Below are 275,875 nucleotides of genomic sequence, written 5' to 3'. Positions count from 1 at the left end.
CTGGAACATATACGGAGAGTTATATTGAACCCAGCCAAAATGTGAAGGCCCTTGTTATAACACCACCATGATGCAGATTTGAACAAGTGCATGAACTGAGGGATTGCATGAGTGATGAATATACAGCGATGAAGGGACAGCGAGAGATCGAAACCTTAGACGGATAGACGACAGAGAAAAGCGGAGAGGAAAAGATATATTGGATGTGAGGACGAATGAGAGAGAGAGAGAGAGAGCGAGAGAGATACAGGGGAGTGGGGTAAGTGTTAATGAGGGGGGTAGGGGAGGTAGAGAGTCATTGGTCAGCTTCGAGGCATTGCAGGACAGAACAGACTCATTTAGGTATCTGCAGTCGATGCTGCTGAATGGCAACGGTGCTTCCTCTGTTGCTGCTTACAGGGACGTGCTTGGAGTGTAGAGCAGCATTCTTCCTGTGGCCCTAAATCAGCTATGCACTGGACATGCAAGTCAGCAGCAAACACACACACACACACACACACACACACACACACACACACACACACACACACACACACACACACACACACACACACACACACACACACACACACACACACACACACACACACGCACATTCATGCACTCATGCACACACGCATGCATGCACAATCTTTTATCAGATCCTCTCACTCATTTTGTGGGCAGCAGTGGCCTACGGGTTAGAGGAGTGCCCTTGTTGCCGAAAGGTTTCCGGTTCGATTCCCCGGGTGGGCAGGACTAAGCTGGGTCGGGAAGTGATTGTCATCACTCACTGAAGTGCCCTTGAGCAAGGCACTGAACCCCCAACTGCTCCAGTGGAGCTGCTTAGTGGCCAACAGTATTAGTCTGAGGTTGTACTGGTCAGCCCCCAGGTTTTAATGTGTGTGTGTGTGTGTGTCTCTATGTGCAGGGAGTTGCTGAAAATGAGCACTTGTGCTCAGCTACTACCCTGGATAAATAAAGGATTAAAAAATAGCCACCAGAGAATAATTATTTTACTCACTGAACTGAACTAAACTGACCTCGAGGCATGGACCACTGAGTCACTTTAAAAAAAAATCATACAAATGATTCAAGTTCACAGAAACATTGATCAGTGTTATGAGTCATGACCATACAGCAGATAGATGAGTTTAGGTGCACACTCACACCCAAGGAGAGTTCAGAAAAAACACTAGACCACCTGTGAGCTATTAGCGAACAGAGCAGGGGCATCTGTACCGCTGCTGTGTCCTTGTCTGTATCCCCTGGGTGGTCTGCATTATCAAAGCAACATGACTTTGACTCCTGTTGTGCTTTACCCTTACCTGAGGACACCAGGTGTTCATATACCCTACAGTTGTGCTGTTCATTTCATGTTTTCTCCCACAGCTTCAAATATAGATAGATACTAGAGATTCCATGAATGCAGCAGAAATGCACAAGGCTATAACTGATAACTGTGAATGTGTTTTAGTAGCAGGAAATTCAGTGTGTGCATATAGTATACAGTATGCTTTACTTATAGGCTACTTAAATAGGACAATATCACTAACATAACACAACACAACACAACACAACACAACACAACACAACACAACACAACACAACACAACACAACACAACACAACACACCACACACCACACACCACACACACACACACACACACACACACACACAGACTAGGGCTGTCTTTGACTCAGGATGTAGCAAGTGGAAGTGGGGTGGGGGGTTGTCAACATAAATGCAGAAATGCAACAGTATAAGTACCTCTAAAGCATGAAAACTTACAAGCAAAGGCTCTTGAAAGCACATCAATTGAGCTGATCTATTGTACCACAACTGAACTGGCTTAACACTAATTGTGTGTGTGTGTGTGTGTGTGTGTGTGTGTGTGTGTGTGTGTGTGTGTGTGTGTGTGTGTGTGTGTGTGTGTGTGTGTGTGTGAAAGCACGAAAAGTGTGCTCCGTTTGGCAGGTGTGAAGCCTCATTCGAATCCTAATGGGCATCAAAGAACCGCATTCTACTCCGCCAAAAAACGGGGGTCTCGCTTCGCTTCCAATCGCATTTGATTTCGATTTGGTGTAGGTGGGAATGCAATCCGCAGCAAATAAAGGAAATGAAGCTAAACACAGTTGGAGACGGAGAAGGGATATTCATTTTACGCAGCGCAAAGATGTCCCGTATAACCGTGGATAGACGTGGGCAAATAAGGAGACTGAAGCCCTCATTGAAATATTAGGACGAGTACATTAATCAATTGCTTAAATGTATATTCAGTGATTTCACTTAATTCAAATATCACTTATTTTTTGCTTTGTTGTGTGCTGACCATATAAGGAGTTCCTCCCTGTTCCCAGTTAACCCCTGGGGGTCAAAAAACCTTAGGTTTCGTTTTTGGCTAGGTAGCAAAGCCTTCATCCAATCAGGATGAGAGGGGCCTTCCACCAATCATGATCGAGCGGGGGCGGGCCTTGGTGTGTGTGCTGTTGGCCTGTTGTGTCCCCCCCCCCACTGTAGAGCGTGTGCATGTGCAGATGTTGTTACCGGGGCAGACCGGTAACTGAATGCTCCTTTAAGGAAACACATAAAAAACACTGTAGTGTAGCCTACAGAATATTCAGTCCGTAAACATGGAGTGTTGTCACTGCTGTCACTGTGTGGGGAGGGAGTGGGAACTTTCTTCATGTCGATAAACTTGTAAACGGAGGTCGGATTCATTTTGTGCTGCTGTCTGCGCTGTGAGTCCACATGCCCAAAAGAACAGTGCATGCACACACACACACACACACACACACACACACACACACACACACACACACACACACACACACACACACACACACACACACACACACACACACACACACACACACACACGTACGCTCGCATCGAGTCTATCGAAGTATTAGGTGTGAATGCGACCTAAGTGTTAAATTTCAATTTGCCACCACCACATGCACTTCTACTTGCAATTTTATATAACCTGACCTGCTTTACCATATTGCTGAGATACAGCAAGATACAGTTCCACAAACCACGTTCAACCCAGATTTGGCTCCAACAATGGGTTTAATTCATTTCGCTAGCCTGACACTTATTATTAAGACTGAAAGCCCTTCCCACAGCAGCGGTTTCTGGGATGGGCGTTGTCAAAGCGGCAGTCTTCGGCGATTAGTTCACACCAACCAATAAATATAGGCTAAAGTAGCAAAGCAGATGATGTCGTTATGTGGCTAACTCGGTTGCTAACCAAACAAACACAGTCAGCAAGCGCTACTAGCATGTAAACAAATACAGTCAAATATGTTGGATGATAATGTTTCTAAAACCTCTCGTTTCTGTAAAGTTATAGCATTTATTTGAGACATGCTCTAGTACAGGGGTGCCCAACCAGTCGACTGCGGTCAGTAGACCGTGTGATGATTGCCAGGGGACCGTGAGGTGATTTCGGGAAAAAACAAAACACACACACACACAAATTGTGTGTGTGTATTGACTGGTTAGTGGTTAATGCATTAATTCTGATGCTAAGAGCTGAGAATAGTGTTGTTGGGTCTGTGCACAGGTCCAAACAGGACCACTGTTGGTATACAACACCTGAGTAGTATAATAACTAATCTACATTTCCAGAGACTGAAAACGTCCTGAAGGCATCACTTATCATGACTTCAAACACAAATCACAAAGCATGAATCCAGCCGTTCCATAGAGACTAATCCATGTGTGATAAGCTCACAGTTCTCCTCTTGTCCACTTTTCTTTCCTCTGAGATGTTTGGATCAGTCAGGGACTGGAATTTAATCAGTAGTCCAACAAACCAAGAGCTACCCCCAAACGACTGAACAGAGAATTTGTCAACCAGTAACACGCTCTGAGTCCTAATTAAGAAAGCAAAGGAAAACAAAGCTATTGTTGTTCTAAAGAGAGAGACAGACAGACAGACAGACAGACAGACAGACAGACAGACAGACAGACAGACAGACAGACAGACAGACAGACAGACAGACAGACAGACAGACAGACAGACAGACAGACAGACAGACACTTTGTGACCACATTCTTCAGCCTCTCAACAAACAATCTTTAAAATGGCCGTGCAAGGTGTGGTATATTTGGTATAGAGCATAGCAGTGGGCATGGTTTTCCGGACCCACTGAAAAATCGGCCATTCATTTTTCCCATAGAGATTTACAAAAATATAAATATTTCAATTATTTTAAGCCTAGAATGCATGCAGCCATCCAGGATCCTGGTGAATCATGACCACAACACCTTTGATTCTGTGAAGAAAGAGCAATGAACAGCTATACAATTTATTAAATGTAGTATATCATATAATTAATCATTATATTTATTTTTCTTCACAGAATCAAAGGTTTTATGGTAGAGATACTAGGGGGATGCCATACTGTGTGTCGTAGGCTAGGTGACAAGTCACCTCCCCCTTCACATTCAATAGATCCCGTGATCTTTTCCTGGGGTCTAGTAGGACTATAGTGAATATTAAAAAAATAAATCACCATAGTTCTTTGTAAAAAAAACCCCAAAAAAACATATTTAGCCCCATGTTTGAATGCCCCCGTCCCCCTGTCAAAAATAGCATAACATTCATCTTGTACTTTCTCTAATAACAACCTAAAACATGAACCTTGGTTGGAAAAAAGTAAAGTTGTCCTTTAAGTTACTAGAGAATAGAAATGTTAGTTTTGCAGTTAAAATCAATATGGGTTCCACAAGATACCACAACACAAACCAAGATTTATGACAACCGTTCGCCCCAGCGACTTCAAATTTGACACACGCATTCCAGACCCCCAGAGGGGGTGCAGTGCCAGGTGTTGAGTTGGTCGGACACACGGTTGTCCAGAACCGCCATAAAAAGGCCTCTGCCCGAGCTCTGGACAGGGCCCCTGCCCAGTTTCCATATATGGAGCTGGCCTGTTCTGACATCATTCTGATGTCTGCATATACTATTTGGGCATGCCTGACAAAGAACTCTGGGCATGAAAGGGACACAGACATAATATCTGGGTGGGGCATTCATTTCCAACTTGCATCGTTCCAAGTAGGCCAGTTCCCAAAGGGCACCACTGTAGAGGCTCCAACGGGCACCGCTCTAGTGCTCGCATACATACGGTACAGCCACTGAAATGTGATCATGAAAGTACAAAAGCATCTAAATGTGTTGCAACAATATCTTCAATAAAACAGAAAATCATCCTTTTTATTTGTGTGGCCTCTTTTACCGTCCTTGAACATCTTGCACTTTGCGCTATATGGCAATTTGAAAAGAGAACAATAATGTAGAATGGAAATAATTTTGCCATCACGAAGGAGAGCTGATGATGATGATGATGATGAATTGATGATGACGTTGGTAAATAGATTTGATAATGTGTAGAGAGATGGAACTCTTTTGTAGAACAAGTTTGAAAAGGGACACATTTCACATTCATCAGCTTCAAGAATAGAATGTTGAAACCATCTTGTTAGTGGAATTTGCGTTGCTAGGGAACAGCTTGGTTGTCCAAGTTTATTACCCTCGAACTACTCATTCACAAACACTGCAACAAACGTGAACCCATTTAGAATGTGCATGCATGTTGATGTTGTCAATTGAAAGGTCTAATAGACAGCATATCTCTGCTGTTGGGCAGAACCAGCTATGTCCAAATAAAGTTTCCAGGAAATGGAAGAAAAAAAGAAAAGAAAAAAAGTAGGCCTATGGTGACTTTAGGGAAGTTGTATTTATACAACGCAGTTTCGGGAGAAGAGACCTCCTTCCGCTCGACCTTAACCACTCCCCCCTCCTTATCAATCACTCCTCCTTCCTTATCAAACTCACCTGCCTTCCATTATCTCCTGGCCAATCCTGCCACAATCACCACAGTATAAATACACCTGTGCGCCGTCAACTACCTGTTCTCACTGCATACGTGGTCGAGAACAAACCCTCCATCCACCCCATCCACCTCCATCTCCAAATCTCTATAATCACACTTCTCTCCTTCTCTTTCAGGAACCCGGGGGCAGTACCGGAGCAGAGACGTCCGCTCTCCGAGCGCGCATACACGGTGTCCTCTCCAGAGACTACTCCCCCACCCTGAGTCTCACCCATCCCGGGTTCCCCTCCTCCCCCCATTTTTCATTCAATAAACGGTTGAACTTGAGCGAAGGTGTGGTCTCTTACTAAGTGAATACATTGTTATTACATGGCTTTGTTTAATGCCTCATTCTGATTGGTCAATCGCAGAATTCACCGGTGTGTTATTTCTTAACAGACCGATGCCTAATCAAACCCTCGGAGCCCCTGCTGTGCCCTGCTTGATTTACTGCTGTTTCCAACATGACAGCCATGTAAACACACACACACAGTGTCATATACAGCAAAACATTGCTCTCCAGTGGGTCAGGAGCTGGTGCCACAGTCTCAGTTCCGAGTGGCACTCGGGAGTGAAGGTGACTTGGTGGTGGAGCGAGGGGACTGAAGATGCCAGGAGGAGGAGGTGGGAAATGAAGGAGCGGCCTTGGGGGATGATGCGAATGGCGTAATTGAAGTGGCCAAGGAGTGAGAGGAGCTGCTGCTTGGTGCACTGCGGGGCGACGAGGTGGTCGGAGATGAGGAGTAGGATGCGGTTGAGCTTGTCTGGGGGGAGTGAGGCTTGGAAAGTGACGGAGTTGAGCGTGATGCCGAGGAACTCTATGGTGGTGAGGGGGCCTTCGGTTTTTTCGGCTGCGAGGGGGATTCCGAGGCGGTTGAAGACGGACTTGAGGATTGTGAGGCTTCTTGCTGGTGGTGCTGATGGGGGGTCGACTGTGAGGAAGTCGTCGAGAAGATGGACCAGGTATGGGAGTTTGTAATTGTTAGTGAGGATCCAGCAGAGGAGTTCGGAGAGGTTGTCAAAGTGTTTTGGGCTACTCTTACAGCCAAAGGTCAGGCGGACGGCGAAGTAGAAGGAATTGTCCCAGTGAACACCGAACAGGTGCCAAGAGTCTGGGTGGAGTGGCAAAACTTTGAAGGCGGCGGTGATGTCGGCCTTAGACAACCAGGCGTTGCGGCCGGCAAGACGGATGAGGTTAATGGCGTGGTCGACGGTGGCATATTGGAGGGAGAAGTCTTCGCTGGGGATGAGGCTGTTGATGCTGGGGACGTGGGTGCCGTGGGGTGAGGAGAGGTCGATTATGAGTATTTTCTTGCCTGAATATTTGCGGGTGGCTATGCCAATGGGGCTGATGCGGTAGGTAGGGAAGGGGGGGGAGGGAAAGGGGCCGATCATGAAGCCGTTCTTAACCTCCTTTTGGAGGAGGGAAAGAACGGTCCCTGGATCGGTGGTGGCGGACAGGAGGTTGTCGCAGGTGTGGCTGGAGGAAGGTAGGGTGATGAGTCCGGGGGAGAAACCATGGTTGAGGCCGTCTAGGAAGAAGCGGATGAAGGTGGGATTGGGGTGGTTGGAGAGTTCCTTGGCTAGTTCTGGGATGATGATGGGGGTGGTGAGGTGTTTGGCCAGTCAGCTGCGTGATGGAGGTTTGGCTTGTTTGTTGGTGCAGTTGATGCGGGTGTGAGCTTTGCCACAGAAGGTGCAGATATGGAGCATGCGGCATGAGGACATGTCGCAGCCGCCTTCGTTGTAGTTATTGCATACCATCTTGCTCCCTATGAACAGGAGCGGACGGCCGCGCCTGTCTCTGGCGTGGCTGGGGGAGGGAAGGGGTTTGGTGGAGGTGGTGACGCTGAAGAGGGAGGGGATGGTGGAGCTGGTTTGGAGTGGAGCATGGGGGCGGGGTTCTGGGGCTATGAAGGTGCAGAGGGTGGTGGGGTGGGTGGGGCAGTTGCAAAGACTGCAAGCTTCGGAGGTTTTTCCTGCAAAAATCCGGCAGTATAGCTCCAGGTCGAGGGAGCCCCAGTACGTGCCTGTATTAAATTGCTGGAGTCTGGAGGCGGCCCTGGCAGAGAATTGTCGATGATACTCATAAAAAAGGCTGCCTCCGAAGCGGGCGCAAAGGTCCATGCACAGATAGAGGTGGTCATCGAGCTCTTGGCGGCGGGAAGGATAGGTGGTGCAGAGGATGTCGCGGAAAATGGAGAAGGCTAATACAAACTCGGTGGGTGTGAGGACGGAGGAAGTGGATGGGGAGAGGTCGCGGAGAGTGATGGAGACTCCTTCTACGGTGACGGATCGGTGTTGGGCGGTGCTGGCGGAGGGGCGGATGAGGGAGGAAAGGTCAGTGTCCATACCTTGGAGGATTTGGGATCGGAGGGATGAGGAGACCATGGGGGCGTTGAGGGCGATGGCTGATGGCGGGACGGGTGCTGGCGTGGCTGTAGCAAGGGAGAAGGAAGGAGGGGGGGGGGAGAAAAGACATGTTAAATTGAGGGGCACTGGGCGCTGCTGGGGGAAATCCTAGGGTGGCTGGGGGACCTCCTAGGGCCGCTGGGGGACCTCCTAGGGAAGATGGAGCCTGGAATGGGAAAGATAGGTTGTACTGGAGGAGGGGGGAGGTGAGGTGGGGGGGGTGGAGGTGGGGTGCTGCGGCCTGCTGGAAATAGGAGGGAGGGACGGGTGGGGCAGAAGGGAGAAAACCAGGTGGAATTAGTTTGGTAGTGTGTGGTGGATGGAGGATACTGGCCGTTTGCATGGTAGATGGGGCTGAAGTGGCTGGAGCTCCTATGGTTGAGTGGTGGGAATGGAGATGGTGGGTGTCTGGGGAGAATGAGTGTCTCTTGAATGTCACTGTGGCAGCGGAACGCTGCGTGACGTCACCGGAGCGGGACGGAGCCGCCGACTTTGTGGCGGCGCCGCCACGCGACGTGGCAGCCCGACGCGAGGGGTTTCCGCGACGCGACGGCGCTGCCTGCTGCGCGACGACGCCACCACTCGGCCGAGCGGACGCCCGAGAAGCGTCTCCTGGGCTGGGTGGATGACGCGTGACGTCACGGCTGTGCGACAGACTCGCGTTGGCTGGCGAGGCTGCTGTTGTTGCGCTGTTGCTGAGCTGAGCAACGCGGGTGGATGTGAGGAGAGTAAACAAGGCTAGCTTGTTTGCTGAGCGGGTGAAGTTGATGCCCTTGGTGATGAGGGCTCTTTGAAGGCCGACTACGGTCCAATCCGACACGAGCGTTGGTGCTGGTAGGTTGGAGCCGCGCGGAGAGGCGACAGGAAGGCTGGTTGGAGAAGCCGCTGCTGCTTGAGCCTGCTGGCCGAGGCGGCGGGATGAGGTGCGGGATGGCTTGGGCTGCTGGACCGGTACCGGGTTCTGCTGGTGCCCGTCTCCTGACGGGGAGGAACGTGGACCCTCGTGGAACTCCCGGGGTGTCCGATCCATGGACGCGGCGGAACCGGGAGGTACGATCGCAACTGACCTGAGCCTACCGCGGAGGTGCTCTGGGGTGTCGGGCACGAAGAGGAGGTCGGCGGCGACGACGGCTCGGTGAGTACCGGTGTCGGCGGCGGCGGGTTCGTTGGCGGGTATGCCGACGAATAGATCCTCGTCGTCCGAGGCGTGGATATTCAGCTGGGCTGCCATACTGAGCGTTGGATTGCAAGCTGAGGTGAGCTAGATAGAGAAAATATACACGTATAGGTTCTCTTGGCGTTGGTGTGTGCTTTGTTTACTGGAAACTGGCACACTGGCATTTTTTTTAAACTTGCGTTTAAATACCCCCGGTGGTAGGTGAGGGAGGAGTGGCCAGGTTGGTTGGAGGTGGGTGAGTGGTTGGCAAGGGTGGCAAGGGTGGAGTTGGCAGTGGCAGGTGGGTTGAGCTAGGTAGTCATCTGCTTGGCCAAACCTCCCGAACCTCAGTTGTTCCAACTCCATTTTCTGGGATGGGCGTTGTCAAAGCGGCAGTCTTCGGCGATTAGTTCACACCAACCAATAAATATACACTGTAGAACCTTATGTGAAGTTTAATTTAAACAAAAGACAACGATCTCTCTGTGCTCAAATAAGGTCAGGAACATTACCATTAGCACTGGAGACTGGCAGGTTTAATGCCACCCCTGAAGATGAGAGATATTGTCTGTTCTGTGATCTAGATGAAATTGAAAACGAAGTTCACTTTTTGTTTTACTGCTCTAAATACGATGACATAAGGGATATTCTGGTTAATAAGATGTCTTCTATATGTGGGGATTTCCTAGATTTAAATGACTATGTAAAAATGGAGATATGTTTTGCCAAAGGGACTTTCGTTGTAGCAGATTTTATCTGTCAAGCTTGGGAAAGAAGGCAGAGTACTCTGTATACTTCTGAGGTGTAATATAATGAATTATGTAATGTAAACATGCTGTAAATGCATAAATTATGTAATGTAAAACATGCTGTAAATGCATAAATTATGTAATGTAAAACATGCTGTAATTGCAACTGTGAAATGGTGTCTTATAAACCCATGAGGGTTGGGCACAAGGTGTGCATGACACGAAAATAAATAAACAATCAATCAATCAATCAATATAGGCTAAAGTAGCAAAGCAAATGATGTCGTTATGTGGCTAACTCGGTTGCTAACCAAACAAACACAGTCAACAAGCGCTACTAGCATGTAAACAAATACAGTAAAATATGTTGGATGATAATGTTTCTAAAACCTCTCGTTTCTGTAAAGTTATAGCCATGTCCATTTCAGCGCTGACATTTATTTGAGACATGCTCTAGTACAGGGGTGCCCAACCAGTCGACTGCGGTCAGTAGACCGTGTGATGATTGCCAGGGGACCGCGAGGTGATTTCGGGAAAAAGAAAAAAAACACACACACACACACAAATTGTGTGTGTGTGTATTGACTGGTTAGTGGTTAATGCATTAATTCTGATGCTAAGAGGCGAGAATAGTGTTGTTGGGTCTGTGCACAGGTCCAAACCAGGACCACTGTTGGTATACAACACCTGAGTAGTATAATACCTAATCTACATTTCCAGAGACTGAAAACGTCCTGAAGGCATCACTTATCATGACTTCAAACACAAATCACAAAGCATGAATCCAGCCGTTCCATATAGACTAATCCATGTGTGATAAGCTCACAGTTCTCCTCTTGTCCACTTTTCTTTCCTCTGAGACGTTTGGATCAGTCAGAGACTGGAATTTAATCAGTAGTCCAACAAACCAAGAGCTACCCCCAAACGACTGAACAGAGAATTTGTCAACCAGTAACACGCTCTGAGTCCTAATTAAGAAAGCAAAGGAACACTTCAGTGATGCTTGCGGAACTCGACTTCGTCTCGTTCCTCACCGCATCCCTGTCGTGGCAATAATCACGTTAACCCACACCCTCTCGTGTAATATTGCTTAAGTATATCGTATAATTAATCATTATATTTATTTTTCTTCACAGAATCAAAGGTTTTATGGTAGAGATACTAAGGGGATGCCATACTGTGTGTCGTAGGCTAGGTGACAAGTCACCTCCCCCTTCACATTCAATAGATCCCGTGATCTTTTCCTGGGGTCTAGTAGGACTATAGTGAATATAAAAAAAATAAATCACCATAGTTCTTTGTAAAAAAAAACCCCCAAAAAACATATTTAGCCCCATGTTTGAATGCCCCCGTCCCCCTGTCAAAAATAGCATAACATTCATCTTGTACTTTCTCTAATAACAACCTAAAACATGAACCTTGGTTGAAAAAAACTAAAGTTGTCCTTTAAGTTACTAGAGAATAGAAATGTTAGTTTTGCAGTTAAAATCAATATGGGTTCCACAAGATACCACAACACAAACCAAGATTTATGACAACCGTTCGCCCCACCGACTTCAAATTTGACACACGCATTCCAGACCCCCAGAGGGGGTGCAGTGCCAGGTGTTGAGTTGGTCGGACACACGGTTGTCCAGAACCGCCATAAAAAGGCCTCTGCCCGAGCTCTGGACAGGGCCCCTGCCCAGTGTCCATATATGGAGCTGGCCTGTTCTGACATCGTTCTGATGTCTGCATATACTATTTGGGCATGCCAGACAAAGAACTCTGGGCATAAAAGGGACACAGACATAATATCTGGGTGGGGCATTCATTTCCAACTTGCATCGTTCCAAGTAGGCCAGTTCCCAAAAGGCACCGCTGTAGAGGCTCCAACGGGCACCGCTCTAGTGCTCGCATACATACGGTACAGCCACTGAAATGTGATCATGAAAGTACAAAAGCATCTAAATGTGTTGCAACAATATCTTCAATAAAACAGAAAATCATCCTTTTTATTTGTGTGGCCTCTTTTACCGTCCTTGAACATCTTGCACTTTGCGCTATGGCAATTTGAAAAGAGAACAATAATGTAGAATGGAAATAATTTTGCCATCACAAAGGAGAGCTGATGATGATGATGATGATGACATGATGATGACGTTGGTAAATAGATTTGATAATGTGTAGAGAGATGGAACTCTTTCGTAGAACAAGTTTGAAAAGGGACACATTTCACATTCATCAGCTTCAAGAATAGAATGTTGAAACCATCTTGTTAGTGGAATTTGCGTTGCTAGGGAACAGCTTAGTTGTCCAAGTTTATTACCTTCGAACTACTCATGTTCACAAACACTGCAACAAACGTGAACCCATTTAGAATGTGCATGCATGTTGTCAATTGAAAGGTCTAATAGACAGCATATCTCTGCTGTTGGGCAGAACCAGCTATGTCCAAATAAAGTTTCCAGGAAATGGAAGAAAAAAAGAAAAGAAAAAAAGTAGGCCTATGGTGACTTTATACATTGTTATTACATGGCTTGGTTTAATGCCTCATTCTCATTGGTCAATCGCAGAATTCACCGGTGTGTTATTTCTTAACAGACCGATGCCTAATCAAACCCTCGGAGCACCTGCTGTGCCCTGCTTGATTTACTGCTGTTTCCAACATGACAGCCATGTAAACACACACACACAGTGTCATATACAGCAAAACATTGCTCTCAAAAATGTTTTTGAAAACATTTAAGCGAGAAATAGATGAAGCATTACCCAAAAATTGATTCTATTTGATCACTTCCTTGTTTTCGGACAGTGCTGCAGCTGGGCAGATGCCGGCCCGCGTGACACTTGTGATACTTTCATTATCGCAAGCATGGAAATATCTCGTTTTGTTGTGTTTTGGGTCAATTTATTAATTTATGTATTAAGTAGCCATGTAATAAGCGGTATAATATCTGCCTAGCGGTGGTCATTGTCGGGATATAATTCACTGGCAATGACCATGCACCTAGGCAGATATTATCCCTTACGTAGATACTTTTGTGCCCTTATATCATCATCATCATCACTTCATCCAAATACAGATAAAGTGGAGTTTTTGACCAATAATGTGGAGGTTTTCTTCTGATTTAGTTGTTTTGTCCATCTCCACAAATTGGAATTAGGTGGATTGAATGACAGTTAGGATCCAGGATGGAGTTAGGAGGTTTAGTCAGAAGAACCTTTAAATACTTTGCATTGGTTCAATATTTGTAAAACCGACACACAGGTGTAACTTTGGTGTTCAATAGCACCGATTTATTAAAAACAATAAAATGGAGATAGCTGGTTTCTGCCCGACAGCAATGATATACAATGAATGTGTGGCATAGCTGCTGGACAAGTCTTCAGACCAAAATACTGCAGATCTCCAACAGTTAAATCTATATCTAGCTTTTCTGACCCTTGATCTTGGTGGCATTGCAAAATGTCCCCATGCATCATCAGAATCTGTTGTTAACCTAGACAACTAACCTGAGTTGTGGGGTGAGTGAGTCATAAGAATTGTGATGTTAAAGACTAACAAGAATTATGGTAAAAATATGGTACAGATTCGCCTATACCATATTTCCTGGTATAGGCGAATCTGAATTGCTGAATAGTCCCGGACTAACTAATTGACTAATTGTTACTGACCCCGTTATTTTATTTGTACAGCGTTTCTTATATTTAATATTAGGATCGGATCCTGAAAGGTGAGTTAAAATGGAGACCTTTTTAATCCCACATCAACAGCTTCATTTGCTATGCTTTGATTCTTCCTTTTAATAAGTTGTAGGTTCAAGCAGAATTTGTGTTATGCAATCCTCTTTTGCATTCAATAACAAATCAACCCATTCTCAAGCAGTATTGTTTTATTATTTGTTTTTTCTCTTTTTACTTCATTCAGCACAGTGGTGCACCAGACCTCCTTTCCATATTATGCATTGATGAAACACAGCTTTCTCTCTTCATAAGCAAAATATATAAATAAAGCCATGTGTTGAACAGCAAAGTATTTTTCTCATTGGGATACGCTCAACTATTGTTTTGGTCTGTTGTTATGACTCGGTGTGGTACGTGTGACCCAAATGCACAACAAGGAGAGGCAAAACAGAGTAAAGCCCACCCGGGCGGATGTTTATTGCACGAACACGGGGGGGGAAAGGAGGTGCAGGGGTCCGTAGGCTGCTCCACAGAGCTCTGGTCCCGGAAACACTGGAGAGGAGAAGAGAAGGTGAGTCAAAGGCAGGTTCACAGAGCAGAGAATAAGCACAGTAACGGCGTGACGTTTAACTGTCTAAGTCTAAATACTGAGGGCCTAAATGTCTGTCTGTCTAACTTTACCAACCGTAGACTGGGGAAGAACTGGCGCCGAGCTGCAGACAGGCCTGGCTCTTGTAGGCTCATCAGGTGATTGCAGATGACATCCAGGTGGGGAGATTGTAACAGGGAGAGAGGTGCTGTGGAATGCTCTGGAGCCCTCTGGTGGCGCTGAAGTGCCCAGAACACCCACAGCACATGGATGTGGAGGTGATGGAGAGCGAACCGTAACAGGACCCCCCCTCCAGGAGTCGCCACCTGGCGACTGGCAGAGAACGTCGGGGTGAGCCCGACGCCGTCGACGACACCTCTGCCGTGGAGGAACCCGGGCAGGAGGACATTCAGCCTGGGTGGAGGTCGGGGCGGACTGAAGGCAACAGACCTGGCAGGTGGCGCTCCAGCTGAGAATACGCCCAGAACTGAATCTACTGAATGTGAAGGGGGAGGTGACAAACTACATAATTGAGCCTACGACACAGTATCGCATCCCCCTAGTATATCCCCCTTCACATTCAGTAGATCCTGTGATCTTTGTTGATGTAATTTCCTGGGGTCTATAGGACTATAATAAAGAAATTGCCGTAACATTTTGTAAAACAAGAATGACACACATATCATTAACTGCCAGGTGAAACAAGCGCTCTCCATTCTCTGTCTGTCAGTGACAACCTCGCGGCCGTTGTTGTTTGTTTCTGATGTGCTTTTGGTTGGTTCACTCACTGTGTTTTGTTCTGTAGCTCCAGTTAGGTCATAACATTAGCCACTATAGAGTTATACTGCGGCGTTGCCATAGTAGGGCATTGCAGAGTCAGGCCCAATCCCAATTGCCTCCCTCAAGCCCGTGCTTGGACAGGGTCCCTGACCCGAGTCATACGGACCCTTGAAAAGGGGGGGGGACGCCGTCGAAATTGGAGTTTGTAGCCCCTGGTGACCGTCTCCAGTACCCAGGGGTCTGATGTACGCTCTACCCAGCTGTCCAAGCAAAGCCGGGAGAGACGTTCGACGGCCGGCCCCGAACTCTCATGCAGAGCCCCCTTGGCGCCCTGTGCCCTTGCGGAAGCGACGCCCTTGAGGGCCACCTCTGTTAGTGGCTCGGGATCTAGAACCTTGCTGCTGGTGAGGCTGCTGCCGGGCGGCCGAACTGGGGGCCCGAAACGCCTCATCCTGGTGCCTGCCACGCCCCCAGGACCCTTGGTGGGGCCCTGAGCCTTGATAGGAACGCTGTGGTCCGAGTCTGGAGGTAACAGACCCGCAAAACCGTTGAACACTCCCCCGTGTCTGAGCACAGCGTTCAGTTCTGTCCAGCGTCTCCTGGAAGTCTGGATGGAACACATGGCCCGGCACAACAGCTTTCTCCCGCAGCTCTTTCTTGATGTTCTCAGGGAGACGCATCTGAGCCAGCCAGACCTGACGACGAGCCAACATGGCTGATGACATGGTGGCGCCAATGTCCCACGTGAGCTGAGAATGAGCCAACACCGCGGCATCTATCAGGGACCGGGAGTCTGTGTCCTCCGCCCCCATTGTCCTACTTAGAGCAGCCAAGAGGAGGACCAATGCATTCCCCGAGCGAGCTGCACGGGTTGCTGAATTGTACTTGCGAAATTGTACTGTCTTTTCGCACTGCTTACTGGGGCAACGTGGGACAGTGGTAACTCGGTCAGGGCCAAGATCGGTCAATGCGGCCATGCCCTGCTCGACCGGTGGCATGTCTCCCGTCTCACTAGCCGAGACGTCCGGAGCGGACTCTGACACCTCCTCCTCGTAGAGCGCAGATCTGGTGCTGCCTGAGACTGAAGCGTGGTCCGAACGTAGACCACTGCCAGTAAGGGAGTCAGGCGCATGGATGGAAAGCACATCTGGGTGATCCTCCGGGCCAGGCACCCCCCTGAAGGGAGATTCCTGCGAGGACACCGTCTCATGTGACACCACAGTTGAGGAGCATTCAGCTTCAAACCTCCCCATCCGCTCACTGAGGGACTGAATAGCAGCCAAAATCTCCCTCTGAGTGGCACCCTGCGTCTCCCCGACCTCCTGGGCGTGAGCAGAACGCTTAGGGGCCCGAGAGGTGTGCTCACGAGACCTCCTATAATCATGGTCACCTGAGCGACGCCGATGGCGTTTTCTAGAAAGCCTGTCACTCCGGCCAAGCACCGGTTCCTGGGCAGGGGGAGCCAACTCCCCCCCCAGCGCTGCACGCCGAGCCCTCTCGGCATAGGGCAAGTCGATGGCAGCATTACAGGGGTCCTCAACGTCCCGCCGCACATGGGCTCTGCCCAAACAAACGGGACATTCCCGGTGGCCATCACGGGGGTCCATGGCTGCCTGACAACAGCAGCAGACGTAGGAAGCCATAGTAGCTCAATTACCGCCCTACTCACAGTACGCGAACGCACCCGAGGGATATGCAGGAACCCCACCCGCTGCGAACAGCAGTATCAGGGGCCGCAATATACAAGGAAAACAACCCTACTCACCATACGCGCACGTACTTGAGGGAACAGAAAAAACGCAAACCCCAACCCGCTGCGAACAGTGTGGTAACAGGGGTAATAATATGCGAAACTCAAAACACCCACTCACTATACATAAACGTATGAGAGGGGATTAGCAACAAAAACAACCGTGCCAGCTGCGGACAGCGTAGCACCAGGGATAGCGAATAGCAGTATGCACAAATGTATAACAGTATTAATCAAAAACATCCACTCACTATACGCGAACGTATGAGAGGGAATAATTAGCATAACAAAAACAACCCTGCCAGCTGCGGACAGCGTAGCACCAGGGGTAGCAGATAGCCGTATGCAACACTTTATAACAATATTAACCAAAAACGTCTATTCACTATACGCGCACGTATGAGAGGGAATAATTAACGCAACAAAAAGAAACCCTGCCAGCTGCGGACAGCGTAGCACCAGGGGTAGTAAATAGCAGTAGGCCTATGCACAAAATAATAACAATGTTAATCAAAACGTCTACTCACTATACGCGCACGTATGAGAGGGAATAATTAACGCAACCAAAATAAACCCTGCCAGCTGCGGACAGCGTAGCACCAGGGGTAGTAAATAGCAGTAGGCCTATGCACAAAATAATAACAATGTTAATCAAAACGTCTACTCACTATACGCAAATGTATGAGAGGGAATAGCAGAATAGCAAGTAACAAAAACAAATCCCACCTGCTGCGCACAGCGGTCTGAGGGAACTCACGTGACTGAAGCAAACAGCTTCTTCTCACCTACTCACAATACACTCGGTATGGAGGGAGGACAAGTTAAAGAAAATATCACTTTGTGACTCTACTAGAAATACTAGTGTGGATAACTACATCGCATTTGAACCCACGCGGAATTGACAGGACTACCACCAACTTGGATGGAGCCTCCACTTAACCCCCGCAGCTGCGGACAGCGCAACAACGGGTACAAACAATAACAAAAAAATAAGTAGCCGTATCCTGGCCGTTCCGCAACAAACGGAACTCTTAAGGCAGCCTAACTGAAGGGAAAACCCCTGTAGGCCAAACAACACAAGTATACACAACAACAACGTGTTTAGCTTTAGCAAACAATCACAGTAGGCTATAAAGTCACACAACACTGCAACCCACAGGGACGCAAGGCGCCTGCACCGAAGTGTACGGGTTACCAAAGCAGTGAGTGTGGAAAAGACTACTAGCGAAAACCAAGCAGTCCGCATTAACAGTATATCTCAACAGATACGATACCATTCACCTACCGTACAGGTCTCATGAGGTGAGAGAGGCAAAGAGGCGGAGCCGCCCTCACCGGGCATAACTTATACGGTGAGACCGCCTCCCCGGGTCATGTGGGCATGACATTTTTGATATATTGGTCTCGAGAAGAGGAAGATGAGAGCATCATTCGTTGTTATGACCGTAGTGACGGTCAGAGTGAGGTCGATATAGATCTAATTTGCATTCTTAAATGATTGACCGTCGTGAGGATCCCCCTCATTCCCCTGGTAACGCTATGAACTGTGGGTAATTTCTTTTCCAAAGTCAGCCAAAGTCAGCATCGATGCTGACTTTGGCAAAGGGCACATAAAGGGGCGGGGCTGAGCCATCACTGACTTTCAAATGGGACATCCCTCAAGCCCTCGCAGACTTCACATGAACGCGCAGCTAAGTCAGTGAGGGCTCATTGAGTCAGCAAGGGAGCGGATTGGTATTGGGCCTCAGTGTTAATTAACACTTCTGCGTTGCGGCCTTTCAGGGCTTAGGAGGCACTCCCATTGGCTTAGGCGTTTCAGAGTATGGGTTCAGACTCGGGGCAGCCAATCATGACTAGGTTCTCAAAGCTAACCCGAGCGAAAATAGGCCAGACTTCACCTGGCAAAAAGACATATATTTAGCCACTTGTTCGAATGCCCCCTGTCAAAAATCGTTAAAATCTCTAAAACGAAAGAAAGCAGCAAATTAAAAATGTCATTTCATTTAATTTAACAATGTTTTAGTCAAGGACTTTCTTCAGGCATAATTATGCTGACAAATATAAGCAATATCATCCAAATGGATTCTTAAATAAAAAGTTATTTGTTTAAGAAAATAGCCTCTGATTACCTTGGCACAGTCATATTGCGAGCTCAAATATTCACTAGATCCTAATCTAGTTAATGTGTCTCAATTATCCCATATCGGTCAGGATCTTTTTTATTAATAAAAGTCCCAAGGATTGAATATTTTTCTTAATAGGCCTACTTGAATAATCTTTATTATTTAGAGATGGGAAACGTGCAGTTCAACATAAGATTTTAACATGACAAATTCTACCAGTGTGTTTCATAAAAAGTGCAAGTGATTATAGGAAATGTCATGTCATTACGTCACATCTTTCTGTACAGGTAGGTTGTAGGGCAGGCTGAAGTGCTTCCTGCATGTATCACTAATCCTGCTTTCTGCTGAATTCACTGCAGACAAGTCATGAAGGTCTCTCTCTACCCATAGTCCACTTGCCAGAACGTGAACCCGGACATGTTGAGTACACCAACGTTTTATGTTAGAAATGTTGAGAGTGAGAAACTGCCAGAATCTAACTTGCATATGTTGAGCAATTTTAAAACAATGAGTGGTTTTTTTTGCAAAACTAATGCTTGGAATGGATTCAGCATCATGAAAACCCCCTAGTTTGACACATCACATGCTACATAAAGCATGATGATTTTTTTTAAATATTTTGCCTTCTATAGGTTGTTAATGGTATGGTCACATATTATGCCAATTATGAAAATTGCTCAACATATGCAAGTTAGCATCCGGCAGTTTCTAAATGCTGGGGACCCATACTCAACATTTCTAACATAAAACCTTGGTGTACTCAACATGTCCGGGTTCACAATGGGGCTCTATGGGCTGGCAAGTAGACTACCATGTTTCTCACCACCCAAAACAAAGACGCACAGAAAACTGTCAGTGACCAAAATGTGAAATGTTTTTTGTTTGACAGTGTACTCCTCCCATATGCATATTTCCCTATAAAAAACCCTCTCTGCCTGTCAAATGCTCCACTAATGAGAGGATCTATATGTAGACCACATGGAAGTGTATAGATATAGCAAATTATATCCATGTACAGTAGATATAGGCAATGGTGGTGCCTCAACAAGGCGGAGGAATTGTAAATCACTGTCACAAGTGTGACAAGCCAGATTAAATACAAAATAATTTCCTGCGTGTGACTAATATCATGGTGAATTCAGAGACCACTGTTCATGAGGCGATAAGGGGAGTTATATTATCCATGTCATTTACCTAAAGCCAAGACCCGTAAACAAAGCAAAGATACTGACATGGCCCATACCACACATACCGCACTGTAGGTGGTTGGAATATCTCCATAATAATTGTCACATAAGATTTGGCTACTGCATGAAATATGCTTGATTTTCCCTTTCAGGATTTAGGCTATTTAATGGATAATGAGAGGCTGTCACTGGGCTTGCACAGCTTCACTTTCAAGAGTAATTTCCTGTATTCATCACAGCAAGGTAAGGGAGCACATAAATAAAGGCTAGATGGCTCAAGGCGGAGTGGTTCCCCCGGCGGCCATCTTGCTTCGGTGCTTCAGTACAGTATGTTCTATGATGGCAGCTCTAATGTAATCCTGGGTGCTACACTTCCTTTGCCAACCTGGGGGGGGGGCAGCAGACTGACCTCATGCTTCCTTTTATGCATGAGGAGTCCAAGCTGCTTCTTTTCACCTGACAGGGGGGAGTTTCCCCGGCCGGACGTAGCGCATGGAAGGAACACGTTATTCCGACCAGTTCCTTTACCCTCCATCGGGCGCCCCAGCTGGCCAGGGGGAGGTAGTTTAGAGACCAGGATTACTGCATGTTTTTTGTGAGGGTACCTACCCTATAGGGGACACGGGGAGAACATGCAAACTCCACACAGGAGGGCCCTTTCGCCAACCCCGCCTCGTGTATGGGCACTGATGACGCGGAGGAGAGAGCACACCCCCAGCGCCCACGGCGTCCCCAGCAGGAATCGAACCCAGGACCTTCTAGCTGTGAGGCGACAGCACTACCGACTGTGCCACCGTGCCCCCCTCAAAAAAATATTAAACACTGTCCAACACCTAGCTGATATTTGTCTTCGCTATAGGCAGAGATCATATTTTCTCTCCTGTCCGTCCGTCTGACTGTGGACAGATAATCTCTGCTAATATCTGTCACCCTACAGTTTTAAAATCTGTCTCATGGTGTACTGTATGGCACCGATTCACGACACGTTTTGGCCTATAACTCTTCAAACGTAGGTCTTGCAATCAACATATTTTTTCCTTGGATTCCTAGGATCATGAGTCAAGGTCCATGGCCTTGTCCTGAAGAAGATAAAACAGTGCTTCTGTCAAGTTAAGATCCCATCCAATGCCATCAGGAGAAACGACCTGGATGCTTTTGACAGCCAGAGATCATGGTAAATGGTCAAATCATCAATAAATAGACATATATGAAAGCAATCCTAAAATGTACCAAATCATATTAATGTCTCCTGTTATTAGGTGCAATATCACCAACAGTCCAGGAAATTGCATACATTAAACCTAACGTCCCCCATAGGAGGACAGATGAACAAGTTGAGCTCCCAAGCCTCTGGGTCATTTTCATGGACCATAGTGATATATTTTTTATAGCCTCTCATCTCTGAGGTAATTAACGAGTCATTCATTGAGGATTGAGACAATTCTGTGGTTTCATTACCAACTAAATCAGTAATGCGGATTTGGTTTATCTGCATGCCAATAGAGTCTGACTATCGCTATAGAGGGCGAATTCATGGCTAGAGGTCCATGGGTTTGTGTATTTTTTATCTGTATTATAATCCCCATAGGGGGATCTTAGATCGCCTCATATACTGTAAGAACAAATCATCCCGGCAGTTTCACTCATATGGATATCGTTGCTGTCGGGAGGAAATCTCCTATCTCAATTTTTTTAGTTTTTTATTTGTTTTGCATAATCAGTGCTATTGAACACCCTTTACATCTGTGTGTCGAAAATATTGAACCAATGGAAAGTAGTAAAAAACGCTTTGGACAAAACCTCTTAACTCCATTGGACCCTCAAACTGACTGCTAAATAAAGCAACATAACTCCACCACCTCTACCCCTTCTCATGCAAGTACTTGTCAATATATAAAGTCACAACACCAAATTTGATTAGGCAGTATTGATTTGTTTTCAAAATATAAGGTTTTCTTAATTTCCTGAAAAATGAATATTTTTCATTTCCTGAAAAATTAACATTTTTGAGTTTTTTGGAGGTTTCTTCATGACAGCAGAGATATGAAGAATCAACTGACTGCTATTGCTACCGAATTAGTTACATTTTTGCTAGAAATAGACTGTATCAAATATGAGTGAATGACATGTATGACATGATACATAGACACCTCCCCGACATTATCGCAGAGACAGTGGACCACGATTCTTATATGAGACGATTTTAAGATGACCCAATGTAACTCTCCATAGAGAAAAAACTTCCACGAACCCTGGTTCGCAGAAGGATGAGTGAGTGACGCTTTGTTTCCCCATGTTTTCCGCTCACAACCCAAGACGTTTTGAATATTGGTTGGTTGAACACAAGTTTTAAAAGTTCAGCAGCACAATACTGTTGCTTTAATGGTGTTAGCTCATTCATTTGATCAAAACAAGCTTGATTTGTAGACCCAGATTTATAATGGGAATAGTGGCGCTTAAGCCCCACGGCCCGCAGCCTGCAGGGCCCTGTGTGAGACAATTTCCAGCTGTTGCTTCCATCAAAACCGTATTCATATATATAGGTCACCGATTTCAACGTATCGCAAGACAGAAACACCCCTAGTGTTTTTGGTCGTCCAACGGTTTCTTAACCACTCGGTGGGAGGAGACTTGAAAATAGCAAAGCCAGTCGGGGACGACGGGGAGCAAACGCACGCACATTCATTCAATGGGCAGTGGGCACGCAAACACAAAAAGTTTCGTTCTTGATTGTGTTATGCGAGCGCGAATCACAAGCGCACGTGAATGGGGCCCTTTAATTTGGTGTAGTCTCACGGCCCTCTGAGTGGTTGATCTGTCACTAAGTACAAGTGCTATTTAAGGGCATGATAATAACATTGCATTCTTGTGGGCAATGACAGTAACAGTACTGTAGCCTACCTGTTAATGTTTTTTGGGCAGCTGTTGATGATTTTACTAGTGTGAGCCAGCATGAGACTGATGAACTACTCACCTCTGCGTTTAAAAACAGCGGGCACAGTGGGCACTGTACAGTAGTTTGTGAACGGACAGTACCTGTCGCGATTGTGAACAGAGCAGCACCCCTAACCCTAACTCGGGAGAGTCCACTGCACACTCGCCACTTCTGACTTCCTTCACGTTATTAGCCTACACTCCACCAGAGCTGTTGGGAGGCGGGGCACGTGCTTATGCTTTGTGCCATATATCTATGGTGTGTGCTAGCAGCAGCCACCATCAGGCTCCGCCAAACTTTGATCAACTCAATTTTATTTTACCGACTGCACGGGTGGGTGACCGCAAATGCCTCTGGGCCCCAACGCAGTTGCGTTGTCTGCGTCACGCGGTTCCATGTTTAACGTAGGCTACTTAATACAAAGTGTGTACATTGTTTAAGTCACAGATGCATGTTTTTCATGTGAACATTACTAAAGGCTGTGTTTAATCCACGTGGGTTCTTGTTTACTACTTGATTAGACTATAACGCTTGCCAGCATCATAACAACTTGTCATGGCAGCTTGGCTACAACCGAAACGGACTAGCTCTTCCTCTTCAAAATAATAGCCGCCCACTTGTAATATTAGTCAACAGTATTATTTCTAATATACTTACAGGAGGTAGATAGACATTGTAGCACCCTGAGATAATGCTTTGAATGGGCCCGCTGCCTGCTGCTCATGCCAAGAGGCAGGGCTTGCAAAGTGCAACCAAGTAAAGGTCTGTGTGTGATCGTGATCATCTGACGGCTGGAAGGCCGGGCCCCTGGAGTCCCGGGCCAGAGACCTGCCGTACCCCCAGCTCCCCCTGACGGACGGACTGCCCATGAGCAGTGGTGCTTTGTTCTTTTTTAAAACAAACATTTGGATCTGTGGCCCCTTTTCCACCCAAATAACTTTGGTTTTAGAACTGGTTCCGTTCTAGATTCATGGATCTGGTGGCCATTTTTTGGTTCCAGTTCCAAACCAACTTTTAGGGTTCTGAACCAATTCATTTTCAGTGGAAACACTCAGAACTGAACCGGTTCAACCCTGGTGGAAAAGGGGCCTGTGTAACCAGTAATATGTATTTTGGTTTGGAAAGAAATTCTGAAGAACTGAAGAACCTGGTTGTTGTAGAGAGAAATAGAGCAGCTTGTCTCTGAGGATGATGTATCAGTTTGTTCTCACAGCCATAACTGAGTGTTATCTCATCTCTCTCGTGAACACTGGGTTCTAGTGCTGAAACCCACCTGACCTGAGGTGTTAACGATGCCATGAAACAACCTCCAGATAATCAATCAAAATGCTGTGTTTTACTATGGGGCCATACAGTGTGTGTGTGTGTGTGTGTGTGTGTGTATCCCAAGTCTCTCTCACAAACACACACCCTGCATGCACACACACACACACACACGCACGCAGGCACGCAGCAATCATTCTGAGGACTATTGATCGATGTAGGAATGAATCGCAAGGGACTGAAACAGAATAAATGAAGCTCCATTTTATTTCTCTGAAAGACAAACAATGTCAAGACGTTTTGGTCATTATAGTCAACTGTCTGGGAACAAAAGGTCACAGACAGGCCTTGACAATTTATAGCACTTTCAATACCTTCTCTTTAAGCACACAACAATAGGACATTTGCAAGAATTTACCAGGAAATCAATAGAAAATCTCAGTCTTTAGAATTTAGAATAATTGTTTATTATTGGCCGCTATGTCTTTGAATGAAATTCCTTATTATTATGCACTGTTATGGGGTTGAATTATGCATACAAAAAACGTTAAGCATGATTAATCTGTTGACAGTCCTGTATTGCACAAAGGGAAGCAACCTTGCCAATAGTTGTGGAATGAAATGGTTCAATAATTACCATTATAAAACCACTGACATCATACAGAAGTTAATGACAAATTAACCACGCCAAAAGACCACGAGTGTCTCTAAAGAAATCTGTAGGCAGACTATGTATGAATATATATTAGATCTTTAAATCAATCTCTGAGTATGTCATATTTTGGTATTTCAACAATGGAATAGTTGGAATAGAAACACACATTTTGTGGATCAGTACTGCATGTGAGCCTTGTGCATGCCAATCTGCATACATAGGACCCAGCACACATTCTCATACCGTTGTAGGCAGCAGAACCTCCATAACTTGGGGCAAATTGCTCGAGCTGTATATATAGGCTACAATTGGCTGCACTTGAGTAAGGAAATAGATTTCCACGCAGCTCTGCAGACACTCAGCACTCATCATGGGTTCCATAAATCCAACAGCTGCTGGGCTGCGGCAGATAGTGAGTTTTATTTATGGACTATAGGACCAGAGGCAGAAGGATGAAATGAATTGGACATACGTTAACGCTGACATAGTGATGAACGTGTGTTTGTGTGTGCGTGCGTGCGTGCGTGCGTGCGTGCGTGCGTGCGTGCGGTGTTACATGGACAGGTGGGTGATTACATACAGTGACAGGCAGTGCGGTGCTGTAAAACCTGTCAACTCTAATTCTGCAGTGGATGTAGAGTGCAGAGACAGCCACTGGCAGAACCATAAAGCACTGGAATGAGGTGTTAGATGCTGTTCAATCAACAGCCCCTAGGAGGCACAAATGAGCACAGAGAGCCAGCTATGGGTGAACGTACATCACTCCGTTTTGAACCTCATTAACTTAATCATATCTCTATTCATAAAATTAATATTAATGAATAATATAGCAATGTTTTCCCAGACGGAGTGCTCTGCATCTTCATACCTCGTCCTGTCTCCCTGTGTATGCCACTACAGCATACAGTACATTCAATTCCGAAAGAGTACAAATGGGACCATTTGGTTCCATTTGCAGCTAGAGGCGGGATCAAGGCAGCACTGTGTATGCCTTGATCGCGCCTCTAGCTGCCGCTGATTGGCCAGGCCGTTTGGTGGCCGGCGCATCAAGTCTGCCTGAGAGTTCCCAGATGGGAGCAGGAGCACCCTGGGCAAGACCTACGCTGAAAAGACTATCAACGGAAGTTGCGGGATTTTAGCGGAAGTATCTCCCAAGGAAATTACGTTCTCCGCGAATGAAACAAGTGTTGTGATTGGTCGGGAAAATATCGTATCCAGGGGAAATACATCTGATGGATGTTCTTCTTTTCGCAGAAAGGTAAGCCTGGGACCGAGGCTAGAGCAGGAGGGGGGAACCCAGTGTACTCTCTGCTGCCCCATCTGGAGGAGTCAGGTTATGATTTAGCACCTCCCCAAATTAATATCACCAATACAACACTGGCTGTAGGTTCAGTCTTGGTGATTTTATTCTTTGGCGGGGACGCGCGCACGACGTCACGCGCACGTTCACGCAGGTCACACAATGGACCCTTGATATGCATCCAGGCTTATAGAGCGCCGAAGTCCTGACGTCATTCGCTCAACCCCTGGTTCCAAGGGGTTTGCGGACGTTTTTTCTCTACGGAGAATAACATTGGGTCATCTTAAAATGGTCTCATATAAGAATTGTGGTCCAAAAATAAACAAACTGTCTCCCCGATATTGTCGGGGAGGTGTCTCTGTATCATTTACGACAGTCAGTCAGTCATATTTGATACAGTCCGTTTCTAGCGAAAATTGTACTAATTCGTCAGCAGTAACATTAGCGTTTTCTCTCAGTCAGTTGATTCTTCATATCCATATGTGTGAAACCACCAGGATGATTACATTTATTTTTCAAACACAGTTCTTATATGAGGCGATCTAAGATCCCCCTATGGGGATTATAATACAAATAAATAAATACATGAACCTGTGGACTCTAGACGTCAGACTTCGATGCTCTATACTTAATTCACACTGACATGACAGTCGGCATTCAGCAGCCTTTGTAAACTTTGTTGAGGTGTGGAGAACTTAAGGTTGTTTTTAATCGATGCATGTGCGACTGTGCGTCTGCTCCTTGAAGTTTTTTTGGGGGGCTTGCGTGTTACCGCATGCAATGACCAATGCAACACTGAGTACAGTGATGGCCTTACAATAGCCTCAGTGTGTGTGGACAGTGTACTTGATATACCGTTGTCTCCGCACAATTAGTTACTATGACTTTAGTGAGAGACCCGGTATGATTAATATTGTATTGTATTCACACATCTTACTGGTCAAATGTAATTACTTTGGAGGGGACATTGACACTGTACAAGGGAACAGTTTTGTAAAATCTTCTCTTCTTTCTCATTTATCCCTATGGGTGAGGAGCAGCAATGTTTTACCGTAGACCTGAGTTCAAACATACCTTGAAATCACTGCAACTATATTATGTTTTTTTGTCTATAGGATTGGATTTACTTGAAAGAGAGAACTTAAGCCAGGGTGCCTGGTAAGCTCAACAGTGCATTGACCATAATGCAGACCAGCAGACTCCTTGTGAGTCATGAGGACACAGGTTTAAACCTGATGCCCGTCATGGACTATGTAATTTATAAAACGGAAAGCACAACATGGGCATCAGCACAAGGGCCGTCACCAGAGGGGATTGTGAGGTGCAGTCTAGACGCGCGCACAGCCAATTGTGCAAAATTCATTTTCAGTTCAAGGACAGTCTACCCACTAACCTAAGTGTGTCCATCATTTAGATCTGTTAAGGCCCAACTAAAAGGATGGATCGTTTCTCTAGTTTTATTGAGTGTCTTGTATAAAACTATAGACCATTTTTACTGTTGTTGTTTTCTCTTGTGTGTGTACCCTTTCAGTAATGTTTATATCGGTATGTGCTCCTTTTTTGCACTGTTGCTTGTTTCCTGTATGGTGAATACGGATGGAAATTTGCATTCTTGCTCAATCCGGTGTACTTATACAGAATTTTACGAGTGGTGTTCATGATAAATGCATATTTATCCTCTTCCATGTCTCCCCTATCTCTATCCTAGGTTTCCTCCCTGTCACTCTTCAGTTACTCTCTAGTCTAAATAAAGCATAATAATAAAATAAAGACAAATAACAAAGTGGATTTAGCCAGTGGTTTTCAAAGCGGGTTCTGCCAACCAGGATTGGCATAATTCTGACGGCACATTAGTCTGACAATGTGGCTTCGGCTTCGCGTGCGGTTAGGGTTATGGACAGGGTTAGTAATGGCGCAAGTCGGACCAACGCGCCGTCAGAATAATGCGCCGTCGGAATAATGACGCTGACCCCTGCCGACCACCAGTCCTTGATGGTGTTCCAGAGGTCCTCAGCAAAATGTATAGTAGTTAATTTAACTATAATTACATTTGTTAGAATTTATTACAATTCAAAACAATTATGATTGACTATTCTAACAATGTTTCAATATTAGCATAATTGAACTATTTACCTATACAATATGACTAGTTCATTTAATTTAATTTGAACAAAAACATCCTTTTGTAGCAGAATTATCTGAAATAGGTGTCCATGTAGCCTGGCTAATAAGCCAGACCGAATCAGCCGTTGGCAAAAAATTGCCTGCCGGCCCGCGACAGTGTTGTGTGATATTAGTCTGACTTATTAGCCAGGCTAGTGTCCTTGGCCTAATGGTGTGGGGGTCTATGACATGAATAAGTTTGAAAACCCCTGACTTAAGCCACCAAAGTATAATTGACACACATCAATTAAGACTCCCTAACACAATTTACACAAGTTAATTTACTGTAGAACAGCTTCCCTCCCAATAACAATTTACACGAGTTATGTTTTCATTGTTTAATCCGCGTTTTTAACCCTAGAACACTAAACATGGGTGATTTTTTACCCGGACGATTATATTTTTGCAATTTTCATAATGTTGCTGATGTCTGAGGTTGGTGGGTCTTTCAGTACCTTCATGATGCTCAGGACAGGCAGGTGTTCGGGTGAATTTCACCTCTGTTTAGTGATAGTGATAGAGAGAAATCCAATACACCCACAATGGACTTTTTTTTCCTTCTTCACTGGACCATTCTCACATGTCTTAGGAATGGGTGGACCGTAAGGAGAAGTTCCCAACTTAATGAGAATTTATTTTTATGGAATATTTTATATTGGGTAAAATATACCCGTGTTTAGTGATGGTGTAACAAAACATATGTTTAGTGTTCTAGGTTTAATACGTTTTAAGTCATACAGGGTTTCCATCAGACAGAGTGGGATAGGTGACGCGTTTTGATGATGTCATCGCAAAAACGTCCGTCGCACCGGCATGCAAAGGGTTCTGGGAAATTGAGGCCCAATCCATTACAATGGCGGCGGTGCCGCGCTGCGCGGGAGCACGCGCGTTCCTTCTCTGCTCTGTTATTGTGATCGCCACTTTGGAATATTTTTTAACACTACCACAAGCGATTACACCGTTTTAAAGTGGATTTTCATGACAAGCACCGATCAAGTCGGCGCAGTGGCTCTTCAAAGGTTAGTGAAAACTAGGCAGGGAGATCTTGGAACACGATTGTGTTATCACGGCATTAAAACTGTTAATTTAGGACAAAACTGAATGGAAATCCAACACTCGACTGCACCGTTTATGCAGTTCGACCCAGATGTGCCAACAGTTTAACCAGCGCCACCTCAGTAAAAGGTTAACCAGCACACGTCATCCACATTCATGTATTAAAAGAATGATTGATACACTGTGGCCCCTTTTAGAACCGGTTCATTTCTTTTTGGTTCTTAGTCCATGAGCCAGAGCTCCAAAATTGGAACGTTATTATGAATTGAGTGGGCAAAACTATCCCTATATTAAATTGTTTATAGGATCAATATAAGTAAATTCATATATGATAACCCTTCCACAGTAGTAGCTTTTTCATATTTTCTATTTTTTGCATATTTTCCTATAATATGCCTCATTTGCATATTTAAAAAAATAAAATTTGTAATACAATAAATCATTGTCTTCGTGTAAGTAATTAACTGGGGAAGTTTCATGGTGATAACAATCTAATATAGGTATGGTTTTGCCCACTCAATTCATAATTAACACCATGAGCGGCAAGGACGGAGTTCTCCGTTCAATCAATTAGTAACGCCCAGCGCTCAGGACGGAGATTGATGAAAAGATTATTTATATCAAAACCGATCACATCACTCCACAGGCTGTTGCGCAACATTCAATGTTATTTTCCGGTGGGACGTCATCGAAAATGTTCCCCGCCATTTTAGCAGACAAGACCGAAAATCTTAAAACGTGAATAACTCTTGATCTAAATCATTCCGTCCAATTCTAAGCAAAGATTATGTGTTAGACGGCCCATCGCGGTCCCGTCGCTAGTCGCGTTAGAATTAATCATACCTCCCGTTGTTGTCGTTCGCCTTGGGAGTGTTTTGGCTACATCAAGCTACTTCAGCTACATCCGGGATAGCACCTGGTCCGTCTCTAAATGTGTTCCGCTGCTATAAATCGCTGGGCGCTCTGATTTAATGGATTAAATAACCCCGGGCGTTCGGGATGTTAACGGTCCAATTTTGGAGCTCTGGCTCATGGACTAAGAACCACAAGGAACTGAACCGGTTCCCATTGGGAACCAACCGGTGGAAAAGGGGCCTGTATGATAACCGGCTGAACACATCTCTGAGAAGATTTGAGCGCATATGGAATGAGAAAACCAAATGGCAAAATGATTGAACAATTATCCAGCATGTCCATTCACATGTAGGCCGGCTCACACAATGTGAGACAAATACATACAAATAATTATAGGCAATTACATTTCTATAATGGCTATAAGTATATACATGCTGAGTGAGTGCAGTGGGAGTTGTTATGTTGATACTCTATATTACCTCCAAAAGCATATTCAACCACGCTAACTTGCTGCTAAAAAATGATCACGTCAAAATGAAATATGGATGATAAAAGTACAAGCGATACATGTGTGTGTTGGGACAGTGGCCTGGTATTGAATAATCATTATTGGGAGAATAGAAATGATGGTCACATAGCAGCCACGCAAATGACCATGATGGACGACTGCACACTTCAAACTGTCCAGCAGAACATCTTCAAAACAGGCAGAAAGAAACACATTACCAATGCACAAAGAACTGGATCTGAACTGAATCAAAGGAACCACGTTTGCTGCAGCTTTGTTCACAATACGCCACTGCTGTCAAATGATTATGAAATATAGGATTTTAATTAAATAAAATGAATGAATATTTTCCCCCTGTGAATCCACTGACATGTGTTGGATCTCATTACCTCGTGGCATTGACCAACAATGCACTGTTACTGACATGGTTTCATCATAAGGTACACACTTCAGGATGACATTATATCACCTTTGTAATAATAAAGACATGAAAGTGATTTTGGAGTGAAATGATTAATTTCAGATCAGGTGCAAAACGTTGGGCTGGATTCATTTTTAATGGCCTTTACCTTTAGAATGGACTTAAGGAAAATGCAATTTAAAAAAAAGAAAGAAAAAAAGAAAAAGGTTTCCCTGGGTTCTGATATGTGTTATATTTCACGCAAGTTAGACAACACGGTCAGTCTTCATTTTCCCCACGCAGGATCAATACAGGCCTCATGTTATCTCATCTCTTCATTTACACTCCATTTGGTTCCATTCACAGTTAAAGTAACACTGATGACTTTACTACGAAGCCATGAAACAACACCTGTTAGCTTGTAGATCAGTGGATGGCGGCGGGAGACAGCATCGTACTACAGAGCAGTGGTTCTCAAAGTGGGGTCCGGCGAGACCCCCAGGGGTCCTTGAGGGGTTCTAGGGGGCACCAGCAAAATGTGTCAATATAGCATCAACAATCATTTAAAAGGCAATTTGAAAATAGCTGATCTACAAGCTCACAACGTGTCACAGTGTAATGTGTTGTGAGCTTGTAGATCTGTTTTTTATCTTTACATTTTGGAATAGTTTTGAAACATGGCCAAATACATATTCCTTTGGGGGGGCCGTTGACATGAAAATGTTTTAGAACCATTGCGACGAATAAATGTGTCTAACGCTTGACCTTTGATCTCTCCCTCTTGTGATAGTGAAAGTAGAGGACCCATAGAGTCCTCTACTTTCAACCCACTGTACACTGTACAATGTTACGGTACACAGTACACAGTACACAATGTACTGTGCTACTGTTGCTAATGCACACAGTGTACATACTGTGCTGTGGACTGTAGCGTGTAGCCTATACAGTACATTAATAAAGGTACTAGTACTGTTTCATTGGGACAACTAGTGGAACATGGTGCTCGTTAAATTCGAAGAGCATAGGACGCATTAATAACACAAATATGCCAATACACAGAAGGAAAGAAAGATGTAAATGGATGTCAGTGTGTGTGTGCGCGTGTGCGCGTGCGTGTGTGTGCGCGTGTGTGGTTAGCGATCATCTCGGCATCTCCATCATTCAGATCAGTGTTTCTCAAAGTGGACCCTCAGGGTTCCTTGGGGGGGGGGGGGGGGCCTTATAGGTCCCCCCATAACTCAGAGAGTTATGGGGGCCCTTGAGATGGAACCGTTTGAGAGCCACAGATTCAGATGAACAACTATACCATACACCTCTGGACGTACAGTGCATCGCTGTCTTTCAGAGATACCAAGAATTAAAACATCTTTAGTATGGAATATCACTACTAGAAAACAAGTCCATGTGTCTGTGTGTGTCCCACCGTCTTCACTCGTTGTGGTTGTTGTTGTTGTTGTTGTTGTTTCAAGGCTGAGGTGCTTTCTTGGACCACAAGGTCACCCTTGTTTGTTTTTTTGGCACTTTCAAAATAAAAGTATTTGAAGAATGACCTGGCATTTAAGTCTCTTCAGCTTGCCTTTTGAAGTGCTCCCCAGATGTAATCTATTAGTGTCCATACAGTAAATCACCAGTTGAAAGAAACACTGGATTGTTTAAAGAACAACACAATAACACCTTTTCAGCACTGATAATACAACCGAGGAACCAAATAATTTAAAAAATGAAAAAGGTAAGGGAACAACACAATGACGAATGAGTGAAAATACTGCATAGTACAACTGTCCTACAGCTGTCCTTCCTTTTCTGCGCAGGACAGAGGCCAGTGGGGACTTTTTCCAAGTGGAGACGGACTCATCAGTTTTTCCAGGGGACGGTGGAAACATTCCATCAATAGGTGTCCAGTCAAAACAAACCAAATATAAACATTTATCACCTAAGAACGTCGCAGAGTTCGCCGCTGGCTGATGTCTCCACGGTATGAAGTATGTCCACAGCGTTGTCGAGACCCCTGAGGTCAAGCTCAGAAGAACAGCTGAGCCACAGCAATACGTTCCATCCCTTTAAAGTAGAGAGGTGGCTGCTGGGAAAGTGAGTCCTGTGATATGTGTGAGCATGTATAGCATTATTCAGGTTCACTGCTATTGGTGGTCTTTTCCCACTCTATGCTCTCCTCGCTGTGTGTGGGGGAGGGCAGGGCCCCTGTGGCCCCTGGAGGACGCATCCTCAGTCCTTGGAAACGCCGACACTCGGGGCAAATGCGGATATGGCTGCACCCTCTCGCCACCAGGGCAGCCTCCTGTGCCAGTCTATGAGAGAGGGGCTCGGTTAGACCGGTGCCCGCGCATAGCTTGCCGTTGCTGAGACTCACAGCGGCGGCTCGCGCCCGCCGCTCCTCCAGGGGTAGGGGCCGCGGTCGCAACGTGGAACCCCCCCGCCGGCGGCGCATTTGCAGGCTGTCGCGACACAAGACGATGCCCTGGAGTTCTCGTAGCATCTCCTCACACATTGACTGCTGCAAGCACAGACACAAGGAGAGAAAGACAAGGAGGAGGGGGGTGAGAGGAGAGGGAAAGAAAAGAGAGAGCTAGAGACCAGACGACTCACTGACTGACCCACTGAGAGATGTCGCATACATGGAACATATTAAGCGAAGTAACGATCATATTTACAGCATAGAGACACAGCTGGCAGACCAGGCAAAACAACAAGGACAACAAAAATCGCACTTGTGTGATGTGAGGGGTGCTCTTATCATTATACATCACATTCCATGGTCAGACAATAATCAGACTTTCTAGTCTAGTCATGTGGTCTAGTAGCCATGTATAGTGGCGAGATTTTCATGATTGACTGGCCTCTAAGCCAATGGGAGACTATGGCCATATGGCCAACAATGGGATATTTCTGGCATGAAGGCAGCCCTTGATGGCTGATTTCACCCTTCTGCTGGGACACTAAGCCCCACGGCCAATGGGACACTAAGCCCCACAGCCAATGGGACACTAAGCCAGCTCTCCTCTCCTCTCCTCCACCGCACCATGACTAGAGACTGCAAACGCGACTACAGAAAGCCCCACTAAGGTACAATATGCAAGACAATGGAATGCAAGCTGATAATGACTTGAGTCATTTCTTGTTTTTCATAAATCTGTGCTATTGAACACACTTTGGGTTTGTGTGTTGGTTAAAAAATATTGAACCAATGGATAGTATTAAAAAGCTCTTCGACAAAAGCCTCTGTTTTTTCATTACTTGAAAAATGAACATTTTGGAGTTATGGAATTGTTTATGACTCTCCATTAGAATTCCAATATAAAAATACATTTTAAATTTCAAACACGTGTGAATATTTTCTGGGATTTACTTCCTTAATGGATCCAGTGGTTTGTGAGATTAGGCCCTCAGAGAAAGACACAACAAGACACAAAGCTCAACAGACAGTACTGTAGATATACGCCTTCATGCAAAACAGACACATGGGAAGACGTTCACATGTCTAAAGGACTTACACACTGGGGGTATAACGAACAAAAAACACACGAAAATCACAGGCGAATATTTCATATCACAACTATTAATAATAATAATAATAATAAACCTTTATTTGTATAGCACCTTTCTTGACATGGAATGCAGCTCAAAGTGCTTTACAGAGCAATTGATTAATTCATGCAGGTTATAATGCATTTATTCGCAGTGAAATCTACGTTGCTCTGAATGAACATTATGTTGCTTCATCATCGGCGTATAATACTCAGATAGATGTATCGGCGTATAGATGTGTAAGTATTACAAACAACAGCTCAACGAATTATATTTTCGGATTGGAACCCCACAAAAACAATAGCCTGGGTTCCAGCCTGAATCGCTGCGTTCCGTAAATCTGTTTTGTCACTCGCTATACTCAGTCTGGCAGCAGGCAGCAGACTCGTATTTCATAACGCCACCTGTTACGTAGCTACGTTGTTGGTGATACGTCATCAGCCAGCGCCATGCAGCGCACATTGATACGTCAAACTGGTCAAACTTTACAAATCTGTTTACATTCTCCGTGAATGAAACAATTGTTGTGATTGGTTGAAAAATATCGTATCCGGGGGAAATACATCTGACGGATATTCCGGCCCGACATTTCCGGCTATGCAATCTCTGCCTTGTATTGTGACCAGGCTTTTCTCTTCGCAGATGAATATGGCTGGGACCGAGGCTATTTCCAGACTGAGTAGCGAGTGACAAAACAGATTCACGGAACGCAGCGATTCAGGCTGGAACCCAGGCTACAAAAACAATGCCTCCACTGTTTACGGTCATTTAGAATTAAACATGGACCATCTAAGACCATCAAAAGAAGCCACATCACAGGGGTGTTGACTTTGACATGCTGAAACTTTATTGAGAACATTAAGAGAAAGATCACAGCATTGAGTTGATTTGAAAGGAACATTATCACAGCAGATAAACAGGTTGTACTGTAAGGCATGTCTCAAATTAGAGTAGGCTGGTCATCAGTGACAATAAAATAAATAAAATACATGGCTCTCATAATCTGCACCATAAGTGTTTCTTCACTGGCATCAAAGTACTGTATTTTTTCTACTAAACCTAAACTATTAGTCTTCTACTGTGAATACAGACCTGACCATAATTGCGTATTGTCGCTGTCGGGAGGAAACCTCCTAACTCCATTTTTGAATAAATCAATGCTATTGAACACCCTTTACGTCATTAAAAAGCACTTCGAACAAAACCTCTCAACTCCATTGGACCCTCAAACTGTCTGCTAAAGCAGCTAACTTCACCATTCTCCCCCTCTAATTGACACAATAAGTCACAATACCAACTTTGATGAGGCAGTATTGCATTGTTTTAAGGTTTTCTTAATTTCCTGAAAAATGAACATTTTGGAGTTAGGTGGTTCCCCCCCCCCGACAGCATAGATATAGATGCACTACTTGAGATATAACCTTTGGTTTTGTGCTGTTTAGGTCTCACAGGCTAGAGCAGGGGTTCTCAACGTTTTTGGCCGGGGACCCCCGGAAATGCTTTGGCAATGTCTCGGGACCCCCGCCCCGCCCCCTCCCGACCCCCAATATAAATTGACTGCTACAATAACATTAAACCATTTTGGGCGGGAACCCCTTTTGGTGTTTTAAGCATTATGTTATAATTTAGCTATTGAAAAATAGCAGATCTACAAGCTCATAGCGCGCCACCGAGTGGCGCGCTACGAGCTTGTAGGTCTGCTATTTTTGAAAAATCGTGGGAAAAAAAATCAAAAAAAAAAATTTTTTTTAAAAAAATTGGGGACCCCCTAAAATAATTTGGCGACCCCCCGAGGGGTCGCGACCCACGGGTTGAGAACCCCTGGGCTAGAGCGAGACAGAGCAACAATGCTTGACGGCACATGTGGGGACTGCAGGAAGGGTTCCTGCATGGCGGTCAGAGCTGGTGGGGTAACGTTAACCTAGCGGTATCGTGCATGTGAGGGTGCATGGGGGCCGTTGTGTGCCAGGGAGGGGAGAGGGAGACAAAGCAGATGCAGGTTAGATAGCCCTGCCTCACCTCTGTTCCCGGGCTGTGCCTCAGCATCCAAACAAACTCCAGCACCGCCATGAAGATGGCCACCAGCAGACCACACACCAGAACCACGAAGATCCCTCCTATGTTCTCCATGCCCAGACCTGGAGGACGAAAGGGTAGATGAGAGAGAGAGAGAGAGGCGTATCAGGCCCGGCGCCACCGGGGTGCCAGACGGGGCCTGGCACCCTCAGTTACAAATTCTTCACCCTCAGTTTAAGTTCATGTACATATTGTTTTACTAAATGTGTGTCCCCTCACCATTTTCAACTGCCCCCTCAGTCATTTCATCCTGGAGCCGAGCCTGAGGCGTACCGTGCGATGATGACGTAAAACAATGCGTTTTGACGGTGCATCATGGGTGCACACTTGTGCATATTGCAGGAGAAATACACTGTGTATTTATTTTATCCTACCCTAGATAACCTCCTCACATCAGGAAAAATAGGATTTTGGTTCAAATTTGGCAAAGTTTGCCATTAACATCAAATGATCTAACTACTTTGTAATAATTATAATAATAATATTAAAATGTTATCATAATGCCCCCAAGCAACACATGCAGGCCAGAGCTTACTGTACCTTCTCAATGTTTTAATAAAAATCACACCCGTGTGAACTGAGTGGTGCAAGGTCTTATATAGCCTGATCAGCTGTGGTCGGACGTAATGTCAGTGTCCATGGTAACCATGCTCACCTGTGCACGGACAGGTAGGTACACAGGTACACAAACATAAAGACAAAGCTAGTTGTTGGAGTGGTTTGCACCACTCAAAAAATTGGGCAGTTAAATTTTGCTTACAATTAAATCAGGCAGAAAATAACACCCTCTGCATACAAAGCTTCGATGCAACAACCACAGTATCACTCCCCATAGGTCCATTCTGTGAAGCAATTAGCTTTGAGCTTTAGCTGAAGATGCCAACACTATCAGTTCCAACACACACCTTCCTCTATTAAAGCAATTAAAACATTTGAAATCATCATGCTCAGTTATCAGGCCCTGAACAGACATAAAACGATAGCAGAACACCTACAAATCCAAAATTCGAAATGCAGAATCAGCAATTATGAAGTTGACATTGACAGATCGAGGCCTATCATCTAAGCTAAGGTTTCTGTTGGGAGAGGATCCAAGCACTGCAGGCGGAACAGCTATAGGTTTGTTTTCTCCTGTCATAAGAAAACCATGAGAAACACCCATGTTGTTTTCTTTCATATTGTTAGGGGAGATGAAAACCATGAGAAACACCCATGTTGTTTTCTTTCATAGTGTTAGGGGAGATGAAAACCATGAGAAACACCCATGTTGTTTTCTTTCATAGTGTTAGGGGAGATGAAAACCATGAGAAACACCCATGTTGTTTTCTTTCATAGTGTTAGGGGAGATGAAAAAGGTCATGCCAGTGAAGTGGTCCACAGGGTATATAGAGGCAAGGATGGGTTTAAAGGCCGACAGATAAGAAGTGAAGCGACAACAGACCTTTGGCACGATGGTCCTCCTCCTTTGGACACTTGCCCCCATCCCACCACTTCCTCTTGAGGATCTCCAGTCGGTTGTCCTCCTGAAGCTTCAGAATGGCCAGATCGAACTCATCACGATACACTGACCCTGCAGGACACACCGAGGTCAAAGAGGTCAAAATCATCAAAATCATCTTTCTTCTGCTCTAAAGTACATGGTTTAGAAAATATTGTTGAAAAAAGACTCCCTTTTAATGCCAAAATATAAAGCTTAAATAATTCCTGCCCCTGTCTAGCAGTTGGTCTGCTAGTATCTTCATTGCCTTGTGGTTTCTATCTAAATCTCTTGCGTGAGGTTAACAAAATATCTCTCAGCCTCTCAAGCATCCACATCTTCCACAATCTCCCAACTCTCCAGAGACCGTCTGCAATGCAGCCGTGCTTAGAAAGAACAACAATAGAGAACGACAAAACATCCAGTGCAAGCTCTCATCTTCTATCAGGAAAAATGCTTGTCAAAACTGGAGGTTAATTTCCCATAACATTATTTGGAAAGATATTTGATCATGTTGATGATGCTGTTCAGTAATTACCTAACCAGACCAAACCCACTTGGGTTTCTCTATTCTCTGGATGTGTGGAAATCTCCAGATATCCACCTTACTGGCCTCTCACTTCCAAGCTAGAGCGCTTCTTATTACTGACCTCCCATGTCTTAGGTTGAGCGCTCTGGAAATACAGACAGGCAGAGGAGAGGGCATTTTGAAATTGTGCCCGTCCCGTCCGTCCTCCCTCCCCCCCAGCCAACCCCCCCGTCCTCTCACCCAGTGGCATGCCGATGCCATAGCCCTTGGTGTCCAGCAGTCCTCCTATCTGCGTCAGGTTGCAGTTCCTCTGATGGTAGTACTCGTTCATAGTGCTCTCCAGCAGGTACGCGTAGTTGGAGTTGAGAACGCGGGCGATGCCCTCCTCCGTGCTCTTCACAAACACGCTGGGCTGCTTGGAGTGCATGAAGTTCCACATGCGCTGGTAGGTCTGGTAGCGGGAGTTCTGTCAAGCACAATGACGTCAGCACATATTATACAATACTACGCATGTAAGCCTATGGTTAGGCATGATTCACTCAACTCACGATACGATTCAAATCACAATACTAGTTTCACAATACGATTTTTTAAGATTTTGCAACCCTCCGCTTGAGGAGTCCATGCTGCTTCTTTTCACCTGACAGGGGGAAGTTTCCCCAGCCAGACGTAGTGTGTGGAAGGAACACGTTATTCCGACCAGTTCCTTTCCCCTCCATCAGGTGCCCCGGCTGGCCAGGGGGAGGTAGTTTAGAGACCAGGATTACTGCATGTTTTTTGTGAGGGTACCAACCCTAGGGGACACTTGGAGCACATGCAAACTCCACACAGAGAGGTCCTTTCGCCAACCACGGCTCGGGTATGGGCACTGATGACGCGGAGGAGAGAACATCAATTCTCTTACAAACATCCTGTATTTTTGACGCACCCTCTGCTGTTTGCATCACGATTCAAATTGTGATTTAATCAAGATTTAAATTGCCACGTTCGAATAAACTTTAAAGCGGTTTACGATATATCCTTTCCTACCTATGATACAGTACAACATACACTGTACATAACTACACGTACTTTACAGTACTACAGTACTACATAAGGACAGACACTATGGTGGGAAATATGAACATTCGACTGTGAATAATATGATATTTCAAATACTCCATAGGCCTATACATCTTTCTGTAGTAGACTTGTCTCAAACCCTCTGATCTGTATGTATGTACAGAGGTGTACTTTGTGTGTCCTGTGGCACTGCTGCTGCCTGTTATATGCCCCTATCTTGAACCTTCTGTAGTTCACCCTGATGTGGAATAGAGTTTCCCCATAACAACACTCACACAGGGGCAGTGGGATATATTTAGGGTTATGAAGAAGGAGCAAACAGCCACCAAAACGGTAAACAAAGCCGTTTGTTGCCTCGAGCGACCGCTATTTCAATCTTCGGGAGATTGGATTTCATTTTGTTTGTTTTTCTGTGCCGTTATATTGGCTGATGGATTTATTCAAGTGGAGGTTTTCTAAATGGCTGCGCTGGAGTTAGGTAAGCGCAAGTCTTTCAATCATCGTGCTTTTGATTTGTTTTCGTGTGACTCCAGAATAAAATCTTCACTTAACTCGTCCGATTCGTCACTTTACCTTTAGGGCGAGTGACGAATCCGCCTGGGTGACGGCAGATGGCTGAATGCTGGTCGAGCGCTGGCGCTTTGGCATGGGGGGTCAGATCAACATATGGAATGAATTCTGTACTGGCCATATATGGAGCGTGTCTTGAGTGTACAGGGTTTGATGAGGGTCAGATCAACATATGGAATGTCAGAACAGGAAGGACGGGTGCGGCAGGATCAACATAATATGTTGATCGCACGCGTCCTTCTGACATACCATATTATGGTATGTCAGAACAGTTCAGCTCCATATATGGAGATCTAAGGGTTTGAGGTTTGAGGTCAGATGTAGAGTTGCTGGCCGGCTCCATATATGCAGATCTAGGTGATGATCCAGTCTTCTCCATGTATGGCTATCCAGGGTTTGATGAGGTCAGTGTCGTGATCTTCATATATGGAGATAGTCATATATGGAGATAGCCATATATGGTGGCGTGACATGTCACAAGGTGTGATGTCATGAGGCGTTACCATATATGGAGGTGTGATGTCACGAGGCGTGACCATATATGGAGCCCGACCAACTGATGGCAGATGCAGGTTTTCATAGTAAATGTGACCTATGGTCACCACCCCGGGTCCGTTTCTCCATTCTCCGACCTAAATCATCTCTAGGCCCCATACCAAATGGCTATCTACGACATACAAAGGTCAACTCTAAGGGGCGCTAGTGAGGAGCAAGTGTTAGTTCATCTGAGTTGGGGCAGGGGCAGTGCTCTGTCATCCTAAAGGGGAAGGATATTGAGCAGCAGTGCTGAGGAACAGACAGGAAACCCATAGAACCTGTGACTGCTGGAGGGCAGCAGGCAGGACGGGACGGTGACAAGGACGATAACGTTACATCACTGACAGACTATCGATTGAGGATACTTCTGAGGTCAACCTGTGAGTCTCTCTCTCTCTGTGTGTGTGTGTGTGTGTGTGTGTGTGTGTGTGTGTGTGTGTGTGTGTGTGTGTGTGTGTGTGTGTGTGTGTGTGTGTGTGTGTGTGTGTGTGTGTGTGTGTGTGTGTGTGTGTGTGTCTGTCTGTGCTGGTGCGTAACTGCATCAGTGCCAACGGTGTATCACTCCCCAAAAGTGACCATAATGTCAACATGTGCCTTGAAAGAGGGGGGGGGGGGGGGGTAAGGCACATGTTGACTTCTCGGGACCTCCGCGCTTAGCAAGGGGGAAGTCCAGTTCTTAGTGTTTTTGATCGTTCATAAAAAAACACCATCAAACAGAACACCATAAAACACAAATGTTTGGTGAAACCATGTGACTCCCATTGGAAAAGCATTGTGGTGGCCATTAAAAAAAGAAGAAAAAAAAACGACCAAACATTTGTTTCTTGGTGTTTGATACGTGTGTATGAGGCCTGAGACAGCGCTGTCAGTGCAGATCCACAGGTGTGTACAGTAGTATGTGTGCAAGGGTCTATGAATATGTAGGAGTGCATGCATAAGCATGTATTATATGTCTGTTGGGACCTTGAAGAAGGTCATGGTGGATCCTCCATGCATGGTGCCGTACTCTATGGCGGTCTGGTCTGCCAGGTCGTCTACAGACTCTATGGGAACCTCCATGCGTTGCACCGTCAGGAAGGCGGCCAGGTTGGCAGTGTAGGAGGAGATGATGATTAATGTGAAGGCCCACCTGGGGATGACACAGACAAAACATAGATCGAACACAGACAGACCCTGAAGTAGACCTTGTAGGTCGGAACACGTTGGTGCCTTGGAATCTTTTTCTTTGCAAGTCTGCATTTTACACCTTTTGGGAATTAAGCAGTATACTACTTACATTTTTGAACATAGATGTATTGTATACAAATCTAGGTAGGCAAAAGGTGGATAAAGACAATTTGTCCCGTTTTGCCAAGTATGATAACAGTAAAAGACAACAAGGAATGTGCACATGAGACGAAAGGACAGTACCGTACTACCGTAGGGAGTTCAATACAATGACCCGTGGATGGAGCAATGGATGGATAGAACGATGGATAGAGGGATGTTCGTGGATAAATGGTAACACTGCAGAGAATGCAAGCGCACGCACGCACGCACGCACGCACGCACGCACGCACGCACGCACGCACGCACGCACGCACGCACGCACGCACGCACGCACGCACGCACGCACGCACGCACGCACGCACGCACGCACGCACGCACGCACGCACGCACGCACGCACGCACGCACGCACGCACACACACACACACACACACACACACACACACACACACACACACACACACACACACACACACACACACACACACACACACACACACACACACACACACACACACACACACACACACACACACACACTCCCCCTGTAAAACAGAATACTGTACTGAATGTGTTATTTATTTATGAGAGACTGACAAATGATCAAAGCTCTCTCAAGATGAAATACATCCACTGAATGATCAACATGGCATAAATCACAACACGCATACTGTATGTATGGCATGGGAGTGCTTCGAAGTATCTGAATGAGCACGATGTTTTCTCAAATACTGTACATGTTGTGTGCAACTGGGAGCATGCATATATAGTATGCATGAATAATGTATGTATAATGTATGCATTATCTGTGCGACTGAATGTTAAGGATGGAGTTGCTGAAAAAGAACACTAATTGTGCTCAGCATATATACCTACCCTGGGTAAATAAAGGTAAAAACAAACTAATTACATTTACTTAAGTACTGTACTTAAGTACAATTTTTGAGGAATTTGTACTATACTTAGAGTATTTTCAACTTCCAATACTTCCAATACACTCAGAGGCAAATATTGTACTTTGACTCCACTACATTTATTTTGAAAACTTTAGTTACTAGTTACTTTGTAGATTTTGATTAACCACTTCAGCCCTATATACATTTTGAGCATTTGAAAATAGCCGATCTACAAGCTCACAATGCCTTGCGATGCGACACATTGTGAGCTTGTAGATCTGCTATTTTCAAAAGATCTGTATACATTTTAAAACGTGAAATGAGATGTTCTGCATAAAGACTAATACCTTTGTACTTTTCCGTATTGATACTTTTACTTAAGTACAACATTTGAGTACTTTTCCCACCACTGGTAAATAATGGTAAAAAATTAAAGCATGCGGACACACGTGTGCGCGGTCCTCTGTGCCACTAACCACACTCCGCTGACGCAGCGCGTGGACAGAGCCCTCGGGGCGATGGTGGAGCCTTGTTGCATGAATCCTCCGACGGGGAACCAGAAGCTGTTGCCAAGCGAGTACTGGTTGATGAGGAGGTTACAGCGGCCCTTCAGGCAGGGGTGGGGATTGTACCACTCATAGGGGGTCAATCTGAAGGAGGACACAGTCATAACAGTATAGGTCATATAGGGGGTCAATCTGAAGGAGGACACAGTCATAACAGTATAGGTCACATAGGGGGTCAATCTGAAGGAGGACACAGTCATAACAGTATAAGTCAGGGGTGGGCAACTGGCGGCCCGGGGGCCACATGCGGCCCCCACCTTCACTTAATGTGGCCCTCAGGTTAATGTCAGAATACTGATATAATATTGGTTTCAGCTGTTACTATTCCACAACATGCAAACATGACCCGCTGTTATTACTTCAGTCGAAATTAGTAGCTCATTGCTTCAACAAAAGTATAAGGCATTTGAAATTACATAAAAATGTAAATTTTCAGGATTCCAATTCAAAAATAGCGAAAATTCAAGATTTCAATTCGAATATAGACGAAAATAGCCGATCTACAAGCTCAAAACGCGTCGCAGCGCGGCGCGTTTTGAGCTTGTCGATCGGCTATTTTTCCCACAACATTAATATATGGCCCTAGGGAGTGAGTGTGGAAATATAGTGGCCCTCTCCATCGTCAAAGTTGCCCACCCCTGGTATAAGTCATATACAATGTATAACAGTCAGAGACTTGAGACAGAGCGAGAGAGAAGCAACAGAGAAATGAACTTGAACCGCCAAACAAGAACAAAGTCGCATTTTGGTTCACTGAGCGAACCTGCTTTTCACATCAACATAGGCCTATACACTTCACTATGACCGAAGGAACGCTAATTGGCATGCTCAACTGTTGCGGCATATGGCAGAACTGACAGCGGTGTGCTACCCAGGGTCATTTCGTCATTTCACCACGGCTGAAAGGGAAGGCTTCATACTGCTAACAAACAACAATAAATAGAATTAATGAGCAATTAATGAGCCCACCTGCCAGGCTGTCATGACAACACCCACTCTCACAGGATTATATTTCTGTGTGTGTCTATATGACTGCAAGTGTGCCCTGCTGGGGACACTGCCACTTATTTATACTCTGCCACATTGTTATAGGGCATAGCAGTGCATGGTGGCCATGTGATTCTGTAAAAGACGAAAGAGAAAAAAAACGCAACAACAACAAACTTGTGTGTGTTACCGACGTGTGCAAGCGTGCTTAAACACGTATGAGTGACAAATAAAATTGTCTTGAAATGTGACACCTCAGGGGTTTAACAGCGCAGTAAATGGGCATAAACAAGCCCACAGAGACCACTCCTCCTGCCTGTAAATGTGACACATATACGACTCGGAGACTCGGAGAATCTTATTAGTGCCAGAGCCACAAGCCGTGTGATGTGTCAAGTTTGATGTCAGTAGGTGCTTCATAAGACTTCAATTACATGTGAGTGACAACCAGATATAGATTCTATTGTGTTTGTGCATCCATGCACCTGTAATAAGCACCCATAGACCTTTAGTATTATCTTGTTCTAGCATGCACCCATGCACTTTCTTTATATTACGGTATCTTACAAATCTCTTTCTCGTGTTCGCTCTCTCTCTTCCCTTGTCCCTCCTCTTTCTTTCTCCCCTTCCATGTATGGAACACTACACTACTACTACCACTACACTGTGTACACTAGTACACTACATGTTGATGGTGATATCTTTACCTGGCCACAAGAAAGAGGACACAGCTGACAGCGAGGTAGGCAAGCAGCATGAAGAGCCAGACACCAGGGGAGAAAGGGTCCAGGAAGGAGAAGTATCCAGGCCTCCGACTCTACAACACAAACACAGATAAATCCTGCTTAGATGGTGGAACTCTGCACTGGGCCTGTTGTTGAGTCCTAATAGGTTACATACACTGATTCAACAGAGGCATCATTAGCAAACTAGATCAAGGCCAAGTTCAAGGCACACTTTTTAGCGACAAAGACAAATGAGTATTTGTTTCTCTATCTATTGGTCCTCCATGTTTGGCTCACTGTTTCTGCAACCCCGTGGAATTAACTTGAACTCACAGAACAGGAAATGACTAGCGTCAGCAAAAATAGGCTGGGATTTCTTTGCAACGTTATGCACCTGAGAGAGGTCATACAGATTTAACTGTAGCACCTGAGAGGTCATACAGATTTGTGGCCAGAATTTTCCTGCACATACAGTACTGTACCTTCCAACCTGTTTCTGTTCTCCAATGTAAGTGACCCAAACCATCCAATAAAAGAGAAGGTTAAAACACAATCCAAATTCCGTCCTCATGAAGGTGGTGCAAATATTCAAAGATATAGGTTTCCGGTGCAACTACATACACTGATGGGCCTAGCAGAATTACAGCACAGAATGACCCAGTCTCCACAACATCTACACCACTCGTTGTATGAAAAAAGCCCACAACATCATTAAAGACACCAGCCATCCCGCAAAAAATACCCTGTTCAAACCACTCCCTTCCAAAAAACGCTACCAGAGCATCAAATATCGCACCACCCGTCTCAGTAACAGTTTCTTCCCCCAGGCAATCAGGCTGCTGAACAGCTGACCTTGAACTGTATTGCACTGTATTGTCACTTCACTTGCACTTTTTTTATGTGTTTTTGTCTTTTTCTTTGCACTATAGATGTTTGTTTATGTCCTGTGTATGTAAGACTGAGAATGCTCTGAGCAAAATAATTTTCATTGTATTTATACTCTGTATCTATACATATGACAAATAAACTTGAACCTGAACCTGAGTTGAGATAAAGAACCATCTCTAAGTCCATACTAATTATCCATAATGTATAAATTATAGATAGACAGATAGGCATTTTCGGTGAGGGATCAGAATAAATTATGGACATATTGTTGTAATACCTGCAAACACTTGCCACACCTCATTTTAAGACGAACATGCCAGGCGCATAGGTGAAAAATCAACTGCGACGGAACGGGCTGAGGTAAGTAGTGACTTCTTAGTAGTGGCTGTCATGCTTTTAACAGAGTTAGAATCGTGCTAAGACACCCGACTCGGCCCGAAAAAACGCCATTTCTTTTTGCGCTGCGCATGAGTCCAAATCTGTGCTCCCCCACCTGGAAACAAAGTTAGGCGCCCCTGGAACATGCCCATGGGTACCCCAGATGTGCACGTAAACATTTTGGTAATTGTACAATGTGGGCGCTGGGCGTGAACATGAGATCTGCATCAAGCTAGGTGAGCAGGCACCTCAGTGGTCCTTGTCTCTCTCCACTGGCTAGGAGGAAAACGATCCCAGTTTTTAAATACGGTGCTGGACCCAAAAAGTGATCAAATGAAAAAAATGTGGAATGTCCGCACACACTATAATTCTGCTCCCCGTCCTTAAATAGGTGAGAATAAAATAGGTGTTGTCACTCAATCAATCAATTAATAAACCAATCGGCTGTATATGAAGATCCACTACAGAACAAGTTACAACAGTATCAATACATCAATTAAGGGGCCATACACTCACGGACAATAGGTTAACGTTTTGCCCCTCCAGGCTTTCTCAGGTTACATGGGTAAGGCCTTGAAATTGATAATTGATTGAGTGACGACACCCATTTGATTCTCACCTATTAAAGGATTTCAAGGCCATAGCCATGTAACTTGAGAAAGCCCGGAGGGGTGAAACGTTGTTGTTGTAGGTTGAAATAAAAAGGACGGGGAACAGAATTATATTGTGTGCGGACATTCCACTTTTTCTTCATTCTCTCACCACTGGCTCCCAGTGAAGCAAAGAGTGGCATTTAAGATTCTTTTGTTTTGTGTTCAAAGCCAGTAACGGTCTTGCACCTGGATATATTGTGGAACTTTTAGAACAATATCTCAGCTCCAGGTCACTCAGATGTGACAGTCAGTTGTATTATATATGAAGATCCCATGGTCTAGAGAGCACAGTAAGGACGGGCAACCGTGCCTTTGCCGTGTTGAAGCAAAGTTGTGGAACAAACCCCCTTTGAGGATCAAAGCTACCCCCACCCTAGGGACTGTTTTGTGTGTGCGTGTGCGTGTGTGTGTGTGTGTGTGTGTGTGTGTGTGTGTTTAGCCTCTACTTCCTCCAGTTGTGACTGACTGACAGTGTGACTGGATTATTGCTGTCCTAGTCTAGTCTTCTTTGTCTTGTCCAATGTTTTTTTCTCTTTCTTTCTTCAGACTGCGCCCCAGGCCAGTGTATTAACTGGATGGAGGGCGCATTAACCATTATGATAATATGAACCTATGCATCGGTTGGAACTAGCAATGACACCTGCATTCCTCATTTGTGTCACTTTGTGCTGGGTGCAAGATGGCCCTCAGTATTCTATTCAAATGGGTCTCCTCTGAGGACATGTGTTGGTGGGAGAGGAAGGAAGGCACTGGTGCAACTCGCGCATACCGGCAGCAGAAGAACCCTGCCTCTCATAAGATGCAACGGAAAAGTTCTAGCTGCACTCACGTGTAAAAAATGCCCCATCAAACTTTCAGATGTTGTTTTTCTCCCAGTGTGGAGGAAGAATGATTAGGATTTTTATTGTATTCTCTCACTCTTGAAATATATAATCCATTGGTTTCTGTTGTGTGTGAACAATAATAGTAATTCAAAGCTGTCCTCAAAACCACACCTCCAGTCGCTGTCATAAGAACGGGAGGTGCGCTCATGAACACGGCAGCAGAGCCTGTTTGTCCATGGCTGCACGCACACCTGCCGCCCATCAAGTATAATTTATGCTTCGTCCCGCGATGGTGTCGCCCACGCAGACCTCTACACTCACAATAGTCGCAAGGGTGATAGTCAACACATCCTCTACCTTTTCGGAAACCTGCTTGTTCCTGTCTAAGTTCTTTGTCTATCACATCCAATAATCTTTGTAAGATCATTTTGGCAAGGTTTTCGCTGGGGGTAGACAAAAGGGTGATACCACACCAGTTGTTGCAGTTGCTGAGGGCACTGTTATTTGGGATCTTCACAATTATACTTTTTGTCCAGTCGTCCGGTACCTTCTTCCCTTCCCATATGGCTCTGCAGAGTGGCTTTAGCAGTTTAGCTGCCAGCTCTGGATCTGCTTTGAACAGCTCTGCATTTAGGCTGTCCTACCCAGGAGCTTTCCGGTTCTTGAGGGATTTGATGGAGGAGATGATTTATTCTATCTCTGGTGGTTCAATCTCAACATCAAGGTCAGCTCTGCTTCCTGTATATCAGCCTCTAATGATGATTCTGTTGAGGATTTCCCTGAAGTGTTCTGTCCATCAAGTTTCTATTTCAGTCTCAGATGTAAGGAGTCATCAATTTTTGTCCGTGATTGGCGATCCTGTAAACAGTGCCTTGGTCCCCTCTTATGGCTGCATCTTCTGCCTGTTTTACAAGGTCCTCCATGTAGGCCCTTTGGTCTGCTCTATAAGTCATGCCATGGTGACCCTTCTAACTCAGCTTGCAGTTGTTTATAGAAAGCATATTTTACCTCTTCATCACTGTCGTTAGTGAGGGCGTAGAACTGGATGATGTGCTTTCCTGTCATCCTAACCTTCATAAGCCTGCTGTTGATGGGTTTCCACTCCATCAGACATCAATCTGTTCCTTTCTTCAGTATAATAGCCACCCCTTCATGATGTAGGTTGTCATCCCTACCTGAGTAGAGTACTGTCTCCCCTGTGCTGGTCTTTTGTCTGCCGAATCCTATCCATCTGCTCTCACTGATACCAAGGACGTGCAGGTCGTAGCGCCTCATTTCGGGTTACTTGGGCCAATGTTCCTGTTTCGTACATGGTTCGTACATTCCAGAAACCAATCTTGGTCTTACATTTAGCACTCAGGACTTCCAACTTCCCATCAATAGCTTCCTTTCGGCTCTCACTACTACCATTCATATACGATTATCATCGGGTGGTCGGGACAAGTCATTCCGTATATTCGTGTTAATTTCCTTTGTTGCCGTTTCCGTAACGTAATGTTATTTACGGTACTGGGTTGTTAGCCCTGTGCCCAACCCCCAACCTGGAGGACCACTCTTCTTCTCGCTCTTTGTCCTCTACCCTTTGACCTGTACAATGTATGGCGTTACATTAATTAATGTCTGCAGAAATAGCTCCATGCACACATAAGAAGAAGGTCATTATTATGGCAAAATAAACACATTTGGAAGGTTACATCCACTGCAACTAAACATTACAACATTATTTAGACTTCACTTATTTGACCTACTGTACTGCATGGCTGAATTATGAATGGTAGCATGGAGTATCCCAGCCCGGGGATAAAAGCAGATAGACAATAGGCTTGGTCTAGCGTAGAAGGCTAACTGCATGCGTTGCATTAGCATGAGTAGCATGTACATGGTCTGTATTGGTTAGGCCGTGGCCAGCGGTACTATTGGGGCTAATGTGTCTAAAGAAGGTTTGGCAGCTAGCAGACTGACTGGGATATAGAGTCTAATCCCTAATGTTTATCCAGCACCAACAGCCGTTGTCCTATAAATGAAACCAATTACTGGAGAAATAGAGCGAAGCAGCAGAAAGATTGAGTGTTTGCAGTACGTGTTTATCTCAGAGAGAGAAAGAGAGATAGAGAGAGAGAGATAGAGTTAACCAAAAACTGGTGTCTGGAGTGTGTGTGTGTGTGTGTGTGTGTGTGTGTGTGTGTGTGTGTGTGTGTGTGTGTGTGTGTGTGTGTGTGCACGGGTTCATCTGATTGTGTTCTTCACTGCACTAGTGTTTCTATTATTATGCTATATAGTAGATACTACTGAGGCTCTCACCTGAATCAATTATTGCAAAAAAAAGCATACCAAAATGCTGCAGCAATACATATACTGATCCTCTTGAAATGTTCATTAACCACACAGCAGGTATGATTTTTAGAGGATCATCTTTTAAGATCATTGAATCTCCAGTTCGGCTTGCGCAGATCGAGGTTGAGGTTCGAGGTTATTGTGTCTCTAATCACATCAGTAATGACATAATATCTGTGAGACACACAGGAGGAAGAGGTTGGAGGGCAGAAGTGGAGTGTGACTCATTGACTTTATTTGCATGATTCAAGCTGGTCTGTAGAAAGCCACAATGTCTAAAGGCCATTTCAGACGGGGAGCGAGTGACGCAGGCGTTCTCGCCTGCGTCACGATCTGCTCACGAGGAGCGCCGGACACGTAGCATGAACAAAAAAGCCCACAACAAATCCAGGTCTATAGTCACCAGGTCCATAGTGCACTCAGGCGCGTAACTACCGTGACGCAGACCACGCGACTGCGTGGGGGCCCAGAGGCAAGGGGGGCACACGGCCGCCCACCCGCGCCGTCTGTAAAATGAAATTATAATACAGAGATGCAATGACAGTTGAGTTGAACAAAGTTTGGCGGAGCCTGCATGGTGGTGGCTGCTGCTATAGCACACACAGCCCCACACCATACCATAATATGCATAGGCAACATGTGCCCCGCCTCCCCCAACAGCTCTCCTGTCTAGAGTGTAGCGTCGGTCCCAGGCTGTAGGCTAATAACGTGAAGGAAGTCAGTAGTGTCTGTGGCGCACCGCAAGTGTGCATGCAGTGGGCTTTCCCAGTCTCGAGTCCCGACAGCCAGGTACGTGCCCAAATCACAACTACAATAATTGTACAGTGCCCCGCTGTTTATAAACCAACACGCAGTTTGGGCTTGTTTTTACAGCAGGCTGCTGCTGCTGCTCTGTTCACAATTGCGGAAGGCACGCTATGCCACGCTGCCACTCAAGTGACTACTGGCCAATCACAGCGCGTCATTTCTGGGACTTGTCAATTCAATCCAAAGAAACTTTATTGGAATGAGAAAACGCACGCGGAGGCTTCTGTGAAGCATAAACACAGAAGCTTGCCCTCACAGACGCCCCAGAGCCGAAGAAGGCATCTACCTATCTATGTCTATGATAGAGGATCTCGCCAGGTTCAACCAACTGACACACTGATAGCAGATACACTTTAACCCATTACACAACGCGATGTGAGCCTTGTAGATTAGTTGTTTTTGTTTGGTAGCATCACCGGTGCTCTCAAAGGTGATGGACGTACTCATGAAACTGAGTACGTCCCCCACCCCCCACTGCGCGCGTGGGTACAACAGGTACTGACAATCGGTACAGCACGTATTGCAAAACCGGGAGGGCAAGCGTTTCAAAGGGCATCGTTCACAGTGGGCACTGTAGCAGGCATTGGCACAGTTTAAATAAATGTAAATGTAACCCAGTAACTCTTGTCTTAACATAAGCCGTCTGAGTCTAAGCCTTGAGTAAGTCTTGTGTGGAGGGCTGGTGAGAATTAATGTCCTGTTTCCATTTTGTGAAATACCTTCCATCGCAGGGGCTTACCCTTGATCGATCTCTTTAATTAAGTATTAAGTCCTTAATGCTTTTCAGAGTAATACTCATATTCAAAAGAGGACTAAATTAAAGAAGTTGGCAATTACAGTAATGTTTAGTCTGAGAGAGTAAAGTTCATTCCCTGATGAAGGCTTAACCGAAACGTTGGATTAATTTGTCTTAACCTGCTGCGTCCTAATAAAGTATTGGCATGCGGCCACTTCCTTGTTTTTTCAAGATTCCCTCTTTAGTCTGAGAGAGTAACTGCTGAAACAGCAATAGGGCAACATTAATTTGTAAGAGTCCATGCAGATATGATATCTGATTGGCTAAGCAAACAAAGTATTTCATCATGTGACAAGATGATACTTTCACACATTATGGTCAATAAGAGAGTGAGACAAGATAATACACTTTCACACATTCTGGTTAATTTATAAGCAATATCACTCTAGTACCTACAGCCGGTAATCTGATTTGCCAGCGTGCCATTGTATGTGGAAGGCAAGGTCCTAAAACAGTCTGCACAAATTGCCAGCGATTTTACTAGTCTTTCAAACCCATAGAATATGTTGTCCTATGTAAACAACACATATCTCAAAAGAAAGACGAGTATGGACAGTGTGTTACCGCAATGTTCCATTCTTTAGTTATTGGCAGTTGAGTTATTGGCAGTTGAGTTATTGGCAGTTGCCTGGCAGTTCACCAAAAACAAAAAAATTGATAACTGGGAAGATCACGTTATTTCTGGGTGTCCTCTTACTCAGAAGTCCTTACTCAGATCACTCACAGGTTGCGGAAGACCGCCCTCTATCGTAAACACTGAAAACACCAAATATAGTACCTGTATTCACGTCAGTGTCAGTCTGTGCTTTGGATTGAAATGACGTGTATGTCAATGGCAGTCAATTAGTTAAATGCGTACTAGTTTTAAGTTGACAGTGATATAAGGTATTTTTATACATACATACATGTGCAATGTGGCATAATATTGTGCACTGGGGGTAGGGGCCCATCCCAAATACCCTGCACTGGGGGTAGGGGGGCCCATCCCAAATACCCTGCACTGAGGGTAGGGGGGCCATCCCAAATACCCTGCACTGGGGGTAGGGGGCCATCCCAAATACCCTGCACTGGGGGTAGGGGGGCCCATCCCAAATGCCCTGCACTGGGGGTAGAGGGGCCCATCCCAAATACCCTGCACTGGGGGTAGGGGGGCCCATCCCAAATACCCTGCACTGGGGGTAGGGGGGCCCATCCCAAATACCCTGCACTGGGGAAGCCACAATATGTTACGCGGCGCCACTGATCTTATCTTTTCCGGGTACAGCAAGGAGAGGCAGGTGTAAACAGTGTAAACAATGAACGGAGGTCTCTTCTTCCTGCCTATAATGTTTATCTTTTTATAGGATAATGGAAGCGTGTGGTTGGTGCTTAGGTGGTGGTGGGGTTGGTGGGGGGGGGGGGGGGGGGGCAGCAGATTGGAGAGTGCAGAGATAGGCGATTGGTTTGCATAGTGTGCGAGTAAGATGCTGGATTTAGACTTCAGATTTAGCACCACACAACACCACACTGCGTCAAAATATATGTTTTCATTGCAATAAAGTAGCATGACTGACTGATGCTGAGGTGTGCGTGTCGTGCGTGCGTGCGTGCGTGCGTGCGTGGGTTTAGGTCTAGGTTTGTGTCTATGCCAATGTGTGGACAGACAGTGAATAAGGCAGCTCTCTGCCCCCAGGACAGCTCTTCAATCTAAGGTGTTCTCTATTGACCCAAAACTAACCACTCTATCTAATTAGACACTCATTAGACTGTGAACGCTGGATGGATACAAATAGAAACACACAGAGGCAAGCAGACAGCACCTCAGCCACTGATAATTGTGCTGCTGCTACTGCATAATGTACTGGTGGTTGAGCAATATTTTTTGCAGATTGGCTGAGATTCAGCTGAGTGTGGTTAACTTATTATCAAACCCTGACCTCAGAGGCCCATCTGGTAAGATTGCATACCACATAAATTCCCCTTTCCGAGCTTGACTTCACCTTTCCTGTCTCTCTCGCTGTCATTATCAGAAATAATGAATACAAGAAAAAAGATGAGTTGGGGGACCTGTATAATGCAAATGACTTCTAATACCTTCAAGTACACATCCTTTACAGTGTTTTCTAGGCACACGATCATGACAAAAGCTTTCAAACATGCAGACTACTTGGCAACGTGAGTCACATGAAACTCTTCCTCAGGCAGCAATGATTAATTGCTTTAATTCGTTGCTGCCTGCGGAAGAGTTTTGTGATTAACGCATTGATTCAATATGCATGTTTTACTGTAGGCCTTGTGTTTGCCTGTGTGCCTATAGTCAATGCTGTAAAGGATGTATATTCCAATATGTTCTTTGTATGTCTCCCACCACATTTACTTTGGTCCTTTGCATTAACAACCAGCAAGCTCCTGTCAGAAGAGATCAGGATTCACTCAGGCTTGTAAGTAAGCCAGCCTTAGAAAATAGTAATATCTTTCTGCCAGGTTGGGTCTCACAAAAGACAGAAGTACACACAAGCACGCACACTTGCACATGCACGTGCGCGCATGCGTGCGTGTGTATTTTGCAGGTGCAACACGCACGCACGCACGCACGCACGCACGCACGCACGCACGCACGCACGCACGCACGCACGCACGCACGCACACACGCACACATGCACACACACACACACACACACACACACACACACACAGCCATGACTATAGGTAATTAATACTGAATTGGCACCTCTACTTCTTCACATTGATCACTGATATTGATCTGACTGAAATTTTAATTTAAACTTTGAAATGAGCAGCACACACTCTGGTTTCAAATCAATACTTCAAGGACTAAAACAAAACATTTGCAATCACAGAAATTCAAATAGTGAAGCCATGCTGAGGTATAGCCTGGTTATTAGACTGAAGCGTGAAGATAATCCACAATGTGAGGGCAGGGTCTATAATATATGGTCTGGAGCCAGGCTAATGCTGAGATACTCTTGAAATCATCCCTTAGGCTTAGCAGATAAGAAGTGTAAGATGCACATAGCTTCTTTCGATAGCTTGTTCAACAGGGATAAGACCCACGTCAGTTCCGTGACACCTCGTCATTCTACCCCCTGCTGGGCTGATTAAGAAACAATTTACCGTGCAGCACCATTTAATATAGCACCTGCTGCTAGCATCGATTGATTCCCCCACCGGTTGGTGCTCAATTGAGCCCCTTGCTGGTAGGGCATATTAGTCAATTGACGCCTGCAGAGAGGGCTCGAGGGATGGAAAGTGTGAGTTGAAAAAGAGGGGGAACGGGAGTGGCGAGGAAGGAACATTTCACATGGGTATGCTATGCTAATGAGCTTGTTCTAATCGAAAGAACCCTCCATGCAGCTTGTGCCAGTGCTGGAGGGTTTGGGGGATATAGGTTGGTGATTAATGGGCCATTAATGAATAACCACCGTTATTCTGTGGATCTCGACAGTTAGATTCTGTTGAAGTGTTTTCTGTTTGCAGCCAAAGAACAGGAGCACATATAACATAGGAATTAGTTTATCCGGGATTATTATAGGTGCAGTTAACTTTCTTTTGTTTTTCATGGTTCAATAAATGAATAAATAAACACTCTTACTCATGTGGTACATATATACCTACAGGGGAATCTGTAATTGATTCTTTTACAGAAGCATTGTGATTATAAATGACATTCACAGTTTAAAGCACATTTGAGATTCTTAAATTAATGTTCTGCTCAAATATTCACATCGATAGAATAGAAAGAATACTTTATTGGCCGTTGGCCGTTGGCCAATAAAGTGGGCAGTGGGCTATACACCAAAAAGCCGAAGCTTGTTTCTTCCGACTGAAGAGCAGAACAGATTCATGGTCACTCAGAGGGCCAGTCCCAGGACAACCAGAAGGGCGTTTGGGTTTGGAATGGAAACAGGACATTGAGAGATGGGGGAGATGAATGCAGTGATGGAAAAAGTACTCAAATGTTTTTACTAAAAGGGACATTTCAGCACGGAAGAAACTACAGTCACTCAATGTTAATACTATTTATAGTCGACAGTAGCACAATTTGAAATGTGCACCTATATGGTCAGACAAATAATGTAGTCTGTGTGTTTGACTAAGGTTTGACTGGATTGTTGAATTACTACAATGACCATAATGCATTGGTGCACTGCCCCTCCTTGTGTAGAGGGGGGAGGCTGTGTGGAGGTGTGACTCTAAAAACACATATTTGTACACATTAAAACCCCAGGAAAGTGTTTATTGTGCCCTGAACATCAGTCAAATAAGATCTGGTGGCAAAAGGGGTGAAGTGGCCCTTTAAGTAGCCTATTCAAATGTATACAATGTATACAAAAATCTACAAAGTAACTAGTAACAAACGTTTTCAAGTAAAAATACAATATTTGAAGTAAGAAGCAAATAAAGGGAAGAAAAGAGGGGGGGTAAACATTTTAAGCTAGTTCCACAACGCACGCACGCACGCACGCACGCACGCACGCACGCACGCACGCACGCACGCACGCACACACGTACACACGTACACACGTACACACACACACACACACACACACACACACACACACACACACACACACACACACACACACACACACACACACACACACACACACACACACACACACACACACACACACACATAGCACACACAAACAGCACAGCACAGAGATGCTAGAGATAGAGAGTGCTTGTGTTGCAAGCTGAGCCGTTAGGCGCGGCTGACCACGGGCTGTGGACTCTCAGCTGTGCGTATGGATTAACAGGGAGGGGCTGAAGGTTAACTCACCGGGCGCACTCGGTACATGATGCTGATGCCCAGAGTCATGTAGGGTTTGGAGAAATCAATGACCTTCTCACGTTCTGCTGTGATGGTCAGGCCCGCCACTGCTAGGTCAGCTTTCTGAAACGCACGCACGCACGCACGCACGCACGCACGCACGCACGCACGCACGCACGCACGCACGCACGCACGCACGCACGCACGCACGCGCACACACACACACACACACACACACACACACACACACACACACACACACACACACACACACACACAGGTTTTTCACAACGGATCTACTACATAATATCTAATGTTCCACACAATCTGAGAATACCAAAGGGTGAGATCTATTGGTAGGTTACTAGCGTCGCTGCATCATCGCCATATTCTGTCATGACAGACTCAATTACGCATGAAATCCAACCCGGCGCGCAAGCATAAGTGCAACGGACACTGGTTTTCTTTGGCTCCATGTTAATGAATGCAGCCGTCATCACTGGCCACGCACGGACCATCCGTTCAGAATACAAATGCATATAATAGCCCAGGGTGACCAGATGTCTCACTGTGGCCGAGTTTGGCGAAAACAGTCGCGACCCAAACCTGCCCACATGGTGTGTGCAACGCTTTTTTGGAGGCTCCCGAGTCCCTAATATGGTTATTAGTTAACAAACTTTTAAAATAGCCATCGTAAATGAGAAATGAATCGATGTTGAGCAACTGTATGGCTTATTTCTCAATTCTCACACAAGAAAATTACCAACTCTGGCATACCAGACTTGTCACCGAGCTCTCTCTGAAAAGACCCTGTAGGGAGGAATCCCAGAGTGGAGAGTAGTACTATCAAATGGAATGTACAGGTGAAGAGACAGAATATAAGAGAAAGAGAGAGACTGAGGGGAAGGACATAATGCATGAGATGAGATATAGTGAATATGTATGAAAGGGACTGAGAGAGAGAGAGTGAATACATATGAGATAATATGCGAATGAATATGAGAGAAAGAGCGAAAGTCAGATAATATAGATGACAGATTGACAGAATACATATGAGAGGGAGAGAGAGTGAATACATAATGAGAGAGAATATGTATGAAAGGGTGAAAGAGATAGACAATGAGAGAGGGAGATATAATGTGTATGAGAAAGAGTATGAAGGAGAGAGAGCAATAGAGCACCGAAGTCTGACGTCACTTTCAATAGAGGGCGTCAGTCCCCAGGTTCATGTATTTTTTTATTTGCATTGTAATCTCCATAGGGGGATTTTAGGTCGCTTCATATAAGAACTGTGTTTGAAAAATAAACCGACCACCCCGGCCTTTCTGTCAGGGGAGTGCGTCGTTAATGATTTCCATTCATATTTGATACAGCCAGTTTCTGGAGAAAATGGAATTAATGTGGCCGCAAAAGCCTTGAAACTACATATGAAGGCAATGTCGCTGCTAATATACATCATGCCCAGCTGTCAACACATTGCGTTCCTGAGATTCCTCGCTGACGTAAGTTCAGCTGGTGGTGACTCGACTCGTACTAACCACGAAACATTAAATATCAATAAAATAAAAATAAAAATAAATGTAATTAACATTCCGTTTCTGTTGTGCGACGGGCAGATGCAGCCACCCGCCTACCCGGAAATGTAGTCTCTGGGTTGTTTGGCTCGTTTCTAACGCTTATTTTGTTACTCTTTGGGTATATTTGTACATTTCCACCTTCAGTCGATGCTTCATATCCATATGAGTGAAAAGGCCGGGGTGATCGGTTTATTTTTCAAACACAGTTCTTATATGAGGCGATCTAAAATCCCCCTATGGAGATTACAATGCAAATAAAAAGTACATGAACCTGGGGACTGACGCCCTCTACTGACAGTGATGTCAGGACTTCGGTGCTCTATACAGAATGAGAGAAAGTCATCTACTGACAGTGGCAGAATAAAAGTAGAAATAGAAAAGTGTAGAATGTTCATTAACATTGATGTCAGCGCTGTACTTCTATATCAAATATGGGAGAGGATGTTCAGTTATCGCTGTATGGAGGTCTGGGGGTGTTTATTCAATTCCATAGAATCCATACCCTCATTAATTCACCAGTATACTGTATAAAATATATCAGTCAATTGCTTTCTGTTGCTGGATACAATGTAAGCTATGTTACCTCATGTCTCATGAGTCATGACTAGTCTCTAAAGTCAGTATTAGTCTCATCTCAGCTTTTGTATTTATGTGTTTTTAATCTATGGAAGTTGTTCTGCATGCCTGGTCGATCAATTGTTCGGACGGACGGACCCATATCCACCTGTCGCAATGCATTTCATACTGCATGGTTTGCAGTCGCAGACAGGACCAGATATCTAGGCATGCCAGATTTCTGGGGCGCTCTGTGAGGCATCATGCTTCGCTCACGTCTTTGAACCATTCACACACAAGGCAAAACCTGCATGAGGGGCGTGAACGCTCATTTGCCTCTGATGTGAGTCTTTGTTCGCTTGTTCTGCAAGCTCCAACACAATTACATTGAGTGGATAAATTGAGCTATAATCATGTACTGTAAACGAGGACCCTTTTTTAGCATGAGGCAGATGGGTGAATTGGCAATTTCCTGAGGCACAGTGGCAAGTTTTTCCCTTTTATGTTTGCTGTTTTGATGTTGTCTGCTGCCTGCCTGTCTGCTTGGACCAACACTATATACTTCTCCAAAATAAAATGTTATGCTTGTCTTTTTCACATTGTTAAGAATCCCTTTAAAGGAGAATTCCATGCTAGAAGGCTTTCTTACCTTTATTTGTAGTTGTTACGTCCTCACCAAAGAGGTCCAGGTGTTATTTTGTGCAAAAGCACATTATTGGCTATTTCCCCTAATATAAGCCCTCAATGGGGGTTGGGTTTTTGTGGTAATGTGCTTATTTCCATCAAAATGAGTAGTAAAGTGTGCCGCTTGGGATACTATTTACATCAGAGAGGATATATTAAAAAAGCGATAGAAATAAGCGAACACCCCATAGCCCAATTCAATGCAATTCAATGCAATTCATTGAGGGCTTATGGTAGGGGAAATAGCCAATAATGCGCTTTTGCACAAAATAACACCTGGACCTCTTTGTTGGGGACGTAACAACTACAAATAAGAAGTATTAAGAAAGCCTACAAGTAAGAAAGCCTTCTAGTATGGAATTCTCCTTTAAGTAGTTTATTTTAGTACATTTTATGCATACAAACTAACACGTTAACAATTCAACCATTTTCAGAAATCAGAAATCCAAGTGTTCTTCAACTAGATACATTACATAACCCAAACTGACACTTTCAATGTACCATTTATTTTTTAAACTGAGACACATTTCTCATTTTCAGACAATTTTCAGATGTGCAAACTATTATTTGTTCTATCTTCCCAAGATCATTTTATACCATCTGCCCTTGGTGTTATTATTTTTGCCTGAGATACATTGCACCTCCCACGCAAGGACATCAGTTTGATCTTGGGAGAAATTACAGTTTGGAGGCTTTTCTTCTCTGACACTGCGAAAAATCACCAGTACGCCTGTGGGCAATACAGCTGCTCCTAAAGCTAATGAAAACAATAATTTGATTTGGACCATGATCAAATCCTCCTGCAACACAACCACCCACAATATATTCAGCCTACTCAACCCTTTTCTGTTCCTGAACACACCAAAAGTCTGTAACTGTCTGCACCCTGTCTGCCGTGCCACTGCTCTTTACACCTTTTTGTCTGTTTCTCCACAACAGGGCCATACAAGTCACGATCGAGTACAGCCTGCAGTGGGAATGCGTAGTGAGTCTGCAGTCCTGACTGAGGGGAAGGTGAGGGATCATCCCACAGCTTGCATGGGAGCCAGGAGGGAGAATAGTTAGGACACCTAGATAGATGGCCAGAGTGTCATAGGGAAGGAATTCAGGGACAGATGCCCTGTGTTATAACTGAGATAACTTACAGAGGGGACAAGTTGTGATATTAATAATATCAGGCACTTCTTTATTTCCTTGATTGCTTTGCCCTCCATTAGCCCATAGGATTAAGACAGATGACTTCTTAAGATCCATTCCAGCTCCCTCTCTTTCATGTACCCCATCTCTCTTCTCTCTCTCTCTCTCTCCTCAGTCCAGTACTCATCCCCCTCATGCTCTTATGTCAACCGCCTCATCTAACCAACCCCTGCCTGTTAACAGCTACAAGCAGCAGGGCTGGAAGGCAGTAAAACCGTCACTGATTCAGAAATCAAACCTTGTTAAGGTCATTGCTGGCTTAACAGGAAAGGAGCTGACAGGATATAGCCACCAACAGGCTTTTTAAATATAAAACGTATAACCTGCAAAGGGCAAGTGCTCCGTGAAAAATGGAAGTATGACAAGGAGGAAAATTGGCTTTTTGTTTGACTGAGAAATATGAATGCAGTCTGCTTTACTGTACCTGCCTGTGTACAGTTGGGTGCCACCGATATTGTCCCTTATCATTTGACCCATTTAGGCCTGACCTCAAAATTTTAAAAAATCCTTCTAAATCCTCCAGTTTTCTGAAATAAATATTTTCACGATTTTTCAAAAATAGCAGACCTACAAGCTCGTAGCGCGCCACTCGGTGGCGCGCTATGAGCTTGTAGATCTGCTATTTTTCAATAGCTAAATTATAACATAATGTTTAAAACACCAAAAGGGGTTCCCGCCCAAAATGGGTTAACTGTCCTTTTGCGCAGATCACGCAAAACTCAGCAAAAAGAAAAGGACAATATCGATGGCCTCCAACTGTATGTGCCGGTGTTTGTCTGGATGAATGTCTGGCTACATAGCTGCACTCAGGTGTGCAAGAGTGCTATTTGTGAATGCATATTCTTAAAGATGGGGTGCTGTGATCCCCCCCCCCCCCCCCCCCCCCCTCCCTAAAACGTGATCATCAGGTACTATGATAATACTAGGAGGAAGATCAAAAAAGTGTACAGGAAAGAATTATGTTAAAATTATGTTTTTATGTGCATGGCCAGTGCCACACCCACCAGTTCATTAAAGGGGAAAACCACCCATTTTCAACATTTTACTATGTCATTAATATACCTTAGAGCTGTTGTGTGGAAATAATAAAAAAGTCCCCCCCATTCTGTGTTTCCTAGAACTGTAATTATGAAAAAACAGCATTAACATGGTGAAACACATCTTGATGACATCATCAAGATGCGTTTCACCATGTTAATGATTTTTTTCAGACCTCTAGTTCTAGGAAACACAGAATGGGGGGACTTTTTTATTATTTCCACACAACAGCTCTAAGGTATATTAATGACATAGTAAAATGTTGAAAATGAGTGGAATGCCCCTTTAAGTACACCTGGTTTTCACCTTAGCACCACCCACCTGAACTTAAGCCTCGCCCACAGCTGTGTGTTGTATGATAATGGAGGAGGGGTTAGGGTTATGATGTCACAAAAAAAATGCCACGTTTCCATGTGATCTCCATCTTACCCTTGCCATGAGCTCTCCAACCATGCCAGTCCAGGTACCATTAGCTCCAGCGACACCGTACACCCCATCTCCCACCAGCCGGATACGGTACTTGAACTTCAGGATGTCTGCCAGCTCCATCAGCATGTCCACACAGAAGCCCTCGTATTGCTCATTCCCATCTAGTTCATGGTGGTTCGATCGCAGCATCACATATGGATTCTCCTACAAAACAGGTTTGATTACACACACTCTGGCCACTGAAACACTTTCACCTTTGGTTAGATAGAAGAACCTGGAGCCTGACGTTTAGCTGGAACTGCCCACTATGAAAGGTAAGAGCAAGGTTTTGGAAATCAGGTGCAGACATATAAATGCTAATCTGTTCCAGCAATAAGCACATTGGCTGGGTTTCCCAAACCCAAACTCCGTCTCAGGCCTCAGGCCTGAGGCCTACCATACCAGGCCTCAGGCCTGAGACCTACCATTGCGTGGCACATCTATGCACGAAATGTCTATGTTCACAGGCTTCTGTGTGCGGCCTGGAGGGCATCTGAGCATGTGCAGCACTACAAGTCTTACACCATATGCGTTTGGGAAACCCAGCCAATGTCTCTTTCACACTGCAGTTTCATGCACAACAACCTGCACCCCCACCACCTTATTTACTGCCTCTGTCTCTGAGCGAACCAACTCGCTGTTCAACTGTCTCCTAATATATGGCTTATGTTGTCATGTTGATCTAGTAGGGTGATTTAAGGAACCACAGGGTGAACATTTTTGCTTGCCATGTTATTCTTTTTCAAATAATGCAACTGTCAAGTCAGTGTTCACTGTTCACAGGCTGCACTACATCATAAACAAACAGGAGCACTACATTCTGGCGACATCAACAACCAATGATTGAGTGATTGTATACCCTTTTTAATCATCTGACATTCTCCACCCTGTTACCAGTGATTGAGTGATTGTATACCCTTCTTAATCATCTGACATTCTCCACCCTGTTATAAATATTGAAAGTAGAACAAAACAGAGGTCAAACGATGTTGAATTGTTTTTGTTCAAGCTCAAAGACCAAAAGCAATAAGCATGATGTGATGGCAATATAATCTCAAAGAATGTCACAACACATCGCAATGTGACACGCTGAGAGCTTGTAGATCTGCTACTTTTGATACTTTTAAAACAAAACAGCGATGATATTCAGCGTAATCCAACACACCTCAATACTTAGCAATGGGTACTTCGCGCTTTTCCAGTGTCAAAAATACAATTCTCCCACTTCAATCCACCAATCCACAATACACCACACACTCCTTTACTGCTCTTCACCATTTCAGCCATTTTTTAATGGTTTTGTTGAGAAGGCAGACAAAGCAGCAAGTGCTGTGCTGCAGAACAAGAGAGCAGGGTTTTAAAGCTGTTGTTATCCTCACAGCTGGATGTGTTCTTTTGGTTGTCATTTTAAACCCAGTGCCACTGCAATATTCACAGGTGGGTGAGCTCTTTTGTACAGTGACTAGTGCTCTTTTGTACAGTTGTCCGCTGATGGATTTGCCTCAGAGAAGAATTGCCATAATAGTCGTGTGACTCGTGTCGCAATTGGGAGCAGAGAGAATTTAGTGCACAGCGGGTGGCACAGCTGCTACTATAAAATGGTAAATGGTGCCTTTCCCCAAAGCACACACTTCACAATGTAGACACACACTTCACAATGTGGACACACACACACACACACACACACACACACACACACACACACACACACACACACACACACACACACACACACACACACACACACACACACACACACACACACACACACACACACACACACACACACACACACACACACAAACTCAGTCACAAACTCACTCACACACCAACGGCAGAGTCAACCGTGCAGGTCACTAACGGGGAAAAAATAGGCAGTTAAAGGTAGGATTTCATGCAAAACAAAATATGTGGTATACCTTTTGAAATGCCAGTGTGGCCTATGTTATGTGGGGAAAACTATCAGGGAAATTAAAACCAGGTTCTCGGAGCATAAAAGTTCCATTCGGAATAATGATGAGAAATCTTCTGTTGCAAGACATTTTAATGCTGTGGGTCATGCAGTCAGCACTTTGAGGTTCCAGGGGATTGAATTTGTGAACCCCTTAAAAAGAGGGGCTGATAGGGACAGAGCGTTACTCCAGAGGGAGGCCTATTGGATTCATACACTCCAGACAGAGCATCCCAAAGGTCTCAAGGCTGCTTCCTTTAGAGGTTAGTCATGGTCGGCCACATTGGCCTATACACAATTGGACATTTTCAAATTCTAATTACCTTATGGTTTATAAGTTCTATAATGAGAACTGAGACGAGTGATCTGGATTCCAAAGGTCTCCCTCCTTTATCTATATTTAATGTCTATCAATGTTTTCTATGTATCTATTGTCTTTATAATTCAAGACACACTCCATATATGGTCAGACCTCAGACCAGGAAATGAATCCCAATGCATTTTTCCCATAGACATTTCAAAAAGTATTTATTTAAAGACAGTTACGCCGCGGACAAAGCCAACTCGAGTCCTGACAACTCATGACAACACAAACAATATTTTGGACCAAACAAATAATTACAAAGAAGAAAAACAACAAAAAAGTGTTGTAACCTGCCGTTTTTTTCTTCTTTCTAATTATTTGTTCGGCCCAAAAAATTGTGTTTGTTGTCATGATTTGTCACGACTCGAGTTGGCTTTGTCCGCGGCGTAAACGTCTTTAAATAAATACTTTCTGAAATGTCTATGAGGAAAATGAACGGAGAATCATTTCCTGGTCCATGGTAGGGGGCGGGACTGCGACGCTCTATAACAGGTGCATTTTCAGACCTGTTTTAAAGGAAGCCAGTGATTTGCTTGTCTTGAGGGAAGGGGGCAGGGCATTCCACACCTGAGTGGCAGTGCTGTGGAAAGTGAATTTACCCATATTTGTTCTAAATGTGGGTGGCACCAGATCATTGTTTATGCTCCCTTGTTGTGGCTGTGGGAGTTGCTCACCTTTATGAGGTAATCATTCAAGTAAATGTGCACTGAGTGCATGGAGGGCAGAGCTGCGTTTACAATTTTTAATGGCAGTCTCATTTTCAACTGCTTGACTCTGTCTTCTACCCGGAGCCATCCTATGCCATCAAAATGCGTTGCATAAAGGTGGGTCATGGGCCCTATGCCTAGAAGGAGTCGGATTAGTTTGTTCTGTGAGGTTTGAGGCTTAGTTTTTTGTGACATTGATATGTTAGATAACCAGGAGGTACAGACATAGTCAAATATGGGCTGAATAAGAGCTCCAGCTAATGTCCTGAGAGCCCTCTTGTTATCAAGATTTTCCCCAAGAATCCTGTCCTTTGATTTACTTTTTTGATCGCCCTTGTTGCCATCCCTTCAGCTGTCAGATTATTGTCCAGGATACAGCCCAGATATGTAAACTCTTCTTTGCTAGAGATTACAATGTCGTCAACTTTGACATTGAAATCATTTACCCTACTAAGGGAATGGTTAGACCCAAAAATAATGGATTCTGTTTTACCAAGATGCAATGAGAGTTTGTTATCAGTAAGCCAAGTTTGGATTTTGGTAAGTTCTGAACTAAGCACTTCCTCAACCTGAGTTTTGTCTTCTCCCGATATCCGGACTGCTGAGTTGTCTGCAAACAGGAACAATTTGCAATTACACTCATATCGTTAATGTATAGTAAGAATAGTAATGTCCCGAGTATGCTTCCTTGTGGAACCCCAAAGTTCACTGGGAGGGGGGAAGACGTCAACCATTTGTTCGCTTTCCTCAACGCTTTCCTCAAGGTAGCATTTCATCCAACCTACTGATGTACTATCGAAACCTATCGCCTCCAGTTTGACTAGTAGGATTGAATGATTTACTGCAGTATCAAACGCCTTTTGGAGGTCCAGCATGACCATGCCATAATATTCGCCCGAGTCTACCTCGCGTTTGACATAGTCGTTCAGATACAGTAGGCCTTAGATCTACATATATGGAGCTGACCTGTTCTGACATTCCATATGTTGATCTGACCTCATCAAACCCTGTACACTCAAGACACCCTCCATATATGGCCAGCACAGAATTTATTCCATATGTTGATCTGACCCCCCATACCAAAGCGCCAGCACTCGCCCAGCAGTCTGCCGTCACCCAGGCGGATGCGTGCACGCGACATCGCCTTCAGGGCGAGGTCGCTTCTCGCCCTCAGGGTGTCTTACTGGTAAGATTAATTGTAGTATATAATAATCAACTATTCTGTGTGGAATAACCAGCTCAGCGTGTGGAGTTTTCCTCACCCTCTCACCATTACATGGTTTATCCAGCATGATAATGATAATTTAGACCAGTGGCTTCACTATTTTTGGGGCTAAGATGCAACAAAGGTCAAACCTAAATATTTCTCTTATCATTAATAGTATTAAGCGAGTGATAACTCAATCACATACAGGCAACACCTCTGATTTAGACTATACGAAGAGTTTTCATCTGACTGTAAAAAGGAGCATTTTACAGCGAGTCACTGAACTGCCGGCCAACTGTTCATCCAGCCAGCCAGTGCACTGTAGCACTCTATGAATGTCAATCTGTCTGCCTGTTTATTAACTCATTAAAGCAGCCATGCATGCCACCTCACTGGCCTATTGCGAAACCTCTGCAATGCATAATGCTCAAGGGTTAGCAAGGTACAATATAAATGCTAATTTCATAGCTCACACACTGTCGTAATTCTTCAAGCAATGCAGCCAAGCCTGGAGGAGCCAGACACTTTCCCCTTCCTTCCGTTCAATGGCAAAGCAGACTTATTAAAGGGGTGATATTTAATTGGCCGGTTTACATTACATTACCCCGGCCACAGGAGTGGGAAGGGACAAGAAAACCTGACGCTTTCAATTAATGGGTCTTCAGTCACACCCACTGAGCAGAGGTCAGATACATGCATGTGCTTGTCCCTCTACTACACTTATCTAAAGGACGACCAATTCTCTCTATAGCTTCACTTGATGATTGATGTAGTAAAAAGCATTCTATATTTATCTCAAAGTGGCTGTGCCATCAGGAGTCTAAACCTCGCTCCCAGAGCGCACTAAGAAATACAGCCTGCTTTCTCTCTCCATCATTCTCTTCCTTCTCCATGTTAACTACAAACTAATAAAATTACACCTGGCACCAACCTATCAATCACATTAATAAAAACCCAGAGGCGATCAATAACACAGGGACTGACTGGCTACTATCCACACAACGAAATAAACGTGTGTGTGTGTGTGTGTGTGTGTGTGTGTGTGTGTGTGTGTGTGTGTGTGTGTGTGTGTGTGTGTGTGTGTGTGTGTGTGTGTGTGTGTGTGTGTGTGTGTGTGTGTGCGTGCGTGCGTGCGTGCGTGCGTGCGTGGGTGCTTCTGGTCATAACAGTTGTTGTCGACCCCTCTGCAATTACATTTTCTGGAGCAGAAAATGAAAGTAGAAAACTGCTGTCTTCCATGAAAGACAAATTGCAAACACATTCCATCTATTGTAGATGTTTCTGCAGCAGAGAGACATTAGAGCAGTGTGTTTGAATATATAAAAAGTAATAAATAAATCAATTCCCAGCTCTTATTCCCAGGCCCACGCCCACACCCACACCCACGCCCACACCCACGCCCACACCCACACCCACGCCCACGCCCACACACACACACACACACACACACACACACACACACACACACACACACACACACACACACACACACACACACACACACACAATCAAACTGTCAGTTCAGATGTACTATATGAGCCTCTCACAGAGCTCAGCAGAAACATGAACACATTAAATCAGTATAGAGAAGGATTCTTCCCCACATTTGACTGTACATCTTTGACCATTTTAACCTTGAACTGGTGCATAAGACCATGCAGCGATCTAAGGTTTTAATGCGATGTCTATATAGATAATAACAAACCATAATTAGAATGAATTAGAATTTCAGGAGAGAAAAGAGAACCTACAGACATAATCATTCATCTGTGTTCATTCATCTTAAGTCACTTCTGGTATCCACTGCCACTCCCGCTCCCACATTTTTGAGTGGTGCAACCACTCCTATAGACAGCTATGTGTGTGGCTGTGTCCCTGGGTCTGCCCCTGTGTCCCTGGCTGTGTCCGAGCACGAAAATAGCGTTATAGCGTATGTTCGCCACCAAGTGTCACTGTTGCACAGCCTAACACACAGACACACACAGGCCAGGGAGGAGGGCTTGTACAGTACAGTACAGTACAGTACAGTACAGTACAGTACAGTACAGTACAGTACAGTACAGTACAGTACAGTACAGTACAGTACAGTACAGTACAGTACCACTCACCTCAGACGTGTCTGATTTTTGTTTTTATCAAAAAATGTGAGTATGAATAAAAAAAAGAAGAAGAAAAAAAAAAAGATAATATAATAAGATAAGCATGTAAAAAGGCAAATCAAAATGTGTCCCTCATTCTGTCTATCAGTGCCTCATACATTTGTGGAAATATTGTCTCATTTGTAAACATGCCACCTCCACCATCCCTCTACACCCTGTATTCTCCCGCTGCTGCTCCTGCATGTTGACTGTTTGGTATTTTATAACGTGTTCATTGCGTTCACCACCATGTTTCTGTTTACCAATTACCATCACATAAAAGGAGATCACAGCCAGTTCGTGGTCGTCTGTCTGTGTGGGTGCTGTCTGAAAGGCTGGAAGAAGACTTTGATGTAGCTTCACAGTAACTCTCATTAAGTCAAACAATCTCCTTAGATGTTGCTAGCTCCCTAAAAGTTGAGTTTTATCTTTGACTAGTATTGGTAATCTTTAGATACATTTTTGTATCTTAGTTTACGAATGATTCATGATAACTACTTTTTATATATGTGATGTATGCCATGCTTTTGTTATTGCTTAATGTAAGTCGCTCTGGATTAAGAGTGTCTGCTAAATGCCTAAATTGTAAATTGTAAATTGTAAATTGTTCATGCTACATCATTCCTTGGTTTAATCTTTCATTTAGCTAGTTTATTTTAAAGTTTAATTCAGATTTCTTTGCACACAACCTTAACTCCAGGTGGAGCACCAAACAGCCATTGTAGTCTATAATGGATAGTGTTATGCATTCAAATGAAAATGTCTTCAAATGGGCACGGAATGTCTGCGGCTGCAGTCGGCTTAAATGTTACTTTAGGCTAGGTATATTCTTTAGCTCTGGTTCCCAAACCCTTTATCTCGAGACCCAAGAGAATAATTTGATGTCTCCCCAGAACCCAAACTATTGAAACTACAGTAGCACATCTACAAGTTTGTAGATGTGCTACTGAATTTTAGAGCCAATTTAAAACATTTACATGCTGATTTCTGACTGTGTGTGTGTGCGTGCGTGCGTGCGTGCGTGCGTGCGTGCGTGCGTGCGTACGTGCGCGTTCTACTCACTAATATTGTTGTTATATAAAGTGTGGTATTGAAGAGAGAGTCTGACACATTGATTGATGGCAGCTTCTTTCTCTCCATGGATAGTCCATCTTCAGAGTGCCACTGGCCAATCTACAAAGACACACACACACACACACACACACACACACACACACACACACACACACACACACACACACACACACAGAGAGAGAGAGTTATTACGCTTTGAAATAGGGACAATATCACTCACCTTCACTATCCTCTTAAGAGAAGAATTTACATGACCTTCACAAAGACAGTTGGGGGGGGGGGGGCAAAAGGATAGAGGGGGGAGTGCGCTTGTGTTCAGTGTTCAAAATTGATTGGAACGATTGGATAGAGCATGTGTTCAATCAGAGTCAACACATTCAGTAAGACAATTACTGGTCAATCTCATGAAGCAGACACACATCACATTCTCAGTAGAGCTCCAGCAAGGCTTCACACTCCTTGCCACTCCACTCGTTCTGCCTGTATTGCACTTATCTTTTCATTTTGCCACTTCTGTTTGTACATGTCAGTATGTACAAATCTACCTAGTCGTTGTCAAATCATCAAGTCTCCCGCGGTACCCGTTGCTGCAAATCCCATGTTGGCCACCACAGAATGTTTCGCCCCCGGCAGTGGCTCAGGAGGTAGAGTGGAAACCGGAAGGCTCCCAGTTCGATCCCGGGCTCCCCGAGAGTTACTGTAGTGTCGAAGTGTCCTTGAGCAAGACGCTGAACCCCTAATTGCTCCCGATGAGCAGGTTGGCTCCTTGCATAGTTTCCTCCGCCATCGGTGTATGAATGTGTGTGTAATTAGCGCACAATAATTGTAATGCGCCTTGGATAAAGGCACTATAGGCTATAAATGCACCATTTACCATTTATTTGATAGTGCTGGCGGTGCACTCAATGCACACGTTCATTCACTGGACGTGTTTGAAAGTGTCGTTCTTGATTGTGTTCGGTACTGGTCATGGTCACTGCCTGTGTACCCTCTCCCAATTCCCCATCTGCCGCTCCCCTCTCCCAATTGCCAATTTGCCTTGATCACTCGGAGTGGAATGACCTGAGAGGTCCGCCTGAGCCCAGTATGTGAGTGCTAGAGTGTTTATTTTCCATGTCCATGTTCGAGTGTTGCGCATGTCGTCGTCGTTTTATTGTTTGTACGTTTGTCTCAATAGTATGGATTAAGGTTATTCCTCGTCGCCTGAGTTTTGGTGTTTTGATTTTGAGAGTCTTGACAAGGCCTTCCTGATCATGTTACTTTATTATCATACAGTATATACAGTATAATACATTAATGTGTGATGTGTTGCTACTGTACAGCTATGTGTACTTTTCCACTCTCAGAGTCAAGTTTTCCTGGAATTTTACTGTGTATCTGACAGACTGAGTTATGATATGATCAGAATAACGTGTTTATTAACAGGTACATTTGTCATGTTACATTCCCTTTAGAGCACCAAAGTCTGATTTCCCTTACATTTTCGCCAGAAACATACTGTATCAAATATGAGTGACTTTTGGAACACAATGTCCATAGAGAAAAACTTCTGTGATACAGGCGATGAACGAGTGACATCAGGACTTCTTTACTCTATTGCTTTAAACATACTGATGATCAAACACTTTGACTTAAATAAGTATAAGAATACCGTTTTCAGTTGCCATTATAAGTGGTTGAGGACACAATGATTAACGTAATACCCATTTAAATGAGTTCACAGTCAGCACACTCTTTAAAGATTTTGATCTGTGTTTAGTGTCATTATGAAGAAATAAATACAAAACACTTGCCCCAGGCCCCAGCTTGCATGGTCATAGAACATTTCCATCTGTTTCATTCAAGTCTAAATTGCAGAGTTTCTCAAGAGACTCTGGCATATTGAAGTGAATCAGTGCCTACATTTGATTTGTTTACCCACTCATCTCCCGACACTGAACTTCTGGCAGAAAAGAGAATGCCCAGAATCAAAGACTACTTCTGAAAGAATGATCAAAAAGATCTTGCCGTCCAGAGAGAGAGCGAGAGAGAGAGATAGGGAGAGAGAGAGAGAGAGAGAGAGAGAGAGAGAGAGAGAGAGAGAGAGAGAGAAAGAGAGAGAGAGTATAATATTAATTGCTTTGGCAATGTAAACATCATGTTTTCACATATTGCCAATAAGCTCTTTTGAATTTAATTGAGAGAGAGAGACAGAGTACACACACCACACACGTCACATAACAGATGACAGTCTCCAAAAACAGAGGGGCGTGGGTGGTTACAGGATAACTAAGTAAAGGCAAGTGTCAAGAAAGAGAGAGAGAGAGAGAGAGAGAGAGAGAGAGAGAGAGAGAGAGAGAGAGAGAGAGAGAGAGAGAGAGAGAGAGAGAGAGAGAGAGAGAGAGAGAGAGAGAGAGAGAGAGAGAGAGAGAGAGAGAGAGAGAGAGAGAGAGAGAGAGAACAATGTAAACAAGTCCCCAGTACTTCTGCAAACTATAATCACTGGGCGGAAGCAGAGCCAGGATGTACCTATCTATGTATAAATCATGGGCCAGTCTTTGCAGAATGGAGGATGGTCCATCCTTTAGTGAAGACAATGTTGTGGCAGTTGGACTTTATATGAGATGAAAAACAATTCAGCGCTGTTGGCAAAATGTCAGAAGCTTGAAAGTTGGCTGTTTTTTTAATCAGTTGTTGATGTACAGTGAGAACACGGTCACGGTCTACAATGTCACTGCAGACAAACGACGCACGCACGCACGCACGCACGCACGCACGCACGCACGCACACACACAGTAAACACACTCACAGTAAACACACACACAGTAAACACACTCACAGTAAACACACACACAGTAAACACACACACGCACACGCACAGTCGCACACACACACACACACACACACACACACACACACACACACACACACACACACACACACACACAGTAAACACACACACAGTAAACACACTATCAACACATACAGTACAGTACAGGTCAAATGCCTTCTGTACAAACCGTTTTGTTACGTATTAACGATTCAGTCCAAAGGTATAGCCACTATGATCCTGAGACGCCTTTGAACAGGTTGAATGAAGCTATACTTCAAAGCAGTGTTGTTGTTGTCACCCTAGGAGGACCGTATCCCCCTCAGAACACATGTCCTCCCAGCCACGGTCCCTCCTCAGCACACGCATCAATGAAAACACCCCAAATACTTCAGATGGCTCCATCTCTAGTGGCCGTGCATGGAGACTCAGTCACAAGGCTGACGAGGGACCTTAATGTTTACACTTTACTTTATTTTCTTTCTCCTTCCTTCTCTGACTCCAAATCTCTTCTACTTCTTTCATGAAACGAGGGGAGTGAGAAGTCCTGCCTGGTCATATTCATGATCATCGAATGGGGATCCACAGTGGTCTCTGACTGGTGAGCACATCCTTCTCTCTTTTGAACAATTGATTAATGGATTGATGTTTTTATAGACAGAAATGCATCTATATGCCCATATTTGGGGGTGGGGGGCAGACATACAGAAATATAAATTCACAGCACGTACAGCTCATACAACAATAAATACACATGAGTGTCTGAGTGGAAGACGAGACAGATATTAAAAGTCTATAGACCTGGTGGGGGTTTGGTGGGGGTGCCGTTTTTAAGCAAACATTAAAATATTAAGACTCCATAGACTTGGCTGCCACATGAGGTCAAGAGTAGGGCTGTTTTTTTAACAACTTTTATCCATTGGGGGGACTATAGCGTCCCTCGAAAAAAAAAAAAAAAAAAAAAAAAAAAGAGCAAAATCTATATGCAGACCTGGTTGTGAAGGGCAGGGAAAGTGGCTGGAGTGTGGAGGTTCGTATGACGCTCAATGTTGCATCTGCTCAAGGATCTATACACAGAGCAAGTGTTGACGGCCTGAGGGGCAATAAAGCTAACAACATTTAGGTATTTGTTCAGGCTTAGGCCCGACGCAGAGAAGAGGATGCCCTTTTGATGCACACTGTACCTTCGGTGGAGGTGTGACAGGGATATAGAATCTTCCAGGAGGAACACCAACTGTACAGGTTAATGCAACTGTGGATCATGTACGACACAGACACTGCCGAAGACTTGCACAAACAAATACACGCATGCACGCGTCCCGGTCCCGATCCACACAGTTTCAAGCAGCCTTGAAATCCGTTACGGTTGTGGGGATTTTGCAAAGCAGCTCATCCATTCTTTTGATCTATTCTCAATCTCCAGCCGGCAAAGAGCAAAGACAGAAAAACAAAAGAGGGCTGCTGTCTCCCAGAGACTAAACCAGAGAGCTGCAGTGCTGACTCACATAGGATGACAATGTGTGTGTATAATGCCTGTGCATGGGTATTAATGTAGAGGGAGGTGTGTGCTTGTATAATTGTGTGTGTGTGTGTGTGTGTGTGTGTGTGTGTGTGTGTGTGTGTGTGTGTGTGTGTGTGTGTGTGTGTGTGTGTGTGTGTGTGTGTGTGTGTGTGTGACGAGTGCGCTCCGGTGCGGTATGCAAAGGGAAAGAATGACTTCTGTCCGTGACTCCGTGACAATAATCAATCCTACAGTTTGAATTCTGTACACACGCACACATAGAGCACAAATTATGATACATACATGATGCATCAATGCATCAATTTTTTAATGAATGCCCTAACGCACGCACGCACGCACGCACGCACACGCACATACACACACACACACACACACACACACACACACACACACACACACACACACACACACACACACACACACACACACACACACACACACACACACACACACACACACACACACACACACTACAATAGTAGAATAGTAGAATAGGGGATCAGAAGTGTCACCTTGGTGGTATTAGCTCAAGCTTCAATCCTTATAATATAGACCATTAGCTCTGCTCTACAAGTACTCATCTCTGCTGGGGCCTGAAGGCAGAGAGAAAGATCCAAGCCAAGCCATGCTGAGCCAAGCTACACTGGAGACCTGTGGTGATAATGCTCCTCATTGAGGGAAATCAAAAGAGAGAGGAAGAGAGGAATCCATAGACACTCAATGTCCCCCCCCCCCCTCTCTCTATTCCATGATTTCCTCCTTCACATTGAGAAATCGAATGAAGTTCCTCAGCAGCAGTGGGCTCGTAATCGTGTTCTCTGTAGACTGGGCCCGATTTAATGGTTGTGGGAAGAAAAAAGTAGATTAGTGTAATAAAACACACAATATAATGTGCAACTCAGCTCCTCTAGCTGTGTCCCTGAATAAGTTGAAGATATTCTACCAAAGAGCTTGTTACAAGCACACACTGCTACTAGTTCTATTTAAGAGCTTGTTACAAGTACACACTGCTACTAGTTCTATTTAAGAGCTTGTTACAAGCACACACTGCTACTAGTTCTATTTAAGAGCTTGTTACAAGCACACACTGCTACTAGTTCTATTTAAGAGCTTGTTACAAGTACACACTGCTACTAGTTATATTTAAGAGCTTGTTACAAGTACACACTGCTACTAGTTCTATTTAAGAGCTTGTTACAAGTACACACTGCTACTAGTTATATTTAAGAGCTTGTTACAAGTACACACTGCTACTAGTTATATTTAAGAGCTTGTTACAAGCACACATTGCTACTAGTTCTATTTACGAGCTTGTTACAAGCACACATTGCTACTAGTTCTATTTACGAGCTTGTTACAAGTACACACTGCTACTAGTTGAAGAGCTTGTACTTCAGGAAAGAGCACATAGTCTTATACTTCAGTCAGTCTGTATTGTGCCTGAACAGGTCAACCTTTTGTCATGGAGGTGGACAACACCTTGTATTTTGTTATTTGAAGTGCACAACCAATCAATATAGCAGCGGCTCATCGTTTTTGTTGCTGAGAGAGTTCACATTGGGAAAACATGGAAGAGAAATACAGACTCCCTGTTTGATTCCCACAGTGCAGCTGGCTTGCTTAAACACAACCAACTCAACAGGAGTGTTTGCTTTTGTTGAAAATAAAGTTTCATGGTGTCAATTCAATTCTGGATAGAGGTAGCCTTTCTCTAGCTATGTCTATAATATTAAACAACTTTAACAGAACATTCCAATCTCCACTCTCCACATGAATTCAATGCAGATCAGCCCATATTGCTTCTAGATTTAAACACGCCAACCCCTTTTTTAAGCGTTTGGCAGACACAGGCTTTATCAATATCATTCAAACAACCTATCACTGATCTGCAGCTACTCAGTCAGGGGAATAAATTGAATGTTCAATTGAGCTTTATGGGATTACAGTCACATACTGAGGAGCTGTTCGTTCAGCCTCTTCATAAAGGCATGAACACTTCTTGATGTACAGTAATGTCTTGTACAACTGAAGGGGGTCGGCTATTCCATGTTGTTACAGCAGAGTGGAGAACTCTACAATCAATTAATTCGATTTTTAACTTGAGGATTTCCAGGGCGTGGCTTGGTAGTACCCTCTGGGTGATTCAACCTGAGATGTGAGCTTTGAGATCCACTGGACCCCTGGGAGTGTGCATTTTATACCTCCAAAATGGCAGCCAAAAAGCCCTTCACCCACGGCTCTCACTCTTTTCAGGGTGTTCCCCTCAGCCGCCAGGCTGCTAAATGACTCTGGCTTCCCTCCCACCCCGCCCCCTAGTGAGTGTCACCGGCACTATGACACCGGACAATGTTTGCACTATGATCATAACTCTGCACTTTATATTTATCCTTCTTGCACGGTGTTGTCTTTGTGTTGTTCATATTTATGTGTTATACACGTATGTGAAAAAAGAAAAGAATGAAATGCAAACACCAAAACAAATTCCTTTGCTAATAAAGGAATCGGAATCTGAAGGGTTAAGGTACAGTATGGTTTATGTGTGTATTTCTGTATCGATATCTGTAATATGTATCATCTGGATCGCATCTTGGTGAACTCCTGCTGTGTGTGATCCCTACTCGGCTATCAACCGTTTAGTGTGAAAGCCACAAAGATATAATGAGTGGTGCAACTACACATTTATTGTTATAGTTACTGTACATTAGAACCAGGAAAGCATAAGTACTCTCCGTCAGTGACGTCACATACTAACCACAGCAACCATGCTCGTTTTTTTTGTTGCTAACCATAGCAACCATGCTCGTTTTTTTGGTACGAACAAACACGGGTACAAAGCCAGTTGTTGGAGTGGTTTGCACCACTCAAAAGAGACTGTAGTGTGAAATACTTAACAATCTGATGACTCGCCGACAACACACACACGACTACCTACACACAGTCTGTGTGTAGGTAGGGGCCATAAGGAGATATTTCAGCACCAGAGACAGTGACTGTAGAGAGGCAAGGTTGCTAAGGAGATATTTCAGCACCATGGACAGCGACAACCGATAGGTAAGGGCCCTGGCCTGGGGTATATGAATCATCAAGTGAATAGCTCACAGCTGTGTTGGCCTCTTACCAGGCCAGGTTGTCGATTGCTGAGAAAAATACAAAACACTCCAGTCCGGGAGGAGGTTTTGTTCAACATCCATTTCACTCTTTTCTGTTATTTTTCACAGGTTCCAGTCAGTGTGGAGGTGGAGGCAAAAAGGCCTGAAGTATCAGCTTGTGATGTGCATCTTATTCTGCCTTTTTGTGTGTATTCTTGTGTAGAAGAAACAGCTGCTAGCATTGACATTATCCCTTATGTCTCTGCCAAGTTGTTGGCTGCAGCTTTGCCAACAGCATATGTGTTAGTCACCATCATAAACAGTGCCTCCACCTACAGTACAACAGTCACAGTCTGACATCTTGCCTCTCTCCAGTAACACAACCAGCAGGTGTGATTTATAATAACTCTGGTTGAAATCCTCACATTAATACTGTGCTGATAGCGCTGTTGTTCTGCCTGACTGATCCCGAGTCAGTCAGTGGGTCGCGACCCACTGTTTGGGAAACAGTTATCAAGAGTAGGCTATTCTTATATGAGCTACATCACCACCTGATCTGACCACAAGTTGATCACTACCGAGGGTAGCACTATAGGGGAAAGGCCATGCTGTCACCAAAATCAGTAGGGTTCATTCTCCAGGGAGCGTGAAGGTATGTTTTTAGATTGTTCAGTGCCTGAACATTCCCCATACATCAGGGGGAAGAACAGGATTAAAGTGTAGCAGGGTTCCAGGTTTACTTCTCAGTGGTGACTGCAGCTTGGCCTCAAGATGAAGACATCTGACACCGGGCTGAGCTCCACCACACTCCACCGCCTGCAGGATACCAACTAATGATCACATATATCACAGCACCTTCGGTGTTGTAACACACACACAGGTTGTAAGTGACCGGGATGTCACACACAGCCAGCAGGATCAAATGAGCAGCGCTCCCCTTGCATAGTTTGAGGTGTGGACTACTAGTATATGAAAATATGAGGATGTCACGGATGTGTAATATTGCCCTGCACCATCCAGTTAAATTAATGCAATGTGTCTGTTATGTCTTTGAGTTCTGCTACAGAGTATAGCTCCTGCAACTGCCAAAGTTGGCATTTACAGGACTGTTTTATTTTATTTTGACAAATAATAAATCTGGTCCTCTGTGATCACAGAGGACCAGATTCTCTTTGAAGAGCTCTGGGCGGTGACACACAGCTAACCAACTCCTGACCTGGTCCCTAACCAATCCTGCAACTCCTCCATCACGAACCCTGTTGCAAACCCTTGCAGTTACAGCCAGCAACCCCCCCCCCCCCCCTCTTCTCAAGCTCTCATTGTACAATGTTATGTAACTGTCTCTTATTGTAGGCTTCTACATGGCTGGTTAGATTCTATTATGGAGAACTTTATAACTGGCATCTACTCATAGAATGGCATTTTTATCAGCATTTGTCATTTCAATATTATACCCAACAGTCGGGATCGATTCTGCAATATCTCAGAATATCTCAAAATCCATTTCAGAGGTCTAATTATAGGATTCGGGTCTGTTCTTTTTTTAATGTTGGGTCTTCTCGGATCTCTGAACAAATGTCATGTGTCCATTAGGGTTCGGGCCGTCATTTTGGACCTGTGAAGAGCTCTATTACCCATGCACACACATTATTACTGTTCAGTACATTTAGTGAGAAGATAACCCGCCTGAAACTAGTTATATACCACAGAACGAAAGTTTGTTTGTGTATTGTTCAGTCCAGAAGTGACATTTCAGGAGAACTGATCCATCTATATGCAAATTACATTTAAAGAACATTTTAAATAAAACAGTTCCATGAACGTTGTGCTCCATAGATAGTAGTAGTAGTCTCTGTAGCTGGGTGCAGATTCATAGATAGTAGTAGTAGTCTCTGTAGCTGGGTGCAGATTCTTGAAGATGAAGAAAGGAATATCCGCACTCTCTTTAGTATAGTTTCTTTATGAGCTTTTTCTTCTTAAAGGACAACTTTAGTTTTTTTCAACCAAGGTTCATGTTTTAGGTTGTTATTAGAGAAAGTAAAAGGTGAGTGTCATTTCTTTTTCATTTGCTGCTTTCTTTCGTTTTAGGGATTTTAGCTGTTTTTGACAGGGGGCGGGGGCATTCGAGCATGGGGCTAAATATGTATTTCTTTACAACATTTTATAGCGATTTCATTTTTTATTCTTTACTATAGTCCTAATAGACCCCAAGAAATTACATTTGGCCACAAAAGATCACGGGATCTACTGAATGTGTCAAACTGGCATATTGAGCCTATGACACACAGTGTGGCTTCCCCCCAGTAGGCTACCTTCACATTCAGTAGATCCTGTATTCTTCTGTGGCCAGATGTAATTTCTTGGGGTCTAGTAGGACTATAGTAAATAATAAAAAAAGAAATCGCTATAACATTTTGTAAAGAAATACATATTTAGCCCCATGCTCGAATGCCCCCGCCCCCTGTCAAAAACAGCTAAAATCCCTAAAATGAAAGAAAGCAGCAAATTCAAAAAAATTAACACTCATCTTTTACTTTCTCTAATAAGAACCTAAAACATGAACCTTGGTTGAAAAAAACCTAAAGTTGTCCTTTAACCCATTTTTAACCCACTTTAAGGCCGATTCTAAAAACGCCTTCTAAATCCATATATGTTTTCTGAAAAACTTCAATAGCAGCATCAAAATAAATAAATAATTAATACTGTACATACTGTACAGAACCCCAAGAGGGGTTCCCGTCCAGAAGGGTTAGAACACCAAAAGGGGTTCCCGCCCAGATGAACACACAGCAGCAGTCTACCTAGATGTTTTAAGAGACATCTTCTTGTATGATGTGGAGTGACTTTACCTGCCTTAAGCCATCCTTGCCGTGCTGCATGATCCGCAGGGCGTAGTTGGAGCGCTGGCCTTTACTGTTGAATTCAATGTGACCCGTTAGACCCTCCAGTTCTACCTGTCCGACACAGAGACAGACATGCCAAAAGTCAGACGCCAAAATCCAGCATTTGTCTTCGTTAGTGTAGCACAAGCAGCTATCATTTTGGTATGAAATCAGGACAACAGCATTGTCTCTCAGGACTGATTTAATGCTGTGATAATCAGTGGTGGAAAGTTATATAATAATATTGTACTTTTACTCCACTACATTTATTTTGAAAACTTTAGTTACTTTTTAGATTTTGATTGTTATTACAAAACATCCACTAACCACTTAACCCTATATACATTTCGGCCATTTGAAAATAGCTGATCTACAAGATCACAATGCGTCGCGATGCAACGCATTGTGAGCTTGTAGATACGAAGGTTTATTACTTAATATGTAGATCAAAAGATTTTTTTATACATTTTGAAAACTAGAAATGGGGCATTCTGCATGAGTCCTTTTACTTTTGGACCTTAATTCAGGACTTTTACTTGTAACAGAGTAGTTCTACATTGCAGTATTGATACTTTGACTTAAAGGGATCGTGACATAAAAAAACAAATTCTATGAAGGCAAGGGCATAACATTGAGAGTCATTAGTCTTTCACAGAGCAAACTGGAACATAAAAACAGTGTGGTATTGAATACAAGTCACATTCACAAGGGGGGGTTGTCCGCTAGCTCTCCCTTCTAGTACACCCTAATAAGTATATATGTTTTAGTCACTGACAGCTCATCTTTATCTCTCCCTCTCTAATCTATATTTATAATGAGGAGAAATGAGACACGCCGACTCGGTGGACAGTGGTTATATTTCCGAACGGGATGATGAGGTCACAGATAGTACATTATTATCTGCCTGTGTGGGAAACTCATGATCTCTATCCTTTCCCATTAACACAGGCTGTGTGAAGAAATCAATACGTTTAGTTTGACATCTTCTCATTTTGGTCTCTTTTTCTGCTTTCCCTATTGGCTGATCACAAATAGTAACAAGATAACTGAAACTGTCTGATATTGTATTTAAATAGTACAAGTTGGTATTTTTCAGCCTCACCCCCCCTCACCCCCTTCGAAGGTAAAATCTCTTCAGACTCTTCAGACAGAAAGGTAGATGAACTCAGACCTCTACACATGGAACAATAGAATACCGACTCCTCTGAGAGCCAGAGAATCTAAATTAGCCCACTTGCTATCTATATAATAGATCAACTGCCCTGTGGCCCATCCTGGGGTGCCTGCTGGGAGAGCCTTGGGTTATAATAGATCAACTGCCCTGTGGCCCATCCTGGGGTGCCTGCTGGGAGAGCCTTGGGTTATAATAGATCAACTGCCCTGTGGCCCATCCTGGGGTGCCTGCTGGGAGAGCCTTGGGTTATAATAGATCAACTGCCCTGTGGCCCATCCTGGGGTGCCTGCTGGGAGAGCCTTGGGTTATAATAGATCAACTGCCCTGTGGCCCATCCTGGGGTGCCTGCTGGGAGAGCCTTGGGTTATAATAGATCAACTGCCCTGTGGCCCATCCTGGGGTGCCTGCTGGGAGAGCATTGGGTTATAATAGATCAACTGCCCTGTGGCCCATCCTGGGGTGCCTGCTGGGAGAGCCTTGGGTTATAATAGATCAACTGCCCTGTGGCCCATCCTGGGGTGCCTGCTGGGAGAGCCTTGGGTTATAATAGATCAACTGCCCTGTGGCCCATCCTGGGGTGCCTGCTGGGAGAGCCTTGGGTTATAATAGATCAACTGCCCTGTGGCCCATCCTGGGGTGCCTGCTGGGAGAGCCTTGGGTTATAATAGATCAACTGCCCTGTGGCCCATCCTGGGGTGCCTGCTGGGAGAGCCTTGGGTTATAATAGATCAACTGCCCTGTGGCCCATCCTGGGGTGCCTGCTGGGAGAGCCTTGGGTTATAATAGATCAACTGCCCTGTGGCCCATCCTGGGGTGCCTGCTGGGAGAGCCTTGGGTTATAATAGATCAACTGCCCTGTGGCCCATCCTGGGGTGCCTGCTGGGAGAGCCTTGGGGTTCACTTTAAAGAGGTGTCAAGACAGTGGCCAGTTTTAGTGCAGCCTATGGCAGTGGTTCCCAAACTTTTTCATGTCAGGGACCCCCAAATTGACACTAATTAGCCCGCGGACCCCCATTTGAAAAGATATGCCAGGGACCCCCATAAGAGAAGATTTGTATGTCTCTAGCAGTGACTCTCAACCATTTTAATTTCAAGGACCCCCAGTTTGACATGCATTAGTCTACAGACCCCCATTTAATGGCATTTCTATCTCTGGGACCCCAATTTATACTGTAAAATCAATGTTAATTTAACTCTGAGAGTGTACAAATGTACATTTGTACTCAGAGTTACAGACTCAGAGTTACAGAGTTACAGACCCATAAGGGTCCATTTGGTTCCAAATTATCATTTAGCTGGGTCCCCCCTGGAACTCCCTCAGGTACCCCTGGGGGTCCCTGGACCCCACTTTGGGAACCACTGGCCTATGGGGTTGTCTAATTAGAGCAGGCCTATGTAAATACACAATGGTGCACAGAACTTGTCCAACACAACAACAATATGAGCTATGTTGTTGTATGGTTCCAAAGATTCTTCACAGGGTTGTTTCAATAGTTTTGCGTCACTTCACGGCTCATCTAACAAAGGCCGGAAGAGTGAGTACGACCATAAGAAAGAAAGACACAAACATTGGAGAATGGAGATCAATATGGTGTAGCCGGGGAGCCAGTCACCCAAAATTTGAAAGGACCTGTGATGTCATGACATACTTTTAATTTGTGTTTGTTCTATTCATTTGGTCATTAAGGTCCACAGAATGAGAGGTTTGCTCTGCCGGAAACATCGCAAAAAAAAGTTATGGCCATTTTTGTATACCACACCATAGACAACCAATATAAGGTAACATTTTCCAAATTTCATCATGCTTTAATCATGCATTTAAAAGTGGCTATGGCCAAATTTAGGCCAAGGAGTGTTTTTCGTGCAAAACTAATGCTTAGAATGGATTCAGAATGATGAAAACCCCCTAGTTTGACATGTTACTTAAAGTATGATGAAATTTGGAACATTTTGCCTTATATTGGTCGTCTATGAAAAAAAGGTTATGGCCATTTTTGTATACCAAACCATAGACTCTATGGTTTGGTATACAAAAATGTCCATAACTTTTTTTTTCGAGATGTCACAGGTTAATCTCTATTCCTTGATCTTTTGGGCCTATGGCTCCCTGGCTAGTAGCTGTTCCACAGTTATTTTGGGCCTGTGGCTCCCTGGCTAGTAGCTGTTCCACAGTTCTTTTGGGCCTGTGGCTCCCTGGCTAGTAGCTGTTCCACGGTTCTTTTGGGCCTGTGGCTCCCTGGCTAGTAGCTGTTCCACAGTTCTTTTGGGCCCGTGGCTCCCTGGCTAGTAGCTGTTCCACGGTTCCACTTACCATCCTCAGGTAATTCATAAGGCTGGTGCCATGCTCCCAGATTTTAGAGGATTTGCACGAGAGCTGAGTGGCACCCACGTTCTGGCTGCGGTTCAACTCCTGGACCGCAGACACCACCGCATGCACTGCATCAAACAGCAGCGCAGAGGAGAGCTGCAGGGGGGGGGGGGTTTGGGGGGGGGGGGGGGGGGTGTTGAAACAGGGTGTAAACTATGTTATGCAGGTACACACAGCATGCAAGATACACATACTGTGCTACACACCACAGTGCCTAACATGTCAGTGGGCCATGGTCAGCGAGGGGTTAATCCATCTGTAGATTGGTAGAAAGATTATTCAATTACATAGACACCCTTTGATCTGCTGACAGCATTGAAAAGCACATCTCTCTCTCTCTCTCTCCCCCCCCCCCCCCCCCCCCCCCCGCCCTTCCCTCTCTTACCCCCACTTTAACTAGTTTACTCTGACCACTCCAATTACCATCCAGCTTGTCGAGCAGTAGCTAAAGAAATAAAGAATGTTTCTCTCGTCTCCTTTGCACATCCAGCCTCAACAACTCCATTAAAATGCATTGTATAGAGGCCATGGTGTGTCTCTTTGCAATTGAACTAGAAAAGGGCTGAATGACACACCATGGTGAATATTAATATAAATGTTGAATACAGAGCAAGTTATTAAACTGTAAATATGTGTGATTATTGCAACCTTGCTTGAACCTTCTCCCTCGAAATTGTAATTGGACATTACAGGCTAGTTTGGTGGAGAAAACCACAAGTGTTGAAAGCATTACAGAATGTGCATGAGTACCCCCCCTTGTCCCTGGTGCCGTTCTCCCACACACAGCAGAGGCACACAGGAAAATAATGTCCGCCCGCGTCCCGCCCAGATCGGGACATAAATTATCACAAAATATGTCCCGATCTGTCCATATTATGGTCAGATTGGTCACGCTAGGTAGCGGAGCGCCCTCTACAGCTACCGGAGCGCAATCGGTATATTCCAGAGCTCAGCTCCTCCCAGCTCCAGCACAAATTAAGCCCTGCTGCTAAGACACCTTGACAAATGCTAATAGATAGAACAAGTAGCAATACGAGAAACATTGCTGTTTGCTAAAAACAGCCATTGATTTAGTTGAAAGATTAGAAAGAAAGAATTTCATGAAGCCAATTAAAGAATCCTCATTCTGTGTGTACCCACAACCAATCTGCTTAATATGTGCAAGCTGAGTGGGGGCTATGAGCTGCTTAGATTGGGGCTGGAAAAAAAGATCTGAACTAAAACACAAAAAGCTTCAAAACAAAACTGTACAAAGAAATCTGACACTGACCGGTGTGCCAGCGAATGGGGCGTGGTCACAGTTCTCCTGCCAAGAGCGGTTGAGGCTCAGCAGGAAGTCTTGGAAAAAGGGATGGGTTTGATTGAAGACAGAAAAGCCAAGTATGTTGACTCGCTGCTCCTCCACGTCGTCCAATCGGAGCAGAGAGAATTCCTGCAGAGAGAAAGGAATGAGTGGAGAGAGAGAGAGAGAGAGAGAGAGAGAGAGAGAGAGAGAGAGAGAGAGAGAGAGAGAGAGAGAGAGAGAGAGAGAGAGAGAGAGAGAGAGAGACAGTACATTATTCATGTAGAATAGATATCATTAGATGTTCTCATGTATAATACTAAACATGACAGAATCAGTCTATACATACATACTTCAGTGTAAAAGACTAAACTGCATTTAACAATTATTACGGTCGTCGGAAATTACTGCTGTCGCTCAACTGAATAGGTATTTTTGAAAATAATGTATTTCCGTTGTCTGACAAAGTACAGGGAAGGAGGGTGGTTGTCGGACAAAGACAAGACAAGTGGAGGGAGGTGCAGCAGTGGAGGGAGGTGCAGCAGTGCAAAGGAAGCACAAAACGAGAAGCACAAAAAGACTTGGAAGAATAAAAAATGTACAGAAACGACAGAGAATAGGAGTCCGAGAACGAGAGCTCTGGGAATAAGGGAAGCGCAAAGACGAGCCAGTCAGTTTATCGGGTTCTCTCTGTGTCTGTGATGGTCAGACACTCTGGGGAATTGAAACCTCAACTCAATCTCCATATCGTCCATCAGCACTATAAAGCACTATAACGTCTGCCCATAGGGGGCACCACGAATGCTAATCCCCCCCCCCCCCCCCCCCACACACACACACACACACACACACCACCACCAGGCTATACCCAGTCTGGTATAGATAATATGTGCACTGCACAGAGGAATAACACAGCTGATCCATCCATCCATCTTCAACCGCTTACCCGGAGTCAGGTTGTGAGGGCAACAGTTCCAGCAGAGAGCTCTTTATCCTTCTGCACATAACCCGCCAACCTCCCTCCACGCGCACCTCAACGTCCCAAAACACACATAAAGGACACAAAAGTAACAAAAACCTCCACGCACATTAACAGATTCATGTAACCCTCTGCAAATCCATCTAATATTGCAGGAGAATCAAGTACACACTGAGCCTTCTCTTTGTCCATTTATTCCATCTCCCTATCGGATGGTGTGTCCCCTTGGTTTACTGAGCGGATACTTTTCACAATTATCTGCCTATGTTTCTAATCCTGCTTTGTGAAATACCATTTTGACCATGTGACTATGATATTCTATATTATAATATACCAACTAGAGCCATGATGTTTAAGTTAATTTGGAACACTATTTTCCAGAAGAGTACAGTGTAATGATTCTTGAATTTGGTGGTTTGAATGGACTCTAAATCAGTTTTTTAAGTAGCGTTACACATGAGTGGCACTGCCTTCAGCCACTGGGAGCATACAGTAGCTATTATTTTCTGGTCCTCAAAATATTCCACTGCCCCAAATGCAGATGGAGACAGCATCAGCACTGCAAAATAAAGTCAACAGAGGGATGACAGTAACATTGAGTAACATTGTGCAGTAACATTCCTGTAAATTGCATATTTTACTTGGATTGGGTCTTCTTCATTCTGTAAATTAAATTAAACTCCTAACACAAGAACGTTCATTTCACTTTAATGTTCTTTCAAGTCCAGTTATCTAGGCTGTAACTGGCTTCTTTTCAGGATGGAACTCCTCCCCTGTTACCTTGCGGTGCAACGTCATAACTGGCTGAATAATAATAATTCAAATGACATGACTTTGCACTGAAATATGATTTTAGTCAAAGCTGCAGAGACATATTTTGTGGACACATGGATAGGATAGTTCCAACACATCATTTCTGCACAGGTCAGTAACGTGACACTTATATGATCTTCAATAATCCAATTGGTCTTTCTTCCATGAAAGACGACCACATTTTTCATGAATCTTAGGGGAGCGTATCGGATGTTGTTAATTCAAAATGGATTTCAAATTATTTAATGGGTGAATACAAAACAATCTGGCCTCATTCCCATTGAGGCTTGGGAATAAATGACCCATTTCAAAACCGTTATTCATGGAATTATGTCAGACCCTCCCATAATAACAGCCTGTTTGTGAAGCAAACCTTGTGCCCAGAAATGCAATCTTGGACTGGTGGAAACTTCAAACACCATGAATATTGCACACATCAGCATATGTTTAGAATCTGGAAAATGTATTTTTGCCAACTATTCATTCAAATCCTCTAAAATCTTTACTAAGGAATTAAAAAATGGCTTAAGAAGATTACAAACCAGACCCTTCACGATGTTCTTTACATTACAAAAAAGTATAACTTTTCTAAATGAGCAGCTGGATAGCTGTGGATCTACAAAGCAAACACTATGTTGTTGAGAAGCTCAAAGCAAGGGCGGTGTGTGTGTATATGTGTGTGTGTGTGTGTGTGTGTGTGTGTGTGTGTGTGTGTGTGTGTGTGTGTGTGTGTGTGTGTGTGTGTGTGTGTGTGTGTGTGTGGTGGGCGAGTAGAAAAACAACAAGACACATGGTAATGGAGATGAGTCTCCATCTGAACTCTGCTCATCTCAGTGAAGTCCTGAGTGTTTCCTATCGATATCTTGAGACTTTCCCATCAAGGCCAAGTGGCCCAGTGGCCTCCTGGCAATTTGACGATCAGACCTACTTCACTAGTGTACATGCATCAGAATGAACTGCTTATGACAAGAAGACAGCATAAGAGCCTCTCATCTGTACAACTGAAAGCAAATATATGTGGGATTTCACAACATACAAATGATTGCAACGCATCATTGATGTTCAGAAAGCACATTGTGTCCTTGTCATTAATCATAAATATACTGCTTTTTGGTGATTTCTCAATTTTTTTGCACCACATCAGAAACACTATTAAGACAAGGCACAACACCCACAAAGATGACATAAGTGCTTACATTTTAGTCACACTCAAAATACCAATATGACTTAAAATACATTATTGATAACAACAATTATGTGCAACAATATTGCACAGTTTCTTGTTTAACTTATTGTTGACTATTTAAATAGATACCAGTTATGCTATGCAGATGTCTGTTACTTGTTCACATATCTTATTTATACACAGTTTACTTGTGTTGGTCGGATCAGCGGTCTGGCAAGCCGGATGTCCATAATAATTGGCATATTATGCCTATATAAATGTCAGATTGTCTGTTCTGGACAACCGCTAATCCGACCGACTTCACTCCCTCAGGCCCTTTGCGAAACACGAGGGTCAGGTTGGGCATTCTCAAGAATAACGAAGGATAGAGAGACAGAGATTTGGGGAATTTGTAGAAGGATGCTAGGTTCTATGTTTACCTGTTGTAGCACTTAATTGTTTCTTTTGCACTCTATTCATGTTCTATTTATGAATGTATTTACGCCATCATTTATTGACCAGTGTTCATACCATTTATTTTGATATTGCCGTTTGTTTGGCACTTTTGTATTGACAGGTTGTGAATACCTAAATTGTAAGTAAATTGTGATGGACCTCCATAACACACCTATGTTGTAAGAAGTCCTTTGTAATCCAAGAAGACTCCTTTGACTCAATAACCACCCACAATTGTCTACAAGACAGGACATACACGAGAAATACAAAGAGGAAAGAGAGAAAGACTATTGCTTTTTCCATCTCCTCTTCTTCATCCTGATCAATCACTCCTCTGCAATCATCTAGTGTATCGACCAGGGTGTCTGCCTTTCTTGGCCTCGTGCACTGATAATCACAATACCATTCTGGTAATGAAATCTCCATCAGGTTGATTCAATCAGTGCAGAAGTGGACATAATGGCTGTGTGCATCAATATGCCATGGATGCTTGATGCATGTGTATGTAGAATAAGACAGTTCGGTTCAGTGTCTTGCTCAAGGACACTTCGACACTAACTCTGGGGGAGCCCGGGTTCGAACTGGCAACCTTGCGGTTACCATCCAGCCACTCTACCCCTGAGCCACCGCTACATAACTATGTGCTAATGTGATCATAATGGAAACAAGCTGATGATGTTTTCCATTACCAGCTTGTTTGCTTATACTGACAATCACAAGCCTCTATATACTAATGGGAAAAATGTATCATCACCATTCATCCAACATAAGGTAGTGTTTACAGTCTGTGAGGACCGGCTTTAATCCTGCTGGACAATTTACACTCAAGCATGGCCAGTCGGTCCATAAATTCATGCCTACAACTAATTATCCATTAATGGGTCTTGTTGAGAGAGATGAGGTTGACTACTTAGTTAATGTGTCCCCATCATTAGTTTCATCAAATACTAATTAATTTGTTCCCTCTCGCAAGGGCTGGCTCTGAGATTCTAAAAGGTTCTATTATTCTGTAAAAGACCAAAACAAATATTTATTACCCTTAGCCAATTCATAGGAGCAATTTAAGTTGAAATCTCAATGCAAGTTGAAATCTTTGCATCACACATCAACAGTAAGCAGATGCAAAAAAACACATACTGTATTTCAAATTGTAATACAATAATTAAATAGTTTGCATTATGGCTGGATGCTTTTCTCCATTGTTGCTTTCAGCACAGCTAATTACCTTTACTATTAGTTTCAGTTGATTGATTCTCAAACTCTGTGTCTAAACAGGGAGATATGAACTTCAAGTATGTGAGACAGAGAGAGAGAGAAAGAGACAGAGGAAGGAAGGAAGGAAGGAAGGAAGGAAGGAAGGAAGGAAGGAAGGAAGGAAGGAAGGAAAGGCGAACATTGCAATGTAACATTTAATGGCATAGAATGAGAGAGAGTGCGTTGTGAGAACAGAATTGACAATGTTGTATTAGAGAAATGAATTAGAGAAACAAAGAAAAAGTGTGTGTGTGTGTGTGCGTGCGTGCGTGCGTGCGTGCGTGCGTGCGTGCGTGCGTGCGTGCGTGCGTGTGCGTGCGTGTGCATGCGTGCGTGTGCATGCGTGTGTGCAATGAAACATGAAGAACAAAACAAACAGGCAGCGGGAACGAGGGATGGAAGTGAAGGCAGATATGTCAACCAACCAGCCATGTGAGAAACCGTGCGTGTGTGTGTGCGTGCATGCGTGCGTGCATGTGCGCTCTTGTGCGTGTGTGTGTTTGTGCGCGCGTGCGTGCGTGTGTGTGCGTGCGTGCGTGCGTGTGTGTGTACTGTGTTTGTGTGGACACACGTGTGGTTGCCAGTGCGTGTGGAAGTGCCTCTATCAAGGTACAGAGTTATGATGCACAACAGCAGCCAATGTGGCCTGGCAGACTACATTAGGCCCAATCCTGTGCTCGTCTAACCTTCAAATGACATCAGGCGTTCCGTCGACATGCGATGGGCCACCGCCACAGAGCTCATGAGATTTATTCAATCCTGTCCGCAAAGCTCAGATCACGGGATACTAAATCACTCAGAGAGAAGCCATGGAACGAAGACCGTGTGAGAGAGCATCTGTGTTTGTCCAATGAGGAGTGTGTTTGTGTCCGTGTGTGAACAGGCGTGCTGTGTTTCACACAGTGAGTGAGGGGGGTTTGTATAGTGGAGGTAGTTTGATAATTATTATGCATTTTCGGATTAATCTCAGATTTATTTTTGGACGTCATTTGGGACGTCTCACAGGCTGTGAGCCAAATGGTTCATATCCCCTGAAATGTCTAGCGGCTCACACCGCGTCCTTAAAGGGCCACTTCACCCCTTTTGCAACTAGATCTTATTTTAATGATGTTTGGGAGACAAGAGACACTTTCCTGGGGTTTTTATGTGGGTAATATTTGTTTTTAGATGTATTTCAAAGTGATGTCATGGACACTGGGCTCACTTACTTCCTGTACTACATGTTGTCTCAGTAAGTCAGCCCTCCCTCTATCCACAAGGAGGAGCAGTGCACCAAAACATTATGGGAATTGTAGTGTGACATGTGGACAGGAGAAGCCGGGATTCGAACTGCCGACCCAGGGGTCATTGGACGACCTGCTCTACCTCCTGAGCCACAGCCGCCCCAAATGTTTAAAATGGTGTGATTGTTTGTAATAGTGTTGCAAAACCTTCCGTGGTCCGGACAACAGCAGCAACGGGGAACTAGGTTTTAAGTTTTTCCGGTTACGTCATCCGAACACGTCACCTATCCCACTCTGTTCGAGGAAAACCCTGTAGGCCTAAGTCTTAAAACGTATTAAAAACGTTAAATTAAATAATGAAAACATAACTCGTGGAACTCGTGAATAGGAGGGAAGCTGTTCTTTATCAATTAACTCGTGAATGGGAGGGAAGCTGTTCTTTATCAATTAACTCGTGAATGGGAGGGAAGCTGTTCTTTATCAATTAACTCGTGAATGGGAGGGAAAGTGTTGTATTTTTAATCGAGCCGAGCTAACAGGCCTTGTTTTATCCCCCCGCCTTCACACTGAATAAAGTGTTCAGATTTACATTAGAGCTCTCATTAAAGAGCAGGATGTCTGGTATTAGAACTGGTATTAAGTGGACTTAAGAGGAAACGGAAATAAAAACGTTCCAAGAGCTTTTGTGTGCCAAATAATGAAAACAGAAGATAGAAGATGTTTGATAGATTCTGCCACCTGCATGTTTAATTCTAGTATGCCACATTAACTTAAGTGAATGCATGTTTCTTGATTATTCTATAATGTGTGTTATCGTAGGCCCATGTTTGTAAAGTTAATGTAGCAAGAAGCACATGGCATGGGATCTTTAGCTCTAATGATAGTCATTATCTCCCCTCCATCGTTGGACTACAGACAATACTACTTAATTAACAGATCTGTCATTACTGGTCATTTAAACACACACGCATTACACTGCAAAATCCTGGAGACAGAGCGAGCGCATTTTCCGCCGGCAGCGGCATCAGCAACTGCCGCCAACAGTGTTTCCGCATTAATCCGACACCCTACCCCAAACCATAACCCTAACCTCACAGGGAAGCCATATGTGATTTTTAACCGGCAACGCATGTCGATAGCCACGGGTGAGTTTTAACCAGCCAAGCTGACACCGTACCCCTAACCCTAACCCTAACCTCACAGGGAAGCCACGGGTAAGTTTGAACAGGCAACACATGTCGGGATCCACGGGTGAGTTTTAACGAGCCATGCATGTGTCTTACCGGCAACGCATGTTGGGAGCCACGGTACACTACCGCGACTTTGTCACTGTTGAGGTGTTATGGAAGCCCAGGTTTGTTTTGATAACAGCCATAAATGCATTTATATTGTTGAGTCTCATGTCTCACACCTTCCCCTTGACAATACAATGGCTGTGTTGAAACCATTGTTAAGTTTTCAATGTCAGTGGATCAACACCAGCAGATAATATGGCCAAAATCATCACTGTGTTTTTCAAGTCCAAAGTCTCAATACAACCATCTATTATGATATTTTACAGCACTGTGTGCATGCACGCACGCACGCACGCACGCACGCACGCACGCACGCACGGTTGCACGCACACACACACAGACACACACACACAGACACACACAGACACACACGGACACACGGACGGAGTGCAAAACATACTCTCTCCCCATGCCTTCGGCATGGTGGAGACAATGACAAGGAACAGAAAGCAGGAAATGGCCCCAGTGAGGCGAAGGTGAGAGAGGCCGGTTTGAGGAACATCTCAAGATGATTCAGGGGAAACAGATTAGGCGGTGGCCTGGCATGTCGTTAGTCACTGGGGTGTCACCATTACAGATGGATGGAGTGAGAGAAGGGGAATAAATGAAAGAGAAAAGAGTGAAAGAAGGAGAGGTGAAGAGGGCAAGATTAGGAGAAAGAGTGTGGCGATGAAAGGGAGAGTGCAAGGTGAGTGAAGGTGCACAAGAGGAGACGCCGTGGAAAGTGATTTAGGTAATGGATAAGAGATGGGACCATCATTGACTGCTACATTTATTTCTTACTGCGTTTAGCTTAGTTTTTTTCTTTCTTTTTTTAATTGCCATCCCGGTCGATCGTCTCAGCGGGAAAAAACACCGGAGATAAATCCATTTCAGTGAAAGAAATAAACAGGGAGTGGATCAGGATGTGATTTTGGGATCGTGTCTGGTTCCGTTTCCTGTGATCGTGCGTATGAAAACATTAAAAACTACTGTACCAATACCATCCATCCATCTTCAACCGCTTATCCGTAGTCGGGTCGCGGGGGCAAGGCCAAGGGCCACTTCACCCCTTTTGCAACTAGATCTTATTTTAATGATGTTTGGGAGACAAGAGACACTTTCCTGGGGTTTTTATGTGGGTAATATTTGTTTTTAGATGTATTTCAAAGTGATGTCATGGACACTGGGCTCACTTACTTCCTGTACTACATGTTGTCTCAGTAAGTCAGCCCTCCCTCTATCCACAAGGAGGAGCAGTGCACCAAAACATTATGGGAATTGTAGTGTGACATGACATGACATGACATGACATACTGAAATATCTAAAAACACAAATTACCAACAGCCAACTAGCCAACTCAATATTTGGGCATGCCGGACAAAGAACTCCATATATGGGCACAAAAGGGACACAGACATTATAACTGGGTGGGGCATGCATTTCCAAGTTGCATGGCAACGGCACCGTGCTAGTTTATGCAAGGTAGCATTGCCTTGTATTTTGAAACAAATTAATATAATTGTAATTAATGGCAATTCCTATTTACAAGTTCAGTACATACCTGCATTCAATTGATCCAGGTATGTACATATAGTGCATAATGCAATGTATTTCATCAGTAGCCTGAAAGAGCCCTGTGCTCTTCTGTTCATAGAGGGGCAGATCTAACTAGCGCTGGAAACTGACGCCGACTTCCTATTGGTTTACCAACCTAATGTATGTTCCCGCCTCCCCACGTCACCCCCCACGGTAATGTTTTAAAGGTCCAATACACAGTATAGAGAACACTGACGTCACCACATTTGGAGCGACGTCCCTCTGCACTCGTATTGGTTGGCGAAAGACAAGGTTCACTCCCACTCCTCTGCCACTTTTCCTGCTTGGTTCGCCCAGATTTCTTTTTTATTATAATTATTATTTTTTTTACTTTGAAATTTATTTTCAAAGTAAAAATGCCTGCGGTCTCCGAGGCTATTTCATCAGTGACCTATGAAGTGGTGAAAATCAGACAACTGGTCATTTAAAAGTTGATAGTGCATTCTAGTATTTTATGTAAGTAAGCTTTTCATTGTAACCTCACAGTACATCAGAGTGACACATACTGTACAGCTGTAATGTGAAGCATAATGACGTGTTATGAACCAAGGACACAGGCTTTCCTGCCTGTCAAACAGCCTGTTGTAAATCAATCTGTCACGTCTACCAAACTCAAGCAGTTCTTGAGGTGTTACAGATAATACTAATTAAAGCTCTGTTCCATTTAGTGTGCAGTACGTGGTTCTCAAACTTTATAATTCCAATGACCTCCATACAAAGTGTACAAATGGAATCAAATGGACCCGTAAGGTTCCACTTGGTTTGATTTAATGAATTGCATTTTTATAGCGCTTTTCCAATGGTTCATTCATGGTTCATTCATTCATACATTGGGAGGTGAAGCGGCGAAGAGGCAACGCCAGCGTCCTCACTTCCTACATTCACACACCAATGGTGGCGAGCTCACACTGACCAACTCATTGGAGGCAATGTAGGGTTCAGTGACACTTCGACATGTGGACAGGAGAAGCCGGGATTCGAACTGCCGACCCAGGGGTCATTGGACGACCTGCTCTACCTCCTGAGCCACAGCCGCCCCAAATGTTTAAAATGGTGTGATTGTTTGTAATAGTGTTGCAAAACCTTCCGTGGTCCGGACAACAGCAGCAACGGGGAACTAGGTTTTAAGTTTTTCCGGTTACGTCATCCGAACACGTCACCTATCCCACTCTGTTCGAGGAAAACCCTGTAGGCCTAAGTCTTAAAACGTATTAAAAACGTTAAATTAAATAATGAAAACATAACTCGTGGAACTCGTGAATAGGAGGGAAGCTGTTCTTTATCAATTAACTCGTGAATGGGAGGGAAGCTGTTCTTTATCAATTAACTCGTGAATGGGAGGGAAGCTGTTCTTTATCAATTAACTCGTGAATGGGAGGGAAAGTGTTGTATTTTTAATCGAGCCGAGCTAACAGGCCTTGTTTTATCCCCCCGCCTTCACACTGAATAAAGTGTTCAGATTTACATTAGAGCTCTCATTAAAGAGCAGGATGTCTGGTATTAGAACTGGTATTAAGTGGACTTAAGAGGAAACGGAAATAAAAACGTTCCAAGAGCTTTTGTGTGCCAAATAATGAAAACAGAAGATAGAAGATGTTTGATAGATTCTGCCACCTGCATGTTTAATTCTAGTATGCCACATTAACTTAAGTGAATGCATGTTTCTTGATTATTCTATAATGTGTGTTATCGTAGGCCCATGTTTGTAAAGTTAATGTAGCAAGAAGCACATGGCATGGGATCTTTAGCTCTAATGATAGTCATTATCTCCCCTCCATCGTTGGACTACAGACAATACTACTTAATTAACAGATCTGTCATTACTGGTCATTTAAACACACACGCATTACACTGCAAAATCCTGGAGACAGAGCGAGCGCATTTTCCGCCGGCAGCGGCATCAGCAACTGCCGCCAACAGTGTTTCCGCATTAATCCGACACCCTACCCCAAACCATAACCCTAACCTCACAGGGAAGCCATATGTGATTTTTAACCGGCAACGCATGTCGATAGCCACGGGTGAGTTTTAACCAGCCAAGCTGACACCGTACCCCTAACCCTAACCCTAACCTCACAGGGAAGCCACGGGTAAGTTTGAACAGGCAACACATGTCGGGATCCACGGGTGAGTTTTAACGAGCCATGCATGTGTCTTACCGGCAACGCATGTTGGGAGCCACGGTACACTACCGCGACTTTGTCACTGTTGAGGTGTTATGGAAGCCCAGGTTTGTTTTGATAACAGCCATAAATGCATTTATATTGTTGAGTCTCATGTCTCACACCTTCCCCTTGACAATACAATGGCTGTGTTGAAACCATTGTTAAGTTTTCAATGTCAGTGGATCAACACCAGCAGATAATATGGCCAAAATCATCACTGTGTTTTTCAAGTCCAAAGTCTCAATACAACCATCTATTATGATATTTTACAGCACTGTGTGCATGCACGCACGCACGCACGCACGCACGCACGCACGGTTGCACGCACACACACACAGACACACACACACAGACACACACAGACACACACGGACACACGGACGGAGTGCAAAACATACTCTCTCCCCATGCCTTCGGCATGGTGGAGACAATGACAAGGAACAGAAAGCAGGAAATGGCCCCAGTGAGGCGAAGGTGAGAGAGGCCGGTTTGAGGAACATCTCAAGATGATTCAGGGGAAACAGATTAGGCGGTGGCCTGGCATGTCGTTAGTCACTGGGGTGTCACCATTACAGATGGATGGAGTGAGAGAAGGGGAATAAATGAAAGAGAAAAGAGTGAAAGAAGGAGAGGTGAAGAGGGCAAGATTAGGAGAAAGAGTGTGGCGATGAAAGGGAGAGTGCAAGGTGAGTGAAGGTGCACAAGAGGAGACGCCGTGGAAAGTGATTTAGGTAATGGATAAGAGATGGGACCATCATTGACTGCTACATTTATTTCTTACTGCGTTTAGCTTAGTTTTTTTCTTTCTTTTTTTAATTGCCATCCCGGTCGATCGTCTCAGCGGGAAAAAACACCGGAGATAAATCCATTTCAGTGAAAGAAATAAACAGGGAGTGGATCAGGATGTGATTTTGGGATCGTGTCTGGTTCCGTTTCCTGTGATCGTGCGTATGAAAACATTAAAAACTACTGTACCAATACCATCCATCCATCTTCAACCGCTTATCCGTAGTCGGGTCGCGGGGGCAAGGCCAGTGAGTCGATGTGCCATATTTAGACATACAAGCGCAAATGTCCATTGCGTCCCTCCCAGCAGCAAAAACAACCCTTAGCCTGAAGTGACCTGGCTCGGCCAATAGAATGACTGGAGGAGGGGGGGTGGAGCCAGACTTGAATTATGTTTGGAAAAATCACTCACTTCTGTGTACAAACACTGGAAGTTGTCTATATCTCCTTTAATTTCCTTCTAAGCATTAACCGTAATTAAAGTTCTGTCATTTTGAGGAGTCTGTCTGTCTGTCTGTCTGTCTGTCTGTCTGTCTGTCTGTCTGTCTGTCTGTCTGTCTGTTGGTCTGTCTGTCGGTCGGTCCGACTGTATAAGAATCTCCAGGTCTTTACTCCCAATATTCAGTGCTCTGTTTCCCGTGTACAATTTCCTTACCATAGAGGTGAAGATGTATGTGTAGTAGACAGACAGCATTCCCAGCTCTGACGCCTGCAGAGAAAGACATTCAAGATGGAGTCAAGGGGAAGACAGAAGGGAGCGAGGGAGAGGAGGAGGTGAAGAAAAGGGAAGATGGGGACAAAGAGTGAAGTCAGTGACTTTGTTTAACTCTATCCCCATTTAACAGAGGGAGCAGACACGTTCTTATCTAACAATGACTCTCAATAGATCAATTAATTTACTGTAGGTGCTATTAGTATGCTGCTCTAAGCCCAGACTTATAATTTCATTAAACCAAACTCATACTGAGAAGCCATTCTGAAGGATATGAGGTGGACATTTCAATTTGATTTAAATAAAGGACCACTTCACCACTTTTCAACCTATCTTCAGATAATTGGTCCTCACTAATGTTCATGATAAAATGCAACAATGTTTTTCTACTCGGTCTGTGTCTCATAGGAGGGCAGTGGGCAGTTAAGAAACCCGTCCACCAGTGACATCATCGATGGGGAATCCAAGCTAATAGAAACTGCAGGCTTCCTATTCCTGAAAAGTTGCAATGCGAAAATGGAAGCCATCGTTCTCACGATAATACAAATCTAAATATTGTTTAAAAAAAATCTTGTTTAAAAATAAATCTTCCTAATGATGATGTCACTGGTGGACGGGTTTCTGAACTGCCCACAGCCCTCCTATGAGACACAGAGTCACAGACTGAGTAGAAAAAATTTGTGCCATTTTATCATGAACATTAGTGAGGACCAATTATATGAAGATAACTTGAAAAGTGGTGAAGTTCATGGTCTCTGGCTGCTGATCAATGTTGGTGCAATGCACATTAGGAATGTATTTACTTCTAACATAAAAAGCTGAAGGTAAAAAAATAAAGAAAAATAAATAATAATGATTGTTTTTTTCTTCTTTGCACTGCCAGGGATAATATACGCAGATGTGCCGGTAGTTGTTGAGAAATAGGATGATTAAACCCCACTGAATTCAGCGATTGATCAATCATAATCAAGCATTCAACCAAGCCATGTAATAAACTCAATTAATAATCATTTGACCATGTGTAAATCTCTAATTATACCTTCATTTCATCCTCCCACTGGTGATAAAAAAAACATATTTAAAGGAGCCAGGTGCTGATAAATATTAATTTTATTTATTAGCATCTGGCTCCACTGAAATGTTGAAGTTTGAAAATGCTCAGGGCTTAATTTCAGCCGGAGCTTGGCGGAGCTCAGCTCCGGTACCGGTCACTTGAGCTCCCCTACCTGTAGAGGCAGCTCCGGTACCTGTAGGGTAGGCGTACCTTCACCCCAGATGCACATTACAATATACAATATGTCTCTATTGTTATTGTCTCCACCAGGCCGAAGGCATGGGGAGAGAGTATGTTTTGCACTCCGTCCGTGTGTGTGTCCGTCCTTCCGTCCTTCCGTCCGTCTGTGAACAGCTAATCTCCGGCACCGTTAACCTGGTCGATGCCAAACTTTGCACACACACTCCCTGGATGCCAACGATGAACCTCTGCCCCACATTTTACAGAACGGCCTGTTATAGCGCCACCATGAGGCAGCTTTTACCTAAAACTGCACCGATCTGCGTGAAACGTTCCATGCACACTCCCTAGAGGCCAAGGATAAACCTTTGACCTGCATTTTCCGCATCTGCCTTTTATAGCGCCACCAGGAGGCCGACTTTTGTAAAACACATTTTTTTATATTACTCCTCCAGATTCTGTCCAAAAATCTCACAAATCGTTACACAGTATCTCTATGGTCATGTGCTCAAGTCGTATCTGTCCGATATTTCATATTCCATCCTAATTGGCTATAATTGGCTTTCACAGTTTGCAAGATTGCCCCGTTTTGAACAAAAGCCTCAAATCATGAACGCAGCATGCAATTTACGTGAAATCTTTCACACATTTTCTTACTAGGCTGAGGAATATATCCCACCCTTTTCACATTGGCCTATTATAGCGCCACCAACAGGTTGATTTTTGCAAAACACATTTTTGGAACAAAATGCCTCAAATCATCCAATTGCCATCAAAGGCGTATGAAGAAATGGCACCCTTTTCACATTGGCCTATTATAGCGCCACCAGGAGGCCACAACCTGACCTGCCCTGGTGGAGACCTGTGCCCCGAGGGGCACTTTTTCTAGTTTTTGTTTCATTTCCAAGTCAACTATGCTCCTTTAAACTTCCTGGTCATAGCTTCTATTCTTATCTTCTATTTACAGCACGATTACAAAATAAAACATGGGATGAATGATCACATTGCAAGTACAAACAAAGAAATACTGTGCGTCCGCTTTGAGAGGACTTGAGGTCATAACACATCAAACCTGTGTTATGACCCATACCAAACGTGTGCGTAACGAACAGCTCTCAGTCTCTCGACTTTTGCATCCGTTATTGTCGTTTGTTGCATATGGAATATGGAATATATACTTTTAGGAAGCAATAGTTTAACTGCTACTTGGAGTTTAGCCTTGGGGACAGCATGCGGTTTGTTTTAAAAGAGAAGGAAGTGGAGGACGACGACAAGAACAACAAAATGTGCAGGTATTTAGGATTGCGTACTGTTCTGATGGGCCACCATAACTTGTTATAGGCTACTGTATTTTATACAGCATCTAATGTTATACTGTAGCATTGGGCCGCTGTGCCAACTGAACTGCAAAAATGCCTACTGTAGTGTGTTCTTACAGGGTCAGCGGGTCCCTGTGGAAACTGCTGCTGCTATTGTTAAGGTCTTATTTGGGGAAATATCAGCTCGTCAATATTAAACTGTGTGTAAGTGCTGCGTGCTAAATAACTATAGTATTAGTAACAATGATCGCATGCTGGTGCACTGTCTGCAGCTCCTCTGTTTTGTGTGGGAAAAAAACTAATAGTTATGCTTACTATGTGGGTCAAATACAAATAATTTGTTCATTACCTACTGCCTGGCTGACACTCTGGGGCGCTAAAAATACCCCCAAATCCGACTAAATTGTTTTTCGAGTCCCAGCACCTCTTGAGTTAGAAATTACTGTAAGCACTGAAAATGCTTAATTACTATAATTAAAAGACATGTAATGTTTGCACAATCACTTTAGGGTCCACTACAGGGCAGATTTTAAAAGGAACACAAGTATCATATTGGGCAATGATGATGATGGCATAGCTTATACTGTGTGGGCAGTTTTAGCAAACACTAGTGGTCTTTTCACTGATCAGACTTTCTAGTCTAGTCATTAGTAGTGATGTAGTTACGAGATTTTAATAATTAATGGCATTTTTATCTAGTGCTCAAAGCGCTTTACAATGGTTCATTCATTCATACATTGGGAGGTGAAGCGGCGAACAGTCGACGCCAGCGTCCTCACTTCCCATATTCACACACCAATGGTGGCGAGCTCACACTGACCAACTCATTAGAGGCAATGTAGGGTTCAGTGTCTTGCCCAAGGACACTTCGACATGTGGACAGGAGGAGCCGGGATTCGAATCGCCGACCCAGGGATCATTGGACGACCTGCTGTAGCTCCTGAGCCACAGCCGCCCTAATTTTCATGATTGACTGGCCTCTAAGCCAATGGGAGACTAGCCCTATACATCCAATGGGATATTTCTGGCAGAAGATTTACTCAATAGTTTTGGAACTAAACCTTATGAATTAAATCTTCTGGATTGGATGAAATTGTACCCCGACCAGGAAGTATTTTCTGTTTACTAAATAACTGGGGAGACTGGGAGACCTATTAATGAACAAACTCTCTATAGCAATGCAACTTGGGGCGGCAGTGGCTCAGGGGTAGAGTGACCGGATGGAAACCGCAAGGTTCCCATAGTTCGAACCCAGGCTTCCCTGGAGTTAGAGTCGAAGTGTCCTTGAGCAACACCCTGAACCCCTAATTGTTCCCGATGAGCAGGTTGGTGCCTTGCATGGTTTCCGCCGGCATCGGTGTGTGAATGTGTGTGTGTGAATGGGTGAATGTAATGCACAATCTCTGTAAAGTGGCTTGGATAAAAGGCGCCATATAAATGCACCATTTACCAACTTATTTTAACAAAGAAACATCACTTAATGAGTGTCAGGGGTGAGAAGTAGAACCCAGAAGCAGACAAGGCAAAGCAGAGACCATGCAAGCAAGGGTAAAAACAAACACTGAATAAGCAGAAAACAATACCGTTAAACATTTGGATCTGACAGCAAACAGGGGAGAATCTACAGGGGAGAATATATGTCACAGTACGATTGGACACCCTGTCAGATTGAAAAAGGTGCACTCAGTTTCATCGACATAGGTACAATGCGTGAAGGTGAATTGAGCCACATGAGACACCGCCGAGTAAGCTTAGGCGAGCACTGCGAAGTCACCTTCAGTCGACGCAGAGCTGTCCGAGTTATGCACCAATAGGGAGAGAATCGTAAATCATCGTATGCCCTAGTCGCGGTACCCAGAGCCGGATTTACCTTGCTGAGGGCCCCCGGGCTGGAGCAAATTTGAGGGCCCCCCTTGGGGCGCGCGGCAGAGCCGCGCGTCCTGCGATTTGGCCGAGCGGCGCAGCCGCGAGGCCGAATTTTTTTGGGCTATTTTGTTTTCATTTTGGGGTACCCAGGCCCCTAAAAAGAGAGGCAGGCAGGCAGAAGCTCTCAATGGTTTAACCATAATACAACTAAATACAATAACAATACACACATTTCACTTGAATTGGATTTCACATTACAATTTTATAATTGGCCCCCCTAGTCGGGGGCCCCCGGGCTTCAGCCCACCCTAGCCCAACGGTAAGTCCGGCTCTGGCGGTACCGCCATGATGTCATTATTTTTTTGACAGACGATTATTTTTTATTTTATTGTTAGTTATATAGTGTATGTGATAAATATTTTATTGAACATATTTTGACTCAAGTATAGGGACGGCCCCGGCCGCCAGGGGGGCAATGGCCCTGGTCCCCCAACCCCCATAAAATCCCCGCATGGATACAGGTGAACAGGTCTAAAAACTAGCGCATGATTGGCTGGAGGGGAATGAAAGCCATGAGACAGGAGAGTCAAGACAGGCAACAGTAAAACGGAAAATAGGAAACACACTAGAACAGTACTACACAATGAAAGTAACACAGAAAAATAAAACCTACCGTATACAACAATTAAACTAAAATCAACAAAACAAAATCACATAACCAGGAGACAGATCATGACACAATGCACACCTAAATCAAATGTATACCCACAATTGATTTGATTAGCTGCAGTTGTGTTTATTCTGTTATGAAAAGGTCCAATGATGAAGGGTGCATGTTGCAGATTGCAGCACACAAAGCACAGCACAGTGTAATTGGGTCATCCCACTTAAATTATTTTTAAAAACGACATGCATGTTTTTATAGCACCTGCTCAGTGTCAGCATTTTTGGGTTATTTCTTCCCCAGAGAAACAAATTGTGTCAGAACAAAAGTGGTCAACCAGAGTGCTTTATTATTTCTATATTGTGTGTGCATGCCTGCGTGCGATGTGCGTGGTAAATGGTGCATTTATATATGGGTGTAACAGTACAGTATGTATAAAAGTATGCACAAGAACAGTAATGTTTACTGGGTAACGTCTATGCTGTCACATTATTCCAATCAACTGTGTGGATTTCGTAAAGGTGATTAACCGTTTGGACGCCAGGATTAATTAATACATTTTCTGTACAGTAACTCACGCCAGGATTTCCCCTAAATTTGAAGAGCCAAAACCCACGACCGAATGTTACTTCTGTTACTTACACTGTGTGTGGTGTCGGACCATATCCTGATCTACCGCTCAACGATCGGAAAGGCTGACGATTACAGTGTTGGCTATTGGCCGTCGAATAAACCTTGCTTTGACCAGAAATGCCATCTGGGACAAGGATTTGGAGATAAAGGCGATCAAAAGAAACAGATACAGTGGGTGCAGATGCGTACACAGTTCAAGATCTCCATTGCTGTTGACAACATCACTCAGCAACCCGATGCTAATGCAAGTAACATTACGACTTGATTGATTATAAGCACTATAAAAGACCAATTGCCGTACATCAATCGTGTGATACTATTTATGAATTGGCGTAGATCTACGGCAATGGCGCTAAATGTGTTCATCACTGAACCAAGGTGATTTAATGTTCTTGTACGTATAATTTAATAAAGCAATGTGTTTTATTTCAGACTATTTTTTCTGATCCATTGCTGTTCTTTAAACACTGAGCCCAAGCCAAGGCTAAAAGCACTTACCGGTAATAACTCTCACTCTCACAATAGTTGGAAGGATTATGGCCGTGTACGGGTCGGGATATTATATTATTCATGCCCTATATTATTCACTGAGAATAATGCAACATACAATATAGTATACAATACAAATAGCTAGGGGTCAAAGCAGTCATAATTGCTGTGTTGTGGTTATAAGTGTATAGTTACTATACTCCACAAACAATCGTTGTATGTTGAGGACCAGACTCACCCGTTCAAGAATGATGTGTGACATGGTGGCGTTGGCCTCGACGATGATGGTGGCAGTTTTGTCATCTCGTATCTCCTTGAGCAATGGGGTGGGGTCCTGGCTGTCATCTAGCATACGTACAGACAGGGTCTCCTTCGAGATGAGGAACTGTCTGAGGAGACGCTCCAGGTTCAATAGGCCTATAAACAGGGTGTCACACACATTAACACATTCTAAACAGATAAGAACACAATTCAAATTGGAGAGATAATATTAGTTATGTTTCTGTTGTGATTCAGATGATTTCAAGCAGAAAGTTTCAAACACGAAACACTGTCCAACTTGGGTACATTAAATCAGTGTGTGTCTACTACTGTTTGTACGGTAAATTGAGATGACAGTTGATAAAAAACGTTGTAGCTAAACAGTAGGAGTGTACCACTGGCGCCTAACATTCTGTATGAGTACTGGAGCACAAAGAATGCACGTTTTGGTGTGTTTTTATTATCGGTACCCAGGCTTTTGTTTTTGTTTGCATCGGCTCAAAAAATGAAAGCCTGGGGGAACGAGATACATTTCCTGGTCTAGGAGTGGGGAGTGAACTACAGTGCAGAGGGGCGTCGCTCGAAATAATGGTGACGTCAGTTTTCTCCGCTGTTTTCTACCAGGGAGGGGCGGACGATCAGTGAACCAATATTCTCCAGCACTTGCTCCATACGCGCCCACCCCTCTAGACCAGAAAGCACACTGGCTGGGCCAGGCTAGTTCTGTTCATAACTCACCATTTGTTTTGTAACTCCAAGTACACAAAATGAGGTATAATAAGTTATATCCCATATGCAACGACAACAGATGCAAAAGTTGATGAGACACTATACTGTTTGTATTGGCCATATTCTTTACATTATGTTTGCGTGACTTCGGGTCACTTTTTTTATATCACACCCGTGTGAAGTGAGGGGCGCTCTTATCATGGTACATCATCATACATCATCTCATTCCGGGCAATCAGAATTTGAGTCCTCTGCACCTTCGTCTACAATGTTTGTGTTTATGCAATGTTTGTTTTTACACAAACACTCAAAACTGGCCATTCATTATCAATGGCATTCAATGTTTGTGTTAGGACAATGTTTCCTCAAAGCTGGATTTTTGAAGGGCTAGCGGCGAGCGCCCCTCAAAGATATATTAAAGGCGTTAACTTTGTTTCATGGGGATTGTCTCATGCATTTGAGTAGGTAACGGAGAATAATTAACTTAATCAAGACATTCTCAGCAGCACAGCATCAGTTACTGCATATACTGTACCAGGTCCACTGAGGTTGCTAAGATAATATTAATTAGCCAGAGCAGTTGTGTGTAATTTGTGAGGTGCATATAGTGTGAAATACACCTGGCTGACTCCAACATAATATTCAATCCACAGAGACCTGCTGTGCCAGTTACAATAAAGCTACTCTGGGAACTTGGCAAATAAATCACACCCGTGTGAAGTGAGTCATCATACATTTGTCTTCAATGATTGTGTTTACGCACTTTTGTCTTCAATGTTTGTGTTTACACACTTTTGTCTTCAAAGTTTCTGTTTACAAAGACCCTCAAAGCTGGACATAGGAGGGGCCAGTGCTCCTCAAAAATATTGGAGGAGAGTTATAGGGCAATCTAAAAGTAGGACCGAATCGCCCGATATTTACTGAGCCTCCAGGGAGTATGTGTGCAAAGTTTGATTAGCTGGTAACGGACACACACACACACACACACACACACACACACACACACACACACACACACACACACACACACACACACACACACACACACACACACACACACACACACACACACACACACACACACACTCTGAGTGCAAAACATACTCTCTCCCCACATACTCTCTCCCCCTATTTTTGTTTGCTCGTGGGCAGCGTATGAACACAGGAAAGATTAGTCATGTGTTTTAATGTCATCAGGATGATTTAACACCACCTGGCCAGGATGCAGGACTCAATAAACAAACTACCCCAAGTGGGATAGATAGAACTGTGAAGTGGTGCATTACAAGTCTTCCATGTGCTGCACTTCACTTTAAAGATGGAGTGCCACAATTTTTCTATTTTTCCAGTTTTTCATGTGTCTATGAGGTGACAGTACTTCATTAGACACACTGGAGTCGTTTTTATGTGCAAGTAATGTGTATGTGTATTAACTTTGTATTTAGGGTTTCTTCCTGGAGGCTGAACCCTTGACAGTCAAACGGGCCAATGAAATAAACAGTAATATAGTGACACCACACTATCAGCCCCTCCCCTAACCCCTCCCCCTTTATCATACAACTACAGCTGTGGGTGCGGCTTCAGTTCAGGTGGATCACCACCCATCACCACCCACCAGGCAAACCAGGCATACCTAATGAACTGGTGGGCGTGTACACATAAAAACAACATTTTAACAAATACTGTACACTTTTTTTGACAATAAGACCTGATGATCATATTTTAGGGTGGAAAAAAGATCACGGCACTCCATCTTTAAGTGTACACATCATGATCCATTTGGTTCCATTTGTACACTCAGACCTTTACTGTACAGACTAAATGAAAACCAAACCTGGGCTCAAAATGATAATGAAACGCAATCTTTGTCTCCTCCATGTTTAGTTTGTTACGTCTCTTGCAGTCTGACTCAAGTCTCACACTACCTAGTTTGTTCCACGTTCCGGACGGTTTAAGGCCCGCCCTTCCACATCCGAAACTTCAAACGTACAGACAAGGGCGCATCATTTACATATCCACTCCAGAGTCTAGATCTAGACCGGATCAGCAGGGGGGGGGGGGTTAGGTTGTGAAAAATTAACCCTAAAAGAAAATTACGACGGGCTGAAATTGGCCTCCGGGCCGCCAGTTGAATATCACTGCACTAACCCAAAATAATATTTTAAACAGTGTTCATGGGTCAGATTTTACCCGCTAACACCAAAACAGTCAGCTGGTTTCTAGCACAATTCAATGTCACCAACGTATTATTACAGAACACTCATGTTATTTTCTAGCTGACTGCAGATTGCTGAGCTAACACAAGGCCATATTGTTGTGGTGACAGGAGGCTGAAGCATTCCTGAGATGATGTGTGAGCGATCGCTGTGAAGTGAGGGAGGAGAGCAGAAACTAAAATCAATGTTGTAGAGAAGCATATATTGGGCAGGTTCTATAGAACTAATATGATGTAATGAAATGTAAATATTGAGCAGGTTGTATAGGATAAAATGTAGCAGGACAAACATTTCTTGCAGCTACAATGGGAGTACAAAAGACGAGACCAAACACTCATTTGAAGTCTAGTGCTTTGTTAAACAAATCAGTAAGCCCCCGAGAGGCTGATATGTCAGACTGATTTTCTTCAAAGCTCTGCACTGTAGGAGAAATGTTAGCCGATGCCATGCAGAGTCATTGTAACTTCATCCAGAAGCTTTTAGTTTTACTGCTCACTAGCCTACAATAAGGTGGGGGACAGGCACATGACATAGACGGTATTCATGACACACCAAACCAGGCTTTTCTTTTCATACGAGAAGCAGTGCATATAGCCAAGGCTGAGCATAATCATCAAGGACACTAACCATCCCAGCCATAGTCTGTTCACGCCACTACGTGGGACTAGGGCGAGCTCCAAAAGTAGTCTTTGGCATGGACACTACAGCAGCAAGACAAGCGATACCTATCAAAGGCCATTCATTCCATTCCATAATTTAGAACAGTTTCCACCTGTATCAACCATCAGGCTGTCACCATGCCATAGGTCATCACACAATCATTGTCACTTTATTATGTAAACATGGCTACATTTCTATTTCTGTCAGGACAACTCATGGATGGTTAGAATATATATTTATTGAATATAAAATGAGCAATATATTTATTATGGTTTGGCGATTGAATTGGATCTGCTTTTTATGTATACGGATAAAGCGCATCAGTCCCGACCATAGGGACTAAGAATCCCCTGTACATAAACAGCAGATCCAAAACAACAGATGGTGGCTGGGGTGGTGGCGGGTGCGCAGCAGTGTTTGAGCAAGACAGCAGTGGTGTGTGCAGCACTGCAGCAGCAGCAGCAGCAGCAGCAGCAGCATGACAGCAGCAAAGCAGGCAGGAATGAGCAGTGCAAACTTCCAGATTAAGCGGTCTGAGAATGGAATGAGTGTGTGATTGGATGTGGACGTGGAGTTAATGTGTCCCAATTTGGACGGCCGCCAGCAACTGCACTGAGTTTCCTGACAGAACTTGCTCTGCGCATGTCTGTGACAGGCGTGACACTCATATCTGCTGCTAAATGTAGTCTACTTGTACAATAGACTGTGACATTCTGCCTAATCTTTATTTTCTGTTTTGACCATACATCTTAGTACTTTTTTTTCTCCTTTATTTACCCAGGGTAGTATAGCTGAGCACAAGTGCTCATTTTCAGCAACGCCCTGCACAGACAGACACACACATTAAAACGTGGGAGCTGACCAGTACAACCACAGTCTTATACTGTTGGCCACTAAGCAGCTCCACTGGAGCAGTTGGGAGTTCAGTGCCTTGCTCAAGGGCACTTCAGCGGTGTTGGGTGAGTGATGACCAATCACTTCCCCACCCAGATAATTCCTGCCTGTCGGGGAATCGAACCGGCAACCTTTCGGCAACAAGTGCGCTCCTCTAACCCTTAGGCCATCGCTGCCCATTATGTCTTGTTATTATCAGACTTTCTTTCTTTCTTTATTCTTAAGACAAAATTTGAACCGCAAAACACAGGGAGCTTGTGCAAAAAAAAGATTTCCCTCACACTTTTACATCTGTAAGCTTGTGATGTGACAATAAAGGTGACAGTTACTTTGTTCTTATTCTTTTTTGTCTTCTCTCGATGCTGTACATGACATGATCAGCAGGTGTTGTTTGATAAGAGCGCCCACTGTGTCAGCGCCACACTGAAGTAACATTTTGCTGATGGGAAGGGAGAGCCGCGAAGCCATTGCTTGATATTTCTAAATGATGAGGATATTATTGAACCGATGGAGGAAAATAAATGCAATTTACTTCTGGGTTTCTCACATCGAGTCGGTCCCACACAGCGTGGGAGTTGTTTACAGCTGCTTCAAAATAGTGTATGTTGATTGAGAGATGTGAGAGATGTGATTGAGATGTTGTGTGTGTGTTTGCGCGTGCGTGTGGGCGTGTGTGAGAAAATGCATGCTTATATATACTGTATACACAGCTATATCAACTATTCCTGTTGCCTGCAGATGTGAACAGTTGGCAGTATTTGAATATGATTGGTGTGAACATTCAATCTGTTGTGCATGCATCTACTGTAGATTTCATATATTTGTGCTGTGCCACACTCACAGTCGGCCTGTGCACAGATGAGGCAGGCGGTGGTGCTGTTGAAGAAGGTGAGAAGGCCGGCCACAGCCAGGCTGATGTCGCTGTTGGTGGGCCTCATGTCCAGGGTGGTGAAGCGGGGGAACTGAACCTTCAGAATGTCCTCGGGAGCGACCTTCACATACGGGACCTACGTAGACACACACAAAGAATGGAGTGAACCAAGGCTTTGGACTAGGTTTGTTCCAATCGGATCGGGTGATCGGAAATCGGGGCCGATCACGTCATTTTCAAATGATCGGAATCGGATCGGGAGCAAAAAAAATTGATCGCGACATCCCTACCTTGGACGTCACCTTGCATTTCCATTTGTATGCTACTACCCTTTATTCTATTCAATTCAACTTTATTAGCAGACTCAGGTCCATAAAGATACATACACAGGGTTAACATACAAGAGATACAGGCAATACAATCATAAAATAATGTAAAACAAATACATAACTTACATAACTTAACCCACAGGCAGAACATACAGTACAGGCATTTTAGCCAGTGCACCCTTAATCTTGATGTATAACGTGAACAGCTCACTGAGGGGCTTGAAAGTGCTACAATGATACTGTCTGTCGATACATCCAGCCTTTTCATGAACTTAAACATTAGATTTTTATGCAACTTGCAACCTGTGCATGCTATATTTTTTACAACATGACCACAGGTGTGCAGTATAAAGCGGTGTGCAATATGCCTTGAACAAGGACACTTTCACTTTAGTGGAACAATGACTGAACTTTTGGGCAATAGTGTTTGCATACAACTTCCGACATTGTCTGTGTATATCATCATCATCAGTCATTTGATCAGTAATAAAATGGCCAAGATATTTAACTTATTCCAGACCTCTAGACTATTGTCTGATAGTTTAAACATAGGAAAGTTAAGGCGTTTGTCCTGTTCTACATTTTAGAACAGCGCTTTAGCTGGCATTATATTTTATATCATGTTGCACACCATATTTAGAGCAAATGTCAAGGAGCTGTTGTAAACCAGCAGTACTGGGACTGAGGACCACCAGGTCATCTGCATACATCAGATGGTTTACTAATGTTCCCCGACCATGCACCCTGTGTTACAGGTTCTCAGTTGAGCAGACAAGCCATCCATATATAAATTAATAAGATAGGGGTAATAAGATAGGGGATAAAATTCCCCCCTGCCTCACGCCATTGCTTACACCAAATAGAGCTGATATACTCCCAACCCATTTGACCTGCATGGTCTGGTGGGCGTACCAGTAGGCCAGGACCCTCACAATAAAACCGGGCACTCCTCTTTCCTTCATTTTCATAAAGAGCTTATTATGGTTAATCCTATCAAAGGCACGGGACGCATCAATAAAACACATGAGGACTGATGAATTACTAGCCTTGTATTTGCTCACAATTTCCTTGAGAGCGAAAATACATAGGTCAGTACCATGCTTTGGTTTAAAACCAAACTGGTTATCAAAGGAGTGAATATACTCAGCTACTCTATCCAGTAGGATTCTTTCCATTACTTTGGAGATGATGCTGGCTAAAGCTATGGGCCTATAATTATCCAGGCTACTAACCTTACTAGCTTTATCTTTAATAACTGGGACAAGCAATACTGAAAGCATTGAGTCGGGTAATTCACCATGGATCATAAAACCAGTCAAACTGATAGATAAAAGAGGTGCTAGTCTCAGACTAGCATTTTTCAGGTGCTCTGCAGTGATCTGGTCCATCCCACATGCTTTGTTTACAGACAAATGTTGCATGGCTTCATACACATCATGTGTTGTTGATCATAAGAATGATAATAACATATCTCTGTATAAAGGATCAAGTGCACCTCTGTTTAAAAGATACAACTGCACTACACAGATACAAGTGGATATGTGTGGATGAACCACAGAATAGGCCACAGGCCACAGGCCTTTCTTTGTGGAGTTTGCATGTTCTCCCTATGTCCCCTAGAGTAGGTACCCTCACAAAAACATGCAGTAATCCTGGTCTCTAAACTGCCTCCCCCTGGCCAGCCGGGGTGTCTGATGGAGGGGAAAGGAACTGGTTGGAATAACGTGTTCCTTCCACACGCTACGTCCAACCAGGGAAACTCCCCGCTGTCAGGTGTAAAGGAGAAACTTGGACACTCATGCATGAAGGAAGCATGAGTTCAAGTCCGTTGCCCCAGTTTGGAGGGTGTGTAGAGCCCAGGACACAGGGGTGAAAAATGGGTTACAAAATTGTGGGATAAAATTTTTAATAAAAAATAAAAAACAGAATAAATACATGGAGGAATCTCCAGAGAGAGAAAAAAAAAGAACTAAATGCCTGTTAATGGGTTGAAAATCGGCAATCGACAAAAAAACACCTTACACAACGACACACTGTACTCTATCTACACACTACAGCAGTGTTTCCCAACCTGTGTGCACTTTACTGTGCCGTTTGATGTGTCCAGGTGTGCCGCCTGATTTGACCGAAAATAACACTAACCCTCCCCCGAAAGCAATATTATAGCTACTGGGCTGCAGGCTTCCTATTGTTGCGTCGTTGTTGTTGTCACACGTCTAACCATTAGACGTGCGATAACGACGGAACAATAGACTCTAATGACCCTCGGCCATTGAAATGTTAATGCAAAAGAGATGCATCCAGAAGACGCTACATTTCGCGCATATGCACGTAGACAGCAGACACATGCAGTCCTACATGTCCCGACCCAAACACTGAGGAGGTAAAGTAAACGTGACGTTGTTGCATAATGTGCCACGAAAAATAGCTGTCCAACTGTCCAAGTGTCCATACATGATCGCATCGTTCGGCCAACACAATATATCTCCCTCCCTCCGCAGAAGCGCAGTGATGCCTGATTTATTCTTCGTCGTACACGTGTTCCATGCTGAAAATGGCTGATTTACAAGCTCACAACGCGTTGCGGACGCGTTGTGAGCAACAGCACGTGGAAATATGCAGGCTGTGAGAACTGAGACCCTTCACAATAAAAGCATGCAGCTTTCACAAGTTGGCCCATAATAAAGACAAGGAAAAGGATTAAGAATTAGGTGGCATTTTTAAAGGATTTTTTTTATTATTAAATCCCCAAAGTTTTTTTATTTAATAAAGTCTGAGGTTCTATATGGCTATGGGCTGTGGTACTATGGTAATAATAATAATAATAATAATAATAATAATAATAATAATAATAATAATAATAATAATAATAATAATAATAATAATTCAAAAAAGAAAGAACGAAACATAACTAAAATAGTTCATTTTTTGGAACCATGAACTTTAGTTCAAAATATTGAATGATGAATATATAAATATATATATATATATATATATATATACTGTATATATTATATACACATACATACACATATGTATATAGATAGGCCTATAGACCGTATATCTAGGTGTGCCCTGAGATTTTTAGGCTATGAAAAGTGTGCCCTGGGACAAAAAAGGTTGGGAAACACTGCACTACAGGACTCAGGGAGTTGTGCAGCGATACTGTACAAGTATGGAATTGTTGTGTATTATTAAAAAGAGGTTTCGTTCCACCTCCGTGAACATGGCCTTGTTGTTGGAAATAATAGGTGCAGCAATGCATGAGTAATGCAGCATGACTATTTAATTTAAAAACGTTACAAACATCTATTTACAACCAGTGCTGAACAATTGCAATCTGTAGGCACACTGCCCAGAGAGAGAGAGAGAGAGAGAGAGAGAGAGAGAGTGAGAGAGAGAGAGAGCAGAGTGACATTTACAAAATAGATAAATGGTGATTTGATCATACCAGCTCTGCTAACAGTTAAGCCACATTTATAGTAATATGTTCATCTTCATCAAGTGCCACTGTCATATCACAAAGTATGAATGAGCCAAATCTGTGTCAAGCGAGATACTCATCTGAGTTCACCGCATTAAAGGGATAGGTTAGATTTTTTGAACTTAAGTTGTATGAAATACTTCCCATTAATATAGTGGTTGCAACTGTATTAATTGATTGCCCGAGTCCCGTGGTGGGAGTTCTGCTCTGGTGTTGGTGAAATATCAAGTAGTTCCGGTCATTTTGTGGGGGGCACTGGGGGCCACGCAGTAAAAGTAAATTAATCCACAAAACTAACGTCATTTGTATTGTTGACCTATTTCTAAAATATTAGTGCAACTTTCGTTCTTTTTTTACCCCTCTATCACACAGAACTATGTTTTTTGTGTCCATATCACTACGCCCAAAAAATAGTTCCATGTGATAGAGGGGTCAAAGTTGAACGAAAGTCGCGCTAATATTTTAGAAATAGGTCAACAATACAAATTACGTTCGTTTTGTGGATTCATCTACTTTTACTGCGTGGCCCCAGTGCCCCCCACAAAATGACCGGAACTACTTAATATTGACCAAAACCAGAGCAGAACTCCCACCATGGGACTCGGGCAATCAATTATTACAGTTGCAACCACTATATTAATGGCAAGTATTTCATACAACTTAAGTTCAAAAAATCTGAACTATCCCTTTAAGCTTTCCACTGCTCTTCCTTCTTACTGAATCCAGCACAAACTGCAAACCTGCATGGTGAAACTCTGGGAAACAAACTCTTTTACATCCCACTTCAATTCAAGCACAACCCTTCCCCCATTTCCCCCTACAGACACGATGGAATCCATCTCTCTTTCAGTTATCTGTCTGTTGATGTGAGAAAGACAGATTGTTTGGTCTGGGGAAAAGAGAAGGAACAGTGTTGTGTCTTGCTTCCGGTTGGTCAGGCCTAGCGGTGCTTGAAGGATGCTGGAGGACATGGAGTGAAGCTGAGGAGGGTGGGAGAACAGAGCCTCTACATCATAGCAGATTGCCTGTCAGTGCGGCTCCCAGTGACCATACAGCACCTTTCTCCCATGTCCCCACATATCCTCGATTGGATTTCCATCCGTGCCCATGGAGTGAGTCTCTAGGTATCTGGATGGAGGAGGTATGGCTGCGACTGACAACTACCATTCTCTCCTCTGTAGGAGCCCCTGACACCTGCAGGCTAATAAATAGGCTTGAGCCATGAGGGACCAAAACTTCATCCCCAATACTGCAGTTTGCAGCCATCCTACTCCTTTCACTTAGAAACTTGAAGCAATACTATGTTAATAGTATTTGTAGTACTGTAGATAACTGTAGATAGTAGCACAATTTGTATCTGGCAATAAAATAATTAAAATAAGTTTTGGTTGCAAAAGGGGTGAAGTGGTCCTTTAAGTTAAGTTAAAGGGTAAAAAAATAAAAAATAAAAGTTAAGCTAAAGGGCCACTTCACCCCTTTTGCAAACAGAACAGAACTTATTTTAATGATGTTTGGGATACATGAAACACTTTCCTGGGGTTTTTATGTGGGTAATATGTGTTTTTAGATATTTTAATATTTCAAAGTGTCCATGGGCTCCATCATGATGTCATGGACACTGGGCTCACTTCCTTCCTGGACTACAATTCCTATAATGTTTTGGTCCACTGCTCCTCCTTGTGGATAGGGGGAGGGCTGTCTTACTGAGACAACATGTAGTCCAGGAAATAAGTGAGCCAAGTGTCCATGACATCATGGAGCCCATGGACACTTTGAAATACTAAAATATCTAAAAACACATATTACCCACATAAAATCCCCAGGAAAGTGTTTCTTGTCTCCCAAACATCATTCAAATAAGATCTGGTTGCAAAAGGGGTGAAGTGACCCTTTAAGTGTTCACTGAATTTGACACAACACTAACACACAAATGCATGCAGAGAGACAGCGAGCTCATCTTGCGACCTACGACCTACGTCACAACCTATGCGATTTAGGTCATGACCTAAAGTTTTAGGTCGCGACCTAAAACGCATATGCCGCTACGTAGGTCGCAAAATGAGCTCGCCCCTCCTGTGCACGCATAAAAGCGCACGCACGCACGCACGCATAAAAGCGCACGCACGCACGCACGCACGCACACACGCACACACACACACACACACACACTCTACTGGTACATCCCATTTGGCTCATTCAGAATCAACACAATTTGACAAGACGCAACATATTGTCAAATATTATGTTGACTTTCTTGACATACAATCAATTTGCTTGCTCCTTGGCTGTTAAGACTTAAACTGAAGTATGAAACTTAAAAATAGTCCTGAAACTGACTGATAAAACACAGTGGCTCTATTATAAGTGGATTTCCCCCCCTGAAGTTTTCCTTCTAAAATAGTTTGGTGCGACCATGGCCCCAATGCAGGGAGTAAAATTAATGACTTATTTAAACAGTGAGAGGAAATAAATCATTGGAACATTAATGAACCCCAGGGTGCCTTATCTGCGTAATAATCAAGGAGTTTTAATTTAGTTTACTGCAATAGATATACTATGCAATACTATGGCTAGTACCAGGAGAAGACATCTCTGAAGTAGAGAGAGAGGATGACAGAACACTGGACTAACACTGGGAGACAGACCAAATGGGGAATAACAATACAAAGAAGAGTTGTGGGCAATTAGGCTTAATTAAATGAACTAATTAAATGGTAACTTAGTGGGATTTCTCTCAGCTGTAAGAGAATAACTTTTTGATATTCTCCCTCTAAAGCTGCTGCTGCCTTTGGACCACAAGGTTCTGGCATGGGTTCTGATGGTAGATGTTGACTTACTGATGGTGATGGTACAGTAGGTGTTGCGCTCAGCAATCCATACCAGACGTCTAGTGCAGAGGTACGCGGCACATTTGCCACCGGTACACGAGAAGGGACCGGCCATCAATCTATAACCTTGTGTCATTAGGATTTTCCAAACAGCGGTGGAAAGTTGACTCGGTAGCATAAAGATACCAAGGAGTCGTCAGTGATGTCACAGACTGTGGTTTATAAACAGCTTTGAGTCCTTGCTACTTCCATGTTGCATAGCATAACAGTGACATCACTGTCGAGTCTTGGTATTTTTACCATTCACGTGTGTTGAGCGTAACAACGCGATGACGCACCGCACACCCCCGGAGTACCCCCGGAATAAAGAAGCTGGTGTTTAAGTAGTTAAAAGAGAAATCTACCCATTTTTGAGGGGCAGCTACGCCAGCTTTGAGGGTGTTTGTAAACACAAACATTGTCCTAACACAGTTTTGAGTGTTTGTCCCAACACACACATAAATTATAGTTAAAATATTTCCCAATAAAAATCTGTTTAAAGATATTAGACTCTGTCATAGAACCCATCTCCCTATGGTTGTGAGGTCCCCTTACCAACCAATAACCTGAAAAATGGGATAAACACCAAACAGAAACTCTGCACACAGAACTCTGCAAATCCATCCTCCGCACCCAACGTAAAACAACAAACAATGCTTGCAGGGCAGAATTAGGGAGATACCCACTCAACCCACTCGACCACCTAAAAGAAGGCAACCCAGACACGCTCCATAATATAGCCCTCAATCATGGAGAAAACCTTAGTCAGCTGGTCCAGGGACTACACAAACGCAAGCAAAACCACCAGACAGAAAACCCATTGGACCAGACTATAAGAAAACAAAAAAAAAGCTACCTGGCATACTGGAAAGAGACAAAATGGAATGCTATCTATCACTAAAAAGAGAATATACATTGGCTGAATACCTGAACACGGTAAACAACCCAAAACTTAGGAAAGCAATGACTAGGTACAGACTCAGTGAACACAGCCTTGCAATAGAGAAAGGACAGACAGACAGACCCCACTCCCAAGGGAAGACAGACTATGCACCTACTGTACCAAGTAGACCACTGGACCTTGCACATGTAAACAGAGCTGCTACCTTTAAACAGATCTTAAATCTGAGTTTTCTGTAGGTCTATAGCCTCGATACCTAGGCTTTCATTTCGTCGAAAAATGAAAGCCTGGATTTACGCATGGGATGCACTGGCCTAAACGTGGGAGTCAACCCTTCCGCGTAGGCGTCGCTTCAAATGATGTGACGTCAGGGCTCTGAGCGGTGTGCACCCCTCAAAATAACACCGTGAGGAAATCATTACCAGTGGAACTTCAAACGAGGCTATGCGAGGAAAATGAGGAGAATGGCTGAAGAACCCACCACACCGTCTAAGAACAAAACCAACGTGTGCGGACTCTGTGGAAATAACTTTGACAGTCCGTTAGAATGGTATACTCCAGCAACCAGTGGCTTCTGCTTCTGGTCGACACAATAACAGTGCTGCACTGGGAGGGGAGAGGACCGGGGCTGACGGACAGATCGGTGAACCAATCCAGGGTGTGCGCAAATCTGAGCCATCTAGGCCAGAAATGTCTAGCGTTAGCTCAGGCTAGTAGGTCTATAGCCTACTATTTAAATAGTCCTGAGAAAAATGCTGCCATTTGTCCCAAAGTGCTGCTATTTGTTTAAAAAAAACGATGCAATTACAAAAAAAACATAAAAAAACATATAGCTCTGTTTACAAAATGCTGTACCCCCTCCAACTATATACTTTCCCCATTTTCAACTGTTTTCATTGTATTGTGACACTTGCTTTGGCAATGTAAACATTTGTTTTCTCATGTCAATAAAGCTCCATTGAATTGACTTGGAATGAGATGTTGTATGATGATGTACGATGATAAGAGTGCCCCTCACTTCACACAGGTGTGATGTTTTTATCTTAATATTTCCATACCATTTCCGGACATGTCTCAGAGGTTGGCTGTGGCAGTTCAGAACCTGCCAACCAGTGACATGGTTTGGTCATTTCAAACAAGACAATATTTTTGTGTGTGTGTGTGTGTGTGTGTGTGTGTGTGTGTGTGTGTGTGTGTGTGTGTGTGTGTGTGTGTGTGTGTGTGTGTGTGTGTGTGTGTGTGTGTGTACATAAGCGCACGTGCATGCGTGTTCTTCCAATGTGACAAGAGAAGCTAGGCTGTCAGACAGAAGCTTGACAGGCATTTAATGAGGAAGCTCTCACAGGCCTGAGGCTTTGGTGGCATTCACACACACACACACACACACACACACACACACACACACACACACACACACACACACACACACACACACACACACACACACACACACACAGACACACACAGACACACACACACAGCAAGGAGAAGAGGCCGCTCTGTTTGGCAGTAAAACACCTCAACCTTTTTATAAGGCACTAACTCTGAACACTCCTCAATTACCAGACAATTACACTGAAACTGAACTTTGATCCATTTAGATTAACTATTAACGACAAGTAAACTGATCTCACTTTACAAAATCCTTGGCAACTTTTATTTTTGTTATGCAAGCCAGCTCCTGTTCCCTTGTAACCTTGCAATAACACAGTGAAGACAGAAAATGAACTATAAAAAAATGTATGGAATGTTCTTATTTCATTGAACATAAGCAAGACAAACTCCAATGCCACTCTGAGTGAAGGTGAAAGCTTATTTCCCATTTGTGGTGCTCAGTAAAACCCTGCGTTGTCTCTGCCATGGAGCTGACAACTGTCCAACTGTACATGATGTGTCCTCTGTAAACCTTACAGGAGCCCACATGGGGTCAGGTTCTTGTTGGGGAGGAGTAGAGGAGTTGGGTGAGCAGGTCTAACACCATATGGTAATCTGAGCTGTAATGAACGGCTGCATCTGTCAGCCTGGCCTTGGAGGACCAACTGAACACAACTCTGTTTAATAAACTGTCACAGGAGTTTCAAAGGGGGCTGGAGTGTGGCAGGTCTTTTGTCTGACTGAAGACAACATTAGCCATGTGGCATCTGCATTGTTTGAAGTGACCCACTCCACATCAACGAACACGCACGCACGCACGCACGCACGCACGCACGCACGCACACAATGACATTGAACCGGGCTACCAATTACCGTACAACACATGCTTGCTTAAAAGACAGGACTGCCCTTGGACCGTTGGCTGTAAACATAATAGTAGGCACAGCTAGTGCATTCAGTGAATTGAATCACAATATGAAGGTGAATTGAAGCCAGAATGAAAGCCATTCATTTTCCATCACAGTGCGGACGTTGCTAATCAGTTTCGAGGTAATCACATAGACAGATTATACGAAGGCCTGGCCGTATAACCCGTCCAAAGCCAGATCAATCAATGTTGACCACCGAGAACAGATGCTGTATGAGACACAGTCCATCAGTCAGTGCGAGTAATGCCAGGATTGCCGTTGCAGCGCATCATCAAATGGGGTTGGTCGTGGGGAGGGGAGGGGACAGGTGGTGGTCTATTATGTCTACCTCAGGGATGGGAGACCAGCTGTTGGCATTCATCTAAAAAGGATGGATTGCAAGGGGAAAAGACAAGATGAAAACGATTGGAAAGAGACATGCTCGAACAGTCATTGAAGTAGAGTGGAACACAGACCATCAGATCACCATCCTATTGATCAACCTGGACAGACACAGGTAGAGCGAAGATGCCGTGTTGTTGGAACAGAGAAGAAGGAATGCTTTTAAACCTCTAATATTGCGTACTTCTTAAAGGAGAAATCCACACCAAAACACATGTACCCTGAATGAGCCTATAATCCTGTCCCAACATACATGGCCTTGAATTGATTCATAGATGCCCCTGTTCTCCATTTTCCTCACCCCTCCCAGTGGCTCCCACAGTGTTTTGGTGTGGATTTCTCTTTTAAGACTAAAAGGAGTCTTCTGATCTTGGGCAAGTTCGGAAACACCGCACCGGAGCGCACTCGCCTATTAGTTTGCATTGCACAGTGCGCTCAGTGCGATATTTCCGAACACGCCCCTTATATCAGTACAGGCACCAGCGTAATGCCAGACATCTCTGTGTTTTTATTTAGCAAACTTTCTACTGAGACAAATTATGTATACCAGCTCTGTTTTTTACAACACAAATTAATTTAAAATGGACTTTGTTTGTTTGTTTGTTTGTTTGTGAGGGGTTTGTTTTCAATAGGGCAACACGTGGGAATGTTTAATGAACAAATGTTTAATTTGCACTGCACAAACAAACCATAACTCAGCATCACACAATGCAAATGGTAAACAGTTGGCCAATATATTTTGTTTTATCTCTCGCTACAGAGCAGCAGAATGCAGATTACAATGCATGAAAAGATGTGGATGTTCTTGACAAAGGTCAGCACTCAGCAGCAAGGCGTGAAATCCACAGTGTTGAATTCACTTTCTGTTGCCGACAGCATCACAGAGTTTGATTGATTTATGCCCTCGATCCCCTCCCGCACGGGCAAATCAAAGTGACACTGAAGACTGAAGAAACAAAAGCAAAGAGAGAGAGAGAGAGAGAGGGGGCTTTGGTGGCTTTCCTCTCAGTGAGCTGATAAAAACGACAGCTTGCGCAGTGAATAGTGAAGAGTGAATTTAGATTATGCACATGGGATCTCCGGCTGGTGAAGACTGACAAGGCAGATCAATACTGTGGTGAAAGAGGGGTCAGCAGTGGCAGTCTGGCCATGCCAGGCTAATATCACTGCGTAGATATTAGTCTGGAACTTCGGTGTGGAAGATGTATTTCTAAGGAGCGGTTACAAACAGATTCCAACGTCACAGCCAAAAAGTGCCAGATCAATCTCCCTGGGGATTTTTTACGACCTGTGGCAGATTTGTCTGGTTCCCAGGCTTAACTCGAGCTTGTCGTGCCTCGTAAGTCGTGATTATCAGATCAGGTAGAGATAGATGACACACCTGCCTGTATGCAAACAGACAGAAGAAAGGGCTTCTTGCTAGAGAGCACCGAAGTCTGACGCAATTTACACATCCTACCTGGGGTCGCAGTTTGATATGAAGAATCAACTGACGGCGAGAAAACGCTAATGTTACTGCCGCCAAATTAGTTACATTTTCAAACATCAAATATCAAATATGAGTGACTGACTATCGTAAATGCTACAGAGACACATCCCCGACCATATTGCAAAGACAGTTTGTTTATTTTTGGACCACAATGCTTATATGAGACGATTTTAAGTTGACCCAATGTTATTCTCAGAGAAAATGTCTGCGACCATGGGGATGAAGATGAACGAGTGACACTAGGACTTTAATACTAACTCTATTAAGATCTGTTTGCGGTTGCATTTTACTTGTTTATATTATTTTATTTGTTTTTCATAATTCCCTCTACACATTTTTTAAGTGTATTTAAATGTGTTTCTTTGCACTCAATTTGCTCTTAATGTTCTGTCTTAATGCTTTATGTTTTGTGTAAAGCGTTTAATTGCCTTGTTGTTGAAAGTGCAATAAAACATATTTTGCCTTGCAGAGTATGAAACCCAGACAGGCATCCACAGTACACATGTATTTGTTCACGCACGCACGCACGCACGCACGCACGCACGCACGCACGCACGCACGCACGCACGCACTTGCAGTGATCAATATTAATTATTCATTAACTTGGAATTGTGTATTGAGTTTTGCAATGTACATATTTACTCAATGTATGTCATACTCTGAAACTATGGATTCACTTTGAGGAGAAGCAGTAACCATTGACACCAGGCCTTACACCAGCCTAGGTTAAGCTATGACACCAGAGAACCCAGGACACCCTTTGCTGAATGTAGATTTGGAAAAGAAGTGAGGAAAGTGTGTGGGTGGAATGCAAAAATTCTTATTGAGATTCAACAGATAGCTCACGTCTCCTCTCTGCTCCTCGACCCGTCATGAATAAGCAATGAGTTGAATTCAATGTGTGAGCAAACACGTACAGCCAACTCCTTTCAACTCCTCCAGCATGCCATTAATTAAAGACCTAATAAAACATGATCCTAATGAGCTCTGATGACTATTTGGGCTGTGACACTTTCTGTCAAGTGTGTAAAAACACCGAACATCTACAACATCAAATGGAACTTTCTCAAGTATCGGTTTAAAAAAGAAAAGCAGACAGTCTGACCTGAGAAGAACCCACACAGTAGAACTGATATCGCTTGAATACCACATAGATCACTTTGATGCTAGAGCGATTAAACATCATCATTACCCATCCCTACCAGCTCAGTGGCCTTTCGGTTAGAGCGTTGGTTCCCACCCTTTTTATACTGAAGTACCACTTCAGAAAATATGTCTCTCCTAAGTACCACCATAATAACTGATGTTAAAATACAGGAGCGTATACCTGCCCATTTTGTTCCATTCCTAAGCCAATAATGCTGCTGCTCTGACAAAATCTAATGTGATTAATGCGTTCTCAAATCTTCTTTGAGAACATTAACGGCTAGGTGTGCTGTCATCCTCATTTCAGCACGGCTGGATAGCCTATTTCGACCAATTGCTTGGTCAGAAGAACTACCTGTAATATAAATATTTCATTCCACCTTTGTCTTTTTTCCTCCTTTTTTTGGGTGACTCCTCTGTGTACCACCAAAGGGGGGCTCAAGTACCACCAGTGGTACTAGTAGTACCAGTGGTTGGGACCCTCTGGGTTAGAGTAACTGGGAGTGGCTCAGGGGTAGAGCGGCCGCTAGAGTGGCCAGAGGATATTGAATTGAGAGAGTGCCTGAAGGGGATATGAAGGGTACAGAGAATGTGTCACTACTATTTCTGACTGAGGTGCAGCTTCCTGTAGAGAAAATGGTGTAAAAATGAATGGAGCCACCCGGTAAATAGTCTCTGGTCAGAGAAGATATGCTAGCCTGGTTTATAGCACCATGAAAACCAATTCCACACCATGTGTACTGCTGAGCCACAGGACACGCTGTCCATTTAAATCACTTTGAACAGCTCCACAGTACATACACTGAACACACACTGAGACTGCACAGTGGGATCAGCTTCAAAAACAAATAAACAGCGTGTGTGTGTGTTGTCCTGATGATTGCCATGCTAAGCATAAAACAATCAATAACCATGCAAATGAAGCACCGGTCCTGCAAATAAACCTTACCCTCTGAAATGACGGTGGACATGATTTCAGATTTGTTGTTTAAAGGGATATTTCACCTTTATTTATTATTTTATTTATTTATATGGGGGGGGGGGGGGGGGGGGGGGCATTTTATCGTCTACTCAAGCTTTTTACTCAAGACAGTTTTATGTGTGTCTAAATGGTATGTATCTGTCTGTCTGAAAATTGCAACGTTAACTCTCCACTATGCAATTCTATTTTATTTTATTTCATGCCAGGACATTCATATCATAACCTTCAACATCCCACCCACTGCCACTTTACAGCCAAGTACAACCTGAGCTTCAACCCATAAACATACTTCCCCACATTGCAGCAAATGTGTAAACTCTCTGTTCTCCTGCTACCAGCAGCCTTCTTCAAGCCCAGCGCACCGCCTGCACACCAGACATGATATTAATATTTATGGCCGCCTGGCCTTGACACATCACATTGGAATCACACGGGATACATTTTACCACTTCAGTACACATGAATGTTTTTGTCAATGCTATTCTATCATCAATGTGAGAAAAGCAGGAGGTTATACAAGAGAAATGTGAGGGTTTCAGCTGAGCTGATGCTGTAAATATAACGTACCTGGTGGCTACAAGACGTTTGGTAATACATTTATTCTGATCGAATATTTATCAGGGGTCATCAATATATCCGTACACAGACAAATGTGTCTGTGGCAAGACTCAGCCTTGTCCGTGGCAAATTCTAAACACCATTATAATGTTCTTATTTTGATCATTTTGATGAGACTCAATTACTGAATGTCAGTCTCCAGTTTAGTATGAAACTATGTATGGCACATTAGGAGTCCACTAGGCCATCCATCCATCCATCCATCCATCCATCTTCAACCGCTTATCCGTAGTCGGGTCACGGGAGCAACAGCTCCACCAGAGTGTTCCAGACTTCCCTCTCCAGAGCAACATTGGTGACTTCCTCCTGGCCTTGGAATGTCCCGAGACGTTCCAAGGCCAGTGAGTCGATGTGTTTCCTCCAACTGCGCCTTGGTCTGCCCCGGGGTCTCCTCCCAGTGGGACGTGCCTCGAGGACCTCCCTATAGGGAGACGCCCGAGAGGCATCCTAACCAGATGGCCAAACCACCTAAGCTGGCTCCTTTCCACTAGGACAGCGGATCTCAAATGTTTTATTTTCATGGAGCCCCAGAAGTCTCAGAGTTACAGACCTATAAGGGCCCACACATGCGTGCGTGCGTGCGTGCGTGCGTGCGTGCGTGCATGTGTGTGTGCGACTGTGCGTGCGTATGTACTGTACGTACTTACGTGTATGTATGTATGTATGTATGTATGTATGTATGTATGTATGTATGTATGTACACAGTTCGTGATTCAAAGGGTTCAGTCACATTACGATTAATACTAATGATGATTCGATGTGACAGTTTGAACCGATCTCGCCACCATAGAATGTTAAATCTAATACTTGTGGGCTCTCTACCCTGAACATGACAGATAAACTGTACGCTTTCTGCATTATTTCTTCAGGAAATGGTCCAGTAATCATTTGTTTTCTTCTGTATGCCTCACAGACGCCTTGCATCAAACAGCAGAACACAGCATGTCAGGGTTCAGACAAGCCAATTAGCATCCAACTGGGAGCTGTTTGGATGCAGAGAGACAACATCAAGTCAGTCATGTAGAAAGGCTGAGAAATGTTTTTCTATTGCGTTCAAATTATGGATGACTGGCTTGTTCTGTGATACTGATGTTATGAGTTTGCAATTGATAACCAAATGATTATGCAATTGAACAAACTCTCTAAATCTCCAAATGTTGAGTTAGGAAGTATTTCAAGCATGCAGCTGTCATTCACTATCATTCTAAAAACAGCATTATGTCAAATCTCAGGATGATTATGGACAAAGACTGTTACTTGTGCTGACCAACACATCAATCATTTGGATTGTAGCCAATCACCTGGTGATTAAAATGGTGCCCTCTCCCTCAAACTCATTCCCCTCCCGCATCCAATGTTCTAATGAAATATATTCCAACCAGCTTTGTTAATGAGGTTTCATTTACTCAAGCCCAACACATTCTCACTCTCAAGCTGTGAAGTGATGATTAACAAAGCCTATCGGTATGCAACTGGAATGGAGTCGGCTGAAGCAGACTTCACAACGTTCGGCACGGAGACTCGCTAGTCTAACGGCTCGCTCTGCTGTGCCTCTCATGGTTTAACTTCGCTTCAGCCTCCATCTTTTTAACAGGTTTTTAGTGGAGCGTCATGGCACTTCCCCATTCCATAACCCGGCAGGCCGGGTTATCAGGACGTGGTAAGATTAGGTGACGTTTGACGCTTGATCACATGCCGGCCCCATGCTGTCACTACAGCACGGCTTGAGAAATAACAGGAAAATGGATACATTTCTAAAACAGTCTCATTGCTTGCTTATTGTCACCCTCCAAAAGCCCATTCTGAGCCAGGCTAAATCCTAAATAATGAGTTCAAACAATGGCTAAAGGCCACCACTGGCCCAGTTTCTCGCAGTTAGCGACAGAGGAGGAAGAGGCTGGTAGAGATAAATGACGAGTTTGGACTGGAGCTCAGCGGGGAACGGAGAGACGGATATGACACCAACTGAGCTGTTTCATCATTTACACTAACAAGTTGTAACACCCCGCAACCACATCCTAACAAACACACGCACGCATGCATGGACACACACACACACAAATGCATGTATCCTATCACCATATGCAGAAATCCGCCTGCCACGAATGAGCATCGTTGTTCTACGATCTGGTTGACACTCACTGGAGCAGGATGTGTATGTGTGTGTGTGTGTGGGGGGGGGGGGGGGGGGGGGGGCGGAGGGGGGCTTTGGGCAGGCAGAGACACTCACCTCTTTTTCCCCACAGATGTTGCTGATGATGGAGTTGGAGGCGGGGCTGGCAGAGGGTCCGAGGACTGCAACCACACCTTTAGACATGATCTGACACACTGTCACCGCACGCACGCACGCACGCACGCACGCACGCACGCACGCACGCACGCACGCACGCACACACACACACACACACACACACACACACACACACACACACACACACACACACACACACACATACACACACACACACACATACACAGGTTCTCAAAAATAGCAGATAATACAAGCTCACAGCAATTTACAATTTAGGCATTTAGCAGACGCTCAGCGTGTCACTTCATGCCGTGCTACGGGTTCCTGTCTTGAAAGGTAAAAACGCCAAAAGGGGTTCCCGTCCGTTAATGGGTTAAAGAAGCCTGTAGGTGAGTCAAGGCAATTAGAAAACATTGCTGCAGCTGCTAATGCTGACTGTCTGCTCCAGTAAACACATGAGTCTAGACTGTGCCAGGCTGCCAGCACTTCCTAATGACTCATGGAAGCCTAAACCTACAGTGAAATCTACTGTTCATTTCACAGTCTGGGGTTTTCTCTTTACATGTGCTGCATGGTGAACTGCACAAAGGCCAGACAGACTCATGCATGTTATGTACTTGGAACTGGAAACAGCTGTCGAGGATACTGATGTAATTGCATCAATTGTAATTGCTGGAATGATGAGAACCATTCACAATAGTCTTGTTTTACCAGACAGTAGACAGAGAGACCAATGAGTGATGGAGGGAGAAGAATACAGAGATAAAATGTGATATTTGGAACAGACGTAAACACAACTTTTGACTCCTGCAGCTATACAAAATATATATAGAATATGACAGCAGATTTTGTTTCCCCCAAGCGACACTGGGCTGTCATCCATATTCAGTTATTTGTTTGACCAAAGGTTGACAGACCTATCTTTATGTGCTCATGGAACAGATGGAAGAGAGGAGAGACGTCCTGAATTTAAATGACTAAATAAGAGCCATACGAGCGAGCTACACGCACGAACGCACACGCTCCCTCTATCTGGTTCTTTATTAGCATTTCTTCATTTCCCCATTACTTACTTGTCTCCCCCATCTCATATTCGCTGTCCCTTAGCAGTTCAAAGATGTCCACCTCCAGCTTGCCGGTGGTAGAGCGATTACTGTTTCTGTTGATGCTGTTTTTTGCCAGTGTTATGGCCAGCCGCTCTCCTCTGCTGCACTCCATAGGGTCGTCAAGGATGGCGGCTGGGAGAGAGGGACAGCAGCACACGAGAGAGAGAGAGAGAGAGAGAGAGAGAGAGAGAGAGAGAGAGACACTGTAAAAACACGAGGCTACAAGAACAAAATATATTCGAGTTCAACACAGTTACTGCCCTGAGGAATGAGAATTATAATAAAGTAGCGGTCTAAAATGTCCATCTATCTTCAACCCCTTATCCGAAAGCGGGTCACGCAGTTAGTAGTTCTATCCCAGACGCCGATTCCCTTTCCCAGGCCAAATTAGCGAGCTCTGACAGGGAGGGGATCCCAGAAGGACTTCCCAGGCCAGCATGGATATAATAATAATCGCAACATCTGGTCCTAGGTCTGCCCTGTGGCCTCTTCCCAGCAGCTGGGCGTGCCTCTGTGGGGAAGTGACCAAGAGCAGTCCTTACCTGTGCCCGAACCACCTCAGTTTCTGCACAAAGGAGCAGCAGCTCTGACTATCTGCATATTCCATTTCGGCCACATCTATCCACAATCTTCACAGGTTTCTGCTTACACAGTGTGTGTGTGTGTGTGTGTGTGTGTGTGTGTGTGTGTGTGTGTGTGTGTGTGTGTGTGCGTGTGCGCGTACGTGCATGTTCACTGATCTAATGGCGATACGTGTAATAACCTTACATGTAATAAAGGCATTAGGGGTCAAATTCATCAAATGTGATAACTGAACACTCAGTTATATTTATTTTCAATATTGTAAGATGCTCCTAAGACATCCATGTTTGATGTGAACTAAACAAACTATGATCATATAATCAAACAGCAATCAGAACAATGTTATACAAATACTGTTATACTTTCTAATAATAATAATAATAATAATAATGTTACTACATGAATGAATAAATTACTGGATGAATGAACAGCTTGGAAGGACGGGATGGATGAATGAACAGTTGGATAAACACTCGCTCTCTCCACTGTTACAGAGCTTAACTTAACCACAAATTAATGTAGGCCTATTCCATAGACACAAAAGCCTGAAGCCCAACTGTTTACATCAATACTATTAGCCAGTCAAGTCACTCCAGTGCATTGCCATTATGGAAATACAGCAAGTTCAATATTTCACATCAAACGATCAATGGCGTTACAACTATGTAAGCTGAATGAACAAATAGCATGGCTTTGAACTACACCATGTGTCTGTCTCCAGGGAACCAACATTTACTGGCCATAATGGGTGATGGATTCCTAAATATGCATGATGTCAGGACGTTCTACAATCCAAATGGCATTTCTATATAGATAGATACCTGTGGAAGTGGCTAGTAGGCTTATGGCTCGTACACACTGCCCGATATTTGCTCCGATTATGCTGTCGGGGACCATTTTTGGCGCTCGCCGACAAAACGCCCGATCTGACGCAAGGCATGATCGGGCTTTGATTGTCGAGGTTTTGCTCGCTGTGTGTGAAAGGCTCTGCGAAAAGATATAGCACCGATAAAAGCGCTCGCCGACGCCTCCCCGACCGTTTCTGAATATGAAGCAGGTTTGATATTTGGCTCTCTCGCCGACTGGACATCGTACGAACTGGGTTGCGACCGCGTCCCGAGAAGGCCATATTACAGCCAATGAGAGCACAGGACAGCTGTGCTCTCTGTCTGTCTGTCTGTCTGTCTGTCTGTCTGTCTGTCTGTCTGTCTGTCTGTCTGTCTGTCTGTCTGTCTGTCTGTGTCTGTGTCTGTCTGTCTGTCGAATGTATCGATAGATGATCATGATAATATATATAACCTTTATTTCTCCGTAAATCCGTGTCGTACAGGTAGCAATATTAGCGCAATGTTGCTGTTAAATAGTCTATAAAACCAACACATTGCACTTGAATAATGTTGCTAAAACCGCATCGGAAATCAATAGTGCAGAGCAAACTTTTGGACCTTGTGCGCTGTGTGTGTGTGTGTGTGTGTGTGTGTGTACACACATACGGAGAGAGAGTTATTTAATGAAAATCAAGATTTAACGTTGATTTAACGCCGCACGTAGGCTATCCTATGACAAACAATTCCGCCCTGTGTAGAGAGAGAGAGAGAGAGAGAGAGAGAGAGAGAGAGAGATGCGGCCAGAGTCGGTCTCGCACTTGTATCACGGTATCCTGCACGTGCGTGAGATGTCAAAATGAATTGGAATAAAAAACAAATGATGTAGCCTATATGTATCGGGTCTGGATCGCATCTTGGTGAACTCTTGCAGTGTGTGGTCCCTAGTCGTCGATCAATCGTTTAGTGTGAAAGCCACAAGGATATAATGACAGCCGATTTTTTAAAAAAAAGACTCCTGCAGTGTGAAATCCACAACGATCTGATGACTCGCCGACAACTTTAAAACTCCTACAGTGTGTAGGGGCCAATAGGAACATCTTCTTTCCTGTTGCTCGCTGAACTCTGCCCCTCCCCAGTGACACTGAACTCTGCCCCTCCCCAGTGACACTGAACTCTGCCCCTCCCCAGTGACACTGAACCTTGACACCCCTTCCGTCCCTCCATCCCTCTACTCATCTGAACTCATGCTTATATATATTATCATGTTAGAGAGTGTGGGTGGGTGCGGGTGGGTGTGTATACTGTTACTGTATGCATATATTATCTTCATCATGCATTGCTTGCACTGTACAGATTGTTCTGTTATAATTATTTGTATTTACTTGGTTCTGCCAACATACTCTAATATTACTATTTACTATTTATTTATTATTCCGTATACATTACTGTATATACTGTACATTTTTCTGTATTTATTCTCTCATTACCGCATTACTGTATTGCACTTCTGGCTAGACGACACCCTTCATTTCATTGCCAAAGTATTTGCATACTCATTTGTTGACAATAAATTGAATCTAATCTAATCTAAAGTGGCTGACAAAACTGACCAGTGTTCATTTCCCCACCTAATACACCTTGTCAAAAAGCAACACGGTGCATATTGAAGTCAACCTTTGTGTCCCTGTTAATCTCACAGCTGAATAAACAACAATTACATATTACCGAGATTACTTTTCAACCGGGCCCCTTCCACCCGCAAGAAGAACACAATCTGTTTAGCCAGCTCCTTTTACAACTGAATCCAATTCATTGGAATAAGAAGTCTCCAATCAGCCAAACTGAATAATTGCAGGATATAAAACAAAAATCACACCCGTGTGAACTGAGTGGTGCAACTCCCCCCCCAACCCCCCCCCCCCCCCCCCCCTCTCTCTCTCACTCTCTCTCTGTCTCTCATTAGCAGGCAGCAGTGCAGCACTATCTCTCTCTCTCTGTTTCTGGCACAACAGCGCCACTTTTGGTAGTCATTGGTACTCGTGCTCATAGTGACATAGTTAGTTGAACACATAGGTGAACACATAGGTGAACACGGACATTGCTGTTCAGTCAACAGTCTCTCATCAGCCTTTTTATGCTGCATATTCCACATTTGGGATTCAACATCAACAATCTGAACTTCACACACATGGCTGCAGCATCTCAAAACGGACAGTAGCCTATATATTGTATACATAAATAACAAACAATAAAATAAAGCAACAGTCTCTGACCTTTTTGAGGCAGCCTCTCAAGACAGACTGTTGACCCTCGTCCAATTTCAAGGAAAAAGAGGGCGCTGCTATTCCTTTATTTGCCGATGGGTTCTCAGATTGGAGGCAGCCTAACATTGGACCTCAACGTTTATTTTGAGAGCGGTTTAATGCAATTTATTTGTGCATCATTGCATGTATAAGTATTTTTGTTGACAAAGTTGTAAATATCAACAGTATGTAGACCTATATCCATAACATAAGCAAGCAATCACATTGTGAAAATATAATAATAATATGATTGAAAGACATAACTAGTGTATTGTCTGCTAGCATGAGGCTTGCTTATTTTATGGATATACATACTGTTGACTTTTACAACTTTGTCATGAGTAATTCAACAAAAAAAACGTATATTAAACACACACAAATACATTGCATTAAACAGTGCTGCCTCCTCCGGGCGGGTCTTTGCGCAACCGCTCCGAACCATGATGGATCTAAATGAGGCCGAGTCAACTGTTCATGAGGGACGGGTTAACCTTAACCTGACTCCGCCAGATGGGGCAGCAGAGAGTACACTGGGTTCCCCCCTCCTGCTCCCATCTGGGAACTCTCAGGCAGACTTGATGCCCGGCCACAAAACGGCCTGGCCAATCAGCAGCAGCTATCCCGCCTCTAGCTGCTTTTGATTGGCCAAGTTAGGTTAACCTCTCGTCTACAACAATACACCCAGCGACGAGCCAATTCTTCAGATAGTCTCCATTGTCCTGGCGGATCAAATCCAGTCTGTTTTGCCTGCACGCGGGGAGCTCTGTGTTTCTCGTGCGTCTTTAAACAGATGCTTCAACACGTTTAGACAAAGTGTTTTTTTTGCACACGCAAAGTTTACAACGGACATTAATATATTTGGCATCTTTGACAGACAAGAATGCGAAATAATACCGATACATGTCTCTGTCATGGTCTCTGTCTGTCTGTTGTTTTTTGGAAGTGAAGCGAGTCTGAGACCCCAGACACATACACTACATCATAACTGTGCACAGGCTGTGCAGGCCAACAGATCTACAAGCTACAACGCACGTCTGTTTTTACCCGTTGATAGCTTGTAGATCTGTTCTATTTTTGCATGCCATGCAACAACCATCTACTATGAGTGCATAACCGAACGAATGAACCAAAACAAATGACGCTCATTTGTAAGTGAAAGTAAGGAGTAACGAAGCGTGTTTTGGCGGAGTAAATAGTTACTATATTACTATTTCTGCAGAGTAATTCGTTATACTACTCGTTACTGGAAAAAGTAATAATATTACAGTAATATGTAACTAGTAACTCGTTACTGCCCAACACTGTTGAGATCTGCATATTGTGTTAGGAATAGGATCAGGTTCAGCTGGTGACAGTGACCAGACCGTGGGTGTCTCCAGGAGACTTTGTGACAGGGTTTAGTGTGAAAGTATGAGTTGGTATAGGTTGAGGAACAGTGTGTGCCACATACTCAAGGAGACACTGTCCATTTTCATTCATTTTACCAATGCCATGGTGTCACAAGGCTAGCAATTAGGACAGCCAGGATGAGAGACAGGCTGCGTCCGAATTCATAGGGTCGTTCCTTACTCCCTCCTCCTCCATATGGGGATCCAGACTGTGGACTATAATAGAGATGATTTCGGACAGTACTCCCTATATGGGGATCCGAAGTCTGACATCAATATCGGTAGAAGGTGTTATAAGTCCACGGGTTCATGTACGGGTTCATGTACTTGAATTGTAATCCCCATAGGGTTTGTTTTAGATCACCTCATATAAAAACGTTTTGAGAAATAAACAAATCATCGAGGCCGTTTCACTCATATCAAAGTCAAAGTCATACGATTTTTGTCACACACGTTACCGCAATGAAATTTGTTCTCCGCATTTGACCCATCTCTTGGAGCGGTGAGCCACAGCGTGCGCCGCGCTCGGGAATCATTTGATTAGTAGATTTGACCCACAATCCAACCCATTGATGCTGAGTGTCAAGCAGGGAGGCATTGGGTCCCATTTTTACAGTCTTTGGTATGACCCGGCCGGGGATCGAACCCCCGACCTCCCAGTTTCAGGGCGGACACTCTAACCACAAGGCCACTGAGCTGGTGCGATATGAAGAATTAACAGACTACAAGAAAACAGTCAAAACACTAATGTTACTGCTGCTGAATTAGTTAAATATTCGCTAGAAACAGACTGTATCAAAATAATCAAATATAAGTGACTGGCTGCCGTAAACAGATCAGTAAAATACAGATCCACCTCCCTGACAATATCGTTTGTATATATTTTAAATTCATGGATGAATAAAGGAAGGAATTAATGAATACATGGGTTAATGAAAATAACCCAAACCTCTACCAAAGTGTCCTTGCTCTTGCACTGAATGAGAGGTCCATTGTAGCATGTGTTCAGGAGGGAACACATCTGTTTCTTTCCTGAAATCATGCCAACACACAGAGCTGGGAGCTGACACAGGTTTATATGGAGCTTAATGGCAACATCCACAAGTAAAACACTGTGAGCCCTGTGTGCTGGATTCACACCAGCATGGCTATTAAAACCACACAATGACAAAGCAACTCATCTATCTCTCCTCTGAGACCCCCATCATAAATGCTACTTCCTCTCTCTCTCTCTCTCTCTCTCTCTCTCCCCCCCTCATTACTGTTTTATAGTCACTCTTTACCACCATGATTGTCTTAAAGTGTTCAAGCATAATATATTCGCAGAAACCAGCTAACTCCAAGGACCGTGTGTGTGTGTGTGTGTGTGTGTGTGTGTGTGTGTGTGTGTGTGTGTGTGTGTGTGTGTGTGTGTGTGTGTGTGTGTGTGTGTAGTTAAAGAGAATCTGTGAGATTAGATTTGTGTGTATCACAGTTCCTGCGGCTGACTCACCTTCTTAATTTATGTAAATAATCTCCGATGTCAATCAGAAGCTTAATTGGTTTTTGGTATTGCTATTGCTTTGGAAATCACACATCTCTGATGATCTCGAAATGCATTAATTAGCAGAGAGGCTGGAGTCATTTCAAATGTTTTCTGCATGTGTGAATGTGTCCATAAGCGTGCGTGCGTGCGTGTGTGTAAGTAAAAGTATCAATTTGCTACTTTTGGTAGCCTACTTAAATACCAAAAGTAGAAAGTATACCCATATGTCCCTATTCACAAGTTTTTAAATGTATAAAACAAATCAAAACCTAATGAACTAAATAATAGCGGCTCTACAACCTCACAATGCGTCACAATGTGACGCTTTGTGAGCTTGTAGACGGGCTATTTTCAAATGGCCAAAATACTGTAGTGGATAGTGCAGGCTAATGTGTGTTTGGTAATAATAATCAAATCTCTCAAAGTGTAGAGGTGTAAAAGTACAACATTTGCCTCTGAGATGTATAGTGGTGTAGAAGTAAAAGAACAGAAAATTGGAAATACTCCAGTTAAGTTAAAAAAATACGCTAAATTGTACTTAAGTACAGTCAGTACCTTGAGTAAATGTACTTTATAGTTACTTTACACCACTGGACAAATGGTCCTGTACCTTGTGATGGAAGCAAAGTTCTTTTGAGTTATTTGTTGACAGCCTGGGTGATGATAAGTAGAGGGGTCGTCATAGACAGATAGAGTGGGTGTGTGATTCGTGCCTGGATCACACTGCCATGGGCTTGTCTCTGACAGCGTGCTCACATTGGCTGTCGCCTCCTCGCAGTGAAGGCGTGCGGTTCATGTGATTGAGCTTTATGCGCTTGCTGCTGCCATGTCATCACTGTACGCCTACTTACTGAGGGGTCAAACTAACGTGGCACTAAAAACATCAGTTGTCAAAGATTCTACTTAATGCTTTTTTTTCAGGGGCACCATTTACAACATGAACATTAAGGAAGGGGTGTTAATTTGTTTTTCGAGAGCCATTCAGTTAAGTCAATACAAGTGTCATGTGGGCCCTATGGGCGGCTGGCGGAGCTGTCTGGGCACCTTGGCTGGTAATCCAGTCTGGCAGTGTGCCGCGGGTTCGACTCCTGATCCCGACGGCCTTTACTGCCTGTCACCCCCCATCTAGCCACATTTCCTGTCAGCCTACTTTCATCTATCCCTTTATCAATAAAAAGAAAAAAGGCGAAAGCCAAAAATAAATCTAATAAGAAAAAAAAGAAAAGTGTATGTGGCATTAAGTAGATTAAAATCAAAATGAAATTTTTAAATGGTGAAAATAGCGATAAACCTTCTCCCACGGACTGTCACCAGCACATAGCACATCATAATTGACATATTTAGGTCAAAGTACTATTTTGCGCGTCGGGCGATGAGACAGAGGAACATGGCAGCACCTGGTGGTGCACAGCATGAGGTCTAACTTCTCATCACTTTTCAGTACAGATGCAGTTATCAACCCTGACAATATGGTAGAACACCCCATCTGTCTGTCTTTCTTTAGCAAAATAACAGAGTGGCATAGGAGTAACAGACAGCATGCAAAGGAGACGAGAGAGTTTAGAGAGGAGAGACGGTAGAGAGGGGAGCTTTGTGAGAGAAAGAACGCCACGTGTGGTGGTGGTGGTAGTGATGGTGCTACTGCTGTGGATCCAGTTAGGCAGGTGGACTGACACCCACTGATGGACTCCACACTCCACAGTGTCCGTTCACCTGTCAGTCAACCCGTCTCCCTCCTCTACCTGGGCCTACATATAGATTGCCTGGACGCACAGGAGAGACCGGACGACAGGCTGACGAGAGGAAGGAGGCAGCAGATGGAGATCAGGGGGGATTGTGGGAAAAGAGGAGAGCGTGGAGCGAGGTTGGTGAGAGGACAGAGGGAGGAAACACTGCCTCCAGAAACGCAAATAATGGTTTTAGTGTGAGTGGAAAAGGACTTATATGCACAGCTCTCATACACTAGACTAGACTAATTTTGCATATTTCATCTGGCCCACAAAAGTAGAAAGTAGAGGTGCTGTATTGTTCACAACAAAAACACTGAATACGGGTTGAGTGTAGGCTTGATCTCAACTATGCACCCATATTTTGAAGTTGTACTTACATCTGTGGAATCATGTATTTTATTATTGAAGAAGATCCCTATATGCAGTGGACGGAGAGCTGCGCTCGCTTCATGAAGCTTTAATGAGCAGTTCTGAGAGGACTTGTTTACTCATCAGTTCTTGCCTCAGGTTTAACGTTTACTCCAAGGGCCCACTCTGTCATTGCATCTGGGATGTTATTTTTTTGTTTAGACCAGCTTGTATGGTTTTTATTCATGAGGTAGCAGATTTTCTTTGCCTTGTTGAGGGCTCTCTGTACTCCTGATGGATGTCATTTGCTGTTGGGAGTTTGTCATCCACAGAGTTTATATCAGTCGGATGTTTCTTTATTCATCCCTTTTGTTCATTGGCAAATGGCATAAACAATATCTACCCTAACCCAGCTCACTGTGTGTCCTGCTATTCTCTATCTATCTATCTATCTATCTATCTATCTATCTATCTATCTATCTATCTATCTATCTATCTATTTATCAGATCAAACATGGGTGGGGAAGCATGGATGGAAGTACCATGATGACAGCTCTGGAATGATGAGAATTCCGACTCACTCTCATCTCAGTCTGTGTTTCCACATCAAGTTTATGTATATAGCACATTTCACACGACAAGCGAGGACTCAATGTGCTTCAATGAAATACAAAACATATAAGAATAATAAAATACAAAGATGAAAAATTATACGTATTATTATATGTGATTAAAATACAAGATGAGTTATTTAAACATAAAAAACTAGCTATACACATAAGAATTCTACTCTGCAAACCAGTAAGACAGCAAGGGATCTCATTTATGTATTTCTACACCTAAGAGCTGAGCAGATGTAGCGGTTCAGTACGCATTATCGTACTGTTTGTCAGATGATCAGTGATGGGCGGTGGGTGCAGTTGCTGTTTATCTTGACGGTAAGCAATGCTGGAGTAGGTTAATGTGAGCTTCAGGGAAACTGTCCCTCTAGAGACTGGAAGCACGCTGGTATAAAGACTGACAGAAGAGACAGATTTAGAGATGCTGAGGGAGACGTGGAGAGATGTTTATGGGAGGTAATCTGGAGAGAGCAACAGAGAGAGAGGCAGGGCCGTCTGCTCTCTAGATATATAACTATGGAGCCAACAGTCTGGCTCGAGAGACTAGGTAAAGAGAACATCAGCTCTCTCTCTCGCTCTCTCGTGTACGTGTGCACGCTACGCATGCACACGCACACGCGCACACGCACACACACACACACACACACACACACACACACACACACACACACACACACACACACACACACACACAGCCTTACAGTAGAGGGGACATCACTACAGTCTGACAGTCTGTCCCTGCTGGAGACACATGACTCATTCAGAACTCCCACAGAGATGCTTACAACAACATCTGTGCGAGCGTCTCCATGTGTGTGTGTGTGTGTGTGTGTGTGTGTGTGTGCGTTATGCATAAACATGAGTGCATATAGTGAGTGTTTGTTCATACATATGTGACATCTGCGGCACGTGTCTATGAATCTCATCAAACTCTCACCACAACCTCTCCAGCTCAAGAGAGATATGGAGATGTTGCACAAACCCCATGGCCAGGGGGCCACTGGGGCCTCATTATATACCAGTTGTTGTCAACATTGAGGAGGTTTTCCAGGTGGTCCAAGCTAAATGATGCATGGAGAGTTGATAACCAAAATGAACCCTTACAGATCTTTAACTCTTGAGCGTGTAACATTAATTGTATGCTCTCAAGACTTACATTATTGTTACACATCTGCATTACTTATTTTACAAGAAGTCAATTAGAGAATGTAGAATAATATATTATTTTGATCAACATTTGCCTGTTGTCTCTCCTATGGTACCACATCAATACAGCATGGAATTGTGGGCAGGATTGTATCCAACAACAACAACATATTCTACGTTTTGGGTTTGAGAGGCTAAATCTCCTCAAATGGTGGCCTGGCTCGAATGCCAAATAACTAATGGAAAAAGGTTGAAAACCACTTGCCATCTAAAATTGACCTTGGAATAACTGTGAGAACAGTGTATAGAACAACAGTATATACTGTATATACAGTATATGTGACTAGACCCCCTGCTATGAAGTTAAACGCAAATAGAAGTGGCTGTAACACCCTCTGCATGTACGCACACACACGCACAGGGTGCTGGTGCAGCCGGCCCATGCAAGGTCGACTGAACTGTCAATATTGCACGCCACAAAGGGAGGCAAGTTGACTTCTCATATAGGCACCTGAACCATATCCATTAGTCTAGCTGCCCTCTGTTAGTTTCCTGGTGAACTAACAATTAACTCATGGCAATGGAATGCTAATGAAACAGCAGGCAAGGCACAGACAAACACACCGCCAGCCAGAAGTGATGGCCAGGGCCAGGGTATAGCATCTGCCGGTGGTTGTGCCAGCAGGTTGGGATGGCAAAGGCATTGGCACAGCTGGTTAACCGTTTCCGTCCATCCGACGTGTCCACGCGTCCTAGGGAATCCAACCGACGGATTCAAAGGACGTGTGTACACGTCCTAGCGCATCTTCAATGATATCAGGTGAGAGAATAATATTCTGAATTTTTTCCTTTTTTAATTTTTGAGTGAGACTCTAAGGCCACCGTACACTTCGCTCTTCGTTCATTCGCGGTCCCGTTTACTTCCCGTTTACCGCTGCAGAAAGAATGCCTCGTCTCTCCTAATCTAGGGCGCTCTCCGTGGTTTTGATCTGATGGATATACTAAGCGCTTCATTTCTGACCTCTCATCCGCCTCTCGTTCAAAATATGAACGCTTTGGATTATTTAGTGATATAATGGAAACGAGAGCAAGGTAAACTAGGGAGGGGTTCAGAGTAAAAGCGGCCATGTTTCCCCGGCACCCCTGAGCTCCTATTTTGAAGGAATCCCGGGACTGATTGTGTTAAAGGGAGGTGGAAGCACTGAAGGCTTTGCCAGATTCTTCACTGTGATCACGATCAAAGACACAGCATAATGGAGTGGGAGTGGGGTTAATTGTGTGCGTGTCTGTGTGTGCACGGACACACGTGCGTGCGTGTTTATTCATTCAGGTGAGCAGATGAGGGTGGAGAGGTGTATGACATCAGGGTTGAGGAGTCAAGGCAGCGTGCAGACTCACCATCTGGTGAGAAAGAATATGAAATATGTTCTATTCCCTTCTTTTTGGAGGGGCGCTTTGGAAGATTACATCATATGGGAGCCAAGTCTATGGGATTTTTGAGTGGTGCAAACCACTCCAATAACCAGCTTTGTCTGTATCTATGTGTCTATGTGTCTATGTATGTGTGTACCTGTACGTGGGGCCACGTAGGGGTGAGCATGGTTGCTATGGTTAGTGTGTGACGTCACTACACCACTCAGTTCACACGGGTGTGATTTTTAATGTTTGTTAGAGCTTATGATGTAAATCGTTTGCCAGCCAAGTCTATGGACTTTGAGGATGTTTAGAGCACTTTAGAGCCAGCTATGGAAGTCTATGGACTTTGTTTAGAGCACTTATGACGCACATCATTTGCCAGCCAAGTCTATGGATAGCGCACTAAATGACAACGTGAGACGTCATGTGGCCAATGTAAATACATTGGGAACCCCTCACTTTACACAAGTGTGATTTGTTTTTATAGTTCTGCTTTGCTTTTACCTTTCTTCTTTATTTCAGTGTTTCTAGAAGCACTATACACTGACACCACGCTAGACAGGAACGCCCAAAAACGTCACATCCGGTTTTAGCCTGGGGTAAGAATTTTCTATGGCTGCCAATGCAACTTGCTCCAATCCTTAATCACATACGGACAAACATCTATGCCGATGCTATCTAACTTGCGGAGGGTAGCGTGCCTTGTCCACGGGCAACAGATCTTTCAACGTATGGCATTGCAAATACGTTTGATAATCGCTACTCTGCTCAATATTGTTTTGAAAATGCCACAAATTGCATTGCAGTGAACGAGCGCAAATCACAACTTCCCCCGGTTGTGGGCGGAGTCACAGTTTGAGGCGCTGTTTACGCGCCGTGGTGTCAGTGTATTGTGTCACAGCCACTGACGCTGAATAATTAAAGGGGCATTTAACTTTAAAACTCTTCCGGGGTCATGTGAACATGTACTTGAGCACTACTTTTGTGTGCACTCTAGACAGTTTTAACGTTACTTGATTCAACATTTTGAAATGTTGTATAAATTGAACCAGAAACGCCCCCTTATATATAAACCCATTTTAACTTCAAACTACTGGTACATTCTGACCATGTTAACACTTTTAAAGCCAGGCGTTTCTTCGGGCGTCCTTTTACCTGTGGCAGGCAAAAAACATTAAAAAAAATACAAAAAGCGGGCCCTGTGACATAGCCCAGAGAGAGAGAGAGAGAGAGAGAGAGAGAGAAAGAGAGAGAGACTCATCACTGAAGACTGCCAGCTGCTGTGGGGAATTGGCCATCTTCACAGATTGGTTGGCTCTGACACAGTGACACCTAAGCAGTGGATTGGATGGTGGCCACACCCAACCCACTATAAAGCTCCTTCACAAACAATTCTGATTAGAGGACTGTCAGCTTCGGCAGCAGAGAATCACTTCCTCTGTCCTTTCACCCAAAACCAAAGGACAGAGGTTTGTAGTTTGGGGTTTGTTAGTTAGATTAAATTTGCTTGTATATTATTGTATATTTTTGCAAATATTCCTAATTTTGTCTGGAATAAATATATATTCCGTTTTATCCCAATTGTCTTTTTACATTTTATGTTGCTTCCCCTAACCCGTAGTACACCCACATATACACAACAAGGTTAACGACAAGCTTCTCCACCCATGCTTTTCCCACGCGACATTTGTGGTCAAAGCGTTTCCGGTTTTCTGGCTGAGACGGCATTTTGCTAGTGCCGCAGGCGGCTTGTTGTCGTGCCTTGTCGCAAATATCTGGATATAGAGAGAGGGAGGGAGAGAGAGAGAAAGAGATTAGGACGATGGCAGTATTGCGACTGTCTCGGTTGCTGGTCAGACCCATATCTCATCAGTTTTAATCACAGACATCTCAAGTGGTTTTCTGCTGCAATAGACTACCTACAGATACAGCCCAAACTATCCCAGAATGAAGCCATTAACTTCAGTCTGGACACATCAGACTGAGCTATTAGCCAATAGGGATTTATCTCCCTTAAATACAGACCTCCCTTTTAATAAGCTCTCTCTCTCTCTCTCTCTCTCTCTCTCTCTCTCTCTCTCTCTCTCTCTCTCTCTCTCTCTCTCTCTCTCTCTCTCTCTCTCTCTCTCTCTCTCTCTCTCTCTCTCTCTCTCTCTCTCTCTCTCTCTCTCTCTGTGTGTGTCTGTGCATGCACGCACGCACAAAATTTGTGTGTGAGTGATATAGCCTACTGCATGTGTATCAATTAGCCAATATACAGTACACAGGTGCATATTCCTGTGCTTGTGACCTAATCTGGTTAAATAATGAATGTGACAACTTTAGAGTCAGAGCATAATTGCATAAGTTCATTCTTATCTGCCGTTGGTGCCATTAACCTAACGATTCGTCTCAGCACCTCCCCCGGGTAATTAAAAGCAGGAACATTAATCACAGACTCGGTGTTCCACAGCTTGAGATCTGCCTCGCTACCAGTGGTGGGCAGTAACGAGTTACTTTTAATATATTACTGTAATAGGCTATTATTAATTTACCCAGTAGTAGTGTATAGTATACTTGACCAAAAACAGTAATATTATACCATTAAGACGCCCTAATGGCAAGAAGCAACCTCGCCCTTATTTTCTCGCTTCTTGCTTCTCGTGCACACATCCGCCTGGGTGACAACAGACTGCTGGGCGAGCGCTGGCGCTTTGACATGGGTGGGCCAGATCAACATATGGAGTGAATTCTGTACTGGCCGTGTCTTGAGTGTATGGGGTCAGATCACATTTTTTTGATAATTTTTTTGTTGAAAACTTTATTGAAAATTAATTCAAAAGGATACAGACACAAGAAAGGCTTGTTTCCGTTGTGGTCCTTTTGGGGAAAGGGGACATGACACAACAAAACAAAACAGACAAAAACAAAATACCATTTGTATTTTGCCCTGACCCTGTTCCTTTTGGGGAAGGGGGGCAGGAGACAAAGACATAACAAGAAACAAAAACACAGAAAAAGTACAAAAAACCCAACCAATAACCAATAAAAACTAGATTTTTTGTCTTATTTTTTAACCTATTCTAATCTAAAAGGTCAGTATGGATTTAAAAATGTAGGTCATGTTATCAACCAACCATCTTTTTAATGTGCATTTAAAGTTTTCGAAGGAACTGATCAGCTTAAGGCTGGAAGGCAAGTCATTCCACTGAACTGCTGCAGAATATAGGAAAGATGATTTTCCCATATGGAATGTCAGAACAGGTCAGCTCTATATATGGATATCTAAGGGTGGCAGTGGGGGCAGTGTCTTGAGTGCAGGGTTTGATGAGGTCCGATGAGGTCAGAACAACATATGGAATGAATTCTGTATTGGCCATATATGCAGGGCTGGATTTACGCTCCCAAGAGCCCCCGGGCTAGACAACATTTCAGGGCCCCCCTGGGCTGTGTGGCACGATTCGGTCGCACGGCTTAAAAAAATTGGGGTATTTTGTTTTCATTTTGCTGTAATTTTTAGGTACACAGCCCCCCCAAAAGAGAGAGGCGGGCAGGCAGAAAGACATACAGACTAGTCGCTGAATGAATACAGCCACTAGTAGCCATAGTGCACTAATGCAGTTTTACAATGCAAAATATTGGGGGTATTTTGTTTTAACTTTGGTGTAATTTTGGGGTACCCAGCCGCCGAAAAGAGAGAGGACCGTGTCACGAGACGTGATGGACTGACTGACAGGTTATTCAAGTTTCCATAGTAAACTGCGACCAACAGTCGCAATTCCTAACAAAACATAGTACATATTACATATTCCACAGGTTTTGTTGGCTGCTTTTTGAAAACATTTAGTTTAAAAGGTCAAGAGAGATGCTGCTTTATTTTATAGCCTTTTTAGCTGATTGGTGACTCTAAAAAAAATCACACTTGTGTGAAGTGAGGGGTGCTCTTATCATATACATCATCATACATCACATTCCGTGCTCGGCCAATCAAATCATCACAAATGTCATTCCGGCCAATCACTTTTGGCGTCTTCACTTTTGAAGACGAAATTAAATTTCTCTCCAAACATCTCCTCATTACGTTCCCCAGCCTCTGACAGAGATGATAAGCACTTTGACAGGCGGCTTCAACAACAGGTGGTCGGCTAAAAGGAGTTTAGCCCAGATGCATGTATAGCTTCGGGTCCGCAAAGACAAACATGCTGGAGTGCAATTAGCCTAATGGCCGTTATAGCCATGGTAATTAAGCATGACAGATTAATCATATAGTCTATTCCGGTGGAAATCAAAGGCATTTAATATAAAAAAAATCACACCCGTATGAAGTAAGTGGTGAAACTCTGTGTGGGGTCCCCGGGGGTCCCCGGAATTTCCAGCCGCCCCGCGTCCGAAACGGTTGAGAAATGACCGAGAAATGACCGAGTTACCGCGTGGGGGTCCCCACACGGTAACTCTGAAAATGCAGAAACAGAAAGCGTACTATCTATGTCTATGCCATCGTTGTCCATCGATGTGCACATTTTTCTCTTTAGTCAACCCAGAATTCCCTCTGGGGGATTAATAAAATAGCTCAGCAGGGCTAATCATAGTACTCGTCTGCCTCTCCCTGGATGTCTCCCAATTGTCTGGCCGCACACGCACACGCACACCACACCACACCACACTCACACATGCACGCACGCACAGCATTAATATGCACCCACACGCATGGCAGTAAAGAACATTCAATGATGAGTCAGTGTGCGTGCGTGCGTGCGTGTGTGCGTGCGTGCGTGCGTGCGTGCGTGCGTGCGTGCGTGCGTGCGTGCGTGCGTGCGTGCGTGCGTGCGTGCGTGCGTGCGTGCGTGCGTGCGTGCGTGCGTGCGTGCGTGCGTTACATACTGTATATGCCTGTACTGAAAAGATCAAAACAACTGCTCCTTGTAGGAATTCAGTGGCTTGAAAATGAAAATAGTGTGTATTTTATTTTATATGCTTGACTCCAAACAGCATCCAGTGAGAACCAGTACAGCATGATACGTACAGCCTATAGACGCCATCTAAACCAGTCTATTATGCAGTGAGAACAACACAGATACAGAAGCTAGTATCCCGATTCCCACATCAGTGGCCTAGACGTCTGACAGCTCTGAGATCAGTCCTAAATGAGAGCAACTGCTGAGAGAGTGGAACAGGCTGCTGCTTCTATACTGCTGTGAAAGGGGAGCCAATTGAATTCAGCCACTAAAAGTCCTCCATGCCATATAAGGACTGATCTGGTTAGTTTCCATGGAGCTGGTCTCAAGGTGCTGCTCACTAATCTGAGGAGGGAATTGTTCAGTCAGTATACCAGCAGATGCAGTTTTTGGCTAAGTGGTTCGGTGTTATAGAGGGAAATAAAGAGCAGACCAAGTACAGGGTACAGGGTTGAGGGTTTTAAGTATTCAGGTAAAAAACAACATGGGAACATACAGTATGCAAACTTTGGGAAACGGCCAATATACAGTTATGCAAGGTCTGTTGGCTTAATTTCTGTGTCTGGCTTCTTGGCTTGAAATAGTTTGCCCATTCCATTCTGTGCGTATGCCAAACACAGAGAAGAGACAAAACAAGTATAGCTCCTGTTCCCATCTGAACAGTGCTATGATGTTGGCTACAACATTTTGTATGTAGTTACTGTTGGCGGCGGGAATGACAGAGACAGGAGGTGTTTTTGGCGCAGACATAAAGGCGGCCAGGCAGTGACATTACACTAGCCAACCAGGCCTCTAGGGGCAGCGATGTTACAGTAAATGCAAACTCCTGCAGCGCTGTTTGTGGAGGTGTGTGTGTGTGTGTGTGTGTGTGTGTGTGTGTGTGTGTGTGTGTGTGTGTCTCGAGCCAGACTGTTGGCTCCATAGTTATATATCTAGAGTGCAGACGGCCCTGCCTCTCTCTCTCTCTCTCTCTCTCTCTCTCTCTCTCTCTCTCTCTCTCTCTCTCTCTCTCTCTCTCTCTGTTTCTCTCTCCAGATTACCTCCCATAAACATCTCTCCACGTCTCCCTCAGCATCTCTAAATCTGACCCCCAGGAACGCGCCCAGGGGGCCGGGCCTGTTCCGGCGAGCCGCCCCGCGTCCGAAACGGTTGAGAAATGACCGAGAAATGACCGAGTTGTGTGTGTGTGTGTGTGTGTGTGTGTGTGTGTGTGTGTCTCTCTGTGTGTGTGTGTGTGTGTGTGTGTGTGTGTGTGTGTGTGTGTGTGTGTGTGTGTGTGTGTGTGTGTGTGTGTGTGTGTGTGTGTGTGTGTGTGTGTGTGCGTGTGTGTGTGTGTGTGTGTGTGTGTGTGTGTTACAAGAAGATGATTACAAGAAGAGTTCCTCTACAATCATGGAAATGGAGTATTTTTGTCTGTACTGACGGAAATTACTTTTAATGAGCTCCTGCTGTGAGTGGAGAGCAACGTCAGGTAGGCTAATCAATACGACCATTTATTAATACCATGGTGTCGCCTGCCGAATATAGAGCTTGTGGATCAGCTGTTGTCAAAAAACACCAGCTGGCTTCATTCGTGGGTCACAGGGAACTCTGCATGGGTTTTTGCAAACCCGAAAAGATGCGGTCCATAAAGGCATATTGAACCATGCAGGGCGTACTGTACCGTACGGTTTTAAACCATAAACCTTTGCACCCTTAGTGTGTATTGCATTGCCAGAGAGCGAGATGGAGTTTGGGTGCTCTTTCCAACTAAGCATGGGACCCAAAAAGTGGGTATCTTAGTGTGGGTATAGGCTATTAGTATTAACTCATTTAGGACAGGAACCCTTTTTGAGGTTTTGCTTTTGGGGTAGTCGTTGCTGCTATATAGAGCGTTGTAGTCCCGCCCCCCGACAAACGACCCGGAAGAGAATTCCTCATTCATTTTTCCCATGGCTGTTTCAAAAAGTATTTATTTAAAGACCTTTAGACACTTTATTTTTTCCCTTTCTAATTATTTGATCGGCCCAAAACATTGTGTTTATTGTCATGATTTGTCACAACAAGAGTTGGCTTTGTCCGAGGCTTAAATGTCTTTAAATAAATACATTTTGAAACGTCTATGGGAAAAATGAATGGGGAATTCTCTTCCGGGCCGCTCGTCATTCTGAAAGGGGGGCGGGACTGCAACGCTCTATAGCAACATAGTGTAGCCCTCACCTACATGTTTGTCCCTGTTTATGTTGAATTGTAGCTGATACCTTATTGAGTCTCCCAGTTGAAGTAGACTGTGGGACTATAGGAAGGCCTAACATTCCTACTCGATCTATCCTGTTATTTTCTCTCTTGTACTCTCCTCACACTCAGACATGTTTGTTTCTTCGGTTTGGTTAGCACATAGTACAACACTGTTACAAAACATTACAGTGCAGCTTAACATTTCTAGGATAGTGATTGATGACTTTAAATCCTTACAACATCTCCTGTTTTGCTCCAGTGTGCTATGTAGGACATGTGGAGAACTATAAATGGTAAATGGTGCATTTATATAGCACCTTTATCCAAGGCGCTTTACATAGATTGTGCATTACATTCACCCACACACCGATGACCATGCAAGGACATCACCAACCAGCACATCAGGAGCAATTAGGGGTTCAGTGTCTTGCTCAAGGACACTTCGACACTAACTCTGGGGGAGCCCGGGTTCGAACTGGCAACCTTGCAGTTACCATCCAGCCACTCTACCCCTGAGCCACCGCCGCTGCCGCCGCCAATACAGGTAGGTAGATATAGTGGATTTCACACAAAAAAGTTCAACCCTCTTGGCCAGCTGTGGCCAAGATATTTCACCAGAATAACTGATCAAATAACTGATGTCCATAAGGGTTTCCCTCACAGGAGAGGGTCCATACATAAATAAAGAGACAGCCAGCCAACCTTTTGGTGGAATAGGGGAGCTAGGGACAGGATGTCACAGACCTGCTGACTGGGTAAGAATGACAACAAGCTGACAAACTCCACTTGTCCCACCAGCCAGACTCAGACAGGTCATATACAGTACCTACAGACTGATGGCTTCTGCACAGCAGTTCTGTAAGGCAGGGGTTCTCAACGTTTTTGGCCGGGGACCCCCGGAAATGCTTTGGCAATGTCTCGGGACCCCCGCCCCGCCCCCTCCCGACCCCCAATATAAATTGACTGCTACAATAACCTTAAACCATTTTGGGCGGGAACCCCTTTTGGTGTTTTAAGCATTGTTATAATTTAGCTATTGAAAAATAGCAGATCTACAAGCTCATAGCGCGCCACCGAGTGGCGCGCTATGAGCTTGTAGGTCTGCTATTTTTGAAAAATCGTGAATTTTTTTTTTTGGAAAATAATTTGGGGACCCCCTAAAATAATTTGGCGACCCCCCGAGGGGTCGTGACCCACGGGTTGAGAACCCCTGCTGTAAGGGATACTGCATGGCTAGGTGGTCATTGTTGTTATATAAATCACCAACAGGGTGACCACCTTATCCCGCTTATTACACGGCTAGTTAATACATAAATTAATACATTTACCCAAAACACAACAAAACAAGGTATTTCCTTGTACCTATTTCCTTAAATAACACACCGCTGAATTCAGCAAACTGACCTGAATCAAGCATTCAACCAAGCCATGTAATAAGATCTAATAATGGACACACTATTTCAGTAAAATAATAAGTTACTATTCAGGGTTGGTTCTATACTTCCTCAACCTTGTAAACAGCAGGATAAAGAGGTTTATTTAATGAATTAATATAATTCATACTATTTGACAAGAAATATTGAAAGCTAATCAAATGAACAACCAATGTAAATGGTGCATTTTGTCTGATGACTGATAGATAACCTCAAACATCGGCAGGATGATCACCAAGATTTACATAACAAACAAGTATGGCATTTCTATAATGCATTGTATCCTAAGCGTTTTATATTATGCATTAATTCACCCATTCACACAACAAAGGCTATCAACCATGCTGATCGGGAGTAATTAGGGGAGTCAGTCTCTTGCTCAAGGCCACTTCAACACAAAGCCGAGGGGAGTCTGGGATCGAAGCAGGAAACGTTTCCAAACAGCAGCGCTACATCCTGAGCTACTGCCGCCATAAAGAAGACTTCCTTGGTCAATACTAATAATGTATATACTGTACATCAAAAACCTTTCTAAGTACCACGTGCGTTCAGTCAGCTTCAAAGTATACCTATTCTGAAGGAGAGCGGACCACCGGAGGTGCTTCTCATCCACATGGCTAAGAACAGCAGAGGCGTCCAGGCTGCGAGCATCTTCTATGACTCTTCATGGGTCCTGCCCCGGGGTTGCCCCTGTCACAGCCACCTGAAATATAAAGGAGAATACAGTATGCATTATACATCCCATAGGGCATCCCACAGGGACATGCTGAACATACAGCTGAACCCACACACGACAATGTACTAGCCCACATCTAAAGACACACGTGCACGTGCCCATTTCTCCTTACATGATAAGACTGTCAAATACCTGTATGGATAATAGCACAGGTGACCTCATATATTGAATGATCATCTGCACTTGACGTGAATGCTTTGCAGGCTATCTGTTTTCCAGTATCCTGTGCTAATGACTATGATCTCCATAACAATTTATCTCTTCACGTCTCCATAAATCTCTTGTCAAGCTGAACGGTGTGTGTGTGTGTTACTTTTCAGGGGGGTCCATTAAAGGTACACTCAGTGTAATAAATAGTCCTGCATTTTATTAGTGGTTGCATCTGCATCTGCAATCCAATTGATGGATAGACCCTGGACAACGCTTGTGCTATGGCTGAACATGACAAATGGTTCCACTCAGATTGTGGTTGGTATTCTTTGCCAGAAACCAGCCTCAATCCAACCTTTTGCTTCATCGCTTCCAATTCAATTCCCTCAACTGGTTCAGGAAATGTATTCAAGAGGATTTCAAAACAAATCTGTGCAAAGACATACAGTATATATAAGCCTCCTCTCAGTCTCATGTAGTGTTTTGTTTACTTTATGGGTTTAATCTGCTCACATAAGCAATACGATGGAAGCAAGGTTTTCACATACAATATACTACTGAGTTATAACCCTGCAGGATATTGGAACTGTATTGTCAACACATCAAGATCATTGCACAGACATCGTGCTGTGAAACCTTGCAAATAACTGTCAGAAGAACAGAGACATACTGTAGAATACGAGCAACAAATGCGGATCCTTAGCTAATGCGGGCTCAATTGCACAGACCGTGACAGATTACATTTTGGAAAGAAATGGGCCCCTTCCCTACTTTCGTCACCAACATTACAGCTGTATGAAAAGCTTGAATTATCCTCTTTCAATCTGCAAAGTGTTTGTTTCATTAAAAAATCACACCTGTGTGAAATGACTGGTGCACCCCCCCCCCTCTCCCTCTCTCTCTCTCATTAGCAGGCAACAGTGCAGCACTATCACTCTCTCTCTGTTTCTGGCACAACAGCGCCACTTTTGCCCCTACTGGTACTCGTCACACACAAACATAGGTTAACACGGACATTGCTGTTTCTTGGAGTGGTTGCACCACTCAAAAAACAAACAGAGACATGTTATGAGCTACTTCCTGTCAAGAAATCCCTTGCAGGTGATTATTGTGTCGGAGTTTGGAAGTGCTCGTCAAAGTCACTGAACGCCCTAACGTTCCTAGCTTCCAATTGCTTGGCTGACATTTTTGTTGCTTTTTTAAATTTATGTTGCGTTGTCCCCTGTATTATTTATTGTTATGGACCTTGTAGTCTGAAATCAAGATTGATTTGACAGGCACACATTTTAATGTTTATTCTGTTCAAATCTGACATTTCCGAGTACTCATTAGCATAGCATGGTAGTGGAATACTGCATTTATTTCCTGGTAGCCTACATAGTTTGTGAAATAAACTTGGACCCAAGCTGTTCCCTGGCAAAACAATTACATTGATAAAGGCTATACACTGTAGAAGAATAGAGAGGAAAACAAAATAGAAAACAATAGAAGATTAGTGCTATTGTGTAGAGCTAATGAACACCCAGACATACAGTATAGGCAATCATGAAGAGCTGTACTGCCCATGGCTGAGATTAGTCGGTTCTGGGCTCACACAATGGTAAGTATTATCTGAGATGGTGAAGGAAAAGAGAGACCAAGAGAAAAGAACGCTGTGCAGGGTATAATCACAGCAGATCGTCAGATCATTATTCAAACAACAGCTAGCTGTAGTTAAAGTACAGACTACTAATTACACTATTTTGGCTGTAGTTAAAGTACAGACTACTAATTACACAATTTTGAAATAGTGAAACTAGCCAATCTACAAGCTCACAATGTGTCGCTGTAGGCAAGGCAAATGTGTGAATATTGTCTCGGACTCTGAGACTAGGACTCCTCTTGCCTCAACAAAATACTGATTGATCCAGAATTCCACAACAGGCTAGTCGGGGAACAAATGTATCTAATAAGACATAGCAAGGTTGTCTACATTTGTGTAAACATAGTGACCTCAGGGCCAAGTGAAGTTCCGTGCGCCCACAGGAATTTAAGAGGTGGGAGACAGTAGAGGAACTGCAATGGCCAGTCTCTTCCAAAAGGTCAGAGGCCGGTTATCTCCCAGCCTCCCGACCGTCTCGGTGAGAGACCAGGGTCTCCTCCTTCGCATGATGTAATCTTCCTCAAGAATAAATCCTCCTAATAAATATAGAATATGTGCATGAGAGACGTTCGCCAGGGAACTGGGCGATGGGGTGTCTTCAACAACAACTCCGGAGAAGGATGTGCAGCAGGCGAGGTGATAAGATTACAGCAGGAAGATACGGCCGAGGTCACGCCAGGGGTCAAGGCCAAGACGGATCCACCGTGAGACGCCACTTCAGACAAGGGGAGTTTGGAAGATTAAAGAGTTTAATTAATAGTCCCTGAAGGAGACTGCATCTCCCCCCCCCCCCCCCTATTCTTCCCTCATCCCATACTGCTAGGGAGGGCATATTATAGCCTCCTACATTTTCCAAAGGTTGTGATTAAACTTTTGTTCAAGTGTAATGATGTATTCAGATAATGTTACACTTTCTTTGATTGAGGTTGACTGAGAGAACAACTTCTATTGAAAAGTCAGTTTTGTCTAGGATGAACTGATCAGAGGTGAACAGAGTACTCGATTCTAGTGCTTGAGAAAAGAGTATACACAAAAGGACCTGGCCAATTCGGTCAAAGCGTAAAAATAGTTCTGTCGTATAAGCTTTTGTTGAAGGTACCAAAAACTACTACTAAATTCACCCCTTCAGGGTGTATGCTCCACATTTATGGAATAATTGTCAAGACAAATTGAAGTTGGATGTCCTTGTCTCTTTTACTATTTTTAAAAGACTCTTAACTGACCTCACACTAGAGGAAGGCATACAGTATGCACCTGATTTGTGTAATATTTGGTTATAAGGTTTTGTTTCTGTGTGTACGTGTTTGTGTATTATATATTTTGTACTTTGTGTCCATGTCCTGTATGTAAAATCATTGCCGTAAATGTTCTTGTTTGTATACAGGGCGCCATTGAAAAAGAGACCCTGGTCTCAATTGGATTCCCCTGAAATAAAGGTTTCAATCAATCTACCGTATATCTCTCTATTTTCCTATCTGAACAATCTGTGATTATATCATTTTTGTAAGTTTGTAAGTTTGGTAAGTGACTAATGGATAAAGGATAAAGAGAAGAAATCTACGAAAAGGCTGCTTTTCCTCCCAACTCATCAACAATATAGATGTCACATGCGAGAAGCTGTGACCTCTGTGTTCAACGATCTGGCCCCTCTAGCGAGCCGCTGAGGTGATTCAGTATACTTCTCGTCATTCCTATAACATACTACCAAAGGCAATTATACTCTTTAAGCGAGACGCTAAAGTGTATGTTGGCTTGGAGGTCAATTCAATTTCAGGGACTCCAAAGCTCAAGTAGATAGAGGGGATAACTCATCAAGATCCACTGGATCGGTTTCATATCACATAATAAAATGTAAATTGTAATATACAGGCAATATGCGAGTACACTACCTACTATGCATTATGCCGACTACTATATTTGAGAGTGGAGGTGTGTTTGTGGGTGTGTTGATGCGCTTTCCTAAGTTTCCATACAATTGCTAACTTGCCCACACAGGTATAGGACAGCGGAAAGTTTGATAAAGTTTGATAGAACGCGTAATAGACAAGTCAGAAGTTGGAGTTGCGTGAACGCACAACAGCAGACCATTCACAGCTCAGAGGTGATTGTAATTTAACTATAACCAGCAGAAGTGAGAGTGTTAATTCCTTCCATTGTGTTTATATAATTGTCTATTCAAAGAAGTTATTTTCTCCACCAGGCCGAAGGCATGGGGAGAGAGTATGTTTTGCACTCCGTCCGTGTGTCTGTCCGTCCGTGTGTGTCTGACCGTCCGTCTGTGTACAGCTAATCTCTGGCACTATTGCCGGATGCCAGACTTTGCACACACACTCCCTAGATGCCAACGATGAACCTCTGCCCCACATTTTCCAGAACGGCCTGTTATAGTGCTAACAGGAGGCCGACTTTTAAAAAACACATTTTTTTATATTACTCCTCCATATTTTGTCCAAAAATCCCGCAAATCGTTACACAGTATCTCTATAGTCATGTGCTCAAGACAGATCTGTCTGATATTTCATATTCCATCCTGATTGGCTAACATTGGATTTCAAAATTTGCAGGATTGGCCCGTTTTGAACAAAAAGCCTCAACTCATGAACGCAGCGTGCAATTTACGTGAAATCTTTCACAGACGTTCCTACTAGGAATATATCCCACCCTTTTCCTTTCGCCTGTTATAGCTCCACCAACAGGTGGATTTTTGTAAAACACATTTTTGGAACAAAACAAAAAAAATCCAAGGCATAAGAAGACATTTTCACATTGGCTTATTATAGCTGGAGACCTGTGCCCCGAGGGGCACTTTTTCTAGTTTGATTTGTGCCTGGTGTGCAGATCCCCGGGAAGACTTTAACAGGGGGCGAGTGGGGGTGTGCGCACGCGCTCAAATACAGAACATGTCAAACGGAGCCAAAAAAGCATGCTCCACATAAATAACAAAACCCTCGTAACACATTATTACAAAGGAAATGGGCTTGTGTGATGTGTTGCTACAACAATACAACCCATACAAAAAATACAGTCCATACTGGATGGAGAACTATAACAAATGAATGACGATGACGTGTTGAGAGACTTATGAGCCTGTAAATAAGAATATACTCTAAATCCTTCAATCCTTCAAATTGCTCTGTGATCGACCCCGGAAGACCCCGGAAGATTGAACAGTCAATCATGGTTGCCCACCCCATAGACTCTTTCCTCACATATAAATTCCTATCGACTGACTGGCTAGCATTGATCCTCAACTTGAATACAAGACACGTGTAGCAGTTACAGAGGGACAGCCACCACATTCCCTCAACATCTCAGAGATTGTTTTATTTCATGACAAAAAAACAAATGCATAACATGACACAGTGTGCTGTGTCTGTGCTTCTCATCCAAAAATACCTCAAGTCAAAAAGCAGGTTTGGGTCAACAGTTTACAGTTGCTTGATTTGTCTGTCCGAGCAACATTATATGCAATCCAAATATCAGAAATGTCAATCATATTATCAGATGTTGCTTCAATGCTCTTGAAAACGGCCCATTACGTCTCACAGTTGAAACACAGATATGCATGATATACAAAAGTAGTAATTTATTTGCTTATATTCATGTCCCTGTTCCACAGGGACGTTCAGAACCAGCATTAGCATAATTTGTAGATTTACTTTAAATATGTGGTGTGTGAACAGGGGGTTCACGGGGTTTGAGGCTGTTGATATGCCAATAATATGATAATTCATATGCCTGAGGGATATATAGGCTATGAGTGAATATTTGCACAATTCAAAGTTCAGACTATAAACACTGTAACGTTTCCACATGAGGGAAAACAATTCATCTTGATGACGTCATCAAGATGTACTTCACCATGTTAATGATTTTTTTCAGACCTCCAGTTCTAGGAAACACAGAATGGGGGGGACATTTTTATTATTTCCACACAACAGCTCTAAGGTACAGCATATTAATGACATAGTAAAATGTTGAAAATGAGTGGAATTCCCCTTTAAGTCAATTACAGGCTGGATTGATTTTTGCTGTCCTTATCGGCATTGATGTATAAATAATGTACAAGTGACAATCAATAGCAAATGAACAGATGCCATTTTGGGGAGGAGAGGAGAGGAGCGGAGAGGAGAGCACTAGGTAAAACTGTACAACCCTTTTTAGCTTGCTTGGTGCTTACCAGTCAATCCATGAGCAGCTAGAAGTGCCTATGGCAGCAGCAGGTAACAAATAGCAAATCAATAACTATTTTCCTCAAGGGAGATGAATGGCTGCAACTCTGCTCTTCCTGGCAATCACCAATTCTCTCTCTCTCTCTCTCTCTCTCTCTCTCTCTCTCTCTCTCTCTCTCTCTCTCTCTCTCTCTCTCTCTCTCTCTCTCTCTCTCCGTCTCTTGGCAGAAGGCTGGGTCCTATTACAAACGTTTTTAGGTGAGAGACAAGATTTATTGTTGGCAAGAATCCAAACACTATGTTTCCGTGCAATCTCAATGGGTCTGTTTGCGGTGTACAAATTAAATAAATAACAGTACATTTGACGTGTCAATCAAAGCAATTCACTGCACACCACAGTTAATTTTATTAACAGCCTACCATGACAAAAAGTGGTTGCATATTTGGTCCCCTCGTTGCTGCTGACCCTTATGAGTATAGGTTTGTTACGGAGAATGTAGACAAGCACATCTCCTGCGATACACAAGAAGTCAACAACTGTTTTCTTTTCACCTGACAGTCAGGGGTTTCCCTGGGAGAACATAACGCATATGGAGGGGCACATTGGTAGTCGCAGTTCAGACCCACACTGAACATGCGCCGTGACAAATCTGTACGAGTGGCTATAGTTAAGTGCAGCGACAGAGAACGCCCTCCCCATCTGGCTCCCGTCCCTCGAACACGGCCAATTGTGTTCATTACGACACCTGGCCGAGCCCGAGGTACCAGAATTCAAACCCCAATAGACGCCTTAACAGACGACGTCACACTGATAAGCAACAGCATGCACGCATATACCGGAAGCACAAGAACCCTGCCTCTCATAAGATGCAATGGAAAAGTTCTGGCTGCAATCACGTGTAAAAAAATGCACCATCAAACTTTCAGATGGTGTTTTTCTCCTAGTGTGGTGGTGGAAGAATGATTAGTATTTTTATTGTGATCCCTCGCCCCTGAAATATATGCTGGTAAAAATATCATCACAAACCCTAAGTCAATATTTCATCAGTGAACGAGTGAGTGTGTGTGTGTGTGTGTGTGTGTGTGTGTGTGTGTGTGTGTGTGTGTGTGTGTGTGTGTGTGTGTGTGTGTGTGTGTGTGTGTGTGTGTGTGTGTGTGGGTGTGTGGGTGGGGCACATGCTTTCAGGCTGCTGTGTGCTTTCACCTCCACAGGTCGACATCAGTCAGGTGATCAGTTTAGCTGCAGCCAGGGGCATCCTAGGACAGTTACACACTGTTCCACCTTTGACTTGATATAAACATGCACAGACACACACAGTCTCTCTCCTCTCTTACCCTCTCTACTTTCTGTTCCCAAAGGCCCTGCATAGACTGTCTCTGTTATTCTCCTAATGAGATACCAGTCTGGCCAGCTCCTTCTACTGACACTATTACAGCCATCAAATATATGGGTCCTCTGGCTGTTTGCTTGTGCTGAGCAAAGCCTTACAGCCATACAGGAGGACCCACTGTTCTTAGTCCACCACTTTCGCATCTAAATTACACCCATTAACAATAATATCAAGCAGGTGACATGTCATACAGTATTAATTCAGCAGACCAGCTTCTCCTTATTTCTCACTTCACACTGCTCAGAAAATACAAACCTAATAGGTTCCCATGGTCTTCAATGCATGAAACTAAGACTAATAAGTATGAAACGATGAACAGAAACACATGAAAACCTATTGATGAATTGAATAAATCCTCAGTGAATGATAGCACTGCAGTTATTTTACTATACTATGCGATCATGGACGTTTGATATTATAGTAACTTCTTGTTGAATGTACTGTATATGAACTTAAAGGTATTCAGTGATTTCACTTAATTCAAATATTATATGTTGACCATATAAGGAGTTCATCCCTGTCCCCAGTTAACCCATGGGGTCAAAAAACCTTAGGTTTCGTTTTTGGCTAAGTGGCCCAACCTTCATCCAATCAGGATAGAGAGGGGCCTTCCGCCAATCATGATCGAGCGGGGGCGGGCCTTAGTGTGTGTGCTGTTGGCCTGTCGCGTGTCCCCCCACTGTAGTGCGTGCATGTGCTCTTGTTACCGGGGCGGACGGGTTTTTTCCAAATCACCCAAATCACTGAATTCTCCTTTAATCAAAAGTCAAAACACACTCAAGGACAACAATGAACAATCAGGCAGGTTTCAACAACCAATTATGGTCCATATAAACTGCCATTTTGGCTCCAACACATTCCAGACCTCAATACCAACCAATCAGTGCACAACCCACATTTAGGGTGAAAGTGGAAGCCAAACGGTTTGCTGGTGGTATCTATGGTGTAGAGGTCTCATATCAGGCTGGAGAACAATCACAGTGTGAACCTGCCTGTGGCAGCTTGCAGGCTGAGAGATAAATGGTTTCTACCTTCAGGTTGGTGGATAATGAAAGTAGCTTTCAGAGGCATTAACACTGTGGCAATGGAGGATCCATATCCTAAACCCAAACTCTTGAACACTGAAGGTTGGACCATGGAAGGTTCCATATTTGGTCACCTCACAGCATCTTGTGAGCTCGTAGATTGGCTATTTGGCAATTTCTTTGCCGGATGTTTGCCGCCTGTCCACCCCATGACAGTTGCCGCAAACGTCCACAGGCACAAGGATGAAATGAATAGATGTATAGGTGGACAAAGGCGAAAGTCACTCTGACCTCATATACGTCCTGTTCCTGTGAACGGAAAGGCCTCAAGGGAATTTGACATTTGGACACAAACGTCCAATTTGACTCAAGGATTCCTCCCCTTCGGCATGAAATGCTGCGGAGCATTAAATCCACAACAGCTATAGGCTCAGACACAGCTTCCACCTATTGTTAGATTGGTGAAGTCTATGTCCCATTTGTGTACTTTACCATTATTCAATGTCATGCTGCTCAGTTTTTATTTTCTTAAACATTTTTATTTCATTTTTAGACTTACTGTACACTGCTCGTCGCTGAGTACAATTTACTTTAGCATGCAAATGACAAATACATGTTGAACCTTGAACCATGAACCTTTGAAGAATGGACAAAGGTCAAATATCAAGGTCACTATGACCTCCTGTACGTCACATTCTCATGAATTTAATATCTCCGGAAAGGTTTTGAAGGAATGTTGGGATATTTCCATGTAACCCTGATGGAGGCTGCATTGTCAAAACTCATTATGATTGTTTTCATAAACATTACCGGCAATGCCATGTGGGTGTGTTTTTCAGAGGTGTCACAATACCCTAAATAACATTGAATCCAGTGTTAATTTTGTTGAGACTAAATATGTTGACAATTTTGTCAACAAATACAAAAACAGAATGTTTTAGTATTAGCTGGTAATCTCAGTTCTTTAAACTGAATGTACACGACACGTACACGCTTCTATATGACACCAAGTTCAAGAATCTCGTTCAAGAGCTTTGCCAGTCTTAGTTCATAGAATTTAATATAGAATAAAATCACAGGCCATAGTTACTGTAAAAGGACAGTAAAGGTACAGACTGCTGAATTTCCGGGCGTTTTTTCGCCCCTTTAAAAATATATTATAATACTAAAAAAATAAAAAATGCAACGGTCTGCAAGGACCTTAAGGCAGACAAAAAGGACATGTTGGCAATAATTTTGGGACTAAATTTGTGTGCATGGTTAAGAAGATGCACAGGAGGGAGTGTGATGACCCTCCAATTAAAGTTGATGATGAGACAGCAATGTCTGACAAAGAGAAGGCAGAGATGATACCATCAATGAAGGCATTTTGTAATGTTCACCTCTGAGAGGGAGGAAAGAGAAGAAGAGAACAAACCACAAGGGAACATCTTGGTGTGCTGGGAGGGAAGGAAGGAAGGAAGGAGGATAACGAGGATGTAGTGTATTAGATGCCCCTGTTCTGTTCACTTTACAGGAGGTGCAAAGAGCAATAGGAAAATCTGGTATTACATCTCCAGGGAAAGATCAGATCTGCTACATCTCGGAGATATTGGTTTTAAACAAGATTCTACACTAGTTTGACAGTGTGGGAAGAGAGGTTGCCAGCAAGGTGGGATTTGAATCAGAAAGCCAGATAAACATCTAAAAAAGCCATCAAGACACTGTTGTATTGCACTTCACATAATGTGTAAAAGCATGGAACAAATGACAGAAGAATTAACATATTGTTATGAGAGCTAAACAAGGGGCTACAATTGTGTTCTTGTTTTGCTGTTTTACTATTTTATAAGAGGCTGCGCCACAGATTCTGTTTTACATTTGGAGGCTGATATAAAAGTCATTAAATGGATGTAATTTTATTTTTCTTTGAGAAAAGTTGTTAAATCATCAAACACTACATGACTCACAAAGTCAACTTTAACTAACTTTGTTACTTATTTTAAACATGTGAAATATCTCACCTTCAACTTTATTGAAGTGAACTTTATTTATGTGAAAATGTGAACATTTCTCAAAAAAAAAGAAAAGAATGGAGAATGCGCACGCACGCATGCACGCACGCACGCATCGCACGCACGCACGCACGCACTATGCCGAAAAATGTTTGTCGACTACCTCTTTTCACTGACAAAAACTAAATGAAAATGAAGCTAGGATGACTAAAAGTAAGACTAAATATGTTGACAATTTTGTCAACAAATAAAAAAACAGAATGTTTTATTATTAGCTGGTAATTTCAGTTCTTTAAACTGAATGTACACGACACGTACACTCTTCTACATGACACCAAGTTCAAGAATCTCGTTCAAGAGCTTTGCCAGTCTTAGTTCATATAATTTAATATAGAATAAAATCACAGGCCATAGTTACTGTAAAAGGACAGTAAAGGTATACAGACTGCTGAATTTTCGGGCGTTTTTTCGCCCCTTTAAAAATATATTATAATAATAAAAAAATAAAAAATGCAGCGGTCTGCAAGGACCTTAAGGCAGACAAAAAGGACATGACTTGGCAATCATTTTGGGACTAAATAGTGGAAGATTTGTTGTGCATGGTTAAGAAGATGCACAGGCACAGGAGGGAGTGTGATGACCCTCCAATTAATGTTGATGATGAGGGCCTGGGCCTGGGCCTGGGCCTGGGCCTGGGCCTGGGCCTGGGCCTGGGCCTGGGCCTGGGCCTGGGCCCCGCTCAGTGGTCCAGGCACCTTGGCTGGTAACCCAGTCTGGCAGTGTTCGACTCCCGATCCTGACGGCCTTTACTGCATGTCTTCCCCCCATCTCCCTCCCTATTTCCTGTCAGCCTACTGTCTGTCCCTCCATAAAAAATATAAAATAAAGGCGAAAGCCACACAAAAAAAACATATAAAAAATTATTAAAGTTGATGATGAGACAGCAATGTCTGACAAAGAGAAGGCAGAGATGATACCATCAATGAAGGCATTTTGTAATGTTCACCACTCAGACAACCTCTGAGAGGGAGGAAAGGGAAGAAGAGAACAAACCACAAGGGAACATCTTGGTGTGCTGGGAGGGAAGGAAGGAAGGAAGGAGGATAACGAGGATGTAGTGTATTAGATGCCCCTGTTCACTGTTCACTTTACAGGAGGTGCAAAGAGCAATAGGAAAATCTGGTATTACATCTCCAGGGAGAGATCAGATCTGCTACATCTCGGAGATATTGGTTTTAAACAAGATTCTACACTAGTTTGACAGTGTGGGAAGAGAGGTTTCCAGCAAGGTGGGATTTGAATCAGAAAGCCAGATAAACATCTAAAAAAAAGCCATCAAGACACTGTTGTATTGCACTTCACATAATGTGTAAAAGCATGGAACAAATGACAGAAGAATTAACATATTGTTATGAGAGCTAAACAAGGGGCTAAAATTGTGTTCTTGTTTTGCTGTTTTACTATTTTATAAGAGGCTGTGCCACAGATTTTTTACATTTGGAGGCTGATATAAAAGTCATTTTCTTTTTCTTTGAGAAAAGTTGTTAAATCATCAAACACTACATGACTCACAAAGTCATGTATTATTTTAAACATGTGAAATATCTCACCTTCAACTTTATTGAACAGGCCCTACAGTATGTGAAAATGTGAACATTTCTCAAAAAAAATAAAGAATGGAGAAAGCACACGCACGCACGCGCACACACACACGCACACGCACGCGCACGCACACACACACACACACACACACAGACACACACACACACACACACACACACACACACACACACTGAGACAAAAATAGAAACACTGAACCAGTTTTATCCCTTTTATTTTATCACCTAATTGAAGGAAGATGAATATTGTGATTAATGAAGTATGCCTTTGTAAAGGTATTTTTGCTTTAGAGCAGAGTACAATTATATAATTTCTCTAAAGCTCCTCTGTAATGCCTGCGGTGATGTTCTAATCATATAAGAGATTTATGGATGCTCAAGTCTAGTTTATTCCCACTGCAATAGAAATGATGTAGTCAATGATTACAGCACCTGATCTGTGTTGAAGAGAAGATCATGGTAATAAATTATTACCTTCACACACACACACACACACACACACACACACACACACACACACACACACACACACACACACACACACACACACACACACACACACACACACACACACACACACACACACACACACACACACACACACACACACACACACACACACAGCCTGTCCTGAAATAGGGCCCTTAATGTCAGATATAATATATTTGACATTCAAACTAAACCAAACAAGAACAGCTATTTAATATTATTAAATAGCGGTTCTTCATCTGTGGCATTTCAAACAATGTTCTAAATAGCTGTGTTTCAAGTATAGACTGAAAAGAGTATTTGTGTTCCGTGAAAAGAAAAATATCCTACCATGGGATAAAAGTTCAACTTTTGTGAAGAACAGAGATTCAGGTAACTATGCTGTCATCTTCTGTCTATATGTTGTTTTCAGCTGAGGGCTCTAAGAATAGTGATTCCCTGTGTTGGAGGTAACAAGTACTCAGATTACATTTTCTGTTTTAACAAGTTGGTTTGAAGTGATTGAAACCAGCAAGTAAACAGTTCAAGTAATTCATTCCTAAGTTATGTTTGTTAACATGATTTCCCTGTTGTTTATTTGTGCCACGCACACACGCACGCACGCACGCACGCACGCACGCACGCACGCACGCACGCACGCACGCACACACACGCACGCACGCACACGCACACGCACACACACACGCACACACAATTGCAACGCATTTGCACTGTTTCTGTCCGTACATCTTGAGAAGGCACGTGCATGAGAGAAGTGAAATGTGCAGTTCAGTCAGCTAGCAAAACATTTGCTCTTATCTACGGATAACGGGGGGTTTAAAGATAAACCACACCCCCAGGTGCAAAGTTTAAGTTGGCGAACGCCGTAGGTTTGTGTGTCCTGCACTGGGATAGTTTTTGCATTTTGTGCTGGGGGAAGATATCATTTGCGTTTTGTGCTGTGGGAAGATATCATTTGCATTTTACGCTGTGGGAAGATATCATTTGCGTTTTGCGCTGTGGGAAGATATCATTTGTGTTTTGCGCTGTGGGAAGATATCATTTATGTTTTGCGCTGTGGGAAGATATCATTTGTGTTTTGCGCTGTGGGAAGATATCATTTGTGTTTTGCGCTGTGGGAAGATATAATTTGTGTTTTGCGCTGTGGGAAGATATCATTTGTGTTTTGCGCTGGGGGAAGATATCATTTGCGTTTTGCGCTGGGGGAAGATATCATTTGCGTTTTGCGCTGTGGGAAGATATCATTTGTGTTTTGCGCTGTGGGAAGATCAACACGTACACGTCGACCATGCAACCCGCAAGATCATTTGCGGGTTGCATGGCCGTCGGTTGTGGTGGTGCTGAGGGGTTACGAACATAGATATATATAAACTCTAGATAGCTCACCCGCGCTGTTGGCCAATGGAGAGCGACGTCGTTACGTGGCGGCCATCTTACCTCGGGCTAGGGCATTCACTAAAAAATCGATTTATCGATTTATCGATTTCATTAACACAAGTCGATTCACATTAGGACAAGTCGAAAGTTGAAAAAAAAAAAAAAAAAGTTTTCCCCATATCATATTTTGTATTGTGTTCTCGGGCCGCTGCGCTGTGCTGCGCGCTGCTGCTGGCGCTGTGTGCCAATGATGCCCCCTCTCCTGTTGTGTTATCTTTTCTGGTCTGTGTTGAGTGATCCAACTATTGCAACTTCAACGGGGGAGAGAGAGAGAGAGTCGCGTTAGAGAGAGAGAGAGAGACGCGTTAGAGAGAGAGAGAGAGAGAGAGAGAGAGACTCAGAGAGAGAGAGAGAGAGAGAGAGAGTCGCGTTAGAGAGAGAGAGAGAGAGAGAGAGAGACGCGTTAGAGAGAGAGAGAGAGAGACTCAGAGAGAGAGAGAGAGAGAGAGAGAAGGGCGGTCGCGTTAGCAACAGGCTAAGCTCACAGCATATCGCTACGTTCGTTCTATAAAGGGTAGATCCGCCACCTACCTTTTTTATTCCTTTTCTCTTCCCCGTGGCCGGCGGCCCAACAAACGGTTCGCGACCGGGCCGTGAGCCTCTCCGCGGCCCACGGGGACGCGCGACGCACACACTGTTTAGTATTTACTATTATAGTTTTATGTTTTGATAATCAGCGCTTTGCCATATAGATGATACATACACTGTGCCATATTGGAGAGGCCACTGTGTGTGCGCAGTGCTTTGTTTGACATGCTCCGTATTTGAGCGCGCGCACCTCCACCCCAACCCCCCCCCCCCCCCGTCCCCCCCCGTCGTACAAAACGATAAATCGACTCAACTTCGACTTTACTGTCTGACAAGTCGACTTGGAAAAATCTCAAGTCGTTAATGCCCTACCTCGGGCCACATAACATTGTGTCTATGGGGCATGTACTCTTAAATGACCATAACTTGCTCAATTTTCAACCGATTTTCAAACGGTTTGGTTTGTTATAAACGTCAAAGACGTCCGCATACTTCTATACTTTTATACGTCGTTCATATATTTAAAAAAAGATAAGCAGATAAGCGTCCTGAATCATAGCCACGTTGACAACGTTTGTAATAAACCAACCCGTTTGTAAATCCGTCAAGATTTGAGCGAGTTATGACTGTTTCTGTTTGAGCTGCCATTGAACATACTGTACTGTAGCCCCGAAGTAAGATGGCTGCCGGGTGAACGACGTCAGAAACTCCGCCTTGAGCCATCTAGAGTTTATATATATCTATGGTTACGAAGGGGAAGATGAAGATGAAGGAAGTAGGACAGTAGGTCGGGGGATAAAGTGATCACGTGCGGGTGATGAAGGACAGACTACAGGTGTGATGGTTGCATGCACAGTCGGCAAACTCTAGGGAGGTGACGATAGAAGCCAATGGAGATGAAGAGGAGGGGAAGACTCCTGTGCTTCCATTCTTCAAGAGATCCCTGGATAGACTATGTGAAGTCTGTGCAAGTTGTGTGTGTGCGTGCGTGTGTGTGTGTGTGTGTGTGCGTGCGCGTGCGTGCGTGCGTGCGTGCGTGCGTGCGTGTGTGCGTGTGAGTTGGTGAGAAAGATAAATTAATGTTTTCTAATGCTTGCTCTCTTGAGTTCCATGTCGAGTACCAGTGAGTACCACTGAACACAGTGTGTACTAAGCTGTACTGTGAGTTCTTACAGAGTGAAAGGAAAGAAATGGGCAGACAAATGACTAGTCTATTTCCTGAAAATCTCAAGTGAGCAGCCCAATGTTACAGTACACAGGGCCCGAAGGCAAAAATTATTACTATGGTACAGAAACTACACTCGAAACTGGGATTGACGTCTATACGAACACAATTGGCCTGTGTTCGAGCTAGGGAAGGTGATATTTGTCACTTCACATATTCCTATGGGTTGGTCAGGAGAAGTAGCACAAAGGTCTATACGTCCTCCTGGTGGGTGCTCTGGTACTGTAGGGCCCCTTTTCCACCAAAATAACTTTGGTTCCAGAACTGGTTCCATTCTAGATTCTTGGAACATTGGTGCTTTCACAGAACCGTGGATGTACGTGAGTGTACTCAAGAAAGACGCAGGAGCGCAAAGCACCAAGGTGGAGAACCACGATGACTGGAAGCGACGATGGAGAGCTCGTCTGATGACGACCTAGAGAGAGAACCGGCAGCCATTTCTTTGTTCCAGTTCCGAACCAACTTTTAGGGTAATGAACTAATTCATTTTCAGTGGAAACCCCAGTGGAAAATGGGCCTAGGTGTGTCAGTAGGATACAACAGCAGTAGCCTCGGAAACCCAGACGTTTTTATTTCCAGGGAGAAAAATAAAATCGGCATAGAGTAGCAAACGTCGATCACTCTCTGCTGATTTCTGATCGTCTGCACCTTTGTTAAATTGACGCACACACGTACACACACACACTCCTCTCTCTCTCTGTCGCTCTAATTAATTAGTCTCATGTCACGCAGCTGTCTAGATTCTCCCGGCGGATCCTGCCCGGAGCTGCCTATATGCCATAGAAAGCATGTGGACCCCAGGCTACAACAGCAGTGACTCCGCAAAAAAATGATGAAGAGGCACAATAACGCCTTCACCTCCATCCCACCCTCCAGGACCATCAACACCTTCTCTTATCTGTACTACTGTAGATGCAGTATTGCTGTATGCTGCAGCAATACTGTGTATATGATGCTTCCAGCTGAATACATTCTTCTGCATACAGTTTGTGTTCACTTTAATTACACAGCGCAGCAGTACATCAGAGTCTCTCTGAACTCACAGTCCTCAGGAAGGAGGCTAATTACTTCCTCTTTGCAACCAACCTGGCTCCATGTGCAAAAAAGTCCACTTATTGTGTCAACTGCAGTGTACCATGGTTATTATGCACACATGTACATGTGCTCAAATGTGCACTGATATGCACATTTCTAGTATAGAACATCCCCAATGGTGTATACCAATTAATTTACACAGACTTCCATCAATTGAGCCTGGCAAGCAACACCCTCCAGGAGTCAAGCCCCAGGTTCCATAATGGATGGGGCTCATTAGTCCAAAGGCACATCAAGGGCTTTTCACGTGGGAACTAAGCAACATATGTGCCTAGTAATTCATTTTTAATTAGAGATGAACAGGAAGGTAGGGAGGATTGGACAATCTGACACTTAGGGCCAAAAGCTGGCGTACTTCCGTGAAACGGACGTGTCCGTGCTTGTTTCTCGCCCACGCGCGACACGAGTTGAAATGTCCTTTTTTTCCCTCCTGCATGACTAACTATCTACTCAAGTGATCAATGCAGTGTGACCTTGGGCATCCAAGGTGTGTTAGTGTGACGTTAGGGTTAGGGTCAGGGTAAGGCTAGTTATTAATTTGACAGACCATTGGTACTTGTTTCGTATTAGACTTGGATTAATGGCATAGCACCAATGGATGCACGTTGTGATGAAATAAACATTACCATCATTATTATTACTAGTAGTGAAGCCCAACACTACCTCTCCACAGCTACATATTCCATATCTATGGGGACTATGTAAACACAGAATCCCAAAGCCATACTCAACTTTGTTCAAACTACATACACAACCCAGTGGGCCTCAGCACGTGCTACACACAAGATACACAACCGTGCAATATTATATTACACAATACTGTGCAATATGTACGGACCCCAGAGCCAGCAGCACAGTCTGACAGACACTGTCTGCTGCCTCTGTAATCTCAGGCACACAAGGCTGGTGACCACAGGGGTGAAGGAGACACTCAAGCCTGCCAGATGGGAGGCCAACTGACAGATTAAAGCCTTTCTACCAGTTTCCACCACAGTGCGGTGACTCAATTTGTGCTCTGCTCACTGTCTTCCTCTCGGGAGGACTTCTTCATCTTCAACCTCCTCCTCTTCCTCTGTGGCCATCAGGGAGTATATGGCCCAGCTACCATCCCTGTCCTGCTCATCATGGCAAATGGTGTTGGTGGATGCGGCGACTGGTGTTGTAGTACTCGAGTCATTGACTCGTTTCAAGTCTGGTCTTGAGTCCACATTTTTATTTACTCTGTCTCGCCCTTAATTTGATTTGGACTTGACTCGGCCTCGGACCAAGGGACTCGGGACTCTTCCCCCAGGAGTCCACCCGAATGCAATGAGATAATTCTATTATTAACCTGACTCCGCCAGATTGCGTCAGTATTGAGTTCACAAGTTCCCTCTCCTACCTCAATCGGGTCTCTCTCAAGCAGAAACGATGAACCCAAACCAGTGGGGCAAAAATCTGATATCTCCATAATAATTTCGAGTTGTAGTCTTGTTAGGTTGTGTTTACATTTCCGCTGTGGCACAGCTTCAATACGTCATCAGTCTCGCATTGATCCCGTCTCTAGCGGCTGCATATCGCTCCGATCAGCACGGGTTCGGAGTACATTGTCTCTGCCCGAGAGAGACCAGATGGAAGCAGGAGGAGGAACTCACTCCTGCCACCATCTGGCGGAGTCCGTATTACATTGACCTTACCATTATAAGAGAACTGTCTGGTGCTTATAGACTGCTATCTAGTTAAGTAACAGAGCACAGCTGACGCGCCACCTGCTCTCACAGTGTTTTCTGAACCTATCAAATGAGAAAGAATAAAATACAACCTGGTGTCTGTCTCAGCTCGGACTATCGGGAGCCTAAATTCTGAATCCAGCTACCTTAGCTCAGCTCCCTTGGAGTTCCTTTAACCCATTCTGGGCGGGAACCCCTTTTGGTGTTTTAAGCATTATGTTATACTTTAGCTATTGAAAAATAGCAGATCTACAAGCTCATGAACTTGAGCTCATGAGCTTGTGGGTCTGCTATTTTTGAAAAATCGTGAAAATGCTGCACAAATCTTTGAATATATGTTATTTCAGAACGAACATTTTAACTCAAATCTTTGTTTCTGCAGGGGTTCCTGGAATAACATATTTTCAGATGGGGGTCGGTGGCCAAATATGTACATATCATTTTTGGGGTCCTTGACATGAAATATGCACCACTGATATAGAAACATAGGTAGGCCTATTTCAGAAAACTCTCAGGATTTAGAAGATATTTTTTTAAATTTCGACGTCAAGCCTAAACAACAGGCATTGCCTCCTTAGTACAAGATGACTGGATGAAGTAATTCATGCAGGAGATACAGTCCTCACAGAATGCCACGGCGAGACACGCACATGATCGTGCCCATCTTCTGCGGGGCATATGCACCCACAGCGTAAGGAGTAAGTACTCTAGTCTTTGGTATGACTTGGCGCACTCTCTCTCTCTCTCTTTCTCTCCCTCTCCCCCTCTCTCAAACTGAAATTGAACTGTGAAGAGAATTGCACTTCATGGTTTCACAGCAATGCTAGATGCGGAAGTGGGCACAGCTACACAACATGCCCGGATGGGGCACTGCTATGACCCCTGGCTGACTCAGTGCTCCCCGCTGCTTCACACTGACAATGCAATATTTCACAACAGGGCTATACATCTGAGGATGTCAGCAGCTAGGCCTCGACACACAATACATCTTCAGTGTTCTTGATGACTTCTCAATAACCTACAAACAAAAAAGGTGACCGCATTTCAACACCAGCTCTCATGTCACATGTGCTCCAGGTAACAAAATGCCTGCCTCTCGTATAGATATTATAGCCTATTGTCATTATATTCACACATATTATTTTAGTCCTCTACACTCTACAGTAGGACTACTCAGTGGAAAACAAGTCCTGAGTAATCACACACAATTTATTATACTGTGTAAACAAAGCAACAACCCCCCCCCCCCCCCCCCCCCCCCCCCCTCCCCACCCTCTCACTCACTCACACGCACGCACGCACGCACGCACGCAAACATTGTCTTAAACTACAACGGAAGAAATAATATTCAAGGGTGGAATATAATTTGAGCGAAGAAAAACGATCTTGAAATCAGGGTAAATTTAAGCCGCGTGCATACAATCACGGGAATTATTTTCGCAACTCAATTTGTGTGTGAGCTGCTAAGCAGCTGTGTGAAAATTCTCCCCAAAAGCAACAAAGCCGATTACCAGTTCTCTGTGGAAAGGAAATGGACACATCTCTGCTAAATATAAGCTGGAAGAATGTTTTACCAAGGAGACCAGAAAGAATTGGCCTAAAGAGATAAGGCCAATATACAGTAGGCCTTTTCAAAGTCAGAGTGGAACAATATTCAATTGTTGTGTTCTCACATTTTTTATGCTCTAGTCTACATCACATACCGGTACCATGGGTCCACATACCATGGGCCTTGTGAAGCTGTACGCACGCACACACACACACGCACACGCACACACACACACACACACACACACACACACACACACACACACACACACACACACACACACACACACACACACAAAAGCCATGGCCTGACTCAAGAAGACAGATGCTGATTAGAGACGAAATGAACAGGGAGGGAAAATGTGAATCATTATATCTGACATGTGTTGCCTGCAGCCGTCGACCTCATGTTTGTCAGGACTCTGGAGGAGGCGACAAGTATGGAAGGATCATGAAGGATGAGCACTGCCTCATTATACACTATGTGACATGCACACTTTGGCCGGCATTTTACATAGATAAACAAATGCCACATAAAGCCAGTGAAAAAACAATTTAATACAAATAAGGCCACTGTCCAGAGTGAGTCATTTGACATTTAACGAGTAGTTATAGAAATACAATGAACTGAAATGCGAATTAGTAACAGAATAAAAAAGATAATAGCCAACAATAACAACCGATACACTGAGGTTAAGGACAGAACTCATTGCTTGCAATGATGATGCAATATGACAATATGAGACTAATCTCTCAAGAATAGATTCTGAGCTGCGAAAAACAAACAGTAGAGGGCACTGTTTTTCCTTTGTTTTGCCAACGGGTTCCCAGATTGATATGAGACTAACGAGTTCTGATTGCCATTCAATACAATTGCACCTACTCTAATCCATGTCTAGTCACAAATTCTGCAGTTGCCTGAAAATAAACGAAGGCTAATCCCTGTCAGTAAAATGCATAGTCGTAAAGTATCCAATATGAGTCATTGTATTGGTGTACTGTTCTTGGCTAAAGCTTTATTTGTCTCCTCCAACTGAAAAATATGCTTTGCCAGTAAAGGCAGGCTTCTAATGCAGGGGCTCTGGAACCAAAGGAGAAGAGGAGAGATGTAGAAACAAAAATCAATAACACGATAGGGATCAGGACCCATGTGTTTAGTTTGTATTGTGAATGTGTTCTTGTGTGCAGGCATATTCACATGTGCAGTGCTGCCTGAGCTGTAACATGCCCTCCTGCCCTGCCTTTGATTTGTCCCTTCCTAAGAGATTCCAGACAAACTGAAGCTGAGCTAATAATGCAGGCCAGGCGAGGTAGGTTGAGCAGAGCTGCATGGTTACCACCTACACACACTGCTGCTTTCTCTCCTCACTTCTTATCGCCTCAACAGCCTCTCACAGCTTCCAACACCCTCACCTCCAATACCACTTTCTACCTTGAGTAATAGTTCCATTAACTGCATGGTGGCAGGAGGGACATATTTACCCCAGAAACTTGTATCAGCATCAGTCTTCTTACTGTAACAAGTAAATACTCATTGGCATCACATTCTTTCAGGAACTTTGTCATGTTGCATACAACAGCACATACGGTATATGGCAGTATGGCACTGTCTGTATGTCTGGAAGAATACACAGTGATTCTGTGCCACGAGAGGGACACGAGAGGCAAGGCAACAGTAATGAGATCTCAAGCATCCTGGCCAACAACTGGTCTGTCCCAAACCTAGAGAACCACCAGAGATATGCATGAGCATGTGTGTGTGTGTGTGTGTGTGTGTGTGTGTGTGTGTGTGTGTGTGTGTGTGTGTGTGTGTGTGTGTGTGTGTGTGTGTGTGTGTGTGTGTGTGTGTGTGTGTGTGTGTGTGTGTGTGTGTGTGCGTGTGTGAGAGAGATAGAGAGAGAGAGAGAGAGAGAGAAAGAGAGAGAGAGAGCATATCTGAGCATCTGTGCAATGTAGTGTGCCTGCCGTGCACGTTACAATACGAAATGATCAGTTTAAGCTATGTGAAAATCAAACAGTGCTCCATAACAGATTGAGCTCTTATAGTGCTCATCACACTATAACCAATAATCTTTGGCTAGCTATTTAACTGCTGAACATTCAATCTAGCTGTGTTTTTGGGTCCCAAATTCGAACGATTATGAATGAATGAATGAATGAATGAGAATCGCATATAAATTCAAGTCAGCAGGTTTTCCTTGGTTTCTGTTCCAAATAAATCAGCCTGATCAGGTCTAGAGCCCACGTACAATATGCAATATCCGGTAATTTGCACACACACAAATGCTCAAACCACTTCCATATCCAACCCAGCAACAAATTGAATTGATCCCGATCTAAAGCTGGCATGGGCTCCAAAGTCCTAAAAGCTTTCTACAGAGGCACCACAGAGAGCATCCTGACTGGCTGCTTCACTGCCTGGTATGGAGCTGCACCGACCTCAACCGCAAAGCAATGCAGAGGGTTGTGTGGACAGCCAAACGCATCAGCGGATGTGATCTCCCCCCATCGAAGCCCTGTACGACGATCGTTGTGTCAGCAAAGCTCGTGGAATTAGGAAGGACCCAAACCATCCCAACCGCAGACTTTTTGAGATGCTGCCACATGGAAAACATTTTCACAGTCTCAAAGCCACTGGAAACAGACTGCAAAAAAGCTTCTTCCCCCGAACAATCAGATACACGAATGAACTGATAAGAACCAAAGCGAAACCGAGCAAAGGAAAACGCTAGCCCCCCACCCCTCGCCCTCCTCTTGCACTATGAAAAGAATCATTAACATGGTGAAACACATCTTGATGATGTCATCAAGATGCGTTTCACCATGTTAATGATTTTTTTCAGACCTCTAGTTCTAGGAAACACAAAATCGGGGGGACTTTTTTATTATTTCCACACAACAGCTCTAAGGTATATTAATGTCATAGTAAAATGTTGAAAATGAGTGGAATGCCCCTTTAAAACAAGCACACTAAATTGATAGGCAGTGTTGGTATGGATTAGAGACCTGCAGATTTAGCCCCAGTTAGGGTGGATTTACTGTAGGTCAATGAAATATATTATAAATTATAAATTGGATAAACCGTGGGTGAAATAATGCAGGAAATAAATCTATCTATAGGCTTTTAATATGACATCATTTTCCATCTAGCACAAATTAGCCGCCTATACACGTTGCCTTGGGTCCTTAACATACAAAACAACACAACTCTAGGTTAGTTGGCAGTATTTGAGAGAGAAACATAAAACTAAGTAAAAAAGAAGGGAGGAATACAAGTTTGGCGTGGGACTGGGAGTGATTTAAGTTCTTAACCCTGAGAATGTGAGAATGTGAATGAAGCGGACGACTTGTTACCATGGAAATGGATATATACAACTAAGTAACATTGGTGACCGACAGTGGTGAGTGACACTGACCATATATGGCTATATAGCCTACCCTACACGTACAGTAACTGCAGTTACTCAAGTCTATAGTCTCTCAACTCTCGATCTCGAATATTGTCCCCCCCACTTTTTACGTCCCGACGGCGCCACTGATGACAGTAGTATAGAATCCCATGTGCTTTCCTGCGCTGCAGATTGCGGGTGGTGCGGATATATACATTGGGTTAATTAATGAATGTGTTCGGACAACGGGCGGATAATTAATATGCACACATGGATTCGGGTGACAAAATAGCTCATCTGCAGGTCTCTAGTATGGATGTATATGGAGGATATATACCGTGTTCAGCCAATTGCCCACTTTTCCTATACAGTCACGGAGCTCTGAATCTGTCTTGGAAGATTAGCATTACAGTGATGTTAGACAAAATATTGTTAGTAAAGTCAGCTTTCTATTTCTTTCATGATAAATCAAGTTGCACAAACTTTTTTCGTGCAAGCATATCCACCCTTTGGGAATGTATTTGCATGGTTCATAATATCCTGTCCTAGTAATAGATTAATGCACTGATGCGTTAATAAGATATGATGACGTACACATATTCAACCGTTTCGTGTTGGCTGGATTTTTGAGAAAGCATCTTCTATTTAGGTTGAAGTGAAGTGCTCAATGATCCATAAAGCTTGTCAGACCCTGCATGGATGGTTGAGTTGAGTGAAATGGTCTTGCATATGTCCTTGAGAGCAGGTGTACTATGTTGGATGGCTGCCTGGATTCCTTTCAGCACTCCTACAAACCTTAGGAGCTGCCAACTGAAGACACATGCACACCTGTGTTGTCATAGAGAATGTCACTGAGGCTTGCTCTTACAATACAATATGATGTACAAGCTGTCGTATGTATCAAAAGTACAGTCAAATTAAGTTATTGTATTGTACTTCCCATTTCTGGCATATATAATCCATTTTACATTGTGTTCCTGCAGAGCATAAAGGTTCAGGGAATTCTCTGAAGCATTGTACAGTGTATATCGTCATTCAAATTCAAACAAAGGAGGCTCCTTGTGTCATCAAATTATTGGCTTAGGAATGCGACAAAAAACCAAAAAACATATCCAAGTCTCCATGGGCCCATGGGGTGAGTAATCACTAATCGATTAATTAATGTATTTATTTATAGATAACTAGCCTAGCCCTTTAAGTATATCGCTGTTGCAAATATTGGCTAGAAACTACTGTTTCTCTGATACTGTGCTGATATGGTTTAATAACTGCCGAAAGTACACATTTAAAACCCTGCTCATATACAAACACCACAGGTAATGTTAGTCAGTTCTAACATTGATACAGTACATCAATAAAGAATTGTTTTGCTCCATCGAGTTTCATACACATGGGAGAAAAAACGAATGTGGATCTGAGGGAGTGGCGAAGTGCTGTGTGGGCGACCATGTTGCACACTGTTCAGGGTTGTTCCATTGAAGTCTTACTTCAAAAGCTATGAACCACATTATGTGGGAGTGTTTTGCCCATTATACTCCTCTCTCTGCATAAAAGTTATTTATCCTCCAAACATTACCATCTATGACAATATAAGAATTCTTTTTTTTGTTTGGTATCCAATTGAGGAAATAGCAGGTGTCTTTAAGGTGATAACAAATCCTTAACATTATGTACAAAAGAGGCTGCAATCAGCCCCAAGCAGCTGTGAGGAGGATGATAGGAATGCTGTGAGGCCCACATCCAGGTGGACAGAACTTTAGTTTGGTTCCGTTGTGCTCAACAGTGTGAAGGAAATATTATTTATAGCCTTCCTCAGAGATGTCTCTGCTTGCTTGGTAAAAGGGAATTTATTTAGACAGGATGTTAAAAAGACGAGGATAAATAAGGTACCATGTAAACCGTGTGCGCACGCACGCACGCACGCACGCACGCACGCACGCACGCACGCACGCACGCACACACACACACACACACACATATACATACACAAAAATACATATACAGAGCGACAGCACAGAGGGACAGCACAGAGGACAGTATTTTTTGCCATTATTGTATGGTCTTCTAGCCTTTGTGGAATGTGTTGTTATAGCTAAAAAATCACACCCGTGTGAACTGAGTGGTGTAAGGTATTATATAGCCTGATCAGCTCTGACGTAATGAAATCAGCTCTGACGTAATGAAATCACACCCGGGTGAACTAGGTGACCGTAGCAACCATGCTCATTTTTTGCGCACAGACTAACAAAGCCAGTTGTAGGAGTGGTTTACACCACTCAAAAATCACACCCGTGACCCGTGTGACTGTGAAGTGAGGGGCGCTAATTAAAGTCTAACTCATGTTGATTAGGTGATGTAATGGTGATGTAAAACAAACTGTGCCAACACAAATGGCAAATTGGCATTTAATGTTTCTGTTAGGGACAAGATTTGACGTAAACATTGAACTAAAAACAAACATTAAAAGAGGAGTGTGACTCTTATCTTTTCACTGAGTCAAAGCAAAGCATCACGGCATCTTGCCAAGTCAACACTCGGACATTTAGACACTGGAGTTCATGGCCATCCATTCTGGCTTAAAGCATCGGCTATGCGGTTACACAGCATACTATTTCATTTCTGACTTCTCCAGCTTGGTACTGTACGTACCGGTAGTTCATAACACCGTGATCAAAACGAATGCCACAGAGATGTTCTAGCCCTTTGAAAACCAGCAACCTATATGAGATCGACCTGTATGTAATACTTTACAGCTTATAGGATTAAGATACATTCAATATTGATGTTTGACTTGGGAGCGCTGACAGGAAATCACTGCAGTCCTACAGGTTATTATATTTTCATTCTGACTCATATTAAAGATGGAGTGCCGTGATCCCTCCCTCCCTAAAACATGATCTGGATCCATTCCAAGCATTAGTTTTGCACAAAAAACACTCATTGGGCTAAATTCAGCCATATCCACAAATGTGCTGACCTCATCACATTTGTGATGACGGCTATGGCTGTTTTCCTCCCAAGGAGTGTTTTTTGTGCAAAACCAATGCTTGCAATGGATTCAGAATAAAAAAAAACCCTAGTTTCATGTCACATGCTACTTAAAGAATTATGACATTTGGATGTTAATGGTATATGGTCACATATTATGCTAATAACTCAATTGCCCATGGGAGTTGAATTTTAATCTGTCATTAGACACCTTTAGAAACATATTGGTGAAGAAATGTCTTGGTAACGACTTAGTTCCCAAATATTCATAGGTTTTCCTTACTATTTATCACTCTATTTATCATCGTACATCATCATGACATAAAATAGACAGAATGCCTATTTGCTCAGACACTATGACGTAAAATTCTCCATTCATTGTCAATGGGAATTGAATATTTGTTTAAGACGGAGTTTGTGGACGATAAAAAGATTTAGGAGAGGCTAGCGCCCCTCACAAATCATACCCGTGTGAAGTGATGGGCGCTCTTATCATCATACATCGTCATCTCATTCTGGCCAATCACAATTTGTGTCCCCACTTTTCCATCTTCACTTTTGTAATCAATGTTTCACAGATCAATGTTTCACAGTATATAACATTATATCTATGGACATCTCTGTATCTGTCTGCTCTGATTCATGTTATGCCCATATATGGAGATACTGATGTCAGCATATGACTCAGTCTATATAAGCCTGTACATGGTCAATCTATGTAAGATATTGCACACTTGTGTTGTACAGGAGACTGACAGACAGAAAGACGTACAGAGAGGCTACCAAACTCCACCTCCGCACCCGCAGCAACAGTTCACCGGCAGGATCCATGTTCACCCACACAGGCCCACAACAACCTACAGCCTCACGCTACAACCATGCCGGCACAGCCACCGGCACGCTGGGTGGGAGCTCCTTCCCCAACACACTAGCACCCAGTATCGGCTTGGGTGGGTCTGACATCAGCGCCTCCTATATGATGAACAGAAACAGATCGTCCGGAGCCAATCCACAGGACAGTAAAGCTTTGAAAGATGAGAAGCTGCCGTCACACATCGGTCAGGATGTGGAGAATTTCCAAAAGTTTGTGAAGGAGCAGAAGCAGTTTCAGGAAGAAATGAGCAGGATGTCTTCTAAGGCCATGGAGAAGGTCCAGGATGATATCAGGAACGTCAAACTGCTGCTGTCTGTCAGCACCAATGACCTAAAGCGCCAGGAGCAGGCCATTGGCAAATTGAGGCGGGAGACGACACAGGAGTGGAGGAACGCCGATATTGCAATGCGGACGTGTGACGGACTCCAGCATGAGAGCACAGCTCCATCGGATTATTTCTGTAGACTGGTGGAGCAGTTTGAGGTGCAGTTGAAGCAGTACAGGCAGCAAATAGAAGACCTGGAGACCCACATGGCAACACAAAGCAGCGTTTCTCATATCACCCCCCAGGACCTGTCCGTGGCCATGCAGAAGTTGTACCAGGCATTTGTAATGCAGGCTGCCCAGCTCCAGTCAGTCCATGAGGATGTCAAGACTTTGAAGCATGAGTACCTGACCTACCGACGGGCATCCCTGGATGACTCCACTGACGTGTTCGAGTCCAGGCGGGCATCGAACAGGAAGTGGCAGAGTGCAGCGTGTGCCACAACCGGGCCCACCCCCTTCTCCAGTACGCCCAATGCCACGGCGGTTGCCATGGCAGCCACGGCAGCCATGTTGACCCAGCAGCAGCAGCGGCTGCCACCGGTGGCGGCTGCTGCTGTTGGGTCAACATGGCTGCCACCCCAGCAGCAGCCGCCATCGTTTTCAGGTCTTCCCTTCAAGTTCAATAGTCAATAGTCAATCATTAATACAAACAGCAACAGACCACAATGGCCAGACAACAGAACAGCAGAAGAACTTGAGACAGACCGAGACCTGTGTCTGTCTCATGACGCAGCCACAATGGGCAGTGGGTGCCCCTCACTTTACACAAGTGCAATTTTGTTTTACAATAGTTTTCATATAATTATTTTCGATTGTTTAACCGTAGCTCAAATATGAAGATGGATGACTGTCATCATGACATCATCTATACTGACATCATAGACTGGCCACATGGAAGTGACACCTTCACTTTATTTGTTCTTGTTGGCATGTATGGTGAGCTTTCTAGAAGAGGGCCTGTCACGCAGACTGGCTAGCTGCTTGTGTTTCTGTCACGCAGACTGGCTAGCTGCTTGTGTTTCTAGAAGAGGGCCTGTCACACAGACTTGCTAGCTGCTTGTGTTTCTGTCACACAGACTGGCTATAGCTGCTTGTGTTTCTAGAAGAGGGCCTGTCACACAGACTGGCTAGCTGCTTGTGTTTCTAGAAGAGGGCCTGTCACACAGACTGGCTAGCTGCTTGTGTTTCTGTCACACAGACTGGCTATAGCTGCTTGTGTTTCTAGAAGAGGGCCTGTCACACAGACTGGCTATAGCTGGTTGTGTTTCTAGAAGAGGGCCTGTCACACAGACTGGCTATAGCTGGTTGTGTTTCTAGAAGAGGGCCTGTCACACAGACTGGCTATAGCTGGTTGTGTTTCTAGAAGAGGGCCTGTCACACAGACTGGCTATAGCTGGTTGTGTTTCTAGAAGAGGGCCTGTCACACAGACTGGCTATAGCTGGTTGTGTATGGTGAGCTTTCTAGAAGAGGGCCTGTCACACAGACTGGCTAGCTGCTTGTGTTTCTGATAATCTTGCCTGGGCTGGCAGATCAGTGCCACATTTCTTGTGTACACTGCCAGCAGGCCAAGGAAGTAAAAAAGTGTATGTGCTGGAGATTTTTCACATTAATGTGCATATTCTCAGATGCACATTATTGTGTCCCTTAATTTTTGGGCAAGACTGACGTCATATACATCAACATGAGATCCCTCTTTCTCTCACACGCATGCACGCACACACAACTGGCCGCCAGGGCTCCACTGGCACCATTTATTGTAATAATATGAGTTTATTTAAATGTTTCCTTTTGTTCTATTTTTATTGGCCCCGGGGGATGGGGCCCTATACCTTGTAGCAGGGATAGGCGATCAACCCACGCCTGATACATGGATTCATGAGGCTCCTGCAGTGCAGTGGCTGTTTGCTTCACAAAGGGCCAACGGAGGCATGGCAGTGCTCTGAGAGACATGTCCCTACATAATTCAACAGCAGAAGAGTAAACTGATGAACTGTAGAAGGAACCCCACCACCTCCACTACAACATCAAGCAAGCATCTTTGAAACACGGACCCCGACTCACACCCGGCGAATCTAGGTAAAACTTGAATGTCCCGGAGGAGCATTTTGCTTCACAGAGAGTAGCTAAAAATAAATGCAATACATCATAAGCAAAGACAGCGAGATCTATATGCCCCAACACTGTTACGAAGGATGCAGTGACATATCGATGGTTATACTTTGTGTAATAAATCACACTTGTGGGAAGTGAGGGGTGTCTTTGGGGGGCACGCACAATCATGACATCACAGGGGGAATACACAAAGAAAACATAAAAAGGCCATAGACTTGACTGCCACATGATGTCAGGGGGCATACACAAAGCCAGGTTTTGGAGCAACTCAAAAAAATAAATCGTGTGAAGTGAGGGGAGCATCAATTCTTTATACAAACAGAGTATTCTATGTTAGTTCAAAGTGCTCTAAACAAACATTACAAAGTCCATATTTGGTAGTATTCTGTTTGTTTAAAGTGCTCAAAACAAACATTAAAAAAGTCCATAGACTCGGCTTTCATATGATATAATTTCCGAAAGCAAGACTTTGGCCATCAAAAAATAAATAAAAACAATTAAAATAGAAAACTTGTTTCTCTGAGCACATGCAGGTCTCCGCCAGGTCAGGTAGGTTATTGCGGCCTCCTGGTGGCACTATAGGGCATAGCAGTACGACCATTTTGTGGTTCCACTCAAAAATAGACCATTAATTTGGAAGCATCTGTAGGTCAACATGTAAAAGATGTTGAGGGTTCAACGTCCTTTATGTGAGGGTTTGTGCCTTTGAGATGAGCCTCACTTCATACAGGATCTGAACGTTATTAAGGGTAACCATTACCAATAATCCTATGGCACTGCTTGACCATTTCTTCCAGTTTGGAAGTATTGCACCTTTGATGTTCTTATTTCTTGATTGAACTTCTTATATATGTATATTTTTTCCCACACTTTGCTTGTCTGCTGTTTTTGTCTGTGAGGCACTTTGCAAACTTGTTTTTGGAAAAAGTGCTGCAGTATACAAATAAAGTTTATTATTATCATTATCATCAAACTATAATCAAACTATAATAAAACTATAATCATCAAACTATAATCAAACTATAATTAGGCCAATGTCTGAATGTCTGAGTGTCTGTCTGTGTGTCAGAAACACTCACATAGCTCCACACTGCCTGCACCAAATCACTCCCACTTTTCACACATAATTGACCATAATAATATGGAGGTCTTAATGAAGCCCTTTTTCCAATTTAACAAATTATAGATTAATAATGAATTTATTAGTGAATTAAAAATGCGCTCAGGGCTTATCTTATGTTGCTGCATCACGCTGGACCCACTGCTGCTTTCACATGTTGACTTCCACCACTTCCGACATCACCAGCCCACGTAAACTTTCCAAACTACTTTCGCTGTGCGCGCACACGTGTGTGTGTACTGTGTGTGCAAACTACTTTCGCTGTGCACTCGCGCGCGGGTGTGTGTGTGGCAGCGCGTGTGTACTGTGCGTGTGTGCACACGTGGACAAGCGCACATTTTCTGTGTAGTGTGCGTGTGTGCGTGCGTGTGTGTACGCCTGGCCAAGTGCACATTTTGAGTGGGGCTGCAACGGTCTTCAGTTCGTGCGGCTAAACACAACACAAGATACAACTGTCTTCCCTCTCCCACCCCCCCAACACACACACACACACACACACACACACACTCAGCGTGAAGTGGCTACAGCGCACGCTCCGGCGAAAACGGGTAATCTACAAGTTCACAACATCACAGGTTGCAAGTTCTCTCAAGCCAAAGCTCAACATTGACACCATTTTGGACGCAAATGCACCTGCAATTGGATCTGTGCGACTTACCAAATATATCTGGTAGTACCTGTGCGACTGTCTTTTCAAATAGGGGTCTGTGGGCTAATAAGTGTAAATGTTGCGGTCCTTTCCATGAAAACGTTTCCCTACCATGTTTTTTTAAGAATACTTTCATGTTATACTGCTGTTTTTATTCATTACAAAAACACACAAATATATTATACAAGTTGAAATATATCAGAACGGGTAAGGACTAGTAAAGTATAAATCTGCATATCAATGACCACTATCTGTATGGGTCACTTCCGCTTATGCGGTTGAAACGCTGACAAAAGGCCAGAAGGTGGAAACACATTTGTTTCTGTTTCGGCACATTTTGCTATGCTATGCTATGCTATATTACACTACACAGGTGCAGTAGGCCTACTTAGTTTAGACAGTTTTTGTTTTAGACTAGTCATTGGTTAGACCAGTCATAGTCATAGTCCTACAACTACAACCTATCTCAAACCCTGCACCCTAAACCTAACCTCCCACGGGGCAGAACACCTAAACCTAACCTTAACCCATGTCTAACTAATGACTAGTCTAAACTAAGTAAGCTAATACACCCGAGGGTATGTCTTTCATTCTGACAGCTAATACACCCGAGGGTATGTCCTTTCATTCTGACAGCTATTTGACCCGAGGGTACGTCCTTTCCAGCATGGAAGATGACAGGATTTTATAACAGACAAAGCAGAGCCAACACTCTGAAAACCACTCATTTGGTCACATTTTTTGATTTGTTTAATTAGTCCCTGCTGCAGCCATCAATTATTATATTTAATAAATGTTTAAACGCACTCTGAGTTTCAGAACAATCATAAATTCAGCTGTCTAGAGTAATTGTACCAACCTAGAACTCTGTAAGTCCATTTGTTAGTGCTGGTAGTGGTAAGATAAGTGCAATCAAATCTAAACATAAGATCTTATTCTCTCTTGCACACACGCACGCACAGGCGCACTCACACAGGCGTGTGTGTGTGTGTGTGTGTGTGTGTGTGTGTGTGTGTGTGTGTGTGTCTGTTTTCAGAGAAAGAGAGAGAGAGAGAGCGAGAGAGAGAGAGAGAGCAGTTAAATGTATCAAAGGGATCTGTTGTCTTTGTTGCCATGAAACTTTGCAGCTGAAGGACATTGTGAACAATGGAAGGTAAGCTGTATTATACTTTACTTGTAATCACATCTTGTAATCACAGCATTTTCAATTTGTGAACAGAGGAGAATAATGGCTATTTGTCACCAGGTAGGTAGGTAAGGTAGTAGACCTACTAGGTAGGTAGGTACAGTAATAGTGATGCGCGGGCCGGCTTTTTTTCATAACCCGCCCGTCCCGCCCCGCCACGGGAGCCAGCCCGCACCACCCCGCCCCGGCGCAAATTACTGGTTATTAAAGTAAAATGAGCAGTTGCTTGCTTTGCTGTTATTAATATTAAGGATCGCATAATTGCATTCCTGTCAGTCAGAAAGTTTGTGTGGTCGAAAATTGTGAAATGACACTGGACTACTGTATGAAAAACCCAGTGCAGATCGCTCGTTATGAGAGAGAGAGAGAGAGAGAGAGAGAGAGAGAGAGAGAGAGAGAGATACGAGAGAGAGGTGACATCGTCCCTCTTTCCTGTGTGAGTCGTAACAAATGATTTGAATGAACAGTATATCACTTACACGTGACATGACATACTATCTGTCTCGGAACGGTTCACTTCACTCGTTTGGGTTGTGTGCGCACTAGATAATGTTTAGTTCTCCGCTCGAAATGAATGAATCTCATGTGCTCATTTTAGTTTTGATTGTGTATACTTCAACTTTGTTGCGCGGCGGCTGTACCGCACACCCAAAATAGCCTCTCTACAAGCCCACAACGCTCAATTAAGAAAGATTTGGTGCAGATGTGCTCATTGGGCTGATGACGGTCAGGTTCAGAGCCTCAGAACGGAGAGGGCACTTTTCTCCAATGGTCAAAAGGCAGGGGCTATAAAGCGCCCTTTCACTGGTTTCAGCAGGAGGAGTAGATGTAGACACAGGAGAGCAGGTACCGGAATGCATTGTTTTGTCCTTTTTTGGGAGGGGGGACACTGTCCATCGTTGAGCTATTACACCTGCTGATCCCTATACATCTGATATATCAGTGAGACGATCACCCACGCCTGATAAATGGATTTATGAGGCTCTAAAAGATAATCCCACATTGCGGTGGCAATCAAGCCCTTCCATCATTTAGGCTGGAAAGCCTCTTATGATAATAGAGAATAATGCAAAATGTCTTGGTGTGTGACACATCTTTATACCAACTCCAAAGATAATAGACTGGGCGTTTAATCCATCTTAAACAAGGGGGATCAAAGGGGGAAAGTAGCATGCCACTTGGCTGATATCAGGTTTCCATGGTGATCAGCAGGGGTGGCGATGAGCCTTAGCTGACCACATTAAAGGACTTGAGCTTCAAAGCACCAACACTCAAGGACTGATTGTCAACCAGAAGCAGAACAACTTCCGTAATATTTGGGATAAAAGCTTGAAAAGCCAGTTAAGGGAGCAACGATAACAAAGAAAGAAAATTCCACAAAGGAAGAGTGTAAACTTGTCTCTTGCAGTATAGTATAGGGGAGGTGGGGGGATGGCTTTCATGATTTTATCTTGGTGTCAGACAGACAGACACGCTTTCCCCTGCAGGAAATCATACCCTCACATCATTACACAACTGGACGCCATGGGCTCTGACATCAATTCATTGGTGTCCTGAACATGCAGCTGGGCCATTTTCCTCACCCTGAGGAAACATGACATATTGGGTTTGACAGCTGGAAGCTTTCCTTTTAGTGACATGTCAGCACAGTGGATGTCAAACTATGATGGTGACATCACCGACCACAATGACAGCACAGTGGATGTGAAACTATGATGGTGACCAGTGTTGCCATGTCTGCTTATTATAAGCGACTTTGGGTGGCTTGTAAATTTTGGTAGTGGGCTGGGCTTACTTTTAAATTATATTTGCTCTTGAGTACCACAGACGAAAAACAGTCTAAGTCCAAATTTCATTCTGACCCCTCCACGAAAAGGCCTCGTTGTCCTGAACCCTTATCATTTATACATTATGGATCAATAGTGTGGACTTAGACTGTTTTTCATCTGTGGCATTCGGGCTTGTTTCCTAATAAATGATATGTGTGATGTATCTAATATATTGAAAATGGTAGTTTTTGCAGATGACACAAGAGTTATTGGACCTGGTGACTTCTGAATTATGCAAGTTAACACCCTAATTGCCCGGGGTTATTTAATCCATTAAATCATAGCGCCTGGCGATTTATAGTAGCGGAGCACTTTTACCGATGTGGCAGCTAAATGTAGCCGATCGACAACGGGAGGTATGATTAATTCTACCGCGACTAGCGACGGGACCGCGGTGGGCTGTCTAAGACATGATCTTTTCTTAGAATTGGACGGGATGATTTAGATCAAGAGTTATTAACGTTTTAAGATTTTCGGTCTCGTCGGCAAAACAGGGGGGGAACATTTTCGATGACGTCCCACTGTTGCGCAACATTCGCTGTTGCGCAACAGTGGGACGTCATCGTAACTATGGAACAGTAGGCTTATGCATGTGGAACTCAAGCAACGCTCAAGTGTGAACCAGTTTAAAAAAATATATAAAGAATGCATTATTATGAGGTATAGGGAGGAAGAGTGTACATTAACAACTTATGCGTGTCTTGAAGACACTGTACAGGGTTTGATGAGGTCAGATCAACATATGGAATGTCAGAACAGGTCAGCTCCATATATGGAGATCTAAGGGTGGCAGCGGTGGCAGTGTATTGAGTGTACATGGTTTGATCAGGGCCCAGGTATAGGGCCGGGCCTTCATTTTCGGGCCTGTTGAGAACTCTAGTTTTCGCCGGCTGCCGGGCGTGACTGCACTAATAACTTTGGGGCGGGCCCGAGTTTAAATGGACAGGTATCAGTCAAATGGGAGACATCGAAGAGGAGGGACGGGTGGGGAATGATCAATTATGGAATGTGAGATGCACTTTGACCAGCTGAGACAATAATAAAGCCATTAAAACGTATTTTCACATGTTCAAGAATGCTTTCATGGTTCCAGTATCAGACTTTCATACTCATTAATACCTCTGTTAGTAATCAACAGGAAACAATTAGCGTCCACCAAAGAGTAATGACAGTGACCACCAGCTGCCTTCATCATAATTCAACCTCTTCATCTTCCATGCCTGTACCATCAGAGAGGTATCAACAGAACCAGCAAGCAAAGTGGATCCATCCATCAAAGTTGTTCAACACAGTGACAGCAGCCGGGCTCTGCTTGATGCTGACTGGTAGACCATCCCACCCTAAATGCACTTGGAGAACATCTACAGAAGATGAAGTAATACCACCCTTCACTACACACCAGTGGAGTGTACAGTTACAGTGCAGGTTTAAAAAGAAATAACGGTGGTGGAGGAGACCATAGTGTGGTAGTTAGGGATGCACCGATGTGACATTTCTGGCCGATACAATACCCGATGGTCGATATCCGATATTTACCGATATAATATCTGTATAAAAACAAGTTCAAATGTTGTCCTTTTTGAAAAAGACAGGGGGCCCTATATTACGCCCTGCCTTACCCACTTGCACTTCTCACAACCTGTGAATTACACATTTAGCAGCTTCCAGTATCCGTAAACGGTATCTTGTGACTATACATTATGCCGACTCCTTTATTTGCGTCTGGAGGTATGCCTGTGGGGCCCGGGGGCGTGTTGATGCACTTTCCCTAAAGCGCATTAAAAAAGAACATAAAGCGGGTCCTAAGACCACCCGCTATGACAATTCCGTTTGATAGAACGCGCACCTGTAATGGACATGCCGGGAGTGGAGCTGCCTGGACGCAGCAGAACATTCACAGGTCTCGTCCTCTCCTAATTCTCCACGAATCTGCTGTTCAGTTCATTAATTCGATCATTGTGCATGAAATACTGAATGGATTAGGTGATATGTATCACACCATCACTATCATATAGCTTTATTGAAAGGCAAGCAAAGGCTAGAGAGTATCAAACTAACGTTGGATTGTCCAATGTTAGGGCACCTCAGTCCGGTTGAGAGTGAGTGTGAAACCTCTTCCAGGGAGAGATAGAGACACTAGAAACTCTGCTGGACATACAAAACAACCTTCTGTATCAAATATAATTTTATTCCAATGCAGTGACGCGCTGTGTGTTTGGAAGTGCTCGTTGAAGATCACTCAACGGCCCATGCGTACCACCTGTTTTGAATTTGTACATAATGCAGGAGGCAGCAGGAGGTTGCTTTACTGATAACGAGCACTTCCTAACTCTGACACTTAACCTGCACATAATTTATTGACAGGAAGTAGCTCATAACATGGCTATGTGGATTTTTATGAAACAAAAACGTTATAGATTGAAAGAGGATAATTCAAGCTTTCCGTACAGCTGCAATGTTGGTGAGTTTGACGTTGTTTAATACAATTACATTAGATAGGACTTTTCTGTTTGGATGAATGGGCTGTCAATGGGAAGTTACACCTAGTTTGCACCTTGCCAATCTGGGAACCCATCGGCAAAAAAGGAAAAACAGCACCCTCTCCACTTCCTGTGGTGCGCCTGTGTTTTCATTCCCACTATCAACAATGTATACACATTCTGAATGGCCTTGCTGACAGATTCGGTAGCGCAGCACATAATCTGTTCTTGAGAGATTAGCACCTTGCTGGCAAGAAGGATGCAGTACAGAATAACGTGTTCCTTCCACGCGCTACGTCCGGCCGTGGAAACTCTCTCCTGTCAGGTGAAAAGAAGCAGCTTGGACTCCTCATGCATAGAAGGAAGCATGAGATCAGTCCGCTGCCCCGACAGGTTGGCAGAGGAAGTGTAGCGCCCAGGATTAGATAATTGACACTGGGTGAAAAAATGGGTTACAAAAAAAAAGAAAAGATGGATGCGGTCTGCATATGGTCAATTCAGCCAGCTCTTTTTTTGGAGGACTTGAAGTTGGCAAGTTGGCGATTCTTCTTTTTTTTTTTCATTGGTAAAAATAATGAATTGCATTTTTATAGCACTTTTCCAAGTGCTCAAAGCACAATGGTTCATGCATCACGCCAGCGTCCTCACTTCCCACATTCACACAATGGGGAAAAGACACTTCGACATGTGGACAGGAGGAGCTAGGATTCGAACCACTGACCCAGGGATCATTGGACGACCTGTTCTACCTCATGAGCCACAGCCGCCCAGAGGCTTATGGTGTTGGTACTGACAGGCCTCAGTGTCCAATGTTACAGGATTGTTACAGAATCACACTCATTGTTCCTTCCCCCTTTCTATCTGTTGTCTTTGTTTCTGCTCTCCTCTCTCCTAAAAGTACTCTCACTTCAGTTCTTCTCCGAGCAGCTGATTAGCAAACATTTCCTACCTTTGATCTCCTGAGGTGTCCTAGTCCATCTTGAAGCAGAGGTCGTCGGCTGTTGTAGGTGGGTGAGGAGGCCACTTAGCTTCTATACACTTCTCTTCATCTCATAGTATGTATAAGTGTGCATGTGCGCACATACGCACACACACACACACACACACACACACGCACGCACACACACACACGCACACGCACACACGCACACACACGCACGCACACACACACACGCACGCACGCACACGCACACACACGTGTGCTGGGTTTCGGTGCACTGAAAGAGAAGATGAGAAAATGTAGAGATAATGAATTTAAAATCACATGAATGCAATTCATACACATCAATTTCGTCCTTTCGTCCTTATAGTCCCAATCCACACTTTTAAGAATCTGCATAATGGCAATTTAGCGTGGAAAGTGACTGGCTGGCCTAGTAATTCATTTTCAATGAGAGGCAAGCGTTCATGTAGGAGGTCATGACAAGCTGAAGCTGTCGAATTGTCAAGTTCATGCTAGTCTCAAGTACAACCCGCCCACGTCAAAAGCGGAATTGTGTTGAAAGTTGAAACGCATCTATTCACATAAGTAGTGTGACCGTGCATTTATTTTACTCTATGCAGTGTCTGTTCGTCAGTATATCCTTCATATAGCGCACATTATAAACAATTTTCAGATCTCATCAGCATTCAAAACAATGCAAAGACAATGTCCACAGTAAACAAGAAAGTAACTGTCACTTGCGAGATGAGCATTAATCTCATGCCATTTTATGCACACCCTTACTCAGAGGAAAATTAAAGTCCTTTATAATCGGATGCCAAAATGCACAACCACACCTGTGATTTGAAGTTCTTCCCACTGAGTAATTGCACAATCATATTTTACTAGTTTTAATTACTCATTTATCTCAGTGATTTAAGACCTGAAGGAGACAGACAGACAGACTGGTGGACCAGCTTATGAATACACACTATTTCTGAATGCGACCTCTGAAAAAAATAAAAATATTTTTCACGCGTTTTCTGCTGTCGTGCTTTTTGATGTGCACTGGTATACTGTTGACATGTAAAGAGCACAGCGTACGCATGGACTGATATTGCAATTATCGCAATACTGCCGATGCTGTTAAGATACTGTACCTAATTGAAATGACATAGAATGCACATTGGAAAACAAGTCATCAGTCGTGTGTCTTCTTTTATATTCTTCAACCGATTATTTGAAAAGATTGCAATCATTCCCTACCGTCATTTTGAGTACCTTGTTCATCATAGCTATGATCAAAACACTTTAGTGTAAACAATAACGTCCCTAATTTGGGCTCTGTGCTTTGGTTCCTTTGTCCCTGAATAAACTCCAGTGTGAGTTCTACTAAACAGTGTTTGGCAGCTGATTCTAGTCCATGTTTGATATATTACACTCCTTCAGTAACAATGTAGATCAATCACAGTGACAGCTTGTGGTGGCGTTTTAGCTGTCACTGATTGGTCAACTGGCAGCTTATGTACCATTTAACCTTCTCTGCCCTTGTGCCACTCCCCTCCCCCAGGGCAAAACAGCTGGGAATGTAATGTGATCGATATAAAGCATAACGAACGATTCGTAATGAGTGATATTGGGGGTAAGAATAATTGCCCGTTATCTAAAAAGTTAGATAACGTGTGCTCAATGTGTTCACCAAAAAAACAAGCGCACATATTTAGTTAACATTTTTAAGTTCTGCCGTGATTAGAAGTGTAATGTGTTTCTACATGTGAATGTCATTATGTATGAAAAACCAATTGTTAAGGTTGGAGAAGATCTTAGGCACCAGTCTCACTACATAGCTTCAGGACACATTTTAAGATATACACAACCACTGCACTGCACATGCTACATTAAACTGAGACCTTGTGAAATGTACTTCATGCATTTCAGTATGCAAAGTGGGAGCATAGCCTCTGGGCTTCTCTATCGAGGCTATAACTTTTTTTAAGCTCAAAATACTAATTCTGGATTGTGGATATGTCTGGCCATGTGGACTGAGTAAACCTAACAAACTGGTCAAATGCAGTATGGGACTACCAGGCAATATACTGTATATGAAAAAAATAAAATAAATACATAAATAAATACATTCTTGATTATTGATTCTAATTTGACCAACAGTCCAACACCACCGCTCAAGAAGCAGGCAGTGCCAGGGTTGGCCCCATCCTCAGTGGGCTGGCTCCCTGACTTCCAGCACGCAGAATCATATCCAATCCGCCTCCTGCAATGGTTGTTCTTGCCATTTCAATATAATTTGTATTCATGACCAGCAAGCACAATTTGCATATATCTCTGCATGTTGTCATGTATGTATCTATCTTTGTGTTTCTGTTTCCTCCTCTACAGTTTATGCGTGAAACACTGTATTCAGATGGATATTTCTGTATGAAATCAATGTAGCACAGAAAGGGCAGGAAAGTGGTATAGATCTTGTTATGTCTGTTATGGCATGGCCATCAATCCCTATAGATAGGGTATCTGGAATAGATCAATCCCTATAGTTTATCTGGGATACGGAAACACAAGAGGTACAAAGACAGCTGCCTGGACTGAGCTGACTGCTTTGGTAGACTTGGATTTGTTTTCATTTCATGGTACAGTGCCAGCAGTCTATTGCATGTCACCCACTTTTTCACACCAATCACACAAAAAGCTTTAGGAGAAACTAGAAAACGTGCCCTTCTTGGCACAGGTCTCCACCAGGAGGATAAGAGTGTGTGTGATGTTTGGCAAAATGTTTAGGAGTAATATGACTTTTTTTTGTTTTGTGTGTGTGTGTGTGTGTGTGTGTGTGTGTGTGTGTGTGTGTGTGTGTGAAAAAGGTGAAAAAGTGGCGTGAAAAAGTGGCGTGAAAAAGTGGCGTGAAAAAGTGGCGCTGTTGTGCCTCTCACACTGTGCACTAAGCTGAGTTTTCTTTTGAGTGGTGCCCTATGTCTGTCTGTGTACCAACAGGTGACAAATGGTGCTGTTGAGCTTCACACTGTGCACAGCTGCATGATGGGAAGCTGAGTTTTTAGCAGCCATTACGTGATTTCGGTTGTGACAGTGACAGTACAGTACAGTACAGTAGAATGACCCCCTGGAAACCCCCACACGGTAACTGTCATCTCTCGACCGTTTCGGACGCGGGACGGGTCGCCGCCACCGGGCCGGCACTTTGGCACCCTGGGCGCATTTCTGTGGGTCTGGAAGTTCCGGGGACCCCCCGGGGATCCCCACACGGAGTTGCACCACTCAGTTCACATGGGTGTGATTTGTTTTATACTTTTTGGAGTATTTAACACATGGTGTTTCCATGGTGCAGGCCTCGGATGACAGCAGCACATTCAGTCCTTCTGCAAACTATTGATATCTATAATCTATTGATAGTAAATTACACCTCTAACCTCTACTATTTGACACATACTCAAACAAAACGCATGGATGGGAATTCAACCTTCAACCTTTTCCCTCCCACAACAGATGTGATGTCAATTCACTCATTAGAAATTAAAATCAAATGCTGCCAGTGGTTATGTTTAGATTAATATAATATTACTTGTTACTGTGAAGAATCCTCTTTAGGCAATAGTTTGATTAAAGTCTTGCATTCTTCAAAATAACAGGATTTCCAGGAATAACAATTAAGTCACAGTTGTTTCCTAGCCAATGGCCATCTTGACATCAGACACGAATCTGATCTTTTTTGCTCTCTGTTATTTCCCCAGATATTGTACATAATGACAATACCTTCACCACCAATTGGGGTCTGCCTCCAAAGTCCAAACTATTCAAAACATTGTTTAAAAACTTTATTTAAAAAACCAAAACAAACTGTTTTACATAGCAAAATGAATCAAAGATTGATTCATAATCTATGTAAACAAGGTTAACCATGACTGTATTTGTCATGTAAATGTCATATGCTGATAATCTTAATCAGAATGAGAGAATGGAGTATTTGTGTGCATGGAACAACTACACTGTAAAATATGATGTGCGTTGAGTTGGCGAAGGTGAAGGAGTTTAAAATACCTGTGGTCAATTATCCAAAGGAGTGTGGCAGGGTGGAACGGATGGAGGAAATTGTCAGGTGAGGTTGAGATGGTTTGGACATGTGAAAAGGATGGATGAGGGGTACTTTGGGAGAAGGATGCTGAAGATGGAATGTTCTGCCAGGTAAGAGAAGAAGAGGAAGGCCAAAGAAGGAGTTTATGGATTCGGTAAGAGACAACATCCGATACTCCCAGAGTCACAGAGGAATTCGCAGAAAACAACCAGATGGAAACAGTGGCGTCCCTGAAGGACATTTGCCTACGGAAGAATATTAGGGATGTGCTTTGACTGGGATTTGAACCGTGAGGTACACAGTTTGCTGACAAATTAATGTTGGATGAGTCTTAGATCATTTATAAATCGAGTGTAAAATCTGCCTCAAATTCGAGCGTCAGTTTTGGAGTACACTCACGTCGACATGGCATTTATGAAGTGATCCCAAACAGCTGATCCTTCCTTAATTTCGTTCTGACGGCTGAAATCAATCTGGCACGCCCTATGAAATCAAGCCTCGCCCTCGTTTTTGCGACATGAACAACTGCAATACGACCAAACAACGTATGGAAACCATAGTTACATGATGGAAAAAGCCAATAAAAAAGTTTCCCCCGCTTGCCTTGCTGCCCGCCTCACAAACCCCCCCCCCCCCCCCCCCCTCTCATACATACACACACACACACACACACACACGCACACGCACACGCACACGCACACACGCACGCACACGCAACTTGCAAGCCCAACTGGTGTGTTGTATCTTAAATAAATAAAGAACGAACACCTGCATGAATTAAATAATAGCTGTAGGCCTACCCTACACATGTTTCCCTCTCGCCTCGCTTGTCTGGCTGTCATGTCCACGCACGCACGCACGCACGCACGCACGCACATGACACATCACAGTTGCATCGCCATGAATGGAATAAGTTTGTAAGCTACTATATTAATTTTATCCATTTGTGTGCAGTGCATTAAAGCAGTCATGTAGCCTAGGTAGGCGAAGGCGATCCCATGCTGCTCACTGCTGTGAGTGCATGCTGTGGGTGGGTGAGTGATACCTGCAGCCCTGCACCGCACGTTAATGATAGATAGATAGATACTTTATTGACTTGTCCTTTCGGAAATTTGTTTTGTGCACAGCAGTCATCAGGATACAGAAAACATATACACAAACAGATCACACAGTACATTGACAATAAAGAAACAATGCCGACAGAAGGCCACCAGTCATAGTTCCAAGAGGCATCACATCACACTTTATGCACAGAACTGAGATGGGGCCTGCTTATAGGCTTATATACTTATAGGAACAAACGATCTTGAGGCCCTAGCCTGCAGAGAAGGTACCATGTACCGTCGCCCTGATGGTAAAAGATGGTATTGGCTGTGTAACGGGTGTGTATTGTCCCTAGTAATAGCTTTCCCCTTCCTGAGTACCCGGGTCTCATACATTGAAGTCATACTCTCAAATCGTACCCCAGCTATTTTGCTGGACACGTTGATGATTTTATGGAGTTTGTTCTTATTAACCAATGATAATGAGGCATACCAGGAAACAAAACAAAATGTCAATGCACTCTCCACAAAGGATCGCTGGAAAAGCGCCATAACATTTTTTTCCACGTTATACTGTCTCAGTCTGCGCAAGGCAGTCATAAATAATCAACGTTTATGGAGTGGTTGATGAATGAATCATAAACATATGGATGAAGCCTGGTGTGTGCTAGTATGTACTGGTGTCGCTGTTTAAACGGCGCCCGCCACGGTCCCGTCCCGTCTCGCAAAGCACTCATCCTGACCCAGATGACCAGATCTGCCGTTTATCTGAATGACTGTTAAAGCACTTATTTAAATGAGTGAATGATTAAGCCCCTTACACCTATAGGCCTATGGCCTACAATTGCAAATAGGCAAGCTATAGGCCTATGCTTGTCATTGTCACTTGGAAATAAAGGCGTGCAGTCCATTTATGCCTAAATATATTTTTTAAAGATCACAGAGAGTATAGCCTACAGCAGGGGTGCCCAAAAGGTAGATCGCGACCAGTAGATCACAAAGGCTGTGCAGGTAGATCACATGACATGCAATCCTATAGGGACACCCTATACTATAGGGTGTGTAGGATGGGTGACAAATCCAAATGTACTTTGTCAATGAATTTAGCTTTCTCTCTCCATTCTGTCATAAACTATAGTAAAACCAAACCAAAACAGGGCGGCGGTGGCTCAGGGGGTAGAGTGGCTGGATGGTAACTGCAACTGCAAGGTTGCCAGTTCGAACCCGGGCTCCCCCAGAGTTGGTGTCGAAGTGTCCTTGCACTATATATTTCTAAAACTATGAAACATTTCAAAGATTTCTTTTCAGGCAAACATGTCCACCGTAAGATGAACCTAAATAGGTTTGAATGGGGTTTCTAGGTGTAAGTATGTAGGACTAGTAGCATGCCAAAGTTTGTGCTATTGCCATTGAGAATGCATTGGGCGTTTAAGTTAAATAACTCAGAAACTACAAATCATTTCAAAGTAAAAAGTTCCAGCATGTGTCTCCACAGTAAGTTAAATACGGGGGGGACATATTTTGACAGCAGAAACTGCCTGTCATAATTTCTCCCTATTCCAAAGCCCCCCCAGGTACATTATATATTTAAACTATTTTCAGCAATGGTACACTTATTTTTTCAGTGGGTAGATCTTGTTGAGCTGGTCATTTTGAAAGTAGATCTCACGTCATAAATGTGTGGGCACCCCTGGCCTATAGGCATCTGATGTCACGCTGTGCTCCCGAATCATCTCACAAGTGCGCTCGCATATACTGTATATGTTTAACAAGGCCAGTAAAGCACTGTTTGATTAAGCATAAACTTGTACATTGTAAACATGTTATATTGTTTTTAATTGCGCGATTTAAATTGCTTGTAAAGTTGGAAATCTCTCTTTTTCTTTTTCTTTACAATACATATACAGTTTTATATTATCATTTTAGGAGTGAATACATATGTTTGATACCTGTGACAGCCTGTCAGCTGGTCAGTCAATGCTGCTCCGCTTTTCTACGACAGAAAAACAGCTGAGGACAAAGCCTACGACAGCTCCCGACCTGACGAGACTTTTGTCAGGGCGCACGTTCAAGTTCAAGGTCATGCGGAAATGATGAATGCTGAAAATGCGGTAATTCCGGCGTGCACCCATATTTTGGCGTACGCTGCGTTGATAAATGAGGGCCTTAGTGATGTCATTGATATAAGATGATCAGATCAATCTATACACGGCTTGTATTTTAATCATAAAAAAAGAAAATAGTAAGCTGTATTGAACCAGCATTTGTTTAGAATTCTTTCTAGAATATTACAATTTGAGGTTGGCAGTCCAGCCTGCCATCACACAGCCACTGTAGCTATTGGACACAGATTTTTACCTCCAGTCATGAAGGAATATAGTTTTCTATCAGATTGTGTCATGACCCCAATTGACGAGTCATAATCAATAAGACTGCCTGCATGGGCAGGCTGCAGGGGAGCGATAAAGCTTTTGGAATTCAAAACCTGTCATCACACCATTCCTGATTCCTAACCTGCTCATCAAACCCCAGGTGGCAGAAAGAAGCATGTTGGGGGAGAAGTTTGGAACAGTGTCAACACAACACACACACCTGTCCTAGGCAAATCCTCAACAAGTCCTCAACAAATAAAAAGCCAGTGATGCTCATAGCCCTGCGTCCTGTGTCTCTGACTCACAGTTTTAAGACGCATCAAACAAACCATCGAAGCGTCCTTGGGAAGCAAGCTACTTTATCCTGCTATGTTATGAACAAATTCAGCACTTATAATGCGGGACATTCCAGCATTATTATACCCAGAGCCAACGTGAATGTGCCAGCAGGACACATTCACATTCTCCTCTCCAGAGCGGCTGCATCTTTCTACAGGCAGCGAGGAGCGAGTTAACTCTGCGAGTGTACTGTAAAGGCTCATACATAGTCTGGATTTTCGGTGGTTAGGTGACCACCGAACTACAACATGACGTCACAAGCCACGGTGAAGAGCAAACCACCGCCACCGCTCCAGCCCTTCTCTCTGTTTTTACTCACCACCGCTCAACGTTATTTCAGCTCCGGTGGTCACCTCACCACCGGAGCGGTGGTCACCTCACCACCGAAAATCCAGACTATGAATAGGCCTTAACTCTGCAAGTTAAAAGACAACATTAGTGGGCTAGCTTCCAGCTCTAACTCAAAGCTAGCCCACTAATTAGCACACTAATTAATACTGAGTATTTTTATAGTGGGGCTCTCGAGATAAATACAAGGGACAGAGACGGATCTGACTTTCATTTAGTAGCGGGCCAGCTAGGGGGCAAGTGCTGCAGAGACAGAAATGAGATGCGGGGAACTGAACATGTTGGAGAGGGAAGAAAATTAACCAAAGTGAGGAGGGATGAGAGAGAAAGATTGAAACGAAACGTGAGACCGATGGAACAATAAATTGGATGCGAGGATGAATCTGCAAATGAGAGAGAAGTGGAAAGAGATTTTGAGAGAGAGAGAGAGAGAGAGAGAGAGAGAGAGAGTGATCAGGGGGAGTTGGGGAAAGTGTTAATAAGGGGGGTAGGGGGAGGTAGGACAGAACAGACTCATTTAGGTATCTGCAGTCGATGCTGCTGAATGGCAACGGTGCTTCCTCTGTTGCTGCTTACAGGGACGTGCTTGGAGTGTAGAGCAGCATTCTTCCTGTGGCCTGAGGCCTTAAATCAGCTATGCACTGGACATGCAAGCCAGCAGCTGCACACACACACACACACACACACACACACACACACACACACACACACACACACACACACACACACACACACACACACACACACACACACACACACACACACACACACACACACACACACACACACACACACACACACACCGTAAACACAGTATTTTCACCCTCTCATTCTCTCGCTCCCCTATACTTCTCTCTCATAGCCACCACCAGACATGCCCCATTTAGGCCTACTCACTGAACTGACCCCAGGGTGGGAATTGTGAAGGTAATATTGACAAAGAGCTTGGAAAACTTCCATAGGACTACATTGATTTTTTTCCCTTTCTTTTACAGTAACTAAAACTGAACCTAAAAGGAAGCACACAATTTAAATTGAAATGAAACTAAAGTAAAAGACAAAAAATACCAAAATGAACAATGCAAAACTAACTAAGACAAAATATCCTCAGTTTGACAGTTTCCTGGAGTAGCTGTCAGGCTTGCGAGTAAAACAATGAACAGTAATAAACTAGTTCCTGAAGGTGGCAGTAATGCAACATAGCAGAAGCCAGCTGTCCTAAAAAAAACACCAAAGACCAAGAAGAAGAGTGACAGAAAGCAACATATAGGACTACTTTCTTTACAGCCCCGTGGCAGGAAAAGGAAATGTGATGAAGGCTAAAGTCAAAAGTCTTGCTTTTGATTGAGCTCCATCTGGTAATTACGATGCTCTGTTGTGCATTAAGCATGCATGGATGTTAACGGTTCATTCAAGTTCATGGTGTGTAGGCGTACTGTACAAGATAAAAGTAGCTTTGCTTAACATTGGACCTTTAGTAAATGAAATAACATTCTACAATCATGTCTGATGTCACGCTTTCATTTTACCCTTTTCAACTTCGATTAACAGCACAGCAGTTAAGAGTTACATGTAGAAAGTACTGTCATATAGGCCTACTGTACAAGAAAAACAATAAGAAGCCCTATCAATACAGAACAGCAGTATACAATAGTACTGTATACACCTATACAACTATCCTACACAAAACACAAAGTTACAGTGTACAGTGTCTATATATTCATCCATCTGGGGGAAAAAAGAAAATAAATAAATAAAACGAAACAAAAACATTCCTAAAACTAGAATAGAGTGCTCCTCAGAGTGCAGGTCTTCGCTAGGCTGAATAGCTTATATAGAGGCGGTGGTGGCTCAGGGGTAGAGTGGCCGGATGGTAACCGCAAGGTTGCCAGTTCGAACCCGGGCTCCCCCAGAGTTAGCGTCGAAGTGTCCTTGAGCAAGACACTGAACCCCAAAATGCTCCCGATGTGCTGGTTGGTGCCCTTGCATGGTTTCCCCTGTCATCGGTGTATGAATGTGTGTGTGAATGGGTGAATGTAATGCACAATCTATGTAAAGCGCCTTGGATAAAGGCGCTATATAAATGCACCATTTACCATTTACCATACAGGCAAGGTGGCAATATGTGGGGAATAGTTGTACGACAATTCACATTAATGTGGCAGAATAGAAAGTGCTTTTGGAGGTGTGCTCTATAGAGGACCCTCAACCTCCAATTTTGAGTTGGCCTACTTGGAGTGTTCGTGTAAAGTTCCACGTCAATTGGACACTGTTCATGATTTGTGGCATTTTGTGCAAAACAGCCCCCTCCAGCAAACTCCAAACTGTGAAAGCGTCGTAGCCAATCAGAATGGAATCTGAAAAATCTTAAAATGTGAACCATTTTGCGAGACTGGCCGATTGGACAGAGACTGCGCACGCACACACGCACGCACGCACGCACGCACGCACGCACAGACACACACAGACACACACAGACACACACACAGAAGGGACAATTCAAATGTCAAAACTATAATAAATCTGGTAGAAAGATTTGGATCACTGAGGAGTTTTTAAAACAGATTATACAAATGAAAAGTTCACTGAAGCATTGATCAATGACGTTATGAACGATGCAGCAGAGAGAGCTTAGGCTTCAGGTGCACAGTCACGCACAAGGGGATTTAAAATAAAACAGACCACCACTGTGCGCTATAGTGAATAGAGGCATCTGTAACGCTGCTGTGTCCTTGTCTGTATCCCCTGGGTGGTCTGCATTATGAAAGCAACATGACTTTGACTCCTGTTGTGCTTTAACCTTACCTGAGGACACCAGGTGTTCCTATACCCTACAGTTGTGCTGTTCATTTCATGTTCAATGCACAACTTGGTGTACAATCCTCCCACAGCTTCAAATAGACCTCTAGATATAGTTATCAATCGCTAGCCATTCCTTGTATGCAGCTATTACTGATGTGGATGTATTGTAGCAGCAGGACATTCTGCTGGTGTTAAACCCACAGGCAACGATTCAGTGGATCTAAAATAGGCAACCCCTGAGAATGCATGACTATACAGTATTTGATATTGCAACATCATGAATGGCATGAATTAATGCTAGTAAACCCCTGAAGAGTTGAAATCCTCCCACAGGGCTTATGAGATTTAAATATCTTTACAGAAATGAGTACTCAAGTAAACAGTCTTTACTTTATTTTATAATTATATTCCAGCTCAGCCAGTAAAAGCTCTTCCCAGAGAGAGGAGGTCAGAGAGGGGCGGGTTGTCGTGTAATTGAATAGTTGAATAAATTACATGAGCCAAAATGAGGGAGGGATTCTCAAGAGAGTGAGTCATCTCATCAGTTGGTTGCTATTTGGAACCAGGCTTTAGTACCTTTCTAAACGTTAAATTACAATTTGCCACCACCACATGCACTTCTACATGGATAGTGCATACAGTACCTAATGCATACTAAATATATTACATTACAGGAAGTGCATACCCAATGCATACTATAAAGCAGGGGTGGGCAACTTTGACGATGGCGAGGGCCAATATATTTCCACACTCACTCCAGAGGGGCCACATTGCATATTACTGTCGTAGCAAAAATTGCTGATCGCGACGCGTTTTGAGCTTGTAGATCAGCTATTTTTGCTATTATTTGAATTGAAAACCTGAAATTTGTTTTGCTATTTTTGAATTAGAATCCTCAAAAGTAACCTTTTTTTTTAATTTCAAATGCATTTAGTTATACTACATTGGACACAAAAAGACAATAACATTTTAATACTAGTCATTAAGTACTAGCCATTTAATACTAGTCATGAAGTAATTAAAGCGGCTTTGGAATTGTAAGTATTCTGATATTAACCTGTGGGCCGCATTAAGTGAAGGTGGGGGCCGCATGTGGCCCACGGGCCGCCAGTTGCCCACCCCTGCTATAAAGGCTCCAGTTTGCAGCTACTATTACATAAGGGAGCTGCAGTCATGCTTCCATATCTAGCTGATAACACCTAACATTCCATGGGAAGCAGGAAGTCTGACACTTTCTCCAGGCATCGTATCAACATCTCTTGACCTCCTGATGTCTCTACCTCGGGTTTCTCTCCCTCTGCATTCCTGTGTTCCTTGCTTGTTATCTTCACTCGTCTCCCTCTCCAAGAAGCTTCTCTTGTCACCCCTTCATTACTTCTTGGAATGCCTACGTCTCGTCGTCGTCATCATTCCATCATTCTTCTCACTGATTAGATTATTTCCATTGTGTATGCAGTAGCCTGGCAGTCATTGAATTAACTGAATCCATAGTGCAGGATAATGGTTTAGTTAAGCTGCTGTTCTAATTTAACGCTTGAGAGTTAAAAAATATATCATTTTTTTAAACGGTAAGCTAAATGAACACTGAGGATTACACTGTGCCGACTGCCCAATTGGTATACATTATAAAATCAAAGGACTGGTTTATGTATGAAGACGGAAAGTGTGCTTCGTTTGGCAGGTGTGAAGGCTCAAATTCTGGTGTGGATCAAACAAATGCATTCTAGTTCGCCATAAAACGGGGGTTTTGCTTTGCTTCCAACGCACCGGATTTGGATTCACTGCAGGTGTGAATGCAATCTGCATCAAATAAAGACAATTAAGCAAACAATGTGGCGGATGTCTTTCTGTGCGTAAACATGGAGTGCTGTCACTGCGTATGGGGAGTGGGGACTTTCTTAATCTCATTTAAATAGAAATACTTCAAAAATAACATGTTTAGCTCAGCATTATCCAAGTAACTGTAGATAACATGGCATATGCATAATCATTTTCAATGGAAGTATATTTCAAACGTCGGATTCATTTTGCGCTGCTGTCTCTGCTGTGCCTCCATGGGCCCAAAAGAAGTGTGTGAGGGCATGTGCACGCGCGCACGCACGCACGCACGCACGCACGCACGCACGCACGCACGCACGCACGCACGCACGCACGCACGCACGCACGCACGCACGCACGCACGCACGCACGCACGCACGCACGCACGCACGCACGCACACACACACACACACACACACACACACACACACACACACACACACACACACACACACACACACACACACACACACACACACACACACACACACACACACACACACACACACACACACACACACACACACACACACACACACAACTACTGCACTGCTTGCAATCTGGTTGAGTTGCTGGATGTCTACACGCCTGATTTGTTTTTGTTACTGTTTTAATTGCTGTCTAATCCCATGTGGGATGGGTCAAGAAATTGCTAGCTAGCAACACTGCAGAACTCAAGACCCTGATGCTGGATAGGGAGTGCAGAGTTGGTGTTGGCTAGTCTGCACTCCCAAATCGCATAACATCATAGTTTTATTGCAAAACACACTTTTATTCTGTGAAAACACATTGTTTTAAAATTACAATCCCACTGTTATGGCTTGTCAATTCCAATCCTCCTAATTCCTATATAGTGCTCTAGGCTACTTTTTTCCCTGAGTCACATCAGCAAGATCAGCCAGTTTGAATAGGGTGTGTTCACACTAGCCGCCCTTTTATGAAGAAAAAAGGGCTTTATGTGCTGAAAAAGAAAGAGAAAAAAATAGAAAGGGGACAGGGGCAATGGCGGTCACATGATCAAATGTCCTGCACAGCTGCTGACTTGCTCTGCCTGGAGCAGAGGAGCTGAGGCTATGCCGAAACTCGCTGCCTTTAAGACAACTCATGCTGAAAATAGTGAATACAATGCAACTATATTAGGTAATAACATTATGTGTGAGGAGGGATGCTGCCTCCTTGGCTGGGCATAGATAGTGAATACAATGCAACTATATTAGGTAATAACATTATGTTTGAGGAGGGATGCTGCCTCCTTGGCTGAGCATAGATAGACAATCAGTTTGGATAGTCGTGAGACAGCTGTCTACATCATAAGTGCATTTCTCAAAAGCTTTTCTCAACTATTGAAAGTGCTCCGCTTGGCAATGAAAAGCACTCAGCGAGTTTTCTGTAATTTAAGGCCAAACTAAAGTACCCTTTTCAGACATGGTTTAGCCTTATAGATGTGCCTTATAAATGTGCTTTTCTGAGAGTTCCCTTAATTTTAGACGGATCCTGTATGGTTAACAAAACATTGTAACTTCAGTGAAATTTGTCAGTGTGCAAATCCATAATCCACAATACACTGAACACGACCTGCAGTCATCCCCTGTCAAGTAAGTGCTCAAAAATGGCTGACTCAGGCTAATTCATATGAGACTGAGATTTACATTGCCTGTCTGATTGGCCTACCGAAAGTCCACTTCCATTACCACTATGCTTCACAAGGAATCTCGGAAAAGCTTGCCTCCTGTTGACTCCATGTTGCCTCCTCTGGAGGGACACACACCCCAGAGCCGAAGGAGGCGTCTGCCTTTTACTAGGGACTTTAAGCAACGACTGTTTTCAGGACGGCTCCGCTAGGCGGAAGTACGGCGACTGTGACGCAATCGCCGTAGCTGTCGGCGACGGCGACATTGGTTCCCATGGTGACCAGCATGTGTCAAACAAACACTTTTTTTAAAACACCCCGTTGCGCGTCAGCTAACTTGCCGATATTGCTTAATTATTACATGCGCTGGACATGATCAGCAGTGGAAAGAGGAAGGTGTTGGAGCAATCCGTGTTATTCTAAAACAGTTTTAATAAACATGGTTAACATGGTATGGTGACACGGTAGCCTATTAGTGTTATTTCTTCATTCAGAGAATGCCAACACATTACACAGCATAAGAGAGGTGATGGAGCAATCGGTGTAAATTTATGACAGCTATAATTTCAATAAACATGGTTATGACATGGCGTTGTAGACACTGCGTGTAAGTGTAGGTTCTGCCGTAGTAGAAAGGGCTGCGACGGAGAGCAGATTTATGTATCGAGCACTGATTAATTTCCGGTTGCCGGAGCCGACTGCCGTAGCCGTCGTTGCTTAAAGTCGCTAATGTCTATGGGTAGGATGCGACACACTAATTCTCGTGCAAGTTGCCATGGGCTCCCCCGCGCCCACCCATTGTATCAAATATGAATGACTGACTATATCGTAAACGATAAGAGACACCTCCCCAACAATACTGCAAAGACTGTCATCCTGTCGAGATCGGGGAGGCGGGTGGTCGCGGGGGCGCAGGGGGGGGGGGCACGACAACGAGAATTAGTGAGTCGCGGGTTATAATACACATTACACATCCCCCACGGTTTCTTTAAACACGGTGCTGGACCCAAAAATGATCAAATGAATAAGAAAAGCCAATGTCCGTCTTTAATTACATTAGTGTTAACCAAACAACAACGTTTCACCCATGCAGGGCTCTCTCAAATCTGACTAAAACCAAAGCGCATCCATAAAACATGAATCATTGGAGAGTACTGGACTGACTACACGTTTGATATGCTCACAGTTTTCCTCTGGTCCACTTTGCTTTCCTCTGTGTGAGATGTTCTGATCAGTCAGGGAGAGAGAGAGAGAGAGAGCGAGAGAGAGAGAGAGAGAGAGAGAGAGAGAGAGAGAGAGAGAGAGAGAGAGATTGATGCATCTCAGATTGAAAGTGCTGATGTGGGGAGAAATCAAATCAACTGGCTGGAACTGTTATCATCTCCCCCATTTAACAGCCTATTATCTCACATTGAAACAAAAACCCACTGCCCATCATACACAGAGAAATCAATGCAACAGCCTCTATTACACACTATAGTAGTACCTCTGAAGAGCCTTCCAATCGTTTTCCACCTCATTTCCATTCCATTCTTCAGCCTCTCATCATACATACTGGTGGTCATGTGGAAAGTAACTAAGCACATTTACTCAAGTACAAGTACTGTACTTTTAATACGTTAGAGTACTTCTACTCCACTACCGTTGCACTGTGGAAAGTAAGTGTTTTGTTGACACAAATTAAATCCAGTCCTTCACAGCCTCTCTATCATGAAACCCATGACAAATGGATACTATACCCAGAAAGATATTTCATTTTGCCACATTTGCATACCATATAAGCACAACAGAATGCATTGCATACCATACTATTAATGCACATAGTTCACTACCTGCTAAACAAACGTTCACCATTCTTTAACACATTGAATGGTAATGATGTTTCATTGCCCACACCGCCAATGATGTCTTTTCACATGTTGTGTCATTATGCTAGATGGCGCTCTTCGCTAACCTATGACTCATCATTTGACTCTCAGTAAAGCAGTGAAGCAGAAAATCAGGTGATGGCAAAAAAAAAGAAACAGCCACATTCACTTCCATTCTAATGGATTTTCTTCTGCATTTTGGTGAGACATGCTATATTCAACTGCCACAAACTAGGGAAAGGATGGTCACGATGATCTATTTATTGATTTATTCTTCATGCACCTCCGACACACCTCTGTGTTGTCCAACGGTCAGGGCTCCATCGTACTGAAGATAAATATTCTGTGACTATAGTTGAAAGGTAAGGAAAAACGAGAAATCGCCGGCAAGGGCTGGTTTATTTATTTATTCTGGCAGTACAGTTTTATATAATCCCTGCCCACACCACCTCACACCCACCCAACCATCCCCATCCAGACATGCTCATCCCTGTTCTCTCCAGAAGGACAGGGTAATATGTCAGATTAATGGCTAAATGTCTGCTTCGGAACATGATTCATTTTACAGGAATGACCCCAGTGTGTGAAGGAGCCATCGTTTGAAGGATAAACCATGGTATTTGCTACCTCTGACATGCAGAATAAGTGTTGAAGATCAATTTTTATCTTTCCTATTTGATGGGTGCATTAATGTGATTTCCTACTTCAGATAGATTATCCATAATCGAGACAGGATGATAGTCATACTTAAGATGATAAACAATAATGACGTGTGTGTGTGTGTGTGTGTGTGTGTGTGTGTGTGTGTGTGTGTGTGTGTGTGTGTGTGTGTGTGTGTGTGTGTGTGTGTGTGTGTGTGTGTGTGTGTGTGTGTGTGTGTGTGTACGCAGCATGGATTCAAGTACTTCTTCAGCAGAAACAACCACACCTTATTATTTATAATTAGCACAGTACTTTCTGTATGAATGACAGATTCATTAGTGAACATTAAAATGTATACTGTATGCAAGTGCTGTGATAATCAGATGTACATGAGACCATGTGACATGTTAATGCATGTCTATGAATGCTCTTCTTATTGGCATGAATATCTTTAAAGTTGGGTTGGAGGTCAGATATTGACTCTCAGATCCTTCGCTCTCACTGTCTCACACACTATTCTCATTCTCTCTCTCGCTCGCTCCGTGTCTCCTTGCTTTCACCATGTCATTCATTCATATTATCTCTGTGCACATTAATATCTATAACGGTGGACACCAGCCAAATTGACTGGAGGACTACAGCACTCCAGACATATTGAAAAGAGTGTGTAGTAATATTTGAGTATCACAGAGAGAGGAACTGGCACCCATCTTGAGATGAAGTTATGACCTCATAAACAGAACCAGTGTAATGTTGTAGTTCCTTTATCCACATGTGGTTTCAAAATGATCATTGTAGACTATGCGCTGCCGCCCGTCTGTCTGCCATTTCGGTTATGGATAGGCTACACTTAATTATTCATGAGTAATTCCTCTATCAATCAGGTTTCTCAGCACTTCTGACAACGCAATTTCACACCTGTACCATCAAACGGGTGACAGCTGGGGACGGATTTGACCATACGGCACTATTTGAAGTATCGGGGGTATAATGTGATGTGTATTCCCATGCTTTTTGTTCTTGCTTAATGTAAGTCGCTCTGGACTAAGAGCGTCTGCTAAATGCCTAAATTGTAAATTGTAAATTGTAACTGCTACATCGCATGCTGACGGGGGACATGACATACGATTCTGTCCCTATCGGTAGGCCTACGCAACTGTAACAGCACTGAGTTGGCGGTAGCAGACTTCAACGTTCGGTACTGTGACTACAGTAGCTCGCTTACAGGTTTTTAGCGTAGCCCTACCCTATGTTGGGGTTGAGAACGCCAGTTCCACATTCCAGCATGGCTGGGGTTATTGGGATGTTGCGAAATTCCGTTTGGGCACATGTGTTGCCCCATGTCGTTACCACAGTACGGCTTTGAGAATGAGAATATTGTAGAAACCGTTCTAGGTGTTCAAAACCGTTCTATTTAAGGCCTATTCATAGTCCAGTTTTCGGTGAAGAGGTGACCACCGAAAACTACAACATGACGTCACACCGCGGTGGTCACCGCTCACACAACACATCTCTCTGTTTTTACTAACCACCGTTTTGGTGGTCACCTCTTCACCGAAAACTGGACTATGAATAGGCCTTTATGCTTTATTATTTTAAAAACATGAAGAAAAAATGTGAACACAGCCAATCTACAACCTCACACTGCATTAGCCTGGCTAATAAGCCAGACTCAAATCACACTGTCGTGTGGTATTTGAGTCTGGAGATGCTGTGTATGGATCTTGTTTACCGGGGGGCGGGTTCAAACATTTTCTCTTTGACGCAATTGGTCAGAGCTACTGTCAGTCAAAGGTCTCAAGCATTGAACGTCAACTGTACCAAAGCCCGCCCATATTGCATACCGTGTCCCGATTAATTTTTTTCCAACGGCTGATTCGGTCTGGCTTATTAGCCAGGCTAACACTGCATCGCATCGTGATGCATTGTGAGCTTGTAGATTGCTAAGTTCACTACTTTTGTGCGACGCTGTATGATGAAGTAGGTTTCTGCCCGACAGCAACGATATGTTCCCTCTGAAGACAGAGTACTCTTATCTTGCTACAGGTCCAGCAGTATGTTAATTACAATGCGCGCGCACGCACGCACACACGCACGCACGCACACGCACACGCACACACACACACACACGTCTGTATGGTGTTAATAAATAAGATGAGCATGAACAAGATAACATGAACAAGTTTCTCAACAAATGGAGGTTAATGGCGAACCAGAGTGACAAGTTAATTAAAGGAGAAATTGATGTGGGCTGTAAGCCTGCAATAATTAACATTGTATATGATGGCGAGTTAAGATGGCCTACTTTATAAAACACGCTTGTATGCACAAGCAGTACATGTGTTTGGCACCATGTGATGGCTCATTGTTCCACGGCTCTGTTCAGGTATCCTAGGATATGAGGTGGAACCTGACCCAGTAATGGCAGTCCCCTAAAGAAGGCTACAATGCATGGGTTATACCAGTTTTTAACTTATATTATGAACTAACCACATCAATGAAGGCTTTGTAACTTTTTTCACCAGAAGAGTGCCTTGGTTTCTTTTTCCTTAGTTGCCAGTAAGGGCAGCGTTCTGGGAGATAACAGTCCTCATAGAGCAGTGGTTCCCAAAGTGGGGTCCGGGGACCCCCAGGGGTCCTTGAGGGGGTCCGCAGCTACATGATAGTTTGGAACCAAATGGACCCTTATGGGTCTGTAACACTGAGAGTGTACAAATGGAACCAAATGGACCTGGTTCCATTTGTACACTCTCAGAGTTAAATTAACATTGATTTTACAATACAATATATTGTCTGTCCTGATGAAGGTCTAAGCGACCGAAACGTCGACCTAATAAAGAGGAAAAAAATTGGCAAGTGTCTGACAGTGTGCGGGACCTCTTCTTTGTCTTTCAAAGATGACCTTTTCACAATATAATATATAAATTAAGGATCCCAGAGATAGAAATTTAAATGGGGGTCTGCGGGCTAATTAGTGTCAATGCGTTTCTGCGTTTGTGTGTGGACATAAACATAGACATAGAGAGTCGTATGGGCAGGGATTTTTTCTAAAATGGAGGATGGAAATATCCGTTTTACAAAAGATCCATGTACGTGTAGCCTGGGCCTTATAGTAGGATATGTATTAGTTGCTGCCCCAAAAAGATTACTAATGTTTACATGTCTAAAATGTCAGAGGAAAAGCTTACAATCAAGGACATTAGTTTTATTTGTATATATTCTATATTTGTGTTTGTGTTCATTTCTAAAAGTTGCTGACAAACAAAATATGAATACCGGTAGGCCTACTATAACATCAACTAAAGTTAAATATAGGAACATCTACAAACTGTTTTGTTTGTAGATGTTTGCTCAATCAATATCTGATTTTGTACAAATGTTTCGGTCAAATAGTTTTTGTAGTATTTAGGCCACTGGAAATACTGTATATACTATATTGCATGTACATGCATGTTTCTGTCCCTCCCCTGGGAGATTGACAATGATCCAGTGACAAGTGGCCATTTGGCATGGCCATTTTAATTAATCTACATGAGCTATTTAGTGGATAATGAGAGGCCGCCACTGGGTTTGTGCCACTTCACTTTCAAGAGTCTCATTTCCTGTCTTCATCACAGCAAGGCGAGGCAGCAGGAGGAGGAAGAGGAGGACAGAGGTTGGGAGGATGGAAGTGACCGATCCAAATTACTTGACCCCCGTCTGATCAGCCCAGCTGATTTCTACATTTTGATTAGGTGTGCTGTCATGTTTGTTTGACGCACAAGTACTGTAGATAGCTTCAAGCAAGCATATTTGCTTTGTCGGAACTACCTTTTGATTAAACACCAGTATTCACTAGTTTTGAGCATGTTAAGAAGTGAAACACTCCTTAATGCAAAGAATTAATTGAATTGAACACATCGTTTGATGTGCTATGAGGCTGCATAGTGAGGCAGAAGATGATAGTGTTTATAGTGACTGCTCTTTACTGTAGGCTATATTTACAGGAAGGTGACAAATCTACTGAAGTTATTCTGACGAGGAGTCACAACGCCAGCCAAGTGTGTCCAATCCTTATCAATCATAAGTGAAAATGAAATGCAGGAATAGATGGTCTGCTCCTGAAGGAGATGGAAATTGCTCTGCCACATGTAATATCTCATGCCACGGTATTTCTCTCCAACTGTACATTCACATCGGTTGTGTCCTTCCCTCTAACTGGGGTCATGGTTGAAACTGTACAGCTAAAGAGAAGAATGCATATTTTACACACTGCAGTCTGCAGGTTCAGAGTGTCAGTGAGCAACCGTATTGGATCATCCTGAATACACATGATCACCTCAGTATTGCACATGTGTTGAATGGACTGTCTGCCACTAGCTGTTCTCAATATGAAATGAGAAGCATTGGTGTGTGGAATGGGACCTAGGACATGTTGGAGAGATACAATGATTCGCATTTATAATGGAAAAAAAATGCCTCATACCCTTTAGCCATTTCCCATTGCATTATCAAATAAATAAATGCATGGTACTGAAGAGAGACACCATGAATACTTGAAACGTAAAGTCCCAAATGTATAACACACAATCTACGATGTGGTGGGAACTATAACATCACTGTACCAATCAATCACACAGACAACAACAACACAGATCCAATCAAATCCAAGGACAATTTGCACGGATATTACATGATGTTTGTGAGTGCCTCTGGCCTCTTCATTGTCAACGTATTCCCTGTTAAGAGGGTATCATTATCATCATATATAATATAACCTTCCAGTGATTGATGTTTATCTCTCCCTCTCTTAATCAATTTGGAGTGGCGATGGGTCAAAGTCGTGACAGTTTCAAGTGGGTTCTCATTTGAGAGATGAATGTCTCATGCTAAAAGTGGGTGGTGGTGGGTGGATGTTTAGGGCAAGCATCATTTCACTTCACAAACATTCCAGATGTGTCATTCATTGTACTTGAAAGGTGGTTCATTGCAGTGAAGAGTTAGTTAATATAGTTAATGGCAGAGAAGAGGAAGATAATAGGAGCAAGTTGTGGACAATGAGAGTGAAGAGGTGAATAATGGTAAACCGAATGACCGATCAACCCAACGACCAACCCAATCAACTGACCCACTGACCAAGGCAAGCCGTTGGAAAAAGAAGGAAAAAAGGAGATATCGCTATGGGTAGCAAGATATACTAATAGTAATGATAAATAGAGATCAATAGTATACCAACCTACTGTATACTGAAAAGAATACAGTATCAGTACAGTATTTGTAAGGACCAAGAGCAAAGCCGGCATCAATACAGTATAAAAGCTGGAGGTGGTTGATGGTAGGTAGTGGTGGTTTATGGTACAAAAGAGGTGGTTTGTTAGTGGTGGTAGTTAAGAGGTGGTTGATGGTAGGTAGTGGTGGTTTATGGTAGAAAAGAGGTGGTTTGTTAGTGGTGGTAGTTAAGAGGTGGTTGATGGTAGGTAGTGGTGGTTTATGGTAGAAAAGAGGTGGTTTGTTAGTGGTGGTAGTTAAGAGGTGGTTGAGTGTTCAGATCAATTGCTCAGATACATCAAAAGAAACTTGTGTCAATACACAGTGATCGCTTTACTGAACTATGTCTCATCACAGAAGCATGATTAATTATTATGGGTTATGGTTAGGTTAAGTGAAGTCAGTGAGTCATCGGTGTAGGTTGTACATGTTTATATACACATTACATAAAGTTAATTACCATATTTAACTACCCACATTTCACATTGTGTACATACAGTAACATAACACATGCAGGTCTGATCTTAACAACCCTCCACTGTTGAACATGGCAACACACACACACACACACACACACACACACACACACACACACACACACACACACACACACACACACACACACACACACACACACACACACACACACACACACACACACACACACACACACACACACACACACACACACCCGTATGGGTACCCAGCACGCATCCGCCTGGGCGAGCGCAGGCGCTTTGGCATGAGGGGTAAGGATGATTACCCCGATTGATGGAGACGCCATGGGAGGATATCTGATATTACTCGATCTTTGGAGCTCCTTGTTCTACGACGTGCTACAGTTGTCGTTATTGGCGGCAGTTCACCATAGATCTGCTCTTTGGTTGGATGAGTTTTCCAGCCAGGAGATGTTTTTAACACACTTGAGGAGTCTTGTATATGTGCCATCAAGCCGGTCTTGAAATTCCTTCTTCATAGTCCATGTCTCAGCACCATATAGCAGGATACTTTCAACACAGCAGGCGATTAGATAGATAGATAGATAGATAGATAGATAGATAGATAGATAGATAGATAGATAGATAGATAGATAGATAGATAGATAGATAGATAGATAGATAGATAGATAGATAGATAGATAGATAGATAGATATTCTGTGTCTCGCCTGAGTAGCAGTTTAATGGGGATGATGGACGTGAACTACATTTAATGAATCCATCTGCATTTCCCTGTCCTGCTCCTCCCAACACTGATTACACACAATCATTAGGTAATTGATACAGGCTAATGAGGGGGGATAATGCGTGTGCATGCATGCACGTGCGTGCGTGCAATGCCGTGCATGCATGTTTTTCATTTATTGAGTTTTATTCTCCAATTAGTTTCATTGCATTTTATATACCATGTCTAGCCATTGTTTACAGATTTTTTTATTTTATTCTTCAGTTTTATGTGAAGCACTTTGCAACTCTGTTTTGCATAAGTGCTATACATAAACTTGATTCATTATAATGTTAGGTTACGTTAATTAAATGAGTTGAGTGAGTCGTCTGTGTAGGTTCAAGGTTGTATATTTTAAATACTGTACATAAAGTTAATTATCATATTTAAGTGATTCAAAGCAACAGACACTCACTACTGTAACAACAACCCTCCATTGTTGAACATTGTAGTAGCCTACGTTCATTATTAGCAGCTGGCAGCAGACACCACGGCCATATGGCATCAAAATATAAACATATAAACATAAAACAAAACAATGTACCTAGCATACATATCCCTTACTGGCTGTACATTGCTTTTGCATTGCATTTCTTTTCTTTATATAATTGGTTCTCACTAATGCTCAGTATTCTGTGTCTCAGAGGAGAGCTGGGCTCAGATCAACATGGAATGAATTCTGTACTGGAGCGGACGTAGAACACGCACATCAACAGGCTGGGTGCTGGGCTAAAGAAACTTCAGTAGGTATTGGATGGAGCCCGCACACCATGGGTATAAGAAAGACGTTCTTTATTGAAAATTCTGACAACGTTTCGATCTATTTGATCTTCATCAGGTCATGTGAACATACACAAAAGTTTGTACTTTTATACTTAGGGAGTGCCCCCATTAACCAATCAGAACACCACATTTTGGTGCCCCTCCCATCACTACAGGTGTGACACGTCACCCCTGAGTGAGTGGGTGGGGACCCAGACATTGATGTAAATATAAACTGTTCAGACATTTAGTGAATTCTGTACTGGCCATATAATGAGCATGTCTTGAGTGTACAGGGTTTGATGAGGTCAGATCAACATATGGAATGTCAGAACAGGTCAGCTCCATACAGTATATGGAGATCTAAGGGTGGTAGCGGGGACATTCTCTTGAGTGTACAGGGTTTGATGAGGGCCCAGGTAGGGACATTCTCTTGAGTGTACAGGGTTTGATGAGGGCCCAGGTAGGGACATTCTCTTGAGTGTACAGGGTTTGATGAGGGCCCAGGTAGGGACATTCTCTTGAGTGTACAGGGTTTGATGAGGGCCCAGGTAGGGACATTCTCTTGAGTGTACAGGGTTTGATGAGGGCCCAGGTAGGGACATTCTCTTGAGTGTACAGGGTTTGATGAGGGCCCAGGTAGGGACATTCTCTTGAGTGTACAGGGTTTGATGAGGGCCCAGGTAGGGTTTGATGAGGGCCCAGGTAGGGACATTCTCTTGAGTGTACAGGGTTTGATGAGGGCCCAGGTAGGGACATTCTCTTGAGTGTACAGGGTTTGATGAGGGCCCAGGTAGGGTTTGATGAGGGCCCAGGTAGGGACATTCTCTTGAGTGTACAGGGTTTGATGAGGGCCCAGGTAGGGTTTGATGAGGGCCCAGGTAGGGACATTCTCTTGAGTGTACAGGGTTTGATGAGGGCCCAGGTAGGGTTTGATGAGGGCCCAGGTAGGGACATTCTCTTGAGTGTACAGGGTTTGATGAGGGCCCAGGTAGGGTTTGATGAGGGCCCAGGTAGGGTTTGATGAGGGCCCAGGTAGGGTTTGATGAGGGCCCAGGTAGGGTTTGATGAGGGCCCAGGTAGGGTTTGATGAGGGCCCAGGTAGGGACATTCTCTTGAGTGTACAGGGTTTGATGAGGGCCCAGGTAGGGTTTGATGAGGGCCCAGGTAGGGTTTGATGAGGGCCCAGGTAGGGTTTGATGAGGGCCCAGGTAGGGTTTGATGAGGGCCCAGGTAGGGTTTGATGAGGGCCCAGGTAGGGTTTGATGAGGGCCCAGGTAGGGTTTGATGAGGGCCCAGGTAGGGTTTGATGAGGTCCCAGGTTGATGAGGGCCCAGGTAGGGTTTGATGAGGGCCCAGGTAGGGTTTGATGAGGGCCCAGGTAGGGTTTGATGAGGGCCCAGGTAGGGACATTCTCTTGAGTGTACAGGGTTTGATGAGGGCCCAGGTAGGGACATTCTCTTGAGTGTACAGGGTTTGATGAGGGCCCAGGTAGGGTTTGATGAGGGCCCAGGTAGGGTTTGATGAGGGCCCAGGTAGGGTTTGATGAGGGCCCAGGTAGGGTTTGATGAGGGCCCAGGTAGGGTTTGATGAGGGCCCAGGTAGGGTTTGATGAAGGCCCAGGTAGGGTTTGATGAGGGCCCAGGTAGGGTTTGATGAGGGCCCAGGTAGGGTTTGATGAAGGCCCAGGTAGGGTTTGATGAGGGCCCAGGTAGGGTTTGATGAGGGCCCAGGTAGGGTTTGATGAGGGCCCAGGTAGGGTTTGATGAGGGCCCAGGTAGGGTTTGATGAGGGCCCAGGTAGGGTTTGATGAGGGCCCAGGTAGGGCTTGATGAGGGCCCAGGTAGGGTTTGATGAGGGCCCAGGTAGGGCCCAGGTAGGGCCCAGGTAGGGCCCAGGTAGGGCTGGGCCTTCATTTTTCGGGCCTGTTGAGAACCGTGCAGCCGGATGGTTTTTAGAAGAAATTACGCGTCTCAGACAGAATTGACTATTATACTAGAAGCACTGTCTGTGTGTGTGTGTGTGTGTGTGTGTGTGTGTGTGTGTGTGTGTGTGTGTGTGTGTGTGTGTGTGTGTGTGTGTGTGTGTGTGTGTGTGTGTACATCTGCAATGTACCACTTCAACATGGTTTGATTATCCACCAGTCTCCATCATTTCCATATCAAGGCAAGGGAATGTTATACATAGAACCCCGCCGCAAGGCGCTCTGAAAGTGGACGCTCTTTGAAGGCGCTGCACTCGGTTCTTGTTTCGGCAGAGCGGAGCACTTTCAAAAGTTGAAAGCAGCTGAACTTATTCAGAAAAGTGCCTCTGATGAAGCAGTAGGACTGCAATTAACATCAACTGAGCTGTATTCAGTTATCATGGATACAATGTAGCAGTTTATTATTATTATTATTATTATTTTTTCAGGGACAAATGTCTAGTGACTGCCAGTAGGCAAATTAAGTCAATCCACCACAAAATTATTCATATTTGCCTCCTAGCCTCTGAACAAAACAATTTTACTCTCAACTTTTTTTTTACAAAATGTAACACATTGTCATTGTCTCTCTTCTCTCCTCCTTACATTGGGTTCCTTTTTAGGTTGTCACCTTATCATCATTTCAGTCTGAATGGCTGCTGAGCTGATGTGTCAAAACAATTCTGTCTCTCTGCCACACTCAATCACGCACAGAGTTTTTCTCTTCTCCGTGTGCTGCACTGCACTGTAAATCAATCAGTTAAATGCATCCGACACAGAGGCTGTGTTTTGTTCCACCGTTCCGAGCCATCTACTCTCGCTCACTTCACTAAGTGAAACTAGAATGCTGCACTCAGTAGAGCATAAATCCACCACACGAGGCATGCTTCAATAATAACAGAGATGTATGCAGCAACATTTCTACCTACAGCCACCTACGTGGGGCATGTGAATACGATGTAGGACCCACATGGTCTCACGATTGTATTGCATTCCCTACAGTGGTCATCTAGAGAGTAATAGCAAAGTAAAATAATAACCAGGGCCCGTAAAAAACAAAACAAGAATGACTCAGTCATAAGTTTAACTGCCAGGAGCAACAAGCTCTTGTAGCGTTGTTTTCGTTCGTTCCGACGTTCTTTTTTTGGTTCACTCACTGTGTTTTGTTATGGCTTTCCTCGAGCTCCAGCTCATACCATTAGCTTCTGTTGCCACTCGCTCTGTGTTGCGTTGTTCATTCAGAGTATGTTTTTCATGCCGTTCAGACTATATGATTTGTATGGGTAAGTCTCCCATTGGCTTAGACTAGGCAGCCTAGAGGCAGCCAATCATGAAAAGGTGTCCACTACGGTCGTTAGCAGAGGTACTAGCAAATATAGTTCAGGCGCTTTTAAAGCACCTAGCAAAAAATCTAACTAACCATGTTCATCATGAAACACTAGATGCCTTGTTTTTCATTCATGAAGCATGCTGCTTTGCTGACAGTGAGTTTGTCCATATTTACAATTGGTCATATGCTACAAACACCACCCATTGTTTTACAGTACATGAACGCACAAATAGCAAGATTTAGAAAATATGGGTGCCGTGGCCTTATTGGGTTCATGACTGTCGTGCGGGGTGAATGTGAGTGTCAGAAGGCAGATGATATAAGACATTGTTGAACTTCCTTTGTACTGTAGCACAGCCTCTGCGTCTGAAAATACACACTACAGAAAACCCAACAAAAGCATTGCATCCTGCGTGGCCTTAAAAGGCTTCACCTTGGCATGACCACAGAGACTAATTCAGTTCTATTGTTGCACTATTGAAAGCATCCCCGCAGGAGGCATAAAGTTATGGTTTGGTAACATCTCAAAATGATCATGGGAAGCTCAGAAGGGTTGTTAAGCAGGCCTCTGCAATCAATTGCAGTGTTATATGGCAACTGAGATTAATAGCACAGAGATGAGATCTAATAGCACACATTGCAAGAAGAGGGTGCCTTGTATCAATCACATATTTATATATTTTTGAGTGGTGTAAACCACTCCAACAACTGGCTTTGTTAGTTTACGTGTCTGTCTGTCTGTGCTCAAAAAATTAGCATGGTTGCTATGGTCACCCAGTTCACACGGGTGTGATTTCATTACGTCAGACATTACGTCAGACCACAGCTGATCAGGCTATATAAGACCTTACACCACTCAGTTCACACGGGTGCGATTTATTTACATAACTGCCACCATCAGGGAAGCAGCTACCATAAGGCACACAAGTCAAGTCACACACTGTTCACTGTTTTCACCATCAGGCAGTTAACTGCCAATAATGTCTAACTAGCCCACTGAATTCTCATCAATAATGAGATGGGGAGAATGAGGTAGTGGGTAAGTTGAACCGCACTCCCTGTATCTACTGTAGAAATCTGGGTTGTCATGTGACCTTAAATCTAATAAACATCCCTTATTTACACCTGGCGGTGAAGTTTGGAAGTGCATGAGGAAAGTAGAAAACATCTACATGCCAGGTAGAATGACTGTTATATCAAAGCAAATAGTACCCAGGTCTAAAAATGTATCATATGTTGGTGATTTGCCCATGGATAAAACCATGTGAAGAATTTAGCAAAGAATTGGTCTCAAGTATTATTCTAGCCATAAATTGGAACATTTTGTGTCACAGAAGTGCTTTATATTACTCTTGATTTATTCAAAGAATAAAAGAAATCAAAGAAATCCTTTGAGACTGAAGTGGAAAGATGCTGTAAAATGTGCAGTAATTGGTCTGGAGCTGAATTCCATTGCAGAATATCTGTGAAAGTGGAGTCATACAATATTAATCTTCACAAGGGAGACTAGAAATATTTATGGCATTTAGGGTTTCAGGTACACCAGCAACTTGCGTACAAATTCTATCTGTTTTGTGGACTGTTCGTTTCACTCCATTATTTAGTCTCCAAAGTGGCCAAAGTGACACTTTTTGACGATTGGTTAATACTGGATTATCCCCATTGACTGGGCCGCCGGTTAGATTTTCAACCGAAAACCCCTCGCCTTCTACAGCGTCACCAGACCAGACCCAACCCCTCGCCTTCTACAGCGTCACCAGACCAGACCCTGAATTCTAGGCTAGAGATATAGAGCGTCGCAGTCCCTCCCCCTACCATGGACCAGGAAATGAATCCCAAATGCATTTTTCCCATAGACATTTCAGAAAGTATTTATTTAAAGACGGTTACGCCGCGGACAAAGCCAACTCGAGTCGTGGCAACTCATGACAACACAAACAATATTTTGGATCAAACAAATAATTACAAAGAAGAAAAACAACAAAAAAAGTGTTGTAACCTGCCGTTTTTTCTTCTTTCTAATTATTTGTTCGGCCCCAAAAATTGTGTTTGTTGTCATGATTTGTCACGACTCGAGTTGGCTTTGTCCGCGGCGTAAACGTCTTTAAATAAATACTTTCTGAAATGTCTATGAGGAAAATGAACGGAGAATCATTTCCTGGTCCATGGTAGGGGGCGGGACTGCGACGCTCTATACACATGGCACATATCCACACAAGAAAGCTATTTATGCATCACACATGTAAATTGTGTCCCATATAAAATCCCATAGTTGCATTAACACATGAAAGGAGAGAGTCCAGGTCAATATAATTAGAATGGAAGAAATTAAACTGCTGTCAAACTGCCATGTTCCAGTTCCGAGATCAGCACAATCCCTTAATTGTGCGATCAATAGTGCTATAGTCTATTTTTTTTATCACGTACAGAATCTTTAGAACTTTGTTCATTCATATTTTAAGTGGAGGTCTTCTGGCCGCTGCTTCCCTTGTTACCGCCTCTGAGTCATTAGACTGCCTTAATTAGTCATGTTTGAAGTCTCTCTCAAGTTTCGCACAATCCCTTGTGTGATCAACACTGCTCATTAGCATTTTTATAGATCTATTTATTTCAAATGTTTTGTTATTTTGCACATTATGGAATCAGCTTCTTTGTGCTTCTCCCTTGTTACGCCATGTATTCACCTAACCCATTTTGACCTGAGATCAGATTCTAAAAATGTCTTCTACATCCTGACAGTTTTCTGAAAAAGCTATGTTTCTATGTCAGTGGTTCTTCGATTTTTCAAAAATAGCAGACCTACAAGCTCGTAGCGCGCCACTCGGTGGCACGCTATGAGCTTGTAGATCTGCTATTTTTCAATAGCTAAAGCATAACATAATGCTAACACCAAAAGGGGTTCCCGCCCAAAATAGTCAGGCAGTGTAGTCATCATTTGATAGCATACTACTGTAGTAGCTCAAGAAATATTGTAATTAATGAGTGTCCCTTGAGACGGGTTAGCTGTAGAGACGTCACTGGTGTTCTATGTCCACAAATAAAATGAGTATAACAAAAGGTTCAAAGTTCAACTGGCACATCCATTTAGCTGTAGCAAAATGCCTGGAGGCTGCTTGCTCTTCAAAGCATGTAAAAACATATAATCCAAAATGCCTCCACTTGTGATTCATAATTGCCTGTCAAACTGGCATGGGTGGACACACTATTAAGTAATTAGTGATCATAAGATTTTTTGTACAAAGACTCACAGACATACAGTATCTGATCTGTGTTTTAATCACTTAATAAACCCTTTACACTTTGTACAACTTTGTTGTAGCAGATCTACAAGCACATTCACTCTTGAGCTTGTATAGAGGGTATGCGTGTGACATCATCATCAAACCCGGAAGTTATGCAGGAATGCCTAATGAGTGGCAAAAAACTACTTTCTGGCCTTGACAGCCCATACACCAAACAGAAAAGTCCTATCTGATTGCATTAAACAACATTAAACAATGTTAAACTCACTTTTCCTGTTGCTTTGCCACTCGATTTGCCACTCGATGTGCCATTCACTTTAAGCATGCGCATACTCTCTATACGGCAATTCTTGCCATACAGTAATGTTTGCCTACATATTATGTCATGCCAGGACGATAATTCATGTTATTTGCACATAGTGTATTCCAAAAATAAGCTTTAAATCATTTTGGAATAATTTGTCAAAATCCAGAAAAAGAGTTTATTTTTTTGCCATATGAACATAATTGTACTAAAATGGAATCACCAATAAGTCATGAAAACAGAGTGCAAAAGGCAAATGAAACGTGACATTTTCACATGCAAATGTCAGGTCTTTCTTTCACACAGTATCTGCATGCACTTGACTAGGCCTACGCACTGCTCTATAGTATGATGGACTTCTGCCATGCAAACAAGAATTATCTTGAATCCCCGAACAAACTAAGAAGAAAAGCCTTCACTGAATGGGATTCAGAGGGAATGTCAGCGGGGCTCATTTGGGTGATGGAAGCACAGTGGAGTGGCCATTAAACTGCATAATAGCTCCTTTTATTTTCAACTCTGATAGATGTGGAGCCATCTACATTCACGGCCCTCTTTGTCATATAGGGAGCCGTTGTGGGTATCCTCTGTACACACACACACACACGCGCGCGCACGCACACGCACACGCACACGCACACGACACACCCAGACTTAATCAAACTCAAATTAAGCATTTCTCCCTTCTCACTCTCTTTAGATGGTAGTAATTAGCCAGCTCTAATGAGTCAGCTCCGTGGGCCTTGCTGTGAGCTCTGAACCACATGCACTCCTTCCCCATTTTCCACCAGCATGGGGTATGTTGTGGGTTGGTTCATGCATACAGTATCAGTCTCAACCAGTTTGTAGCATTTCAACAAAACAAAAACAAAAACAGAATGAATACTTGACTATTAATTGTCACAAATAATTGTGATCAACGACTTCATTGAGTGTTACTGTCGTTTAAGTTAACATTGGAGCATATTAATACAAATCTGTTTGGCTTTTAGATATGACGAATAACTTAAATGTACAGACTGACATATTTAAAAATTACTTTCAAATGTAAATGTTACAGGTAGATCTGTTGTGTTATGATTAACACATTGACTACATAACCCGCTATACACAACATACAACATACACAACAATATTCCATTGTCTTTCCCTGCTAAATACACTAAACCCGCTATTTGTTTTATATGTTTAATTCGCCGTTTTTTAATAACTTAGAAATAGCGGCTTTAGCACGGACCTGGTGACGAGGCCGACGCTTTATGATGACATAACCGGAAATCAACCAACTGCCGGCTTGCAAGGGCTTCTGGGAAACTGAGACCAATGCAAAGTGAGCGAGGGGGTATAGACGTTCTTAGCCCACTTTGCTCTTTGTCTGTGAGTCGGATCGCGGAAGTGGCTCAATAACAAATCATGGGACTATTATAGACTATAAAGCATGGAATTTAAAGAAATTCATGGAATAAATGGAAACAATTGTGACAATGATGATTATTATGCAAAAAGTACTTGCAATAATCTCAAATAACTCTAATGGGGCAATTGTGTAGTAATTGTGACAGGCCTACGTGATTGTCTCATTGACCTCAAATTGAGTTCCAGTGCTGTCAAATCAGAGGGCGTACTGTCTGTCTGTCTGTCTGTCTGTCTGTCTGTCTGTCTGTCTGTCTGTCTGTCTGTCTGTCTGTCTGTCTGTAATCTGCACATGAATCAATCTGCACATTAATCAACACGTCAGTTTTCACATCCAGAAGCACATTTTCACCTGTATAGTCCCGGAGCAGGCGTGTCGGTCACAAGCTGTGTGTCTGGTCGTGACAGTATGGCTGGAGGCCAGATAGGTGATGGATTGAATCCTCTCTCTATGCGTGTGTGTGTGTGTGTGTGTGTGTGTGTGTGTGTGTGTCTGTCAGCTCCAGTGACACAGGTAGATACAAGTATAATCAGTTTTCCTCATGTCCAGATGACTGACAGTTTGGTCTGCTGTCTGCCAGACCAGTAGTGAGACAATACTTCAGGCCGTGAGTCCTACACCTATACCCAGGACACCCACAAAAAACACGCACGTGCACACACACACACACACACACGCACGCACGCACGCACGTGCACACACACACACACACACACACACACACACACACACACACACACACACACACACACACACACTGACGGCGTGTCGCGGGGTCGACTCCCGATCCCGACAACCTTTGCCGCGTGTCAGCCCCATCTCTTTCCCCATTTCCTGTAACCATACTGTACACTATCCAATAAAGGCAGAAAAAGCCCAAATATATATATAAAAACATACAAAAGAGTGTCGCAGTCCCACCCCCTTTCATGACGACGCCAGGCCCAGGAATAGAAATGAATCCCAATGCATTTTTCCCATAGACATTTCAAAAGGTATTTATTTAAAGACCTTTTAAGCGTCGTACGAAGCCAACTTGAGTCGTGACAAATCATGACAACAAACACAATATTTTGGACCAAACAAATAATTACAAAGAAGAAAAAAAAAAAAAAGTGTTGTAACCTGCCGTTTTTTTCTACTTTCTAATTCTTTGTTTGGCCCAAAACATTGTGTTTATTGTCATGATTTGTCACAACAAGTTTTTCATGCCTCAACCTCTACCTGAAGGTATTTTTGACGAACACAATCTCATTACACACCTGTGTGAAGTGAGGGGAACTCTTTTTATCCTAAATACGTACATTGCTCAGCCAATCAAATCATCGCTAAAGGGTGCTCAGCCAGTCAAATAATCGCTAAAGGGTGCTCAGCCAATCAAATCATCGCTAGGGGGTGCTCAGCCAATAAAATCATCGCTAAAGGGTGCTCAGTAGGGGTGGGTCCCGAACCTCGGGACCAAGTATGTACCGAACCGAACGTGCTTGGGTACCGGGTACCCATTACAATAATTCAATTTCGGTTCTCTCTATCGGTTCCCACATGCGGTCACATGCTATTTATTTATTTTCTACCCTTTTAATAGAAGCGCAGGGAACAGAGCTGATCTACAAGCCTACACCGCGTTGCATCAGCGACACGTTGTGGGCTTGTGGCTTTCAGAGGCGGAGCTATTTCTCTTTCTGCTAGTTGTCGAGGAGTGTAGGCTAGAGACAGAGAAACGCGCGGTGCAAAGAAGAATTGAAGCAACATAAGTATTAAAGTTTCATAAAGGAAATTTTCAAGTGAAGTTTATGGGAGGAAACTTTTAAGAGAGGGGACAGGAATATTGCGCCCTGCTAGCCTGGCTAATAAGCCAGACTAATATCACACAACACTGGCAGGCAATCTTTTTTTGCCAACGGCTGATTCGGTCTGGTTTATTAACCAGGCTAGCGCCCTGCTGCCTGAGTTGCTCAGTCAATCAAATCATCGCTAGGGGGTGCTCAGCCAATCAAATCATCGTTAAAGGGTGCTCAGCCATTCAAATAATCGCTAAAGGGTGCTCAGTCAATCAAATCATCGCTAGGGGGTGCTCAGCCAATCAAATCATCGCTATGGGGTACAAACAAACACAAAGCTGGGCATAGCTTAAGAGGTCCAAGTAATCTCTCGAGTATTGCGCATGTCTGACATTCTCTACCAGCCACATATATACAACGGGTGTCTCCCGTCGCACAATCTTTATGTGATGCTCAAATGGCACATCTCTCACCCAATCACGCCGGCCAATCATAATTTGCGTCATCACTTTCGGCCATAGCCACTTGCCCAAATGTGCTGACTTCATCACATTTGTGATGACGGCTATGGCCATTTTAGCCCAAGGAGTGGTTTGTGACCTGTGACCTGTCAAATGCTACTTAAAGCATAATGACATTTTGAAAATGTTGCCTTATATAGGTTGTTAATGGTACCCCAGCTTATTATGCTAATTATTAAAATTGCCCAACATATGCAAGTTAGCATCCGGCAGTTTCTACATGCTGGGGACTCATACTCAACATTTCTAACAAAGCTTTAGGGTACTCAAAATGTCCGGGTTCACAATGGGGCTCTATGGGCTGGCAAGTAGACTATACTAATGATAAAATGAAACAGACAAGGCAGGTCTCTCCCCTTTGTTGTACAATTAACATGCAGCCCTCCAGAACCGTAGTAACCATAGGATTAAATTAATTGTCTAGTCTGCCAGAACCGTAGCCTACGTTTTCCAGCGTTTATATTCTTTAATCAATGTTTTTATCCGATCGAATCGTTAGCTGCCGCTCGTTAGCATAACAGTCAAAGTGGGACAGTACATCTTGATGATGTCATCAAGATGTACTTCACCATGTTAATGATATTTTTTCAGACCTCCAGTTCTACTTTTCAAATAGGTTAGGCTTCAGCCAATGTTTTCAGTTTTGTTAAACCAATGTTTGAAACTATGCTATTTCGTTTTGTTTTGAAACTTGTGTTACTTTTCAAATAGGAAAAATATAAGTCTCCTGCTTCGATTTTTTCAATTTGTCCAATGTTTCCAGTTTTGTTTGTATTAGAAAGATAAAGCCTTGGAAATATAATTTCCAAATCCAGACTGGTGCAGAATCTAAGGCACATCATACACCAAGGGCAGATGATGTAATATTAGGTTAGAGGTGAACAAACTGACATGATAAGAATGTGGTGCAACTAGGCTTTTTAAGTTGGTCTCATATTTCACAATTTCTCAAGATGAATATATTCTTGAACTATTATCAGATGTCAATGTATGACACCTCATTTGAAAGCTTATAGCAAACTGAAAAACGAAGGTGCCCTACTTTCATCACCTTCTATCAGATCATGTCATCCCACAACAAATCACAGCACATTAAACAGACCACCAAGAGCAGATGTACTGTAGGCCCTAATATTATGTAGGAGTAAACAAATGCAGTTAAATGGATCCCTGGCTAATAAGACAAATATGCCTTAATACATTATACTTCTCTCTATAACTAAAGGAGTAGTTCACCTCATATATCATACTATCATATCAATGTCTGTCTGTCTGTCTGTCTGTCTGTCTGTCTGTCTGTCTGTCTGTCTGTCTGTCTGAATGAAACACTGTCGTAGCTCCTCACTGCCTGTACCAATCGCTTCGACTTTTCACACAGGCATTGACCATAATATTACGGAGGTCTTAACGAAGTCCTTTTATTCACTTTAACAAATTATTGATTAATAATTAATTTATTAGTGCATTAAAATTACCCATCCCTTACATGGGAAAATGCGAAAACTCACATCAAGTATTTTCCTCTCAGAAACCGTCGGAGCTACAGTTACAACACTTGGAGGGGAGATTCATAATAATAATTAATAATAATTAATGTAATAAATAATTACATCAGTCGGCCTCAAATCACTTTCCCTGGATTCCTTGGTCATGACGCATCTCTCCATATAGGCCACGCCCATTTGCGTCAGGATAGATTTTCCTCCATTTTGACTTTTCTTCAAAACACACTTTTTGCTCTTCCACCTACAGCTTTTGCGCAAATCTCACAAAAAACGGTACACATGATCTCTGGACCTATCCGATTAAAACACCACAGGCAGAATTTTCATAGTCCGTATCGTTTGGCTGTAATCGGTGTCCAAAGTTAGTGGGAGGTGCCTGTTTTACAAAAAGCAGCAGAATCTCGGTCGGTGACTGACCACTGACCACTGTGACCAGCCACCCGGTTATCCAATTATTGGCTTAGGAATGTGACAAAAACAAAAAAAGAATCCATGCAATAGCAACTTTAGAATGCCAATCTGTTCTAAAACATTTAGATTTTATTTAACTATACATACTATACTATATAATATATTATACATAGCACTTTATAGTACACATGTATAATATATTATATAGTATAGTATGTATAGTTAACATAGATACTCCACTGTTACGTTCTTAGTTTACGCATGATTCATGATAACTACTTTTTATATATGTGATGTATGCCATGCTTTTGTTATTGCTTGATGTAAATCGCTCTGGATTAAGAGCGTCTGCTAAATGCCTAAATTGTAAATTGTAATAGTTTTTCGACCATAGAGTGTTCTTTTAGATAGAGGGGTCTTTTCACAGATGTCATTCAACAACTGTTCCAAATACTGTGAAGTATAACAAGCCTGTACATCTTAGAGATAGTTCACCCCCAAAATGACTTTTTTCTATCGATTACTCACCCCATACATGGAGACTCTTTTCACAAAGTATTTGTGTCTCCATATAGGGAACAAAGGAGGCTCTTTGTGTATCCATGGGGAACCACTGGTGGTCATCAAATTATTGGCTAATGAATGTGACAAAAACAAAAACAAATCCATTAATTCAAGTCTCCAGTAATCAATAGGAAAAACAAAAACAAAAAAGTAGTTTAGGGTGAAATATCCCTTTAACTTAACCAGGACAAAAGCATTACTGTACTGTCACTTAGTTTATAGCACATATCCTTCTATAGAATAGCTGATAGCACCTTGGGGTATAAAGGGGCGATGAAGACGACACTCCAGGAGGCTTGAGCCCAGGGGGGCCATTTGGCTCCTGCGAGGCCATGAAGAGAGGACTGGTCTAGCACACCGATCATAACACCGTTATGTTATGATCATGATCTTTCAATAAAACGTCAATCCATCATCTTTGTGGAAGATTATCATTTATTTTTTCCATTATACCATGAACGCAAGACTTCATGGGGTGTGTAATTGTTAGTAATTTTGTGGGTGAACTACTCCTTTAAAAGCTATTGATCTGGGTCCCCAAGGGCTCCATACTAGGTCTGCTCCCGTTTACCAATACATTAAAACTCCTGGCTGACAAAGCAGATCTATAAGCTCACAGTGTACAGTTGGGTGCCACCGATATTGTCCCTTATCATTTGACCCATTTAGGCCTGACCTCAAAATTAAAAAAAATCCTTCTAAATCCTCCAGTTTTCTGAAATAAATATTTTCACGATTTTTCAAAAATAGCAAACCTACAAGCTCGTAGCGCGCCACTCGGTGGCACGCTATGAGCTTGTAGACCTGCTATTTTTCAATAGCTAAATTATAACAATGTTTAAAACACCAAAAGGGGTTCCCGCCCAAAATGGGTTAACTGTCCTTTTGCGCAGATCACGCAAACCTCAGCAAAAAGAAAAGGACAATATCGATGGCCTCCAACTGTACAAGCTCACAGTGTGTCTCACAATGTGACACATTCTGTGCTTGGCGTTTTCTCCACGGTGATCCCTCAGTCCTCTGAAATGGCATTGTAATAAGGTTCACCCTGTGCCACTCGGGAAAAACCAATACAGGCTGAGTTAAACGTATGCCATTAGTTTGTCTTTATCTTTAACAACTCAATTTAACAGATTAAAGTAGCTATAAGCAATAACATGTCAACATTTTAATGACCTTTTTTATTTTTTTGGTATTCAGACAGCCAGCAATGGGTAAAAACGCACCCAAAAACATTAATCTCTGTGACACATCTAGGGGCCGCAATCTGTATTCAAAGATGTTCTAGAAGCTTTGTCATTGGTCGAACAAAGAAAAACGGTCGAAATTACTAACCAATAAGGAAGTAGACAGGTAAATCGACCAATGACAAAGCTTCTAGTAAAAATTTGAATGCAGATGTGTCACAGAGACTAAATGTTTTTGGGAGCGTTTTACCCATTGCTGGCTGTCTGAAGACCAAAACAAAAAAGAAAGTTAATTAAAATGTTGACATATTATTGCTTATAGCAGCTTTAATGATCAGTCTTGTCTCTTTTCGCACTTGTTTAGTGAAAAGTATGTTGTTGACTTTTGAGAGTTTGCATATAGCAACTGATTAAGATGGTTTAACAGAATCAATCGTACCATTGTATAGGATTGTAACGCTGATTTGTAATGCTGTTTTATTAGTTGTCTCAACTTGTCTGTATTGTAGAAGTTAACACTCCCTCCTAGGTGGCACTTGAGGAATGGCTATGGGGTCACTGACATGGTTAGGGTTGAATGCACTCAGTAAGAGATATGGCAATCCGCCCATTCCATTTAAAGAAATCATGTGTGAAAGTGGAAATTTGGCCTAAGCTCAGCAAGTTTCATGGCAGTGCAATTTGTAGTCTTTGACAAATTTTGTTCGGAACCAAAGTGTGTAACGTCCCAGCTATGGGACATTATCTGCTAGGTACGAACAAGGAAATAAGGCTGGCATAGCTTAACTACACTTCTGCTGCCACCTAGTGGCAATAAAAGAGTTAATAGGAACATCACATTTAATCAATGCTTTTATAGATCAAAATCTTTATTTGATGTTTTGAACTGAAGCTTGGTTAGACCTCTATTTGTTTTGCATTTGAATATTGCTTATATTGAATATTGCTTTCTAACACAATGTAATTGGATGTAATTATGTTCTAGGTTGAAAATATCAGGATACAGTAGGTTGTCATTATGAATGTTGTTGATGTTTGGTATCCTTTATTTCAGCAAAACCTCACCTATATGACACAATTATTTATTTCAGTTTGACTTACTGTATCAATGCATTTTACCCAGAAACACACAAAATACACTAAATGGGATTTGAAAAAGTCTGTGTTTTTACCTACTAAAAGCACAAACATGCTAAACCACTTATTTTGAAGTGCACATGTACATATCATGGTCAAGTTGAAATAAAGTCAAGCTAATGACACATTTCTCCCAAAAATGCAGGTGACCAATAGGTGTTTTTGTTCCAAAAAAACAATAAAATAAAAAACAATATAATATAATATAATTTAAAAGACTACCATCCAACATGCATGCTCATGCTGTAACCATATCCTTCTTTGTCTAGACTCCTCTGGGCGGAGGACGTTGAATCAAGGTTCACGTGCAGACTTGCGGCGTAGGATTTGTTACCCGTGTCACAGGTCTCCTCTCCAACCACTTCTACCATGCAATGTGCTACTACTACCATCTGACAAATGTGACGCATGCAACTTATCCATGACTTTATCCTTCCTTAGTGGATGTGTGGATGGTGGCGAAAATACAATTAGGCAAACACTTTCTCTCCATGACCAAGTCGATGAGGCACTTGAACCCAATTGACATCCTCATTGCTGAAGTGTGTGATGAAAACATACAGCAATGAAATGAAATTACCGCAGTAAACATCTTAGTCAAGAATGTATTACACTGGGTGAAAAAAGACCAGATAATTAAAGATAAGAGGCAAACCATTTTTTTACCCATGTCAGCAACCTTAAATCTGACCCTTTTCATTAACTGCTGACAAAATCTGAATCTCCTTTGAGTCTCACTCCATTACATTTTTAACAGTCTCAGCAAGCTGTCTTGAGTCTTTACAGTACAGTAGGACAGACAGAAGGGAGGGATGTTTTACAATCATCGCCATTAGTAAAACAGATGAACAAGCACAATGTTCTCTGTTTAGAGAAGATACACAATGAAGCTGAAGCAGCTCTGTCGACTTCGTCAACTGATTTACATGCAATAATCCACCCTGAAACAACCAGGAATCTGCTGGAGAAGATACAAGGATGATCAAAGACCATGGACACGTCTGGCTAAACTGAACTGTAACTCACAGTGTAGACAAATTACATGGCAGTGAGAAAAGCTGAGAGAACTACAGAGAGAGAGAGAGAGAGAGAGAGAGAGAGAGAGAGAGAGAGAGAGAGAGAGAGAGAGAGAGAGAGAGTAAAGGCAAATTCAGTCTGCGCATCAACACAGTATAGAGAGTATGCGTTTGACATCATCATCAAACCAGGAAGTTATGCAGGAACGCCTACTGAGTGGCAAAAAACTACTTTCTGGCCTTGACAGCCCATACATCCACACAGAAAAGTCATCTGATTGCATTAAACAACATTAAACCATGTTAAACTCACTTTGCCTGTTGCTTTGCCACTCGATTTGCCACTCGATGTGCCATTCACTTTAAGCATGCGCATACCCTCTATTGACACACGTGAAGTGACGCCCAACTGGAAGAACCAATTGAGTATATGTGACACCTGGGATTCGTACCCGGGTCTCCCGCGTGGAAAGCCAACATCTTAAGCACTAGACTAAAGGGATATCCCTATATTCCGGGGAAGATATTAGACTTTTAGGTCATCAGGCTGAGGTTGTGACTGAGGCACTCTGCTACACTCGCTTCCCTTTTGACGTCCTCCCACAGGGAAACCCAATGCGGGTCACGGACATTAGTACCCGTGGGTCTCCCACATGGAAAGCCAACATCATTAGTACCCGTGGGTCTCCCACATGGAAAGCCAACATCATTAGTACCCGTGGGTCTCCCACATGGAAAGCCAACATCATTAGTACCCGTGGGTCTCCCACATGGAAAGCCAACATCATTAGTACCCGTGGGTCTCCCACATGGAAAGCCAACATCATTAGTACCCGTGGGTCTCCCACATGGAAAGCCAACATCTTAACCACTACACTAAAGAAGACACTAAGGATATCCTATATTTTGGGAGATATATTCTTCTTCTAGGTCATCAGGCTGAGGCAGTGATCGTTCACCGGAATGCCAGGCGGGATGTCTATGTGCTCTGGCGCGTGTCTTAACGTCGGCAATGTGGGGTAGGTACATTTAACAATAATGCAGGCGGCTGTTTTGACACGCCATTAGCAGCCAGGGTGAGGGCCTTGAGTGTGTGTGTGAGTGAGTGAGTGACTCAGAGGTTGTGTTTTGATTCGAGCAGAGCCCCCAGATTAATCAGGCTGATTCAAGCTGCCTCACACATCATGTGTTGTGTTTATAGCCAACAGCCAACAGCAGAGAAACAAACACTGCTCACACTCCTCCCACAGGCACAGCAATCAATAACTAGATTGCCCTCGACTCAACAAGCTGCTCTCTTCTCTCAGCATAACTGTGGCTATTTGGCAGTGGTGGAAAGAAGTACTCACATGACATTATTTACTCATGTAAAAGTATCAATATTGCAATGTAGAAAATACTAAAATTGACTTGAGTAAAACTACAAAAGTATTGTTATCAAAATATACTAAAAGTATTGTTATAAAAACATACAAAAAGCAGAATGTACTCATTCTGCAGAGTGCTGAATCTTTTGAAAATAGCAGATAAAGCAGATCAAGATCACGAGTGTGCAGTGAGTTAAACATTACCAGGTGCCCCTCACTTCACATGAGTGTGATCTTTGAGCGGTGTCTCCGCTCCATTACACAGTTATGTGTCCCTATGTATACGTGTCTTTCCGTGCAAGCACGGACAGCTGCAACACCTCAGCAATACCACTGGATGGCACTGTTGCGCAGCGTCTCACGCACGCACGCGCACACACACACACACACACACACACACACACACACACACACACACACACACACACACACACACACACACACACACACACACACACACACACACACACACACACACACACACACACACACACACACACACATTTTAACAATTCATCTATGTCCACACAAAGGAAATTGCATACAAGGACATACATATTTCAGGTGCAGCAAAGTTACATCCAAATCAAGTCAAGTCAAGTCAAGTCAACGCACGGGCGCGCGCACACACACACACACACACACACACACACACACACACACACACACACACACACACACACACACACACACACACACACAGGCCAGGGAGGAGGGCTTGTACAATACAGTACAGCAGCGGTTCCCAAAGTGGGGTCCGCGGACCCCTAGGGGTACGCGACGCATTTAACATTACAATTATGTTTATCTACGTGGTCATTTCTGCCAAGTTGCGCAATAAACGTATTTTTTGTGTTGTGCATTGTGTTTCTCCCATGTTTGCTTTGGGCCAATAGCTGACATGATTACTAAAACTACAACATCAGTCAACCTGTCGTGACCCCAAACAGTAACAGCAGGACGCATGCTGCAGAAACAACAACAAGACTCAGGACACTTGAAAGGTTTCTGCGGCCGCTTCAGATGAGGGGGTACCTGGTACCAAAAGGGGTACCTGGTCCAAAAAAGTTTGGGAACCCCTGCAGTACAGTACCAGAAGTACAGCACCTAGCTGAAGATTTTTTTCAGGTGAAACCTGACACACATCTACTTGTGATCATTTCTTGTTCATAAACGAATGCCCTACGGTCTACTACTTGATCATACTATACAGGGCCACACAAAGTGTGTCTGAAAAGTAAAAGTTTTAGACATGAGGTTTCCACCGAGGAGACGATATTATAGCAACATAATAATAATACTAATACTAATACTAATTAATACTAATAATACTAATAATAATAATAATAATTATTATTATTATTATTATTATTATTATTATTATTATTATTAGGTGTGAAATCAAGCAATTTGGATGTAACTCCTTCAAGTCTGATCGAGTCTCAATAGCACCTCTTATCCTGAAGCCCGCTATTCTGCCTCAGCGGGGACAGCTGGCAGCTATTTAAATACATCACTTAAAACCACCCTAGCGTCCTTATTCCGAGGAAATTAATTAATATAATTTCCTGGACAAAAAATAAAACAATCCATCCAAATATGCCTTGTGATCAAATGTGACTCTACAGAAACAGTCATGGCGGCAAGACTAACTGTTCAGGAGAGGAGAAAAACAGATTTTTTTTCTTTTTTTTTATCCATAATGAGTTAATAGCACAGGCAGACTGTTCACATACTAGAGCATGTCTGAAATATATGTCAGAGCTGAAATGTACATGTAAATATGAAATACATGCTTAAACATGTAGCTAGGTGTAATGTTAGAGTCCACAGAAGTGAACCTTTCAAGCCTGTCTTCTCAACTCGCTGTTTTCTGCAAGACATTACTATATAAGCCATATCTCCAAAACTGGTGGGTCAAATTGAACAACCAATATGTCAATTTGAAGCTATGATTCCCTGCTGAATGAAAAATTCAATGACTTATCCTCAGTCAGAAACCATCACAAATGGGAATATCTGCACTGCAGGATTCTTGCAGCTGCTATGCTCTTGCCTGAGGCAGTCAGACACTATCAATTATTTCAAACAAACAAAAAATGAATAAGCCATGTGTGTCAATATGAGCATTAGCCTTTTCATGTTCCCACAGGGCACGCACACAGGCACGCACGCACGCACGCAGACAGGCACGCACGCACGCACGCACGCACGCACGCACACTTCATTTGGAGTATTGGTGTGAAACCTCCCTTTCCCCTCCTTCACTCATGGACTCCAATATCAATCGTTGTTAGCACTCCCATGGCTCTACAATTTCCAAATAAATATAGCATTAGTTGTTTCAGAGTGGGGATTAATTAAACCCTTCTACTGGCTGCCTCTGCCTCGGTCACTCCCACCATATTGACACTGGAATAAAAATCGATTTGTATAGCAGCTGGCTGGACCTCGATTGGCAGCACTGACTGAGGGTGGAAGAGACAGGCCAAGTCTTTGCCTCTCTGTCTTGTCTTTATCATCCAATTTTGATGCAGGCATAGATGAGAAGAAAGCAAGAACAACAGGGATAGCTTAGAGAATGGTGGCGAGTAAACCATAAACACTCAATCCGATCAAAGAGAATAGGGAGCAAAGTCTGACTCATCGCTCACATGCCACTGCAGTCACTGGAGAAACTAAAGGATTGCTGTTTTTTGTTTTTAATTAGATGGATTTTAAAGTGGCTTGGATGTATTGCTCTTGTATAGACAATATAGTGAATTGCAGTATTAGCCCTGTTATAGCTCTAGCTTATAGTAATGAAGAACTCAAAGTCTAACAGCAGGGCAGATCAAACTAGAAAAAGTGCCCTTCTGGGCACAGGTCTCCACCAGGAGGATAGGACTGTGTGAGATGTTTGGCAAAATGTTTAGGAGTAATATAAACATGTTTGTTAGTTTTTTGCAACAATTTTCTTCATTTTGTTGAGGAAATGCAGAGTGCCTGGTGGCACTATAATAGGCCAATGTGAAAAGGGTGCCATTTCTTCATACGCCTTTAATGGCAATTGGATGATTTGAGGCATTTTGTTCCAAAAATGTGTTTTGCAAAAATCAACCTGTTGGTGGCGCTATAACAGGCCAATGTGAAAAGGGTGTGAAAGATTTCACGTAAATTGCATGCTGTGTTCATGATTTGAGGCTTTTGTTCAAAACGGGGCAATCTTGCAAACTGTGAAAGCCAATTAGGATGGAATATGAAATATCGGACAGATCCGACTTGAGCACATGACCATAGAGATACTGTGTAACGATTTGTGAGATTTTTGATTTTTTCAAAATCTGGAGGAGTAATATCAAAAAATGTGTTTTACAAAAGTCGGCCTCCTGGTGGCGCTATAAAAGGCAGATGCGGAAAATGCAGGTCAAAGATTTGTCCTTGGCCTCTAGGGAGTGTGCATGCAACGTTTCACGCAGATCGGTGCAGTTTTAGGTAAAAAATGTGAAAAGCTGCCTCATGGTGGCGCTATAACAGGCCGTTCTGGAAAATGTGGGGCAGAGGTTCATCGTTGGCATCCAGGGAGTGTGTGTGCAAAGTTTGGCATCGACCGGGTTAACGGTGCCGGAGATTAGCTGGTAACAGACGGACGGAAGGACGGACGGAAGGACGGACGGACACACACACGGACGGAGTGCAAAACATACTCTCTCCCTCTCTCCCCATGTCTTGGGCCTGGTGGAGACAATAATTCCGATAATACTTCAAATGACAGACAAGAAGTGCAGACACTCATACAGTAAGTCACAACACCAACTTTGTTGATGGCTTTGGGCAGTATTGCTTTGTTTTCAAAATGTAGGTTTAGCAGTGATATAGCTCTCCAACTCTAAAAGCAGTGTTAGCTCTAACTATCAGAAGTGGCAGACAATCAATAGCCAAGTGTGCTCTCTGAGAACAAAGTGTGCTGTAGCCTATATTTTACGATTATTTTACCGGGAATCAGAGGATATATGTGCAAATGACATGTCAGGGTCAAGTAAAAGATGTAAAAACCTGACAAATGCACATTATAGGGCACAGACTTTTCCCCCCTCACTAAATCTGATCTTTAAATACACTTCTAACTGTGCTGTAAAAGCTTCAAGGAAGAACACAGGTAATCCCAAGACAGCATTTCATCACTGTGAGGTCTTTACTACTACAGGTTGGGGACAGGGAAAAACTGTAAATAATGCGTAGCTAGTTCAGGCAGATATACTCAAATGTCTCAGCGTGAGTACAGTAAAGGTACAAATAACTACTTTTTCTTCTTTTTTTACATATCTCAATAATTAAGTAGTTAATTCACAAGTAAATTGTTTCTGTGTACATATCACACAGATATACAATATTGTGTGGCTGTGTACAAATACCACACAGATATACATGTGTTGCTGTGTATAGTTATCACACATGTATACACATATTCAATAGATAACTCAAACCCGATATGGTACAGTATGTGGTAATGTGTAGGCCTACTAAATGCCATTACTTTACCATATTATCTGAACACCCTGGAGTGAATTGTCCCTCTTATCATTTGCCACAAAAAAACAAGGAATGTTCATTCATGTAGCCTACAGTAGCTAAATTGCTGAAAATAATAAGATAGTGCCACCCCCAGCCTAAAACAAAATTATTTCCCCTCACAACTTACAGTAGCAACTGTGTCCGTAGCCTCTAGGCTACATGAATTATACACACATAGCTGCACTACACAGTAACATCCTTAATCTTAATTTAGCCATTTGTAAGGAGTGTACAAATGTAAATGGAGTTAAATTAACACAGTGTAAGATTCATCATGGTATTTAATTCCTGTGTCCTCCACAGTGTTGGAAAGACAATTGTGTTGCCTTTAAGGCAAATGTTCTATTTTTCCTGTATATAGTAATTTGATGGTACATTTGTATTTCTGTTTAACTTAGAAGGGCTTTGAGTACTTTATTCTGAAGGTGGTTACCAGTGATTTTATTTTGAATACTCTTTGTATTTAACTAGAATTTCGCGGGCCTTCGGCCCGCTCATCCCAGAGTTGCGTTGCCCCGCGTTGCGATACAGAAGTCCACAGATACAGAAGTGCACAGTGACACGCGTTGTATGCAGCTGTTTTGTGTTGCAGCGCGCGTGTAGTGTTGTTGTTGTTATCCATATATGCGCCTCGGTTCGTCCCGTTTGTTCCACGCCAGGTGTCGACGCAGTCGTTGGCGCAAATTTCTTATTATTTTAACTGTGTATGTAATCGCGGCTAGTAGCACACATTTTTTTTTAGGAGCACGATGAAAAGTTATCAAATAATGTGTTTGAGGGCCCTCCTATATACAGCTTTAGTCCCCACACGTCTCAAGATTTGCCATTGACAAAGAACAGAGAAATTAGGTCGAAATGCCGCTAAATATGACGTAAATTAAAATGTATTATATATATATTTTTTTTTAATTGAATGTAAATACTTTACTTATAAAAAAAACCTGGCAACCCGCACCCCGCGGTCATTTTCCGCTAACCGGAGCGGTGCTCCCTAGCCTGCTGGAGGGGTTGACATCATCCCATGCACCCTCGAGAGGAAAAAGAAGGAAAATAAATGCAGCCTTGAGCCTACCTACCAATGTGGTGTTGTGGAGCTTGATCACCTCCTCCTCCTCCTTTTCTCCCCAAATTGCCAATCCCAATAAATGCAAAAGTTGCCTAGTGTGAATACTTCCACAGCCTAATTAGTAAAGGATAAACTATCAGTCTTCTCCGAAATCGGTCAATGTTTGTCAACTCAGCACGTGTTGACAACGCATAGTAAACAGAAGCCGTGTGTGTGTCACACCAAAAGTGGTGACCTATAGAATCCTGTACATAGAAGCATCACGCAATCGTCTCCCTCCCTGTGTGGGTCACGTGGTGGGCTGTGAGCAAATGGGAGAGGGAATGTAGTGTTGCCAGGTCCGCGTATTGTAAGCGAGTGGTAGTGTGTGTAAGTAGCGTGTTGAATGGCATTTTTTCTGTGCTTGTTTTCATAGACGTGGCAACAAATTAGGCGGGGGTGTCGGTGCTTGTGGCGTGTTTGTGTTTATTATTGATATTGATATTGTTTGCGAGTGTGGACGGGAGCCGGCTTTAGTGGCAGTGCGATGACAATTTTTACGCGGTTGGTGTTGAGTGTGGCCGTGCGGCGCGACATGAGGAGATAGGGAACGAACGACGCGGAGGGTAAGTGTGTGACGTGTTAGTGTGTTGTTGCAGTGTGTGTTGCAGCGTGTTGCAGCGTGTCAGTGACGTAGTAGCTGGTGACTTTCTTTTCGTGGTTTGGGCTTGGGCACACCTTTTCAAATGTATAATAGATGAGAGTCACTTCCTGTCAGCACCATTTTCATGCAGCAGTGCACAGAGATCACAGGCTGTTCAGAGCTGTGAGCCTAGAATCCCATCTAACCCACTTGGAAGCATTTTAGAGGCAATGCCGTAAGTTGTTGTGTTGATTTCAGTTATGTTAACTTTCTGTACAACTTTGACTTTTTGTACATGTTTATTTGTAAGAGGAAAGTTATTTCTTTAACAATGTGTGCTGCTGTTTGCAGAGCATAGTAGCCTAGAGTGCACAGGTGTAGGGCATCCTGCTAATTGCCTTGATGTGTGTGTGTAGGTCATTTAGCTACTCACCTGTTTTCTTTTTACTAAATAATGTCAATTAAGAACAAACCCTGAATGTTTGTATTGTTATTATGTTTGCAGTTTTCACCGTCATGTCATAAGGAAGAGCAACAGTAAATGGTCAAATCTTACTTCGTCTCTGTCTTCATTGGCTGCGGTTTAACTCGGTGTTTAGTGACAGTTCTCTACACTGCATGAGAACACTACAACAATGAAGTAACGTATTAAATTAATACCTTTTTCCAGTAACTAGTACCGGTAATATAACTTATTACTTTCTCATTTTGAGTAAGAATACTACATTAACTTTTTTCCAAAAGTAACTAGTTATTATTTTCACAGGCCTTTGTGGTAGCTGAAGTGTTTATTTATAATGGTAGACTATAAGGGTAGATCTAGACTCTAGAGCGTATACGGAAACGATGTGCACTTGTCTGTAGGTATCGGATGTGGAAGGGTGGGCCAGAACAAACTGGGTACTGGGTACTGTGACACTTTTGGGTACAAAAGATGCAATTAGTTCGAAAAAAGGAGCAAGTAACCAGTTACCTTTGGCAGGGAGTAATTTGTAAAGTATAATATATACAGTAACTACACTGTAGCAACAGTTTTTGAGTAACTTTTCCAACACTGGTCCTCCATGCCATTTCAAGCAGTCACAAATTCAGTAACCAAACTGTGAGGATTGATAATCTCCTGGCAGTTTCTCAGTATATTTTACTTTTATCCTTACATCTACTGAAACTTGGATTCAAGCTATACAAGCAATACAGAGATTTAGTCGAGCAGAAAGTTCCAGTCAGTCCAAGTAGTTCTATGCGTTCGAATTGCTAGGGTTGTTCCCTACTCCCTACTCCCCATACGGGGACCCAGACTCAGTGGACTCAAATAGTGATTAATTCGGACAATACTCCCTGTATGGGGAGCACCGACTCTGACGTCAATATCGGTAGAGGGCGCTATAGGTCCGCGGGTTCATGTACTTTTTATTTGCATTGTAATCCCCATAGGGTTTTTTCAGATCGCCTCATAAAGAACTGTATGAAAAATAAACAAATCATCCCGGCCGTTTCACTCATTTGGATATGAAGACTACAAAAAACCAGTCAAAATGCTGCTGCTGAAATGATAACAGAAAATTCTTTTAAAATTACATAGGCCTATGATTATTATCAATAAATTAATATTATATCCATTATCCAGCAATATGAAAACAGTGCACCACCTTGACAATATTAAAATATCAGCAGCATGATTATGAACCCCCGCTAATCCTGGGGGGGGGGGGGGGGGGGATACGGAAAAATAGCCGATCTATAAGCAACGCGACGTCCGTGTTGTGAGCTTGTAGATCGGGTACTTTTGGTAAAGAATTACCAATAAATTACTGCCTACATAATGAAGTTTTAATGTATTTAGTGCAATTCAATGAAATAATGTTAGATAACATATATTTTTTAATGGCAGGAATTAATTAATATTAATAAAACATATGTTCGGAGACACAATTAATGTGTCTCACATGCATGTACAAAATATATATTGGACTTTAGCACATAGCTTTACAACCTCACCAACCTTAATCCAAAAACTATTAAAATATAAGGCCTTCTACAGCAAGCAACTCATTCCTCTCCTAACGTCATGCGCTGGGCCTGGGTGATACAATGAATCAGATTAGTAATAGTAATACTATTGCAAATGAATTGTTTTATTATAAATAAATAAAACAAAACAATTGCAAATAAATGCACAGATCATTTGTCTCGAGATCTGTAGCTTCGAGATCCGCCAGGGAAGAAAAGAGAGGGGAAACGAAAGTTTAAAAAGTACATTTGTGTTGATTTCTTTCGCTGGTTCAACTTCTGCCTCTTCTGAGTTGGAGCGCAATAAGCGCATGCATGCAGAAGCAGCGCACGTGCGCACAAACGCGTGCATGTGCGCTCAAGAGCGAGCTTGCGCAATGCATTATGGGGCAGATTTGCTTCGCTGTGTTTTTGTAGTGACCATCGGATGGTCCCTACAATTCCCGGTGCATTGTGGGATACTTCAGTCCACTACATTAGGGTGCAAAAATGCTCACTACATATTCGGACACTATAACAAAATGGCGGAACCCCAAAGTAGTGCACTATATGGGGCATAGGGAATGAATTTGAACGCAGCCCGTGTATACCACAAGTTCCAACCAGTTGAGAATGAGTGATAGTTGCTTGGATTGGAGGCCACAAGGTCGAGCAAAGAGCAAACAATTCACAGAGGCTTTTGAAGCTTTCAAACTTGGCAGTGGGTGTATCTAACTTCCCAGCTCACACTCTAATTAAACTGTGCCTGGCCTTACACTACCCCACTAACCTGCTTGTAGTAGACACCCAGCACACACTCGTCTCCAACCAACAGTAGTAGGCTAGAGTATAGACATATATTATAATTTATTTTAGCATATAAACCATTAGCATGACCCGACCAGCACACATACACATCAGAGACTAAACACAGCAACATGGTAATACTCAATTCTCCAGTATAGAGGGTATGCGCATGCATAAAGTGAATGGCAGATCGAGTGGCAAATCGAGTGGCAAAGTGAGAGACAAAGTTAATTTAATGTTGTTTAAAGTTATTTAATGCAATCAAATAGGACTTTTCTGTTTGGATGTATGGGCTGTCAAGGCCAGAAAGTAGTTTTTTGCCACTCAGTAGGCGTTCCAACATAACTTCCAGGTATGATAATGATGTCACACGCATACCCTCTTTTGACAGTATAGTATGGTGACTCAGAATCTCAAAGCCAACTTTGGGCCCTATTTAGATGCAGGGCGCAGAGCAAGGGGCACAATATCAGGGCAAAAGGGTTTGTACTGTCTTAGTTTTCTAAATTATTCACTGTGTGTTTTTGAGCAAAACATAAATTCACATATGCCCAACATTGAGATGCCAGGCCTAATATGGATATGAAGAATTGCATTTGCAAATTGATGCAACCTATCAAAGCACAGACAAAAATACTGAAACCACAGACTAAAAGCCCTGCAGTAGCCCATAGAGGCCATGCTTACACCAAACCGGGAAGATTAGGTGGCACTAGAGAAAGGGCCATATTGGTACTGACAAGCTCCTACAGTATGTGTGTAGTCCCCAGCAGTTTATTCCTTAAGCATTCAAATAAATCCTGAGGTGTACAGCAGTGGCCTCCAGGCTTGCATCCTCGTATTGCAATGTTACCTATACCAACAGGTCTCTCTCTCTCTCTCTCTCTCTCTCTCTCTCTCTCTCTCTCTCTCTCTCTCTCTCTCTCTCGTGAAATACTGTAATGGAGGAGAGCTGAGGGAAGTGAAATGCAGAGAAACAGTGAGAGGACATCTAATTACTGTGACGAGATCATGCAGGGTGCATCGTGTGAATCCTAAACACAGCCTGAGAGAGACAGACAGGAGAGAATGAAGAAAGGGATGCTGTGGGGGACGTTTGCTCAGTGAACAGCAAACGTTGTCAGCAAGGGAAGAGGTTGAGATGTTGTTTGAACAGTGGATGGAGGAAGCAAGATGGCAGGGAAAGAAGGAATTATGGAGGTGGAGAGCTGGGTACAGCATGGACAGGTCCTTTACTAGGGGGGGGGGTGCAGAGGAGAGAGGGGCAGCCTTAGAGTCTGTGGTGGTGGCCACGACAGGTGACACCTTTACCCCTCTACCCCTGTTCCACCCGAGCACTTTGAATGTGTTATCATCGGCGGCATCACATCACAGTGTTCCGCTGGACTTGAATGTCTTATCATCATCATCATCTAACACGTCACAGCTCTTGGGAATGTCTTTGGATCTTAGTTTGGACAGCGCTCACTCACAATCACTCACAGACATCAATCATGATATTGCGACACTATCACTGCTCTCTCTGTCTATTCTCTATTCACACTCACACTTCCTCTGACCCTGTGGAAATCTCTGCTTACACTGCCAATCCAATCAATACCCCCACGAAGCCAAGCAAGTGACCCCAACCAGGAGGCATAACGTGCTAACAAGAAACAGGTCTCTGTGTGTGTGTGTGTGTGTGTGTGTGTGTGTGTGTGTGTGTGTGTGTGTGTGTGTGTGTGTGTGTGTGTGTGTGTGTGTGTGTGTGTGTGTGTGTGTGTGTCCTAAGCATGTTGTGAAACTGCTCTGTTAATTGTAACTATACCACCGTTAATGTAATGGGTGCAGATTTAAGATGCATGCATTTGCAACATCTCCATATACCATATATGGGCATAGTGGGGCACAGATAGACAGACACAAACAGACATCTCATATACTGTATGGGCACAAAGGGGACACCGACAGATCAGCCCGAACTAGGGCATTCACTAAAAAAATCGATTTATCGATTTATCGATTTCATTAACACAAGTCGATTCACATTAGGAGAAGTCGAAAGTTAAAAAAAAAAAAAAGTTTTCCCCATATCATATTTTTTGCTATATGTGTCCGTGTGTACAGAATTCAAACTGTAGCATTGATTATTGTCACGGACAGAAGTCATTATTTCCCTTTGCATATGCACCAGACTCGACCGGAGCACACTCGCCTATTAGTTTGCATTGCATTCAGAACGCGCCCTTAATTAAAAACCAACTGCATCTGTGGCTCTCAGTGTCCCACTATTGACTGGCTGAATTTGAAGTTTGAACTGCGCTGTGTCAGATAAGTAACAGATAGAAGCGCGGAAACTTTATCCCCAAACGATATCCCCCTCACCTCCGTGCTGGAAATAAAACGTCTGGCTTTCCGAGGCTACATCCGTGCTGACGCAATGACTGTCCTGTTTCTGGTTTAGCTTTACGCGTGGGGCACATCATATGCACCTCTCCGTCTCCGGTCAGTGCGGGTTGTTGTTTATTTACATGGCTCAGAAAATAAGTAACAAACTAACATGAGAACGTTATCGAGTTGGAGGAGGAGGAGAAGGTTCACGTGGAAGGTAATGTAGATTGTATTCTGATGATGTGCCAAACTGCTGCTGGCTGCTGTGATGATAATATATAGACCTATGTCTTCTATATTGTGTTCTGAAGGTCGGGCTGACTGCCACTAGTGTTAATGTTATATTTTGTATTGTGTTCTCGGGCCGCTGCGCTGTGCTGCGCGCTGCTGCTAGCGCTGTGTGCCAATGATGCCCCCTCTCCTGTTGTGTTCTCTTTTCTGGTCTGTGTTGAGTGATCCAACTATTGCAACTTCAACGGGAGAGAGAGAGGGAGAGAGAGAGAGAGAGAGAGGGGGGTCGTGTTAGCAACAGGCTAAGCTCACAGCATATCGGTACGTTCGTTCTATAAAAGGGTAGATCCGCCACCGTTTGGGGGGCTGCTGAGCCCCCAAACGGTAGCGATCTACCCTTTAATAGAACAAACGTACGGGTACATTCGTTGCATGAAGCGTAGATCTGCGAGCTCACAGGCTGGGGCAGCCCTCACTTCCCCCTCCGAGTCAGCGGCCGCATGGTCTAAAGTGCCTGCCCAATTTGAGGCTTTTTTATTCCTTTTCTCTTCGGTTCGCGACCGGGCCGTGAGCCTCTCCGCGGCCCACGGGGGACGTGCGACGCACACACTGTTTAGTATTTACTATTATAGTTTTATGTTTTGATAATCAGTGCTTTGCCATATAGATGATACATACACTGTGCCATATTGGAGAGGCCACTGTGTGTGTGCGCAGTGCTTTGTTTGACATGCTCCGTATTTGAGCGCGCGCACCTCCACCCGCCCCTGTTAAGCCCCCCCGTCATACAAAACGATAAATCGACTCAACTTCGACTTTACTGTCTGACAAGTCGACTTGGAAAAATCTCAAGTCGTTAATGCCCTACCCCGAACCTCTAGTGAGAAAAAGACAACAGACTGTGCCCCTGTGCCAGTATAACCCCCGGCTTCGTTGTGCAATACACATATTTCTCAAAATGTCTACATCATCACTGCATTATTCACCACCAGTCAATATCTTTGATCACTTTAATGACTCCTGTCATAAAGATCACAAACAGCATCCGCCCCAAAGCTAAACAACACAGATCATTCAAGGTTCTGCTGGAGGAGCTGTCAGCTGAATATGATTGACCCGTTACTACACACTGAAATCTGATGGCTCAGCAGGTGAAGGGTTTTGCAGTGTCTGCGTTTTGTAGAACTTTTGCCTGGAAACAAAGAGCTCATGGAATCTAGAGCTTTAGAACACCGAACCTTGAACCTGAACTGAGTGAATACTAAGCCTTGGATTTCTAATGTAATTGGGAAACTGAACCAGCAACACAAAGGTAAGATAACTTAAGACTTTCTCTGACATCATGCATTTAAAACCAAGATTAACATTTTCTCTGATCGCTTAGAGAGAAAAAGAATTGCTACAGTCATGTGCAGTCAGTGCTGAAAGACAATTGCCTCTGTGTCGGGGGGGAGGGGAGGTTATGTGACTTCGATAAGCTGGAACCATGTGTGTCATTTACTTTAAAGTGGCATCACCTGTGTTGCTATGCAACTAAGTGCTGCATTCAACTTGGATGCTGAGGTAAAGAAGGACATTATCACACTGCAAATGGACATTTACCTTCGGAGCCTTCGTTAACCCGGAAAGGTATACAAACTTAAAGGTGTATGTATCCACAACAGCTATAACAACTTAATTAATTAAAAACAACAAACCTTCACCTAGAAGACTTGTGTTGTTGTGCCAAGTTATACCTCTGATTAGTGGTGTTGTTGTTGTTGTGAAGTTACAGATCTTGAGAGAGATTAATTGACATAGACCATCTCATTGCTTCAGAGGGGAAATATTGTTACTTTATGTTATTAGTATCCATCAGTATTCTGTTGAAATCCTGTTTAATATTCCATCATCACCAAGCACAATAACTATACCTATAAATAGTAAATTGTTCTAACGCAAGTGGATGGCTGAGTTCACACCATAATGATAGTGATAATGACCATGGCCTTGACATTTATAAAGCACCATGATGCAAGTGTCTGGCACTTTCTATGTGCCAGGGCCTTTAAATACTCACTTACTGTATCATTGTCATATTTATAATGCTGTAGACAGCCCTTTACTCCCATTTTATTTTATTTTAATTTATTTATTTCGGTTTTTTATACCATCTATGCTACTGTGTTGGTGCACAAACATTTCCCTTCTGCTGTGACAGCTACTGTTGAAGGAACTCTCAGTAGTCATGTATAGAAGGCTGTCTATTTGGAGTGGAAGTTATGATAATCATACCTATTTTGGGAGTCACAGTTGGTTTTAAAATAGGCTACAATTCAGAGGTTAAATAGATTCAGAATTTCAGAAACAAAAATCACACCTGTGTGAAGTGAGGGGCGTCATCATACATCATCTCATTCCGGCCAATCACAATTTGCGTCCTCACCTTCGTCGTTTGTGTTTGTTTACACAAACACTCAAACCTAACCATTCATTGTCAATGGCATTTAATGTTTGTGTTTGCACAAACACTTGTGTGAAGTGAGGGGCACTCTTATCTTTGCTCAGACACATCTGACGTAAATTCTCCATTCACTGTCAATGGGAATTTAATGTTTGTAAGACAAAAATAGCCGATTTGCTCGTCCACATAATTATGATGTAAATTTGCCATTCATTGTCAATGGGAATTTAATTTAGTTTGCGTCAGACGAACATCTATAGGAGGGGATAGCTCCCCTGAAAAAAAAAGAAAAGGGAATGCACGCATATACTGTACGCCCGGTCGCACGCACGCACACACACACTCTTTGCCTGACAGAGATAATTAACACACTGACAGGGCCAGAACTCAATCTGAGTCAGCCAATAATTGCCTCTTGTGCACTTGCCTGTGTGCATGCATGTGTGATTAATAGACAACACCGATACTATACCAGAACCAGAGGTTTTTATTTTATTTTATTTATATATTTTCTTGTCATGTGATATTGATTTAGGCCAGTTACTATTTTATTACATTACATCCATCAATACTTTCCTGAAAAGGTTATGCTGATGTTACATTTGGTTTATAATTCAATATTTGCAGCAACATTGTATGCTTCAGAAAATAACAAAAGGACACGAACATTGTCCTGGAATATAATTTTATGATATACTAGGTGTTTGACTGTGTTTTGACTGATCTGTGAAGTGTGTGCGTGTGCGTGTGCGTGTGCGTGTGCGTGTGCGTGTGCGTGCGCGCGCGTGCCGGTCAGGAGAGGGGTCAGACGTGGGTCCAGTAAGGAAATGTCAGTGCATCTGGGGCCCTGACTCAACAAGAGACCAGACTCACAAATATGACATCCAACAGCCTACAGTACATCATCAATCTATTATGACTATCTTCAATATAATCAATACCCAGGTCTGCAATTATTTTGCCCCAGAATAGTGTGGTTAAACTAAACCTGCTGGTTCTCATCACACTGTTCCCTTCACAGAAAACCCAAATCATCAAACAGAGTTGACAAAAGGTATCCTTCCTCCAAGTAGTACTGCTTGTCAGGGTGTACATGATTGGATCACACCCACCACCTGGTTGTATTTAAAGGTGACTAATCAGCCAAGCTGGCAGATAGACCCTGACGAAGACCTTTTGGTCGAAACGCGTAGGTCCTGTTATTTATTTGCCTTGCTCACCATAAAATAAATTATTTAATTCTTCACCAAAGACGGAGTGCCTTGGACTCTTTTCTTTTCAGGTCTGCAATTTACACCCTGACAAGCAGTACTACTTGGAGGAAGGATACCTTTTGTCTATATTGTCTTACCTGTATCACCAAAGAGCACCCATCTAAGAGCCACTAACAGATCCCTGCAGCACTTTCATTCCTCTATTGTCTACATAGAACAGAGTTACTGCCAATTCAGGGAAGTGTTGGAATTCTGTTGACTTGTGATGATAAATGACCGGACCATTCTAGGCTTTCCATCCCAGTGGATCCATATGAGTGCTCGTGGTGAATGACCCCTCCATAACAGGTGTGAGACTGGGCTAAATGGAGAAAAATGGCATCCATGGCCAGTCAGCCAGACAGGACCCTCTCCCCGAGCAGTTGTTTGGTAGTTTGATCTACAGTGTGGGTCACCTTGTCCACCTGACCCAACTAACCCGCTCCACCTCCATTTGTACAATATATGATATATCTAGTTACTGTCCAGCACAGCAAATCGCACCACCAATCAAAAGATGTCAACAGAGGGCAAGAGGAATCCTCGGGTGAATATCACAGAGCTGCTTGTCTCGCCTCTGTGCAGTACAAGACAATATGACAGCAGAAGGCCCTGTGTAGACGAGTGGAAAGCAGTGAGAAGTTAGAACCAAACGCTGTGTTCATTCACCCTCCAGCTGAAACATGCATTATTCCCAATTATCTTTGTATGCCAAGAGAGACTCTTCTACTATAATGCACAAAATTGTTTCTAAACTTTCTGGCTTGGAGAAGAATTAAGTAAGAAAGAGAAAAGAGATTTAAGAAGCACCTCTGGGAAACAGAAACACAAAGGCTTCAACTCTGAAGTTATCAGAGCCTACAGATCCATCTGCAGATAGTTAGCCTAACATTTAAAGCTCTGTCTAGCGGCTCTAGCCTATTACTGTAGGCTATTACTGTACATCAAACTCAATGAGATATCAGCCTTACACCCTCGTCAAACCTTTACACTGTCTATTGTGCTGCTGTGCATATACAATGAACATCTGTTGGTTGGCTACACTTTATCCTCTAGTCTAGACCTAAAGGACTGACTGACAGTCACTGAGTGTATTTCACATGTGGATAATCTGAACCATGCATTATGTAAATAAGAGTGCATTATTATCTTGCATTTATGGGTAATTGGCTTTTAATCCCACGTAATTACGTAATTAACAACAATCAATTACGTAATGTTGTAATTAATACGGATGAGTGACGGCTTTCGATGGTGACGTGTCGATCAGTGTCGGGTGGATTAAAGGAAATGCCTCTATATGTATATGTAATTTGTAAATTGATTAGCGGTATACTGTGGTGACTTTGCGTATGCCCCGTTTGATGCGTATGTATCGTAGCATCATATGACATCAGGGTATAGCTGGTATAACTACTGTAGCTCTCAATGATGACTTAATAAAGATGTGGATTAAAGGACCCAATGCCCGGGTGTAATTGGTTTTCGATGGTGACGTAATGACAATATGTTTAGTGTCGGGAGGATTAAAGGTAATGCCCCTATGTATACATGTATGTAATCTGACACCACTGCCATATCAAGCACAAGTAGTCATTACGTCATACGCTGGCACGGCACATACGCATCAAACGGTGACATACGCATCGAAGCACTGGACGAAAACTATTACATGCGCGCTCTGCTTGCGCAAGTAATTAAGATGTGTCCACATGTCCCAGGCACCCCGCGTTTATATTTGATAGGACGTGTGTGGATGTCTTAGGCATCATAGGTGTTAAATCTTTGACTGCCATCTAGTGTTCGAATGCGTTGACTGCAGATGTGCCTCTCGTCTGCTCCCATTATACGGCACTTGAATTGTATCCGGATTAAACAGGCAGGGGGGGCTTCAGGAAGGGGAACAACACCACACAACACAGCTCACAGCCTTTAGCTAGCAGTACAACCAGCTACATTTTCGATGCGATGCAATACAAACTCACAAATTATTTACGATCATCGTAAATAATTTGTCACCACCATCGCTGGTGGTGACGGAGGAGGTCGATACTACCCGGAGCAATGCTAAAAGGTAAACAGACCTTTACAAACAGACCGCGTCCATATATGGACTAAACGGTTGGCTACACTTATACGCATAGTTGAAAAGAACAGGTCCCGGGGGGGGGGGGGGGGGGTTCATTTATAAACGTAGATGATGGCAATAAAAAGGTTATCTCGTTCACAGTATTCAAGGAGTTAAGAACAATGCAACCATTGCAACCAACACAGTACCTCAGAGAGTTACTCTGAATTTTGATTCATTATGACATTCACTTAGAAACCCCTCTACTGTGATGAAAAGCCAATAATGAAAAACAGAGACGCCTCGCTCCCTCTAGCAAACACACTTGAAATAATTTCAGCCAACAGGTGGTGAGTTTCCTCAGCACCAGAAGTCCTGCTGTACAATATCAAAGTGTAAGCCACAATTTCAGATCTAACAGCTGTTGTCTTTGTAAATTGAAAGCATAGAGAAGCAGCCACAGTAGAAAGCAGTCATCTTCCCACAACAGAACATCAGACTGACCAACATGTGTGCAGTCGTCTGCCATCTATTCTGCTCTGATCGATACCAGACTCCCACATTTCACACAACATGTTGGGCCAGACTGCTAGTCCACTGATCCCAATCTCCGCCCATCACCAGATGAAGCCGGTAAAGGCTGGAAAGTACAGTAATTGCCTGCCAAACTTCTCAGCCCCCCCCCCCCCCCCCCCCCCCATCCCCTCAACTCATTAGACTAATTAAGACGGTAATTAGGAGGAGATGATGTGCGTCTGCTGGGTGTAGCAATGTTGGAAGTTGGAACAGGAAAGGACTGGACAAGATCACACGGAATTACAACAGCATTCAATATGCTATCTGTCCACGTCTTGATCTTTTTCACTGCGCAAAATGAAACCAACTGGACCTGTAAGGTTCCATTTGGTTTAATTTTACACTCTCAAAGATCTATAAGAGTCCATTTGGTTACCAACTCTTCCATCATTTAGCTGGGGACCACCTGGAACTTCCTCAAGGTCCCCGGACGACTGATCTATGGAAAAGAGATGGCATTGTTGGCATGGATGATTTGTAATTGTGGATGAAACGAATGTGTCACCTGTGCTGATTAACGGGGTGGACTTGCTGCTCCAGAAACATCTTTATATCATTACTGACAAAAATAGCCTAAACTATACATGGTGTGCTCGTGCTACAGCATTCACAGCTATACTGCTAGCTAACTTTATACTCTCCCTCAATCCATGCAGTCTCTCTCTCTCTCTCTCTCCCCCTCTCCCTCTCTCTCTCTCTCTCTCCCCCTCTCCCTCTCTCTCTCTCTCTCGTACGCAACCTGCTCGGACTGGCCAAAATTAATCAATACATCTTGATTTAGCAGGGCCATCTTTTGTTTACCCCTCTCTAAGTCAACGTGCCTGGAATGGTGAAATTAATTAAAAATAAGTCAATAAGTAAAAGTACAACAACCAAACAAATGGTATAGTGGAGGTAAACGCCCTGGTTTTCAGCCTGATTTGCTGTGTTCTGTGAATGTGTTTTGTCACTTCGCTACCCAGCATTCTATTTGCCTCGCATTTCATAACATCACCCGTTACGTAGCGACGTTGCTGATTGAATGTTGTTCCAACAAAAGGAAGGTTAGGGTATTTTACTATTTACGTCATCAGCCAGCGCCACCATGTCAGCCAGTGTCAGTTCGAGACTCAAGAGTAAAACCCATGGGACAAAGTAAACACTATTTTGATTCAGTAGTCCACTATGTCAGATTCAGTAGTAAAAACCACACCTGTGTGAACTGAGTGGTGTAAGGTCTTATATAGACTGATCAGCTGTTGTCTGACGTAATGTCTGACGTAATGAAATCACACCCGTGTGAACTGGGTGACCATAGCAACCATGTTCATTTTTTGAGTGGTGTAAACCACTCAACAAAGCCAGTTGTTGGAGTGGTTTACACCACTCAAAAAATAAAACTGACGGCTGTGTGGACTGCGGATCTATGGGCAGAGGGGACTGCCCATAGATCCGAAGTCTGAACATGCATTAAGGTTGGCGAACATGCATTGCGGTTGGCGAACATGCGCTGCTCCCGTGCTAATGGTCGAACTAACGGGAGGTCGAACCAATGACATGTTACCGGGGTGAGTTCAGTGAATGATAAGGGAACGTTGCAGTGCAACAGCGGTAGCTGCGCATTTATATGACGTCAAATCAGAAGCCTCGGGTCAATTCTCAGTTTTGGCATGTCCAAAACAAATTCACGGAACGCAGTGAATCAGGTTGGAAACCAGGCTAGTAAAATCTGTCCAGCGAGCTTAAAGACATCTCTGTGCTGAACACGTTGTGGCTGACACCGAAAAAGGACGAGAAAGGAGTCAACAAAGCATGAAGATCAGAGAGATATGAACGGACACCTGTTGCTACTATGATGACAGTGGTGGGTCTGGTAAACAGTAGGTCCCCTGTTTAAGCAAGACACCTGCTCCATGAGTGCTGTACTAATAGTGTGCACTAATTTCACATTAGTGGGGACCAAATTATTATTGTCTCCACCAGGCCGAAGGCATGGGGAGAGAGTATGTTTTGCACTCCGTCTGTGTGTGTGTCCGTGTGTTCGTCCGTCCGTCCGTCCGTCCGTCCGTCCGTCCGTCCGTCCGTCCATCCGTGGACAGCTAATCTCCGGCACCGTTGGCTTGATCGCAGCCATACTCTGCACACACACTCCCTGAATGCCACAGCTGAACCTCTGCCCCAAGGTTTTGTGCAAAACAATTTTTTGGACAGTACACCTACAGATTTTGTTCAAACATCACACAAATTGGTACACAGTCTCTCTAGAGCCATTCAACTAAAAAACGGGTCTTTCAGATTTTTCAGACTATCTTGATTGGCTAAGATTGGCTTCCAAAGTTCGCAGGAGTGCTCAGTTTCAAACAAAATGCTGCAAATCATGAACACATCATGTGATTTCCGTGAAATTGTGCACACACATTCCCACTAGCCCCAAGGACAGTCTAAGAAGGATGAGACGCGAAGACCGTACGGGCGACGCCATGTTGCTTTGGAAGGAAAGAAACATGCGCAGTTGAGACCAAGGAAGCTGAACGCGGAAGTGTTGGCTGCATATAGCCCATTGCGCATGTTTCTTTCCTTCCATGGAGCACCATAAGCAACATGGCGTCGCCCGTACGGTCTTCGCGTCTCATCCTTCTTAGACTGTCCTTGACTAGCCCCAGGAAGACATGCCACTTGAACATTTTCAACTCAGCCTCATGGTGGCGCTATAACTGGCCGATTAGTGTTTTTACCTCTAACTAGTCACTACCCGTCATGTGATCAAGACGGGTTTGTTTGATTTCTCATAATCCACCCTGATTGGCTATGATTGGCTTGTAAACTTTTTAGGAGTAGCCCGCTTTGTACCCGCTTTTTAAACTTTCTACTCCACCAAACCACTACCACCACCCTGCCCACTGTGTGTGGACTAAGATAACGAGGTTGTGGTGCAGTTTGATAACTGAATTAATCTTTTATGAGATTCCTCTTCTCTGGTCTACACTTCCTTTAAAAGTGCAGTAAAAGACTTCAAGCAAACTAAATTAACACCAATGAGTCAGTAGCTCTTAAGTATATGTCAACATAGCCTATAGAACTCTTTGTGGGCATGTTGTTTAACACAAAGTTAAAAGAGTGATAACGAGGTGACACATTTCATTTCAAAAGTTCAACTATTCTAAGAGAGGTGCAAACAGTTTGTTACAAGTTCTTAACACGTTGTTAAACCCTAGCAGCAATGGTGAAAACCTTAATCTTATCATAAACATAGTGGTGGGTCCACCCGATCCCTGGCTAATGAGCCAAATATGCCTTAATACATCATAAATGACCTCTATAACTACAATTGAAAACACCTTAAATATTTTATTAATTTTCACCTTTCACTCAATAGGGATGACCATAGAGGTATATAAACTAGAAAGCGGACTGCCCCGCCCAGCTATTCATTTCAATGGAAGTTGCACAGTGGCGTTTGAATCACCTGCAATTTCTTGATTTGAGCACCAAAATTTGGTGCCCAAAATGCGGCGGAAGTATATTAACCTTAGGAAGTATTACGTTTGTTTTTTTTATTAGTAGGCTTACATGCATTCCATAGGGCTGGAAAACACATGCGGGCAAATGACACCCTCAACTTGCGACGGGAGCGGTCTCTATGGAGTAAAAAATGAACTATTTCTAGTAAAGAACAATATTTAATTTTTAAGTTCTAATTTTAGTTATAGAGGTAAATTATAATGGCATTAATACATCCCTGGCTTAGCCAGGATTCATTTTAAAGGTTTCATGACTTTGAACATTCAGTGGATTTTCTGTAGTTTTCTCTGGGGTTTGGAAGCGTTTTGAGCTGCAATGAAAACAGGCAAAACAGTGAAAACAGTGACATCTGCTGGCAAATCCCATTGACATATGGTATTTGCTGGCTCTTACATCACAAACATCAGGAAAATCTGAGCACCTGTTTGAGCCAGACCACAGAAAATCTACTGAATGTTAAAAGTTCAGTTTTCTGGGGTGCAATTGAGCTCAGAAAACCTAAAAACAAATTAAGAAATATTACAGAAACTTTTTTTTTATGTCACAGTCCCTTTAAGAAAAGGGTCAGACACACTTTTTCCTATGACATTAGCATTAGGCTATACTATCGCTAGTAATTGTGGCCTCTATGTATGTACCCATATTGTACACAGTAGGCTAAATCTGTACTTAAATAGGATGAATACATAAAAAATACATAACATGTCATAAAAGTAACCACTAAAATATGGAATCTACATCTGAGCATTAAGTCAAGAGCAGTCTAAAATATGATGAAATATCCTGCAATGCTCTGGAGCCTCACCGGGGCGCCAGAGCATACAGTATTAACCCATTCAGGCCTGACGTCGACATTTTTAAAAAAAAGTTTTCTAAATCATGACAATTTTCGGAAAGATTTGAGGCACATTTTAACGATTTTTCAAAAATAGCAGACCTACAAGCTCATAGCGCGCCACTCGGTGGCGCGCTATGAGCTTGTAGATCTGCTATTTTTCAATAGCTAAATTATAACAATGTTTAAAACACCAAAAGGGGTTCCCGCCCCAAAATGGGTTAATGGTTAATGTGGTTAAACGCTAACGTGACATGGATGCGTTCCAGGTCTCAATGGATTAAATGGGTTTAATACTGTTAAAGCCAAACAAGGCGTAGTAAAGTGATACATTAGAGACGCATGTTTGAGAATAGTGAATCAAAGAATAGCATGGCCTCTGACAGAGCGGCATATGTACAATGAACTACTTACTACTAGAAGAAGTGTGACTGTGGAAGGGATGATGAAAGCTCAATTAACTGCTGAGCTGACAATTATACAGTACAGCAGCCTTTTCACGTCGCTGTTCTTAATTGAACCATATGATTAAATGTAAGCCACAGAGAGAAATCATGCAGGCATTCACGATATCATGCTTCAGAAGGTCAAAAAGAATGCTTGAGTAATAATGAAGGATTTCATGAGTGTAGAAAACAGATAAGGAGGGGGAGCGGGTATATGCCTCATATACCACATACTGTGCTAATCATAAGCATACGTGTAATTACAGGCACCCCGCTGGCACCCATTATTTTTCCCCATGAATTATTTGGTATACATGGATGAAAGAGAAAAGCCTGGTTTGAACAATGTCTATTTTTAGTAAAAATCCGGCGAAAGATGGGCACAATGGGTACAAAAGACAATATAAATGGATCAAAGTCCTGTCCCACAAATGTCACAGGGATTGTTAGGTGTGTACTGTATGTGTGTATGAAGGAGAGAAAGAACTTGTGTCTGTAAAATGATGTGAATATCCAGCCACCATGCTCAAGCATGTGTGTACTGTGCTGAACAAAGGGGACAGTGTCAGAGGTTAAATGTCTAGCAGTAATTTGGGGTTCACGGTCCATGGAGAGGAGTTTGTCATGAAGAACCCCACCCCCTTCTCTCTTTACAGACTGACTGATACCAGTAGTTTTAACAGCAGCAGAAGAAATGTTGATTTTTTTTCCTTCAGGCAGTCTTGGAAACATGATATATGTACAACACGAGTACACATCTGCTAGCTACAACATGTACTGCTTTACTTAAATCACTACACAGAAGATTACGTAGTTTAATGCACTCAAATGTACACAGGCAGTGGTACTGGTTATAGTCTCTGCAGTGCGATTGGGAGGTCGGGGTTCGATCCCCAGCCAGGTCATACCAAAGACCAAATGGGACCCAATGCCTCATTGCTTGTCACTCAGCAGAGGGATGGGGGTAAGTCCCTGCGACATACGTACTAGCGTCATGTCCAGGTGGTGTACTTGTACATCAAGCTGCCTGACGCAGGAGATGTGGGCTCCTGCCCAATGTGCCACATGGCTTGGCAAGGCTTACTACCTCAGCTCCAGGATAATCCAGGTCAACAAAGCCAATCATGTCCAGTAGACACTTTGAGCTGGAGTTCTTTACCAGGCTTTACCAGCCACGAAATTGATAAACACTAGCAGACGAGATCAAATCAGTCCAGTCCTGGCGACACTGCACTGAACTATCTTTTAGAATTGAGTTTAAACCTCTTTGTATTAGTTTATATAGCCCTTAATAACCTGGCACCTTATAGAACATGTTATGTTCCAGCCAGCACACCCAGCTCTACGCCCTCATCTTACATGCTCCTAAAGTATTTCATAAAAACACTGGCGAGACAACTTTCGGCTTCTATGGCCCAAACTTGTGGAATACTCCACTTGAACTCAGAATGGCGAACTCTCTTGTGGTAACAGTTGTATTGTCTGTCATATAAATGCATGACAACACGCCACTGCTAGCAACATAATGTAGGTTGAAATTGTGGTTGAATATTGTTAATCGCGGTCAACTATATGAATAAATAATAATGAATAAAAGCAAAAATATATAATCAAGGACGCTACATATCATAATTACACCAAAGCTATGGGTGTTCATGTATACACACAGGTTAGATTTGGACCAGGGAAACACCTGAGAAGGACTATAGCCTTATACTGTATATGTTATACTGTACCAGCGTGAGACATAGTTGGATTTATCCCATATTATCTAATAATGTTAGCAGACACAGAATCTTAATATCAACTTCAAAACAAGCTTAAGGGATGAGGCCGGCTTTCATTTTATCTGTACTTAAACCAAGATTTTAACGGCTCTGCTTTAAATTATACTAAAGGATTTGCTATGAAACCGTAACTGATAAAGAGACAACTAAAGCACAACATATTCAACAGAAATAAATCTCACAAACAGTCCTGATAGGCATTTAATCTCTCTCTCTCATGTGGTAACCCATCATTCCTCCTGCCAGCCAGAATGTGAGGAAGAGGAGCCATAATCCCAGAGTCCTCCTTGACCTATCAGCCGTATATCTCTTATCAGGCCCATCCTGTGAACATGATTAAAAATAAGTAGCCGGGACATGCTGCAGCCTCCGTCCCTGTACTGTGACTTGTCCCTGTTGCCACCTGTCAATCAAGCTAAGAGGTGCACTGCAGATGTGTGCTGAGTCATGACCCTCAACACCCAATTAAAATGGTTACTTTTGTACTTCAATCTGCCATAATGTGGTTGTTATAATGAAACAGGAATTAAGAGAAGAGGGCACAATTTGTGCTGGGAGAGTTTGAGTGTTGTTGCTGTTGTCTTTGTTTTGCTGTCACTGTTTGTCCCATTCTGGGCGGGAACCCCTTTTGGTGTTTTACCCCCTCAGGCCGGGAACCCGGGTTCTGTACGTACAGTATGTACAGTATTCAAAAATGTAAAAATGTTGATGCTGCTATATAAATATTTGAAGTTTTTCAAAAACCTTAGGTCAGGATTTAGAGGCGTTCTAAATGGGTTAACTGTTTTTTGTTTTTTTCTTGTTTATCGTATTTATATACCTTTTTACCAGCTGCTTGAAAAGCTGCTGGTTAAAGAATGCCCATGACACTTAGACGACCAGACCGACACCCTAGTCATACTGACGAGCGTCTCCAGCAACAGCGTTGCCAAGTCCGTTTATTTCCAGCCACACTTGGATTGTTTTTTTCCCCCACAGTTGCTTGACGGTTTTTTGGAGGTTGGTTACCTTAAATAGCCTATCTACAAGCTCACAATGCATCACATTCATATCTTGACACGTTGGGAGCTTGTAGATCTTTTTTTTTTTCTTTTTTTTTTACTGTGGACCACCACCACCGCAAATATAGCTGGTAAAAGTAGCTGGTAATAATATGACAATAATATGAATATTTACATAAGTATCTGTCACTGTTATTTTTTCCCCCGTTTTATACTGCTTATCTGTCGAAGAAGCAGCGACTCTACTCCGAGTCTTCCTCGCGTGACTGAACTTCTCACCCCATCTCTAAGGGAGATGCCAGCTACCCATCGAAGAAAACTCATTTCGGCCGCTTGTATTCGCGACCTTATTCTTTCGGTCATGACCCACACTCCATGACCATATAGGTGAGGCAAGTTCCAGCCTCGGAAAAGCGGATTGAAGCAACACACAAATGAACCCCCTGGAAGACACAATAGCAAAGCAGCTGACAGAAGAATGGATCCTCTTCTACAGTGTCAGCACTCTGTGTCCAGAGAGTCGTTCACACCTGGTTTGTATTTTGCTGAATATAGGAGGGCCCGAGGGTGGGGGGGGGTGCCCTACATCTACTAATTTGTAGTCATATCGACTAAGAGGATTTTCATTATATGAAACACTCTCTACTTACATACCAGGGACGTGTACAGACATTTTGAGGGGCTGATGCTCTAACCCCACGATTCCCAAAGTGGGCTAGCCAGGGGGTCTGCAAAATAATTCAGATTTTATTTTCCCTAATTTCTTTAAAAAAAGTTTTTTTCTTGGGTAGTGAATTATGGTATGTGTGATTTGTGAGCTTACCATAATCAGCCTATTGTTTTCAACAAAATTCCATTAGATTTCATAGCATACCATACAATTTAGAGGGAAAAAACGACATGCGCCCCAACAAACAGCAAGCTCTAAAGGAGATATAGACAACTTCCATTGTTTGTACACAGAAATCAGAAATGAGTGATGTTTCCAAACAGATTCAAATCTGGCTCCACCCCCCCCGTCATTCTATTGGCTGGGTTGTTGTTACTGCTCACCCTGGGTCTGGGAGGGACACATCGGATAATTGTGCTCGTAATAGCTATCACACAAGTCCCCTGGTCACCCAGCCCCTGAGATGCTCCCTCACGCAAATGAAGAAGGGGCTGAGGCAGAGGCTCACTGGCTCTCAACATTAAAGTCTCTTTTATTTGTAATCAGAGCATATAAAATATATTTTGCCCCTCAAATGCCCCAGCCACTACAGCGTAGTTCATGTGAACTACTTTGTCCACACTAATTCATTGTAATGATCAAAATCAATATGATGATCTATCATAGCGACGGCGAGCCACCGTTGGCGAGATTCTATTTCTTAGCATGGCTGTGACCGACTTGCACGGGTTGAATGCAGGCTTCAACCCGGCAGGCACCGGCGGTCACACAACCATGCTAGGAATAATAAACAGCTCCACGCCTCTCGCGTACAGCGACCACGGTAGAATCCACACTTCAACCCGCCAGGCAGGCTCAGGCAGCCACGGTCATCTGGGCGGTGGTGACTCCCTATAGCGACTTAATTCCACCATTTCAACAAATAAGCACATACAACCCACTTCACATGAACAATATTGATGTAACCAGGAGTGGGAGATTCTGTCGGATCCCTCCCCTCCTCTGACTTCTCCCCTGGTGGAATCGAGCAGCGGAGAGCAAGGTCTGCTGTGCAGACCTGAGAAACACATGCATGCACCCCGCGGGAGCGGGAGGTAAGCCAGTAAGTCACCGTTGTGTGAGGGCTGCTGTCTGCTTCTGCTGCTGGATTTCACCTCACCAAGACCAAGTGGGGACATCATTTCAATAAATAAACATAGCCTATTATTTCACATGAACAATGTTGGTAAAACTAAGATATTTTAGGGGAAATATATTGCATTGCGCAATTCTCATTTTCATTATAAAACTGTGCTGGGGAGTCGGGACTGGGTTTGAACACACAGTCACACCCTCACACTGTTATTGGCTAAAACTCCCACTCCCACTCCCACTCCCCCACTAACCTCCTCCTCCCCCCTGCACACCGACGTCCCGAGTGTAAACACCTAGAACTCAAAACACCCCAGAGGCAGCCAACGGTAGTGTCTGTCTGCAGGAAAACACCCCAGCATCACTATACAGGGAATGATAGAGGGGAAAAAAACATATATATAGATATTTTACACTTTAACAACAAGTTATTTACATATCAACCATCAGATTGTAAATGGTTAGGCAAGGGTGGGGAGGGCTAATATCTGAACTGTATTATACTTATTTTAATGACCATGGAGGACTGACCGCAAAACAATAACACACAGCGAATGCAACATATGGTAAAAGTATAGGCCGGCTAATTCCATGCATAGGCATATCAGAAGATCAACTGGTCATGGTTAGACGTTTAGTTTTAAACTCATTCAGGGCCAGTGCCAGGATGGAGGGACTCACATTTGTGAAGTAAAAATCATTGAATAAATCATACAATAGCCTCGGAAAGGCCAAATAACAACAACATAAAGCTAAGGGCTCAAGGCTCATGAAGAGCCCCTTTCCCCCCTGAGGCTGCCAGAGCCAACAAGGACATGGAGGGAAAACATCAAACAAAAAAGATCAAAACAAAAAAAAAACTGCTTTCAAGCTGTAGTTCTATGGTTTGGTTGATATGGTTACTTGCACATGTACATACAATTATTATACGTGTATTGTGTAGGTGTATACACATACACGTGCATACACAGTATACATACTATAAACCAGATCTCAAACCAGAACCTCCCAATGTTGCTGTGTGTTTTAAGTTTTGTTATTTTATATATACTAGACCTTACCCGTTCTGACATCATTTGGCAGAACACCAAATGATGTACAGTGTGGGTAATGTGATGTAATAGATCACATTACTGATTGGGAGGGAATTGTTTGGATGATCTTGGGCATACAAGTAGGCTAATGTTATTATCTAAGACGGACGGACAGACGGACGGACAGACAGACAGACAGACAGACACCGCATCCCAAGAAGGCCTGTATTACAGCCAATGAGAGCACATGACAGCTGTGCTCACTGCTGACAGCACTGTCTGTCTGTCTGTCTGTCTGTCTGTCGACTGTATCGATAGATGACCAGATGATAAGATATCTAACCTTTATTCCTTCGGTAAATCCCTGTGTCGTACATTTTGGTAGCGATATTAGCCCAATATTGCTGTTACACATTTCTGCATCGGAAACAACGCTGCAAACTTTTGGACCGCACCGGCGTGCACGCACGTGCGCGTGTGTGAGTGCGTGCATGCGTGCGCTCTCTCACATAAGGAGAGAGACAGTATTATGTAATGAAAATCAAGATTTAACGTCCTGTCTTGCGAGGATCCTGTCTTGATAGCGCACGTAGGCTATGCTATCGCAAACATTTCGCCCTGTGAAACGTATTCCTGTGTCTGTGCACTGCACGCAGAGAGTGAAAGAGAGAGAAGAGACAGAGAGGCGTCCTGTGTGAGTCTCGGGTGTCGCGCTTGTATCACGGCATCTTGCACGTAGGTGAGATTTCAAAATGAATTGGAATAAAAAACAAATTCTGTAGCCTTCATGTATCAGGTCTGGATCGCATCTTGGTGAAGTCTTGCAGTGTGTTATCCCCAGTCGGCGTTCAATTGTTTAATGTGAAACGCACAAAGATATAATGACAGTCGATGTCCAAGAAAGACTCCTGTAGCGTGAAATACATAACGATCTGATGACTCAACGTCGACAACTTTAAAACTACTATAGTCTGTAGGGGCCATTAGGCGTGAAGATTGTGGTAACCGACAAACACTAACGGCTAATGGTGAACCGTTCAAAATAAAATAAAAGCCTACGGGCAGCTGCACTCTGTGTGTGTGTGTGTGTGTGTGTGTGTGTGTGTGTGGTGTGTCGGGAGAAGTTGTCCCTGTGTGGCTCTGCTGCCTGCCTGGCAGGAGGAACAGTCAGTTGCACGGAAAACTGTGACCCATGTAAAATGAGTGACAAAAGTTCTATTTACAACCATAAACAGCAAACAGCCCAATTGGTCAGTATGCCTGTCTAGAAATCAAGAGTATTTTGTTTGTATCATGGAGTGCTGTGCGCACACAACAAACAGCGCTGTCCATGGTTCTGAATTTCACCCCTACATACAACAAACAGCGCTGTCCATGGTTCTGAATTCCACCCCTACGCAACAGAAAACACTGTGTACACAATAGTCAGTAGTAAATTCAAGGGAGGTGTTATCTTGCGAAGCACAGTAGTCTACTCCCTATCTGTTCCAGTCCGCTAGACAGGCACTATTGTGAAATGTGGTGCAAATGTTACATTGGAAGCATTATTCACAGGGCATCCCATTGGAAGCATTATTCACAGGGCATCCCATTGGAAGCATTATTCACAGGGCATCCCATTGAAAGCATTATTCACAGGGCATCCCATTGGTTATAGAAGTGTTTCTCAAATGGGCTTACGGGTACTCCTAGGGTTACATGTATGTAGGCTACTAACAGGGGACACGGCAGAGCAAAAACAAAAATACAAATATATATTTCACTAAGTTTAACACAATGTATGCCAAGGAACGCTGGGCCTCGTTCTTCTCTCTACAACCCCGCACCTTTGCGAATGAGGGAACTCGTCTTTCTTTCATTTCATTTCATCCAGTAATTAAAAATTATATTTAAAAAATATATATATTATATATAATTTTCTTGCTTTTACTCACATGTTAGACAGCCTACATACGGCTCTGACGTGCACGCGCACAAGCTTATTTGTCCTTTATCTGCTCAAAATGAGACAATCTGGAGTGTTTAGGATCTTAGAAAACATGAAAACAAGCTAAGCTAACGCTGATGCTACCGCCGGCCGGTGCTGCCCCTCCATGAGCAACAACAATCACAATAACATGGGGGCTACACCACGTGGTTAGTCAGGGAGCCCTTCTTCTTTGGTTTTTTACGCATTCTTCTGGCACTGGTGCCACTTTTTCCCCTGATCTGAGCTGATGTGTAAAGTGTCAAAATACAAATAACTAGTCACTACAATTGTTTTTTTTTTTAAACACAGTGACATCAAAACTGGATTTACTGAAATGTTATGGCCACAGTTCAAATTAAATCTGCCTAGGAGACATGAGGGCATTGGGCATCCTCTTTTCTCACTATACAAGTTGTGATGCAATGCGTTATGAGCTTGTTTATATCTCTGCTTTTCGTACGCATAGTAGTTAAACATAATATGGTAGAAGAGAAAGAGCAATGGAGGAGAACGGATGAAGCTGAAGAAGAGGAGAGGAGAGATGCTACAGTATGGAAAGACAGCAGCAGTACAGATCTGCTGATCAGCAGAAAGAAAAAGAAACTGGGGCAGTGGATTGTGAAGAGGGACAGGGGGGTGGGGGTAAATGGGGCCAGAGGGACAGGGAACGGACTGGGGCGGTTTGGGGGTGGTGGCGTTACTGGCAGATAAAGAGTTTCTCCGTGAGGAACAAGAAAGACTGCAAAGGGCAGAATTGTCCCAGAGTGAAAATGGATCCTGCTGGCTCAAACAATGAGGGACAGATTGGGTCATGAAATTTGAAATGCGAGAGAGCAGATGAGAAGAGCGAGAGAGCAGACGGAAATGCAGAAAACCAGAATAGGAAATGGATAAAATGGAGCGGTGAAGATAAGGTTGAAGGCCGCAGAGATGGAGGAAGATGAAGAAGAGAAGAGAGAAGGGAAGCAGGTGATGAAGTCAACCCTGCTTAGCTCTTAGTACCCTGGGGTCTGAGCGACCAGCTCCTTATAGGTGATGAAGTCAACCCTGCTTAGCTCTTAGTACCCTGGGGTCTGAGCGACCAGCTCCTTATAGGTGATGAAGTCAACCCTGCTTAGCTCTTAGTACCCTGGGGTCTGAGCGACCAGCTCCTTATAGGTGATGAAGACAACCCTGCTTAGCTCTTAGTACCCTGGGGTCTGAGCGACCAGCTCCTTATAGGTGATGAAGACAACCCTGCTTAGCTCTTAGTACCCTGGGGTCTGAGCGACCAGCTCCTTATAGGTGATGAAGACAACCCTGCTTAGCTCTTAGTACCCTGGGGTCTGAGCGACCAGCTCCTTATAGGTGATGAAGACAACCCTGCTTAGCTCTTAGTACCCTGGGGTCTGAGCGACCAACTCCTTATAGGTGATGAAGACAACCCTGCTTAGCTCTTAGTACCCTGGGGTCTGAGCGACCAGCTCCTTATAGGTGATGAAGTCAACCCTGCTTAGCTCTTAGTACCCTGGGGTCTGAGCGACCAGCTCCTTATAGGTGATGAAGACAACCCTGCGTGCTTAGCTCCGAGTACCCTGGGGTCTGAGCGACCAGCTCCCTTTTGTCACTACAAGACACATTTTAAAACCTACAGAAACAAATGCAATTTGTCTGCTATGGATTACACATTCATACGGGAGCAGCGTTCTAATTCATCAGACAAAGATAGACAGACAGCAATCAGCTAATTGAACAGTAGACAAGTTCAGGAGACAAGTTCTTGCCTGCAGCACTATAACTATATATTTGGATAGGATTCAGAAAGGTTATAGACCTATTGATGTGTGATAAAATGTAGCGCAGTTCTGCCAGTCAGGTTGGCTCTTAAATGTGTCTATTCTCTCTTGTTGAGACCCTGTTAAAGGCTACAGTTTTTGAGTGGTGTAGCTATGTGTGTATGTATGTGTACAGTGATAATAAGGTGCATTTTGCATTCCAACACGCAGATTAATGATAATGGACCCATCCATGGACTTTTCTGGGGGTCCCATGGACGCAATACTGTACTCAGCACTGTACTGTAATTTAATTTACTTTGTTTGCATATACTTTGCACTGTTGTTTGCATAACTCTTTAGATTTAGATTTAGAATTGTGTTTATTTCTTTCAGATATATTTTATACATGAATATAAGCATTTTATAACCATACTAGATGAAATGGGAGTAAAATGCTGCAATTTGTAAAAATGACAAAATATGACTCCTAACGTCATTGAAGCGGGACTCATGAAATATCCATGGGACCCATCTAAAAGACCACCCTGGACCAGTAGAGTCACCAGTAGAGTGCACGTGTGTACACGCACGCACGCACGCACACACGCACGCACGCACGCACGCATGCACGCACGCACAGGCGCCAAGGAGTACAGTACAGTACAGTACAGTACAGTACAGTACAGTACAGTACAGTACAGTACAGTACAGTACAGTACCACTCACTTCAGACAGGTCTGAGTTTTTATTTTTATATTTTGCATCTGGAACTTGAGTGTGCAATTCTTCACTTTCTCCTGGTTGGTCCAAACATCAGTCTATTAAATGATTTCTTATAGGGCAGGGCAGGGCAGGGCAGGGCAGGGCAGGGCAGGGCAGGGCAGGGCAGGGCAGGGCAGGGCAGGGCAGGGCCAGGACAGATACAGGGCAGGCAAGTCAAAATCACTGGTTCACATGATTGAGAAAGGTAGGTGATGGGCCATAATTAATAAATGTGTTTTTCAGCATGGTCCGAGGAGTTAAACAGTCTAACCAAGATAGATTATTAAGAGCAAAGCACAAGATCAATATACATGGTGATGATTATTATAACAGTCTAAAATAGATACATTATTGTATGTAATGTATTGCAAGTGACCTTGCAATAAGAGTGCAAGGTCACTATTAATACAGTAGTCACGATTATTATAGTAGTCTATCTGAGATAGAGTATTCTAAATCTAATAGCCATGGGCCACTCGGCTTGGGTTGAATCAATATTAATAGCTCTGTATATGCCATATGCATGCACAGTGTTCAATCATCATCATAAAATGTATCTTACATTGAACATTAGAGGCCAAAGTAATCATGCACAGCACATCGAATGAAAATAATGCATTACAAGTTAAGGCATGTCATCTATATGCATTTGCTATATTCACACACACTCTGATATTATAGCTTCCCACTCCTTTCAAGAAATCCTTTCTAGGGAAATGTCCAGGACATTCTATTTCAATATCAACAGTTGACCCTACTACTACAGTAAAGTTCAAGTTGAGTGTCTGTGCTTCTGTGTGCATTGGGCGCACAAATATGGCCATATGGACTGGACATTTGCAACGTGTTGTCAACTAAATAACCACGGCAACGATGGTCATGGCTAATGTCAGTGCATATTGTCACGTCACATGCCCATGGAGATAATCATAACCATGAGTATCTGTTATGTGGAATATGCCCATATGGAGATGCCTGATATCAGAGAGGGAAGGAGTGAGTGAGGGCGAGGGGAGGGAAAGAGGGATAGGAGGAAGCGGAGGGAGGGAGAGAGCCTATTTTACCTACACAATGAGAGCCTGTTTCACGTACACAAAGCTGGATGCTGGAACATTAACACAATGATCAGCATTTCACTCAATGCGTTGTCATTGCAAACTCTCGGCAATGGTGGGAAATCTGATCAATACATGAGGGTGTAGCTCTCTTTTATTTTGTCATTATCAACAGATTCATCTATGTGGGAAATCAGCATAATTTGCAGTGTTTAAGAATTAAAAAGGAAGAGCTTTTAAACTGCTTCTGATTTAATTTCAAGTGGCAAGCTGAAGATTCAATTAGAAGAGTCTATTAAGATACAATGAATACGTATTGATTGAAACTAGTTACTTTCAAGGTGTGAGTAAAAGTGTAATGAATCACTATGGTAGCACAAACCAGGTTTCAAGGGCTGGGTAGGCCTACATGCAAGACATTCAATTATTTTCTGTGGGTAGATTTACATCTTTTTACCAGCTGCTTGCAAAGCTATGAATAGGTATGAAACTTGGGACACCGCAAATTGCGAGAGAACGACACCCTAGTCTCACTGGTGAGTGGGTTGCCTAGTCCGCATATTTCCAGCCAAGCTTCGCTTGTTTTTCACCTCACAGTTGCTTGGCTGGTTTTGGGAGGCTGGTTAGCTTATTTCTGTCACGACAGTTGACTACACTGTCAACCATACTGCCGACTACTTCTGATTGCTGATTGGCTGCCTTGACTCCAGCAACAACCTATGGGGATAACATCCCCTAGTCTGCACGCCATGAAGAAGACTCACAACATAACCGCTCCGTCATTTACATATATGCAACAGATACTAGCCATGTGGAAATTGATGCCAGCAGCCAGGCATATAAGTGGCAAATAAACCACACACATCAATGTGACCAGCATGACGACACGCATCGCAGACTACCGCGGGGACCCCCTCGCCAAACTCCGCGGGGACCCCCCTTATCTGCGGACCCCCACGCAGAATCCCACGGACCCCCGCGGAGGTCGGCGTGGGGGTTCGCGATAGTCTGCGTGGGGGTCCGCAACGAAGGGCGGTCCCCGCAGACGTTGGCACGGGAACAACCAAATGGACCAACAGTCCATTTGTACAGTGTCTTTCATTTTTATTTAAAAGGACTGAGACAACCAGCACCCACTCTGGTTAAATTGCTTTTCTGTCATGCAAACTCTCTATCTGTACAGCCTACAATGTTCAACGTCAGATTATTAACCCCCCCTTGGGCCATTATCATCTGCCAGTAAACACAACACAGATAGCACATGGCTAACTTGTTAGCCGTGCCAGAGAGGAGGAGGAGGCGGCCGCCGCCGCCTTTACACTTCCTCCAGGCCAATAATGGATTTAATTATTCCAGCCAAGTAGGTCTCTCCATAACTCCATTCATTGCAACGGTCGACATGTTGTGTTAATCTCGTCTCGCTAGTGTCACTCACTTCAGTTTTAACTAAGGCAAAGCAAAGCTACCGCTGTGCACACACGAGCCGTGTACGATAGTCCAGATTTGCGACATTGAGGGGTCAGAAAACTGAGCGCTCGAGCGCTGTTCATGATTTGGAACATTTTAATGTGTGGGAAACTATGGTTTCGGACAATGTGTCTGCCCTAGGTGTACCAATACAGCATATTTACAAACGTATCCCAGTGACAACAATCCAGCATACCTGCTGGGTGTTGGCCAGAGTCTGACCGTTTTTTTATTTTTAGCAAAAATAATGTAGAAATGATGTCCTCCTATGATACAATAATGTATGGTTTGGCAACAAAATGTCAGTTCAAGTGATTTAAGGATGTTTTTGTGCCATTTTAAGAATTGTATGGGTAGGTACACTCACACAAAACATGCAGAAATCCTGGGGCAGTATTATGCGTGTCTTAAGTACCAGGTCTTATTACTTAACTTAAGACCTGGAGGCGTGATCAATGCCATTTGGCTATTCTGAGTGGCCAAACAGCATTGACCACGACTCCAGGTCTTAAGTTAAGTCATAAGACCTGGTACTTAAGACACGCATAATACTGCCCCTGGTCTCTTAACTGTCTCACCCTGGCCAGCCAGGGCGCCTGATGGAGGGGAAAGGAACTGGTTGGAATAACGTGTTCCTTCCACACACTACGTCCAACCGGGGAAACTCCCACCTGTCAGATGAAAAGAAGCGACATGGATGCCCATGCATTGAAGGAAGCATGAGGTCAGTCCATTGATCTCCCCAGGTTGGCGGAGGGAGTGTAGAGCCCAGGATTACATTAGATGATTGACACTGGGTGAAAAAAATGGGTTACAAAATCGTGGGATAAACATTATTGAGAGAAAAGAGTTGTAAGCATATTTTGATTATTGTTGTGACCGCAGGTCGCATTTACTATGAAAACGTGAATTTCCCATTGGTTCGTCACGCCTCCATATATGGACATTCCTTGTGACATCATCAGGGATCTCCATATACTGTATGGGCATATGCATCACCGGACCTAGCGTTGTCACGATTCTGCAACTTCCTCCTTGAGCGTCTCAGAAGGGGGCTCGTACCGCGCCAGCACAGGAAGGCATCCGTCTTAATCGGGTAGTTATTCATCAGCCGATCATTTCATGCTGGGACGTAGAGGACATCGCCAGGGGCCCTTCCCCATATATGGGAATGGCAATATATGGCCAAATTGTGACAGTCTCATGATAACCAGTGTGGTTGCCACGACGCAAGTCACACTTGCAAATGAACCAAGTTGGTACAACACATGAATCTCCATATGTGGAGCTGACTATCATCACCTGGGTATATATATATGAAGATCAGACACTGACCTTATCAAACCCTGGATAGCCATACATGGTTTGACATACTAGATCTGCATACTGTATATGGAGCCGGTCAGCAACTCTACATGTGACCTCACTGACACCAGATGAATAGTTTAACTCCTGCTTCTCGACTGTGCCGTAATAAGAAGTTCTGTTGTTTCAGCGCGACCTCACCCTTTAGGGCGAAGTTGCTTCTCGCCCTCAGGGCGTCTTACTGGTGAGAGTATACTTTATAGTTAATCCCAATTATTTTGACCAGGACAATAATTGTGACATGATTTTTCATATTGTCCCATCCATATACAGTACAACATCTGACCTAAGATATTATGCCTCAAGACAGATGCATAGTGACAGGTAATGACTGGCTGCCATGGCAACAGGAATTGTGGTCCACAGGTTAGTGTAAATGCCAAGGAAATAAAGTAGCACACTAAATTGCTTTTCTCCTCTCTGACATTATTTTGGGTAGTGAAAATGCAGCGTCTTCAAAGTCTGGGTGATTTCAAAGAGGCCTTTTACTGCTGGGCCGTTATCGGCGTTAAAGTGAGACTCTTATCGTGCGATAAAAAAATATCACCGTTAATCTATTCTCAAAGTTGGGTCCCCTATGGTTGGGTCTGGGAGCTGGGTGCCCACCACTCGCATGACTAAATTAATACATGTGGGTAAGCTTAGCTCAGTGCACTAGTGAATGACTGCCTTATGAGTTTACAACTTTAATGTATCATTGATTTGAATTGGTGAAAATCTAACCTCAGTTGCAGCATAACAATGAGGGGAAGGCTGCAACAAGGAGACCATCTATCTGTGTCAACAAATGGCAGGGGAAATTAAACATCCTGACCTTCCTTGAATCCTTATGCTTTGGTCTGAGACTCCTTTCCAAGTCTTGTTACTCTGAGATTAAGCTGAATGCAGATGAATGTGGCTTTATTCGACGGTAGGAAAGTAGCTGCTTAAACCACTGTTACAGAAAAAAATAGGGCTTTTCATATATTTCATGGAAAAATATAAAATTTAAATTAGTTTTAAGTTACATTTTATGCACATTTTACATAAAATGTAACTTAAAACTAATTTATTGGTTCTGATCTGTTATTACAAAAAGTAGCAATTAAAGGTATCATTTATAAGCTACTTGTAACACTCAATTTGGCAATCTTTCTCTTGACGTTGTTGGCTCAAACTGACAATATAGGCCAGAAACTCCTCATTTTGCCTTTTTCTTCATGTTATTGTAACAGTTAGATGTGGTGGAGTGAAAGTGACAAGTGTCCTAAAGTAGTTCTTCTCAAATTAGTCTTGAACCAAATCCAATCGAGCGTCCTCCCAAAAAGCTGCCTGCCAATGCCAAGTCCATTATTCGACTAACAAGACCAAAAGTGAACTGTGTGTGCAGTATTCACAGAGAGATTGTTATCTCCACAGACAACAGCACTTAATGTAAAGGCAGTAGTGATCACGGAGAATGCAGAATCTCTTCTGGAGTGTGAAACTGTTGCTAATGATAATCCAACTCAGTTGGATTGTCATTAGCAACAGTTTCACACTCCAGAGGTGTTCTGCATTCAGGTTCAGGTTCAGGTTTATTTGTCATATGTATAGATACAGAGTATAAATACAATGAAAATTATTTTGCTCAGAGCAATCTCAGTCTTACATACACAGGACATAAACAAACATCTACAGTGCAAAGAAAAATACAAAAACACGGAAAAAAGTGCAAGTGAAGTGACAATACAGTGCAATACAGTTCAAGGTCAGCTGTTCAGCAGCCTGACTGCCTGGGGGAAGAAACTATTACTGAGACGGGTGGTGCGAGATTTGATGCTATTCGGCCTCATGACACTGTTACGGGTGATTTTTTAGACTAGTTGTGTGCCAGTGTTGTGCACCAAAAATAGTAGATCTACAATATTGCGTGAGCTCATAGATCCGTTGTTTTTGGTGTGGCATGGCGTGCAACCAAGTATAACTCAAAATCAAAATCATTGAAGTGATTGTGGCATTTGTGGAGGCCTCTGCAGATCGAGCTCTGCACTCTCCGCACAAACACCCGCAACAACAACGTAGCACACACTGCAAAGATCAATTCACCAAACTTAAATCCAACAACACCAAAGAGGCAACAAACATTATCATACTTAGAGCCCTGCATGCGTAGCAGGTTAAAACTAACAAGTTGACTCCCGACATGAGTGGCAGGTTAAAACTAACATGTCGCTCCCGACATGAGTGGCAGGTTAAAACTAACATGTCGCTCCTGACATGCGTGGCAGGTTATAACTAACCCGTGGCTTCCTGTGTGGTTTGGTTTAGGGTTAGGGTTTTGAGTAGGGTGTCGGACTAATGCCTATCGGACCCATTGCCTCCAACAGGCCATGTACTTATATCAGTCCAGTTAATATTCACGCAGCAATACTAATATGACAAGCTGGCTTATATGATATGCTATGTTATGACGTATAACTTGCTAAGGAAATTACACCAGAGAGAATAATTACACCAGGAGTCAGCCCAGCTCCTTATCCAGACATCAGTCATGTCAAAACATGACCATTGTAACTCCCTCCTTACTGGCCTGCCGGCATGTGCACTTAAGCCTCTCCAATTGATCCAAAATGCCGCAGCTTGCCTGGTTTTCAACCAGCCAAAATTCTCACATGTCACTCCCCTTCTCCACTCCCTCCATTGGCTCCCAGTCACTGCCCACACAGAGTACAAAACTCTGATGCTGGCATTCAAAGCAACCAAATGTATGGCACCCCCATATCTTGCAAGTCTGATCACACCCAACAAACCCTCCCGTGCGCTCAGATCAACAGACGCAGGGAAGCTGGAAGTACCTTCGCTAAAAAAGCAGTGACAACGCTCCACACGTCCCAAACTCTTCTACCTTCTGGCTCCAAAACTATGGAATGCACTTCCCATTGCAATCAGAACTGCAGACTCACTTCCAATCTTCCACCGTAGTCTGAAAACCCACCTCGATCTCCTACAGGCGTATGCATAGGCTCAACTTATGTAACTTAAATAGCACTTTACATGTATGTAGACATAACATATAGTGTATAGTTTCATTAGATACATATTCCACTGTTAGTTTCTTAAGCTTACGTATGATTCATGATGACTATGTTTATGTATTTGATGGATTGCCATGTTTTTTGTTCTTGCTTACTGTAGATTGCTCTGGATTAAGAGCATCTGCTAAATGCCTAAATTGTAAATTGTAAGAGAGACTGCAATATTGTTTCTTGTGAGGTAAGAAAAGTACAGTACAATGATACCATGTCAGACAACCTTTCTCTTGACCACAGGTAGGGCAGAAGCCCTGCGGGTGTGATCTATGGCAGCCTGCCTTGCTCATTTTCTCCCTCTCATTTATCACTGTCACCTATGCAGCTGACAAGCACTACTGTGACTATGGATCACCTTAGACAGTCAGATGTTGCATTGCCAAAGTCAAGCTGTGAACACGTGCACACAGTGAACAGCAAGTACATTCTGACTGCTGCAGAGGAAAGGAAATAAGCCAAAGAGGAAATTGCATCCAATTGATGCACACAAGAGCAAAATTAGATTATACCAACGATGAGTCAGAGTGCGCTATTGTCAGAAATGGGAAGTTTCACTTTGGTCACAGAGATTGGCAATTTGATTTAATAATTGCACCGTTTTGCTGCTCATATTGCTTTGAATGCAGCAAAGCTTAACAATCGACTTTATTTGTTATGCTCTGAACCAGGAGTTGTCGCATGTGTACTTGTAAGATCAAATACTTTGAGCGAGTGACTCCCTGGTGTCTCATGGTCCTTTGTCTATGAATAGTGGCGAGGTGCTCTGTGCATGTCTCACAAATTCATACTTTGCTGGTTAACCTTGAGAGTTGGTCTCCTGTGTCCAATTCATCAATTGATCAAGCACTCAATGTGATCATGTATCTTATTGAACTGTTCTTGTCACATCATAACAAATGGCCCAAACAAACATAATAGCATGACTAGCACTTATTTAAAACAGCACAGCAAAAATACCCTACTTTGTTTGAACTTGTAATAACTGTATTAAATTATCCATGCATATCTATTCAGGAATTTACATTTATTTTTATGTGATCAATTTATTGACGATTTCATCCTAACATTAAAAATAGGATACATTTTGCAGAATCCTATTCAAGCCTATGTGAAACTTCAGCATTCACAGAGATTATATTGGAGAAACATTAGAAACAATGTACATTTTGCTGATATACAGAAAGAATACAAAAGTCATATTATATTCCTTAATGAAATATTTATTTTACCATTTACGATACAGGGCCAGGCAATGGCATGAAATGAAAAGTCTTGACTGTCACATCACATGCAAAAGTAGAGATGTGTCTGTGCCTACCAAGGTGGGGGGGGACTTTTTTTTAACCGGCCCACATGTGTATTTCCTCAGCCACATGCACACGCAGACGGCATTACATTCACAGGAAACCAGCCAATGATAGAACCGCAGGATTTTCAATTAATTATTAACTGTTAAGTTTAATTGATAGATTTCTTAACTGTGATTTATCGATTAACGATTAACTATTAACAGACTAACATCCCTAGTCTGAAATCTAGCATCATATCACAATATTGATGTATTGCCCGGTTTGTTTCAGTGGGACGCTGACTGTAAATCATGTTCTTTATAGCCTACTTGGCCCTACTATGTAACAGCATGTAATTCTTACATGTAGACGTTCAAATGCAAGGGGTTTGCCTTGAAATGTTGTGGGCTAAATTGAAACAAACAAGTTAAAGTGCCATGGGAAAAGAAAGAACATCGCTAACAGTACATAAGAGAACGTAATCAGCTGCTTTCCGTCCCAGTGGGGAAAACATCCAAGGACCAAGGCCACCCGACTCTCTGCAGCCCAGAACACTCAACCTTGGAGAAGGTCTCTCTCGATGTACTGTACAGTGTGAGTGGAGCAGCTCAGAAAAGAGGAGAGGCATAATACCTGACTCCCATTAGGATGCTGTGTCAAACACACCAGCTAGGGACATTGTTAGTGTGCCCTTGAGCAGATCACTCTACCTGTAACTCCACCAGCTACCAGATAGATACCACCATAATATGCTAAACATTATCTATAGGGGTGCTGCGTATAAAATGAAGTATCGGTTTTAAGCTTCTGTTAAAAAAAATGCCATAAGTAATATTTCGTCAGGATCAATTTTGTATGTATGTGTGCCTGTTGAGTGTACAGTAGGTCTATACTATGTATGCATTCATGCATGTGACGTCCACGTGCGCACATACTGTGTAAAATGTATGTGTGCGTGTGTGTGTGTGTGTGTGTGTGTGTGTGTATGTGCGCGTGCGTGTGTGCGTGCGTGAGCATGCAGCCAAGACAGAGATAATCGGCTAAATGAAATGGGACCGATGCATAGCATGGTAGCACCCACCACTACCCCCATACACTCCCTGGAAATGGGGATTAAGGACTATAGTGACTGTCACACTGTGAGGCAGAGAGCAGCTCTGATAATTACCCTTCAAAATAATCATTTGGGACCCCAGAAAGCAATGTCACACAGACCCGAGCGTCTGACTGTGTACAATATGTTCTCTCAAAACACCAAGAGGAATTTCAGGGCACTGGTCTATTCATTTATCATTCATTACTTATCCTATTAACATTCAGACTGTAAGTCCACTCACTGGATAAATTTAGGTGACCTCATAGAATATGACTTATTGCCGGGTGTTGTATTACGTTTCTGCCAGTGGAAAGGGGGGCCTGCAACATTCTCAACCCATATCCTATTGTTAAAACATTAAGAAGAGGGGGTTCAGGGGAAACGGCATGGGTTATAATCAATCATTCTTGACAGAACTGAACGTCATTGGGAGCAGTTAGAAAATATCTAGCCATAATTTGATCAGGTCCCTAGCTGCTACAACCCTTGGATTCCCTGAGTGGAGCCAATACAACAGATTAGGTGACAGATTCAATACACTAATTTGAACCACAAGGTGGTGCCAAAATAATAGTCTCTCTCTCTCTCTCTCTCTCTCTCTCTCTGCAACCTTATGCTTTCTCTCCATGTCTCTCTTCAGTCTATATAAAGCCCCTTTTTTTTTTTATGGTAGCCATTTAAAAGTTCAAGAAGTATTAATCAGCACTTAATGCAGCCTCAATCAATCAGTCACTCACACTCAATTTATGCTTCATTCAAATGGCTCAGTGACTCATTCAGGTTTCCTAAATCAGAAGATTGGGGAAAAGTTGATGTTCTGTTTAGCACTGCATGGGTCCTCAGCAATGACACAGTGAACCTGACACAGTGAACCTTACCCAATTGTGGATGAAACGATTAAACCAGATTTACAGCATTTTATCTTCAACAACCAAAATGTAGAAATATATCATAGCTACTTAAACTGACTTGTCTGTGTGCCATTTAATGAGAAGCGATAATGAAATGGGGCGACTCACTGATGCAACACAGGCTAAAACATGCTGATCGACTGAATGGAAAATCTGCACATTCACTATAATCCATTCCTGACACTTTGCTATGCATCAGGTGTGTCGAAAGCATCGTTTAGTTGTAGCCATATAGGCCTACTCTATTAACCCCAAAATGACTTACCTATTTCAGTCAAAGGCTTATTGCTGCTTTTCTTTTCCCGTCTCTTGAGAAAATACAATCTCTAGTTTGGCACAGGTTGCGTGGATCAGGGTGCGCGGAGAAAAAGCACCGTATGAGAGGCGAGCCAAATTCGATGTTCCCGTGTAGTTCACTGGAGCAATTGTTTCGCACTTCCTTGCACCTCAACGCCGATAGTGAAGCAGGCTAAAATCATTGTCCTCGGCAGTCCACTTTCACCTTAATCCATCCGGTTTGTTTTTTTCTGATACGGATATAGGACATTATAGCGCGCTCTCGTGAAATATCCGCATCCAAATAGTTGGGTAATATAATATCCGTCCGTCCCTGGAGGAAAATGATGATTTCACCATCCGAGAGTTCAAGCTGTTCTATCGGTCCTTAATTGAGTTGAAATCTAAAGAGCACCAGGATAAGTGCATTTTTCTCATTGTAGGCTACAGAATTATCCCCCTCACCCCTGCATCCCACTGACTGAACATAGAAATAGCTCGGAACGCAAAGCATTAAAGATATCGTCCGTGATTCTCCGTTCTCTCTGTGTGCCAGTCCAAATAAGACAAGAGCCCGGAAAATACAGTATTAATATTTGACGCGTCTCTTACGGTCAGAGTCAGACTCTCCAATCCATCCAGATCCATGTAGGCTACTGCAGCGGTCCGGGACCCGGTAAGAAGATGCAGATCAGAGTCAGACTGAGACGCAGCTCCGTCTTCTCTGGCACACTCACACACTCACACTCACCACGGCAGATGAGATGCTGAAAGGAACAAGCTGACTGTGTAGCGGTGCATCAAATAAAACTAAAACAACTAAAACTCAAAGGCTGCTTTTTGTTAAGGGATAGGCTTATAAGTAAGTCTTATAAGTTTAAACTGAAGCACAGGCGATTAATTAAAAGTACATAATGGCATCAACACAACGTTAGGGTAGCCTTCTGATTTAAATGAGCAAGGTTAAGGTCAAAACTCAAAATAAATAAATAAACATTAAAAATCACACCCGTGTGATTTGAGTGAGGGGCGCTAATATATTAAAGTCTAACTCATGTTGATTAGGTGATGTAATAATGGTGATGTAAAACAAACGGTGCCAACACAAACATTAAACACCATTAACAATAAAGAGACAATATGACGTAATGAGTTACATTATGAGTACATTTTCCCTTCATTGTCAATGGCGTTTACAAAACAAACATTGAACTAAACATTACACTTGTGTATATAGGAGGGGCTATAGCACCCCTCAAAAATAAAGATGTCGAGTGCTCACAGACGCACTTCCAGTTTGTAAAGGGCATCACAGTCTAAGATTTAGGAAAAGCCCCCCCCCCCCATCCATGGAACCACTAGAGATCAGCTCCTATGACCTTCTCTCAAATCAACAAACAGCCTAGTCTTGCTTTGCACCTTGACAACATAATGAGGGGATTCAATGGGTGAAAAGGCCATATAGGCTATACTTGCCATTCCGTTTGACTGCATGGTTGTTATATTTAATTGAAGCGTTTCTTTGCAGTTGTCTACATGTATACGGTGCTTCCTCAAGTCTACACACTCTACAGATTGATCAAACATTTATAATTGGCCTAATTTGATTATTTGTAGATGGAACAATACTGTATATGACATGACATGCTAGTGGATTTAAAAGTGGCATGGATTCTATGCAGCCCTGCTGTCTAAACAGTTTAAATGACTGAACTTAAGTGACATTTTGTCATGAACTGTGTACTTGTATTGTGTACCCCCATGACTGCGTGGATCTGTTCAGCTCCAACAAAGTGATCAAGTTTGCAGACGACATCGCACAGTCATAGGCTTGATCACAGACGATGATGAATCAGCCTACAGGAGAGAAGTGGATAACCTGGCTGGCACAATGGTGCCAGGAGAACAACTTGGCTCTCAACGTGGACAAAACAAAAGAGATGATCTTCGACAACAGGAGGCCTCCCAGAGACCACTCTCCCATCCAGATTGGGAGTGCTGCAGTGGAAAGGGTCACAGAGTTCAAATTCCTGGTGGTGCACATCACTGAGGATCTCACCTGGGCAGTACAGACAGAGCGGGTGGTGAAGAAAGCACAACAATGCCTCTACTTCCTGAGGAGACTTAAGAAAGCTGGCATGGGCCCCAAAGTCCTAAAAGCTTTCTACAGAGGCACCACAGAGAGCATCCTGACTCCTTCACTGCCTGGTATGGAGCTGCACCGACCTCAACCCCAAAGCAATGCAGAGGGTTGTGTGGACGCCGTGCAGCCGAACGCATCAGCGGATGTGATCTCCCCCCATCGAAGCCCTGTATGATGAACGTTGTGTCAGCAAAGCTCATGGAATTATGAAGGACCCAAACCATCCCAACTGCAGACTGTTTGAGATGCTGCCACATGGAAAACATTTTTGCAGTCTCAAAGCCGCTGGAAACAGACTGCAAAAAAGCTTCTTCCCCCGAGCAATCAGATACACGAATGAACTGATAAGAACCAAAGCGAAACCGGGCAAAGGAAAACGCTAGCCCCCCACCCCTCGCCCTCCTCTTGCACTATCATGATCAATTTTTGCACCCTTCTAAACTAAATTTGCTGTATATATGGAACGTAGCCTCAATTGCACCTTCTTAAACTAAATTGTGTTACGGAACATAACATACTGTGAAGCTGTTCACAAAAAGTTTACCTAACTTTGCTACTACAGGGAAAACATGCACCTGTACATTATGTTACTATTATTTTTACACTTTGTTGCACTCTTTATTCTTGTTTGCTGTGCTTGCTGTGGTTTTGTTGTTTTTGAATGTTATGTTATCTATGCTGCTGCATTGTCTGTAAGGAAGCCAAAACAACCTTGAACCTTGTTCCTAGTGTTTCCTGTCTTCTCTAATGTTTGCTACCTGCCTTGTCTAACCTTGTGATTAGTCTTTGTATTTCACCTGTGTCCTGCTTAGTGTCAGGCTGTCATCCTATTGTGTGTTGATTGTAGTTATGTTGTACCTGTGTCTAGTCTATTTAAACCTCACTGTGTTCAGTGTTCCCTTGCCAGTTTATAGTTTGTTGTTACAGTGTCCTGCCCTGGTATGTCCTGTTCAGTTGTCAATAAATCATCATTGAACTTTATCTGCCTGCCTGCCTGCTTGTGGTTCTGCTTCTACATTTGGTCCAACACATGTTTCACCATGAGAGTATAAACAGGCCAAATATGGACCCAGCAGAACTTGGGTCGACGACCTCCTAGCCATCAACAGCTATGTGAGTGCTATTAAGAACACCACCTGTGTTAGGCAGCAGGAAATGGCTCTCGGGTTGGCATTGAAAGAGACCTTTTGTTTGATGAAGAAGAGACCAGTACTAGCACGACTGGTGGATGGAACAGCCAGGCAATTAACTGCTATGTTGGCATCCTTGATTTCCAACAACCACCAGCCGCCGGAATCAGTACTTCCAGTTTGTCCTGCTACCCAGCCTGTGTTCCAGTCAGCTAGCCCCAGCCCTACTAGCCTTCAGTTGGTTAGCGACCAGCCTGCTCCATCAGTTCGGCTTAGGTTCATGAGCCTGGAACCCACCTGTTCAGATCCTGTTCTCCCTCAACCTGTCTGTCGTAAGGCCACCAGGAGGAGGCATGGACGCTCCCAAAGGCACCAATGCGTCCAGGAGCCCTCACTGCCTCCCAGTGCACCAGATCCCATGCTTCAGCCCAGCGCCAGAGAAGCTTCACCAACACCGGCTAGAAGCGCCACAGAGGCTCAACTGCTGCACAGTGACGCAGAGACGCCGCCGCAGCAGAGTTGCTGCCACCGCCGCACAGCGACGCTCATACACTGCCGCCGCTCAGCGCCACAGAGCCTCTGCCCCTGAGGCCCCGCCGCTGCAGTTTGTGCATCCCAGTGCCCGGGTCCCCCATCGCTCCAGTGCCTGTGCTGCCCAGTGGTCCTGAGCCCGTACACATGCTACTTAAAGCAAAAGGAAAGTTTGACATTTTGCCATTCTGCCATAGGATGTTAATGGTAGGGTCACACCCCTATACAAAATTGCCCAATACTGACAGCTGGTCAGCAAGTGGATTCATGAATGTCTGTGTATATAGACAATATTTTAGGCCAATAAAAAAAGACTACAGTATATACCAAATTCCCCACTTT

General features: G+C 43.5%; 1 protein-coding gene across 1 annotated transcript; it reads right to left on the bottom strand.

The window, feature by feature from the left end:
* Nucleotides 1-33,534: 33,534 nt before the first annotated feature.
* On the bottom strand, nucleotides 33,535-272,409 carry grik4 (glutamate receptor, ionotropic, kainate 4; the record flags this gene model as incomplete). The annotated part of the gene is made up of 21 exons (XM_079514315.1): nucleotides 272,342-272,409; nucleotides 186,442-186,709; nucleotides 148,347-148,480; nucleotides 127,276-127,440; nucleotides 126,182-126,279; nucleotides 109,422-109,587; nucleotides 104,059-104,237; nucleotides 97,559-97,612; nucleotides 85,177-85,338; nucleotides 83,850-84,002; nucleotides 80,332-80,436; nucleotides 70,050-70,160; nucleotides 62,582-62,785; nucleotides 57,111-57,224; nucleotides 45,630-45,739; nucleotides 43,846-44,019; nucleotides 42,170-42,335; nucleotides 39,278-39,503; nucleotides 38,473-38,601; nucleotides 36,975-37,093; nucleotides 33,535-33,924 (listed from the first exon to the last, which is right to left on the bottom strand). The coding sequence occupies exons 3-21, from the start codon at nucleotides 148,426-148,428 to the stop codon at nucleotides 33,535-33,537; spliced, it is 2,907 nt and encodes a 968-aa protein (XP_079370441.1). The 5' UTR covers nucleotides 148,429-148,480; nucleotides 186,442-186,709; nucleotides 272,342-272,409.
* Between the last annotated feature and the right edge of the window lie 3,466 nt (nucleotides 272,410-275,875).

This window comes from Electrona antarctica (genome assembly GCF_951216825.1).
Source record: "Electrona antarctica genome assembly, chromosome: 11".
Lineage (NCBI taxonomy): Eukaryota > Metazoa > Chordata > Actinopteri > Myctophiformes > Myctophidae > Electrona > Electrona antarctica.
The sequence above is the reverse complement of the archived record's forward strand: the minus strand, read 5'-3'. Positions and strand labels throughout refer to the sequence as shown.